This window comes from Notothenia rossii (genome assembly GCF_949606895.1).
Source record: "Notothenia rossii genome assembly, chromosome: 2".
In the NCBI taxonomy this organism is placed as follows: Eukaryota; Metazoa; Chordata; class Actinopteri; order Perciformes; family Nototheniidae; genus Notothenia; species Notothenia rossii.
The window spans coordinates 24,837,217-25,088,974 of NC_136904.1; the positions used below are offsets into that span (position 1 = coordinate 24,837,217).

Below are 251,758 nucleotides of genomic sequence, written 5' to 3' on the forward strand. Positions count from 1 at the left end.
AGCAGCCATTGCACCTGTCAGTAGGAAAAAAGAACATCTGGTTAAAGTAATGCATGGGAAAATTCAAGTAAATTGTTGAAACGGAGGGGTCTGTGCCGTTAATTTTAAGTTTTCTCCAATATCATATTTGGTTAAATGGGGATACAGAAATAATTTAATCTTTCTAATACATACATGTACGATCCATCACTTGACATAAAGGATAGTAACTTTGCTTAGCTTAATAAAAATATTGTTTACTGGGAGGAACAGCTGGTCTGGCTCTGTCCAAAGGGAACCAAATCCTTTGAGTACCTCTGAAGCGCACTTATCAACATACTGTAGCGACCCTGATAGGAGGCTGAGGGTGTCACTCAGGCATCCCCCGTCTCTTGGCCAATCACAGAGCTGCACAGGATGCTGGTCTAGGTGCGGGCCTGTGGTTGGGGGAGCGGACGGGGGAGGGCGGGGAGGTTGTGACGTAGACACTGGTATATATAGGTGTGTGGGTGGAGAGAGGGAGTGTGTAAGGTGTAAACCCCAAGCTGTACCTGTTCCTGAATCTGTGATCCTAAGAAATAAGAGTTATTAAAGCCTAATAACTAGAAGCCTGTTTCCGACTCCATCTGTGAACGTTACATTGGTGTCAGAAGCAGGGGCGGATCTAGACAAATATTCATGGGGTGGCAAGAGGGTGGCAGAGCGTGGGCTACATCCAGATAAGTGTCATTTCATGCAGAGAGAGGTCACTTTCCTGGGCCACAAAGTGGGGGGTGAGGGCATCGTCACCCTGTCAGAGAAAGTGCAGGCGGTCGCGAGCTGGCCAAACCCTCGCAACCAGAAACAGCTGAAAAGTTTCCTGGGCCTGGCTTCGTACTTCAGAAAGTTTGTACGGGGTTTTGCGTGCACTGCTGCACCCCTGTTCCAGCTGCTGCAGAAGGACAGGGATTTCCTGCGTTTGACAGCCTGCGGCGGGCCTTGAGTGAGTCCCCGGTTCTCGCACCAGCCAACCCCCATCTGCCGTTCACCCTGGACACCGACGCCAGCGGGGTGGGGGTAGGTGGAGTGCTCTCTCAGACTACACCAGAGGGGGAGCGGGTGGTGGCATACTTCAGCCGGGCGTTCAACAAAGCAGAGCGACGTTACTGCGTCACTCACAGGGAACTTTTGGCAGTGGTGCTGTCCATCAGGCACTTTAAATACTACCTGTGTGGCCAGGCGTTCATGGTGAGGACGGATCACTCGGCAATACATTGGCTCATGACGTTCAAAGAGCCCGAAGGGCAGGTCGCCAGGTGGATAGAAGAGCTCCAAGCGTTCAACTTCAGGGTGGAGCACCGGGCGGGGGTGCGCCACACTAATGCGGATGCTCTCCCGCCGCCCGTGTGCTGCCGGCGGCTGCCACTACTGCGAGAGGAGAAAGACTCGGGAAAAAGAACTGCTGGAGGAAGGTGTTGCCTGTGTGGCCGCGAGGCCAGTGGAAGAGGTTGTCTGCCAGGAGCTCCGGACAGTGGACGGGGCAGAGTGGAAGCAACAGCAGGAGCTGGAAGACGTGCTAAAGCCTGTACTGCAGTGGGTCGAGTCGCAGCAGCGACCACCGTGGGAGGAAGTGGCTCTCTAAAGCGACCAAGGGACTGTGGTCTCAGTTTGAGGCTCTAAGCTTGTGTCAGGGTGTACTACAGCGGGCGTGGAAGGAGCCAGCAACGGGGGAGAAGAGGTGGCAAGTGGTGGTCCCGAGGGGTCTGCAAGAGGCCGTACTCAAGGCCATGCATGGAACCACAGGTTCTGGGCACTTTGGCGTCACCAAGACGCTCCGGCGCCTTCGTCAGGGCTGCTACTGGGGGCAGTGTAGGAGGGATGTCGAGGACTTCTGTCGCCGCTGTGACCCGTGTATGGCTCGGAAGGGCCCCCCTGGTCGTTCCCATGCTCCACTGCAATAGTTTCCCGTGGGGGCCCCGATGGAGAGAGCTACGTGCTCACGGCCATAGACTATTTCACAAAATGGCCAGAGGCGTATGCCCTCCCTGATCAAGAAGCAGAGACAGTCACAGATGCCTTGGTGGCCGGCATGTTCAGCCAGTTTGGAGTACCGGAGACCCTGGACAGTGACCAGGGGAGACATTTTGAGTCCCGGGTGTTTGCCTCCATGTGCACACAACTGGGCATGCACAAAACACGCACCTCCCCTTTGCGACCTCAGAGCGACGGACTTGTTGAGAGATTCCATCGCACCATGGGACAACAGCTGGCCATCCTCACGTCTCAGCATCAGCGCGACTGGGACGAGCATCTGCCCCTGGTGCTCATGGCATGTCGCTCGGCAGTACAGGAGTCCTCAGCCTGTTCTCCGGCCCTCCTCATGTTGGGGAGAGAGCTTCGCACCCCGGCTGTTTTGGCGTTTGGTCAGCCATCAGACTCCCTGGACTCGCCTCCAGGGCCCGAGTACGCCAGGAGACTTCAGGACCGCCTCGATTCCGCACACGCCTTTGCCCGCGATCAGCAGAAAAGCGCTGGGGTGAGACAGAAGCGGAACTACGACACCCAGACAAGAGCGCAGCATTTCCGGGCTGGGGAGCTGGTGTGGGTCTACAGCCCGCAACGCACAAAAGACGTAGACACTGGTATATATAGGTGTGTGGGTGGAGAGAGGGAGTGTGTAAGGTGTAAACCCCAAGCTGTACCTGTTCCTGAATCTGTGATCCTAAGAAATAAGAGTTATTAAAGCCTAATAACTAGAAGCCTGTTTCCGACTCCATCTGTGAACGTTACAATACCATAACTCCTTTGTTTAATCTGTAGAAAAAACAGTCTTGTTATACCCTCTACCTCATTGAGAGGGCTAGTGGATTTGCTGCTACCTGCTAATGAAACATCCAGCACATAAGCCCTGTAAAAATACAATATGGTGTATATTCCTTAGTTTTTTGATGGGTTAAGCAGAAAACAAAATGTACCTTATTTAATAGCTTAAGATGTACTTTAGATGTACTTATTTGCTGTGAGGTTTGTTACCTTTGGACCGATCCTGGTTTCCCCTGTTCCTAGTATTTATACAGTATGCTAAGCTAACAAGCGGCTGGTGCTATATTAATATTTATGCATTGATCTTATCATCTTACTTTCAGAAAGATAGTGAATAACAGCATTTTTCAAAATGTAATACAAATCCTTGTAAAAGTCAAATATGGACATTATTTCAAAATGTGTTAAATACAACCAAATTCATGTTGTTTGTTACATCATTAATGACTACTAAGAGGTCCTTTTCACGTCAGAGTTAGTGTTGAATGTTGGAACGCTGCAGCTCATAGCATTGGGTTTGGTGAACAATGGTAAAGTTCTACATCTGGTTTGATGTTAAACAAACCTGTGGACGGACACACATGGTGGTTTGAAGAACATTGAGGGGTCGGTGCCAAGCTCCTTCGCCACGTCGACACATGTTTCCCTTGGCATGCACTGAGTCCTCTGCCACTCTTCATCAATGGCTAAATGGGAGAGAGACACTGTTCATAACAACATAATCACGCATACACAGACATGCAGAGTACATTTAGGTTTGTATATCTGACCTTTGAGTATCTCCAGGCTGTAAGATTCGGCAGCATAGCGTGTGGAGCGGTGTGAGCCCACTGAAGGTGGAGAAGAGAGGGTCTCCGGCTGCTGCAGCCTCAGACGACACTTCCACAACTTCCAGTCAGGAAAGTCTGCGAGCATCAGCAGCTCATCCAGGCTGGAGGCGGAGCGGACCTTCCTCTCCCACTGCTTCATTACCTGCAGGGATCATGATCAGTCATACTTTATGTTTCACATTAACACTTCTTCCTTATCTGTCTCAGTTTTACTTGGGAATGAGTTTCCCTCAAAAATTTCACATTACTTAACTTAATTGAAAACAATCATTTGATAGATATGGTTCTCTAAAAGACTAATTATACACATACAAAAAACCCCACAAGAGGAACATTTTATACGTCCTTGAATAATTACATTTCCCCCTCAAATAAATAGTTATGGGCCTAAAGCCGCCTCCAGGCAATTTGGAGAGTCCCAGGGATTTCCTGTGGCATGTGAGGATTAGAGTAAATATTTTATCGACCCCTATAGACAAGTTTACGCGCCAAAACACGGGTAGCGCCATGACACTACACAAATGCACTTCATTTCCGCCGGAAGTCTTTTGCACAGCGTCTGTCGGTGTAAACCGATGTAAACAGTCAGACGGGCACTGGTGTAAACACAGCGATTTCGATGCTAACAGTGATGCTAGCTTGGGAACACGATTCTACTTCTTTGACTGGAGATGGCGTTACTCTCCCCCACCCGAATTCAGTGCAAAACTGGGAGGATAACATGACGACGTGGCCCAGCATAAAACCAAAATAAACTGCCTTATTTAGGTCATGCCCACAGGAGCCAACAGTTGTCTGTTGTTTACATAATGCACAATTTACATGATCCCTTTATGCTGTGCAATATATCATATGTGCCTGTACTGTTTGAGTGAAAATAAAGTTTGATGTAATTTAATTTCATTATTGCACTGTTATTGCATTATTGCATTTCATACGTTCCTTAGAGTGCTACAATTTCTTTTAACACAGTTCATCATTCATATTAAGCTCATACTGTACATAAATAACACTGAATTAATTAATTGTTGAGAGGAAACTAAAGAAATGGCTTCAACAAGAAAGATCACATGTTTAATCCTAACAGGTATTACAAATTAAAATATAAAAGCAGCCCACACAATTACATCACTATGAAAATATTCATATATAATATTAAAAAATACAATGCATGCAGTATTTGTTGTGTTTATCTGTATTTAATGAACAACATGGCTGGGTGCTGGTTTGTGGTCGTAGCACTCTCTATCTAACCACTCGTTCAGGTGCTTTCTCGAGTGATTGCAACCAACTACCGCACACGTAGTTCCCGAACCACTTTTCTTCATGTTGTAATTGTTATATCCTCTTTGTCTCTGCGATATCAGTGCTTTGTCGGCACAACGGAGCTAGCTAGCAAAACAAACCCAGTCCGCCAATACGGAAGTGCATTGCATCGAAGGGAGGAGTTCAGGATGTAGAGCGGAAACGGCTCAATAACTTGTGTATAGAGAACCGCAGTGACGCGTCGTAAAACCCGGAAGTAAGTTAGCATTTTTAGAACTTCCGGTTTCTTCCTCAAAAAGCAATGCATTTTTTCCATAGGGTTTTGGAAAATAGCTCGAAATAAGGTCTGTGGTTTAAGAGATAAATCACGTTTTGTTCTATGACATTAAATACATCAGCAGTGACTTTTGATTTTTGAAGAGTTTACGTGTCTGAAAAACGATGGTTGTTACCGAGTGGCTGAATGGGACTACAGAAATTGTCGAGGCCGTTGTACGTCATTACGCCGAACACGTAAACACTCCCGCTAAGTTTGTTTTCCCCTGTATTCTGCTTGAAAGCAAGTACCTGCCTATCTTTAGTATCTGTATATCTATATCTCACCATTAGAATCTGTATTTTTGAAATTGTCGTTTTTAACACCGTAGTTTTACAAATTATGGAATAATTAATTACTCGTGTTTTCCAATTTTACTCAGCAGTTCGTTTTGTTAGCTAACGTTAGCTAAAGCTAGCGCTGCTAGTTAGCCACGCAATGGTTTGTTGCTTTGCTCCGGGTTGCAGCCACAGGTCTTCGCATGAAACATGCTTGTTCTATCGTTTCCCGGCCAATGTTTTCCAAAGGAGAGTCTGGATTCGTGCCATGAGGTAAGCTGACGTTACATTTTTGTCCATGTCACGGTGAAATGTAAATGATGGGTAGTGACTGTATCGCCGTTTTAGAGATGGCGCTGCTGAAAAGACCGCAACATAAGTAAAGATAATGAATATATCCTATTAAAACCTGTGTGGCTTACAGGACTGTCTCAGAAAATTAGAATATTGTGATAAAGTTCTTTATTTTCTGTAATGCAATTAAAAAAACAAAAATGTCATACATTCTGGATTCATTACAAATCAACTGAAATATTGCAAGCCTTTTATTATTTTAATATTGCTGATTATGGCATACAGCTTAAGAAAACTCAAATATCCTATCTCTAAATATTAGAATATCATGAAAAAGTATACTAGTAGGGTGTTCAACGAATCACTTGAATCGTCTAATTAACTCGAAACACCTGCAAGGGTTTCCTGAGCCTTGAAAAACACTCAGCTTGGTTCAGTAAACTAAATCACAAGTATGGGGAAGACTGCTGATCTGACTGCTGTCCAGAGGACCGTCATTGACACCCTCCATCAGGAGGGTAAGACACAAAAAGAAATTTCTCAAAGAGCAAGCTGTTCACAGAGTGCAGTTTCAAAGCACATCCACAAAAAGTCTGTTGGAAGGGGGAAATGTGGCAGGAAACGCTGTACAACCAAGAGAGATGACCGCAGCCTTAACAGCATTGTGAAGAAGAGTCGCTTCCAGAATTTGGGGGAGCTTCAAAGACAGTGGACTGAAGCTGGAGTCCAGGTATCAAAAGTCACTGTTCACAGACGTGTCCGGGAAATGGGCTACAATAGCCGTATTCCCATGGTCAAGCCACTTCTGAACTCAAGACAACGGAAGAGGCGTCTGACTTGGGCTAAGGAAAAGAAGCACTGGACAGTTGCACAGTGGTCCAAAGTCCTCTTTTCAGACGAAAGCAAGTTTTGTATTTCATTTGGAAGTCAAGGCGCCAGAGTCTGGAGAAAGGCTGGAGAGGAGCAAAATCCAAGTTGCTTGAAATCCAGTGTGAAGTTCCCACAGTCAGCGATGGTTTGGGGAGCCATGTCAGCTGCTGGTGTTGGTCCACTGTGTTTCATCAAGCCCAGAGTAAATGCAGCTGTGTACCAAGAGATTTTAGAGCACTACATGCTTCCGTCTGCTGAAAAGCTCTATGGAGATGAGGAATTCATTTTCCAGCATGATCTGGCACCTGCCCACAGTGCCAAAACCACCAGTAACTGGTGTACTGACCATGGCATTACTGTCCTCGATTGGCCTGCAAATTCCCCTGACCTGAACCCCATAGAGAATATGTGGGGTATTGTGAAGAAGAAGCTGAAAGACACCAGACCCAACAATGCTAATGAGCTAAAGGCCGCTATTGAAGCATCCTGGGCATCCATAACACCTCAGCAATGCCACAGGCTGATTGCCTCCATGCCACGCCGCATTAATGCAGTAATCCGTGCAAAAGGATTCCCAACCAAGTACTGAGTGCATTAATGGACATTTTCAAATGTTTGATTGTGTTTTGCTGTTATAAATCTTTTTTTTTTACTTGGTCTGAGGAACTATTCTAATTTTTTGAGATAGGATTTTTGAGTTTTCTTAAGCTGTATGCCATAATCAGCAATATTAAAATAATAAAAGGCTTGCAATATTTCAGTTGATTTGTAATGAATCCAGAATGTATGACATTTTTGTTTTTTTAATTGCATTACAGAAAATAAAGAACTTTATCACAATATTCTAATTTTCTGAGACAGTCCTGTATATGATAAGTCTTATTAGTACAAGCAGCATAACGTTTCACCATGTAACTAAAGATTGTAGTCAGGGAAATCAGTTTGACATATTGAACTAATAACAAATCACCTCTGGCTGGCAGAGAACTCTCTGCTCCATAGCTTCTCTTGGACGTAAAATCACATGTACATTTTACATTTATATTCAATTTAATATTCCATCCCTCACATACCTTTGTATATATAATAACTTATATTTTGTTTTTCTTGTTATGCTGCTGCAACACAAACATTTCCCAAATTGGGATCAATACAGTAATATCTTATCTTAATTAATTAAGAAATATAACTATTATAATTAGTGTAGCAGCTGACACCTATTTTCAATATGGATTAATCTACCATTTATTTCTTTAGTTCAATTTTCATCTATAAAAATGTCAAAATAGTGAAAATGTTCACGAGACTTATCAAAGTGCAAAGTTATATCTTTAGATGTTTTGTTTTAGCCTATGTACTGTATGTCTTAATGCTCTTATATATGACGGTGTGACTTCCATGAAACTAATATTTTATATCTTTCCAACAGACGCAGCAGCAGCAGCAGCAGCAGCAGCAGCAGCAACATGATGATGATGATATTAAAGAGCAACTTGCAGGTTTTTATTTTTTACTACCTTTATGCTTAACCTTGACTGAAAATTACAATTAAAAATGTTAATGCAGGATTTGATATGTTTTACAAGACATAAGGGCAGGAATTCAGAGGAAAAGGAGCCGTTTTGAGCTCTGCTACTAAAAACTGCTTTTTTAACGTTATACGTCAAACGCGTCATATTACGTCACATGGGGGAGCAACTTTCTCGGACTCGTTCTCTGCCCAATCCGCGGTTGTGATTTAGTGAACTGGTATTTTTTCGGTAATTTTATATTGAATTTCACCACTTGTAATCATGGTGAGCTTGTGTTTGTGCAGGTTGCACAAACTCCAGCCTGTCAGGACATCGAGTCCATAGTTTCCCTCACGGGAAAAGGACCGGAGCTAGCGTTCGTTCCTGGGTGCGTTGTGCATCCACCTCCCTGCAGCACCTACTCTCACTTCACATACTCTCCACAGCTTTATCAGGAAACCGTATTACATCTCTTTCCCCCCCTTCGCTGCTCTCTCTCTCTCCCCTCCGGTACACGGCACCGTAAGACATAGTGTGGAGTTGCATTAGGTAACGCTGTGGTGGCTGTACTGCTCCAGCCATCTCCTTTGTGTTTGTTTGTTTCCTCCTGTCTGTGTTGTTTGTGTGTGCGTGGTGGCTGTCACTCCTGGCTCCCGGCTCAACCTCCACTCACCTGCTGCAATCAGCTGTGCACCCTCCCCGACTACACACCTGCTTTCCATCAAGCCATTTACAACGGCATATCAACGGAGGCTCCACAACCTTTCTCCGCCAGATCGTCAAGTATCAGCCGTATTTCGCGTCTCTCCTCCGGTATACAGCGCCGTAGTGTGGAGTTGCATTAGGTAACGCGAGATACGGCTGATACTTGCACATTACTTTCTGTTATGGATCAGTATCAACAGTTCTGCCAGTAACGTTACTATATTATCAATACTACTTTAGTTATAGCCTGATATATGATTGCTAACTTCACAATGTTGTGATGTGACGTTAGCTAACATTCTGTAGCTAACGCCGGTCACTCACCAAGACAGCTGCTCTGTTCTCCACTGGTTCTCCACACACCACAGCTCCATTTCTCTCCGATGGCCGTTATATTTTCTAATCCTTGGCTGCTCCTGGTTTCTTGGACCCATAGCAGGCTCATATTTATAATCATATGCATTCAAATATATATTTTCAACCTCTTCTGTGTCAAAACTAGCATTGTGATCCATGTTTATTCATACGTAATGGTTAGACCGACCGCTCTCCCCCATGTTACGTCACACGCGGGAGGTCACGTGCGGAGGCTTTTTTAATGCGGAAGTGAAAATGTCTTACTAAAACGACGCCAGATGTCACTGTAGTGTATATTTCTGTATATTTTTTTGAAAATCTAGTGTTTCGATCATTTTCCTACACATTTATTCACTGGTGTCTCTAACCTGCAGGTTGCTCTTTAAATGTGTGGTTTTAGGAACATCAAATACATGGAATCATGTCCTCGTGAGGACAGACAACACGACCACAATATCGTATATAAACCTCCAAGGGGGTTTGCGCTCTCTCCAGTTACACATGCTGGCACGCAAACTGATCTTATGGAGCTGCGGACGTCTCCTCTCTCTGAGAGCGACGCACGTACCAGGAGTGATGAACCTCGGGGCAGATCTGCTGTCCAGAGGTGCACCACTATATGCAGACTGGACTCTACATCCAATGGTTGTGAGTCAGCTGTGGGTGCGTTACGGCCGAGCCGCGGTAGATCTGTTCGCATCAAAAGAAAATGCTCACTGTCAGCTGTTCTTTTCAATGCGCGATTGAAATGCACCGTTAGGCATGGACGCGCTCGCGCACGTTTGGCCTCCGTTCCTTCTGTACGTGTTCCCACCCCTGGCTCTGATACCCCCAACTCTGGCCAGAGTGAGGGAACAACGCCACACACTGATCCTGATAGCTCCGCACTTGCCTGCAATGTACTGGCTGGCGGAGATATATCAGCTGCTGTGCGGGCAGCCGTGGCAGCTCCCACTATGCAGGGACATACTGTCTCAGGCGGGGGGGACGATCTTTCACCCACACCCAGAGCGCTTGGCACTATGGGCCTGGCCCGTGAGTGGTATAATCTGAATACAGTGGGGCTCCCTCAGAAGGTGATAAACACTATTCAGAGTGCAAGAGCTTCCTCCACCAGGTCCCTCTATGACTGTAAGTGGAGGGTGTTTGAGGAGTAGTTCCTTCAAAAAGGACACATCTCTTTTCAATGTCCTGTTGGGGTGATTTTATCATTTCTACAGGACCTAATTGATAAACACAGAGCTTTCTCTACGATCAAAGTGTACCTGGCTGCTATTGCTGCATGCCATGTGGGCTTTGAGGGAAAGACGGCTAGCCAACATCCTTTGGTCTGCCGTTTTGACTGCCGTGCCCTTATGGGACTTGGCAGTGGTTTTAGATGGGCTCACTCGACCTCCATTTGAACCCCTGGAAGAAGCTGACATGAAACACCTGTCAATGAAGCAGTGGCGGTGCCAGAGATTTTCTCTAGGGGGTGCTGTGGGGTAGCTTGACGTTTCATAGAGGGTGCTCAAACATTAAGGGTTTCCCATTAATGCACCAGTGTACCCGCGACTGTTACAATGAAGGCTCGGTAATCAGCTCACGGCATATAGGTGTAATCAGGGGTAAAGTGCTATTTTTACAAGTGGGGAGTGGACCTCACCTCCTCTAGGAGGGTCCTCCCGGGAGATTTCTTTTTAAATATTGAAGTTAAAAGCATCAATCTGGTGCACTTTGAGAGCAAAATGAAGAGATCTATGGATACATCTCTCGACATACATATGAAACAGAACTGTAAACAGATTTTCTATTTCTTTATAGATATTTTACAAATCACTCCCCTTTTTTTAAACAAACCGTTTGAGACCCACTGAGATAACTAGACTAAAGTTAACTATCTAAACACTGAGAGTCCTTTACTTCACCTGAGCTGAGGTTATCTGAGACTCTCAGTCTGACAGGAGGAGAGAGTTCTCCCTCCACCTTGTTGTTGAAAAAGCTCCTTATATCCGTTAGCTTGGCTAGCTAGCACCAGATGCTAACCACACCGATCTCCGGTAGATACCCACCGGTGCGCGAGCTCTCTCTCTCGCTCGCTTGCGCACGCACACAAAATGGCTCGTGCCACACACACACACACACACACACACACACACACACACACACACACACACACACACACACACACACACACACACACACACACACACACACACACACACACACACACACACACACAGAGCAGAGCTTGAATGAAACACAGAGACCCAAGTAAGCTACTTGTACTCACGAGGCCTATTATGTGCATAATCCCTCTCGCTTTCAGTTGATTTTGATTGAGTGTCCACACGTGGACGTTTAAGGACTAAAAACGATCCATTTGTCACTTTGCTGTTAGCAAATAATTTGGGGCTCCAGCTAACAGGGAGTCACTCAAGTGTCACAAAGTAATTTAGCCTATGGGTAGGTAAAAAATCTAATGGGTGCTGCCGTGCTGGCCATTGGCCTAATCATATCACCTGTGTTGGCTTTATGTTTTTGGTCAAACATTTGTTTGTTTCACATTTGCATTGATGTAATCAATAATCTTTCTGATTTAATTTAATAAAAATAATAATAATAATTTTCGAAAAAAAAAACATATATTTCTAGGGGGTGCTTAGGGGGTGCTTTGGCAATCCTGGGGGGTGCTTCAGCACCCCCTAGCTCCCCCCTGGCGCCGCCCCTGCACTGAAGACAGTGCTGTTACTGGCTCTGGCATCAGCCAAGCGAGTCAGTGACATTCATGCGCTCTCTGTACATCCTTCATGCACTCAGTTTGCCCCGGGGCAAACGAGACTGTTGCTGAAGCCCAACCCTGCCTTTATACCTAAGGTGGTTGGCTCATGTACCCCCAATGACATTGTGGCATTTCCTCCGCCGCTGTGTTCCTCTGAGGAACAGCGGCCGAATTTGCTGTATCCAGTTTGTGCTTTACGCACCTATATGGACAGGTCCAAAGAGTTTCGTTGCAATGACCAATTCTTTATATGCTGGGCTAACCCTCAGAAGGGCAAGCCCGTTACCAGCCAACGGCTCTCCCACTGGATTGTGGAAGCGATTGCTCTGGCTTATACGAGTCAGGGTTTGCAGGCACCAACGGGCCTGCGTGCTCATTCTACTCGTGGACTGGCTACATCCTGGGCTTTGTTCATGGGTGTTTCCATCCAAGACATTTGTGCAGCAGCGAGCTGGTCCTCACCGCTCACTTTTGTCCGCTTTTACAGGCTAGATGTCTCTGCTCCAAGTGTGGCCCGCGAAGTGCTGGGTCCCATGTTGAGACAGGGTTCTACCTGTTAAGTTCTGTTTGTTTTGGTGATTTTCGAGATAAGCATGTCTAGCAATACGGGAGTTTCAATATCCCATAGTGAGACATCGAACGGAGTGTTATGAATGAGAACTATAGGTTACTTATGTAACCCCAGTTCTCAGAGTAACATGTAGTGAGATGTCTCACCAGACGGCCCTTCTTGCTAAGGCGAAGCGAGAAGAGGTGCTTATTTTTGAATGATGCTGCGTCGTAGCGCAAGCTACTTATAGGGTGGGTGGATTCCCTGACGTAGACGTCAAGATCATCAGCCAATCAGGATTGGCGTAATGAGATTGATGCTTCTGTTTGCATACGCGTTGAGGCACATCCCATAGTGAGACATCTCACTTCATGTTACTCTGAGAACTGGGGTTAGGTAAGTAACCTATAGGTTTCCTGGCAGCTGTCAATCAAAGTCCAGTGGCTCCGCTCCAAAGTGTCAGAAACTTTTCACGCGCGCGCAGACGACTCCGCGAGCGAGTGAGGCTGACACTCCCACCAGCGAGCAAGAGGGCTGTCTCTGCTCGCAGGGGTTTAATCTGCGCGCAAGGGTAATTTCATGCGCGTGTAAAAGCACATTTCCCGCTCGTGAGTAGCTTGTTTTGCGCGCTAGAACATTGACCCAAATCTGACTCCATAATAGGCTTCTTTTGTTCTATCTATCAGTTTCAATTTCACACATCAGGCCCGTAGCAGCTGTCACTGCGCAGTGAACGATCAGGAGTGAGTGACTGAGAGACCTAGCTGGCAGTTGCTTAAAGATGGATAAAAAAGCTCCAAAGCGTAACGGCGTTTTTGTATAGTTTGTGTATACAGTATAATACAGCAGGGGTCGGCAACCCCTGGCACACGTGCCAGCATTGGCACGCGGCACCATAACCAGTGGCACACTAGGAATAAGTGGAATAAGTGTTCAAAATATTAAAAATTTTATTTTCAGATCCTGAACGAGACCGCCGCCAGAGCGCGTCTCCCCGTTACCTGCAGAAGGAAGCCATGCACGCAACGCAGCCCCGCTCTCTTTATCTCCAGGTGACTTTCTGCCGCTTTCCTCCGTGGCGCAGTGCCGATTGTTTCACCACAGAGGAAAGCACTTCACAAATTGCAGTACACATAAGGAGCTGCACAAATGCCGCAGTTTTTGCGTGGCTGTGTGTGTCTTTAGTTGAAATCCCAGTGGCGATCTGCTCATCTCTCATCGAAATAATATGCTACAAAGGGGCGGACTGGCCATCTGTGTGTTGAACGTTCCTGTCGGCTCCCAGACCGTAGTCGAAGAGGGCAGAAGCAACAAGCTTCAGGTTCAATAACCCACTTCAACTTAAATGTCTGGAGAGAGGCGAGCTCTTCTTGGGAGGCCGTTGCATTTATTTAGCTGTTCTTCTGTTTCACAAAATACATCACACACCTCTGTTTTTCTGCTGCCTCGTTTCACTTCCAGAAATATACACAAGTTCCCTCACTCTCGCTCTACCATCCACAAACACACATGGACAAGCCACCCCCCTCTCTCTCTTAAAAGGGACAGCGATCTCATCTCACTCTGTATGACCCTAATATCATAACATGTGTGCTCTGGAGAATCACAGAACAGACGATCGTCCTTATTATTATGCCGTTTAAACCAATTATTTAAATGTGTTTGTTAAATTCGGCATCATGTAATTTGCGCTGACAGGTCCACACACTGCTTCCCCGTAGCGAGGCTCCCCCGCCCTCCTGCTGATAGTTGACGGGCGTCAAGCTCCTCACCCCCCCCCCGTTGATAATTTTCGATCATTGGCACGCTGATAACATTTTTTTTTTTTTTAAATGGCACTTCATATCAAAAAGGTTGCCGACCCCCGGTATACAGCATTGTTGCGAGCCCTGGATTCAGAGGGAGGGGCTTGCACAGGGGACGGGATGGGGGGGCGGGGGTGTTGGCAGTGTCCGGTGCCTTGCTCAAGGGCACTACGGCAGGGCAGGAGGTGAACTGGGACCTCTCCAAGTAGAAGTCCACACTCCAAATGTAGGTCTGGTCGGGGACTTGAACCGGCGACCCTACGGCTCACAGTCCAAGCCCCTACTGACTGCCATATATTTAGTCCCTAATTTTGCTCTCAAAGTGCACCAGATTGATGCATTTAACTTCAACATTTAAAAAAAAATCTTCGCATAGGGTTTTTTACATACTTGCAAAACCCAGATCATGCATTGTAGCATTCCATAAACCCCTCTGTTTCAGCCCTGTTTCAAAAGTGCTGATTCTGTGTTTGTTACTTTAGATGAAAATAAGGAGCCACTCCCCACGCCCTCTGTGACATATTTGATTAAAAACAACACAATGGTGCCCTAGGAGGAGATTCAGGTGATAAGGTGGGCGGGGGTTACCTTGGTTGGTGATTGGCTAATGGTTACACAAGCCAAAAAAACGTTATGACATCATAAAGTGGTCAACATCTGATCAGCTCATTTTCAGACAGGTTTTTATATAAATGGATCAGGACAAAAAGTGAGCTAATCTTTTTTCCTGAAACTTTCAGAATCTCTTAAGACAGAGAGGACACATGTTTATGTATAAAAGACATGAGAAAGTGGATTTTGCTTAATAGGTGACCTTTAAGACTAGCAATGTTACTGGAGCATTAAGTTAGCATTCAGCTCAAAACAGTGCTGTGCCTGCAGCCTCACAGAGCCGCAAACGTGGCTGTAGACTCATTAGTGTGGTCAAAATATATTTAAGCTAGCAAGTGAAATTTAATTAAAAACTGGAATGGTTCAAATTAAATGCATTTGTAGCTACTTTATGTGCATTATTTTCTGCTAGCGTGCCTAACAGTGCAACCCAGTCTTCTGGCATTTCGTGTTATAGTCACGAAATTAATTTAATCTATTGATTCATGTTCACCAACACGATTTTCCCATTTTTTTCGTGTCACACATAACGATTTTAAAAGCAATGTATTTCTATTGGTAGTATATTTCGTGCCTGCACCACGTCTTTTTGTCCGGTCGGGTCTTGGAAGACCAGAAGCTGTGTGGTTGATAAAAACATTTTCTTACTCAATATCTTACCCTAAGCCTAACCCTAACTCTTTTATTTAAAATTGTATAATGTCGGAGTTTTTGTTGCCATCCACGAGGAAAATAAATGGGGCTCAGAGCCTCAGAATACTGAAATCTGTATTTAAAAAAAAAAAAAGTCCTTCTAACTTGTTATTATTTGGTGCAGGTACGAAACATATTACCAATAGAAATACATTGATTCTAAATTCGTTCTGTGTCAGAATACTGAAATCTGTATTTTTTGTTATCTATTTTTCCTTAAAATTTGTTATTATTTGCATTACTTTTTAAATCGTTTTGTGTCACACGAAAAAAATGTGAAAATCATGATGGTGAACACAAATCAATAGATTAATTTCGTGACTATAACACGAAATGCCATGAGACTGTGTTGAACAGTGATGCTGAGTTAGCATTATGTTTGCTGTAGCGTGGAGTTACTTGGAGCACTCTGCCTGATGTCACACACATTAGTCAGTGTGATTATCAACAGCTGCAGCAGCAAATGTGTCTCTGCTCCAATCTGTTTTCATCCGTCTGAACACTGCTCATTCCGAAGTCTCATGACTCTGCTACGAGAGACTTTACTTTCAAATACATATAAGGATGACATGCAGTCTTATATACAAATATATAATAAATGTGGGCCTCAGCCAACCAAACCACCATCATGCACTCTGAGAGGAGGCTGCAGTGGTGGGAGAACACCATAATGCTACATGATGCTACATGACAAAAGCAGAATGGAAGTCGAACAGTTTGGATAAAGTAAGTTGTCAAATAAAAAGATGATTACATAAGTTTATCTTAAAAGGGACAGTTCACCCCAAAGATGCTGTGAGTAGCCGGATGTTAGACATACCGGATTTACCGGCGTGTGGTGCTTAAAGCATAAAACAAATACATTAAAAGACTTCAGAGCACTGTCTCTATGTTTCTCTATCTGGACATCATAACCTAGTTACTCGAGATAATCCATAGACTTTGTTGAGGCTCTCCTGAGCGAGCTAATGTTACATCTCAGCCGAGGGTGACACCGATGTTGAATCATTGAAATTAAATGTTTTGGTCCTTTGAGCACCACAAGCCGAGTTCCATCTAGTTCAACTTGATTTGAGAGAAGGCAGACATCCCTACGGCCAATATCTCCAACACCTGGCAGTTTACACCAAAACAATGAGTAATAAATAGTGCTTCAGATGAGGTCAATATGTACTGTATCTTTGATTATTGTTCAAACTGTGCCCTTTTTATTGTTTCACTTTTGTTTTAACATTAGTATAGACTTTAAATATCCAAGACTGAATGATCTTTCTAAAGGTGATAGTTGAGAGGGTTTTATTTATTAATTTAAGCTTTATTTAGGAGAGTCTTGGCCAAGATAGGCAGCAGCATAGTTAGAGAACACACAGTCAAATCAATAACAGAGAACATATATGGTTGATCAGGAATATCAGTCAGTAGAGTTATTTGCTTCTCGGTCACTGAGGCACTTAAGAACGGTTCAGACCAGTGCCAAAAGTTTCAGTTCATGTTGCAGCAGGTTTCAAGCAAATGGAGCAGCGTAACTCAAAGCCCTTTTCCTCAGCTCAGTGTGGACACAGGGACAGTTATCCTCTGAGCAAAGCCGATGGCTTCCCATACTTTTCTGACAGATGTAAATCTGCAATTAAGGTGGAAGAGCACCAAGAATAGCCTTATAAATAAGGGAGTGCCAATGGTTTTGTATGCGTGTGGTCAGAACAAACCAAGGATACAAGCGGAAATGGTGTGTAAGGGTTTTAAAATGTGTAATGAACCTCAGTGCCCCGCTGTAGACGGTAATGAGCCTATGTAGATATAAACAACATCACTGTAGTGTTAACAGAGACGAAAATGTTAAACGAGAAACAGGAGTTTCAAGTCACACAGGGTACGTTGCACGGTGTTAAAATCAGTCTGGAGCTGATCAAGAGACTGATTTGGGGTGGACACAGAGCAATATATCACTGTATCATCAGCTTAAATTGAAAAGTTCAATTTGATATGTTTCGATTAAGACTACTAATAAAGATAATTAATAATAATGGTCCTAAAACCAATCCCTGTGGCACACAGGATGAGAGGAAAGGCTCGTTTTGAGGCGGCAAAGCCTAATCCTGATACCAGATGGTCTACAAACGTCAGAGAGGATGGTCATGGAATATTGCACGTGTCCGCAGCATGTTTTCTTTATTTCCTCTGGACAACTGTAATGATATGAGTCCTCTGATGTGTTCAGTGTGTTGCAGAGTGCAGGGTGGGGTAGGTTGGCTGGATGACTGCTTCCACTTAAATCAAAGAAACAACAACAAAAAATAGGGAGGTTTCCCCTTGCAATTTGTTCCAGAGAATAGACCAACTAATGAGAAACAGAGAGGGAAAGTGCCTGAAAGAGGGATGGCCGTAATTGAAAGAGAGGTTAAGGTTGGGGGAGATTGACTACAGAGCGATTAGGGAGAGACAATAATGAATGACGGCTATTTATGAGAATATTAGTGAAGGTGTTTAATTATACCCCAGTTGCAGATACAATTATGCCTTGCATTTGTTCTTAAAGACACATGCAAGGGCAAGTGCATGACTGCTGTCACTTAGGGTTTCAGTGGACAGACTGTGGTAAGTGCATGTGAGTGAACTGCTTTGGCAGCAACTGTTTAAGTGTAATATGTATAAGAAGTTAAAAGCAGACATTTTTGTTTTCTGGATAAAGTTGGTTAACAAAATGAAAGTTATTTTTAGTAAAGAAACGATAAGAAAAAAAAAGAGTTGTTACATCTACAAACAGCAGTGAATTCCAAGAAGCTTGTTGCGTTGCATACATATCACATACACTTGAAGACATAAGGCTTCACACAGCACTTACCCTACTTCCTCCCTCTCTGTGCATGCTGTGGCCCACGTTTATCCAGCTCAGCTCCACCAGTAGAGTAACAAAGCAGGAGATTCTGCCCAGAGTCCGTTTCATCTTCATCTTTATTCCTTGGCTCTGCTCACGGTCCCTGAGAAGCACTCGGCAGTATGGACTTGTCTCCTTTTCCTTCTGGCACAAAGCACTTAGAGCTGGCTGGATCTCTGACTCAGTTTCCCAGACCAGCTCAGTCTCTAAGACCACACACCCTCCGTCCGCTCAGTGCAGGCAACACAAACTCTTGATCTTCCAGCTGCACAGTAAAGAGTTTTTGTGTGTGTGTGTGTGTGTGTGTGTGTGTGTGTGTGTGTGTGTGTGTGTGTGTGTGTGTGTGTGTGTGTGTGTGTGTGTGTGTGTGTGTGTGTGTGTGTGTGTGTGTGTGTGTGTGTGTGTGTGTGTGTGTGTGTGTGTGTGTGTGTGTGTGTGTGTCCAAGCCAGAAACTGTGACAGCAACCCAGATGCCAACGAGCCAAATGGAGGAGGTTTAAGAGGCTTTAAAACATGCACCTCTTACTGCAGAAGCTTTGATGCACAACCTGAGGTGTCCAGTTAAATAACGTAGCCACTACAAGTCAAAAGCTGAACATTACCTCAGAAAAAGTCAAGATCTCTTGAGGACTTCCTAAAGGCACACTCTCTTATGTAAGAATGGATTGAAGGCCTGAACTATGATCCAAACTAATTCCTCTGTGTTTCTTCTCTATATTTCCTTCTGAAAAAAGACTGCTGATTTCAGTGGTTTCAATTTGTTAAACCTTTCCTGTCACTCCCCAGCTCTCCAAATACTACTGTGGTGGACCGTGTTAAAGGGCCCCGAGGTGCAAAACCACACAACTCCTTCTTCTAAGATGTGAGCTAATTCTGAAGAAGCTACGAGAAGCTAGTAGGCCCTATGTCTGTCTTGGTGTATACCTTTGTTTTTCCCACTGCTGCTGATCCTGCAGCCTCAAAGCACGCCTTTTTATTTGCTTGTGTGTTCCCGCCTGTCGTTTGTAATTGTCGATTGTCAAGTGATCAAGTCCCCTGGCCTGTTAAACCCATGTATCAGTGGCTTTTCCCCCAGAGTTGCCAAACCGCACACAGTCAAAGGGCAGTAACATGTGTTTTAAATGTGATCCAGACTTCTGTAACGTGTGAGGGGAAATCAGATGCCAGCACCACCCCTGTCTCACCGACACCCCACCCACTTGCTCATCTGACTGAGCCTTTAATCTGCAAAGGAACATCTACATAACCCTTACAAGAGGGAATATTGGAACAATATTTATTATATGTACGCAAAAGTTGTCTGTTGGCTGTAAAGTCAAACATTTTTTTTACTTTTGCAGCAAGGCACATATTCATGTGGTACATAAATGTGTCATAAAAAATCAGATTAGTTTATGTAAAAACCTTCACACTTATACATAATAATATGTTAAATTATCTTCACAACAATATATAAAAGTATTGCATAACAGCTTTCAAACAGCAGTCGGAAAATGTAGTGAAGCTTAACGAGAGGGTGGGGAGCAGTTCGAAGCACATTTTCAATAAAATCTATATTTTACAAGGGGAGGGGGTTAAACTTCTACTGTGCAAACAATAGTCCATGAAGCCCTTGGACGTGTTGTAGTGGATGATGGAAAGTACTAAATGTCCTGTAAACACACACAGAAGAAATATATATATCCGCGGTAACAACACCTCAAATTAAATATCTTCACAAAAATATATCCATAGCAACAAACAGGTAAGGCTGCAGTGACAACATTGCAAAGGGATATGTTCAGAAAGCATCTCTGATCTTGGACCTCCAGTTTACGGCCCTCTCAAAGCCGTTTCTGCCAGTCTGGTAGTCTTTGATAGCCTGTGTGATCTCTTCTTCTGTGGTCATTACAAACGGACCTGAATGCCACACAAGACATATGAAAATATTAAATTACAGCTGCTTTGTTTGTCACTACCTAAACACATTCAAGCAACTCTTTTGTGCAGTGACATGTTGCCAACATGGAAGGAATAACGCAAATGGCTTACCGTGTTGTACCACAGGCTCTTTGATTGGTTCTCCAGCGATCAGCACAAAATGGGACACTTCCGAGCCCTGGGGAGGAAATAAGAAACAGTGCTATTATCTTTGTCTGTGTGAGAAGTGGAATGACTTCCATTTGTCATTTCCTAGAGATCTGGAGCCCCACACGATCTGAAGAAGAATGTGTGACCTCACAAGAGGATTAAATAAAAAATAATAAATAAATAAAAATGTATTTTAAATAAAATAAACCACAATATTTGTTTTATTCTGAAACACTATATATTTTCACATTCTGTGGAACTCTGTCCGGGGATAAGGAAAACACAGACACTCATCACCGAGGTCACAATATCAATCGATCGAGCAGAGCAATAGCCTATAGGCAAAACACAGAAGATCAACAAAAGATATGACATAAAATGAACTTGCCGAAGCTGACGTAGTTGGTCAACTTCATTCATTGTCTTTCCGTTTTACTGATTTTAATCGCTATACGCTGCTCTCTTTCGTCTCCTCTTCACCACAGGGTGAAAACTACACTTTTCGCGGCACACGTACTTACAGCCAATCAGCTCTGAATTATGAGATGACGTTTGGTGGGTATGCCAGCACAGTGCCCCTAGGTGATTCTTTTTTTGCCGCACACATTGAATAGAAAAAGACTGAGCATGCGCAGGGTAGTTTTTACAGAGCCCATTCACTTAGACAGAGAGAGGGGCTAGATCGGGGCTTGACCCACGTCGCTCAACACGGCTCAATAGGCACACTGTAGACACTAATTAGAAGAACACAGACCAAAACAGCAATGTATAGACGAATCAGATGACTAAACATGATCTTAAAATATATTTTAAGATGTATTTTTGTTGCATTTATTTGCATGTTTGGGGAATTCTTATTTGAATTACTTTCTGCTGACACTAGGTGGGGCTGAGCCTAATGACCAGTCGCCACTAAGATAGAAAAGGCAGGCAAGAGAAAAACCGGGGAGACCAAAAATAAGCAAGAGGAGGGCATTAAGTAATTGACCAAACAAAAACCATCCGTAAAACCCTAATTATGATGAACAGACAATATTTCAGTTTACAAAGGTAGGCATTTTGGAAAGAAACGAGAAAATACTGTTAATCTCTCACCTTGTTTTGAACTTTGACACAGTCCCCATCTGCAAACACTATGGTGTGATGAGGCTCCACCTTCTGCTGCTCCTCATCTGGGCCTTAAGACAAAGTTCAACGTTTTGTCCTTATTGTTCATTTTAAACATCTTTTACTGTAATTTGGCAGGACACAGGGTTTTTCAGTTTAGTTTTAAAAAAAAGGTATATTTCTCTACCACTTGCATTTAGACAGGAATGCTTTAGTTTTCAGGGTTTCAGCTTCATGATTCTTTAAAAGATACAATGATTTCTTTTTGACTTTCCTTCATAATGACATGAATCATTATTAAGAAAGTCTAATTGCTCCACTTCGTTTCCCCGGGCTGAAACAACTCAAACATGACGTAGAGCAGTGGTTCCCAACCTTTTTTCCCAAGAGCCCCCCCAAATGACTCCTGTTGGAAGTTGCGCCACACACACACACACACACACACACACACACACACACACACACACACACACACACACACACACACACACACACACACACACACACACACACACACACACACACACGGAGGGAGGGGGGTAGGGGGGGTTTAAAAGTCTCAAAAATGCTACAAATACCATCACAAACTGGATGAATGTAAAGTATTTTGTTAAAGGAGGATGAAAGCGTAATTAAGGAGCACTATTGGAGTGACTTTGATGGTTATTGGACTCAGGATTAATTCATTTGGATTCCCGCTGTATGAAGAAATTAAAGGACGGCGCAAGTGGAAACAATTCACAAAGGGATTAAACTGTTCAAACATAAGCCGGATTTTGCCGATGTGTTTATGTGGATTCAAAAGTCGTAAATAATCTACAAAATGGAGGAGACCGATCTGATCGGAGAAACTGTGACAAATAATCCAACTGAAACCGGCATGGACAATGACTATGTTTTAAAAATGTGCTTATCCAGAAAAGCCTGGTTTGGACACTTTACGGGCAGAAGAAACATTTCTATTAAAGAAAGAATTATAAATGTCTGTCTTTTTATGCCTTTAATAGCTACTAACTTGAATTGTTATTCAAATTAATTAATCAATTATTTTGTATATTGTATTGTAATGTAGAGACAAGGCTTTTAGTGACAATCATGTATTGAAAATGTAAAAAAATAAATAAAAAAGTCTAAATATGATATTTGGACTCAAATCATCTGAGGCCTGGCGCCCCCCTGCAAACTTTGGTGCCCCCCAGGTTGGAAACCACTGATGTAGAGGATGTCAATATTTCAAAATTAGACCCTATGATGCCGCACTACATATTACTGTTAATTCCAACGCATTGTCAAGCTGGGATAATTCTTTATGTTCAATCCTGAGTCCTGTTGGGGAAAAACCCTGACAATCACCATGTCATTTATGAGAATTCATGAGTTTTGTGGCTTTTGAGCTGTTTTTTATGTCCTCAAGAAGGAAATGAGAGGAAAGGTCTTCTGGCATTACTGTTTAATACTCAAAAACTAGCTTTCATGCTGCTTTTAAGATGAAAATTGCAACGGAAAGAATAGTTTCACAAACAATTTCTGACCTCAACAGGTGTACGTTGCATAACAAAACCACTGAGTTCAATATAAATATACAGACACTACAGACAATGCTTACATTAAACGCTGAGAAATCCAGACACTTCCATGTGCGGTCGATGCATTTACCAAAGCCAGCTGGGCCCGATTTGGCAGGACTACATCTCTAGTTGAAGACTTAACATTCAAAAAACGTCTTTAATGTTTGAAGCCAAATTCATCCTCTCGTGTCATTAAAACATCTGACAACAATAACCAGTCTGAGATATCCTGCAGTGTAACGCTGGAAAGTAATGAAACCATAATGAAATGGTATGAAAGAATTTTAAAAAGGGGACTTCTGCATGAAAACAACAGGTTTCAACAAACCAAGAAAGCCTCTGAAAATGAGTTCACTGTCTGAAAGGGTTTGTTCTCATGCGAAGGGGAACTCCCTAATCACACTATGGCGTCCAAGGAGCAGGACATGCAGTATTTCACAGTATTGTTTCAGACAGCAACGCAAACCAGGGCGTAGTTCTAACACGCCGGTATGGTGATTGATATGAAGCCAAACTCTGAGATGGTCATATTTTATACAGTAGCATGAGCATTTTTCCAGTGATGTTGGGTACATTTCAGGTTGAGGTGGAGTGATCTATGTTCCCATCAAGCTTTAAAGCGTAACACATGGTTCTTCTGGCTGAACGTAGAAGAGAAGTTGTGACTGGACTGAGATCACACGCATATTTGCAACATAGATATGGCAGCAGGAAGAGCAGGGACAGAAGTGAAGGAGTGTTTGAAAATAAAGGAGTGAACATATCCAACTAGAAGAATAATGTTGCTCTCACCCTGTTTATTAGTTATTTCTTCTTCCTCTTATATACAGTACATCTGAATTGTGGCATTATATGAGAAATATACAGGAAAAACACCTTAAAGGGGACCTATCATGCAAAATGCACTTTTGTATATCTTTCATAAATGAATATGTGTCCCCGGTGTTCCAGGGAACTCACCAAGTGTCAGAAAACACAACCCTCTCTATTTTCCTCCATACCCAAATCTCTTAAAAAGGGTCTGCAACGGATCTGATACAAACTGATCCAGATTTGAACACTTCTATGACGTCACATAGACGCGCTGTGGCGCAGTGGACTAGTATGCTGGTGTTGGGATCAGGGGGTCACAGGTTCAAACCCCACTGCAGTCAGCATGTCGTTGTGTCCCTGGGCAAGACACTTCACCCCAAATTGCTCCTGTGGGGATTTCCGACAGTATTGAGTATGTAAGTCTCTTTGGATAAAAGTGTCTAACAAGTAAAATGTAATCTAACAAGTAACATGTAATGTCACAGAAGTGGCGCTACGGCTATTGGGCCAACTCCACCAATCAGGAGGAGACAGCCACGGACATTGCCGTTTGAAAGCGCTGGAGACGCTGTAGTACATATGCCAAGCCTGTAGATGGTGCTGTTCTCACAGAATCAGCCCATGAAAAGACAGTGTTAAATTGAGCGAAATGAGGAATGGCTAAAATGCATGATCTGTTTGATATTTTGAAAAATAAAAAGTATAAATATGTCTTATATAGGTATGGTCCTACACTATATTATTCGAATATAGCATGATAGGTCCACTTTAATGTTGCAAAGTTCAGATAAAAAGAATATTTAGTGAGCCTTTATTTCAGCAGAACATTAAACAGACAACACTTACCAACATGAATAGATCCTGATAGCGTGTAGATGAATGTAGTCCATCCTGTCCAACACACAATCATCATCAAAATTAAACTGAGCAGTTACGGAGAAAGATTGCCATATGCTCTAATGTCATATTAATTCTGTCATCTGCCCAAAATGTCGGAGTGTTTATGTGCCAAATATGTGAATACATCATGCATACAAACAGCAAAAGTAGTATAAACAGTATAAGGGTGTGTGTTGAGGTTTGAAAATGAGGTTTAGTGAACTTTGTGAAGTGAAATGTAGCACTCACTGTTGGCAGGGCAGTGACAGAAATGTTTCTCATTTGAGAAATTGTATTCAGAAAAGTTGCCTTTCATCAGTAAACTGAAAGGAGAGTGTTTTATATTTAGTATTTGAAGCAAAGATAATCAAAAACAAAAATACATTTGTTTTATTTCCATTTTATATTTCCAAGTATCTCACATTGTTCTGTTGCCTGCCACAAGTGGACAACATTTTATAGAGTTGTTGTGTAAGCCTCCTAACAGACATCTTAGGCGCTTTTTTAATTAGCAAACCATTTACAGAATCACTGTGGTTTTTCTAAAAATGTTTTTCTCTTACCTGAGGGGACTGGCTGCACATGAAGGGCATCTGTCTGCATTTTGAAGTCCAGGTACAAGGTTGGTGTCCTTGTGTTCACCTTAGACTGTAAGGTTAAAGAAAAAAATGCTTACTTTGATGTTTCTACCACATATTCTCCTTATAGGGCTTGAACACGTATACAAAATGTATGTTTTTATTCAAATGTTTTTTCAGAAATTCAAGTGAGTAAAAACACCTTGTCTCTCTCTCTCTCTCTCTCTCACACACTCACTCACACACACACACACACACACACACACACACACACACACACACACACACACACACACACACACACACACACACACACACACACACACACACACACACGACATCCAGCAAAATGCGCCATGAGATCAACAGCTAGTGGTACAGACATCATGTTTAGTGCTCGTCTGTCTGGGGCTTCAACTAATTATGCTGCAACCTGTGGGTAAAGTATAAAGATACACACTCACACACCTTTGCTCCTAAAGCTTCTCCAGATATCACAGCCACTGTGACTCCTCCCTTGCTGCGTTTGGGAATCTGTGAGCCTTTCAGCTCCTGGTATGCTGGTTCCATCATCTTGTCTCTACTTGGCAGGTTCACCCACAGCTGTAAGCCCACCACCGGCTCCTCTGACACGGGCATCTCAGCATGGACCACCCCCCGCCCTGCAGTCATCCACTGGCAAGCAAGTTGACATATTTCAAATACACCAAAGACACAATAAAAAATGTCACACATACACCACCAGTTTGGCTTTTTCAGGTTAGGTGAAATGTCTTGACAACTATTGGATAGATGGCCTTCATTCTGTTACAGAAAGGCAGGTGTATTGTAGATTGGCAGATTACAGAAGATGTGATGAGGATTTCTGAGACTTTTTTTGCAAAGATAAAATAATTTCTTCTTTTCTTCTCCTTGCTACTGTGTGTTGGACTGACTGAACACTAAAATTATGAATTAATACATAATGAATGATTATTATTGATGTATAACATTTATCCTTTTGTATTGCACTTGTTTGCTTTGTATCCATTTGGTTCCATGGAATACAAGGCATTGCATTTTCAAAAGATGGTGAAATCTGTTGAAACAACTGGCAGGAGACATAGGATAACTATATTGCACAAAGTTTATCACGTTAGCCTTTGAACTTTTTCCAGCGTTAATATACATAACATAATATAGGGTCCAAAACTACCAGATAAGAGTTCAAAGTAAGTGTAGCGATTATAAGTGATTTTCTAGCAATAAAATTGATATTTGTTTGGGTTTGATTGGCTTCTGAAAATAATATATTAAAGAGATTTGAAAACATGGAGCAGGTATTGATTTAAAACAAAGTGGATGAATTATAAAGTTTAGTTTAACAGCTTCTGCTTCTCCTTTAGCCCGGCTGGAAATGTCCACTGTCAAGCTTTAATGCAGCTGCCCACTGATTATTCATCCGTGACTGTTCATCATGCCATTTGGTTTATTTTATTTCTTTGTGCTTGAGAATGACTGGATAATAAAACGTGCACAATACAAGAGGGAATAAACCAGAGAAGAGAGTCAGCCCTGATCAGTGGTTCAAAATACAGTTAAAGCATCTTATATTATATAATATCCATGTTAGGGTTAGTGAAACAGGCAGGACCCAAATGCAGATTGAACAGAGAAAAATACTTTTATTTAAAGGTTTGTCAGTGACAAAAAACAGAACACTACTCTGAGAACACAGTCTCAGGCTGAAGTCGAATAGTCCATTTAGTTTAGGAACCTTCCTAACGGAGGGAAATGACCCGGAAGTCCCTCAGTGGCAGCCATGATAAGTGCAGTTCGAATTCTCTAGAATGATAGGAAAGGAGGTTTCAAACTTCCTTTATAACCTCCTTTAGCTTAGGAACCACTGGACCTCCCTTACCGAAAGGAGAGGAGAAAATGCGGCCCCACAATGCCTTGCAGCTGCAGCATTTGACGTCACACAACACTCGGCCGTTCACGGAAACAAACTATTATGACGGAGAAGTTATATCATGAAAGTTACGGTGCTTTTTAAGCATTTTAAAACGTATGTGGTAACTTGCCAAAGTGCTTTGTTTTGAATGTTCATCAGTATTATAATCAAAAAGAGAAATATGAGCATTAGTTTTTACTGAAATTATCAAATTATCAAAGTCAACATTTCACTGAGCTGTGTGGGGTTTGTTCAACTTTTAAAAGATGTTTGAATGGTGATATACACAGTGATAGATGTTAAAGACTAACGTTTATAATAAATACATTTGTATTGATTTTAAGATATTTTCATCATACGTATTGGGATCATTTGTATTAATGTGGACCGGAGGGAGAGGGTGACGAGCATAAATGTCACTTTCCTTTTTTATTTAAATTTATTTTCAACTTTGGTCATGAAGAATATGTTTCTCTGTTGTCCACGATCATAAAAGCATAAAACAGCAGCATCAGAGCACGGTGCAGAGTCTCTAGATGAGTCCCTCATTCTTATTAAACATCCATGTAGTCCGTTGTATAGAAAACTTTAGTTTCCATAGTTTCCCCACAGCAGCAGATAACAACACACAACACACATGACGTCCGCATGACGTCAACACAATGACGTCCGCTGGCGCATCATAAACACGTCAGATAGTGAAAGTGCATTCGGATTCTCTAAAGTACCGCAGTCTCTTCTCCTAAGTCCTTTTGAATTCTCCTATCCACTATCCCTTAACCCCGTGACGTTTCACTCAGAGGTCAAGGAATAGGAGATAGGGTTAGAAGTTAGAACTTAGGAGCTGATTTTTAAACTATCCGACAGCAACCTCAGACAAACGAGAAACCAACAATGACAGACAGCAAAAACAGAACTTAAATACACACAAGACTAATCAACGAAACAAGAGACAGGTGAGGAGGGAGGAGAAAGCACAGGGGCACCAGGTGAACACAATCAAGTAAACAGGTAGGAGGGAACAGGTAGGAGGGAACACACACAGACAGGAAACCAAGGAAAGATCTAAACAAGACAAAACACAACGCAGAAAACAAAAGACAGATCTAGACAAGAAAAAACACAACACAGACAGATCATGACAATCCAAGTAGTTTGGGTACATACAGTCCCGTTAAGATTAACCTTGTGCATGAAAAAATGAAGATTGTCATTAAATATAAAAATGTTGATACATCTTGTAATTTAATTATGCTTCCAAATCCAACAGGTTTTACATTTTTAAGAAACAATTGCTTTTTTCAGCCACATTTCTCAGCACAGAAAACTATTGACAGAAGTTGAATTTGTTTCCTTTCAGGAAATTGATATACAGATTTGGATTTAATTCAAACATTAACTGAGAAATCACATTTTCTTTGTTGCTTTGTCATGGTTACCACTTCTTTTACAGTTTTAATTGAAGACACTGTTTGAGCTTTCCCTAAAAGACAGGCAGGCGGCGGTTTGAGCATCTGCAGCTCCAACGTGACGTTAAGACACCAGAGGGTGCACATGGTGGGCTACAACAAATTCAGCTGAACTGACTGAACCCTCTGCTGCAGATTGAAGCTGAGCCAGCTGTGTGTGTGTGTGTGTGTGTGTGTGTGTGTGTGTGTGTGTGTGTGTGTGTGTGTGTGTGTGTGTGTGTGTGTGTGTGTGTGTGTGTGTGTGTGTGTGTGTGTGTGTGTGTGTGTGTGTGTGTGTGTGTGTGTGTGTGTGTGTGTGTGTGTGTGTGTGTAACTTTACTGCTTTAAAAACACAGGAAACAGCCCACAGGGTATAATATCCAATTAGTGTGAGTGCACAACATTTTGATGCATATGTAATGAGTTTGAGGGGATTTGTAAGCCAAGAGGCTTAAGTCTTGTTCTGCTTTTTCAGTCCATGTTAAAAACAAGTAAACTGAATGCTTCAAGCTGATGAGCACATTTACTATTACAGGATCAGACTGATGTATATAACTGAGTGATAAATTATTTCTGAAAAAGAAAATATTTCTCAGCTCACTAACTGACATTTTATATAGATTGTCATTTGACACTTTCCTTTTAGTACAAATTCAAACAAGATATAAATTGATGAGCTTAAGGTGTTTTTAGGTTGTTGTTTTTTTTCCTACAGGCTACAGTAGCTGTTACCCCTTGTTTCTAATATTTGTGCTAAGCTAAGAGTGTCATTTACAGTGTATACATAAATGCTTTGTCAATATTTGTCTCTGACTGCAAACAAAAAATAAGAGTCCAAAAAACAACGTTTAACAAATATATATCAAAAATTGAAGTTGTACTTGCAGGTCTCCAGCTTTCAGTCGTCCTGAATGACCGCAGAAGTCTTCATGGGCCGTGATCCCCTCTAAAACATATGTTACCTGTTTAAAAAAAGATAACATATGAAACATAAAGCCTCATATTGCCTTATACAGATAACTCAAGATATGCTTCAAAACAAATGTGAAGAATGGAGACATTTTTCTATTTTGTTAATCTGATTTTGACGGCTTATTTGACATCAAGATCTTCACAGTGAGTGAAATATAACGTTCCAGGTGTTATTAACTTAGGACACGACTTTATAAACGAGTGCTGCTCAGACACTAAAAGCATGTGCGCTTGTTTTACGGCCCCAGTGGTCAGACTGGACAGGAAGAGTGCTGAGTGATGGGTTTGAAAGGTGAACATCTGTTTAAGGGAGGAAAGCTTGGGGCCCTGCAGCGAGCTGCCTGTGATCTGTCTCCACAGCTGTGGGATTTCAAAAGTCATGTGAGTGTGAGCAAACACACCTGCTGAAAGGCATGCTGGGAGTATAGCATATTCCTGTCCACCCACACTGGGAGATATAAGTTGTATCTGCCAACACAAATACACTTGGAAGAACTTCTGGCAATTTAAGGATAATATCTGGGTTTTCAAAGTTCGACTTTAGATATACAACCTGCCACATCACCTCTATTCAACAATTTAGTGGAAGAATTACTGCTTACAGTACAGAGATAAACTATAATTTGTAAAACAGGCTTGTGTGTGGTTCATTTAATAAACAGCATACGCTTAAAAAGTTATAAATGTATTAACGAGCTATTTTAAAAAACAACCTTATCCCTACATGGTTCACAGAGAGGCTAGTGGAGTGGAAGTCAGAATAGGAGCAAGTTGTTATGCTTTCCATTCTTTTAGTTCCCAAAATTAAAAAGTAATTTAATAAAATATTTTCTAACTCTAAATCTAGATCATTATAATAACTTAACGCATAAACCAATGTTCAAAATCAATTTTTACAATTGGTAAAAGCAGCAATAATTGATTTGGCGGGGCCTCAGAACTTTGACTAAATTATTATTCATTAAAGTAATTTCTCACTTCACTTTGCTCACACCAAATCCTGAAGGAAATATATTGATCTTTAGCTGCTACATTTTGTATGTTTGTTATAGAGTATGTTTTGCCAAAAATAGCTGCCAGTGATTGAAGGTGATGAATCACAACAGTGAAGCTGTCACCAGTCAAATTGGATTACTTCATCCTATTCCTTTTGTTTTCCAATATTTATGTAAAATAAAAAGGTGCCCCAAAATCTAATAAAATGTGTACCATACTTATCCAGTATAATACTATGCTAGATTAATTTGGAGACACTGGGTCACGTGATATAAAAGCTATTTGAAAAATACAAGAGTTTTCAAAACTGCAGATCCTTTTTAAAATCAAATTAAAAGGTGGACAAATATCCAACAAAAAAGAAGATGTGTCCTACTAATACAGCTTAGTTACTCAATGCTGCATTGATTTAATGTTGCTCTGAAACATGACATGAACTTCAATTATCTTATAATAAAATAGTTTTGTAAAATCATGACACATCTGAATAAAATAAAAGTGTACCACACAAGGGCAGTAACTTGTTAATAGCTTTTTAAATAGCTACCATTGGGGTTGTGTCATTCAAGCAGTCATTAATTGAAGTTCCCGAAGTGAAACCCTGTGGTTTAGAGTGAGGGCATGGATCTGAGCGACCCGTCCTCTGTCTGCAGACAGAGAAACTGAGGAAGAAGACGCTGCTTGATCTGAATATCAAAGCCAAAACAAAACAAACTTCACTGCGGTTAACATGAAGGCAGATTCTGGTAATATGTGGTTTTATGACGGAGAACAGCATCTGGACAGTGATTAGGTTAGCTTGAAGAAAAGGTCATTCTAAGAAGTCAGGTAAAATCAGCTTTTTTACTTTTTAAATATGTGAACATTTTCCATGTTAGATGATGGTTTTAATTGTAATTATTAATTGACCAATAAGTCTGTTAAATACAAATAGTGATACCAAATAATGTCTTAAAAGTGTTGATTCAACTAACAAGAAAAGAAATGAACAACCAACACTAAAACAAATCTCACATTCAGAACTTGTATCCAGCTACCATAATTACTTTCCTGTCATAGACATAATCAAAATAAATTTTCCAAAACATTCTTGAATCTGGCATGAAATAAAAATAAAGCTAAAAGTTGATGATTAAAATATGTAACCCAAAGCTTTCTGGGCTCAAATTGGGCTCATGGAAACTTAGCAGTACTTAGTATTTCTGGCAATTTTTTAATGAAATATATAAACCCAACTCATAAAGGGCCACACTAACAACTATTTGAATACAGATTAGGTGGTTGCCCCTGTCCCTCAGCAGGTGTGTTATTGGATTAACCTGTGAAGCCCCATAGCCCCCGGGCTACGGGCCTTTTTTCACGAAACTGTGTCTCAGGGCTTCTTAACATTTAACAACCTATTAATGTGTCATACACACTTAAAGGGAAGAAACTCAGCTAACTGACGATATGAACCATTTTTAGCAAAACGAAACACAAGGATAATACCAATCCTCTGAATTAGCCCTGAGCGAAAAAATTCTAACGCACTTAGCACAGAACTCACGGTAGAAATACTTTATTACTTATCGGATCTGAACAAAAAAGATATCTGATTAAAGCTGAGATTCCACATATTCTAGAAGTATAAGTATCATCAGTGTGCAACCAAAACTCAGGCGGCGAATGCAAACCAAGACAACACACAACGTAGCTTTACTGAGACAAAACGGCAAATATGTCTTACCTTTACAGTTTTTCTGATCAATAGTTGTGTTCAATGGCATGAACGAGGGGGGCCATATGGCAAATCCACCCAAATGACCCCAGAAGTGGGTTTTCTTTTGCTAAACCTCTCTAAAAAAAGGTAAAATGTCACTTGTTTTGCATCAATCTTGATACAGGGTAGGGTACGTTTGTATTCCTAACGCTTTTAGTCTACCATCCCATCATTCAAGGGTGGTTTTCACTATAAGTAATATTTTTTTACTATATTCAATCTGAATTTACTTTAAAATAAAAAAAAAATTCTATTGATTCTGAGTTTTCTACATCCAACTCACAGGTTCATCATTGCTTTGAGAAAAAAGATTATTAATGTGCCCATTTTAGAAGTGAAGATATAGTCATTTGTTCTGAGAAAGTCATTTTCGAGCCTGAGACCTGAAAAACAGGCTTGGGGCTTAACAGGAGGACTGTGGCTTCCTGGGCTCTGTCCTGTTGTCGCCATCTAGTGATCAAAGTAGGAACTTCACTCCTCAGCCTCAGTTGGTCCTGTGCTCCTGTTCTTATGCTCCTCCTTTTGTTTTAGGGTTAAGTATAATTCTCTTATTTATTTTTATTTTGAGGTAAAAGGACAAAGTTGTGCTTTATTGGAATTCCCACTTAGTTAGATTGTCTTTTGTGACGGTTGTATTCTCAGGAGCAAATTCATTCAGTTAAGAAGCTGAAACTTGGAAATGTTTGCTGTCTTTGCTACCATCAAGAGGGCTTTAACATCTTAAAATCATAAAACAACATCTATTCTAAGACCCTCACTTTTGCTAAGGCAGAGCCCCTCAAGAAACCTTGGTAACATAAGGCTAACTTATAATTTAGATCAATTATCAACAAAAAAGGCTTCCTTCCTTTCTCTCAATTGATTAATGGATTAATTGTTTTAGCTGTTATTATACGTTTTCTATATGTTTTCTTATATTTATCTAGTTAATGTCTGTGTTGTCTTCTTACCGTCTCAAATCCTCTGTGAGGATGGTCTGGAAAACCTGCCGGCTTGCTCACTCTGAACTCATCCAACATCAGAAAAGGATCCAGGTTCCTCAGCTGAAACAAAATATGTATAGTATAATTTCAATTGCAATAATGGCTAGTGTGATGAATGTTTAGCAGAAAGGTTTGACTGTGAATTTACACTTAGGCCTACATGCAGGGGCGCCGTAAGGGGGTGAAAAGTTAGGATGATTCTAAGGGCCCATGACTGACAGGGGCCCAAACTATTTTAACCAACCAAAGTAACCAATGTGATTATCTTTTCATGGGACCCAAAATCCCTAGCGGAGCCCCTGCCTACATGTCAAGTTAATTTGTATTTATATAACCCAATATCACACATTTGGATAGCAACTGAGGATACCTCTCAATGGATGGAGACAAATGTAATAGATGTTGGGTTTACAGATGGACCTTCATAAAAAAATACCTCTTTTCTACCAATGCTCCTGCGGACACAAGCACCGACTCCCTCTGACTGTTCCACACTCAAAACTGTCTTTTCCACTCTCCTGACATCCATTGTGCTGGGAGAATGAACCACTAGTCACTGCAAAATCATAAAATATGAGAATTTCAATAAAAAAAGGATACAATGAGAATAAAAGGAATTCATGGACACAATAAAAGGTTTTTTTTTTAGGCAAAAGTACAGATTTGTTCTTGTCCACAAGCTTTTCTTTATCATTTTGAAGAAGAGGCAATACAATTTATCAAATGTCTTCAAAACATCTTGAAACTGTTTTGAAGACATTTGATTAGAGATAACGTTACATATTCTGATATTATTGCTTTTGACAAGTTTGTGATACAAAGCAGAATGAGAACAGCAACTGTCAAAAGCAAAATTCCCCAAAATCAAATACTGCAAAGTCATGACAAAGTTGATGACAAAATAACAGGAAATGTTATGCAAGCACAGGGGTTTCCCAGTGTTAATAGAAGTTACTCTTATTGGCAAATGAGCTCAGAGCTATAGGCCAGCCGACCTGACAGCAGCAGTCAGCTGATCTCTGATCTGCTGCTGCAAAACGTTCCCTACATTCATTTCAGAAATATTTCCCGGATTTGTATACGTGCATATTCATCTTCGTTACCTCCGATCCTTTGCACTGATAGGATCTTCGGCTGAAACAGCTTTGATCTCAAAGAAAGTCGTCTGACTGCTGCTGTTGTAGTAACTGTAGTCCCGAGTCCATAGCCTACTTCTTAAAAATTAAAGATGTATTTTCTAATGCGTGATGCCTTTTATTTGCGGCATTTTATTTGCTTATATCTTTATGCATTATATAACCGTAAGCCTTTTGTTATGAATCTCCACGAGCACCACCATCATCATGTTTTAACATTCCTGCCAACGTAACGTTAAAGTTATATATTGCAAACTCAGCCACCTACCTTAAAGTAAGAACACAACACTCTTCTGGTTGTTTTACTGTGTGGGTTTTAATGGCGGAATCTCAGGTAGTTGTTGTGAGTGAATGCACTCTCTCAGGTAGGCTTACAATGCGGAAGACAGACTGGTAGGGGGCGTGGCTAAATATGTTTCCACATGGGGCGAAAGGTAAGAAGCTTATAATAATGTCCATCAGAACATCAGTCTTTACAAAACACCGACGTTGACTTATTTTAACAAACAATCCTCGACATGTCTAAATCTCCGAGTCAATTTGAATTATATTGCCCCCATAATCACAATTCCCACTGACTTACTATGAATAACTTACAAAGCCCTGTTGGCTAAGAAAAAATAAATAGTTTTGCTATATTGTGAATGCTAATATAACAGATGGATGAGAAACACAAGACGCTATATAGATTTTGTAAATGTAACTCAAATTAATGTTAAATAACTTGGATTCAGCCATTAAAGATGAACATGTGTTTATTTGAATGGTGTGATAGTTCCGAAAAACAAAGTCAGTTTTACAGCATCATTAAAGAATTGTTTTAATATTCTTTGGTCTAACACTAAAGCCATAATAGGCCCTGCATCTGTTGGATATATTCTTCAGTTTTTGATTTCTCCCCACTCAGTTCAGAAGCATCAGCATGGTGCTCTTTCTGACCCCGCATGATGTCTTTGGCGATTCGAATGCTTGCAGCCTGACCACCGGCAAGGTTTACTGCATGTGGTCCAACCTGTACAGGGGAAAACACATTGTAAAACATTGGGATTGATTGATTGGTGACACTATTTTTTAACGCCAAAACTCTCTGTTGAAGACCAACCTGAAGAGCAGTGTACTGCCCCATCAGGTAGAGCGGGCAGCCTTCAGTCCACTTTAAGCTTTCTGATATGCACGGCCAACCGTCTATCACCTTCATGAGAGGACAAACAAACCCGAAACAATTAATGCATCTATTAATGTTGCCTTGTTAAGTTTACACCATGGAAAATGACCTCATTAATACATACATACAGTTGCAAGAAAAAGTATGTGAGCCCTTTGGAATTACCTGAATTTCTACATAAGTTGGTCATAAAATGGAGGAAGCCACTGCTGTCCAGAAAAAACATTGCTGCACATTTGAAGTTTGCAAAAGAGCACCTGGATGTTCCACTACTGGCAAAAATATTCTGTGGACAGATGAAACCAAAGTTGAGTTGTTTGGAAGGAACACACAACGCTATGTGTGGAGAAAAAAAGGCACAGCACACCAACATCAAAACCTCATCCCAACTGTGAAGTATGGTGGAGGGAGCACCATGGTTTGGGGCTGCTTTGCTGCCACAGGGCCTGGACAGATTGCCATCATTGACGGAAAAATGAATTCTCAAGTTTATAAAGACATTTTGCTGGAGAACTTAAGGCCATCTGTCCACCAATTGAAGCTCAACAGAAGATGGGTGATGCAACAGGACAACGACCCAAAGCACAGAAATAAATCAACAACAGAATGGCTTCAACAGAAGAAAATAGGCCTTCTGGAGTGGCCCAGTCAGAGTCCTGACCTCAACCCAATTGAGATGCTGTGGCATGACCTCAAGAGAGCGATTCACACCAGACATCCCAAGAATATTGCTGAACTGAAACAGTTTTGTAAAGAGGAATGGTCCAAAATTCCTCCTGACCTTGTGCAGGTCTGATATGCAACTATAGGAAACGTTTGGTTGAGGTTATTGCTGCCAAAGGAGGGTCAACCAGTTATTAAATCCAAGGGTTCACATACTTTTTCCACCCTGCACTGTGAATGTTTACATGGTGTGTTCAATAAAAACATAAAAACATATAATTGTTTGTGTGGTTTTAGCTTAAGCAGACTGTGTTTGTCTATTGTTGTGACTTAGATGAAGATCAGAACACATTTTATGACCAATTTATGCAGAAATCCAGGTAGTTCCAAAGGGTTCACATACTTTTTCTTGCAACTGTACATCGCTCGTATGTTGCCATCCTTTAAGTCATTTTAATCATTTTGTAATTGTATTTTGATCCTAAACGCACATTACATACACATTTGATTGCCCAACCTACCTGAACGGGGAATTCCTTCATCACCTCAGAAAGCAGCGGGTCCTGTTTGACATCAAGTTTGCAGCCGGTGGCTAGCCAGATCATATCTCCAGACCAGTGGGCCCCGGTGCTGAGGGAGAGACACCACGCCTGGCTCCTGTAGCACCAGCTGGCTTCACTCACCTGGAAAGTTACATGAGATTCAGGTAAAAACCCTCCATTAACCTCACCTTACCTTCTCAAATTCACTACACCTTTAATCTTACACCCTTTGGGATGCACCTTTACCTGACAGTAAGTCTTCACGTCCACCTTTCCACTCAGGATGAACGGCTGTAGGTGGATATAGGCCTCGGGGGTAACGGCCCCTCCTTTTCTTGCCTGGAGAATCATAGCCAGCCGTTTGTGGAGACTGCGTTCATTATAGAACTGCCGCAGGTAGGCCTGGCCGTCCATCTTGATACCATGCTCCACGTGGGAGTAACGGCCCACCAAGCTCTCCACATCGCCCACATCGAACTGCTTCAACTGTGGAATACATAATCAAGACTGATACCTGTGCTGGAGGAAGTCAGGTATATTTTCAGTTGTAGTTGTTCTACATGCAGTTTCACACTTTCACTAGACCTGGAGGTGCTTCCTCATAACCCATGTCACATGGCTGGCACCTTGCTGCAGGGCAATTGAGACGACATGAGCGCTGGTCAGACCTCCACCAACTACCATTACTCTCTGCCCTGCCTCACACACTACACACAATTCTAGACACACACACAGTACTTGTAAAGGAAAGTGTTGCAGCAGAGACTGGGGACCAAATATGAAATGAAACATGTAGAAGCATGGTAACCTCAGGTGAAAGCAATGTATTACTGAATCCTAAATGCTAAAACATTGTTTCCCTGCAAAGCTTTTCTGTATTATTGTAATGTTGCATAACCCTCAGAAGAGAGCTGACTTACCTTGAGAGTGAAAAGCCTCATTCTTTCTCTCATCATCTTTAAGTTTTTGCTTAGCAGATGACAGGTGGTGCATCAGGTGCACAGTGTGTTGCAGACGCTCCTCTGGGTAGCTCTCTCCAATGTTTTTCACCCATGAAGGGATGTTTGCCATCTGGGCGCGGGTTGGACCTGTAGCCATAACGACCTGGCGGGCTTTAAGTTTGATGCCTTCTTGAAGTTTGACTACAAAATATTTTACTTTTTTCCTCTTGGTCACTCTTATGTCATCACCCTGTTTCATCCACTCGGTCTCTTCTTCCCCCTTTTCTTCGTCATCCAGCAGAGGGCTGATGTACTCCACTGTTCCTTTCACCAGCACTTTGTCCAAGTTGTATCTTTCCACCTGCAGGTTCACAACCACCCACTTAACAATTCAGAAAATAGCAATTATCAGATGTAGGTGCTCATGCTGTGACCCAAACCAGTCCATCCCTCAAAACTTTCTCCTGAGCATTGTCCTCAGCCACAATCCCCTTTGTTTTTACTCAAGATTTCCAAATTAGTTAAGAGAAACTACAAACAAGCATAAAGCAAATTCTAAACAACAAAGATACAGCTACAGTATGCATGCTTTAGGGATTGCTTTTATTCAATAAAGAAACATGTTAACATTAAACATTGCATGCAGAACACACACAAATACTCTGTGTCGCTAACCTGATCTTTAAAGAAATCCACACTTAGTTTGGTTCCTGGCAGACTGAAGGACAAACTTTTTTTGAGAGTTGAGGCGATGTTGAGACGTTTCCTCTCCTTCTTGCCGAGCCTCATATCATTAAAAAATGCATTTTCATCCAGAATATAAACTTGGTCTGGAAGACTGTGAAGCTCTGCTGAACGGTCCAACTTTAAAACAAACTCCTGCAGTGCTTTCTGACAAAAAACAACAACAACACACACATATGTATTAATTCTCATACTGTAGATTCACTTTCCTTGTTTTACTTCAGGGTAAGTTGATAGTGTGTATACCTTATTGAGAGGGTCTGTGTGCACCAGTGTGTGTGAGCGCAGGTGAGGGATGTTCAGAGTTGTGAATTGGCTCTCCCACAGAGTGGTCCACTCCCCATAGGAATCTACCACTCTGAGACTCAGCGGGGGGCAATCGGCCCTCCCTGGTGTTGACTTTGTTAGGCACTCCTCAAATGTCAGGCCTGCCAAAGGACATATGAACTTAATAGGGAAGCCCCTTAGAGAGCAAAAAGGGAAGCAGAAGTGTGTTTTACCTTTGTTAATTTCATGCAAGTTAAAATGCAGAAGTAGAGTAGTTACAGTAACAATAGGTGATTCATTTATTTTGTGTTTTATTTGTAAGGTAACCTGGTTTCTGGTTCCAGACCTCAGATTCAACACCTGACGACTATGATTCAATTTTAATGAATGAAAGAAGTGAAAAAAGGACAATTTGTTCTGAATCTCAGGTTAATTCAAAACTATTTGTTTTACACTCAGCCAGTTAACATTTAGGTATCATACAAATACTTATGATTGGAACTTACATTTAAAATGATGACTGGAGGAAATAATTAGTCAAAATTATGAAAAACTAAAATAAATTATAAATATTACAACAACATAAGAGAGAATGACTGACTGACAAAAATGTGTACACAAAGTTAAAAAAACACTCCGTGTACTGTATTATGGGACGAAGAGCAATGAATCTTCTTAATTCAGAAACTTGATCTCATAATATAAGATTGTATCTGATAGGATTTAGTAAGTGAGGTCAAGCAGTTACCTGCTGTTGCCCTCTTCTTCTTCTTCTTGCCTCTGCAGCGTTTGTTGTTGGATGTCTCTGAGTTGGTCTGAGCCCTCTCAGGGTCCGAGAGGGAGATGGAGAGGGGTGAGACATGTCCAGGGTCTGATTTTGTATCAGGGTCAGGGTGGGATAGCAAGGTGGCAAGGGTCAAGGCATGAGGGCCACCCCCTATTATTAAGACATCGAGTATCACCATCTGAAACACACACACAAACCCACAATATGTGTTAGATGTCCCGTATAAACAAGCATGGGAAAATTGTAGTACTTTCATAGCCTATTTTGAAACCAGAGTCAGTTCCTTAAACGGTAACATTTCACTTTCACTCAATGGTAGTTTACTTTGATGTATCAGGTCACCTGCAGTGTGCATTCCACAACTCAGACGCAAACTCTTTCAAATATTACAGCACCCCACCTTAAGGGAGCCCCATAATAATCAATCGAAGTAATACAATAGATGTTTCTTTTTCATATTATTGTATTTTAATTCGTAATGAACAATAAACATTAGTAATCAGTTTGTATGTGCTTCAGATAACTGCTGACATTCTAGTTTCTATAAAATAAACACATTGACCAAAGCTTAAGACACTTTTGAACTCTCTATGAATTGCTCCTAAAACTCAAAACACAACAATATAAATTCCAACAGCAATGCCAAGCTTCATCTGGTAACTTTAAATAGTTTGTTAATGAATGCATTACATGCTTTTAATCATAAGTTATCTCATACTCAAATAACGTATTAAAACAAGTGAAATTCACCACAGAGGTCAACATTACTCATCACCTTCACCTGTTAACAATGTTTTTTCTCAGCAGTCAGACATCAAGCAGAATATCAGGTACATACATTTTAGGGCATCAGAGTACCTACTTTAAGTTTGGATTATCAACTTGTGCCAGCTTCTGAGAGAAATCGTGTTGCAGTGGACGGTGGTGATCCTGAAACTTTGCGATAGTGGCATGTGCTTCTGATGTAACTCAATCCACCTCCGCTCCTACAGATTTAGCTCGACTTCACTGGCTCAACAGGGAAAAGCTTGAAATAGCTTCAGAGTGTGTGTTTGTTTGTGTGTGACACAACTCACCCCAATAATAAAAACGTTTTTTAGGCCTAGAGTCTCCACTGGTTGACTTATATCAACTGCAGTCAGCATTTCGTTGTGTCCCTGGGCACGACACTTCACCCCAAATTGCTCCTGTGGGGATTGCCCAGTACTGAATGTATGTAAGCCGCTTTGGATAAAAGCGTCTAACAAATGACATGTAATGTAATATCCTGAATGTGTCAACAAGGAAGTTCCTCTTGCTAGCAAATAAATAGTCTAACTTATGAACCCTGGAAATGGGGCTATTGTACACATAACATCTAGTGTTTTTATAGGTGAGTTAGTAGAGGCCACAGATGTTGTTATCTTTTGGCAGAGCCAGGCTAGCTGTTTCCATCTTGTACAGTGTTTGTGCTAACTTTAGTTATTACCACAATAGTTAAGGATCTGAAAACGTCTTTCACTGCTAAATGTTTGAAAGAAACCACATATACTAGATAGGTGCGCTCTTACCAAGCAGAACATTTAAGCTAATACACATATAAAAGTTTTTAAAGTATTAATTGTTTACTATATTTACTTTTTAATAAATTAAAGTGTGGTCAAAATGTGATATTACCATTACAATTTGTGAAGAAGCGTTAATTCTCACTTCTGTTTCTACTTCATTAAAGAACCACCCTACTATACTTGTATATCCACGACAGAGATATTAACTTTCACAGAGGAAGTCATATTTTTCCAGTAATTCCCATATCTAATGTGACATAGCTTGAATAAACTGATGGTTGTTATTTCCTCTTCCCTCTGTTTAGGGTTTAAACAATTTTGCTAAGGAAGTGAACATCCAGTAAAATAACAAAAACAGTGCTGGCATGAATTGTTGTATGAACACTAAAATGAAAAGCTTCAACTGATGAAATCAGAAAGTTCTCTTTTCTTAAGAAAATCATAAACCATGTCCCCCTTTTGGATTGAAAATGTACTAATCTCCATTCACTTCCTCTTCTGGCATCAGTTCCACATGCATCACCTCTCAGTCCTCCTTCCACTTCTGCTTATGCAAAGCAGAAGCTCAAACACACTTCAGGATTTAAAAGGCCGGCACTGTTAGCGGGGTCGGATTCAGTCTTTTTAGCAGCGGACACTGTCAGCACCATGGATGTGAAGGTGGGTGACACAACATATCATATTAGTCAACATTGCTATATGTGAGATATATTTTGAAATATATGACTTTGTATTTCTGGTGATTTTGTTTTTGTTCATATATTCCTGAATGATAGGATCCTCAAGTTAAGGGAGGCGTGCTGATCGTCCACCAGATCCATGAAGGGAAGCACCAGTATGAAGTCGAAAATGTGATGAAGTACAAAAAAGGGAGTGGAGAAAAGGCGTTTGTCAGGTATTGAGAATACAGTTTTTAAATGTTTGTTTTGTACTAGCAAATAAGAATTTCATTTTTTTTATTAAGAAAAGCACTATCGGGCCCAGACCAAAGAGCTCTTCCCAGTAAAGTGTACAATAAAATACAATGATTAAACAAAGTCAAATTAAACAAGTATTTGTTATGGTCATGGTGAAGGCTGTGGCTCAGTGGAATAGTGCACTGAACTTCGTACGCTGAAGTTTGAATCAGGGGATAGCAAGTTCGAGTCCCACTGCAGTCAGCATGTCGTTGTGTCCCTGGGCAAGACACTTCACCCCAAATTGCTCCTGAGGGGATTGCCCATAGTGCTGAAGTCGCTTTGGATAAAAGCGTCTAACAAGTAACATGTAATTTTAAAGAAAGATAATCAGACAATTAATTGTTAAAAGGGTTCAAATATTTATTTAATTAAACATTGAACCATTTAATATACCGAAATCTCAAATACTGGCTGCTCTCACATCCTGAAATGTGATTTCCTGTTTTTCTTTCTCATGTACGATAGTGACTTCAATATTTGTATAACTTTAGACTGCTGGTCTGACAAAACAATTCAGGCCTCACATGTCAGACATAATAGTCAAGTGACTCTTTATTAAAGCCTCGGAAAACATTTCAAAATATTTGATCCAGAGGTATTTTAAGGTATCTCTCCATAAGATGATGTACAAACCAAGTCTTTCACAACTAAGTCCGGTTCCTCCCAAGAAAAACTAGAAAAACTAGAAAAACAAGAAAGATTGACGATGACAATGTGAAATGATTAAAACTGTTCCAACTTTGGCAGACCATATTGAACTAAAACCCTTTAGTATAAGTCTCATATGTTTTCTGTTTTTCTCAGGAGAGGAGACAAACTGATGCAGGTAAACGGGATGGACCTGCAGGATTTCACACCCGAGGAGTTGGCACAAACATTGGCTAAAGATACTCCGATGCTGGTGAGTCCACGAACTTCCCTCTCTATTCTCATAGTCGGAGATAACTGAACATTGTCGCTTTGGACATACTTTGCAGTCCATTTTTGGTGATTATTTTAAGCGAGAAATTCACCAAATGATAAACTGTCATTATATATTATTCGTTTTCTCAAACTGATAATATGTGGTTGTCAGAATTCCTATTCAAAAATAATCCTGTTGAGTCTCTACAAAACAGTATCCCTGTTTTGTTATCCTGTTAATAAGTGGGATGAATGGACATACAAGTGTAGGCTAACTTAGCTCCCATGACATTAACAGATGTTTACATTAAATGGTGACAAAGTTTGTATATTGCATGAGCTTAAACTGCACTTAAAAAATATCAACATGACATGACATCGTCCAATCTACATTTTAGGTAGAGTTAAAACACACATTGTACGGTAGCTGTCCATTGAGGTGTTTTAAGGGGGAGTTCTGACACGAAGTTAGTTCTTAGTCTGACGGTCTTGACTTCCTCTGGTGTTCAGACGGTGCACAAGGCCGGCAAGAAGAAGGAGCAGAATGACATGTCCTTACCGTCTGAGGATACTTTACATCCCGTGTCCAAGGAATCTACAATATTCAGTTTCAGCATGGAGATGAGGAGGGAGGAAGACTTGGAAGAGAATGGAGTGAAGCAGGAGGACGGGAAGGAGGACGGGGGTTTAGAGGAAGATGTTTGTGGAGCTGAAAACCAGGAGTATGGAGAGGGGGAGGATCTGCTCATAATTTCCATGAAGAAAACCAGCATCTCTGTGGTGAGAGGGAGGGGCTGCGACTCTGGAAGCCCCTGTCAGGGATGTCATGGCACAGGGTGTACCTTTAATGATGTTGTTATGGTGTCAGAATCCAGCAAGGTCGTGCTTGGTAAGTATGTTTTAGTCTCTGACCTTCCCTACTATTTACTTTCAAATATATATTTCTACAAATAGTCTCACTGAGATCAATATTTTTTAAGAGAGAAATGATTAAAAATACGTTTTACAGTGAAGTGACATCCATTGATCTCCAAATATCCTCTTGTATCATTTCGGAGAAAGGATTATAAACGTTAAACGTAACATATGTATTATTAGGTCCGTACATCTGATCAAAAAGCAACGTTAGATCTCTTATGTGCAGTGCAAACCCCCTTCTATTAGTAGAACTGTTAATAAATAATACTGAATACTATTATTTATGAAGATACAATTATGAGAGAGGAATTAATCACGCTTGTTCTTTTTTACTTGTAAAAGGGGTATGAATTATAGACTAGACACTCTTTGTTTGATTGTTCTCTGTGTAACTCTCAGTTTCAAGAGGAGCGGGAACTTTCCGACAGCTGAAGTCTTTGAACACTGCCATCGAACATGTGCCCTCTCACCGTTACCTCAAGCGTCTCTGTTCGCAGAGACTCTTTGCTTCACCAAATCCAGGTTTGTCATTTTGGGAAGCATGCAGCAACAAACATTTATAGTAATCAAAGATGGGTTTTTTATTTCTTAATGTTTGTTTTTATTTCAGAGGAGATGACCATCTACCTCTACAAGTCGACCAGCCTCATTGACAGAGGAATGCCAGTGGTCCTAAACTTTAGCAAGTCCAACTGCTTCCTCAGGTGCTACAAGGAAGCAGAGCGCGTCTTCCTACAAGTGGAGGTAATAACTAGAGACTTAGGCTGAACAGGTTCACTTTCCAGAACTAACTGCCATATTGATTACCATGAAGTTTGGCAGTTACGTCCCAGATAACTCGGTGGTCATCTGACTTTTCCTTTAGTGCCACCACCGGGCTAACTTGTGTGGTTTTGAGGGAATTTTATCAATAATCTTTGAGATGGATTGCCATTGAAATTTGGTTCAGACATTTATGTTCCCTACAGTTTGAGTTTTGCAAATGTCCGGGATCATTCAATCAATTATAAGAATTCTTCATCTGAGACCACGAATGCATTAAATAATGACAATCCATCTTTAAAACATTGTAGACATTGTGTGTGAGTTACATTTTAAAATGCCAGTGGTGTTTCTGTCGATGATCAACTTGTTTCAGATGTTGACTGCTTTTCTATACACAGCAGAGGAAAACATTTCAGAAGTGTCAGATTAGAGTTTCTTTCATTGGAATGCGACACACTGTAAATAGATTAATTCAAGGTCAGGAAATGTGGTGAAAACAGCCCTCAACCCATTTGTATGTACTGTTCATTTTGGCTTTTTCACACAAATGTTACTCTCTAACAGGTGCTGCCACCAATCATTCCTAAATGGGACATGGGCCTCAGAAATGTTTTAGGAACTGTAGTAATTAAGTCAGGTCTCGGACTTGGGTTCACTTTTTTGAACTTGTGCTTTGTTGGAATCGGAATTGTCTCAAATGTCACACAATGAACATTTGTGTTATGGGCCAGTAATCTACTTTTAATAATCAAGATTTGCTATTGATATCTTTGTTTCTTTTTTTCTCTTGACTAATTCGAGAGGATTGATCATTAACTTGAATGTTGTGATATATATGGACCTTTGTCAGCTTCTTTTTATTTGTTTTGGCCTTTACACATACTTTATACATAAGTAATCATAATAAATGCTTTTATGCTGTGAACGGCTGTGATAGGTGCAAGCATAGATATCTTCTCACTACCAGGATGTTGAACAGTGATGCTCTCTGACGTCTCTTGTTGTTTTAGATGTGCGAGAAGAAGAAGCTGAAGAAGATCTCCATGAATGACGAGACTACTCTGTCCTTCCTCTTCTACATGAGGGCCGACCACACGAGACAGCGGAGGTTTGAGTCAGCGCTGCACGGCGGCTGGTTTATTCAGATCAACACCACCAACTCAGTGGAGATGGCCACCATGGATGGAGGGATGGAAGAAGAACAGTTCCTCTTTGTCATCCAGACAAATCAGAAGTGATGAATAATCACTTTCTTATCAGAGTATTCTCAGTTCTCAGACAAGTTTACTATTTAAAATTAAGATTTCTATTTGTGACTTTTTCATAAACGACAGGGAAACATGAGGGGAGATTTTTTTTTGTCCGGTGACAAATTGTCACTGTGTCAAATTCTGCTATTGCAGAAGTGTGTAGATATGCATCATACAACTACATCTGATAAAACGTGTTTTGGGTTTTTTCTATGGGTTTTTTACTTACGTTTTTATAAATATGAATATCTTTTGTGAAGGGGCTGTAACTTTGTCAAAAAATGTATTTTGAGTATCAAGATGAATTGATAGTAACTTTATTTGTTCAACACTTTAAAATATACATCATCGAGGGATGAGCAACATTTAAAAAATATATATAAACTATAAACATGGTATATGTACTGTATAATTATGTGTATATACTTTATACAAATGATATTTGGAAAATGCTTACTCTTTTATAATTTATTAGCAACACATTAAGATGTACAACATGGATTATTATACTTTGATATTTGGAATACACTGGTAAACCCTTGTATTTTATGCATCTTACAACAATAAAAGTGTTAAAACCCTAACCACCAATGTTTGGAAGATAAGATACTTAAATGTGTTATTTTAAGACAAGCAAACGCATCAAACATTATTTAAAACATGTCTGACCATTAAAGCATTTTGCAGAATATAAAATATTTAAAACAAATACAAAACAATTATTATTTTCCTATAAACCACCATGAATTTGAAATGCATGATACTGCAGTTTATTTAATATACATTATTTTGTCCAAAAGACAAGATAAATGTCCATCATTATTGCATAAAGGTTTACTCCACAGCCAAAATTATTTAAGCGTTGTTAGGTTGGACTTGTTAGGCCTATATATTGTTTATACAATAAGTATAATATTCATGCATCAAAATACATGAATATAACAATATGTACATTCACATGGAAGTATATTTAAAATGCATATTGTAGTAGTTATTTGATCTTTATTAAGAGCATTAAGGACTTCCCTCTGATTATCATCGGATTCAGAGTCCAGTTTGTTCATCTTCATGTTCTTCAAAAGCTTTGTTAGTTTGTCCATCGTGTTCGTAGGGATTCTCCGCCCAGTCTGTCTTTGTAGATTTCCTACAAACACACCAGAAGCACAACATGTCTCACAGTTATTAATGAAGTTTTTAATAAACGTTATTTATATAGCACTTTTCATGCTTTACAGATCAAGACAAGATACGTACAAAAAAGATATATTGGTAGAAAAATGGTAGGAATGGGTCACAGTTTGGAATCTAACACTCACTTTTTGCGCTCCATGACACCAGAGACGACGAGGTAGACGCCTGCGAGCACCACCACTCCCATGACAACCCCGAACACAACCAGCCACACCGTCACTGGCTGCTCCACGGGAGGGGCCAGTGTTGCTAGGATACCCACAAACTCTAGCGTCTTGTCATCCAATTGGAAGGCATCGTTGATTCGGCCTCGACTTAACCTGGGATCAATATCGAAATAGGTTTATTATTGCTCCTTCATTTTAACTGATTCTGGAGAAAGGACACACTGAGTTGATCAATTTCAGCAGGAAGCTATTCAAGCATTACCCTTTTGTTGAATGCAAACAGCTCTGCTTTGTTTGCTGTGTAAGTGAGGTGAAATTCAGAATGAGCTTCACCTTTGGTTTTACTCTTCTGTCTACAAGAACATATCGAATGTCCTTTTTAGTAAATTGACCTACATGTTTGTTGAGATTTTATCTGGAGGACTTTGAATAATATGAGTTGTGCTTTTTTGAGCCTTGAATGAGCCTTTTATTGGTAAATTGTATCTGCTAGGCTTTGGAGGGAAGGCAGAGTATTTAGTTTGAGACAAAACTAAAGTGTTCTGGTATGAAATTGGATGCTTGACCACTGCTACTGTTTTTTTGACTCGTGAGGGTCGGTCACCATCGGTGCATGACAGGATAACAAAATAATTCAATCAAACTGTTGATCAGATATTTCAGTCTGGACAAAAGTAGAAGACACAAAGATTGCGATCTCCAGAACAAGCGTGACTGAAAATGAATCACAGTACATGTCAATTGACTGACTATTACAGCTTCTTAGTCCTATACACATTCAGGTAAAACAAACCAAGTAATATTGCAATCAAATACAGTATTTTATCAAAATACATGTGTGTGTGTTGAATGCCTCACTGTATAGCAGCCTCCACATCAGCCTTGGGGATGTATGTGGTGGGAGTTGCTGGATCGGTGACCACAATGTAGAAGGAGACCCTGGGAGTCTCTTGATACGTGAGGACATTCTCTGCTCTGCAGGCAAAAAAACAAGAAAACCCACTCAAAACATGTGGCAACAAACCAATGTCAGTTTAAAACAGAACATAGCATAGAGTGTTTTCATATTTCATGGTCCCAGGATGATACTGACGTGAATTGAAGGGTCTGGTTCTTTTGGCTGTAGTACTGCCTCAAAGCGTACGCAACACTGGCCTTGAACAGGTACAGCTCATTGTTGTTCCAGGAATACTGAAGGCAAGGCAAGGCAAGTTTATTTATATAGCACTTTTCTGTACGCGACAATTCAAAGTGCTTTACAAAACAAATTAAAATACTTTTAAAGAATAAATACAGTAAAAAACACATATAATGGCATTTTACAACAGGCATTACAAAGCAAAGATAATAAAATAATACAAATAAACACCACAGGTATACAATACGTTTAAAAGGCATACAGTAATGTAGTGCGAATATGAGCAGCTCAATTAAAAGCAGCCAAAGATATATGTTTTTAGTCTCGATTCAAAAATAGTAAGCGTTTCTGCGGACGTGCATGATTTGGGTAGTTTGTTCCAGAGTGTCGAGGCATAGTAGCTAAATGCTGCCTCTCCATGTTTTGTTTTTACTCTCGGAACCGATAGCAGACCCGTCCCAGAAGACCTGAGGCACCTTGATGGCTCGTAATTATGTAGGAGTTCAACAATATACTTTGGTCCTAAACCAAATAATGATTTAAAAACTAGCAATAATACTTTAAAATCGATTCTTTGGCCGACTGGAAGCCAATGTAAAGATTTCAGAACCTGAAACACATTATAGTTGAGTATTTTGATAAAACTGACTGAAGTTCAAAGGGGCAACCTTCACATCACGTGTAGCAAGACATTGTAACCCTTATCCTGTAATAATAACACTTCTGATAATGATTAATGATACTCACAGCGTTATCACCCATAGCAGCCTTCAAGCTCAGCCTCACTTTGATTGCATTCCCTGAATCTGTTACAAAAAAGAATCAAAAGGTTATTTTAACGTATTATTTATTCATTTTTGCAAAATATGGTTGCCATAGATTAATTCACTTAAACTGCCATAGCTCTTGAAGGCATCATGAAATAGCTACCAATGTCTGGTCACATGAACAGACAGTGACAGCGCCAAAGTTAACATTTCAATTATTTCAGTTCTTAGGGCATTGATTCATTACAATAATTATTGCTTATTAGTCATGAACAATTGAGTTGCTGCAATCACACAGTTCTCTCAGGAAACGGGCATTTTAGTCATTTTACTGTGGTTTGGTCATGCCAATATATGTCATGAAAACAGCAGTGACTTAAGTTTGTGTTTTTTCTACTTCTTCAAAAAGTTCCTCTCTTAGTCACAGTTATAATGTAATGATGAGGTGATAGTTTGTCCACGCATACAGTATACAGTATAGGCCTCTCAAGAAGCTATCCAAAAGTATTCAATTAACTGTGTTAAGTGAGGACTTAAATGCTCATAAACATGATTTGACAGATTAATTTGATGTGCAGGAAACCATGCAAACAAGAAGAGAGGTGTAATAGTTTGGCATTTTGGGAAATTAATAAAACAAAACTGAAACTCACCCATTAAGACTATATAGTGGTATGTATAAAAGTAGAAAAACAAAAAAACTTTGGTTGCCTTGAAAACATTTGTGAAGACATGGTGAATTACTGAGTAAGAAGAATAATATCTCTTAAAACGACAACTTTTTTTTCCCTTTCAGTCCAAGATAAACAAATAATATATAATGCGTTAATACGTGATTTATATGCTGCTACATAGCCAGGCTAACTGCTCTCAGTCCATGTGTGAAGCTAAGCTAACCAGCTGGTGGCGGTGGCACTACTGTATAACCATACAGACATAATAGTGGTATTCATTTTTTTTAAATAAAAGTTAATACGAATATTATTCAAAATGTTAAGTACATATACCTTTTTCAAATTCATTTACAGGGCTCTCAAGTTTCAGAGTGAGATTTTGGCAGCGGTGTTTGGTACTCCAACTTCTGGCTCCCTTCAAAGTTCCCATGAAGCCCTCTGTACCGCGAATGTCAACGGGGGGGGGGGGGGGGGGGGGGGTGGAGTATGAAGCCCTCTGTATCGCGAATGTCAACGGGGGGGGCCTTTCTAGTGGAGTGCACGCGTCTCAAACAAGCATAGTACAAAATTGCGGCGCTACTTGGTGGGCGGTAACCTGGAAAGAAAGGTGTGGCGTGTGAGCGTGTGAATGGAGTGAAATGCGTGTGTCAAATGCGTGAGACTTGAAAGCTCTCACTCATTTAGTTTAATTTAGTGGTAATACTCTTGAAAATGTTGTACTCACAAGGGTCTATTGTTGTCTTCCAGCCTAAATTCCTGTTCTTTTTCTTGTTCTCTGCCTTCAGCCAGTCATGGAGAGGTTGGAAATAGTCCAACAGGGGGCGGACGTCCATCTTAGCGTCCCCTGAGATCGTATCCAAAGCCCTGGTCCAGGACTTGGATCTTCCCAGCTCTAACATATTCCTAACAGAAAACAGTGAGGAACATAAATTACGACTGTATAACTACATGTTTACCACAATGACGTAATGTGCTACAGCAAAAACTGAAATATGAAATTATCTCTTATTTGATTTCAAACTGTTATATGGACAATCAACAAAATACATTAAGTCTGTACCTCAGTTTGATTCCTGCTACTTTAGAATCGGTGATGTCACATGTAGACAAAGATCCTGTGTGACCGGCCTCCTGGCAGAGCGCTTTTTGGAACTGAAACTGGTAGATGGTCCTTGTGAAGTACCTGTATTCACGACCAGACACACACACACACACACACACACACACACACACACACACACACACACACACACACACACACACACACACACACACACACACACACACACACACACACACACACACACACACACACACACACACACACACACACACACACACACACACACAGAGACAGGTCATGTTTTCAACCTGGATCCAATTTTTACATTCCTAAACGTTATACAAAAAGGATACCAACATACTATTTCCTAAGGTACTTCCTTTTTCTTATGCAGCCAACGGACATAACCATTAAAAGCTTACATTCAAAGAGCGCATGTTTTAATCTACTGAAGGTTTAGATTTTGTTGTTCACTCTCTGCCCTCCAGCTTTGGTTACTGTGCCAATGATAGTGGCAATGTGAGTGGTCCAGACTCGTATAGGTAATATTTTGGGAAGAACTGAACCGTATAGACAACTAATAAGGGCAGTATGTTTATCCGATAAAAGAAGAAACGTTCTTGATTTTGAAATGTTAGGGATATAAGATGTTCAGAAAGGGCTCTGTTCCTTGGGATAAGGTGTACCTTTGCATCAAATTTAATTAAAAATAAGTTTAAAAGAACAAACTGATCCCACTGAAAACAGTAGCCTCAAAAGCTGATTTGGAAATAAATCCAGGTGTTGCCTTTACTTGTCTTGACGTGAAGACTAACATCTTTACCTGATGAAAGAATAGTCTCCGGAAACATGGAACAGAGCAGGGGGGTCACAGTAGGTCTCGTCCCTCGGCACTGGCTCCACCACCCCCACAAGCTCCCTCCTGTCATAGGAACAGAGTCAGCACGCATACAGACTGATGATGTAACCTCAGACCTGCAGGCAAGCAACAATGCTTGCCTGCAGTGTGTTAATAGCATTACTATATTTGATTGTAATCATATCAGACCTGTGAATTTTCACTGACTGCATAATTAGCTGGAATATTTAAAGAAGCTGCATGAAAGTCTGTGCTTACTTCATCTCCCAGAAGCGCTTCATCCAATTATCCTTGGTGATGTTCCCTGCAAACACCTGCCACCTCCATTCCTCCAGCATGTAGGTGAACGGCAGCGTGGCCACGATGGTGAGCGCCTGTTTCAGCAGGAAGTTAATCTCTGTTTCTGCAAGGCAAAAAACAGGAAAAATGTATAATATACAGAGAGAAAATGGTTAGAAAGTTGCATGTCAAGTCAATAACCTCAGCTCTGAACTTTAGAAAGGGCATTTATCACAATTCTAATTTTGAAAACACTTCAGTGTGTTACCCCTCTAGGTCTGATATGCTGTTTATGACACCTATGTTAGGCACTGTAAGTAGATGACAGTTTGTATAAAAGTTAGCAGAGAGCCCAAGGTCATGTTATGCTTTATTATCTGGTTTCGCCCCAGTAAACAGGTGAATCAGGGTGTGACGACTCTGTCATGGTGGCCCAACGGTGCTGAAGCTATTTTAATTGCATGTCACTTGAGGGCAGCACCCAGGAACACATTACTCATACCTGCTGTGATTCTTTATGAATTGTCTATGTGTTTGCCACCTCCAAGAAACAATTTCATATTGTTTCTGCAGTTTGGTGACTTTCATAGCTTTTGGCCACACTAAATACTTGCATTAACAGTGTTGTTACAAGACTGGGTTACTCAAAAGTTACCAGATTATTTTAACCACCTATTTGTGGATAGCCATTTATCTACAGAATGTTCTGTAGGGGTTAAGGAGCAGCGTAACTGAGAGCCTATGAAGATGTTATAACTTTTGTCTGGCTCATAACTCATAAACAAGATTTATTCATATCTTTAAATTTGGTTATGGACAGCTGTTAGCTAACACTAACTTAACTGTTAGTGTAGCTGAACAACTGATCAGAGCGACAGACACATATGTCTGTGTCTCAGAATCTGGACCTTATTCAGATTCAACACACAAGGGCCCATAGTCACCTTATATCCTGTGTTATTTTAAAAGTACTGAATATAGCAGTTTTAATGTTTTGGAGGACAACTATTTATATGGTTTGATAATTGTCAATGTAATGTACGGTACCATTATCATAAGTAAAGTCAGCAGGCAGGAGATGGAGGCCCATCAGGTGTTTGGGCGTCGCAGCAGAGAGGGACATGATCTCTCCGACCGCCTCATGGAAGCCCTCGTTGGCCCCGTCCCTCAGGAGGTAGGACAGGTTACGGTAAGCCATCTGATACTGGTTGTGACCCATCTCGTGGTGCACTGTCAGGAAGTCGTCCATGTTGATCTTGCTGCACATTTTGATCCTGAAGATATTGCAACGAAATATGTTCATGTCAGCAGTTAGCATGACGCCATATCAGATATAGAGTCAATAAAACAACCTGTGCACTGCATGTGTGAGGAGTCAGGTGCAACAAACTGAATCCAAAAGTGTTTAAGATATTGAGCCATTTCAATCCAAACCAAGACTGAAGCCTTTTTTTGTAAATATATTGTATACGTTGCTTTGGTGCTACAAACATTCCAACCTCTGAACGAGCCAGTGCTTGGGAAATGATATGGAATAATAATTAACAACAATAAAGCTTTGCTTATCTTTATCAGCAAGAAACAATGACTAAGAGATTAATCAACATAAGTTTTCCAGCATGTTCATTTATACTGCTCCAATGTACTGATTGCCAGTAAGATAAGATTATTGAAAACACAGCGCAAATGAACCTTGTAAATCTTTTAAAACAGCTGTTTGTGTTTTAGATAAATATGTTTTATGCTTTAAATATAGATAAATGTTAAGTGTTCGCTTTCAATTCGTGTTTTTTGTAACTGCACATAAAAGCTTTTGGAATCAGCCACTTCAACAACAGAGATGGTGATAGATTTGGCTCTTTATCTGATACTACGGTATATGAGGATGGTATATGTGCATGTCTGTGGATTTCTCCTACCTAAAGTCCTCTCTGTTTCCCATGTCCCAGGCTGTGGGGTGGCAAACAACCTTTGTTCCATCTGTAGGCTTTAACAGCATGGACTTATTCCAAAAGTTGGGGAACATCTCGTACAGGCCCACAGACATGAAGAACTTCTCTGCTTCTTTAAACTGCCGAATCTCAGTCCAGCCCTGAAATTCGAATGGACATGTGAGAGACAGTTTCTCTTCCAACAGAGGATTTAAATATCTTGGTTTTGTTCACCTTTATCACTGTATGCATTGGTATATATTTTTGGATAAACCATCATTACTGATTAAGTAATTGTACTGCACCTCTTTCACCATAGTGTTGCTGACATCAATATCTTCTTTGTGAGGGTAAGGGGTTGACAGAACGTACAGGTTGGTCCAGAATCTTCCCCACATGTCACCTGAACAATTAACACAACAATTATTGTTTTCACTTTAAGTACACACTAAGAAGTTCTTCCTTCAGTTTCAGCTCAACTCTCTATATACATTATGTTACATCTGTTGCATTTCTCTTTCCTTTTCCCAGTGTCCTTAGCTTTGAACAAAGAAACAAATCACTAAGTAGCAATTTCACAAAGATCAGATTTATGTCTTTACCCATCTCAAAATCACAGCCTCTCTTCAAATTCAAACTGCACATATAAGGCATTTCTATCATTCTGACTTTTCATCGTGGTAGTAGCAGTTCTGAATAGAGCAATGAACAGATTGTGACTTATAACTTCAATGAACAATCAAATGGTACAGCTCCGAAGCTGTATTCTTTATATCGTGACGTTGCATTCACTGTAAGGTCATTTGTTGATGTCATTTCTGATAATATCATTCTGCACACCTGAGTTACAGTACAGATTTCTTGTTGCATGTTGGACTTTGCAAATTGCTCTACTACTTTAAAACTGACCCCTTTCGTACAATTCTATTATTTGAATACTATCTTTTTGTGTTTGGAGAAGCAAGAGAAACACACCCAACAGGTGGGCCGGCAGAGGTCCTTCTGCCTCAATGTGTCCTGGGTAGACCTCCATAAGTCTGGATCTCACATAGGCATGCAGCTCCTTGTATAAGGGCATGATCTGTTAAGAAAAAAACAATATTATATGTTGGTAATAACTTCATACAATCCATAACTGCAAATTACTCTAGAAGCTTTGAAACACAAATCCTCTAATATGACGCGTACCTCTTTGTATACAGAACGGACATCTCCCATCAGCTGATCACTGGTGTACTTGTACTTAGGGTCCTCCTCGATGGTCTCATAGTTATATCTCCAGTAAGATCCGTAGTCTTGAAAACCTGTAGCAGTGTGGGGAAAAAGATCAAGAATAGGAAAAAAAAGAAGTCATATTTCAGTTTACGTAAACTTTACATAAAAAGAGTTTTGTTGTTTTGTAGAGTTTTGTTTTGATGGTTGTAACCCAATCCCTTTTGCATGGTGGCATTGCTGGTATTACATGAGTTAGAGGTATGACAAACTGTGTAACAAGAGCTATTGAGAGTGTTGGCGAAATATTTTCCAAGGCCCATAACTTTGACCCAGTTTATCAGTTCATAATGTCCTGACCTGGTCCTGACTGAGCACACGCACCTGTAACCTTGGCTGCTGTGCTCTCAGTGTTCTTTCTCCCTGTTCCTGCCTGTTGGTGTCAGGTGATAGAGGTGTTATGATTCTATTTTGTTATGCAGCATGTTGATTATTCTCTCTGAACTAGCTAAATACATGGATCTCGGGTAGAGTTCTTCAGAATTGATTGTGGCAACTCATCCGTGTGGTCAGATCGTGGCTCTATGACTTGTCTTTTGAATTCTCCGGTCGAAGCTCCAAATAAACCATCAGTGTTTGACATCAAAGCTCCAGCTCTCCTCGTGTCTCTTTGTGTCCTGACTCTCCATTGCTACAGAAGTTTTCCCCACAGAGAGGACCTGTCATGTATGTTTATTAGCTTTTATCCATATTCAGATCCATAGGCAAGGTTTTTCTACCGAGTTAAAGAAAGAGCATTGCTTTAAGCTCCATTAACTATCAAATCAGAATGAACCAGCACATGTCATTCAAACATTGAGAAATTACACATCCTAAATTATGATGTATCACCATTTAGTTTGGAAGCTTCATTCTTCAGATCCACATAGTCTTCATACATCGGCCTCATCCTCTTCCCCACCTCTCTCCTCCAGCCCTCCCACACATGCAGACGCTCAGAGTAATCCCTGCTGTTGGCCATCACATGCTCCAGGCCTGTGAACAGAGCAACACACAAATCACTGACGGTACATGTATACATGTCTGTTTCTCCCTCAAATCTACAACTGATTCAACAGGTCATATTGGAGCTGGTTTGACCTGCTATACTTTTTAAACAGTTTGGTAGTTTAGCCAGTGATGTTAATGATGACGGTTAAAACATACCAAGAAAATAACATATGCCCATAAATCTGAACTACTACATATATTATATTATTATTATTGGATATATATATATATATATATATATATATATATATAACTTCCAGATGTCTGACACATGAGAGGGAGCCAAAAAAACTGGGGACAAATAGTTTTGTCTCTAAAAATGCATTGCATTTTAAAAAGCTCATTAATAAAAATAAATTATGTAAAATCTTACTGAAAAGTAACAATGACCAATAGCTGTCACATACATAAAGTTGAGTGAAATGAGCAATAGGTAAGAACACAAAAGCATGCAATCAATATACTGAAGTAAAGTACTTAATTATTGCATCTGAATGAATTTACTCAGTTACTTTTGACGCTCAAACCTGTATTTTAATGTGTTTTTTGTTATAAATAAAACAACTAAACAGCATAAAAAGCATATTACAATGTGTTAGACCTTGTTGTAAAACTTCTGTTCAAAAACATTAATACATTTTTTGTCCTTTCTTATTGGCTTTGTTAATTATAAACTGCTTTATCTGACTTCGGCCGACAGTAGGAGGCAGCCACGTCAGCGTAACCGCTCCTCATTAACAGAGTAGTACCTGGCTCCAAAGTCTGGCAGTTAAGGGGGTCGTCCTTCAGACACACTGTTGCTGTGCTGTAGATCGTATTCATCTCACTCATTACCTTACTCAGCTACAAGCAGATTTAAAAAAGAGAACACAAGGATACAATATTTAGGTAATGAAGCACTGAGGAAGCAGTCCAGAACATGTGTCTTTGCAGCTTTTAAAAACATGAAGAGAACATATTTAACAGAATGAAATGAAACATTGTAATAATCTCACATGTGCAGCTTTGTCCGGGGACAGGGCCCCAGAGCCTCTGTCTTGTAGAGAGATGAGCTGTAATTTGATTGTTGCATCTGTGATATCTTTGATGGGGTATTTCCGGGACTCCTCTGACATGTTGGCATAGAATTTTCCCCATACTTGCCCCGCTTCAGACTGGTAAGAATGTAAAGAGTTGCATCAAAATATTGTTGTGAGCATTGGTCAATTAGTGGTTACTCAATCTCTGAATGCTTACCAGTTTGTCTGAGTTCTCCTTGTTGATGTTGGTGTTGTAGGCCCATGATGCCAGCGAATACTGGTACATACGCTGAGTGGCTTCTTCATCAAACTTCTGCAGGAACTCCTTGGCCTGGTTCTCCAGAACTGTTTGAGCAGAAACAGTGCAGGACACAGCCAGCAACGCTACAAGAACCCTAGCAGACATCTCTTCAACTCCATGAAATCACACAACTAACTGTGAGAAGGAGGGACACTGTCCTCTGTTATACAGTTTCTCTGCGCTGCCTTGGCCTTTGGACAGCAGAGCCATAACTGAGGGTGTATCCGAGTTTTCATTTACAGGAAGGATGTCTCAGAGGAACAGTGACAAAACGGTTTCTAATGATTTCGAAATGTTTAATAATGCTGATTTATTTTATAATTTGGCAAGACTTTACCTTGTATTGAAAGTTTATTCATAAAAATCATAAACTGGCTGAGACTTTACCTTGTATTGAAAGATTTTATTCATAAAAATCATAAACTGGCTGAGACTTTGCCTTGTATTGAAAGTTTATTCATAAAAATCATAAACTGGCTGAGACTTTACCTTGTATTGAAAGTTTATTCATAAAAATCATAAACTGGCTGAGACTTTACCTGGTATTGAAAGATTTTATTCATAAAAATCATAAACTGGCTGAGACTTTGCCTTGTATTGAAAGTTTATTCATAAAAATCAAGTTATTATTATCCCTAACTTACCTTTAGTTTAAGAATGCGGATGAAAGATGTATTCTCATGTGCACCTGGCTTCCGCTACATGTCATTTCCTAAACAAACATTAACTTTGAGGGGGAAAGCTAAAGAAACAGGAAAAAATAATATCCTCTTATCTGGTGGCAGTAGATTTTCCAGCACCAGATAAAAAGCAAGTCACGCACTGTTAGGCCCTAAATGCTGATAAGATGTGATCAGCCACGGGGGCAAGGTTTATTATTGCATTTCATTACAACACTAAAATATTATTTAATAATCTCTTTCTCTGATAAAAATCAATAAAAAAACAATTTAAACAATTAGTAAACTTGCCTCAGGTTATCATTTCATTAATTGGCTTGACCCTCATTAGTATTAGGATTCATTCTTATTGCATATTTTTGTATTTGTCCTTTTAGGGTCCAACTATCCTAACTGAGATTTGTTTTTGCCAACACTCAAAAGGCAGTGCACCTGTTTTACATTCCCCGGATTTCATTTGGTGCAACAGCACCTTCCTGTGGACAAAGCCCACAATTGTTCAAGTCTGTCTAATTTGTGAAACATCTGTAGTGAAGCATCCTCTCCTTACAGTAATGTAGTTCATATCTAAGTGACCAAATCAAAAACGGTCACATTAATGTTGTGCAGTAAAAAGGGCAGTAAAATAATTGAGCAAAAAAGCAGCATTAAATGGAAATAGTGACATAGTACAAGTAACTTTTATTGTATTTAAGGAACAATTTAATACATTTGTCAGTCTGAGATGCTTTACTTAAATAAGTAAGTAGCAATATCATGGTATAAAATACAGTTTCAAGAAGCTATGTTCCTAATGTAAACATTGTTAAGTGATTTGTATAACTTAATTTATGAAAATAGTACTTGTTAAGCTGTCAGTGAGGCATTTTTTATACATTGTTGATTGTCATGGCATGCAGGTGTGAGGCAACATTTACACAAATGCAGACAATGCCTGCAAGAAACAGGGTGAACATACAAAGGCTTACTGGCATGTTCAAACACAAGTTGAGTCCACAGGGTAGCAGGAATGGGGCAGACAAAGGCAGGCCGGCGGGTCAAGGTAACAGCATACAGGATGCAGGGGTCAGGCGGCTGGAAAACAAGGGAACAAAGAAACAATGACAACCTGACAAATGAGTGGGGAATATGTCGGTTCTGACAGGGCTGGGACGATGGAAACAGGTGAGCAGGTGAATGAGAGAGTCAGGTGTCTGAGGTGAACAGTTGAAGAATGGCCGTAAAGCTAAACACAGATGCAGGGGCTGAATGTGACAGGCAGAATAGGCAAACAAACTAAAAACAACTGTAGATCCCGACAACTGATGCGCAAGGCAGCATTTTTTTTGTCGAAGCTGTTCTGCTTGGAGCCAATTCTAACTATTTATAATACTGTTTGATAGTAAAGTGATCACACATTGGGTTATGTATTTTGTATCAACTCACACAGGCATTTCCACTTATGGTGTTTGAGTGTGTACAGACTGTGCATGGTTGACATATTTGTTGGTTTTGTTGTACCTGTACTTCTTTTTCAGAGCAGATCATTTGACTTGTCACAGTGTGATAAGCACAGTTGTCACGCAGTGTAACAGCAGACACTTTACCAGGGCCCTGAAACTGCAGCAGCTAAATGTTATTTACTTTATTATATACAACTGTGTTTTCCTTCTGTGACATGTCAAACTACAGTATATTGATATAAAAAACATATCCATTTGGTATTTTCCCTTAAAAAAGTAAAGTAAAAGTGCCTCAAAATTGTAGTTATGTACAGAACTTGAGTAAATTTAGTAATTTGCATTTCGCTTCTAATGTCAGTCGAACTCTTTATGTAGATTTGAGGCTTACATGCAATTTAATGTCCCCCACATTCAAAAATAAAAGAGAGCATTTTCAACAGGCCCATGACAGGTTCCTGTTCATTTGTGCTGCCTCAAATTTGCTGCAACAGCAAGTTTCCTGCAGACACGTCTATATACGGACTGAGCCTAGAGGCTATAGGATAATCACAGTGAATGAAACACACAACAGCCAGGCTTAGCAAGCTGGAAACTCACATTCAGCAAAAATAAATGTGTTCACTGGACATCGTTCGGCTACAGTATATGCTGCTGCTTTACGTGAACTTTTCTGAGAAGTTGACAATTTAAAGTCTCAGTGTTTGAGCAGGATAATACAGATTGCACAGTGATGAACAACATGATATTCTACTGGTTTACGCTGCAATGGGTGCATTCAATATGATTTTGTCCTGTCTCCTTATATAATCATCTACAAGTAGCCTTTGTTTTAAACCCAGTGGGAGACATGTGAAGAAAACAGATCTGACAGGAACATCATAATCCTATAAAAACAGATATAATTTTCCCCATACTGCCATATTTAATGTTTAGATAATTGGGTTCAAAGGAATGTCTTACAGGTTCAAACATCAGATTCTTGTTTTCAACTCGTATTGTAAAGGTGTCAGACATAACAATTAAAGTTTTAGACTGCAACCAAAAGTGTTTCCAATCTGTCTTTTATTTTTTATTTTCTTCAGTGTCATTGCTCCCAGCCTGTCTTCAACATTATGAATCATAAGGCAAAGATAAAATGCATTAAGAATAGATTTCTGGGGTGTGGATTTTCAGGTCATAATATGGGAATAAAAGTAGCATCCATGGATAAATAAATGCTGATATAGTTGATTGCTAAACACTTTAAGTGTATAGTTATTTTTGTTGTTTTTTAGATCAATTCTCATTAACTGATAAACATTGTAGTGTCAAAGGAAAGGAAAATAAAATAAAAATAAAAAATAAAGACTTTGAGGTCCCCAGGGAGAAAGCCATCAGACAAAAAAATACAGTTTCCATATCTACTGTATCTTTTGAATCCTGTCATACAGTGGGAAATGTTCATTATTAACTATACTCGCAATTGTCAAGTTGAATTTGAGCTTGGCTGTCTCCTATAACTTAAATGTATAGATCAAAGTGTGTGCTGTGCAGTACTGGATCTCCATTGGTCGAGGGGTTGTCATGTGCGTGCCAATGGTTGATATTGAAAATGGATAAGAATGAACATATTATGTCCTCAGTGCTACTGTCAGAATGTCTGAATACATTCTTGTTGTTATACAAGGTTCCTCAGTCAGTGTGTTCTGACATGAGGAGAAACGTGTAGCTGTAGGTATTGTCCTGACCGCTCCCTGTCCACATGTGTCCACATCTCCACGTTTTCCCTCAGCCTTCCCTCTCATCCTCTCAGCCTGTAAACTGCACAGGCCACAGAGACAGGCTGCATCAATTCCCTGAAAAGTAACCACAATAACACCGGAAAAGCAAGGGAAGAACTACAAAATAAAAGCTTAAGACGTGCAAACTAAATATATAACTCATGTTGTGTATTTAAATGTGTGCCTTTTCAAGATGTTCCCTATGTTGTTGTTTTATATGTGATCAATGCCTATGTTTTCTGTATTTTCTATCAATTCCGCAGGCCTGCCAGTCCATCAATGTCTATTATTTCACTGGGCAAAGGTTTTATTTTGAAAGTTTTGGACGATGTTTCCTTGTCGTTCTCGCTGTATTGACGCTGCACGGAGGCAACCCATGATCGCAGACTCAACACGCATCCTCACACCACTGACCTGGGCTTAGCTGTGTCCTGCATGTGTGTGCATGTGTGTGCGTGTGTGAGCGGGAGTGTGAGAGATCCCCAGAAACAAGCAGCAGGATGGAGGATCTCAAGGAGAATCAGGGAACTTTGGATTGACGCCCGGGGATAACGCGCGTTCGGCCCGAACCTCATAGGGTTTCTCGTGGATTTATATATTTGGATGTTGTCTGTTCCCCCCTTTTCCTTTTTTCTTCTAGGCAGTGGGGATTTACATTTGGCTTACAACTCATATTATTTTTGGCGTGCAAAATGCCATTCGCCAAAAGGATTGTGGAGCCGCAGCTTCTGTGCAGGAACCAGATCCCCAACGATGAAGGTCTGCCTTTGGAGGACCTGTGTGCCATCAGTAACGTGGTTCTGTCCCGGACCTTGCGACAGCTGTCCGACCTGGCCCGGCACGCCTGCTCCTTATTTCAGGAGCTGGAAAACGACATCACTAGTACCAATCAGCGGGTCTGGGTCCTCCAGAACAAAATAGGCCAGATACAGCAGACTGCCAGTGCCCTGGACCCTAAAAAGGAGGCAGTGCGTAAGTAGACCACCACAAGTGTAGGCCTATGTGTCCCCTCTCAAGAAAAAAACACAGCTCATGATATACACCTTAGCGATGTGTGATTGTATTCATTCATATTCTACATGTGTGCCTTCAGGCTTCGAAGGGCGCCCACCTAAAAAAACATTTTACCCAGCTGCACGCACGCCCGTAGACGCGGCCCCGTTCCCCCCTCTCCCCCCCCCCCCCCCCCCCCCCTCTCCCCTCATTGAAACGTGTCACACGGTTACGTTTGCACATTTGACCATCCAGTATAATCGAGATTAATATTCACAGCACAGGATGTGTTGTCTGCTCATTCATTTGGCGGCCCAGACTCGGATGTGTGTGTCCGTCGACGTTGAAAGAGGCGGGGGAGGGTGGGGGGGGGGGGGCTCGGTGTGTGTGTGTGTGTGTGTGTGTGTGTGTGTGTGTGTGTGTGTGTGTGTGTGTGTGTGTGTGTGTGTGTGTGTGTGTGTGTGTGTGTGTGTGTTCACAGGCAGGCAGCGCGGAGCGGAGGGGCGTGTGTTGCCGCTGCATTGGCTCAGCGCAGTCTCGTTTCTGCGGGTAGCGCACACCTGAAGCATGTTCAGGCGTTGTTTTTTTGGGGCCAAACAAAAATTACACATCTTTCATTCAAGATGTGAATACAAGCAGTTCAGAGTCGAGTGTGTGTTAAAAAGATTTTCAGATTTGTGTGTGATGGGGTTTTCAGAGGCGACTCCCCGTGCGCCAAACCCACCATATCCACATGCAGCGGCACCAACACAGCATCAATAATGAATCCAGATGTCCATGTTGCAGGGTAAACATGAACTGATCATGGGTGGATGTTCAGGTGTTGGCTGTGGACGGATCACATAGAATAAAGCATTGGCATCAATCAGAGACTGTGCAATTCAACAACAGCGCGTTCTGTACGGCAGCTCCATATTATTTATGTCCTCTGCAGTCCCTTCAGTTTAAGGCACTTGATTTTAGACGATTTAGACGACCCTTTTTTTGTGGTTTGAGTCCAATTCTGTGCATTGGGATTCATCACTGCTGTGTGTTATCTGGGACAACGAAAAAGCATTTTGAGGCCTAAAGCTGTAGGCTCTTTAGATTTACCCCCCAACCCCCAACCAAACAGACACACACACAGCATATATCAGTGAGGATGTGTTATTATTACATAAAATATCCGTACTGTTACTGTTAAAGTGTGTTTGTTAATGAACTGGATGAATTATTCTCTGATGTTGAGGTCTATACATTATATTTTGGAATTAAATGATGCTAGAAAGATTATTGTCAAGCGGAAAGGGACAGACATTTGGAATTATACGCTGAAGTCCATGTAAAGTACACTCCCGAATGTCTCCACACAAACACATCTCACAATTCCCTAAATCTGCCAGCAATGCAAAACTCAGGAACCTGCCTGTCTGTTACATTACATTACATGTTACTTGTTACACCTGTTGTGCTAAGAAAACCTTGAAATATTGATTTGTTGAGTGGACTGTGCTTCATTATCCCTGCAGCCAGTCAGGGCCTACACGATAAGTAACACTCAGCACATGCTTTACCAATGGTTTTGTGAATTGCAAATCCAAAAATGCCAATGTGCAGCTCATGCTGTCAATAACAGTCAGTACTTTATCCTGGACCAGTGCTTCCTAACCATTAAAGCATTACTGACTCGAGAGCTTGTGACACAAATGTGGTCCCATAAGAAATTAGATACAGCCCAATTCTGATGCATCAAATTAAGATTTTATAATGTTTTTGTCATCTTTGCTTTTCTCTGGTAAAATACTGTCGTGTTACCCTTTCATGCGTCTAAAGATTCATATAAAGCAAAGGAAATGGTTTACCACTGTGCGATTATGGGTGCCTATCCTTTGAAAACAGTCTATACGTGCCTTTATATACTTTATATGCTACCATTATTTGTATGTGATGTGTTTGAGAATTACACATTTGTCAGTCAAGTTACCTGCACAACCCTTTGGCAAGTCATCATATGGGATCTTCTATCATCCTTCATCTCTATTTTGGTCATAAGATTTTTCATTCAACACATGAAACATGACTGAGACAATGTGTGGGATTCTACTTGCAGGAAGAGTTTGAGTTCTCTGTAGACCAATGATCATACTTGGATGCCCACCAAAGTTGTGCTATTTGTATTCAGCTTTCAAAAGGGCTATTATCTTCCCTCATCCTCTTAAATGGCAGCACTAACCCTGAGGAGATTAATATCTGTGTGTGTGCACACAGACTGCTATTTAATGTCAGCGACACAACAGAGTTTCCTCTCTTCTTCGTAGAGTGTATCAAGATTCAAGGCAGTCAATTTGGTGCTAACTTAGATTGATCGTTATCGTGGCAGTAGGCGTTGTTCAGATGGTGTTGAAATGGTCTGTGTCCGTCATATTTATTTAAAAACAATGTGCTGTTTTGGACAATTATCAAAACTTGTTCAAACTGTTCAAGTAGTCTGTTGGCACTCGCGGTAGTAAAATAGTCAACTGTGTTAAAACTTTCAGCTTGTTTGGTGTGATTAATTTTCCATGCTCTCTGCTAATTTATTTCACTTGCATTGTCTGTGTTGAATGACACAAATGCTGTATTCAGCTAATTAGTCAAAACACTTATACTCAATATTGAGGGTTAAACCGTGCAGTGTGATCCAATATCCAAAAATTTAATAAAATCAAATGTATGGATATCTGGATTGTGCCTGATTATTTTCTGCAGTGCTGCAGCTGATGATTGTGTTATCATTGTTTTTGACTAATTGCCTGAATGTTTTCAGTTTTACCTTATTTTGCTGTTATGTTGTTTAACTACCAGGGTTATTGATGCTTCTCTGCATGCTTAAAGCAAATGCTGAAATACTTTGATGTAGAGTTTTTGGAAAACCACCCAATAACCTGCTAATGTATTCCTAATGTTTCAGAAAGACACATCTAAATAAATAAGAGCAGAGTTTATATGTTGTTATTAAAAAGGGACGTTTCTCTCATTACATGTGAGTTTGTTTGTGGTGTGAGCCACATATATAAGTTATAGGATAAATAAGTTTACAGTTTAATAATGTGGTCACACCACGAGCATACATAAAAACGAAAAAACGAAAAGTATTGACCAACCGCTTCTGTTGCAATTCCTGACACAGAAAAGACCTCAGTAGATCTCTATATGAACAACAGTCTAAGAAATATGAGATCTGATTTATTAAAAGGCCACTTTTCAATCTTTTGTGCCCTGGAATGAGCCCTGCTCTCTGGCTACAACCACGCCCACAATGACAAAAACATTTGCTTACATTAGTCCCAAACTTGGAGGCAGGGCCGGTTCCAATTTGATGCCCTAGGCGAGATTTCAATCTGGTGCACTTTGAGCACACAATTACTAAAGACTAGATCTAGGAGGTACAACTTTAAACACCCATATGAAAAATATCGGTTTGCATTTTATTAATCAAATAATATGTGAACATAACCAATAACCTACCATAGCCAATAACAAATAAATGTAACTTAGGCCTATTTTATTTTTGTTGTTCATTCATATCTTATTTTACCTAGTTAACATTCATGCATATTTTTTATCTCTCCAGTTTTAAACAATGTTTTTGGTTTACTGTCCTATAGTATACATTGAAATGATTTAAAACCTGTTTATCCCAATAATTATAAAGGAGTGCCTTGGAAATATTTGTTTACATAAATTGTGATCAAAACGTTTGAGACCCACTGAGATAACTTAGACTAAAGTTAACTATCTAAACACTGAGAGTCCTTTGCCTCTCTGAGCCTCTCAGCCTTCACCCTTGTTGTAGAAATATCTTCTTCTTAGAGCAGCTAGCACCAGATGCTAATAACAACAGCGCCGCCGCCGGTAACGGTGCACCCTCTCTCTCTCTCTCCCTCTCTACCTCGCTCGCTCCCATGCTCACTCGCACTTTGGCTGTGAGCTGCGGGCGCCTGCTAAGCCAACATCCCCCACTTTCATCCCTTACAGCGCCCATCGTACAGGGCAAATGAAACGTGTAACCGGGGTGAAAAAGGTGTTACATTTACTTAATTATGAATGTTGTTACATCAAGGCTGAAAATTAAGATGAGCACCAACGGTCAAAAATGTTTTTTCCCTCCCAGAGCTACCAGCGCAGCGCCCCCCCCAGATCTGGCGCCCTAGGCGACCAAAAACCGGCCCTGCTTAGAGGCATGGTTGGGTGACAGAGGAAGCACGTTTCTGTAGCCTGAGTGGAAGACTCAACATGTAGCAAAATGTCACACTTTAAAGCTCGGCCAATCAATATGCTTTACATTAACAGTGAATCATATAACTATGTGATGCAATGGGGGTCGCTCACAGCTTGCACGAACCCACAGAGAATAATCAGCCAGCTGTAAGCAGCTTTTTATCCTCTTTTAGCTCTTTCTGACATTACTGTCCTTATACCGTTTGTGGTGTCAATGAACCAGAGACAAAATGCCCAACAAACACAACACAAAAGATAATAAAGGTACATTTAAGCATACTTTTTCTTAAATCCGATCAGACTACAAGGCTCAATGTTTTGGTTCATACAACTTTGAATAAAGTGTGACTGCTCTCAGTCAGGCTGTTAAGTCAGAACAACAGAAGCTTTACCATGCACCCATTAGTTTTAGTATGGGCTAGTGATTTATGGCTATTAAGGTGTAAGGGATTTCATGTGAACATATTGGTCTGTGGCATATATGAAGTACTGCTCTGGCAATACTGGTTTCTTTCTGGTGTGCCATTAAGCAAATTTGACTTTGAATTTGAATTGGAGAGAGTATGGCCTGTGGCAGCGGGGGACTGCTCTAACTCGCTAGTCTGCGTAGTAACAGAGAGAGAGAGAGAGAGAGAGAGAGAGAGAGAGAGAGAGGCCTGCTTTAACCTTTCAGCTGAGTCTATCCATCTCCCTCTCTTCATCTCTTTCTTGTAGTACAACAAGCATCAGATATGTAGCGTGCATCATATTGTTGAGACAGTTTGTTATGGATGAAATGAGAAGAGAGAAGAATGGGGAGAGTTCGCTAACAGCAAAGTGTGTGAGCCTCAGTGGTCTGGAAGTAAATTTGTTTTGCTTCTGTCTCACGCAAACACACACAAAACACAAAAACTGCCACAGTAAAAACAGTAAAGACATATTTGCCAACGTTATATTCTGCAACTGGCCAACAGGCTTAATGTGTTCAGTGAGTGTTTCTGTGTGTGGTTCAGGGATCTGATTTCAACCACGCAAAGCAGGTTAAGATACACTCTGTCTCACACCTGACTACAGACACACACGGAAACACACACATCATTTCAGATGTTTTCTAAATCCAATATGTGTGATGATTTATGGGTGTTTGTGTCTTTCTCACGTGTAGTCTGTCTCCATCTGTCTTTCCCTCCATCTTTGCATATCTCTGTCCATTATCCTCCTCCTCCACTCCATCCATACCTCTTCCCTCACTGGCCTACTTTCCCCATCATCATCAACATGGAGAGACTTCTGCCTCTTGACAGCATATTTAATGTTTAATGCACTTTGATTTCCACCCAGACACTTACAAGCCAGAGAGGAGAGAAAAGGAGAGGAGAGAAAAGGAGAGGAGAGGAGAGGAGGAGAGAGGAAAGGAGCACATTTGATAAGAGAGAAAAGGGGGAAATACAGTGAAAATAAAGGAAGCCCCTGGTAGATTAAAGCCTCTGATGTTCAAATAAAGTAAAAAATTAAATTCTGAAATGGTATAGAAAATATCAAGAAAGATTTCAGAATATTTAAGAATATTAAAGTGCAACACCATGTTCACTTTAAACATAATATTAGAACAAAACAACAGCCGTGCTAGCAACTCTGTGAGGCTGCCGTGCCTTGAGCTTAATGCTAAGTTAGAATGCTAAAAAGCAGCTGTTTAACAGATTATGTTTACCATTTTTTACAATACGGGCTGTCACAAAATCAAGGTCCTAAATACATCCATACCACAGACACAGCCACACAGCCATGGTGTAAGAAGGAATGAAATATTTGTAATGCAACACTTTTGTCTTACCAATAGTGGGCCTAAAACATAATGCTTAAAAACATTCTGTGCAACATCAAGGACAATATGCTCATTAGATTTTCAGATATTATGTGTGTATATTTTCACCTGAATGTGAGGTTTAAGGAAAATGTTGTACAAGCCCTCAGGAACATCCTTTCTCTATGTTGCAATTTAGACATAGTCGCCATCTTCAAAACTGCAGGGTCATGTGATGGGCAAATTGAAGCTTTCACAATTAGAACCCTTATATATCTACAAGAGAGCATTCATTCATGTGGGCCGTCAGCCAATCAGTTCTAACAAAGAATCACTGATGTGTGTTTGCACTGGGTGAGCAGCTTTAGCTAAAATGAACAGGCTACTTCATCTAATGTTTAATGGATTCATGGAAGTATACAGAGGAAAGGGTTCATCCTCTGGTGAGAATGAAGGTGAATAAATAATTGCAATAGTTTTGATCATGTTATGTTAAAGGAGAACATTTTAGTTGAAATTCCAACATTTACATTTCCACCACAGAGTGAGAATAGTTGGTCAGTAAAGAGGGTGAATGCAGCAGTGCTGTGATTTAAGTTATATATTTTTGGATTATTATTATATTTTGATCAAGAAGAATAGAGTTGAGGCAACCTCTTCTTGAATCTGTCTTTCATTCCCCTGTTTTATAAATATTTTTGTTGTGAATCAGATACACATAAATGGCCAAATATCACTGCATAAACATGTAGGCATTACAGGTGGGGAGGTTAGGAGACATAGATGTGATGGTATGCAAACTGATACTGTAACACACTTAGTCTGTAACATTTAGCAGCTCTGCTTGACGTAGACACACTGTTTATTTAATTGAGCTCATCAGAGTCTCTTCATCAGGGAGAGTAAAATATGTTACTACACATTTTCTGTTCTCATGGCCCAAATGCATCTACACTCATTTTGGTGATTCCACTGTAACACTGCAAACAGTAAAACACACACAAACACACACCATCACAGACAAAGCTGCTTTTCCACAGTATCAGGTGTCACACAAACATAAATACACTTGCACATAAGAAATACACATAGAAGCACCCGGTGAACTCTGCAAGCCTTTTCTTTCTGTCTCTCATGTTATCATTTGAAATTCTGCTTTAAGTGCCCCTGTCGCTGTTGCTGTTGCAGTCTGCAATAAAACATGCATGCAGAACCTCTTGGTCTGCACATCACAGCTCTCGGCGCCGGCCGGCTGGCATTCTCACTTTCTGGAGGCGAGTCTTTGTCGGTGCATGCTGGCCTCTGGCTTTTTTAAATGTTTTTTATGTTTTGCTATAGCTGAGCAGATGTGCCAAAAAAAATCGACCCCTAACTGGTTCTTTGGCTCTCTTCTTCAAGTAGAAGCAAAATAGGAATTATTCATATCTATTCATCTTTAATCATAATTCCTGTTATTCTTCATTCTGACTAATTACTGATACTTTGAATGTCAAAGTTTCTAAACTAAAAATACTTTATCATTGTTTTACTAATGCAAAATGCCACGGGGTTAAAGTTGTGAAATGATTGATTAAGTAAAGGTCGAAAACAAACTTCAGTGTTGGGGTTAAAAAAAGATCATTTACTTTGGTAAAGGGACTATCAGGGCTAAAAATAACACTCCATTGATTAAACAAGGTATTATTCTAAAATGAGTTAATGCTGATTACAAATAAGCCATATATACCACTGACATACATACATCAAATAGGCAGTGAAAACCCTGTTGCTATACAATTCAATTTCATGGTAGAAGCACTGCTCAGCATATTGCTCCTTTGTGTGTGTGTGTGTGTGTGTGTGTGTGTGTGTGTGTGTGTATCCAATATGTCCTACCATGCATAAATGCCACTTGATGTGTGTGTGTGTGTGTGTGTGTGTGTGTGTGTGTGTGTGTGTGTGTGTGTGTGTGTGTGTGTGTGTGTGTGTGTGTGTCTGTGTGTGTCTGTGTGTGTGTGAGTGTGTGTGCACATTTGTGTGTCAGCCTCCTGTGACATGCTAAACTGAACTGTCCTGAACTGCTGTCATCTGTGTCTGGAGACCCCATCATCGCCACCATCTCCCCCAAAAACCTTTGACAGATGGCCCTGGACCAAACAAATGCACATACTCAGCAATCTCTCTGGGTCAGTGTGGGTGTGTGTGTGTGTGTGCGTGTGTGTGTGTGTGTGTGTGTGTGTGTGTGTGTGTGTGTGTGTGTGTGTGTGTGTGTGGGTGTGTGTGTGTGTGTGTGTGTGTGTGTGTGTGTGTATGTATGGTAGTGCATGCGTAACTTTTTTCCGCACTGGTTGTTTGCAGCACGTCTCAGTGGAAATGAGCAATGATATTGTAGTGCTGTTTAGGTGCTTTCATAAACGTTTGGTGATCAGCAATGTAGATATGATGACAAAGTGTGTCAAGACAAATAAGAGAAATTTGAAAATGACATCACTGGTAATGGAGCTTTCAAAACTGGGCTTTGTGATTTCCACATTTGAATAAGATATCTAGTTTGATATGCCTCTATCGATAATATAATATACCTAAAAGAAATGTTAAATGTAAAACTCTAAATACATAGGAATTACTATCCTATTGCAATGGACAATACAAATACTTCATTTTCCAGAGTTTCTAAATTGAAACCAAAGTAAATGCTTTATTTTGATGTGACTAAAGCATACAGCTGTTTAACACAGTAACAGTTTGTTGCAGGTTGAGTTTAATCCCAAAATGCAGCAGGGAGATGATAACTTCTTCTAAAAAGGGCATCACGTTTGATGAGTTTTTTTTAACAGTATTTTGGTTGCAGTAGACAGATACTCACACTTCCTTCTCTATATTTCTCGCTCACTCAGTGGTTTCCTCTCAGCATCACAAGAGAGTCCCACGCAGACGCTCTCACAGATGGACATTTTTGTACTTCGCAGGGGTGCTGTTGGCAAAGAGCAGTCATGTTAAAACGGGCGGAGATAAAAAGAGAGACTGAAGAAAACAACGGTGTGTGGGAAAAGGGAGTGAATGATGAGGGAGCACAAAAGAACATAAGACGCTCTAATATTACAAAGATTTGATGAGGAGAATTTTAAAGACATCTTTAACCACTCCTTGAACTTAAGCCTGATTATCTCTGTCTATTTCTACCAGATTAGTTAAATTCACATATACTTGACCCTGCAGATTGGGAGACATGGCTCTGCAGGCCTAGATAAAACTACCCTATAGCAGGACTGACCAGGGCTGTCAGTGGTTGCCGCTTGGTATTAGCAGATGACAAAAATAGGATGGGAAGCCAATTATATCAATAGTGCTGTGACCATGTGCTTGAGCAGGATTCAGAATATGGACAGCAGAGATTATGAGTATCAACTGGGGATTTGGGGGCGAGGCATGGATGGTTGAGATGATTTTCAACGGAAGAGCTTCTAAATGGACTTAGCAAACTAAACTCAGCGTTCAGTAAGATTGAAACAGATGGAGTTAGAATACAAGCTTAGGAGAGGGTGTCTACCGCTTGTTTTAAGGGCCTGAGCTGCTCTTAAGCAGTTCCTTAGAAACAGATTGTCTTCGTAAGAACCTTAAAGAAAAGCCAACCTAATTGGACTACTAGCACAAAGTCAACATGCTCACCATACCGAGCTGGCACGTCTGTGTGTAGAGATGCTGCAGTGCCGTTTTAGCAACACTTATGTGTGTGAACATGCATTGTAGATTAAACATAATCTTTAACACGCTTCTTTCCAAATTAGCAACAAATCTGTGCTCGTTAAAGAAAGTTGCGATTGGTTGAATTCCACGGCTGATACAGTGTATTAAGGCGAGGTAAATTAATCCAATTTCACAGCGGGCTGGTGAGAGGTGAGGACAGCCAAGCCAAGGCCGCACTAATTAGCCATATATCTGTCACTATCAATGTATCAGGAAACCTACCAAAGCCAACCATTTTCTTCTGCATCACACACAAACACATGCATATATGAACACACACACCCAGGCAGTCCTCACAATTATAACCGTCATTTCCTCCACAAAAGGCACTCCCTTTTTTTAGGAACCTTTGATATCAGGATTTCTATTCCTGAGCCCGACAAAGAGCCACTCAGTGAGGAGTGACACTGTGAGCGTTATAGTGCGAGTATGTGTAGGCTTTGCATGCGAGTTGTGCTGTGTCCGGTTTGATGAGTGCGCTAATGTACCTCAGGTTGACAGGCCAGAGATGCGTTAGCTCAACGCTGCAGGCAACCACAGCTGTTACAGAGGAGAAGAGAGGAGAGGAGGGGAGAGGAGAGGAGGGGAGAGGAGAAGAGGGGAGAGGAGAGGATGGGAGGGCATGATAAACTGTAAGAAATTGTTGAGCTGTGCAATAACAAGACGAAGAGCCCACATACTTGTTAGCAGCTCTTTGAGGTTGTACTTTATTTGTATTAGGAGGAATGTAAAAATCATCCCAAGGTCTGGAACACCACTACCATCGATTCCTTTTCCGATGTGGATGAGTGTGAATGTTTTATTTGCAGTATGTAATCCAGTAACAAAGGCGAAAAGACAACGATATAAAACAAAAATAGAGCAAAGTGTGTAAGAGCTACTGATAAAAATAAAATCTTATGCTAGACAGTGTTGCAGTATATACTACAGGAAGCTTACGTCTTTGGTAAGGAGGTGAAAAAAGGGTGTTGACGCGATATGATACAGCACTGGTACTCTCAACACCTGTAAAATAATTACAGTATCCTGATTCCTGACAGATTCTGCTCCCATTCTATGGGCTCGTAATTATCACCACACAGTCGAATAATTACAGTAGCAGGAAATTACAATTAACCAATTGTGTGACTTACTGAGGACTCCCCCACATTATTGTGTGTGTGTGTGTGTGTGTGTGTGTGTGTGTGTGTGTGTGTGTGTGCATGCGTGCGTGCGTGCGTGCGTGCGTGCGTGCGTGTGTGCGTGCGTGTGTTACCCAGCAGATTACTCCACTGAGGCCAAGTCCCTACAGATGACATGTGATAGCAGATTAATAGCCTAACATATTAAAGTCACAATCCCTATTATTTCCCCTTGTATCAGTGTTTAATCAGTTCATATCTCACAGCTGAGGACTTCTTCAACACTCGGCGCTCCTCTGCGTCACCTCCAGCATAATCTAAAATTAATCACAGCAACTTGGCATATGGTTTGTTATTTATGTACGGTTGTTTTCGGGTAAGGGTGTTATGTAACTAAATGGGCTTTAAAACCCAAGGCAAATGTATTTGAGTAGCACCTTTCCTACACAATTTGTAAGACCAGAAACATTCGCGTTGTAATAAAGAGCCTGTTTGCCATATTAAAAAATATGAAAATGAAGAGCTTCACATACAATGAATGACAGATTTAAACTAAGTGCCTGTGTCCGGGCAAACCAGACCTTTAATCCATGCGTGTTAAAGTGAAGCGGAGCCATATGGTTCTGCAGTGGATCAGAAGCACTGATCCTGAGGATGATACGGCCCCAGCTGAACCTTTGTGCAGTGCATTTACACCATCTGATGTTTATCGTTGCAGCATGGTCACAGCCCTGATAGCACTGATCACACAAGCGCATCGCTCATTATCAGATTTGGTAAACGGCTTAAGCATATTAATGTGGCTATGGCATTTCATTGCCCGCACTGTGCACAATTCTGAGGGAAAATAAACATTGAATGAATCAAAAAACTAAGACTAAAAGGTAGGGTTAGTTTTCTCTTTTCCTATGGTGTCTCACAAGGTGAGGTCTCTCACATATAGGATGTCAGATGCGTTCTTCTCTGCACACAGCTGTACAAAAGATACAAATACACTGCTGTGCACGCACATACACAAAAAAACACCCGACTCGCATACTCTTACAAAAACACAGAGATGCAGAAATCCATGACCAACACTTGGATGTCCCACAGAAACTGGCTCTCCTCTCATCCCTGGGATAAAAGGGGAGATAATGCATTATACATTTCCTCCTCTCTTCAACTGCTCATTATAGTACAGTCAGAGCCTCTGCCTAAAAACAGGTTGTTTCTAATGAGACCAAGCCTGCTAGATAACCCCATCGCTTTAATCCAAGTGTAACTCAGAAGATGTTCTGGGCGTGAAGATGCCTGCTTCACCATACCGATGTCACTGTTTTTTTGTCACAATGACTAAATGCTGTTTTATTGCAGTGTTTAAATTCATTTTTATACCCCAGACTTTGCCTCTAATTTCTGATTAATATGTATGACTGCAGCGCGAACACTCATCATTTATAGAATATTGCAGTTGAGTATATACATTATGCTGTCAGGATAACTTTCTCATTTCATGGGGTGAATCCAGGTAACAGCCATTAATCCTCACTGATTTATTACAGTAAGTCTTTACCCATCTTAGAGGCAGATAAAGAGAAGTTCATTAATCAGGGAAGGATTTTTAAACTTTAGGATTATTAAAATTAACATTATGCAAAAGGTCCGCAGCTCGGTATCAGAGATATATTATTTAGTTCAAGCCGTCCTCAATACTGAGTTCACTTTTTTAAAACATGTCACGTACTTACAGCATAATTGCACATTACACTGAAATGCATTCGTTGTGCACAATTTTAATAATCAACCACTGTCTTTGTGTACTTAACCCTAACCATACAAAATACTTCTGGCTTAAAAAACAAGTGTTCTTACCCTGTGGTGGAAACTTACTTTAGTAAAAAGTAATAAGTAATAACTTTCTACCCTTTGTGTTTTCATAGGAGTTCCTCCTTTATGCAGTTAAGTAAGAGGAGTCCAGCACTTCACTTACAGACTCCACATGTTGAGAGTACACTCAGTATATGTTCTCAAAGCACACCGTGGTCATGTATAAGCAGGGCCGTGGTTTCAAAGCCTTTGAACAGATTTAGACAGTAAATACCTTGCTTTAGTCCACAGTAAACAGATAGATTGGATAGGGCTGACACTGATCTCGTTATAGTGTGTCCTTTTGTAGGAGAAGCAGGATTGAGAGCAGGATTGAGTTTAGAGCTCGTTAATAGAGTTCCGATAAAGCCTACCGTGGGAGGTTGGACATTTTTCCTTATTCTTAACTTTTCAGTCATAGCACAACATTTTATACTTGGATGTTTTTTAAAACAGTAATTACGCTTTGAAAGCAAATATGTTTGTTATACATCAGGTCTTGGAGGATGCAGAGTTCCTACAGTATTGTTTCCATGTTACAAACTATTGAGGCCTATGCAATATTTGGCACTGCAAAATGTCTACGAGTGTTTCTTGAAGTTAAAACAATGCTGATGTTGAGATTGAAAACAAGTATGAACTATCAGTTTAACTAACTGTTGTTTACAGTGTTAGGTTACTCCACCTATAGTAGACCTATAAATGGTTTTAAATCAGTCAAGTTCACTGAATCTTCAGAAACAATGAAATCTCAAATGTTTCTCCACCAAATCTACTTGAACTCTTGAGAGGTAAAAATGATTAAAGTCTCTAGATGCTAAGTCTCCTAGTATGGTATTTAGTCTGTGTTTGTATCTCCAATTCCTTAAAACCTGTCACAATCGTTCAGTAGGTTGTGGAGCTGATTATCAACGAGGCCTTCCTCTGCCACCTCTTCCCCGACTCAAACTGCTCTTTTGTCTTTTTATCAGAACTCAGAGGGGTTGCGTTGTAATTTTCAAGAAAAGACACAACCTTTTTCTAACTTTATTTCATTAACATTTGGTTTGAAAGAAATGTTGATGGCACATTCGATCTACATACATAAATATGTTTTTCACACATGATGTGCACTAACGTTTTATTATCCACTGTTTCATGTGATTTCTTATTTTCTGTTTCTCTGGACCATTGAGTTACTATCGAGCTAAATGTGCTGATAAAGATTGTTAGATATTTGGGTAAGCAACTATTTCATGAAATACATCTGCTATTCCTGTGAATATATCTCTGTAAGTATGACTGACGGATGGATAAACATATATCATAGGATCACAGCTTGCTTGGAGAACAGTTACAGCAACACATTTTAAGGACAAATGAATACATTATAGGGTTAGAGTTAGAAATCTATTTCTTCCACTAAAGGCAGATTTATAGTTGTGTGTTAAGGTGTTAAGGCGTTGCTAATAACCTGTAGACTACACCATTGCTAATATGCACCTCCTCAAAAATGTTACCACACATCTAAGGAGCTAGCCGCCTACTGCACTGCAAAGACACAACGTGTGGAGTGAAAGACTGGGTTTGTCATCTTGGGTTCTCTCCTACATCATCAGCATGCGTCATTGTGTGAGCTTAGAACTTAGACAGAGGTGACATCTCCCCACAGGTACTGATCTGTGATCACGTGATCGAAAACTCTTTGCCTGATAAAAACCTGAGCTATAATCATTGATTGACAGTTGAAAGCTGTCATTCGGTTGGCCTCCAGGATTCAGTCGTTGTTAAGTGCAAAGAAATAAAGAAGAAGAAGAAGAAGAAGAAGAAGAAGCTGTAGTGAAAGCAAAAAGAGATAAAAGTATGAAGAAGATAGAAGAGAAGGAAACTGTAACCGTTCAGTAGTGTGTGTGTGTGTGTGTGTGTGTGTGTGTGTGTGTGTGTGTGTGTGTGCGTGCGTGCGTGCGTGCGTGCGTGCGTGCGTGCGTACGTACGTGCGTGCGTGCGTGCGTGCGTGCGTGCGCGCGCGTGTGTGTGTGTGTGTGTGCGTGCGTGTGAGGGAGAGAGGGGGTAGTTTGTAAGAGAAGGGCAATAATGCCAGGGTTCTTGGAGGAGACTCACTTTTACTGTCACATCGATCAGACTACAGAATCACACACACCCCACTCCTCTCATTAGGAGTCATTGTGGAAAGTGAAGTATTGAAGTGAAGCAATGAGGCTGGCTTTAATTTAATACACAGTTTTCAGAATAGTTCCACTATTTTTGGGAGTAAGACTTATCTACTTGTATTTGGAGAAGATGAGTACCATGTCTCTGTGGCATAAATATGAAGTTAGTAGCTGTTTAGCTTAGCAAACTGGAAAATAGGGGGACAGCTAGCCCTTTTCAAAAAATCCATCTAACAATACTGGATCAACATTATCACTAATTGAGTTTGCAGCTTTAGCATGGAGCTAAAAACCCTTATGACTGGTGATACACACATATTACTGGTTAGAAAATAAACATTTATAAACTAACATATTCAAATAGAAGATAAAACAGAACTAAAAGAGTTAGAATATAAAAGTTGACCGTGATAAATAATATGTAAACTATCTGACATAAAACACTATTGACGGGATAAATTACAGCTCACACAATATATAAGTGGAATATTTTTTTACATTTAGTGTGCAAGGATGACATATTAAATGAACTATAAATGTAAAATGTACAGTGAGAAGTTATAAGTCTAGTTAACAAAAGAGAAACTATGGAGCAGTGAGTTCTCCGCCAGTCAGAGGTGAGTTGTTATATATACTGTAGGATTTAATGGTTCACAAAAAACATTGGTTTGCCTTTTTGAGTCTTTAAATTGAACTGAATTGTTTTCAGATTGATGGCGGGGGGGTTTTGTTACCCTTTGGATGGAGCTCAGTTAACTTGCTGCTTGCTCCAGCTTCATATGAAAAAATGTGAAAGCAGTATCAATCTTCTCATCTAACTTCCAGCAATAAAGCAAATATGGGTAATAGACCCAGTAGAACATTCAGAAATAACAGCATCAAATGTATCAGATTTACAAAGTGACACAGGCTTATCCAAACAACTGCAGCGGTATTAGTGTTATTTATAATGCAATGACAATATGGGAACAGCATATATTATGGTTGTTGTCTTTGTTCTATATCAGCTCCTGGGAGGAGATTTAAAAAGGGGGCAGGGTATATGTGGAATAAAAGAGGCTGGAATTTTGCACATAATATATTTAAAAAACCTAACTCTGCATACACAATAATTGTATAGGTACTGAAACCCAACCAACCACACACACACACGCACGCACGCACGCACGCACGCACGCACGCACGCACGCACGCACGCACGCACGCACGCACGCACGCACGCACGCACACACGCACGCACGCACACACACACACACACACACACACACACACACACACACACACACACACACACACACACACACACACACACACACACACACACAGGGCTACAGGGTGTGCCCAGCATCAGCACTCTCTGTGCCTGCTCTCTTCCTCCTGGTGCGCTTATTGGTGCATGCTCAATCGGGCCATCCAATCACATCAGGCAGAGCGAGTCTGTGCATAGACTAGCAAATAATCTGCAGTTTTACAATAACACCACCACCATGTCTGTTTCTTTAACGTTCGTATCTCACTCCGTTACCTTACAAAAAGTGATGGATGGTGAATGTAAGTTACCCCCCGGCTTATAGTTCTTACAGATACTTACATCCTTGAACCTTTCCATTTGTATACTACACTGCATATATCCTACCTACATGTCCTATATTTGAAGTATACATTATGCTATGTATGTGGCTTTGAAAAATGAATCTGTAAAAACTGTTGTTGTTTTCCTGAGCTTGTCATTTAGTAGAGTAGAGGCTTATAAAGCTGTAGTGAATTATTAAGCAGGGTGAATTATGGGGCTGTAGCGAGTGAAAGAGAGAGGGAGACAGTAAGAGAGAGAGAGATAGAGAGAGAGAGAGAGAGAGAGAGAGAGAGAGAGAGAGAGAGAGAGGGAGGTCTGGACAAAAATAGGTCAACCTAGCAGTGGCAACCCAGGGAAGTAGAAATGATTCTCTCTCTCTCTCTGAGGAGGAGCTTTGTGTGTGTGTGTGTGTGTGTGTGTGTGTGTGTGTGTGTGTGTGTGTGTGTGTGTGTGTGTGTGTGTGTGTGTGTGTGTGTGTGTGTGTGTGTGTGTGTGTGTGTGTGTGTGTGTGTGTCAGCAGCTCATGGGGTAATGCTAATTCACATCCTACAACAGAGCAATTTAAGAGGAAAGGTTCCCCTGTAAGCCATGAAGGACGGCTAAATGTCAACACACAACTAGATCTTGTACGAAAAACGAGAATACTACGGGCACAAATCATTTGAGGTGTGACACAATCAGCAATGTTTTAATGTTTTTCCATACCCAGTGGTAGAAAGCAACCAAGTTCATGTAATTTACTTCAGAAGAAATTGAATTGTACTTAAAATGTATACTTTTTATAAATGGATACTTATCCCTTTTTTTGTATAACACCTGTCCAACACAGATGTACATTCATTTATTTTATACATATTATATTTTATCACTTTATTTTATCTTCAGCTCTAATGTGTGATTTATTTAAAAACTTTATTTAGAGAAGCATTCTTGGAGAGAGAACTAAGAATTGCATGGCCAACAACTGCTAGACTGTAACTGTTGCTCATATGTATGACAATCAAAACCAGGAAACTTGATAGCTACTGTAGTTACAAGCTACTTTCATAAGATTTAACACAAGACAAAATAAAGGGTGTGCTATAAAATAATATATACTTGTTGATACATTTTTCAGCATAACATTATTTAATTTCACTCTTTGTGAGGTCTGTGTAGGATGTATTGACATTGAACACATCAAAAAGGCAGGATGTGAAGAACAGAAAAAAGATGTTTTTTAACATGACTCACACTATGCCACCAGGATGTTTTATAGTTACACTTTTGGGTTGTTTTAAACTTTTCAAAAAGTTGTCAAAACATTTCAGTTGTATACAATAAAATATAATTGGATGCAGATTCTTAAGGATGTCACATAACTGGAGCTAAGGGGCTTGAATCCGCCCCTGGTCGTAAGTACACAACAGTATCTGGCCATACTTTAAGGTGTTTAGTTTGTTGTAGAAAGATTCAGTTGAGAAGATCAGTAATATCTATGGAAACGTAAGGGGGTTATAATGACATGAGAAAAAAATGGTGTAATTGTTTTAAATAGTAACAAAAAGTTACAATTTTGTTTGTAAGAGAAACAAAACATGTTAAGGTGGGTGGGGTCGTGCTGGGGAGACTTATCATGTATCATCCATTTCCCAGTACATCAAAATAGTTACATTTCTCTAAAATAACCTACATTCATTCTATTATTTTTTTCAAATCCAGTCAGACTGCTCAGTTCAAGTCTCTATTTTACCGTCTACATATAATCTGCTGGCTCCTATAGCTGCTGGAAACATCATAATCCTGCTTGTGCTATACTGCAGCGCAGACATACGCAGTTCAACAAGAGTTCAGGAGAAGACAGGAATGGGGGGGCCTTTTTTGTTTGGTACTGTGATTTTACTCTGTTGTTAATTTTGTATCATTAGAGCAAATTTTGGCTGAGTCCCTCCTGCAGGGAGCACATCTACCAGTTGATACCAAACTGTTTTTTTCGGTAACCCCGCCCTATTTGAGGCCGAGTGTATAGAGTGACAAATGATGTGTATGTGTGTTCATGTGTGCTTATATGAGTACATCTTTGTGTTGCTGCGGCTCTGTGTGTGTGTATGTAACTATGTGAATTAAACACATTTTCTTATCTGTTTTCTGTGTATTTCTGTGTGTGAAGGGGTGAAGAGGTTTACAATATGTGTGTGTATGTCTGCAGAAGTGAGAGAGAAAGAGAGAGAGAGAGGGAGATAGGAGAAGCATGACCTACATTTGGCAAAGCTCATCGTATGAGCATGAAACTGCCTAACATCACCCCAGAGCTCCGCAGCACACAGCCCTGCGATTGGCTGCTCTCAGCTCCAGCCTGACAACAGCACTGGCATCACCCAGGGGGAGGGGGAGGGAAGAGAGAGAGAGAGAGAGGGGAGAGAGGAAGACATGGGGAGGCGGCACATACACTAAATCCAGAAGAAGAAAAGATGCAAATAGATGATTGGATGAAGGGAGAAAATAGATGGAGAGTGAATCAAAGGATCCAATTAGAGACAGTATTGCTCATGGAGGTGTGTGAGTGTGTGTGTGCACGTGAGTATCTCACATTTAGGGGACAACAATATTTTACACGGTCACATAATGTTTGTCCCTCCAACTGTTTAGGGACAAAATGCTGGTTAAGATTTGTTTTTAGATGTTTATGGGGATGGCAATGTCGACGGTTTGTCAGTTCACCCCTTTCGTCCACAATGAAAGCTTTGCCATGAAATGTTTTACAGACATTAATGCTCTCCAGAGGAGGAATCTTAATGACTTTGGCGATTCTGTGAATGTTCCACTAGTGCTTCCATGCAGTTCAAATGTGTGGTTTTGATTGAATTGTTTCAACAACCAATGCTCCTGAGCTTTCACTCTGCAAAAACAATTCTCCACCAATCAGGTTGTGCAGAATAGGTTAAGTTGTGCCTATATAGAATATTATAAAAAAACAACAGCATGGAGGCTCAACACTTCAAATTGCAAACTCAATTACTAATAATTTCTACCCTGACAAAGGCAGTGCAAATCAGTAGGGCTCAAACATAAGGATTGCCCAGCCTGGGTCAAGTAAGATGCCAAATCGGATAGTGCATTACATCTAGCAACTCACTTGGTGCCAATCATTATCTGACAATAACCAATAAAAGTGTGCGATCAGTCGCTGCACCTCTATAAGGCCACATTGCTAACAACAAATCTGTGTTGAAATCGACAGATTAAAACCTAGTAAGTGCTTTATCACTTCTTCCTAATTTCAGTTGAACATTGCACATGCACAGTACCAGGCAATGATAACAACTAATAAAAACATTGAAAAAGACCATTTGTATCAATGCAAGTAAAAATGTATGTTGCCAAGTAAATATCTAACCAATATGCTTAACCAGGCAAATAAAAATAAAAATATTTTAACCCTAAACAGAGGCACTCTTGCTAGGGATGTCCCGATCAACCTTTTTTTGCTCCCGATCCGATTCCGATCATTTGATTTTGACAATTTGCCGATACCAATTTTCCCGATCCGATCTTTATGCAAAGCATTAAGAGAAAAAAAAAGAAAAAAAGCATTCAAGTTCTCCCTTAGGGTTATTTTTTTATTTAAATTGGATATTCTATCCAACATGGATATAGCTTCTTTTTTTCACAGCAGCATTGCATCAGTTCAGTTGTGCAGCATTGGATCAAAACAAAATAAAGCTTATCAGTACTCGTTGATTACTGCTACAATTAGACACTGCGCCCTGCCCACTCTGTTGCCAGATTTGAGAGAAATAAGCAACCAGGTCTATGAAAACAAGCCCCAAAGAAGCAACACATACATGATGTTGTGTAATTTGAAACCAAAACTAAGGCCTCAGGATGACTTTAAGACTTGAACATGGTCATTTTTGTTTTGTAACATTGAATACAAAAGAAAAAAAAAGTATTTAAAAAAAGAAAAAAAAATCCCGATCCCCGATTTTTTCTCCCGAATCCGATCTTTTGAAAATCACGTGATAGGCTCTGATCCCCGATCACGTGATCGGATCGGGACATCTCTAACTCTTGCAAAAGAAAAGCCTTAGACATGTGACATTCACAGCCAAGCATTTTGCATTCCCTTGTATATTCATCACACCCCTGGTGGGTAAATGACTTTATTCTTTAAGATAAGGTTTAAGTGTATTATATGCCAACGGCTTGAGGTATGCAGGTGGTGATAAATCTTTTATGGAATATATGCAAGTCAGTGTAATGTAGTCCTAAGTGACAAAAAAAAGTTTCTGTTTGCGTGCACATCCTAAATGTTTGTGTGTGGATGCTGAGTTTAGTGTCTTTGGTCATGTGAGTTGTCACAATAGAGTGGGGATTTGCAGCACGGCATCTCCAGAGCTGACAAACGCACCCACCCACACACACACACATACACACACACACACACACACACACACACACACACACACACACACACACACACACACACACACACACACACACACACACACACACACACACACACACACACACACACACACACACACACACACACACGCACACACACACACACACACACAAACACACAAACACACACTTCCTCTTCTGCCTCTGTGTAACACTGTCTCTCTTTCTCTCTCTCTCTTTCCCTGAGATCCCCAGGCACAAGGCATTATGGGAATCACTCTGGCATGGCTCTCGCTCTTCACAGCTTTAATCTTTAAGTTGTTTCCATAGAAACGACTTCGTTCACTCAGTTGATAACTGCTTGATGGTTTTTTAAAGCTATAGAAAAGTGTCCTCACCCAACATAAACCTCCTCCTCCATAGCTCAACAACAGAGCAACGTATGTTTCACTGTAGCCTCATTGATCCATTTATTATAGGAACTGAAGCGTCAGTATTGATGATAACAGGCACGCATTAACAACATAATTGGAGGGAGAATTATTTAGTGATTTCTACAAATTATATAATTGTGTAACCACAGTTATAAAATGGTGGTTTTGCAGTTAAGGTGGTATATTTTAGGGAAAGAAAAAACTTGTAAGATGAAAGTCACAGCTCAAGTGCTATAAGAGACAAGCCTGAACATGCTGCATAGCTTCAGTTGTTTCACTAGCAGAAGACCGCCTCCTGTCGTCAGATACGGTGTTGGTGTTTCCTAAGTTGCCTCAGAAGCCTTTTCTATCCCTTTCCATTCCTACCACACCCACACACACACACGCACACACACGGACGGACACACACACACGGACACACACACACACTAGGACCAGCGGTAGGAGTCTTCCTCAACACACGCACAGCAGGAGATCGCCATCTCCCAGCATATGTGCCGGTTTCCATGGAGACACGCAGTTAAAAATAATATGGGCGATGGCTTGTCTCGTGCGATTCCACCAACATGGCTGAAGTATTAACTAAACACACACACACACACACACACACACACGAGCCCAGAATAATGCTGGCTGAAGTCTGTTTGACAGGCACACGCACACACAGAACAATATGAAATCACACACACTTTTCTATCGCCATGTTGGCATGATGGTGACGTGTCTTCCTGCCCTCTCACTGCTGGTCTATACAGAGATGATATCAGATGTTAAGATGTGAGTTGAAAAGAAGACGCCTCTTGTGAACTAAACCTGAATATACCACCTTACGTTGAGCCATGATGTAGTTAGTGGAGAACTACTCTTTGTTCTTTATGGGCTTTTAATATATAACTTGCAAAATCAAATACCGAAGATCTGTTATGCCGGGTTCAGAACATTTCGGTCAGTTAAAATGGTCACCATCTTGTTGTGACTTGACCTGGAGGCATGAACATCTCTATGTAGGCCCCTGACCAATCAGAGCTTGGCATCATTCCTTTTCTGCAAGAAATTCCAACACGCCAGTCATGACATAGGCTTCTATTACACTACACAGGATCAAACATAACATAATAAATGTATTATGGTGATCTAAAAAGAAAACTGTGATTTAGGGTAGTGTTCTTTCATCAAACTCAAAAAAGAAGCAGAATCTAAAGACAGCAGTCCAACATTGGGAGCTGCCATGTAAACCCAGAGTGGACTTTTTTTAACAAAACAAGTTACTGTAAACGTGTGACCTGAATAAGTTTAGTGGTCAGGGTTATTCACAACAAATCCATGTGAATTAACTTATGCAAGCAAACAAATGTACAGCGTTTCACTTATCGGGCATATTTGATCCGAACCTAAAGACCCGTCTGGTACCTCTGTTTGTCGCTTTGCGTGTATTTTGTATTTAAATCTAAAATCATTCTAATTTGTCTGCATGTTTCCAAACCAACATGCTAACAAAATAATTATTTTCGACCAAATAGAATGGAACGTTACATACAGTCTATTGTTCTCTACATATACCCCCCAGATTACTGCCTCTTTAGGAACAATGCTGCAATACAGAAGCCTCACAACGAGAGGAGGTCCTACAGCAACATGAGATGATAAAACATTCATCTCCTGCTGCTTCTTTTCTCCATTGACAGAAACTAAGTTGACTTGTTCTGTTAATGATTGTGGTCCTTACATTGAATTATATAGGTTTTAAACTCCTCCCTTCCAAACAGCTACAAAATGCTGCCTGAATTTCCAAGTGTATATTATTATTATTTAGCACTACCACTGATACTTTTAAAGTCTAAAAGGAATAGAACATACAAATACTTTGTCATCAATACACGTAACATTTACTTCCCCCCTTTTCATTTGGCTTATTTTTCTTATTTTATTTTTTTATATTTAGCCCTTAAACATTGTTCCTACAGTATGCACATGTTTGTTGTTTTTTATTTAAATCAGCCTTTCTTTAAGTCTTAAAGGTCACCTATTATGCAAAATGCATTTTTTCATGTCTTTTATACATAAACATGTGTCCTCTCTGTCTTAAGAGATTCTGAAAGTTTCATGAAAAAAGATTCACTCACTTTTTGTCCTGATCCATTTATATAAAAACCTGTCTGAAAATGAGCTGATCAGATTTTGTCCACTTTGTGATGTCATAACGATTTGTTGGCTTGTGTAACCATTAGCCAATAAACAACCAAGGTAACCCCCGTGGCTCCTTGTTTTCATCTAAAGTAACAGACAGAGAATCAGCACTTTTAAAACAGGGCTAAAACAGAGGGGTTTATGGGATGCTACAATGATCTGTTTGGTATTTAGAGCCAAACACTTCAGAGACATGTTTTGTATATATCTGAGACCTATAATATATTGATGAAAAACAGTATAATAGGGGACCTTTAACATATAGAAACTGTGAAAACACATGGCAGCACTCACATGTCAACCATTCCATGATGTTATTCTCACTCCACACTTTGCACCAACCAACAATTCAGCTTTGTTTCTGAATCACCGTAGTGGTTATAATGTACCACTAGAGGGCAGCACAGGAACACAGTCAGTGGAGTCTGTTCAAATTCAGTAAACAGCGAGTGCAGAGCCAGGAAATAGTCCTTTGAACATTTAACCTGCTTATGTTGATATTTTCTCTGGCTCTTTGGGCTCTCTGTGACGTGGCGGGTGCAATAAATAAGACTTTTGGATTTATTGTCAGACACTTTAACTCACCACTGCTACAGGTACAAAAAGGTGTCAACCCTTATAGAAGTGTGCACACACGTTTGTTATAACATGAATGTGGTGCAGGTGGGCAGAAGAGGGATTGAGGAGGGAGGCAGAACAATAGTGCAGGTGTGCAGCTGGGGAAAGAGGGATGGGAGAAGGGAATGGGGGTAGTATGATTTATTAATTTAGTGTGAAAGGAGGACACAGACACAAATAGAGAGAGAAACCGAGGGACCGCAGGAATATCTTTTGTATGAAGAGCTAACAAATAATGGAGATTCTTACAGAAAAACAAGTCTGTAAAGTGTTTTTAAGTGACATAAAAGATGATACTGATTAAGTGATTTGGCCTAAACTCCCAAGACAGGACTAACCACTATCCAAGAGGTTAGGTCCAGCTCATATGTGGTTGAAAGGTCTGTGATCCGGCCCTGATGTTTCATAGATCACTCAATACTCTGACTGACAAACAACCCAAGGGACAACAAGCTATTAAAGGCCTCCCAACAGTCCTGTTGAGAGAAACTGCTGCAAATAACTGGGGCCAGCCACGAGGATTTTCCGTGCATTTAATATTCATGACGGCGTTCTGCTCCTTTTGTGCTGATGTTGACCACTGCGGTGAATCGCGTACAGACACGTGGTGTACTGCATGCATGTGTGTGTGCTGATATATTTGGTGTGTCTGTGTCGTCCCCGGCCACGGCGGGAGGCTGAAAGCTCCTCGAGCAGACTGCCAGCTCCGCCAGCTCTACTCCAAAATCAGTGAACTGCCAGAGCTCCAGATTACAGCAGATTACCGGGCAGGGTGCTCGTACACTCTCTCTATGTGTGTGTGTGTGTGTGTGTGTGTGTGTGTGTGTGTGTGTGTGTGTGTGTGTGTGTGTGTGTGTGTGTGTGTGTGTGTGTGTGTGTGTGTGTGTGTGTGTGTGTGTGTGTGTGTGTGTGTGTGTCATTTTATATTGCAACCACATGAGAACATTGACTACTCATTAACAGTGTACACAAAGACTACGTTTCCTTGCTGAGACACTGAATGATAATGAGAATATTTAGAATGAAACTTTTCAAAGTATCCCCTGAAATGTCAGTGTTCATTACATTTTTTACCTTGAAATAATTATATTTGTGGCAATACATCAAGTCAGCTGTTCTCTCTCACACACACATACTTTCTAAGATCACTACTCTTTGGTGGCAGCAATGGAAGGAGTAAACATGTGATACATATCCCCTGCATGTGGTGGATTAATACATTAATACTTTGTGGCTGCAGGCCCCCCCTCCTTCCACATATAACTGCATCAAAAAGAGATTACGGTCAGGGACAGGCCATGCCCAGGCAGGATCCTACCATCTGACACCAGGGGACGGGGGTGACTCATAAGAGACAGGACAGAAAAGTGTTTTGAGTTTGTGATGAAGTGTAGGCGCATCATTCGTAGTGAGTGCAATGGATCTTTCAGCGAGGTCATTGTGTCCACATGACTCACAGACAAAGGAGAAATATTTGTTTTCAGTGACGTGTTGGGTCAGCTGAAGGGAGGAGAGAGCAGGGACAGCAGGTGGGTGGGCGAGGAGGTGGTGGGGGAGGGTCTGTGTCTGCAGATGTTGCTTGTCTGGATGTCGGGTTTGCACAGGAATGTTTCAGAAAAAGTCGGCAGGAGTGAATATTGAGAGACAGATGACAAGCAGTCTGCAAGAGAGAGGAAGGAGCGACAGAGAAAGACAAATAAGGGGGGAAGAAGAGGAGAGAGTAGACAGCTGTTGACCATGGCTCTGGCTTGTCTGGGTCTAGGCTGCGTCCCTGTGCGATCCAAAGGTACTGTCTGCAGCATCAGTTTGTTCCTTAGAACCTGTGTAGTTCCTGTCATCACCGTTATTCAGTAAAATGACTTTTAATGAATGTGCTTGTAGTGTCACTGTGCTGATGTTACGCTGTGGCATCACTGTCACAAACAGGAGAATCGCTCTGTCTCTTATCTGGTGCTAAACTAAATCACAACCATCAATGCATTTTCAATAAGATATTTGAAGTCATTATTATTTACAAAGGTATTTTATGTGCTAACTACAACATAGTTCTGGGCATGAGGTGGTAAAAGTAAGATTGAATGAAGCTTTCCAATCCCTACTGTAGGTGTTGTAGATATCAACTATATCATTCTGAATATTAGAATATTTTAATAGATACTCAAGTCATCTGGAACACATTCATTTAAAAGGAATGAAAATGTCAAGTTTCATTTATTGCTTAAATATTACATTTTACAGTGTAAACATCTAGAGTGACAATCATTAGTAAACCAGTTGCATAATGTATAGACAGTAACTTAATCTGCAACCATTTCTAATCAGTTATTACATCATTTTAGTTTATAGTTTTGTCTTTTTTGTACCAAGAAATGGCAATAATTTACTGGCTACAGTCCTATAGAGAATACTTCCTGGTTATCTTCTAATATCTTCCAATAGTTTTCTAATAGTAAACTGAATCTACAGTATCTGAAATGTAAACTGGAGGAAGCTGTGAGGGGCCTTCATTACTATTGTTTGCCATGTTATTGATCAAGGATGGGAGAAAATAATCTGTATCTTGTAGTTTCAATTAAGAGTTAACAAGGTGATACAGAACAGACAATGTGGTGGAGTTGGGAAACTGCATGTTAAAAGCAAGATTTTAAGCTTTGATGTTATGTATTGTTTATTTTCAACAGTTGCATTTGACTTTATGCTGTGCCAACAGAGAGTAAAACACTATTATTCCTGGAAATTAAAAGCAATGTTCCTGCAAAAGATGCAACAGCTTGAACATGGCTGATTCTTACAGCTGATATCAATATAAAACATGAAAATACTGCTGTTGATGAGGTGCTGCGTTGTGTGACTGCTGAGGCGTTGCAGGCAACCTCACAGTGCAGAGTTTTCCTCTGCAGAACTGGCCAGCTAGTATTTCTTATATAACAGCTGTCTACTATGACAAGATTCTGCAGCTATTGCCACAGGGAGTGTGCTGCCTGACCCAGATACACCCTAATACATTCTCCACTAATGACTTACATTCACTCACATCTGGACCAGAGAGGGATACAATCATCATATAGCTGCACCAGAAAGAGAAAGAGAAATGTTAAAGCAGAAACATGTGGATAATCAGCGTTCTCTTTTTCAAATTTCATGGATGACTATGTCTGGTTGGGATGTTTTTTATAGTTTGTTGGCTACAGCTGGAGCTTTTTACCACCTTTATGTGGTCTGCAGTAAACATCATACCATTATTGTATTTCTTTTTTTATAGTTCTTGTTCTCTACCACCTTCTTTGTCTTCTTTCCTAAAAGTGGGTGGATAAGCAACCGCAAAAGCTCATATCAGCCAAGGCTTCCAGATAAAACTTCCATTCACTACTCATGTAATAAAAATTAGACCCATTAGCCAGATGAGTCTGAAATGGTGCCATAAAAAAATAAACTTTTACATTAAAGCCAATAACTCACCAACTGTAAATCACACACTTAAAAAATCTTAAAGTGTTAAAACTGATGAGATGGCTTTCCTGGCACGCGCCTCGTAAGGGCTTTCTTATCTTTCAGCAGGCTAAATCTTTGTTCGTTTATGTTTATGTGAAGCCCCATTGTTGGAAATAAGAGGCCGGGTTTTTAAATGCTGTGATATTTGTCCAGTATATTCCCTTTGCTTGTATATATTCAGGTTGTTCAACATAAACACCCGTGCACTTTCATCAACCAAGTTTCAGCAGCACAGAAAGGTTCATGTTTAGTGTATATCAATGAATCCATCCTTCTATTGATTATTACATCTGCCAATTTATCCAAGTCAACTGTGAGCAGAGAAGTCTAAATATATTTTTACATAACTCTTTAAGGTCATCCCTACGCACTGCCACTCCCATTGGATGTGCTAAAACACCTCAAACTGAAACCGAAGGACATCCTTAACAGGTGCCCAGACCACATGCAAACCCGCTTTCTGCACAAGGCAGTCCTTGGACATAAAGGTCCTTGGAGTAGGTGTTTTCTAGACAATTGGTTTGATTGCAAGCGCATTTGCCCTTGTTCTGGCCCAGGATAAATGTATACCTGTAGTCTTGGAGGGCTGAAGGAAGAGTGAAAAGGTGGCCTCTACAGGAGCTGGACATGAAAATAACCATCTTTCAAACGGTGTACAATTTTAGACAGTCTCTCACGGAGGACACTCAACGTGTCCTGGTTGTCAACATGATAACTGTCTGAAATAATGTGTATACAAGGAGAAAGAGCTACATAGAGATGTTCAAACTTTTTAAAAGTTATAGAAATGTTCGATCACCTCCCAACAAACAATTTGAACGTAAGACAGCTGTAGGTAGAGGGGTTTGGATTACTTTTTCCCTACCAACAAACAAATTGGTTGAAGCACACCATCGCCTTTAATCTGGATATGAATTCAAAGGGGGGCACACTTACATATTGAAGATATTTTGTTGGTATGAAATCCTTTATTTTCCTTATTTACCCCCCTTTTTAATACCATCTCTCAGCTCATAACTGTTCAGCATTACTGTTGCTGTCCGTTTTTCATTCCCCATTTCTACCGGCGAATATGTATCACAACATGTAGTTTGACAGTCTTTAGACATCGTTCTGTTTTATTAAGGACAGAGGGAGAACTATCCTTCCTAGTGTAACTATGTGAAGCCAAACACTCATTTTACTTTATTCAGCACACTTTGTAAATTGCATTTAAAGTCCTACAGAACTATATGTTTGCATTACATCTGTTTAATCCTTGTCCATGGCCCCAGTGAATCGCTGCATTGCTCTCTTTTCTGTATTGCTCTGCATTTTTGTATTACATAGTGTTTTCTCCCTTTTTTTCCACTGTTTTCTCCTCCCCTCTATTGCTACTGTTGGCATGCAAGTCTTGATGATGACACTGTAAGTTGCTGACACTGCACCTGCAGATTTCAGTATAAGGGTAGGCAGAGATGGAGGCAAACAGTCAGGAAGCAGAGAGACGATGAGTAAAAGAGCAAGTCAGACAGAGTCGGTGTTAGATGAGTGTGTACATGTGTCTGCTTCTGGACGCTAGCAATGGGTAACTCTCAGAATAAGCGTAATTACAACCAAATGCTGAACAGGAGGAAGAGGTGCAGGACAGCAAGAGTGAGTCGAGAAAATGCAGGTAGGGAGATGAAACTCTAAAAGATGCTGAATACAAACATTTCGTTACATGCCACTAATCATTTACTCTGGTATATACTTAGTAATGCTGGTGGGTGCTCTGAGATATCATAAATAATTTGAATCCAGCACAACGTTCATGTTTTCTGAGTCTTTTTAGGGCTATGTGAGTCGCCACCAGAGGGAAGGTTGGTGAGGCTGTGGGACTTATCACTGATACATCCCTTGTTAAAGTTGTAGCTGGAGCCTGGCAATAAACTGTTAACCTATATGTCATTGAAACTTTGCTGATTTTTTGTTATTTTGTTAGCTGTGCAGGTATTCTACAATATTGTGACAGTATAGGAATGTGTAACAGCTACATATTTCGTTGCAAATTGCTACTTAACATGCATGCTTAAGTTTATCTTTGCAGATCATCTGAGAGTTTATCATACATTGTTCTTCTGAAAGAGGAAAGGTTCTCTGTGCTCACAGAACATTTGAATTTGATTCATCTCTCCAAACAAGCCATTTGTGGTGCAGTGGGAACCTAAACAAGTGTGATGTGGGAAGATGAGACATTCACTGAGAAAGGACTTCAGTGTAGTTTCTGAATGACGTTTGCATCTTTATTATATTCTAGATGTTGCTATGTGGGAAGAGCAGTAGAGGGGATTTCAAGATTTCTCTAACCAAATTGATGCGAAAGAACCATTCAATGCATAAGACCATTTAAAGAAGGGTATTTCTTTATATTTGTTTAGGGGTTCTTTTTAAGTAGAACATATTTTCATGTTTTGAAGACATACAGAATAAAGGAGCCAAAACCGCTGCATTTTAGCACTACAACTTGATGAGGAGACTCTCCATAGCAACAGCATAAGAGAAAGAAAGAAAAGAGTATAAAAGATGAAGAGAAGGAAGGGATGGTGATAAGACAAATCAGACTAACAAGTGGGCTGCTGACAGTAAGCATAGTATACTTCAATACGCCCCTATATTCTACTTTATTAACAGTAAGTACAACTCAAACCCATTCATTGAGAAATGTGTTTTTGGAGAATATGCAGATATGTTAGTTTAATGAGCAGACTAGCTCATTACAGTTAACTAAGCATTCCCAGGATTGAAGCTTTTAGCAAAAGCTAAAATATTGCCCCATTAAGTGACAAATTCCATAATGCTTTAATTCATCTTGTATTTATTTCAATGTGGCTTTACATTTCTATTACTGATTTTCTTTAATGCATTATTGTTAGTATTTTACGACACAGTGTGACGTGGAAATCAAGACAGTATCTTCATCTGTATGCGACTGTCTTCTGGGCAGAATGCTGAGTGATTGTTTATGTAGTGTGAATAAGCTGGCTTTCTGTGTTACTTTAACCTTGTGGTTTAAAATCGTCCGGGTGCTGCTGATGTGAGCTCACTGATTTAATTGCGGGAAAAGACGAGCCTTTATGAGCTATGAAAGGTTGCTTGGCTACTGATGTACAGTGTGGCTTCAAGGGCACAATTGCATTTTTAATTCTGAGTTCAAAGAGAGGAGATAGATTTGATAATAAAAGCGAAAGGGGCTTCAAAAGCAGATAAGAGAAATTAATAATCACAGACAGTCCTCTCTCTCGCTCTCTCTCTCACCTCACTGTGGATCCACTGTTTTAATCTTTTGATATGAAAGTTAGTGAGTCTCAGGTGTACATAATGCATGATAGTAGTATTTGCTTTGTTTTCGGATAAAAAGAAAAAGGGTAGTGACATAAAAATGGAGGATAGTGAGAAATGTACAGTGGTGTCCTGAATGCAGTGTTGCAGTGGTGAGGCGTGTTTAGCTGCCACCTGCTGGCGTGTATCGGCAATTTTCTTATGTTTGGAGGTACAAAGAGGACTGTGACATGCCTAACATACCACTTGTAGAATTTGTTTCTTGTGTATCCACTTCTAATATTATTTTTCTTAGTTTCCTTTCTTTTGTGTATTGCATTTGTTGACTTGCTTTGGTGTAAGGCCACTGCCTGCATGGTGGTACATTGTAAAGCCTGGCTTGGATCTCATCTTGTTGTAGTTTCTCATCTTGTTGTAGTTTCTCATTCTGTGGCATCTCTGGGATGCTAGTGGGTTGGAATACAAATATCCTATTTCAGGAACCATGACTTAAACTTTCTTAAAGAATCGATTAGATATCTGGCAATGATTTATCACTAATGTAAGAACATTGTATGAGTCGAAATGTATTTTAATTTAAGGCATACAAATATTTCGATGGTTCATTTGATAATTTTGTTTGAGAATATCCACTATAAGCGCAATATCAACTCAGGGCCTCAAGACGTATCATGCCTCATGTACAAACTCGATGTCTGGGCAAGTTGAGGACTCCTAGAAAAATATAGTTGAAGACCTGAAGGTATTTTTTGCCAGCCAAAACTGTGATGCTACTATCGTTTTGACCTTTCACCTCTTTGAGTGTATCAACGTGGCAAAATGTGTTCTAAGACAGAGGACATTTTCAGTATAGATATGTTTGTTTGTCTTTCTGTGGACATATTTAAATGCTGTAATGTCAAACCACAAAAAAATGCAGTCACAAAACTTTACAGGTGTGTAGTTAAGATCAAAATCAGTTCTGGTCCGAGCAAGAGCGCAAAAAGCATAGGAAAAGACTGAGGATTCAGCTCAGGCCCACAGCTCATTTTTGGCTCCTGGGCCTTATAATTGGTCAAATGGCAATGGTTCTGTAAGATGTGTTCTTACATTCCCTTGAATGAATAAAATCACAAAATGTAAAAACCTGTACCAATCTGTTTTTTTTCTCTCCTTAGCGGTGTCGAACTTGGATATAGAGAGCAAGCTGTCGCTTCACTATCAGGCTCCATGGCACCAGCACCACAACGTGTTTCATCCTTGTAGCCGACCACCATGTTTGGAGGAGCTGCACAGAAGCGCTCAGTTCAGTCTCAGGGCGCTGCACCGAGGTGAGACTTTGGCTGCAGTACAGTAGCTTGTGTACAAATGTAATGTAATGTAATGTAATGTTTGGGTTTCACAGACGAAGAACAACAGCCCCACCGCTCCACGAGTCGGGAGAGAAACAGGGTGACGATCTCTATCTCAGTCGCACCCCCTATGCCAACATTTCCCTCGCCACACAGCATTCGCCGGCAACAGAGGAGTCGCCTGGCACGAGCGGTAAGGTTTACGCATATCACACAATCATATCATATCAACCAATCAGGGATCTGGATTATCCAGAAACGATTTCTATTTAAATGGCGAATTTATAACGTGATTCATTTCTTATGAAGCAGTTCACACTTGTAGGACAGTACATTCTTAATGTGTACACAACAAGTGTCATCACTGTAAACTGAACACTGAACAGTATACCTTGTATGTTCAGTGAGCTACAGGATAGTGAGGACGACATTAAGTAGAACATGAATAACAAAGCTTTTTTTTTTTCTTGTTCACATTTTTTGACACATTTTCTTATTATTAAATATATGTTGCAACTAACTGACACCGTATCTCATTCTGATGTCGCCATACAGCAAGAGAGAGCAGAGAAGGAGCGAGAGTTAGACTATCAACCCAGGAAGGTAAACCAGAAATGTGTTTGTTCATGTCTGTAGATGTCTAATATAGAAGCCTGCTGTAATATGTGTGTTATATGCACCTGTGTGTACAGTCTCTGTTATGTGTGGGGTTTAATGTAACGTCCTACTACATTAGATTCCTGTATAAAGAAAAGGTTATGTTCAGAACTTCTTTATCGCATTGAATGTACCTGTATTTATTTCTGAATCCCTTGAAGGAGAGGACTGTGAGAGAAACAGAGATCCAGACCATACAGAGAAAAGTAAGAACATTCTCTGACACATATTCAGAAGAATTAACAACTATGTTTCATTTAATTACTAAACTACTAGTTTTACCTACACAATCAGCTATAACTGCATGTGTCCTTCTGCTGCCACAGGAGAGGCCAGGCAGAGAAGCAGATGTTCAGACGATCCAAAGAAAGGTAAGAAAAATGTTTAAGGGTAAACTATCAGTCTTCCACTGAATAGTAACTCTTTGGAAAAATACAACTGGAAACCAATGGAAAAATAATTTAGATTCTCTTACACTGCATCCTTTACCTTTTGAGTTTCCTGAAGTCTTTCATTTATTGTTATTTTTTGGATTACTAAAGTCATGTCATCTGTTCTTTTGTTTTTATTTTGTCTTTTTTATTTTGTTTCTGTTAATAGTTTGCATGCTTTTACTCACTTCACCCCATTGAAGGTTGCATCTTCATTCCATGGAATAGAAAGGTATCAAGCATTTGATGTTTTGTATCCCTTTACGACATGTTGCATTAACCTCTTGATAGCTTGTCCCTTGCACCCTGCATCCTATTAGTATGTCCCACTAAGTAAATGATGTATTAAAACTGTAGCACTATATCAGCACCTACCATGTATAAAAGGTTGCTGCCATCAATCTGTTCCTTCCAGGCTACCTCGACAGGAGAAGGTGAATGTGGTGAGGTCCTAGGAGGCCACAGAGCAAAGGCCTCAGCCCCCAATGCACCCTCGACCAAGGATAAACAAACAAACTGGTCCAAGGAAAATCTCGCGCCAACAGATCAGATGTCGGCAACTGATTCTCACTCCATCTCCTCCTGCATTATCCCCATTAATGTAACTGGTAAGACAAAAAAGAAAATAGGAAAATTAAGAAAGAGCAAGGTTGACCCTAGTAAGGATCAATCTGGTAATTTGTTGTTGAGACAAAAGTGCAAACAATTGACTAAGTACCGCTACTGTTCCCAAATCAGGAATCAAACCCAGACTGCCTGCATGAAAACCAGGAATCTAATTGATAATATTAAACTGAAGCTTTTGATATGGCTTATGGCTTCTTTGTTGTTATTGCAGGAGTTGGGTTTGACAGGGAAGCAAGTGCTCGTTGCTCTCTAGTCCATTCCCAGTCGGTTCTTCAGAGGAGAAGGAAGCTGAGGAGGAGGAAGACTATCACAGGAATACCCAAAAGAGTACAACAGGACATGGGTATGTTATAGAGCACACCTGGAAAATTTAGAGTTACAGTATATACTGTATTGGTCTTAATATTGTAGCTTTGGCAAATTGCTATTGGTTTCATTAATATTTTTCCAATTGAATTGCTGAGATCTGGGAATGAGGTGACATTGCTAATACAGCCATGAGTTCATGAGGGCAAGTTTAATGAGCAGCAACAATCACATGCTAACAAAAATACCAGGCAGTCTATTTTTGTATGCAAACTGTACAAGCTACTTGTGAGCTACTTCCTTGTTCAGCTTTGTCCTTTTTACTTGTAATTTTGCAAGCATGCTGTTTCATAATGCAATGGACAATTGTCATGTACATTTTAGATGCTTTCATCTTTGTTTTTGCATCCAAATAATATTGTTTAAAGAACATTGTTTAGCTGTGGATCATGATCATGCAAGGTCCCAATTCTCAGCAAAAAAGCTTGTGTGTAAAATGTTACCATTTGCTGTAGGATTAACATTTAACATGGTTTATTGGTTTGATTTCAGACTCAGATGAATCACCTGTAGCAAGAGAGCGCACAGTTATTGTCCACTCCAACTCGCACCACCTCTCTCTCTGTGAGGAGGACCTTTTAATCAGTGGTCACCTCCATCACACTCGTGACTCTGGCTGCCAGACAGATGATTTCCTTATAGCATGTAAGTAGTTGGTCCTCTACGTGTTCTATGGACTAGGGCGAGAAGTTTGTTTAAGTAATTCCAACTACAAATTAAATTACAGAATATTTGACTGCAAATGATCACAATCAATTCAAGCCACAACTTGTTTCCTGCATGATACGAAATGAAAACTTTCCTGGTACTCCTTTTCCAGGACTTCTCTTGTTTCAGCTCCTACAGTCTAGGTAGTATCAGTACAGTTTCATACTGAACTGTAGCCTATGGCCTTTATTTTTTACACGTATCAATGGCAATTATTTCCCAGTGTTGGTTGGCTACAACACAGCTTCCACATTTATATGTATAACCTACGCGGTATGTTCATGATTACATTTTTTACGAAAGCTCGTTGTAGCCTATTTATTTTGCATTCGGAGTGCACCAGATTTATGCATTTAACTTTAAAATGTAGGGTGAACATTCCTGTCTTTTGTCATATCCCTTTTTTGCAATGTCAGTTTTTTATATATATATATATATATATATATATATATATATATATATATATTGTGCAGCCCTACATAAAACTGGAATTCAAAACTATTAATACATGTTAACTTGTTAAAATGCCGACATCCAAGACAATAATATTTCCAAGAAATAATAATCCCTCATCTGTCTTGCCATCCTTAGGTACAGCTGCTCCCTCCAGGAGGCGCATCAGAGCCCAACGTGGCCATCAGGGAATCCCTGCCTCTCTTTCCCATTCAACAGGCAACATTTCTTCCCTGGGTGACCAGTCAGATTCGACATACACCAGTGCTGCAGGCCACGGTGGACGCTTGCGATCTCGTAGCCTTCCTCGAGAGGGTGGACGTCTGATGGACAGTGATGATGATGATGACGATGATGATGATGACAATTATGATGATGACGACGAAGATGAGGACTTGTCACCATACGAAGCAGATGACTTTATTCCTTCGGGCCCTAGTCCAAGAATGAAGATGATGATGATGAAGGATGAAGAAGAGAGCACAGATGACCAGGCAGCTCCTGAGCCACTGCAACTTGGAAGCCTAAAAAGGTTGCAGCGGTCTGGGGACAGAGACAGAGGGGGTGGAGGAGGGGGTAGCCCAGAGCACGGCTGGATGGAGAGGGGGCGTTCTCGCTTGCCCCGCAAGGCCGATATGGGCAGCTGCGAGATCTCATCAAGTTCAGATACTTTCAGTAGCCCTATTCACTCAATGTCTACAACAGGAGTGCTAGGCAGCCATGTGGACCACAAGGAGGACCACCAATCATCGAGCGGGAACTGGAGTGGTTCCAGTTCCACCTGCCCCTCTCAGACATCTGAAACCATTCCCCCGCCTTCTTCTCCACCACTAACAGGCTCATCCCACTGCGACTCAGAGCTGTCACTAAACACTGTGCCCAATGCCATTGATGAGGGTTTCTCCCTGGATCCCTCCTACCACTCAGACCTCAGAACCCAGGGCCAGGGCCACAGGTCCAGTTCATTCACATCCTCAGCCACAGACCAGATGGACGATGCAGGTGTCAGTACAGCCAGTGAGGGGGAGTGGACATACCCTCAAGATCAAGACCAGACTGACCCGGACCAAGACCCTGACCAAACCCAAAATCTGAGCCATGGGTTAGCCCAGGAGTACAGCTCCAAACAAGGTCTACAAGATCAACCCTGTTTTGGTGGCACCACGACTAGCAACAATGAAAAAGGTTCTGGCTCTGATTACCCATCTGATACAGAGAATTTCTACTCCTCCTCTGTGCATTTTGGGTGTAATCAGAGTTACAGAGGATACATTTACAACTATGCAGACCCAGGGCCAGATTGTGGTCAATCCAACACTGTGGCAGCATCACTGTCCCATCGAGTTTACCCCCATCCCTCAGCAGACTTCAGAGCAGGAACAATGACCCTTGGGAGGACCTGTCGTCCACTGAGGAAACCAAAAGTCAAACCTCCACCACCCAAACGGACAACCTCGTTGAAAGATACATTTAGTGGTGTGGATGTTGGAACGGACACACAGGCAGATCAGGATCAACCAAAGGTGATTAGTGAAGAGCTTACCTTGTCTTCCACAGAGATGAAGCTGGAACTTGAGCTAGAGATTGGAGGTGCTCCAGAACCATTACAAACATCCTGTCTAGTGGCAGAGCCTCTGGGAACTTGGGGAAGGGGACTGGGTGAAACAGTGGACATAGTAGAGCCAATGTCTTTCAGCTCTGCAGATACACATTCATTTAAGAATGAAGGTGCTGTGCAATCTGACTATGCAGACCTGTGGCTTCACAACAATGAGCTGAAGTCTAACAATGGTGAGTACGCATCCATGTCTAACTCAAGCACAGCCACAGGTACTACTGTCATGGATTGTATGAAGTCACCAGACAGCTCTTCCTCCTCTACAGAAACTCAAACCCAGACCCTTGCCCAGGCTTCAGATACCAGGGCAATAAGTCCACCTCTCCCACCTGGGTCACCTGAGAAGCTGGCTGGCCTTGCCTCCCCATCAAGTGGCTATTCCAGCCAATCAGAGACCCCAACGTCAACATTGCCCTCATCTTCGGCAGCGTTCTTCCCAGGACCACTATCACCCTCAACTGGCAAGAGAAAGCCCAAAGTGCCCGAGAGAAAGTCGTCTCTTTCTTCCCTGCAGCACTTCCCCAGAGATGGATCTTCCATTTCCTCTGGCTATAAGAGAGATCCAGACTTCCCACCTCCACCCTCTCAACTTGATCTCAATGTTCTCCATGGTGGTTATGTCAGACATACACTATCCCACCGAACACACCACATGCACACGCTCCATCACAGCAAACATAGAGTGGCAAATGCTTTATCCACTGGAACAAAGTTGTTGGCCCCTGAGGCATCAAATGCCAACCCACAACCAAGTTCTAATTATGCTCTAACAATTCCACGCTCTAATTTATTGGTGATAACTCCATCTGCGCTTCGTTCAGTACAGCTCCATTCTATAAGCCAATCAACAGAAAAGTCTGCGAATACAGACCAGGGATCATCAAGTGGAGCCGAGACAGCTACAAGACCCAAATGTCCTCCTAGTGTTTCTACCCTGGCTCCCCCACCTATTAACACAAGGCCCCTTCCTCCTCGCAGACCACCTCCAAGACCCCCAGCTCATGAGCACATATCCTCCCCCGAACACTTGCAACCACCTCTTCCTGGTCGCCACCCTGATGGACCTCCATCCTATGAGAGCCTGCTACTCAGACAGGACCGCTATGGACCTGGAACCTTCTGGGCTATGACGGCCTTCAGAACCCGGATGGACCCAGCATCAGAACATCCCGAGGACAGCTCACCTTTGCATAGGCCTGTGCCACGTGCTCCCCACCCTTCACCAGTGGATCTACACACACATATCCACTCACACACAGAGTTCAGAGGGCTCACACACTCAGCTCATGGACATCCAGAGTTTAGGGTGTTGGGCGAGCGCTCATTTTCCCAGGATGATGATGATGATGAAGACGATGAGGAGGAAGAGGAAGAGCAGGTCAAAGAGCCACTGAGGGCTGCATGTACCAGAGGAGGCATGCGATCGGTCCACCTTCCACCCCCAGCATATGAATTTGCCGGGCTTTCCCACTCAGACTCAGGGCCCTGGGCCAGTCCAGTCAAAGTGCCTGGTACCTCAATGGAGACATCGCATCCTTACCTAATCAGCGATGCAAGAAGAGGAAGATTTGAAGAGCAGGAAGATGACGAGGAATTGACATCAGGTGCTACCAGAAGTGCCCATCAGCTGCAGCCACAAGAGAGCAAAGATGATTCCACCACTCCTGACACTGAGGATTACTTCAGTAAAGGTGAACTAAATTTGTCTGTCATAATTAGTATTGTAGTGCAAAGATAACAGAAAATGCAATAAGATGCCACTGTTTATTTACGTTGCAAAGAGCCAACAGCTGCTACAATAACTGGTTAATCGCGGAGTAGCCTGTAATGATGAACAGAGAGGGAATAAAGGATGATTATTTCCCCTATTGTATACATAATGATCAGACACCCAGATGACACGTGATAGGGATATTTTATTCTGCAGATTCCACGCCAAGTGATAATTCGCTCTCCCCTCTGATGGATGACACCAAAGTGGACGATGACATTATTCTCACATCACCCAACAAGACCCGTACAACTGAGGACCTGTTTGCCATGATACACAGGTGCTAAAAACATGTTGCATTGCTGTCATCTTTTTCAAAAACCCTGTCTACATTGTCTATGTACTGCATGAACTATACATTTGTTATGTTATTTTGTCGAACCCTGTTCATTCACTGCCTAAATCTTAATAGGAGTTTCCTGTGATTTCCTCATACAGATCCAAGAGAAAGGTCCTGGGCCGTAAAGATTCAGGAGACCTAAACGCGAAGTCTCGTCTCTGCCCTGCAGCACCAGTAATGCCTGCCTCCACTGTCATTATCCCACCAGCCCCTCCTCTCAACTTGCCAGCCACCTTAGCCTCTGCTGCTGGGGCCCAACGAGCCCCTGTGCCAATCTATCGCAGCGCCAAGAAATCCAGCACTTCAAACGAAGAGTTTAAACTCCTGTTGTTAAAGAAAGGTAGCAGGTCTGATTCAAGCTATCGCATGTCAGCCACAGAGATTCTAAAAAGCCCTATCACACCTAAAATGCCAGGAGACCCGCTCCAGGAAGGGGTTATTAGACAGGCTGAAGAGCTACCCTGTACACTCCAAGAGCCCCACCTTTCTGGCCTGGACCCAATCCAGATACCAGGACTTTTTCCCAGAGCCAACTCTGAGAGTTTCACCCACAAAACCCTGCCTATGTCAGCTGCATCTCGACAGGGACGTTCTCGGATCCCCCCTGTAGCCAACAGCAGTCGCTACAGTACACGCAGCCGCCTCTACACGGCCCCCATGCAAGCCATTTCTGAAGGGGAGACAGAAAACTCAGACGGAAGCCCCCATGATGACAGATCATCCTAAAAAGCCCTGATCACAGATGTCCTTTATTCTTAGCTGTGTCGTACATTTAAAATGGCCCGTTCTACTTTTCTAATCTTGGATAGATGTATGATCACGGCGAAAATTGTAATACTTCCGACACACAAAACATGACTGTTGCTTAATTGAATCCCGTTTTGGATCTACTATTCTATTTAAGGGTGTCAGACAGAGTGTTGTGAGAAACTGAATCATAAAGGGATGATTATGAATACTTTGAGGTTATACCTAAATACTGTATTATCAAAAGAATAGCTCCCTTATAGTTAAAGGAGCCAGACATAAGACCTATTTTGATTGAACTGTCTTTTTTAAAACAACATACATTTAAAAAACAGTCCCAAATGTTTGGTAAACAATGATAAGAAAAGAAATGTTGCGTACGGACAACGTGCGTGTGCATGAACGAGCACATGCAGCGTCCACTGATATTTCTACTTCTTGTGTTTTGAATGGCGTGGGTGTGTGTATGTGTGTCTCTGAGGAACTGCTTTCTTACTAAAAGGAAAAATTCTTATAAAATGTAATATTCTTTCAACTTTGGTGCCCAAAGCATTGGCCAGACTTCCCAGAGACCATCCTCAATATTCCTGCCAACAAGCAAGGGTTGTTTCCTTGTGGAAGTTACTAACAACACAGCACCAACTTATCTACTATATTTCCATCTGAAGACCTGGCATAGAGAGTATATCACACAGAGCCAATCATATATTTCTTCACATTAATTATATCCAAAAAGATTACATGATGCATGTATTTTTGTAAAACTGCGCCTCAGAACATGATGATGAAGTTCCACCATGTTGCATGACCCTATATGGAAACATCCCCTGGATCCTGGTTTCTGTCAACATTTGTTGTGGTTCCTTTGTATTATAAGAATGATAATCTTTCACTGTGAAAGGTTTAAAATACATTGTATTACATTGCCAGTGATCTTAATTGAGTTGTCATTGATTTGAGTGTCAATAAGAAGGAGCAAGGGCTTGTGCCTAGAAGGGGCCCATGTGTCAAAGATACAGGCTAATTTTGGACAATCGCACAGTGGCCTTTCTATACTAGAGGTGGTTGTAAGCAGGACATTTACACGTCCCCTGCACATATACATGGACTTGCGCCATGTTCCACCACAAATCAATCAAATACTAACTTAAACCCAACCTTGAAATCTAGTATGTTTAGACTGATTAAAGGTTTCCACCTGCTGGCCAGTCTTGCTGTGCAGACCTGAAGTGGAAAGGGTGCATTTCAAAGCAGTTTAAAAGATACCATTGAGTGCAGACGGTGAAAATGCTTTAGAAGGTCCTCAATCGGTTTGACTAGAGGTTAAATTGGAAAGCTTTCCAAGAACCAACCTCACTTTTGCACTTCATGATTCTTCAAGAATATTCCTTGAAAAAATAAAATATATCTTATAATTAAATTGCATATGTATATTTGTACTGAATATAAAAAGTAATATCTATATAAAACAACAAGCTGAAATGTTTAGGGAAACAACCTGAGTGTAGCATAGAAGAACAGGTTTCACTGACAACATCTCACATACTAACAATGTACACTGTTGTCCTCTCCTTGTTGCCTCTCTTTCATTTGCACTGACCCAGTAGCATTAGACAGGTGAAAGCTCAACCCAGTGGCTGGTGTACACCATTTTGTCTTATCCTCATATCACAAAATCTGAAAGAGAGGAGACAAGAGGAGGAAAGGACTACATATCACCAATAGTAAAGCAATGCATCCATTGCATTGTTGCAGACTTTTTCCATCCAACACCTGGGTTAAAGTATTAAATCGCTCTCATCCTTCAAATAAATGTTAAACTAAAGTGTCCGGTATGTTACAGAAGCAAACTATCATCACTGTAAACGTTGAACTCTCACCTGCTTATCACATTAAACACAACACATGAACAGCTTACATTGAAAGACAATTCTTCAGTAGGAACCATTCACTGTATTCTGTGAATACCTCAGCAAGCATATTACTGTTTTAATGTAAATGCTGCAGATAGATAGATAGATGATAGATAGATAGATAGATAGACAACAAAACCACAACTGTTTTTTACTCAGCGAATTTGAATTGCAGAACTGACACTGTGTAAGATGGAGAGGGTAAAAAGCTGTGAAATGATTATTCAAATTTTACATTTATCATATCCATATTGCTGAAGCGCACTTGTTCCTGTTCATTGTTTTATTTGTTGTGTTTTCTATCGCATGCAATAAGCAAAGAAAAAAAAGAAGAAGAAAAGAAAAGGACACCACCACCATATCATTATTTTTATCTGAGGGATGTCTCCATACCACGAGAAAAGATTTTGTATTTTCTGTTCAAATGTTCAAGTTCAATAGTGTGTTCTATAGATGTACAAACTGTCTGGCTAATTCTGTTCTGTATAGTCGTGATCACAAACAGGGGTTTATCTTGTACTGTATATCTACTCACTGGACAATCATACGTATAAGAGACTGTAAAGAAAATGATATAGAATCTGTCGGGATGGAGAATTGAAACAATTTTGGTGCTGGGTCCTAGTCTTGCTGGAGCTGTGAAGGGGAAGGGAAAACTGCTGATCCAGTTTTAAATTGCATATCTTGAAAAGATGCTTTGGATAAAAAAAATGTACAAATAAAAAATATAGCAATGGAAAAGCAAAATATCTATTATGAGATCCAAAAACAAGTCTGATCTAATCAGAAAGTCATTACTGTTTTAGTTTTGACTCATGGCTGAATTGTTTGATACCACAAAACATTATTACTGAATAATTAAAATAAACAAATCAGTTGGGTTTATCCAGTACTCAATGAAAAACGCAATGTGTGCTATTTAAAATTTGTAAACGAAAAAACTCAAACGAATTTTACAATTTGTTTATGTGATTTTTCCGTACTGTACCAGGTACTGTTTATATAGAGATATTTTAAGACAGTTTCCATGATATGAAAAGCAGTGGATAGAAGATTGACTGACACTATTTCAATAGAAAGACAAACTGTGAGGTTGCCATGCAGACTCTCGTTAACAGAACCTAGCCGTCTCAAACCTCAGTCCTCAATAGTAGAAAACAAAACCAAGAATCTTTAATGGATTCTTGGTTTCAACTTATTTTCAAATGTCTGCACGCAACTTTGCCCTACAGACAAGTTTGACAGAAACCGCTGGGCCATTTTTTTCAAAGGTATACAGTATGGAATAACACTAAACAGACTCTAAAATATGTGACAGAGAACTGAAAATAACACAGATGTTGAAGACACAGTGTAACTATCTATTTAAAAGAGGCTCCATGTTTAAAACTAGCTAGGACTTAACAGATTTGAATCACTTTTGTATTTTTGTATAAACCTGTAAATACGTTTTTAAAGAAAAAAAATGTTTCAAATTCTTTCTTTTGTAAAATAAATCAATAAAACAATAAAAAGAACAACGTTTTTTTTCAAAGTTTACATGATTATTTCCAAGCCTTTGTATATTTTGGAGCTGTGCAACACTTTTAGTCTTGTATTTATTAATTTGTTTGGGTGGCGGGGTTACAACATTGTGAATATTATTATATCTAATTCATTTTAACAGCTCATCAGGCTGCTTAGTAACTGTGCATAGAAAAAAGCCAATAAATAAATGTGATTGCGTTGAAACAGAAGGCCTTTTGTGTCACACTTCATTTCCTCCCTATCAGAACAAGGTGCACTGGAGAACATCTCTCCACTGGATGACAGTGTTTCAATGGTGTCTAGTTTCAGTCTCAACTACAGTATTTCCCCTTCAACTGCAGCTAATATTCAGAAACTGCCCACAAAGGATCCATTATTTGGCAAAATCCAAATAAGATTCATTTTAGAAGAATCTAAAGATACCCTCAACAGAAAAACACTGCTCAAATTGCATGAGACAAACAAAGTGATGAAAAAAGTGGACCTCAAGTTTTGAAATAAAAAACTGTATTGACAAGGAAAATTACTCATTGGGAATATTCAATAAACGTAGTCTTAGTCTAAACTGAGCAAAACATCGCTAAGCTTCAGATGCCAATTTATGTTTCAAGTTTTCAAGGCTTTTATTGTCATGTGTGCATAGCTACAGTGTAGTTATGACAATGGAAATATTAGGTCACAGGCTCCTCCAACAGTGCAACACAATAAAACAAGATAAAATAGTAAATAATATAAAATATAATATAATAGAAACAGAATATAATAGAAACTGTGCAGAATAGTCTATATACAGTTATTGGAATAGTGATATATATTAATGGCACTCCAAGACAACTAGGCACACATCATAAATAGATACATCAACTTTACATTTTTATGTGGACGATACCGTGATGTATTGTGCAGGTCCCTCCATTAAGGAGGCTGTTGTTAAATTACAGGCTGTTTTTAATATTATTCAGACTCAGCTCGCTGAGCTTAAGCTTCTTTTAAATGTTGATAAAACTAAGGTAATGCTATTTTCAAAAGCCAAAAAGACACCGGAGACAACTTTGGATATTGTTACTACGCAAGGAAAAGTAATTTAAGTGGTTGTCTGTTATAAATACCTTGGTATCTGGCTTGATGATTGCCTCTCTTTTAAACTTCAGGTCAATAATCTGCTTAAAAAGCTGAGGCTGATGCTAGGTTTCTTTTTCAGAAACAAGTCCTGTTTCTCGCTTGAGGCCAGGAAAAGGCTAGTCTCTGTGACCTTTTGACCTGTGCTGGACTATGGTGATCTGATCTATATGAATGCACCTGCCCATTACCTGATCAAGTTAGATGCCGCCTATCACAGTGCACTGAGATTTGTTACTAACTGTAAAGCACTTACTCATCACTATACCCTGTATTCCAGGGCAGGTTTGCCTTCACTAACTGTACGGAGGCTCAGTCACTGGTACATGTTTATCTATAAAGCCATGTTGGGTAAACTACCAACTTATGCTCTTTGATCTCACAGAGAGTGGCAATTAACTATTGCCTGAGATCCCAGGATGTGTTTTTATTACATGTGCCAAGTGCTAGGACTGTTTTTTTTTATTTAGGTACTAAAGCTTTTACAGTGGGGCAAAAAATTATTTAGTCAGCCACCAATTATGCAAGTTCTCCCACTTAAAAAGATGAGAGAGGCCTGTAATTTTCATCCTAGGTATACCTCAACTATGAGAGACAAAATGAGAAAAAGAAATCCAGAAAATCACATTGTCTGATTTTTAAAGAATTTATTTGCAAATTATGGTGGAAAATAAGTATTTGCCCACCTACAAACAAACAATATTTCTGGCTCTCACAGACCTGTAACTTCTTCTTTAAGAGCCTCCTCTGTCCTCCACTTGTTAACTGTATTAATGGCACCTGTTTGAACTTGTTATCAGTATAAAAGACACCTGTCCATAACCTCAAACAGTCACACTCCAAACTCCACTATGGCCAAGACCAAAGAGCAGTCAAAGGACACCAGAAACAAAATTGTAGACCTGCACCAGGCTGGAAAGACTGAATCTGCAATAGGTAAGCAGCTTGGTGTGAAGAAATCAACTGTGGGAGCAATTATTAGAAAATGGAAGACATACAAGACCACTGATAATCTCCCTCGATCTGGGGCTCCACGCAAGATCTCACCCCGTGGAGTCAAAATGATCACAAGAACGGTGAACAAAAATCCCAGAACCACACGGGGGGACCTAGTCAATGACCTGCAGAAAGCTGGGACCAAAGTAACAAAGGCTACCATCAGTAACACACTACGCCGCCAGGGACTCAAATCCTGCAGTGCCAGACGTGTCCCCCTGCTTAAGCCAGTATATGTCCAGGCCCGTCTGAAGTTTGCTAGAGAGCATTTAGATGATCCAGAAGAGGATTGGGAGAATGTCATATTGTCAGATGAAACCAAAATATAACCTTTTGGTAAAAACTCAACTAGACGTGTTTGGAGGAGAAAGCATGCTGAGTTGCATCCAAAGAACACCATACCTACTGTGAAACATGGGGGGGGGGGGAAACATCATGCTTTGGGGCTGTTTTTCTGCAAAGGGACCAGGACAACTGATCCGTGTCAAGGAAAGAATGAATGGGGCCATGTATCGTGAGATTTTGAGTTACAACCTCCTTCCATCAGCAAGGGCATTGAAGATGAAACGTGGCTGGGTCTTTCAGCATGACAATGATCCCAAACACACCGCCCGGGCAACAAAGGAGTGGCTTCGTAAGAAGCATTTCAAGGTCCTGGAGTGGCCTAGCCAGTCTCCAGATCTCAACCCCATAGAAAATCTTTGGAGGGAGTTGAAAGTCTGTGTTGCCCAGCGACAGCCCCAAAACATCAGTGCTCTAGAGGAGATCTGCATGGAGGAATGGGCCAAAATACCAGCAACAGTGTGTGAAAACCTTGTGAAGACTTACAGAAAACGTTTGACCTCTGTCATTGCCAACAAAGGGTATATAACAAAGTATTGCGATGAACTTTTGTTATTGACCAAATACTTATTTTCCACCATAATTTGCAAATAAAGTCTTTAAAAATCAGACAATGTGATTTTCTGGATTTTTTTATACCTAGGTATACCTAGGATGAAAATTACAGGCCTCTCTCATCTTTTTAAGTGGGAGAACTTGCACAATTGGTGGCTGAATAAATACTTTTTGGCCCCGCTGTATGTGTGCTGCTCCTCTAGCTTGGAACACTATGCAACATTTTTTTAAACTGAGCATTTTGGTTCCCCTGCATCATTTTAAAGCTCGGATAGATTAAATGTTAATTGATACCTGTCATTGTGAATAGGTTGTAATTTGTAGCCCTGTAATTATGTTGTATGATGTCCTTTTTGTTTTCTGTTATTTTTATGTGTAACCAATGTGCTGCAGGTCTCCCTTGAAAAAGAGATCGTTGATCTCAATGGGATTTTACCTGGTTAAATAAAGGCTACAAACAAACAAACATCACTAATATCAAATGACGACATTACATAATTTAGCTTGAATCGTTTCTGGTAAAATTAATATCAAGAATTAAGCATTAACATTAAGGTGAAATGTCACAACTAAATGTAGAATAGGCCTTTAATAGTCTGCATTGGTATAAATGATATTCCCAATCCCATGTAATGTACCTTCCCCAATTTTTCCCTAGTTATTTGATGGACATGTGACTGACTGACTGACTTGAAGCTTTAGCTGACCAGAGACCGGACGATTGTTTATACATTAGACTTACTCTGATAGGATCCTTAAACTTGGGGATGAAGTAATCAGTTTTGCCGTCAAAAAACAAATCAGGTGATACAAAGTGTGGAAACGTTTTTTCCTTCAGTTTGTGTACATTTATTTCCATTTTTCGATTTACCGCATTGAAGACCACAGGTGACTGAAATTCAAAATAGAGGGTGACCGTTGAAATAAAAAGTTTAAAAAGTCAGAAACGTAGGCCTACTGGTCAGATGACGACTGCGAATGACTTGGTGTAGTTTCAGATAAAGCTAAAGTTAGTTAATTTGTGTAATATTTAGTGATATAATCTTTAGTTGAGTGGCACTTGATATTGGGGAAACTGTTATCTTTACCCAAATAAAGGTGAATTCTAAAGTCACCAGCAGAGGTCCCCATTACCCAGTAAAGGTTATTATTTTGACATAGTTTCAAATAAAATAAATAATTCCTCTATCATATTGGACCAAGTTCTCAGATATTTTACTAAATTAGAAAGTAATCCCCTAACCCTACGTACACAAAATTGGGCCAATGTATTACTTTCCATATACTAATCTCTATCATCCCTTGTGTTGCAACAAATAATTAACATTTATCCATTTTGGGGTGCACATTTTGCTGTTTGCTGTCCTTATTTCTTTATGTCAAAAACTGGTTGCCACTGATGGCAACCAAAGGCCAAGAAGTTGTTGACATTTTTTCGGAATAGTTGCCAACTGTATGCATCGCTAAGGTTAATTTAAATTCGCTATGCTCGAGTATGTAGACAAGCTAACGTCAAAGTAGTGTTGAAGAGCAGCGTAGTGAATGTGAAATCAACCTCACAATAAGATGTGTGTATATTACAATTATTAATGTCATATTTCAAGATGATTACTTAGATATTACAATATGGTTTGTTGAAGTTCATTGCTGGAGTTCATTATTGAGCTTACACGAAGAACTTATCTGAAGAACGAAACCAAACCTTGTTGTTTATTTATTTGATTTTCATTACAATTGTGAAACCGACTAATTCTGGCTGTAGAACGTGAACATAGAACTTAATGCCTGCATTTAAGGATGATGAATAGCCTACTCAATGCTTTAGGGATGATTTGTTAAAAATATTAGATCATTGCCTTTCATTTGTACTTCAAAAGTTACAGTAAAATAAAAAGGACCCTGACTCGGACAATACACAATCCAACATGTTCAACAGAAGAGAATAAGTTATATTGTTTGTACACATGGTACTTTACATATATATCTGTTTGTTTAAAGTTTCCAGGTGATGCAGAGAGGCTGGACCAGAGAGAGGGACAGAACTGGACTCCTCACAGCAGTGAACTTCAGCACAGGTACAAAGACTCTTTTTGTTATACTGTACAAAGAATCAAGAAAGATATTGGTTTAAATAAATGAAGTATTGACTTTAATACTAGCAAGCTTCTACAGGCACACTACGTTTTGATAACAGTTACATATTTTTTTGATAATAAAATATATTTCACTGTTGATGAACTTCAACAATTAATTATGACAGGAAGCACAGCTGGGCTGAAGTCGAATAGTCCATTTAGGAACCTTCCTAACGGGGTGAAATTACCCGGAGGTCCTTCAGTGGCAGCCATGATAAGTGCAGTTTGAATTCTCTATGATAGGAAAGGAGGTTTCAAACTCCCTTTATAACCTCCTTTAGCTTAGGAACCACTGGACCTCCCTCACTGAAAGGAGAGGAGAAAATGCTGCCCCACAATGCCTTGCAGCCGCAGCATTTGCCGTCACACAACAGTCGGCCGTTCACGGAAACAACCGATTATGACAGAGAAATGATATCATGAAAGTTACGGTGCTTATTAAGCATTTTAAAATGTATGTGGTAACTTGCCAAAGTGCTTTGTTTTGAACGTTCATCAGTATTATAATCAAAAAGAGAAATATGAACGTTAATTTTTACTGAAATTATCAAATAAAGTCAACATTTCACAGTCTTTACTGTTTTGTTCAACTTTTAAAAGATCTTTGAATGGTGATATACACAGTGGCCGTTTCTCAATCGCGAGGAAACTGGCTTCCAAGCCAATATTTCAAGGATACTACGTCATCGTGTGCCGCCGAAGGACTGTTCCAATCTCCAGCATACTTGGAATTCTACCGAGGCCGCGTCCTTGGTTTGGGGGTAATTTTCGAGGCTGCAGATGGGTAGACTTTGCGTCCTTCAAATCCCCACAATGCTTTGCGCACGGACCAATTTCCCCAAAACTGTGGCGGAAAATGTAAGACGGGGCCTCTCATATGACGCACACCTGCACACTTGCTAGCCTGTTCCACTCTTCGTTTTCTGAATGCCAGGAAGGATTCTTGCCTAGCTTCTGAAGGAAGTGACTCCACATGGTGATATACACAGTGGCCGTTTCTCAATCGCGAGGAAACTGGCTTGCAAGCCAATATTTCAAGCATACTACGTCATCGAGTGCCGCCGAAGTACTGTTCCAATCTCCAGCATACTTTGAAATCTACCGAGCCCGCATACTTCGTTAGGAGAAATTTCGAGGCTGCACCTGGGCTGCACATGAGTAGACTCTGCGGTCTTAAAATCCCCACAATGCTTTGCGAACGGACCAATTTCCCCAAATCTGTGGCGGAAAATGTAAGGCGGGGCCTCTCATATTTTTATTTAACCTTTATTTAACCAGATAAAAAGCATTGAGATAAAATCTCATTTACAATGCTGACCTGGCCAAGAAGGCAGCAACGTTACACATAACACATAACACAAACATATAAAATACAGAGAACATAACTAAGAAAACAAAAGACGAAAAAAAGCAGTTACTACATTGTGCACATTAGGACAGTAAGAAAGGCACTACTTATTACTGCAAGAGCAGCTGGTGGTAAGGACTTCTGACAACTTCAATTTAAAACAGGCTATAGAAACAAGTGCCGTCAGTTTGAGGCGTGATTGAAGGTCATTCCAAGACCAAGGACCATAATAAAAGAGACTCCTTTTTCCAGCCTCAGTCCACACAGCAGGAACCTGGAACCGTATCAAGGCACTGGATCTGAGGTTGTAAAAGTCACAAACTGGAGCAAATCTGGCACATATGTAGAGTGGAAGATTTCCTAAAATGGCTTTATACATTAATAAAAACCAATGCTGCATCCTACGCATAGTGAGTGAGGACCATCCAGTTAGGCTATACAGTGTGCAATGATGAGTCATATAGGGTGCATTTGATATATAACGCAGTGCAGCATGGTAGAGTGGGTCAAGTTTGGCCAAGACAGTGGGACAGGCAAATCTATAAATGGTGTCACCGTAGTCCAGCTGGGACAGGAATAAGCCAGAGACCAACCTTTTACGGGATGAAGTTGAAAAACAACATTTAAGTCTGTAAAGGAAGCCAAGACTGAATTTCAATTTCTTTGTTAGAACTTCGATATGGTGTTTGAAGTTCAGATTACTGTCCAACCAAAAGCCAAGATATTTGTAGATATCAACAAACTCAACAGAGACGCCATCAAGGGTGTCAATGGAGAGGCAAGAGGACGCTGACTTGGGAGCAAAAAGCATTGCTTTGGTTTTCTTACTGTTCAAAAGCAGTTTGGAATCAAGAAGTGCATGCTGCAGCGTGATAAAATCAGATTTTAAATTGGAAACGGCCATGTCCAGAGAAGGAGCACCTGAATATACAATAGTGTCATCAGCATACATATGATAGGTAGAAAATTGCATCTGATTACAAATATTGTTTACATATAATAAAAAGAGCAAAGGCCCCAAAATAGAGCCCTGTGGAACGCCCTTCTCCAAGGTGACAGGGTCAGACACAGTGCTACCCAACCTGACGCATTGAGTACGGTCGGTTAGATAACTCTGAAACCAACAAATGGCATTATGACCGAAACGAGACACGAACATAACATTAGACATAATGTGGTGATCTACAGTATCAAATGCTTTGGCTAGGTCAATAAACAATGCAACACAAACAGATTTGTTATCCAAAGCAGCCTTGATATCATCTAAGACTTTCAGACTGGCAGTCACAGTACTGTGCTTTGATCTGAATCCAGATTGCATAGGGTTAAGGATGTTGTGTGAATTTTAAAAAAGTTTTAGCTGAGTAGAAACTAGGGACTCAAGAATCTTTGATAACACAGAAAGATTTGAGATAGGACGATAATTATTTAACTCAGTGGGATCACCAGCTTTCAAGAGGGGTGATACCAGAGCTTGCTTCCACAGAGCTGGCAGTGTGTGAGTGGACAGGGAGAGATTAAAAATATCAGTTACTGGTTGTGCTATAATCTGAGCTGCAATTTTTAAAAAGAATGGGTCGAGGCCGTCAGGCCCGGCAGACTTTTTAGGATCAATTGAGTGCAAACCCTGTAAGACTTCAGAGACCGAGAAAGAAGCAAAATCAAAAACAGGGGAGCTCATCTCTTGACTAGGGCTGTGAGTACGACCATTTAGAGAGTCATGACTTTGCTCATCAAAAATGTGACCAGCCTTTTTGAAGTGAGCATTGAAAGCATTAGACATACCATCTGAATCTGAAATAAAATAATCACTGACCTTCAGTTTTTGTGGGAAACTAGAAACTTTCTTGTTCTGAAGTGATTTAATTGTTTTCCAGAACTTAGAATGGTCATTAAAACAATCAGTGGTTAAGCTCAGATAGTAATCAGTTTTAGCTTTTTTAATAAGGGCTGAACATTTATTTCTGAGGACACGAAAAAGAAGCCAGTCATCACTAGTGTTAGACTTTCTAGCTAAAGACCATCGCTTATTTCGATCATGAATTAGATCAGATAGTTCTCTAGTAAACCATGGAGTGTTCCTATTCTTGACTCTGAATTTTCTAAGGCGGGCATGTCTATTAATAATCGATAAAAAGTGATCAATAAAAAATTGGACGGCAACATCAACAGATGGAATTAACGCTATGAAGTGCCATTTAACCTCCGCCAGATCGTGTAGGAAAGCCTGCTCAGAGAAGTGTTTGAAGCAGCGCCTGAGGACAATAAGGCCCTTGGCTTTGGGCAACTTAGTGCTCCTAACGAAAGCAATAGTGCAATGGTCACTGATATCATTAGGAAAAACACCAACAGACACATACTTATGAGCTGCATTTGTTAGAATGACATCTATAAGGGTATCGTTATTGGGTTTGGCAGGGTTTATTCTAGTGGGACTATCAATAAGCTGAGTTAGGTTCAAAGAATCACAAACCTGCTTAAACTGTGAAGATTTATCACTCAACCAGTCCCAATTTAAATCACCCATTAATATGATTTCAGAAGAAAACATAGACAACAATTCAGTAAGGCTAGTAGTCATATGACCAGTGGCGTTTTTATTTGTACAAAAGTGGTGGGGCACAAAAAACTTAGTTGTCTATATATAATTTTCTGCAGTGAGGTTCATGGCTGGAGAGGCACTGGCACTGACTCTTCAGGTTTACAAATATTATATTTTGACCTAAATCAAAATATAATATTATTTTCTAAATCTTTTTTTGTCTGATGCTTCGATTCATTTTAAACAGACAGTTCAACAAAAGAATATTGAATTGTTCTCTCTTAGTAAGATCCTATTTTCAATAAAATTGCGGTCTTACCTTGACTTGAAGATGAAGTCCATTTGCCTATCCTTCTGGACAAAAATCTCTATTACTTTTTTCTATCTTCTTGTAGTTTCAAAAGTCTATCATAAATCTAATCGATAGATTTATGATTCGAAAATTATAAAAATTGGGTAGACATGTGGATATTATCCGGCTGAACAAAACGTGCCTTTATCTAACAGGTATAGCCTACGTCTCCCACAGATCTTATTTTGAGCTATTTTCTAAAATCCTATGGAGAAATATCATGGCTTTTTTGTGGAGGGAACCCATGCGCAGCTTACTTCTGGGTTTTAGGACGCGTCTCTCGTCTCCTCTTCACACACCACACTTTTCGCAGCACACGTACTTACAGCCTATCAGTTCTGAATTATGTGAGATGATGTATGGTGGGGATGGCAGCTCTATGCCCCTATGGTCATTATTTTTTTGCCACACACATTAAATAGGACAATACTCTGAGCATGCGCAGTGTAGTTTTTACAGTCACCGTTCACTTAGACAGTGAGAGGGAGGGGCATGATTGGGTTTTGTCCCACATGGCTCTAAACAGCTCAATAGGCACACACTGTAGACACTAATTAGAAGAACACAGACTAAAACAGCAATGTACAGACAAATCAGATGATTAAACATGATCTTAAAATATATTTTATGTATTTTTTTTTTTGCATTTTGCATTTTGTTGTAATCATTATTTGTAATTTGTAACTTTCTGGAGACACTAGGTGGGGCTGTGCCTCACAATCCCCACAATGCTTTGCGCACGGACCAATTTCCAAAATCTGTGGCGGAAAATGTGAGGTGGGGCCTCTCTGCACACCTGCACACTTGCTAGCCTGTTCCACTCTTTGTTTTCCAAATGTCAGGAAGTATTCTTGACTCGCTTCTGAAGCAAGATGCTTGGCATGTGCTACCAAGCAAGCATACTCGCGATTGAGAAACACCCTGAGTGTGTAGATGCGGCGGACAGACGGGTCTCAGTTGGTTTGGTGTCCTATGCTTACTATGATCTTACTATGAATACTTGTAAATACAACTTTTGGCCCGTAATTTAAATTCCCCATTTCAGCGACCAGAGAGAGGGGGGGATATATCCAGTCTCTGATTGTGTTACGTTATTGAGAGTGCTCTCATACTTTAAATTGTACATATTTATATAAATATATTTGTGTGTGTGTGTGTCCGCATCTGTAGCCTGTTATTGTCTCATTATACCGCACTGTCAATTAATTAAAAGTAAATATATAGGTAAGTCGTCATGAACACATCTGTCCATCAGACAGAGTACTGCTGTGCCTCCTGTCATCATTGATGGACGTCTCTTTAAAATTACCGCTCAGAGGAGAGGATTTCTCATTTCTCTGACCGCCTGCTGCTTCCCCTCCTCTCTCCTCGGTTCCCCTCCTCGAGTCCTCCGCTCGCATCTCCTGTGGGCGGGACTAAGTCTCGAGGATAGGAGTCGAGGAGGGGAATTGAGAAGCCTCTAAGCAGTTAATAAAATAATATCCAGGGGATGCATGCAGAGCTTTCATTGGCTGAGATAAGTCCGGCCGTGCGTCAAGCCTCTTTGAACATCATGCACTGTTGCCGGAAATACATCCGCGGAGAACCCGCGGAGGAACCATCAGTGTATCCTCGGTTATAGCTCCCCAGAGAGCCTCCTCGACGCTCGATCCTCGATGTGCATTTGGAGAAATTAGATATCCTTCAACATGGCGCGCTGAAATCCATTTCCGGGTCACTACCGGAGGACCGAGGATGCAAGAGCCTCATCCCAATACCCCTCCTCGACTCCTCCTTTCCCGCACTCGCGTCCCTTCCTTGCGTCTTAGCTCCGCCTCCGTAAGATGGGAGCGAGAGACACGAGAAGGTGACGCGAGGACAGGAGTCCCCCTCTTTGTACTACTTTTGACAAGCCTCGCTCTAATCTCCTCAAGAAATCAGACAGTTTCTCCCCAGATTGTTGCTGCTGCAGTCTAAAAGCAAAATACATATCGTCCCCCGACTCTGCCAGTCTAAATGCACTTTCAAGAGCCTCCAAGCTTTTTTCTGGAGTAAGATCAGGGTCAGATAAGCGCACTGCTTTTATCATCTCTAGTGCTGGTCCCTTTAAGCTTTCCATTATTCTTCTCCTCTTTTCTTTTGGGGAGCAGTCACTCTCTTCAACCATCAGGTAAGCTTGCTCTAATCAATGGTCAAATTGTTCTTCCCCTGCAGGAGTAGGCATAGTACCTGAAAAGATACGCAGACGGCGATATCCTCCGCTCTCCATAGATGGTTTAGCTGATTTGTCCAACAGGTCACCAACAGCACGAAGGATCGATTCTGTGGGTGAGAAGACTGACTGCTGTTGTGGGAACAGAGCATGCACATCATCCATAGACTTCCCCTCACTCTATAGAAGAGCACTCAATTTGAGGTTAAAGTCTTCCTCAGCACCTAAGTTTTCAGCTACAATGACGATTGGCCATGCTTTCAATCCTTCTGATGGTAGTACTTCGTCCGGAACATTTGGGTCTGTTACTTTTTCTCTGCACTCACAAAGGACTATTACTTCATTATTGTTTTCACTTAACATTCTTCCTCTCACTCGTACACGTCCGAGACATTTTATGTTCTCCAATGTCTCTTCTATTTTTGCAATCTCTCTGTTTTCTGGAACAATCGTCAGTAAAGCATGACTCTCATCAAGCGCCTCTCCTCGACACCAGTTCTTCAGCTTGTTTACATACATAGTGTGACTCTGAAGGTTACCTGTATGCTACTGTAAACTGTTATGTTATTTACACTGACTTTCTTTTATTTTTATTTAGTGCAGCTAGAAACTCAAGACACTTTTTACATATCTCCCAGCAGCGCCTCCATTTATGTAGCCCAGTAATTCCCTAGTTTAATCAGGGAAGGGCCCTGAGTTCGTTAACTCAATCAATCTAATTTACAATGAAGAATACATAAGATAATGTTGTCTTATTTCTCTTAAATGATCCTGTTTATATTTTACCAATGTATCCTTTGTGTTATCTTGAGTCCCTTTAACCACCTTTAAGTACTGTAACTTTGCTAGTATTAGATTATGTCTACTCTACTATAACATATACATACTGAACAATTTAGCTGAGTGATATATAAAAGAAATGTATATTTAAATGTGTTGAGCACAATGACACTTACCTTAAACACATTAGTTGAAATACCTCTATTGATATAAATCACCAAATATCACACTGGAATCAGTTTTAGAAATAGAGATCTCAATTATTGTACTGTATACTTGTGAACAAACAGGAAATACACAGTCAGAATGTACCTTCAATAATGTCTGATTAATAATCCCTTTAACTGGAAATTATTAATCATATCAAAATATTATATTGTCACCTTTGAATACAATTTCACACTTAAAGAGCATCTTGCAGTTTTTTTTTTTCTACATTTATGCTTAAAACTTGCTTGAAAATTACAATTAAAAAAGTGAATGTAGGATTTGATATGTTTTACGAGACATAAGGGCAGGAATTCAGAGGGAAAGGAGCAATTTTGAGCTCTGCTCTTAAAAATTGCTTTTTTTTAAGGTCATACGTCAAACGCGTCATATTACATCACACAGGGGAAACATCTCCGCTCTCTGACCGCGGGTATAGTTAGTAGTTGCGTTGAGTTGAGCGGTTGTGTTTTAGTGAGCTGGTATTTTTCGGTAGTTTTACATTGTATTTCACCATTTGTAATCATGGTGCAGGTTGCACAAATACCAGCCCGTCAGGACATCGAGTCCACAGTTTCCCTCACGGGAAAAGGACCGGAGCTAGCGTTCGTTCCTGGGTGCGTTGTGCATCCACCTCCCTGCAGCACATACTCTCCACAGCTTTATCAGGAAACCGTATTACATCTCTCTCCCCCCCCCCCTTCGCTGCTCTCTCTCTCTCCCCTCCGGTACACGACACCGTAAGACATAGCGTGGAGTTGCATTAGGTAACGCGAGATACGGCTGATACTTGCGCATTAGTTTCTGTTATGGATCAGTATCAACAGTCCTGCCAGTAACGTTACTATATTATCAATGCTACTTTAGTTATAGCCTGATTTCTGATAGCTAACTTCACAATGTTGTGATGTGACGTTAGCTAACATTCTGTAGCTAACGCCGGTCACTCAACAAGATAGCTTCCCAGTTCTCCACTGGTTCTCCTCACACCACAGCTCAATTTCTCTCCGATGGCCGTTATTTCTTCTAATCCTTGGCTGCTCCTGGTCTCTTGGACGCCTAGCAGGCTCATAATTATAAGGTTTTGGTCCGTCATATGCATTCGAATATTCATGTTAAACTTCTTCTGTGTCGAAACTAGCATTGTGACCCATGTTTATTAATACGTTACACCGGCCGCTCTCCCCCTTGTTTCCCCCATGTTACGTCACACGCAGGAGGTCACGTGCCGAGGCTTTTTTATGCGGAAGTGAACATTTCTTACAAAAACAACGACAGATGTCACTGTAGTGTATATTTCTGTATATTGTTTGGAAAATCTAGTGCAGGGGTCTCCAACACGTCGATCGCGAGCTACCGGTAGCTCGCAAGCTCTCAATAAGTAGCTCGCCAAGCAAATCCAACATATAAAAAATACACACAACAAAAAAAGAAATGTAATTAAAAGAATCTACCCTATGCATAAACGAAACCTCAATCATAGCGAGTTCTATCTACTTACTACAACTTTATATCTATCTAACACCCCTCCTCCCCCCACCCCCACCCCCACAATGAATATCGACCAATCACGTTCTTGCTTGATTTGCAGGACCAGCGTTGCAGTCGGGAAGAAAAGCAATGTGGAGCGGCAGCTCACCGCTTCATAAGGAGTTTAACCGTGATTTTCCTTCTGGCAGAATCTACACAACACATGAGCCCCATTGAACACAGCCTAGTCATGCCAGCCTATACAGCACATGAGGGGCAGAGTTTTACTCTGTGTGTGTTGCAACTTGCATATATATTTATTGCACTTGACGCACACACACGCATGGCGTAATTTCCACTGGGGACAGGGGGGACATGTCCCCCCCACTCTTCAAAATCCCGTTTGTGTCCCCCCACTTTACAAATATGTTTATTCTTTTTTTGAGACAGAGGGAGAGAGAGAGCTAGAGAGAGCACACATTTATCTATTTAATATAGATGTACAAAATAAAGTAAGAAATCATTCCAATGTGTACTATAAGACAGTAAAAAAAAAAAAAGTTTAAAATGATGTGATTAGTAAAATATGCATAAAGAAATAAAGAATACTAACTTAAATAAGATAAAAATAAACAAGTTTAAATGATTTGTTATTGGTTGTGATCATATTCTTTACATGTTACTTGTTAGATGTTTTTATCCAAAGCGACTTATACTCAATACTGTGGACAATCCCCACAGGAGCAATTTGGGGTGAAGTGTCTGGCCCGGGGACACAACCACATGCTGACTGCAGCGGGGTTTGAACCTGTGCTCCCCTGATCCGAACACCAACGCACTACTCCACTGCGCCACACGCCTCCCTGTGTGTTCTAAAGATGTTTGGATTATTGAAAAGTATACAGCTCCCTTTCATATGAGTGTTGAGAGCTGTATCCATAAATTCATGTTGTGCTCAAAGATTGATGCATTTAACTTCAACTTTAAAAAAACAAAAATCTTCCCAGGGGTGCATGCCCCCAAATAAAGCAGGTTAAAATAATTAAATTGCATACATTTTATTTTAGTAAACACTGAAAACGGGTCCCACAGACCCAAACAGCACACAAAGGTTAAAGGTAAGCATATAATAATGTTAAAATGTGCTAAATATATACACTGCAAAAAACAAAAAAAGAGGAGTAAAAGTAGCTCACGACTTGTTTTATTTTTTGAAAGTAGCTCTCATCCTAAAAAAGGTTGGAGACCCCTGATCTAGTGTATTCATCATTTTCCTACACATTTATTCACAGGTGTCTTTAACCTGGAAGTTGCTCTTTAACTCAGTTGGCCCACACTCACACACACAAGCTGGCAAATAAAATGAAATAAAACACCTCACGTTGCAGGCCTGATGTGATGCTTGAGAGCGTTGAAAGTCAAAACTATTTGTCTTCTTCACTCAAATGAGCAATAAAACCAGAGCGATACCTTACATCTTCAACTCCAAACTGCAGCTGTACTGATCCGTGAGTCTCAGATGGCGATCAACGGTGGCGGGAAGGTGTCCAGCGACGGCGTGCTCTCTGGTATTGTCCAAAACTCCTCCTCATTCACACCAACGCAACTCCGGTTCAAGCTCCGTGCTAGAGCTTTTCAGGTTCAGAACCGGTTCTTTGGTTTAGCTCCGGTGTTACAGTATAAGTTGAGTCATGACAACTGGCGACATTCTATTATTTTCGTCATCGGAATCCGGGGCGTGTACATTGAGGACCCATTGTTGACTTACCAGGAAAGAAACATCGTTTGTCGTTTACGTTCATCTTTTGCTATATCTGCCTTCCTAAGATCCATTTGCTGCACATTCAGTACTCGTATGTGAGGTTGTGGGGCAGAGGCCGATATCGTGACGCTTACAGGGAGGTATCGAACATTTCAAAGTAGGTGACTGTGTGGATGCCTGTTCAAAACATTGCAAACTTCAATAAATCATTTAAATTATATATTTGTGTCCGACTTTCATTTGTTCATCGTTCTTAATGTGATGTATAGTAGCTTTGATAGCTGTCCATACCTTCAGACAGCCTAAAAGTAAAACACAAGTTGTTTATTCACAGCCTGAACGCTCATCGAGATGACTGGATCAGTCATGACAACTTGTGATCAGCTCCGATTAAATTGTGATATCAATTCTGTAGCTAACCTCCAGGGATCACGTTTATTTTATGAAATACCTGTATCCCTCTCATCACAACAAGACTCTACACTGTGCAGGAAAAACAATTACATACATGAAAATAACCTTGATGCATGGGAATTAAACACACAAACTATCTTCCGTGGCTATATTGATATGTCACAGTAACGGTGAACCACAGAAAAATAAGTCCAGCGGGGCACAAGTTGAATACATATAATACGGTAGTTCTATTATGCCTTTAAGCCTATACGTTTAACCCATAAGAACCCGGACCCATTTCTACTTTTGGGGAAATTAAGGGGAACGTCATTTAGACTAAATAGACACATTTCTGACAAGTAACCCCCCCTAGTGTCAAATATCTGGGCTTTAATGGTAAAGTAACTCTTATTTATAACTTAATTAACAAGGATGATGTTTTGGTTTGCATTTGTTTGAACATACTATGAATTGAAGAATAAAGCATATGTTAACTAAATATAATTGAATCAGCTAAATTAACTGACCAGACCATACTCATATTTCTAATTGTGCATATATGTCACTCCGGGTTTACTGTGAATGTTTAGGGTTAAAGTCCCGATGTGACACCATGTGTCACAGCAATATTTATGGCATTTGTTTCATATCAATTTCATCAAGAAATGTTTCCATAACAGGTTAAATGTAATCAGAATCAGAATACCTTTATTTGTCCCACAGAGGGGAAATTTACATTTGTTACAGCAGAAAAGAGCCGAAGACAGCTTAATGTTTAACAAATGACATGTCATGTAAGCATTTTTATTCTTAAATGGCTTGAATATTAACTTTAGCAACAAAAAACCTTTCCAAATCTAGCTAGTTCTGTCACATGTTTTAGCCTGACACATGGACATCTTGGACATGTTGTTATGGGAAGACAAAAGCAAATGACAAGGACCATGACCCCAGACTGTTCAGTGTGTGTCACTTAGGGACTTCATGAGATATAAAAATCTCATGAGGAATCTGTATAAGGAACTTTCCAGAACCTTTAAATTTCATGTGACACCCGTGTCTAAGCAATTCTGTCTGCCTTCCGTGTTCCTTTTGTTATTTACTTCCTCTCTGCCTTCTTCTGATGATTTATCTGTTAGTTTGTGTGTTTAATTCCCATGCATCAAGATTATTTTCATGTATGTAATTGTTTTTCCTGCACAGTGTAGAGTCGTGTTCTGATGAGAGGGATACAGGTATTTCATAAAATAAACGTGATCCCTGGAGGTTAGCTACAGAATTGATATCACAATTTAATCGGAGCTGATCACAAGTTGTCATGACTGATCCAGTCATCTCGATGAGCGTTCAGGCTGTGAATAAACAACTTGTGTTTTACTTTTAGGCTGTCTGAAGGTATGGACAGCTATCAAAGCTACTATACATCACATTAAGAACGATGAACAAATGAAAGTCGACACAAATATATAATTTAAATGATTTATTGAAGTTTGCAATGTTTTGAACAGGCATCCACACAGTCACCTACTTTGAAATGTTCGATACCTCCCTGTAAGCGTCACGATATCGGCCTCTGCCCCACAACCTCACATACGAGTACTGAATGTGCATCAAAGTGATCCTATGGAGGCAGATATAGCAAAAGATGAACGTAAACGACAAACGATGTTTCTTTCCTGGTAAGTCAACAATGGGTCCTCAATGTACACGCCCCGGATTCCTATGACGAAAATAATAGAATGTCGCCAGTTGTCATGACTCAACTTATACTGTAACACCGGCTCTTTTCACACCGCCCAAACTCCTCACTGTCACCAACTTGCAGCAAAACTGATAAAGGTCTTCAGGGTTTTCATGCCGAAAAAACCCGAACTGAAGCCAATAACGCCAGCTGAGTTAGCTACAACGTTGTGAGTCCATTCATTGTATTAATGAATGCAAACACTCAGTTGCTAACAAGCTAATACACGTGGATTACTCTGGGACAAACTCTGAGTAGAAAGGTAATCAGTTCCTTGCAGAGAGCGTGTCAGTTTAGAAAAGAATCCATATGAAGACTGTCGAGTTGATAATCTTGAGACACTAACAACATACTAATTTGCTATAAACTGTCAACTTTTATTTACACTGTGCCGCGACTTTGTCAGTTAAGCCACCACTCTGACACACACTCCCTCTCCCTTTTTAAACCGTTGTGAAATATCTTTTAATCGTTATCTTTGCATTAACTAGATATTTTATTTGATCTTGTTTTAAATTTGACTGTAAGGGTTATTTTCAACCTGGTTACAGAAGCAAATAGAAAAAGCTTGCTACATAGCCTACAATTATTTGTAACCCGTATGAATGTGGGATTGCTTTTTTCTTATGAATTATTGGATAATCTGTCCTTGACAAGAAATAAAAACCTCTTTGGTTGGTTTTGTTGTTACTCAGACATACTCAACAGATGATGATGTGTCAAAAGTGGACATTCCTTGTTTTAAACGGTCAACTCTATAGCATGTGAAAAACTCTTGATGAGTCTATTTAAGCAGCAAACATTTAGATGACATAAACAAATGTTTATTTGTATGATTGCATTTCAAACATATTTGTCAAACATTTTTTCTCAAAATTACAGTAAAAACACGTTTACATGTACACATGAAAGGCTGTAGGGCGGTAATAGATGACAAGGCATACAAATATACATAGTTGGTTATTGTGCAGTCCGTCTATGTCTTAATAAATGCAAAATGTTAACTATGTAAAACATATTCTATGAAACAACCCCTTCTAAAACCTGAGTTTGAAATTAAAGCAAGTTTCAAGTAAAGTTTCCACTTGTCACCGCTACAGGAGAGCAACAGTGTGAAATGCAGCTACAACACACATGATTTGGTTTTTAAATGGTTCTGAAATGTTCAGAAAATTAGTATCTGTGCCATGGAAAACAGATACATACTTTGAAACATATGAATTATTACCCCCACACAGGATCATCCTGTAGGTAGTTATTTGATGGTGTGCACAAAAACTATTTCAGGCAGGAAAAAATGTGATTACATTTACGCTTTACACTTTGTTACAATAGAAAATTATATAAAAAACATTTTGGCTTGACTTTATACAAAACAGTTTCCTCCCACTCTCTGAGGAGCACTTTGCAACTAAACAGTTAGAGGCCTTGACTTTAATTAAATGTCAACAAGTAAAGTATTTCAGTCTTTGTAGGCCTACATCTTGTGCCTGCGTGTTTAATTGCTAGACTGTTAAAGAATAAAACAATCATGTAGCCTCATCAGTCCTCATGTTGTAATGTTCAACTTCAGTGTCTTCCAGCACACGAAACACACATAAACAAAGAGAAATAACTCTCCAGGAACTGATCTTCAAGGTCTTCCTCCAAAATAAGACAGAATGTAAGTGGTGCACACTCTGTTATCCAGGACTTAAAGATCCCATGTCATGGCCATTTCTACTGATCATAATTCCATTGTTGAGGTATACTAAAATAGATTTCTATTGTGCAATTTTCCAAACTCACATTGGTTTCTCATACAGCATCTCTGTAAAGTATGTGTATTCACCGGTATTCACTCTGTCCTAAACGGCTCGTTCGAGCTCCTGCCCCCCCTCCCTCCCTTTGAGCCCAGTGTGCTCTGATTGGTTGTGAAGCTGAGAGGCTCGTTGCTGCTCGCAGCTGCAACGGATCAGATAGGCTTCCGTGTCGGCGATACAGGAGAACAAGCTGAACTCATCCTGAGCACACACAAACACTCACAGCCGAAGTAAAAACAATAAGTGTGGCTTGATATTGAGTAAGAAAAAGGTTTATAACGCTGTGAGAATGGGTCTGCGGAGAGCATTTCTCTGCGATCCCAACGTAGTAAAGACCTAATAAAGACGTAGTAGCCCGAAAAACGTTTAAACAGTCGTGGTAGATACCTTGTTTGTTTTAAACATCATAAATGCACAAACAACAATGAATACTTAATAAGGTTGTGTACCCGAGTCTCCCGCTGGTCCAAACAAAGTAGGAACAGCATCGTTCTTCAGTGCCCTACGCTTTGCATATCCGGCATGAATCGCTGAAAGGTTTGGGAAGCTTTGTTTCGTGAAAGGCTGGGAGAGGGTGCGGCCATAGCTCTGGGCGTAGCTACTGGGTATCCCTAAGTAGCGATACCCAGGAAGAAAATATTGGAAAATGAGAAATCTCCAATGAGACGTTTTGGGGAGGTATTTTCTGTGTTAGAGTTTTACTCGCTACAGGGTGTACTTTGAGGGGTTTTGACTCTGCAGACCGTTTACATGCATAAAAACCTTCATAACACACAAGGGGACGGGTAATAACCGGAAAAGCATGACATGGGACCTTTTAAGATTACGGAAGTATTTGGCCAAAAGTTGTCACATTTTGTAAAAGTGAAAAAATTATCAAATCAGTTCAATAAATGGCCATCATTTGTGAGTTTGTATTTTCAAACTCCCTTCATTCTCCAACTACAGAAAAAAAACAGTGGACTTTACCTCAATGTCCTCAATGGTAGCTACGACCCTGGGTCAGGCGGTTTTAAACGAAATCCCTGTGTAGAGCAATAAGTGTTTTGTGTGGGTTTGGTTGCCAGTAGGAAAAAAGCTTTCCTTCATCCTCTATTGTTTGCTCTGTTTCAGCTTCTCAATGTGATGACAGAGTTTGAGCGCCGGGCCCAGCTTCAGTCCCATGTACTTCATAATGACATCACTGCGCAGCAGCATCAGAGCTCTGCCGTCGATCTCCTGCAGAGAGGGGATCATTCAGGGGGACACGTTACCAACACATACTTTCAGAATCATTTTAAAGGTCCCCTATTATACTCTTTTTCAACAGTATAGTAGTATAGGTCTCAAATATAAACAAAACATGTCTCTGAAGTGTTTGGCTCAAAATACCAAACAGATTGTGCATTGTAGCATTCCATAAACCCCTCTGATTCAGCCCTGTTTCAAAAGTGCTGATTCTGTGTCTGTAGCTTGAAATGTAAATGAGCTGCTGCTGGCAGCTTGGCTTGGTTTAAAACAAAGCAATGGTGCTCTAGGACGAGATTCAGCTGATAAAATGGGCGGGTGTTACCTTGGTTGGTTATTGGCTCATGGTTGCAATACCCAAAAAAACATAGTGACATCACAATGTGGCCAACATCTGATCAGTTCATTTTCAGACCAGTTTTTATAAAGATGGATCAGGACAAAAAGAGAGAGAATCTATTTTTTTTTTTTAAACTTCCCAAATGTCTTTACACATAGGAGACACATGAAAAAGTGGATTTTGCATAATAGGTGACCTTTAAGTTAAATGGTGAAACACCAATTTGACAAAGAAGACTGCTCATATCCATGACATACTCACATGTTTTCTGAACAGTTCAACATGCGGGCCGAGAGTTTGGGGGTCAGCCTCTTGGACAAACCGCATGACATCGTCAACTGACCAGGAAGAGGTGTCGCTCCCCGAACCCTCCTTGTCCTGCTTCACGTGGTCTGGGCCTGTCGTCGAGCTAGCGGCTGGAGAATGAGTGCAAAAAAAACAAATCAATTATACCTTCTCTTTGTAAGAGAAGTAATTTAAATGGGTTCAATTAAAAAGGTTTATAGGAAATTATTGTTGTGCCTAAACCTCAACAACCGAGCAACCACCGTCCTCTTCTTGAATGTAAACCATTTTTAAGGGCATCATTTAAATAAATGTGATCATAATATAAATAAATAATTGTATTTAAATGTCATTATTACATTTAGTAACCCTACCCTCAACTCGTCTGGGTGGACACATCTGGCCAAGCTCAGTGGGGTTTGAACTGACGCGTCTGAGGGGTGGCGGCGTGTGCGAGTGTCCGGGGTAATATGGCCGCTCCTTCTTTGTTACTCTGTAGTCCGATGTTGTGTGAGAGGGGTGGGTGCTGGGAGCAGCATCCTTTGTTGAATCTTCTTTAGACAGGCCATTTTCAGGGTGGGATAGTGGTTCTGGTGCAAGAAAAGGAAAGAGAGAAACTGTTAATGTTGTGTACAAACAAAAAGATGCTGCAAAGAACTGTACCATGAACAACGCAGCCATAACGTGACCAACTTATGAAGGAAGAGCTTGGAGAACATGCCTCTGATAAGATCTCACAGTGCTCTAAACCTTAAGATCAAAACACACCAGTTCATTCATTTTTCATATTGAAAAATCCTCCCTTAAAACAAAGGAAATTGCTACAAAATATATAATTTCAAAATTCATAAATGGATCTAGATCTTAACAGAAATCAACCATTCACCCTCTGGGATCATGGTCTTATTATCTACCAAATTCTGTCATTGACAAAAGACAATTAACTTTAGCTTTATTTAGTGATTATACAAATGATGTTTAACCTTTCCACTTTTCAGATAGACTGTTGAAAGGACATCACTTTGCAATGTGCAAAAACAACTAGTGTAAATTAGGTGGGACCAGTTCTGCCGTAAAAATTCAAAGGTTGAAAAGAAATCATAATTGTATAATCAGTCACTAAAAATAATTTTGTTCTAGAAAATATCATATATATATATATATATATATATAAAATTTGTTTCAAGATATTATGGCTCACAGTAAGTAAGTGAGCCTACAGCTGACTCAAACGTTCACTGTTACTGCACCAGCCCCTGTTTACAGTTACTCTGTCCACACTTCTGCCCACCTGACTTGGTCCTGTTGTAGAAGCGTGTGTTGTTGCCGAAGGAGCTGAACGGCTGGGAGCTGAACAAACTGTCACTCTCCAGATGTTGGCACATGTTCTCCAAGAACCGCAGCACAGACGACGTACTGGAGGCCGAGGGCAGCTTCACATAGCGGATACCATGCTCTGACCGCACTGAGGGGTACAACACAAAGAGCTGTTAGCATCACACAAAGACACAAACACGCACATACACACTGTATGCATTCACATCTTAAGAAAAACAGCAGATGGTTTAGGGTAACCACCCTCCCTTTAGAAGCAAAAACCCACCTTTTTTAGCCCATCCAACACTGCACCAAACACCCCTCCTTCCACCAACACCCACCCAAGCCAAGCTTCCACAAATTAATCCCCCTGCCCCGCCTCCTCTTCACCCTACCTCTCCGAATCCAGCCCCCCAAGGGAGACCCAATCCCAGCATCCAAAACCAGGTTAGCCGCACATGTCATTTCTGATTAGAGACACAGGGCTCACATCAGCTTCTGCCACAGGCCCTGTCTTTTATTCCGCCACTCTTTCCCCGCACACATACAAACTGACACACACATGCAACATGCATGACCCATGTGTGAGTGCTTAAACCAATTTCACCTGTCTGATTGCAAATCCATGCTTTATGGCATTAGGAATATATTATCATTTTTCCAGCACTGATTTTCAAGAAGTGATTTTTTCTAAGTAATATTTCAACACTTCCTTCTTTGCAAGATAACAAAATCCGTCTACCAGCACCTCCAAAGCTGGCAGGTTATTTTAGGTATTTTTGATTTGTTTAATTTTTACAAAAACTGAAGTGTGTGTACTATTTGGAATTTTTCTTGGCCGGGACCAATTGGCGTTCAACCAATAGAGAGTACAGGAAGTTACTGCTTACAATTAAGAAATAGTCCAACAAATAGCCTGCTGTGTTACTGTAGGTGAAACAATCACTTCTACACTTTGTATAAATTAAATAGACAATATATAACATGTGGAATTTATGATCTTTAGAGGTGCTGCTAGGCAGATTTTATTCCCTTTGCAGAGAGCCAGGCTCAAGCTGTTTCCCACATGTTAGTGCTAAGTTAAAGCTCAGTCAAATGTCCCAAATATGAATGTAACAGTGTGCATGTATGTGCTCTTACTTCCAACGGAAACATGTTGAAATAGTGAATTACTAAAACATTACAAATAAATTGCTAAAAGTGGAAATCATATTTTTTTTAAGCAAAAAGCCCAACAATTGATAATTTGCTTCTCAAACATGAGATTTGATATTTTCATCTAATTTCATATTGAGCATATGAGAGTTTTACACTTTCAGTCGGACAGAATAGCCAATATATCTGTGTCACATTGTAAACCTACAACAGGGTTCCTGCTGGTTTCGCCAACTCAAATTTAAGACTTTTTAAGACCTTTTTAAGACCACTTTGAATAGAATTTAAGACCTATTTCACGGCAAGAAAGTATGAAGGAAAATTTACTATGAAATTAGAAATACGTCCCATAATTACTTACAAAGTAAATGTATTCATGTTCAACATAAGAACAATAACTGAACATAACAGCATAACAGTACAGAACTGTGTTAGCCAAAAAGTGTGTATGCGTGTGTGTCTCTGTGTGCTTGTAGGTGTGTTAGGGCTGTTCAATTAATCGTATTTTAAATCGCAATTACAATTTTGGCCTGCCACAATTACAAAAACAACATAATCGAAAAAAATTATTATTTAGCTTTGCTAGGTTGTGACAGTGCACTACAACATATTTAATCTAATTAATTTGAGTCTAATTTATTTTTATTTATCATATTTATATATGTTTAGTAGCTTGTGGAAGTGCGCTCCAAAAAAATGTGTTGATCTTGTTTATTGGTATTTATTATTTTGATATTCATTTATTTAAATATATCATTTATTTAATTAATTTTTGAATTGGTTTTTCAGTTGAATTATACGTTCAGGGTAATCAACAGTTAAAAAGATACTGTTCAAATTATTATTATTTGTAAAGCTCAATAAATTGATGTTTTCAAAGTCAATGAATAATCGTATTTAATAATCGTGAAATCAATTATTGACAAAAAATAATCGTGATTATGATTTTTGCCATAATTGAGCAGCCCTAGTGTGTGTGTGTGTGTGTGTGTGTGTGTGTGTGTGTGTGTGTGTGTGTGTGTGTGTGTGTGTGTGTGTGTGTGTGTGTGTGAGAGAGAGAGAGAGAGAGAGAGAGAGAGTAACAAGAGCTATATTCAGAGCTCTGGTGCCTTGGCTACAATCTTTCATCGTTGCTGTTGTATGATTGGTGTTTAGCTACGGTATTTAGCGTCTACAGCACCTCCGCTTTTAGGGTTGACGTAGACCCAAACGTCGCCCGGAGGTCCCCCGGTCTTGTTGCGGGAGCTGCTGCACTAGCTAACGCTCCACTAGCGCTACATTAGCAAAACAAACAATTTGCAAAAGGTGCGGCGGGCTTCAAACACGTTCCCCTTCACTGGTTTCATCCAAGCACAATATTCGATGTTTTCCAACCAAATACGGTTGAACTTACACTTCCCCATATTAATTTGTAAGTAGATTCGAAGAGACATGAGTTTCTGACTGCCGCTAGCTGAAGCTTGGTTGCTTGGTTACTAGCTGGGTGTTCTCTGATAAGGGGCCGGAGGAAACAAAGTTAGTGATTACTGGTTCCATGTTGATTTATTTCAATACAAATTGTTGGGGGGAAATGAAAGGCTCTTACCGTACTGGTTACTTTGCAGCCCGGACATTTTCCCCAAAACACATTTTAGACGCGATCGCAAAACAGAAGTACCTTTAGAATCCCATCATTTTTAAGGCCTACTCAATCATATTTAAGACCTCTCTTATTTTTTGGGTCATATTTAAGACCTTTTTAAGGCCTTAAATTCAGATTATCAAATTTAAGACTTTTTAAGTCAGAGGGGTTATCCTGTGGTGTGGTACTGTATTTACCTCTGATGACCTCTCCTCCTGTGTGGGACTGGCTCTGCAGGAAGGACAGCATCACTGAGGGCTGGTACGTGCAGTCCACACAAGCCTGAACAGCCTGCTGCAGCACTGCGTTGACTGGAGCCGGCCCAAAGTGGTCGGGCAGCTGCTGCACCAGCTTTCTGTCAAGATGCGGGCCGTAGTTCCCGTGCTTGTTCACATAGACACACACTGGAATAAACAAAGAGAGGGAAAATTGTACCAATCCAAACATAGTTGAATTCTGACTGTTGACTTTTAAATCCAGCTAGAAAGAGTGGTTGATAGTGAACATATGAGTACACATGAGGCTCAGTCTGTTATCTTACCTGTGCAAACTACATTTGAGCTGTTGCTATGGTTGTTGTCTGCTGAGGCGTGTCCGGGGGTTAGTCTGGTCTCTGGAGGGGGGGCTGTAACTGCCGGTGTCCCCAGAGATTTCAACACCCCTGGCTTTCTCTGAACCAAAACACAAACAAACTCTTTTTCATTAACTTTCTGTAACCCACAACGTTTAGTAATGATTTATTAAAGGTGTATTTTAAAACTTTGACTATTACACACAAACTGCCCTGCAGCACATGTTGCAGCTTCTAGCGCAAAGCTCCTCATTTATCATGAATAAACATCCTCTAAATCTTAACTCTGTTAAACAATGCACCTCTGACCCTTTTTCCTCTACATCAAATCTGCCATAATACTTATAAACATAAGATGACGGGGTCACTGGACCGCAGCATAACAGATTACAGCGCGGTGACATCTCACCTTGTTCCGAGGCTTGGGCCCTCGCTTCTTGTGTGGTCTGGGGGCCAGAGGACCCTCAGAGCTCGTCCTGACAGGACTCGCTGATGCTCCATTTACTGCTGCTGCCGCTGCAGCCTCAGCCGCTGCCTTCAACAAAGCAATGGTCAGGGATTTGGGACGACGACCACGGACCCCCTTGCGCACAGGGAGGGGGGGCAAGGGGTTTGGAAGTCGGTATGAGGTCTGCATGTAGGAAGAGGAACAGTTGGAAGAGGAGCGACGTGTAGTGAGGGAGGATGAGGTGGAAGCAACCGGAACAAGCAGTGCTCCAGGGAGCGTAACTGTAAAACATGGGATTATGGAGATAGAGAGAGAGAAAATATGTTGTTATTCTTTTTGTAATATGCATCAAAGATGCTAAAGATCATCATAAAAGATTAATACAGGTTCATTTGGACTTTTTCTAATTGAATACATTTGAAATCTGCAGCTCAAAAACAATAATATGGGCTTCAAACAAAGGCATGTGTTGAGAATAATCTTTGCTAAATTATTAGCAATGTCACATTTACACCCTTAAGACTGTGTTCAGTGTTTAGACAGATTTTCAAAAAAGGAAAAATAAATCTCAGAAGAAACACAAAGGGGGAATGAATAACTGTGTGGTTCTGCAGAGGAGATTTGTTTTGATTTTCCTGAGTCCTCTGAGATTGGCAGGTCCTTTGTATTTGGCCCCTCCTTACGCTGAAATCAGAGTCAAAAGTCACAAACCCCCAGAGATCTGCCTGCTAGACTTTTCCTTAAAACTTCTGCTTCCAGCAACCCAACAAAAATAGTGATTATGGTGAAAAGATGTGAACCCTTTTCCCACATACAGCAGAAGATATTGGATTCTTGGGGCTGGTCAATTGGGAGTTTAAAATCTGATCCAACCATTATGTGTATCAGATAAGAATCCTTCGGAAACGCCATTTCAAAACCTGCCTTTTGGACTGTAATGCCACTTTGTTATACTCGTTTGCTCACTTACATAGACACCATTATACTGGAGTGTCAATATATTGACACAGGCAACCATTTTCTGCATGTAGGTTGTCACATTTTGAGAACTTCCAAAGGTGGATGAGTACTTTAGTCGATGTATCTGTGAAAAGCTACAATTGGCTGACAATATCAGCCTAGCAGGTATATCAGTAAGACATTGGTTTTAAAATCCAGCATTCTAGGACGAGGTTCAAGTTTAGCTATGGTGTGTGCCATCCCTTGTCCGACAATGGCACATTATACAATAAAAATACATGAAGAATACCTCAGAAAACAACCTAGCAACCTCTTTTTTTGGAGGCTTAAAAGTCTCTCCACAAAAAAATAATATGATTGCAAAATCTCCATTAGCGTAGGTGTTAAAATAGAAGGACAGTGGCAATAAAGTGAGAAAAAAGGAAATGGGTATTGTGAAAAAGGAAAAAAAAGCAGTGGCTACACCACCCCCGCCTGTCCTCATTAGCCCTGCATGACTCTGTGATATGATCACATAATTATCAAAGAGGTTGTGTGAAAGAAGGAAATTGAGGAAAAGAGAAAGATAAGCCTCTCCTCTTTCAATACAAGTGAACTGTTTGGTGAGAGCAGCGTCCTGAGAGTGCATGTGGAGGCTCTCATGGGGCCTGGGCTTTCATTAGAGCTTCTTGACTGAGGCAATATGGAGACACTAAGGAAGGTTTACAGTATTCTCTAAGGGGCCAGCCGGGGCACCCTGAAAGCTGCTTGATTGGGAAATGAGTGAAAGTGGCCGTCTATAGAGCAGTGTTTTGCTTCAGAGGGTGAGGTCTCACTCGCTCACCAGGAGCGGTCACAAAAAGCGTGCTCAGAGAGCAAAGGAACAGAAATACCAACCTGCACGCACAGTGGCACGCGTATTCACCGAGCTAGCAGGATTAAGCCCTACAAAGGCAGATCAAAAATGATTTGCAGGGTACCAATCAGTATCAGCGGGTTTTAACTCTCCAAGGGAAATCTGAGTTGGGGGCCCACTCTGATCTTTCCTTGTTGAAAAAAAGAAAGTCTAATCCATTCACGTAATGTGACAGCCACTGAAGCAACATGTTCAACTTCCACACTGGTGATTAATGTCACATTATGATGGGTTTGAGCTTAACATTTTATAAAAAGTAAAACAAACTAATCATCTTTGCATTTTTTACTACAACTTTCAAATGTTTTACGTCCGTCTGACAGCGTCATGAATATTCTGTGTCCACTTGCTCAAGCTCTTCATCAAAGCAATATCCAATCCAACTTTATTTATATAGCACATTATAACAAAATAGTTGACCAAAGTGCTGTACATCAATAAATATATAAAAAGCAGCATAAATACATTTAGACAAAACAAATGTAAAAGCACGAGACAATAAAACCATACTTGTAGCTGAAAAACTCTCATAAATGATGTAAAAACATATCAAATGTATACTAATAGTAATACTCAAACTTAGGACTGTGTGTGCTTTATGGCTGCACTATTTGATGAAATATATATATTATAAATGTCGTCATACATGCAGCATTCTATCAAATGTCTCCACAAAATACAGCCAACAGTTTTGTAAGAGACTTTCGTCACTTGACTTCAATTCAACTTTTTTTTTTTTTTTAAACATTTCATAAACAAATAGTTGTTGACAAAGGTTTTGCAAAAAAATGTTCACTTTACTTATCAGAAAGGCAATACAGCTCTACATGCTTAACAGTTATAGATTTAAAAAGATATGTATTTTTTTGTAAACACTGCATTAGCATTACATTATCATTTCTGTACTGTTTTAGAATGTAATAGTAAACAATGTCTGCCTGGTGTGGTAGTAAAGATGCATACATTTCTAAAACTCAACCGCTGTGTTTGGAAGATGTGAGTAAAATGTGAATTGTTGTATACTGGCTAAAAAACCTAACAATAATCTAGGGAAACACTTAAAATATGCCCCTTTTAGATAAACTCCAAAAAAGTGAATTGATTGGACCATCCAAAAAGCTTCAAAATGTTTACCATGGCATCCCTAGCATGTAACCAACCGGACATATGGTTCTGATCATGACTATATAATTCCAACTGACCCGTCGACCCGTCTGAGCTACAGCCTGAGGAAACGTGTGTGTGTGTGACAGTGTGTGAGCGCACATGCACGCATGAGAACGGGGTCGCTGGGAAGTGTGTCTGCTGTCTAGGGGGTGGGGGGAGGGGCTCCACACAGAGCCTCATCTAATTACAACCACACCCCCTCCACCCTCAAATGCTGAGCACCCAAACACATACACACATGCTGTTGAGTAAATCTAAAGCAGTATAAAACTCATGAACTGCTAATCAGGTGTGTGTGTGTGACTGTGTGCAGACTGAAGAGAGGAGGAAGTTACTTAAATAGCTTCAGGCACAATGTGTAAAGACAACACAAATTCTATATGAACCACCAGTGTTTTGAATGCAACTTAAGTGGATGTTCACCGTTGAATAGAGTCAAATAAGTTCATATAATGATCAAAACAAGGGAATAAAAACAGCAATGAAAATATCTGAAGACCACTAATCCTTCCCTCATTATTTGGCAAACTAATTCCTGATGTTTCTCACACACACACACACACACACACACACACACACACACACAAATTAAAAACACATGGAGCACCAAAAATAATTACTGACAAAACACTGTTAAATCTACAAAGTTTGATTCTCTCTGACAAGCAATAGCCACTAGGCTCTCTAAATGAATTTGACTGAATGCAATTCATTCAAAAAGTCTTCACGTTGAACAAAGAAAACAGTGTCAAGCTGCAGTTTTAATCATTAACACCCGAGTAGGCGGCTGCTACACATGTGAGAAGACATGCAACTTTCATGTGAACAGCAGATTTACCTTTCACTTCCCTTTGTAGGTTTTGCCAGCACAATGAGTTAAAATGTAAAGGCAGTTTTTTTAGTTAATAATCCTTAAAGCCATTTGGGGAAAGAATTATCCAATCTAAACACAATCATTTCTAAGACCACCACTACTACTTCCTGAACCGAACAAATCATTGACTGAATTAGTTTGAATTAGTGCAGTTTTTACACATGTTGATTTGTAACATTTTAGGGAAGAAGAATCCCCAGAAGTCTAATGAAACATGTTATTGCTACAGAAATATAACTCCACTTGACTTCAATGAACTGCATTGTATAACTAAAACAACCTTTAAAAAACAATGGAGGCAAAATACTGGAAATAAAAAGTGTGAAGTTTAACTTGAAGAAAACAACAAAAACTCACCAGGAGTCTCTCAGCTTTAGTTGTGGCTCTCGTAGTAGTAGTAGTAGTAGTAGTAGTAGTAGTAGTAGTAGTAGTAGTAGTAGTAGTCGAGGCAGTGGTAATGATAGTTGTCCGTAACAATACTAGTCACTCAGTCTGGTTGCTTCCTGGTTCTCTTTTAGTAGCAACTCTTTCTCTTGTGTTGATGTGTTTCTTCTTTCTGACTGTTTTTCCTCTTCCTAACTTACTCTATATTCTTCTCATCTGCACTCCATGGCTGTTTTCTGTCTTTCTATCAGCTGCTTTCTCTATGTGTGTCTCCTTCTTGTTTCTCCCGGCAGTAGTCCACAACAAAGCCCACGCTGCTGCTGCTTCTGCTGCTGCTGGTTCAAGCTGCTGCTGCTGCTTCCCTTCCAATGAATGAGCATGAGGAGGGGGGGGGGGGGGGGAGTGGTGTTTATATTTGCATAGGGGCTAGGGAGGGGTAGACTGAGGGAGGGAAGGGTGGGTATGTTGGATAGTGAGGAGGGATAGGGGGGAGTTGAGCCCTTTATTCATGTTATCTGTAGGCCATATCGACAGTCTACATCAGTCACCTGCTTCTCAGCGAGCCCCTGGGGGAGGGGGAGAAGACGGGGGAGAGGGGTTAACTGTGGGGCTCTCGGATCGGATGGGGGATGGGGGAGGTAAAAGGTTAAACTGGATCAGAAGAGTCCCAAATGAAACTGGGCAAACTCCTGGAGTTGGTGAACACGTATGCAAGCTTTCACTCAACACACACACGAACGAACGAAAGTACGTACGTAAGCACAGCCCAGAAAGAGGTGCCCCCTCGTTGTGACCCTATTCAGGCATTCCCTGGTGAAAGATGGCCAGGTCCAGTGTCAGGAAACAGTGGTGCAGTCGGATATCACCCTGGCTCTGGAACAATGTGGAGCTGAGCATTTAGAGGAAGCCTGCATGGGAAATCCCTTCAGTCTTCTGATAGGGCTGATGTTGCAGATTCAAGGAACAAACTATTTCATACAAGTATGTGAAGCAGTGGTGTATCAACGAGCTTACATATTTGACATCCTTCTTGCACTGCTTATGATTTTAAATGAAAGAAGAGGTTGTAAGGTTCACATAAAGGAAACAACAGCTTTGACTTTAAGGCACTGATGTCATCTTTTTAATAAATAATACCTTGGTAAATTGTGGCAAAATGCCCTAATAAACAATTATTTCCTAGTTTATACTTTAGTTAAGCATTCAAAAATAAAATGCCTGTCTTAGCCTAACTATAGAATATAAAAGGTAATTTTACCATAAATAGACCCAAGCTAGTACCAAGTGTCTGTATCTGTTCAAATGGAGGGGTGCTCTATTATTCTATGCATTATTCGGGCTATTTTGCATTCTGACCCAGTTCAGTTCACCAACAAGCCAAGACAAAGACGTATCACACAAAACATGAAAGAAAAAATTCAGTTTTGCATGATGATTTACCGTCCAGAAAAGAGAAACAATTATTAGAAACTCAATTTTGGCATCCGCTGTAACTTCTTACAAAAAAGAATAGCAGGGTCACAACATGGACATTTTGAGGAAAGTTAATTAGACATTTTAAATGGAGTAGTAATTACTGTCTCTCACTCCCTTTCTCACATGTACAGCTATATCAGCTCATTAAAACCTCAAACATGCCCTACTTATTCACTTACAGTACTCCCATACAAACATAGCTGTCTGCTATTGCTATTATCATCACTATTTATTTCTTCAAAATGGACTAACGCACAAAGAGTACATCTGTGTCATGCTCTCTGCAAACACAGACCTGGATCACAACAACTTTGATTATGGATTAGACAATGGTCAAGCAGACAGTTGTATGAATTCATCTGCTGCACAAATCTGTTTACTTCTTTGGGGACAAACTCGTGCTGGTGCACACATATTTGGGAATCTGGAGTGCTAACCAACCCACAAACTGTGAAATATGACAACCCTGTCAGTTGTGTTGGCTGACTGGTCAGAAAATCTGGGATTCAACCAGACAGATTTGTCTTCCCCTTCCTTAATCGGTTCATTAGATCAGTGGTTCTCAAACTTTTTTCAGTAATGTACCCCCATTGAAAAAAAAATTCAGCCAAGTACCCCCTGATCAGCGCAAAAACAATTAGTTTAGGAAAAAATGCCTATATAAAGAGGTACAGTAAAACAACAACCTTGTAACTGAGAAACACTTAAATGCTACATTTCAAATGTTTACTATCCATCACTAAATTCATGGCAAACCAATTTTAACATCATGCAATAACACTAAGACGACATTAGTTGCATTGAACTGATCTTTTTAATAAGTTGTACTTACAATTGAGTGAAAAACATGCGCTTGTGCTTTACTGAGGACCTTTGTCATTCTCAGTGACAGGGAGGCAAACTGCAGTTATTACACTTCGCGTTTTGAAATATGTGAAACTCTGTTCATATAAAACCCACACTGCTCAAACTTCGTTACTTTTCCTAAAAATGTGTATATTTATTTATTTTGGGGCGAGCGGAATGAAGAGAAAAAATATATGAGCATTTTATGAGCATGGGATTTTGACCCCTCATATAAACATTATGCATAATGCTGCGCTATACTTTGCAGCCACAAGCCGTTGCCAAGCAACGCTTATTGTTTAGGTGTCCTTTGATAAGCAGGCAGTCATATCATTAGCTATAACTAGCTAGATCTGATAGATTTGGAAATAAACGCGAGTGAAGTCCGGACGCGAGAGAGAGAGATCAGAGACCAGATCAGCTGCTGCTGACGGAGAACACGCAGCTCTGCATGATCACAGCTCCGCCGCAGACCGTTGAGTGGAGCAAAATTAAATACACTAAGAGTTAGACCTAACACACTTAGCTAGTTTTCTACTCTGGAACCATCTATACTAGTTATACATATGTGTATTCTTTACTGTCCGGTCACTTATTACAGGTTCAGCGAGCTGCACGAGACTGACGGGCTGTCAGGAGAGGGAGAGGAAAAGAGAGCACCCCGTTTATTTTTCCCATTTCATTATCCAGAATTACTGTAAACCTTTGAATAAAGTAGTTAATCTACTATTAGTAGTTTGTTTAAATGCATTATGATGTTGTTTTTTTCATTAACATAAAATAAATCTCACGTACCCCCTGCAGTACTCCAACGTACCCCTAGGGGTCCGCGTACCCCCATTTGAGAACCACTGCATTAGATCATACAATCCCCATCTGAGTGTCCGAGGATCTCCACCCAGGGCTTGCCTTGTAAAGGTGCACTATATTTTCTAAGAATTGTGAGTAGATAATGTATTTTTTTTTATTCAAACCAACTAACCTGGCTCAAGCTCAAGCTACATTCTCTCCAACAAAATCATTGTGTGTTCTGGAAGAATTCCACAGACACAAATGACATTTCACTTTATATGTATGTATGTTTAAATCTCAGTGCAGTGCAGACCTGTAGAAGAGCTGAGCTGCCATGGCTTCCTCATCTCACAAGCAGAATGGGGATAGTTTCTAAAAACAACCTTTTCCTTACTTATTGCTCTAACACAACTTATTAGAATACCAAAAATGGTGATCCCCGTTCTCCTCTTTTCTTGTCATGAGTGCCACTGGTAAGCATGACTCACCGATTGTTTTCTTGTTGACAAAGTTCTCACTAGGGATAGGGCAGCTCACATTATAGGTTTAAAATAAGTCTGTGTTTATTTTTATGAATCCAGTCATTAGATTTATCTAAAAAGGCACATTTGAGTCTTGCCAATACAGACCACTCCAAAACAGAAAATGGCCCCTGGTGAGCTCTAGAGGCAGGTATAGGGATGTTGCATCATGACAGCTCTCTAAACACACAATGATTACCGTAGTATTTTATAGACCAGGCAGTCTCATATAAAAGCAGACATTAACGTCTCACTGGTGTAACACTATACAAACACTGGAGGCTGAAAACTCGACTGCCTCAACGCCCTACTGAGGACTGAGAAATGTAACTGCTGCCATCCATCAACAAAATGAAGGTTGTTGGTCCGAGGTATTCAAAGCCACCTGTTTCCTGTCCAGCGGGCACCAACAACAGGGTCAATGGGAGGAAATTGCTGGATGGGAGCTAATGTATCTAACAGCAAGCATGAGGATGATTGATATTTGCAGCATCTGCAACATTTCTTCAAATGTTCCAAATCAACATATCCACTCGAGTCATTGGTCAAAGTCATTTTGATGGATGAGAAATGTCTAAATATCAGCCAAAGAAACTAAACGGATAAACCTTCAACATTAAGCTTCAGCATTAGCGCACATCATATGTGACATGCTCCTGTAACTGCTGTGTCTAATTAACATATAATTACATCCTGATTAATAATTGTGGCTCAGTGCTGCGTTCACTCTTTAATAATATCAATTGAAGCTCTAATTTGTGCAGAACATATAGGGAATGTTTTTTCTAAGTGACATTCAGGAGTCCACATGGGGTCCATGGGAAAATTAGGAGTATATCAAAACACACAGAAGAATGTGGTTTAAAGTTCTTGTTATCTGAAGGGGCCTCAGAAGAATCTGCCATTTTACATTTCTCAGAAACAAAACAGTAGATATAATACGAGGCAGTTCTCAGTCAAATTAGATGACAAGTGCAAACAATGGAACACTATTCAGAGGATTATGAACAAACATTTCTGGGCATACATGACAAAGTCTGTGTCTCTCAGAGTAAGTCAGTGTTTTTTATTTTGCTCGGACTGCCAAGCTTTTTTGCCACATCTTTCAATGCGCAAAATGGAGCCAAAAGCAGACCAATACATCACACATTTAAAAAAAAAACAGCCTCTGGTTATGTAAAACACTGGATTAATATACGAGTGGGATATTTTCAAGCAAACCCGCTGAATCTTTAGGGAACTTGGCAGACTAAATGTGGAGGTCAGAGCTGCGGGTCACAACCTCTACAACAAAAACAACCAGCTCAACACAGAGCAGAAGGAAAAAACACAGAGGAGATTCACAAATAAAAATCCAACAATTAGAACAGATGTTGTCATTTATAAGTTATTCTACATTTTAAATTAACTTGATAGGGTGAACATGTGTGCCTTTCTGAACAATAACACACACTCAAGGGTCTTGCAATTGTAGACTTCAGTTCATTGTTAACCTTCTAAATTACGCCTTCATACACACTCACATAATTATCTATAGGATGTCACTAAAAGAGTTTATCTCATTAAAAGAATAAAGGAACCAACATTTAGCAAGGTAATTACACTGCTCATTAAGCCATTAGTTCATGATACCACATAATTACCTTGAATAAGTACTAAGCAATTCATCTACCCCAAATTAAATCTGTGGTATTTACAAAAAACTTTTTTCTTTCTATGAGATTAAGAAAATAAGCAACATATCTTTCACTTTTTTTATAGCATTATTAGCTATCGTTCCTGCTTGTCATGCTGCTTGTGTCTGCCACAATAGGCCTCCCTTGTGTTTTGCAGAACATCAACTGCATCAAAATGAATAATCCTACAATGTAACATCAATTATTATGAAGTTCAATGAGTACTTCATCGACAACAGGTCACAGTTTGCCAAAGATCTACTCAAATGCTTGCACTTTGTGATGTAAAGTCTCAGCGACAGCAAGACAGACTGAATAAGCTCTGAACAAGGCCTCTCTGTCTTTATAATGGCTCAAGTCTGCGCCCGAGAAATATGACACCCACTATCGGGAATGATTAAGAAGAGAGAGCACCAAACAAAAAACCCTTTAAAGAAAACTCTACAAGTACGCTGAGCTGTCAGTCACAGAATTTGACCAACTCAGCTCTCAGCCTGTAATGATGAAGCAGACGCATCAGAGTTTGTGCTCTGCTGCTCTCTAGTGGGGGCAATTGAATAATGTAGTTTGAAGATCTGAGATAAAATACCCCTTTCCCCTTAAAAACAAGAACAACCAAGTAAGTCTGTGCACTAAACTATCCAACTATTGGCATGAATAATGGTCCAAACTAAGATCTTAAAACAATCATGGGATCATAGCTGGAAACATTAATTTGTATTATAATTTGTATGAAAATGTATGCATTATCATGATTGGTAATATACAAATGTGACATATTGTTTAGTGGAAACCAGTGGCATCAGCACAAGCTATATCATATATTGATACCCACAGAAAATAGCATTAAAAAGCCTTAAATAACAATTTTTACACTCTACACGTTACATGACAATCGATACAAAATAAATATCAGTATATATCAATAAGTATTACTTACAGAAATTTCCGGGCGGCTGTAAACTGTGTTTCGTCAGGGCACACCAGCCGACAGGGAACACGTCTCTGGAGTCAAAGGGGCACCAGTAATCAAAGGCGCCTCGCCAGCCGTCGAACATGACGAAAATCTCCAGACCTCTGACCTCTCCAACTGTGGCGGGACAAATCAGGTAGGGGTTCTTCCTGTCTACCGCCTCCAGCTTCATGCCAGGCTGGAAGTAGTTTTTAACTGCTGTGGCTGGTTCCTAATGACACACACACATAAACAAACACATTAATACTGTACAATCCGATTATCTCTGTTTCTATCCTGAAAGTATTTGAACATGATTATTTATTAAGAAACAACATTTTAACTGTGTTTCATTAAAAAAAATCACAATTTTCTCCACTTTGCTGTAATAATATATGCCGCTGTGCCAAATCCAGTGTAATGAGGACCCCACCAACTGTGCTCATTACTGCAATAGAAAAAGAAAAAATTAAACTACACATTTTATAATGTGAACTCAAAATGTATTCTTCTATTAATAACCCAATTATAGAGAAGAAATACACATCTTTACTTCAAATAGTTACATCTAAATATTGTACAGTATGTTTTTGGTCAAATGTTACATTCATTTAAAACGCTGACACCTTGAAAGTGAGTCCCTATTCAAAATGAAATGCTGTATTACTTTTTTAATGAAACCAAGAATAAATTGACAGCAGATGTGTCAATTCATTTTTGGCAGCTATGGGGCTTCAGTAGCGTCTACTCGTTGCCTTTACCTTTTTAAAAGCAGAGGCAGGGGCCATCTCTGCTCCACTCAGCGTCCGCAGGAGGAACATGGGCCATGAGGAAGCATTCATCCTGAAACCTGAACAGAAAATCTGATTTATTTAAATTATTAAAACCCGAACAGAGTTGTTGGCAGTATGAATCATTTTGCCTAATGACATGTTTACCCGTTTAAAAACTGCATGTCCAACAGCACATGCAGTTACTACTTGCTACTGACTTTGAGCCTTTAGCCTACCATTTACTAATAACGCTCAAGAATTCCTCTAATGACCATGCTTTCATCGTCTTAGACCAGGGGTCGGCAACCCGCGGCCCACATGCGGCCCTTTAAGCCCTCTGCTCTGGCTCCCTTGAGCTTAGACAAAAATAAGAAGGAAATAAAATAAAAGTAGTTGTAGGACTATTTATATTTTGTTGCACGGTTGGAAATGTTTCTTATCTTGTATTTTGAGGTGATACTGTGACACATAAATAAAAAACAAAACGGTTTTAATTAGGTCAACTAAAATATGCGTCACATCCTGCGTCACGGTCCCGCGCGAGCGCCTTTTCTTGGAGGCGCTCGCGCGGGGACCCCCGGCTCGATGAGCGAACTATGGATAAATCAAAGAAAAGTACCGGAGGAACACAGGATTTAATTCTGTGTGGACAGAGTTATATGCTTTCACAGCAAACGATGCTGGTTTACCGGTATGTTTGATATGTAGAGAGAAGTTGTCAACGGTGCTGCAGCCTTTACGTATCGAGGAACAACAAGGGAGAGGAAGACAGCTGACAATCTTCAGTCATAATTCAATGGGGTATGTAATTTATTTCAGAAACCACTTTTTGTTATATTCCATGGAATGCTCTTAACGTCCCGATAGCAATGAATATATTAAATGCTTTGACAATAAATACATACAAAAATGTATCTCTGGAAGCCATAGCGCTGTAAAAAAGCACGACCAATCATTTTAGCCAACCCGGTTAAAATAACTGGATGGCCTACCTGCCTGTAAGCCTTCCATCTGTGCACATTGCACAAACTTATCTCGTGGCCTCATTGATGATGCGCGTTCGTGTGTGTTGGAGGAGGGAATCTGTAAGAAAGTCTGAAGGAAGAGGCCTATTTTTTCCGGTTGTGTATCTTCAAATTCTAGCGCACACGAGCTGGTTTCTCCATTCTTACCTACCCTACCTTTAACTCGTTTTAGGGTGCAGCTATATGTTATATTTATTTCAAAGTGGGCCCATTTTAATAATATTTTTTTTTCCTTCAAATGTGCAGAGGACTCCCCAAGTGCTGTGTTTAATTTATTTTAAAGTAGGCCTGTGTATTATTTGTAATTCTCCTTATAGGAGTTCTTTGTTTCTTATTAGAGGTTAACAGTTTTATATCATGTAATAAATAGCCTAATAAATGCAAAAAAACTGTAGTTTTTGTCTGATATAACAATAAATACAACTTAGCTATCAAGCTATGAAATATGTTTTGCGGCTCCAGACAAAAAATGTTTGGGGAAAAAGGAGCAAAATGGCTCTTTTGGTCAAAAAGGTTGCAGACCCCTGTCTTAGACGCATAAGGTAAAGGAAGAAGAGACTTTATAATTTCTAAAAGATCTGATTATATCTAGGATCACAGCATATCATGACATATAAGAAAACGTTATTTAATTAACATCATCTGTTCAATTTCAACTTCAGATGTGTATTATTGCAGAGACTGGTTGGGTACGCTTAAATATTCAGAATTTTAAAAAAAGCAACCACATAGATGCTGAGATTATTTTGGATTTGACTTGCTAACACAATTAAGGGAAGCGGCAGAAATGCACAAAAAGGAGCAAGAGACAAATAAAACACGGATATATGCTGCTGTACTATATTAAAAAGGAAAATAAGCAGCTGTACATACATAACGAGAAAAATAATAATAATAATACTAGCCTCTAATTAAACTGAAAGAATTTACTGTATTCAACAAATTGTAATGCCCGTACGTAAATGCCATGGAAACAGAACGTGGCTCTGTATAAAGCGCTGTTGACCATTTGCACACCTTTTTCAAAACACACCCGTGGAGAGCGAACTCCTTGAGATTCAACATGCAGGAAAAAGGAATGCATCACGAAAACGGCTGTTGAAACCCGGAGAGGCTGGATATCACCCTCAGTTCCCCAGTTAAGAGCAGCACCTGCAACTGGCCATGTGGGCCTTGTGTGGGTATACATGGCAGGTAAAACTTTTTTTTAATTGATCATTACCCCTTATATCATACAAAGCCATTTCTGTGTTGAAATAAGTGAACATTCTTTAAGGTGGAAAGTTCATAGAATGTTGGCAGTTGGAATCAAGAAGGAAATATGACTTTGTACGATATCTTGAATAAATAAATACACATTTTGAAAATATGATTTTGTTTCAATTTTCCTTTTACTCAAAGTATTATTTATGTATATTCATAATATAACATGCTAATATCAAGCTCCAGATTATTTCCCGCAAAACACAGCGTAATTATTCCCAATTATATTAATATTAAATCACAAAAAGAGACGGAAAAGGTATACTCAGATCTTGTACTTAGAAGTACCAGAGTGTAGCAATACACTGTTACAAGTAAAAGTCCTGCAATCAAAATGTTACTCAAGTAAAAGTAGAAAGGTATTGGCATCAGAATATCCTGAAATTATCAAAAGTAAAAGTATGCATTATGCAGATTGGCCCCTTTTCAGAATAATATATATTATATGTTTTGAGTATAACTATTCATGCATTAATGTGTTTATCAAAGCTGGTAAAGGTGCAGCTAGTTTTTAATTACTTTGTTTAGTGCAGGTAGCTTGTGAATATTACTCCAATGTCACAAAAGTCTGATTTTAGTGTTGATTGTATTTCACATCATTAATCCAAAATCTGCAAAGTAACTAAAGGTATTCAATAAATGTAGTGGAGTAAAAGTACACGATTTACCTATGATTTGTAGTGGAATAAAGTAGCAACAGAATTAAATACTTGAGTAATGTACAAGTAACTCAAATGTTACTTAAGTACAGTATTTGAGTAAATGTACTTAGTTAAAAACCACTGAGTGTATTTCATATCTAGTATGAATGTTGAGGTCACATGACAAAGAAGCTATTGTGGTGACTCTAGTTAACCATAATTCACTTTTGGGTCACAGTTCCTACACGGACCTTATTTAGTGTAACACCGGAGATATAGGTTGCCAAGCTAGAGCTAGCAACGCTCTCTAACGGATTTTTTGTGTGCTCATGGGCTGTTTTTTTTACATTAAAAATAAACCTTTAGTGGATGCCTTAACGTTTTCTTCTCTCGTGTGCACACTCGGCAGCGCAGCGTACGACGGGCTGTCGGGCTCGCTGTCGGGGGAGGACATTTTTCTCAGACTTTTGGCCGAATTTCCTGATCTGTCGCTGCCCACTTTCTCCGCGCTCACCACCAAACATGGCGTGGAGCACCACGTCACCACCGAGGGGCCTCCAGTCTACGCCAGGGCCCGACGGTTGAAACCTTCTAAGCTAGCCGTAGCGAGGGCGGAATTCGCAACCATGGAACGCCTGGGCATCGTCCGCCGCTCCAACAGCCCTTGCGCCTCTCCTCTGCACGTCGTGCCCAAGCCGAACGGCGGTTTCCGCCCGTGCGAGGATTACCGCCGACTCAACGATGCCACTACACCTGACCGCTACCCGGTGCCACACATACAGGACTTTTCAGCGCATCTGGCCGGCACGAACCACCAGGTGCCCATGCACCCCCTGGACATTTCCAAAACGGCAGTAATAACGCCTTTTGGACTCTTTGAGTTCCTGCGGATGCCTTTTGGGCTCAAGAACGCCGCCCAAACGTTCCAGCGCCTGATGGATTCGGTGCTGCGGGACCTGCCGTTCGTGTTCGTGTACCTGGACGACATCCTCGTCGCCAGCGTTTCAGTGGAGGAGCACCTGTCTCACCTCCGGGCCCTGTTCACGCGGCTCAGTGAACATGGATTGATCATCAATCCTGCAAAGTGCCAGTTCGGGGTGTCTGACATTAACTTCCTCGGGCACCGCGTCACCAAGGACGGTGCAACACCCCTGCCGGCGAAGGTGGAGGCTATTGCGGCTTTTCCTCGCCCGCTTACAGCCCGGTCGCTGCGTGAGTTCCTGGGGATGGTGACTTTCTACCACCGCTTCATCCCCCGGGCCGCCCACATCATGCGGCCATTGTATGAGGCTCTGAAAGGCAAGACCCCCGTTCAGGCGATCGACTGGACAGCAGAGGTGGAAGTCGCTTTCACTGAAGTTAAAACCGCGCTGGCTCACCCTTCATCCACGGCTCCCATCTCCATCACTACGGATGCTTCGGACTACGCAGCCGGCACGGTGCACGAACAGTGGCTGGACAGAGCTTGGCAACCGCTCGCTTTTTTCAGCAGGCAGCTGACGCCGAGGGAACGCAAGTACAGCGCTTTTGACCGGGATCTCCTGGGTCTTTATTTGGCTGTGCGGCACTTCCGTTTTCTGTTGGAAGGCCGTGAGTTCACGGCGTTTATAGACCACAAACCGCTCACCTTTGCCATGTCAAAGGTGGCGGAGCCTTGGTCGGCACGTAAGCAGCGGCAGCTCTCCTACATTTCGGAGTTTACCACAGACATTAAACACGTGGCTGGCAAGTCGAACTTGGTTGCCGATTGCCTCTCCAGGGTCGTCATCGGAGCCGTCCAGCTGGGCCTGGATTATGCTCGTATGGCGGCGGACCAGGTCACCGACTCCGGCGTCCAGAGTCTGAAGACGGAGAGCGCTGGGCTGCGCCGTGAGGACGTGGTGTTCGGCGACGCGGGCATCACCCTTCTGTGCGACGTCTCTACGGGCCTGTCACGACCGGTCGTCCCTGCCAACTGGAGGCGTCCTGTTTTCAAGGCGGTGCACGGCTTGTCTCACCCTGGCGTTAAACCTTCGGTGCGCTTGGTGGCCGCGAAGTTTGTCTGGCGTGGGCTGAAAAAGGATGTAAGAGCTTGGGCCGGGGGGTGCGTGGCTTGCCAACGCGCTAAGGTGCACCGCCACACGAAGGCCCCTTTGGAGCGGTTCCTAGTGCCAGAGAGGAGTTTTGATCATGTTAACATCGACCTGGTAGGTCCGTTGCCCTCCTCTCAGGGTTTTTCCTACCTCCTCACCATGGTGGATAGGACGACCCGTTGGCCGGAGGCGGTTCCTTTTGTTTTCGACTTCAGTCGCTGACGTGGCTAGGGCTTTTATCGCGACGTGGGTGTGTCGTTTTGGCACCCCGTCAGACATTTCCTCGGACAGGGGCTCACAGTTCACTTCAGGGCTCTGGGGCTCTGTTGCAGACAGTTTGGGGGTCAAACTGCACAGGACTACCGCTTACCACCCCCAGCCTAACGGCCTCTGCGAGCGCTTCCATTGCTCTATGAAGGCGGCGCTCAAGGCCGGCCTTACGGACGGTAACTGGGTCGACAAGCTACCCTGGGTGATGTTGGGCCTGAGGACCGCGCCTAAGGAGGATCTGCAGTGCTCCACGGCGGAGATGGTTTACGGTCAACCCCTGAGAGTCCCAGGGGAATTCCTACCCAAGGCAGCAGTTCCTTGGTCTCCTACGGCTCAACGGGTTTTCCTGCAAGATGCGGCGGAGGCTTTCGTTCCGGTTGCGTGTTGTTCCTCCCCGCCGCACGGACTTTGTTTATCTGTGAATTCTGGGGGGGCTTGTGTGGTGACTCTAGTTAACCATAATTCACTTTTGGGTCACAGTTCCTACACGGACCTTGTTTAGTGTAACACCGGAGATATAGGTTGCCAAGCTAGAGCTAGCAACGCTCTCTAACTTGACTCTCATCACTGAGTACATGTCTGATATCACTATTGCTTGATAGAAAATAAAGAGTGGAAATCCATCTTAAATACTCCGCCTCCGACTCCTTCTTACCGGCACTACACTATTGACATTTTTTAATTATTAGCATACTTTTCAGTAATAGGCTTAGGCAAATTAGCAAGGTATGGAAGATAACATTGTTGAAAACCCTGTCAAACTAAGAGAGAAGACGTCATGGATACGGATCAAGTTCCCAGGAAGTGCGCCGGACTCTGAGGAAAATATTTGTTGTGGCCAAACGGCGGTACTACACATCCGTATCAGTTGCTGGGCCCGGAAAGACTTTTTCTCATTGACTAACTTTGGGAAAGAGAAGTCTGTAAATCGTTGGATAATTTTTTTTAAATCAAATAAGCTACCCAGTATGAACATTTGTATAGCCCTTATTAAAAACATTCGCTCCTCAAGTTATAAAATGTGCTAATAGCGTTATTCTGACAGTTATTTTCCTCGGCATTATGAACACGGATCTACATCCATGGATCTAACCCACGGGACCGCGCCGTGGGTTAGATCATGTGACGTGTTCAGTACTACATGAGTTTTACCTTTACCCATGGATGCACAATAAGAACGGATGATATGAATACTTTCGTGACGTTTCGCTCTCTCAAAAGTACGGCCATTTTATCTTCATGCGCCAATGAGCAACTCTCATAGGAATGAACGAGGCCCCGACTCCCACGCTATATCCAGTTCTATCCATGATCCGGATATACAACCTGAAAATAACTTCACCGCGGTCATTTGCGTCGCTTTTGCAGCATAACACCATAGCCTGCATAACACGCTCACCTCACCTTCCACCTGAATTGAAAACGGTTGATAAACTGCTAAAACGTCAGAAAAACAAAATAGTGTCTGCCTAATTAAAATCAGTTTGATTCAATAGTGATCCTTCCTTACACTAACTTAAAGTCAATGAACACTGAGATGGGGTGAGGAATCATAACCTCACGTGTTGCAGATCAAGCTGCTGTTTCACTGTAAAACGTGCATCCACACTGAAAGTCAACCATACTCTTCTGTCGGGAAATGCAATGACTAAAACCACGAAACAGTGAGTAAATAGCGTATATAAATAATAATGTGTTAAGCTACAAGTATTGTGTTAGTCCATTAGCCATTATGCTAATATATTCAAGGTAAAATCCCATAGGCTTATGCTAATAACATTAGCGTTCTGTACCTGTGGTGAAAACTTGACAATCAGGGACTTTTTCTTAGCAGTGAAGCTTGCGATTCATAATAGAGCAACATTGTGTTTCTTTTAGTTAAATCTCATTTCTGAAAATCAATTTCTTTGGTTAAACTTTTTTTTTTTTTAAATTAACTGTATAGTGCCAGCTTTTAACCAATTTTCACAGTGGCTAAACAGTGGAATTACAACTTCCGGGTCCGTCACGTGACACCATTGGTCCAATACATGTATTATCAATAGACTATTTGAAAAGAGAGGATAGTGAATCTGTTTATCAGGTAAACTTCCCAGTTTAAATGCTCAGTATACAAGAAAGTGCATACTGAGTATATCCCAAGACAAAAAATGTAGCAATGAAAATGTCCTGGCTGTGGAATGGATAAAGTATCTCTGATTATAATGCCAAATACAGTATGCCAAATACACCTGGATGTCTTTCTGCCTCTGGTTGCGATTGAAGTTTACAGGTCAACATGCTTCTCTGTAGTAGAATGTCCATATTGTATACACTCTGCATGCAACAGTTAACAATGTGTAAAGGCAGCTACAATACCTATTGAACATAAACAAAAAACGATGTCATTCCAAAAGCATCACGACATCACCTGCATAACCTCAAGTATCTATGTTTAAAGACACTCACCCAGCGGTGGCTGCAGCATGTCTCCGGTCCTCTCACAGGTTCCTATTGGCTGGATGTCTAACGAATCAACCAGTCTCCAGAAGTCGTTGGTGTTGTCACTTCCATCCAGACGCAGGCGTAGGCGAGTGCCCATCATGCCCATCACCGTTGCAATGCACACAGAGTTAGAGTTGCGAGGGTCCCGTGCCTCAAGCTTCATTCCCGCTTTAAAGTCATTAGAGGGGGGAATTCTGGACTGCAGAGGGACACAAGGACCTTGAGTCACTATCATGTTTTGTGAGGACACATATTTTATGTATTACACATCTAATTATACTCCAATTAATAAATTGTGATTTATTTGAAAAACACAGTAGGCTACGTTGTAATATTGTGCATACTGCAACTTTGTATGTATTTACAGTAAATAGAGAATAAAGCTGCCGATATTCATCGTCTAATGTAGCCTACTCAGCCAATTTCTTCCTACTGAAAATTTTTTATGTAAATCTTTAAAAATGTGTCAATAAAACTAAATTGTTTTCCTTTAAAAGCTGGTGGGGTAGCAGTATTAAATAAACTCTTTGATTTTGACTATTTTCAGCCAGCAGCGGTTTATTTTACTTTATTTTAAAAATAAACTCATGTTCATCGTAATAAAGAAACATATCACTCACTACAACAAGGGGATGTGTTTTTAATCTTTTTTTTTTTTTAAAGAATGGAGCTCTATGGCACGGAAAAATACTCAGTATTCCTCAGACAATTGTTAGGTTTTATTTTGCTCTTGGTCTTTGTTAACAGTGAGACAAATAGAGAATATACCTCAAACAACACATTATAACCAAACAACCCTAATTTAAAAACAAAAAAATGGCGGAGTTATAGCAGACTGTATTTAACCATTTTTAAGATACAAACATTTAAAGAAAACAACAAGGAGTATGAATAACATTGGACCCTTTAAATGCAATGATAATAAAAAAGCAGCTAACCTGTTTGAAGCAAGTCGGTGACGCTGCAGTCGAGGACGTTTCTCTCAGATATTCTTCCCATCTGAATGATTCTAGCATAAAAAACAAACGGATGATTATTATAAGATCAGAAACTGCTTTACAGGTTCAAGTATGAGTACACATACAAAAAATGTCATTGAGTGTTTTGGGTTGCTCTGTGTATTGCTCACATACACAGAAATAGACAGGTAAAACAAGGTTAAACATTTACCTAAGATATAAGTATTTATGTGCTCTAGGTGAAAAACAAGATAATAAAATTATTAAAAGAGTTGGTGCAGAGTGCATCCTGAAAAAAATAATTTTAATATAATAGAGTTTTTTATAAAATCGAACATATTGTTTCTTTTTTTTCCAATAGCTTCCATGCAATGTGACCAATCAACTTCAAATCTGACCCAATGTTTGTTTTACTAAGGACACATAAGACATGCTATAAAAAACAAATAGCTTAATCAATAATTTTTCGGAAAGTGTTTCTTTTTTTTCTTCTTCAATGTATTGTAAAGGCCTTCAGCCACAGAGCATTATCCAACATAATATTGAACTACATTTAGCATTATTCAACTGATAGTTTGGAAGTAATGAGTTGCAGTTGGGAGCAAAACAACCATGTTTACTTGTTTATACCTTTGTTGCTAAATCTGCACCAGCCAGGAAGCTGAAGAGAAATACTCAAACAAGACTTTGAAAAAAAAGAATCTTTGGAAAAAATCTGGGAAAACTGGAAAAACCTTCTTAAAATGGAGTTTAACATATAGATTAAAATATGTTATTTACCCACACCAGAAATGTATATAAGATAATAAACATAGGTTAGTGCTCGTTCTGGAACCGAAGCGGCTGGATTACAAAAGCTATTATCTGAAAGTTTTAGAGGGTTAATGAAAGGATTAACTCTGAACAGAAAGAAGCCAGAGATCAGAGTTGCCAACCATTAGATTTGTCGAGGGGAGATCCTGCTGTGATGCTGCTGCGTCTCTCTTTCTCCTCTTTCTGATCTGAAATCAAAAGACGATTGAACTGCTCATCAGAATGTGGGAGCTGCTGACATACAGACTTTAATTACTGTGAGAATGAAGGCATAAAACCTGCTATGGGAATAGTTCTGAGAAAAGAAAGACTACCAAAAAATCGAATTATGTGGTTGGAAAGCGTTAGTGAGTATTTGTTATCCTTCTGTGTTTGTTTTATGATCAAACTGGTGTTGAAGTCTAGTACATTTGTTCAGTCAGCACTGTGTAGGCCTACCTCTGTGTGGTGTTCGGCCCATGATGACCACAGTTAAACGTGCAGGGTAAGTGAAGTCGGACAGGCTGCTACCTGCACAGACACAGAACAGGAGGGAAGGGTTTCATGTGATATTGAACAGCATTTCAAGTAAAAAGATGACAGTATTGTTTAGATATATTGTTTAAATAGTAAATACACATCTTTGATTCACATCCGCATCAAAATTAACAGATTTGAAACTAATGTGCAACAATCCTTTCCCTTTGCACTGACTTTGCATCGGATCCTATGTGTATGTTGGGTGAAAAAGTACCTAATGTTCTAAAATACATTTCTGATTTGCCTCTGGTAAAACTAAACATGGAAAAGTGTTTATGCACCATGACACAAACTTCAGGGAAACTTTTAGGGTTTTTTTTCAATTAAGGCTTCAGTCTTTTATGTTTGCCCCTTAATTTAATTATCTTTATTTTTATTTGGTTGATTTGGGTTTGTTTATTTATATCCTGCACTAACATTTTACAGGGTAAGGGTTTTTTGTAATTTATATAAAAAACGGTCTGTGTAGCCAAGGCCAAGGTTGTTTTCCAATCTATACCTAAATATTCACTGAAGCTCCAAATGGGTGTATAATATATTTAAATATTCCCCCAGTAATGCAATAGTAACATTTGCTAAAGCTACTTAGCTGTTTAAAATCGAAACTTGGCCTTTTTTTTTTTAAATATTGTTGTCTGAGGTACGAACAGATGAGACCTTTGACACATTGGAGACAAATAAAGGCATAAAGGTCATGGTAAACAAGTTGGTTTGAGGAACAGAAAAACTAAATAATGTCATAATCAAATTGGATTAAAACAGATAATATTTGACAGTCTCTAAGGATGCATTACATTCCAATAAAAACATTTAATCCTATTCATTTTGCCGAACAAATAATTATGACACTGCATAAACCCTACCAACAACATGTTCACTCATGCCGATTTGAAATGTGTCAAAGGTCTCTACATTTCAAGTTTTGCTTCAGGACTAACCTTTACTCCTAATACAGGTTACATAATATTAATAAAATAAAATAGTTACCACACGATCAACGCTGAAAATTTGGCCCAAACATGTAGGTTCACAAAAACTCTGAACATACTCCCACTCCCTGGAAATTCTGTACATAGTGATAGCTCAAGAATGAAGCAAAACAATTATCCACGGTATGAGAGCATCAAAAAATGTTGTGATGGACTGTAATCCAGAAATGTAGATGTTATATTCGCTTCAGAAGCCAGAAAATGTCTCCTTTTCCTGGTTTAAAAATCTCAGCATCTGCAATGCATTGTGTCTGTCCCTCCCTCTGAAGACCCTTCTGTCTCTGCAGCGAATCCCATTGAGCCAGAAGGAGCCATAAAGATTCCAAGCTGCCATAAAAAGCCATTACGACGTGTGGATGCGGGACGTCTGCGGGGCGACATGAAAAGGATTCCAACTCTGCTCTTCACTCAGCTGCAGCCTGCTTCAGTGTTTGCTCTGCTCTGCCTCTCTTGCTCAAGAGAGTCTGACACAAAACACCCATCAGACCAGGAAGCACTTCATTTTACAACCCCCATTTGCACTAAGGCACCCACTTATCTAGGATTAGAGTAATGTTCACTAACCTGAACAGTGAGAAGATCTGAAAAATGACCCTGAGATCTGGTTTCAGGAGGGGTCATAACTTTTCCTTGACATGAGGAGCTGTCACAATGTGACTTATGGTGGTTTTTCTCATGTGATAAAAGAAATGCACAAATAGTTATACTCAAAACTTTACACTCAAGATGTTTTGTTCTTATGATACTTAATTTGAAACAAAAAAAATTCAGACATGTGAGAGGTTTCGGAGAAATGTACAAGTTGGCCTGGTGTATCACCCACAATTGAATTTCAGTGGAAGTAGTTGGAAGTTCAAAGCCCAAATACATTCCCACAAGACAAAGAAATAAAGCAGTCAATCTATGGAAGAAAAAATGACTTGATTTAACAATTAAAGGTTTGGCTATCCAATAGTTATATTATATATATATATATATATTATATTATATTATATATATGATATATATATATATATATAATGTATTATTTAAAGATAATAATTACACACATTACCGCCGGGAGGCTGAGGGGTGTGACCCGCTGCAGACCGTCACCTCCAGGGAGGTAACTTAAAACATGGTTTCATATCCAAAAAAACTTTCATTTCAGAATGTTTTTCATAAAAACAGTTTTCCTGATACTAACATTTAGGTCTCATCTCTGTGACTTAAGATTGAACGTGTGGTTGATGAAAAGCACACATCTTTTTCATTTGCATGATGCAGGCTCGGAGGGGAAACACTGAATCAGCAGAAGAAGAAATTAGATTTTAAGAAAGGCATGTGACGCATTTTCTTTTGCGTTATGGTCCCAGTTTGTGGGCGGGACAGTGGTCATTATACAGGGCTAAACCATACAGTCTATAGGCTAAACACCGCTAACGTTTCGATACAAAACGGAGCGTGATAGGAACATTATAAGGCTGGAAGATCGCAAACGTGTTTTGGGTTGAAGTGTAACCCTCTTCAGGAATCCAGTAAACAAAAAGCAAAGGGGGAATCTGCAGAGTTCAACGTAGCTCCTGAACGCAGCGAGCTGTCCGCCTGAACAGAAAACAGTATATACACGCTGTCTGAGTCACTGCAGGGACAAACAGCAGCTAACCTGACCGCTTATCCCTTCAAACCCGTCACTGGCAGCACATCAGAGTAATAATGAGACAGCAGCCGTACCAACCTTTTTGGATTTTGATGGGAGATTCCTCACTTTCTATCAGATGCAAGCCGCCATATCCGCTGCAGCTCCGCGCATGTCCACCACGCAGTGCTGTAATTCATATTTTCCACTGGAGGTTTAAAAAAAGAAAAAGAAACAGACAAGAGTAATGGGAAATTGTCAATTAGTCGTTTTATTGAAACAGATATTGTTTAATGTTCGCTTGTTATAATAAACTGCATGTCGTTTGGAAACGAAAACATTAACATTTATTGTGTTTTTCTCTGTTTTAATGCAGGAGAGGGTGGTGAAAATGCCACAGGTTATTATAACTGCAGACACCGGAAGGTCAGACCTGAGTGAGTGACTGCTAAATAAGAAAAAAACTCTGAATGAAAATGAGAAACATTAGTAGATTAAGTGTTTGTAATAACAATATAAACTATAGCCCAATAAAAGGACATTGGATGATTATTAATGTTGACATAACCTACATCCTTTTTTACATCCTTTTAACACAACAGAGTAAAAAGAATAAAACTTGCAAAAGTATATACTAACACAAAATATTACAAGCAAATTGTACCTAAAGTAAAAGTAGCTACTCATTATCCAGAATGCTTGTTAACAACTTTTCTTAGGTTTCTATTAATATTCTTTCAGACTAAACAGCTGATGGGGTTCTTCTATACTTTATAAGCTGATGCATCATTTAGGTAAGAATGGAGAAACCAGCTCAAGTGCGCTAGAATTTGAAAGTACGCAACTGAAAAAAATCTGCCCCTTCCTTCAGACTTCCTTACAGAGCCCCTCCTCCAACACACACGGAAGCGCACATGACCAATGAGGGCACGAGATAAATTTGTGCACGAGATGAAAGGCTGACGGGCAGGTAGGCCATACTGGTCGTGCTTTTTACAGTAGCTACTACGGCTTCCACAGATGCATTTTTGTATGTATTTATTGTCAAAGCATTTAATGTATTCATTGCTATCGGGATGTTAAGAGCATTCCATGGAATATAACAGGTGTTTCTGAAGTGAATTACCTATCCCACCTTTAGTCTGTTTTATGTGATAAAATATATTAACGTAGTAGTCTGCTGCATTATTTACGGGTGAATCTTTATGTTGTGCATATTTATAATCTTATGATTTCTAAAGTAGACACTACAGTATATCTACATACAGTATATCTATTTAAAGGCAGTTAGAAAAAAAACATCTTTCAAGCTCAGATACAAAAACTTCAGTATTTCCCCTCTGAAACGCATAAAGCCCCTGTCACACTGTCCCGAAATTGACACCCGATGGACACACGATAAAGGAAATGTTCAAATTTGGCTATGATCGTAGCAACATCGGGCCATTCGTGAGGGCATTTTAAGCCATCGTATGGCCGCCGGTGGAGTTTCTCAGGCTCCGGCAGCAACTTCGTGAGCGGCAACTTCGTAAGGCACTCGTGAGGGCATCTTGTCAAGTCGTGTCATCTTCGTGTTATCATCGGTGCATTCGCCCTCACTCTGATCGGGGCGAATGCCCAATGGCACCGATGATAACAAGATGCCCTAACGATGGCCTTACGAAGGGCAAAATTGACCCTTCGCAAGGTCCTTCGGCAATTTTTTGGCATGCCAAAGATTTTGCCGCCGCTCACGAAGTTGCTGCCGGAGCCTGAAACTCCACCGGCGGTCATACGAAGACTTAAGATGCGCTCACGAATGGCCCGATCGGTGGCGGTTCTAGACCAATTTGACTGGGGGGGCCAGGCTGGGGCCAGTTTTTTATGAGGGGGGCACAATAAATGCAGGACGAAAAAGACAAAGACAGTATGAAGTAATTGCGCATACACCTAAGAAAACAATGCAATACAGTTATTGATATTTGTTTCATTACACATTATTATACGCTTACCTTTGTGTGCTGTTTGGGTCTGTGGGACCCGTTTTCACTGTTTACTAAAAAGAAAATGTATGCAATTTAATTATTTGAACCTGCTTTATTTGGGGGTCTACCTAACCTTCTCTAGGGGGGTCCGGGGGCATGAACCCCCGGGAAGATTTTTTTTGAAATGTTGAAGTTAAATGCATCAATCTGGTGCACTTTGAGCACAAAATGAATTTATGGATACAGCTCTCAACACTCATGAAAGAGAGCTGTATACTTTTCAATAATCAACAAATCTTTAGAATATGATCACAACTAATAACAAATCATTTAAACTAGTTTATTCCTATCTTATGTTACCTATAGTATTCTTTCTTTTTATTTATGCATATTTTACTAATCACTCCCCTTTCAAACTGTTTTTTTTTTTTTACTGTCCTATAAAAAAAAACATATTTGTAAAGTAGGGGCTATTCAGAGCTTGCGAGATACCGGTAGCTCGTGACCGACGTGTTGGAGACCCCTGCTCTAATGGGTCCGACTAGAATGACAAATATCGTTACTTCCGCCTATTCCGTCAGCCAAGAAATCGTTTAATCATAAACTTTTTTTATTTATTTTTATTTTTAGGGGGGCCACAGGGGGTCCGAAGTCAGTGTTATGGGGGCACTGCCCCCCCCCCCCCTAGAACCGCCTCTGGGCCCGATGTTGCTACGATCAGAGCCGAATTTGAACATTTCCTTTATCGAGTGTCCATCTGATTGTTAATTGCACAACAAAATCATGTAAAAATATTATGTAAATAACCCAATTTGTCTTCTGTGAAACTGAAAAGGATATAATATATTATTTTGAAGGCGAGTTGACAGGAAGTTGTTGTTGCTATGGAAACAACATTACGGAGAAAACTTAATATCTTCTACATATAAAGACGGAGAAAGTAAAGAACAAAGTCTGAAAATATCAGCACAGTATCATAGTACTTTAACATAATTGTTTTTGTTTCTTTCGTTGCAGTTGTATGTCTTGAATGTAATGTAAATGTTGCCTTCGTGTGTGGTTCGTGCCATCTTCGTGCGAAATTCACAATTCAATATTCGTGCCATCGGGTGTACATTTCGGGACAGTGTGACAGGGGCTTAATTGCATGCACAAATACCTTTCTTTATTAGTACAGGACTTGATTAAATGTAAAGTTACTCAAAACAACAATACATATGTTTAATTGCTTTTAGGTGCAAAATGAAAAATGTCTTCCAAATGTTCCATTTGTGAAAAGGTCACTGACAAAATGTGAAATACTTGTTTCAATTCTTGATCTCTAAATATTAAAATAGTTGTATCTCAAATAACAAATGTGCCACAAATTGAGGTGAGAAAATGTTTTTATTTGGCTACGAAACGACCAAATGTTGCACATTTTATAATTACGGCTTTGCACTGTAATACCAAAATGTCTCTTTATATTTGACAATACAACACATTAATGATGAGTCACTGTCAGGTCACTTGTGAAAACCTAAATAATGTATACTTATCTTACTTTACTCAAATGTATAGGCGACATTATCCCCACTGCATTCGAGACAATATTACCTCAACATTACTCTGAAAGCTAATTGTTTATATGTTAATGCTTCAGCAATACCATCATTCAATAACATTAATCATTATACATGATAAGAAGGGTATTTTATTCAAAATAAAAACACACACATGCACTTGTATGATTGGTTTAGGTATATTAATGATGAATTATGAAGTATGAATTTAAATTGTGGTATAAATTGGCTGGATAGGAAGAAAAACATATAGGTTTTTGTCAGAGAATAATTTGCGAGATAAAAACAATCTGCTTTTAACACAATAATGTTTATACAGTTGTTGCAGTGACAACAGTGAGCCAAAAGGATGGTGTGGAGGTAAAAAAACCGATCAGATGGCTAAGGAGGTATTTTTGCAGCATATAATGTACAAATATATCACCTGCTTATTACGAAACAGACTGACCAAGTGTCTTTGCTGAGAGTGAATTCACACTGATTTCACAAATTAGTGCAGTAATGAAGGGGAGGTGGTGGGAGAGAGTGAGGGCGTGCTGCAGGAAGATTTTTAATCAGTGTCACAACATGGTTTGACTAAAAGGGGGGATGCAACAGCACTGTCTGTCAGACACAGACAGTGTGGAATCTGGGTATTAGAGGGTGATTCATATCAGGCATATTTAAAGTTTTCCAAATGAGGAGATGGATTGCATTTTCATTCCAAAGTTTTATTTGATCACAGCTCTCACTATGTGAAGCCACTGTTGGAACGCGCAGCAGCCCTCTTTCCTATTGGCTGTCCGCAGCGTCGCTCAGAGGAATGACGATTTTGCTGCTATAACCAGCTGATACGGAGACTATGAACACGGAGCCTCTGAAGAATTGTTGACGGTACATGGATACCCTGTCATCTGCGATATGGCTGCAGATTTGGTCTCGTACCCATCCGGAGATTGAGTGAGTAGGATATTTGATCGTGTCACGACGCACAGGCCCGGGCTTTTTCACCCCCCTCACCCCCTGTCGCTCCACATGATGTTTCTTCGTCTTCCCACATCATCATCTCCATGGGCATGATGCTGTGTGCTCCACAGATTGAGCTTTCTCACCTCACATAGGCGACCCATCAAATCTGCAGGTAAACATGTCTTCATTGGTTTAATGATGGACGGGCTGCCACTGATTTTTGTGCGTGAATTTATGTCTAATTAGGGCTTTATGGGTAAACGCTATTTGCGGGTTCTGTTGTGCAACACTGTTGTGAACATGGTCCGTGAACTACCTTATAATATATGCACTGGTTGCTGTGTAGGCAGAGAAACGCGTGGACAGCGACGGAATGGTGGTGCGCTCCGCAACGCAGCGAGGAGAGAGACGCAGTTTCGATGCAGAGAGAGCAGCATTACTATCCTCTCTCTCTCACCTCACACACACGCACGCACACACATTCTCTCTTGTGCACACGGGAGCACGCACAAGCCCATTACATTCACAATCCCAAACTCAGTAATTCCCGTGATTTTTTTTGCATGAACACATCAACAGGCGTGTGTTTGCGAGATTAATGTTTCAGTCCAGACTATCAATATGTTCTGCACTTTCTTGACGTTTTCACGGTATTTCCATTTACCAACTGTCTGCCTGATGGCTGCAAGGAGAAGCAGCAGCTTATCAATAAACCGACTGTGTGCTAAACCCATTTTTTTGGAAGATTTGCCTCTAGGATATCATGCTTATAGGCTGCTCTAGTTGCAGGGTTTTGGGGTGTATACCCATTCAGGAGTGATACAGACAGTATAAATCTAATGACTCCCCAGAGGCAGCACCATATCCTTAAAGACGAACCATTGATGGCCTCATCATCCACCTTATCACTTCCCCTGGAAAGGCTGTGTGGAGTGTACACTGCATAGAAAACGCCCACACAGGCACATGAGCCAAATCAACATTTGTGTTGTTTTTGCACTGCTGAATATCAAGTGTTAAACAAATGAAGTTGGACTGCTACTGCGAGAAGCTTTGATGGGTCCAGTCCAACAACATTCACATTACAAAAGAGGCATTTCATAATTGTGGCCAGTTTTTGGCTGTGTGACAGGAGGAGATCTTAGGATATAATTGTTCTGAGTCTTTTTATTTTCCTAAACCAGAACACTTCATCTTTGAGTGTGTATAAATGTAGAACATTATCTTGGAAAACAAGGGGAAAGCAAAGTACCGGCTATGTATTAGCACTAAGGAAGAATCTAAATGGTGAGAATCCTATATTTTACACATTTTGTTCAACATCTCAAATGCAGTTATACATTGGGTTAAACATTAAAGGCACCTTAGGATAATGGGAATATCCTTAGTTGTGCAGGTAGGGTCCATACAAACCAAAGAGATGGAAGCTCTTTCAACCTGCATACATGCTCACAACAATGACAAAGCTTACATTCTCCTGCTTAGCAGGAGTTATGTTACCATGTTAACCATTTTAGTTTAGTGTGTTAGCATGCTACCATTTGCTGATCAGCATAAAACTGTACAGCTGTATAGTACTGTGGACATATAATGTAACTACATTATATTTATAATGTAACTATATTTCCAGCTATTTGGTCATAAACCACAAGATCACAGAAGTAATTGAAATTCATTGTACGGGAACATGAATGTCTGGTCCAAATACCATGCCAATTTATTACATTGTTGAGACATCTCTATAAAAAACACAAGCATTCACCTGCAGAGGAAACGTCAGTTTGACCAAATTATTAGGATCTTTCTAAAAACCTTTACAGTATATTTGTAGCAAAAATTGTGCCACAACTGTGGCAAGCTAGAGGCACTTCCTCAGGACTTATCATCCTATCCATACCAAATGTTGCTGACATCCAGCCAATAGTTGTTGAGGGATTGGGGGATCACCTGTTTGATTCATCCTCTGGGGGTCTGCTGGGTTGTGCTCCAATTGACCAACAGTAAACTTAAAAGTTAGACCTGTGCAAAGTATTTTCTCAAGACTGTCCCCCTCGCAGAATCCTGCAGAAAAAATGTGTGGCTGATGGGAGAGAATGACTGTGTGGAAATCATGCTTTAGTCATCCATGATTTAAATGTGTCCTCAAGGAAATGCTGCCTTTTTGTACATGCACATGCCCTACATAGGCACCATCTGTGCCAGGAATACCATCAGCATGCTACTGCCGGTGCAAAGCATGTTGGGAAGTTGGACCTTGGAGTGACCCTTCGACAGCATATCTTATTAACACCTTGCTTCTCTGTTTTGTTTCATGTCCTGCAGGTACGACCGTGTGGAGGTTTGGATATAAATGCGAGAAAGACAACAAGGAATAAAGGGAGACAACTGAAACGACTTGAATCAGATCCATAAATAAAAGAACCCTGACATTCAAAAGCAAGATATAGACTGAGGAAGAGAGCCGTAGAATAATTTGTGAAGATGGGGTGTGGTCAGACGTCGTTTCTCATGGACTCTACAGTTCACCCCTTCAGCCGCCGATCAAAGCAGGATTCTCCGCGCTAAAACCCAAAGCAGCTTATTCCACCTGCTAGAGGAGCCCCCACCCTCGGTGATGTGATGAATAAGTTTGAAGTCCTTGGCATTGTCGGAGAAGGTGGGTGTTTTTACACAGCATATTTGACTGCATGTTTGTGGAACGTGAGGAGAATGTGCGTTGTTAACCTTCAACTCTGAGGTTGGTGATCAGATGAGGTCATATATCCACGGTGTGCGCTTTAATGCTGATTTGGGTGTGGGGTTGTTTCAGTTTGCATTGTATAGTTGAAACCTGCACATCACAGTTGTCAGATGTTATATCTCCGGCATGTCCTGATCATTTTATCACAATTCTGAGGGATATTGTTGGAGTTTGTGGCCTGAAAGGTGCAGACGTTTGAGTGGTATGTAACCATGTCTGACCTCACAAGGGAAATTACAGAATTAATAAGTTGTTTGCTACATTTTCTCAAATATTTTCCCGAGCCATTATTTTCCTGGACTGCTGATAGAACCAGGCTATCGGAAACAGGCTTATATTTACCAGGGCCTTATTTCTATTTTTCCCTGCATTATATCTAGCAGATTTGACTAAGAATCTTCACTGTCTCTTGATTATGCGCAGATGTTGTTGTCTTGTTAGACAATTTTATCAGTGTGGAAACAAAGTCATCAGTCATCACTCACCAGTAGCTGCTCTGAGTTTCTTTGATGAGAGACCAGACCTTTATTAACTTTTACACTCTCAGGAAAACATATGAAAGTTCAGAGGTCATGAGCATAATCCCAGATGGTTTGCGTTGTTTGTTTCTGTAAATGTTTGCTTATGTGTTTTGCAGAATAACAAAAAAAGTCAAATTTGCTTGAGTAACCAAATTGGTAATTGGTAAATAAATGAGAAAACAACTAATCTTTCTGCCAATGATGATTGAATAGTAGTATAAGACCTTGACACATTAAACAACGCAGGAATGATTTCATCTTAGCGTATTTCAGTGAGTCAGGCTGACATATATCCCTGGCTTTACTTTAATGTGAGAAGTCAGAGTAACCAAGTGTTTATTGTTCTGTAGATAATTCTCACTAACTGCGATCTACAACAGTGCTTGTCAGGATAAATTAATCAAAAAGTATGACACATGAGAGCTGCAATTAAAGGAGGCAATTATTTCTCATAATACAAAGAATGTAGTTTCCTGAAAAACTGCACTTTACTTTTATGTTATCACTGTTGGTGTAAACATGTCGGACAATTAGTTGTTTCTTGGTCCCCGGTTAAATTAAACATTTAAACTGAAACAGCTACAACTGAGACTGGACCTCATTATGTTTCGTGTGTGATTTGAGTGGAAACAAAAGCAGTTTGCAAAGAAAATGTACTTACAACCAATGCAAGTCTGTCTGACATGCCTGAAACACAGGCCCAACATAGACCTGACCTCTTAGTGAAATACAGGTGTGTGTGTGTGTGTGTGTGTGTGTGTGTGTGTGTGTGTGTGTGTGTGTGTGTGTGTGTGTGTGTGTGTGTGTGTGTGTGTGTGTGTGTGTGTGTGTGTGTGTGTGTGTGTGTGTGTGTGTGTGTGTGTGTGTGTGTGTGTGTGTGTGTGTGTGTGTGTGTGTGTGTGTGTGTGTGTGTGTGTGTAGAGTGTGTGGGAGAGAGCGTCCACCTCACCTACTAACTGTTGTTTAGCCAGAATTCTCAACTATTTTTTACGAACATGTTTGTTTGTTTTTTTCTTTTTTCCAGGAGCATATGGAGTGGTGCTTAAGTGCAGGCATAAGGTAAGACTTTTAGAGATTTCTGCTATTGATATTTGTATGACAATATTTATGTTAGCATTATTCTAAAAGTCTTTGTGTCATAGTTCATTTTGAGATGTTAAAATCATACGTTGATAAAATATGTAGACTGGATTAATCAGTCAATTTTCAAGCAAAAATTGCCATCTTTGTGTCTGTTACAGTTTCAAGGATTGGCTACTTGTTCTTTGTTTTTTAACTCTTGGTCGGATACATAATACAATCAAAGGGCAGGATAATTGGTGATGGCCATTTTAATCAATTAATAGAGAACATCATCGACACAATCATCTATATGGAAAATGTGTAAGTTGCAACCTAAATTGAAAAACTAAAATAGGTAGAGGATGTCTAATATTTAAGTTACATTGGGTTTATAGTCATAAGAGAAGTAGTACAAGTACTCATTCTCTCGGAAAAATGCAATTGGCAACAAATAATTAGATAACCTCTTTCCTTCCTTACTGTCACTAGCATATTTTATTTGTTTGTAAATCTCATCAACAATGGTCAATTATAATGGCTAACACCAAATTGTTTGAAAACAAGCTGAAATATACTGTCGATTTAATGCGGTTGTATATTATCTTCTTCTTCTTGCTGTTTTTTACATAGCTGTGAAAAGAAAGCGGAACAAGGATAGATAAACAATCAACACATCCTGGTTAATAAAGTAATGAAAAGGTTAATCTGAATGAAAAAATCCATCACTGTTCAAATTAACCATCAACAATCGGCGTAGGATTGGGTGTGACACATCGGACAAACGAATTGTTCCAAACTGTTCTGGACAAAATAAAATAAATAGATTAGAACAGATATGAGAGGGGAAACTATTCAGTTAAGTGAGTATCTGTACTGTCATTAAGAACAGAAACAAAAAACTAGGGCCTTTTTGCCTTAAACTCACAAATTATTTTGGAGAAAGTATTCCCACATTGCTTTTGATAATGACATTGTTATGTCATGTAATATATCACAAAAATTAAAATTAAAGAACCAATGCCAGAAATGTTCCATTTGAAGTGATTATGATGCAACTGTCTCGATGTGAAAGAGAAGAGAAGACTTGAACAATTATTTTAGACAAAGTAAAGGCTTCTCAGATTTTATAAATAAATACCTTCTCTCTTCCAAACTAAGCCACTTGGAGGAACGTTCATTATAAAATGTTCTGTAGTGAAGAATAATCTGAGTGGATAGAGTAGTAGGTTCAGCTTTGACTGCATAACATAACATATTTTTTGTCTAATTCTGTATCATTCTCTCTCATTTATGAACATAATATATTTGTGAAAAACACCTCACTCCACACGAGAGCGAGAGAGGACTAATGTGGGAGGAGTGACAGTCGCAGCGAAGTCAACGAGAGGAAAAGGACATTTTTAAATATTTAATGCTGCTTTTACCCTTATGTGTTTCTTAGAGAGTATTCAAAATGGCTATTTTTATTATTGTTTCCTACGCTAACCCAAGTATGTTTAGAATTCAAAGATGTAATTGGAAGCAAACAAATCTGGGTAGTTACTGCTTACATTGCGTGACAGCTGAATGGGAAATGAAACTAAAATGGCTTGATTCATTATGTGAGTACTTTGAGTGCTGGGCGTTTGCCCTGTGGTCCCCGCACGCCATGTTGGCATGTTTCGTTCATTTCAGGCCCTTTCACTTGACCAAGTTTTCTCAACGCTACACTTCATGAACATTTAAAGTGAGCCATAAATTATATACATTGAGTGAGAACTCTAAATATGCAATCACTTGCGTTCTTGAGACATGAACGAGGTGGTTAGCAGAACATGAGGGTTAGAGAGGAAGTTGCAACCCCAGCAGAGACAGATTAAACGCTAAACCACAATCTGCATGATCAGACGTGTTAAAATGCAAACTGAAAGCGACTAAACATGGGCATTTGTTGTCACATTTCTTTTGTCTTTCAAAGATTAACATGTGTCTGTAAAGTGTTTGTTCTCTGATTAAGGTCTTTGTGTAAAGCTGCCTAAGAAAATGTTTCTCCATATCAACACTAGTCAAGAAAGGAACACATATAAAAATGACTTGGTTTGCTGCTAACTTTGGAGAGAGAGGCAATTAATAGTAATTATAATTTATATTCTTTGTAATAAAAGCACCAGTAAATGTGGGAGAGTGTTCAACCACTGAGAAATGAAAGTTTAGGGCTACTTAATCAGTAAAGAAATTATGTAGTGTGTAAAATGTTTCTGAATAACAATATGTTTTAATGCTTGATATCAACATATAAACCAAGGTCAACAACACCAATTCATACATTTTTTCATTTCAATCTCTTTTATTTTCTACGGTTTATTGCACCACATATTATATTCCCAACAATACCAAAGAAATGAAGATACCAGCTGTCAAAGTGTGATAATGTTAAACCCTTTCTATGGCACCAACTTACTAAGAAGTGACATGTGACACGTTTCCCACTTATATAACAGTTGTGGAGGATTCATTTTCACACATAAAGCCAGAGAATCAGACCATGGCAATGAAAGCTTTTTAGCTTTGCTGCGAGAGAGCAGTTTATTTTTACTTTTCTCAGCTGGAAGGAGGGCAAAAGAGAAAAAGGGTGGCAGAGGGAGAGCGTGCGTGCGTGCGTGTGTGTGTGTGTGTGTGTGTGTGTGTGTGTGTGTGTGTGTGTGTGTGTGTGTGTGTGTGTGTGTGTGTGTGTGTGTGTGTGTGTGTGTGTGTGTGTGTGTGTGTGTGTGTGTGTGTGTGTGTGTGTGTGTGTGTGTGTGTGTGTGTGTGTGTGTGTGTGTGTGTGTGTGTGTGTGTGTGTGTGTGTGTGTGTGTGTGTGTGATGGAGAGTAAGATTTTTAAAGGGAGGTATTGAATATGGAGACTATGCTGACAGTAAATGGGTCACCCTGTTAGGAGTCGACAGCAGTCTGTGGTAGTGCGAGGTAGCGGGCTCAAACCCAAGCAGGTGACTCAGAAGAGTCTAACTGTACTACCAAGACACAAAATGCATTATAAATGTGTGCCCCTGTATAAATTATGTATACTTTACAGTACAGCATGTGTTTGATGGAACATTTAATTAGCCGAGCGAATGTGTGCCCGCGTTTGTGCAATGTTCTGCCACTTTATGGAAGTGTTGTATTAGCGTATGTGGGTGTGTGTATGTGGAGGCTTATGTGTTATCTTGAATTTGTGTGTTGGGAGTGACAATGGCTCAACCTACACGCTAGCCGGTTATTCCTGGTGCCTAAATGTTATCTGCTGTATTGTATCGCTTAAGGGTTTTTAATTAATTTCCACTGGTTGGGTTAACAGGAACTGTTTTAGTTACTCTTTGAAAATAATTTAAGTATTTTTTCAAAAACCTGGGGATTTTGCTATTTTTAAAGTTTTGAATCTTTGTAGGCAGAATGCTTTTGTGGTTTTGACTGTTGGTAAACCATAGTAAGTGCCTGGGCTCTAGTTACTTTTGATTGACATTTTATATATTTATAAAAGGAACTGGGTTACGATGAAAAGATTGTTGATGTAAGATATCAGTCTGGATGAGAATAAACGTTGCTTTTGTTTAATATAAGGTTTTGTCACAGTTTAAGATTACTTTACTCTACATGTTGAAGAGCACAAGTTCAGCGGCACGGTACATATCCCACAATATCAGTAAACATTGAGAAGTTAATGGAAATAGTATTTAGGAGGCAAATAAAGACAAGAAATAAAAGAAAACTAAATGTGCAAATAGATATGGACCTGTGTCAGAAAGCAAATGTAATTGAATAAAAGGGCAAAAAGAAAAGAGATAAGGACAATCAAAATATGGAGTTTTCAGGATGGGGGGGGGGGGGGGTGGTGCTGAGATGAGTAAAATACAGCACTGCAAATAGATGACAGGCCAATTGCTACGTGCTTTAAGGTAGAAATGGGATATAAGTGTGGTGTATTTTTCCCATTTAGCATAATTATGCTGACCTCTATATAACATATACATATAACATGTATTAATATGAAAGATAAGAGCACTAACATAACCTCCTCTGTGGCACAGATTATGGTAGCCTGATTATTGCACACATCCTGCCATTCTATGATGAACCTTCATTGCTGATATGAAAGCTATAGCTCTTTGGTTGAATGTGACAATCAGTGGCTGTTCATGTCCTCAGCAGAAAATTAGCAAGAGGTTATTTTTAGATATGCTGACTTTACAGTGGCTCAAAAAAGGTAAATCAGTGGAGGTCAGAGCCACAAGCATCATCAGCAAATTACAGGGTGCTGCCACAGAGCGTGTGTAACATGCTATCTGTGTTTCTAAGTTTGCCTCATCATTGAAGACAAAGAAGAACATTACAATGAAATCACGGATGTACTTTCTTTCACTGGAAACTGAAGCTCTACTTATAATTAATTGTAAATAAGAGCTCTTGCCCCATACTATTTGATTTTGTTTTCTGTTCCTAACCACGTGGTCCTGTTTTCGACACTGAGGCGGACTGTCTCTCTGACCCTCTTTAGACAAAAGGACAATAGATAAACATGAGAGTATCAGAGGACAGAGGACACTGGCCTGATGCTGTAATTCCCTCTGGACTGCTGTTGTCAACATCTCCTCAGGGTCTAACATTAGGATTGAATAATGAGGTTACTCAGTTATGTTGCGCCCTTTCAAAATATTTGAAATTCTTTTTAAATATAATTTCTGTCTTTAACTTTTTTCTGTTTTTAGTGTGATCAAAGGACAAACTCTTCAATGCAAAAAATTGTATTTAAAGAATATTTTAAAATTACATCTTTCATACTTCCACTGAAGCAAACAGTTTGTGTTATGTATTGTTTCAAGCTATATAAATTCCATCAAGGGCATTATCTTTTAATAAAAAATATATATTTACGTATATAATCTTGCTCACCTGTGAATACCTGCTTGACTTGTGTCTGTGTGTGCATCTAAGGACTTCAGTCTCACCTCTCATGTATCAAAGTTAATCTACAGCCTTACAATAGTCACTGTTCATTAAAATACAAACCATATAACCTCTGAGTAATTTTACCTAAGTCCAGATAGTTATTTCTGAAGACTTTCTAAGGAAAATCATCGCCAGACCAAACTGCTACTCTATGTTAGGAAGGAGAAGCTTTATCAGGTTTCACTGGAGCATACTGAAACAAATCATCAGAGACAATTTGGTGATTTAAAGGTAGGGTAGGTAATTCACTATAGAAACATTTTTTGTTATATTTCATGGAATGCTCTTAACATCCTGATAGCAATGAATACATTAAATGCTTTGACAATAAATACATACAACAATTTCATCTGTGGAAGCCGTAGCGCTGTAAAAGATGGCCTACCTGCCTGTCAGCCTTCCATCTGTGCACAAACTTATCTCGTGCCCTCATTGGTCACGTTCGTGTGTGTTGGAGGAGGGGCTCTGTAAGGAAGTCTGAAGGAAGGGGCAGATTGGTTTTTTTTTCAAGCTGGTTTATCCATTCTTACCTACCCTACCTTTAATGTTAGTCCTCCAGCATACTTGGGACCAAATGAAGTTACTTTATGTACTCTGAGATAAGGCACGGAAATGCTCACTGCAGTGTCAAGAGGTAGCTCTATCACATAGATTGCTTTATTGTGGGAAATAATTCCCCTTTGCAGGAGCTTCTCATGGAGGAGTGTGGTGCAGTGGGTGGTGCGTTGGTGTTCGGATCAGGGGGTCACAGGTTCAAACTCCACTGCAGTCAGCATGTCGTTGTGTCCCTTGGCAAGACACTTCTCCCCAAATTGCTTCTGTGGGGATTGCCCACAGTATTGAGTATGTAAGTCGCTTTGGATAAAAGCGTCTAACAAGTAACATGTAATATAATATAATGTAATATGGTCTTAAACACAATACAGCGGGGTAATCATGAAAGCATGATTTATATCTGGCTGTGTTCATTGTATTTTGCCCAAGCATAGACAGAGCCAGTAGAAAAGCATCTATTAAAACCTGAAGAGGATTTGAAGACATGTGCAATTACCCTATGAGTGTCCTATTTGCAAGAACATACCTAATTTATGTTTTTTTTTTATCCCACAAATAATCAACCTGATATGTGGAAACCTGCAGCAGAACCTACGGTTGTATTGTTTTCCAGTAAAGCTGGACAATAGACTTGATGTGTGAAGCTGCAGCACAGCCTTTGAAACAAAATACGGCTAAATCTCTGTATCTGCATCCACAGCAGCTTGTAAAATTCAGCAAAGTCACTCAAGCTACCAGCAAGGAGCTGAAGGAAACCTACGATGCACATTAACTATGCCAGGGTGTGCTGTTTCTTGTGTGGGATTGCCCTGTGGCACAATAATTAAAAAGAGAGCGCACAGCATGGCTCTTGACTTGGCAATGCCTGAAACTTGGGCTTCCTTTTTTTATTGAGAGGCCAGGAAATTCATATGAATTTCTTTAGCTTTTCTCTTTTACGTCTTTTTCACCAATCCCTCGACAAATACTTTCTATGTCTGACATCTTATTTGAATGTTGCATGTATCTTTGTATCTGTCATTATAGCTCAGAGAATCCCTGAGCATTTTTTAACCCTCCTGTTGTGTTTGTTTTCCCCCCCTTACTTTGGTGTTCGTAGTCAAATTTGACCGGTCCTGTTTTAACTGCTATTACATTAACACAAAAACCATTAATCATCACCAAATTTCATTTAATACCCTTTCAAACTATAAATATTGTATCAGACTGCAGGTATACATGAAAAACTGCAGTAAATATACAAAGAATAGACACTGAACATGTATTGCGTGTGCCAGGTGTGATCCATGTGGGGGGATGGGCACATAAGAGCGGGAAATGTATGAAATTGTTCTGTGTGTGTGGGGGTGTGCGTGTGTGGGTGGGTGTGGGTGTGGGTGAGGGTGTGTGTGTGTGTGGGTGTGTGGTGTGTGTGTGTGTGTGTGTGTGTGTGTGTGTGTGTGTGTGTGTGTGTGTGTGTGTGTGTGTGTGTGTGTGTGTGTGTGTGTGTGTGTGCGTGCGTGCGTGCGTGCGTGCGTGCGTGCGTGCGTGCGTGCGTGCGTGCGTGCGTGCGTGCGTGCGTGCGTGCGTGCGTGCGGGGGGGGGGGTTGGGTGTCTGTGTGTGGGTGTTTGTGTGTGTGTTTTAAATACAGTCTATGGTTTTATCTGATCCGGATGGTTATTAATTCAATTTCTTCATTTTTGACCGGGAACACCATGGGTGTTACAAAGTTGACTAAATCATCCAAAATTCCATGAAAGTGGTGAACAGCAAATGTATATGTTCAAATGTCTACTGTGAAGGATATCATAAAGCCTTAATGCAATCGAATGTAAAACAAAAAAGTAATGATGGATGAAAGTAGTAAATCGGTCAGATTTGACCCGAACACAACAGGAGGGTTAATTCAATGTCTTTTTTTTTCCTTTCGATTGAACAAAACTCACATCCTGATGTCTTCACAGGAAACCAATGAGCTGGTGGCCATTAAGAAATTCAAAGACAGCGAAGGTGAGTGAAGGAGCGAGGCAGGGAGAAATGTAGGGATAAAAAAAAGGAAGCAATTTAAGTCAGCCTTTTTAATTTCCGCACAGAAAATGAGGAGGTCAAGGAGACGACGCTTCGGGAGCTGAAGATGCTCCGGACCCTGAAGCAGGACAACATCGTGGAGCTGAAGGAGGCTTTTCGCAGGAGGGGGAAACTCTACCTGGTCTTTGAATATGTGGAGAGGGTCAGCCTGACACTATCATTATTATTTCATGCTATGCCCTCACTGATTGCTTATCTCCACTCTGCTGCATCTAGTTTCAGCATGTTGAGACTGCTCAGTTAAGCATAAAAACAGCATCACCATGGCAACATATGAACTATGCTGTTGGTGAATAATGGTATTCCCCACTGTGTTGCCAGGGTATCCAGCCAAGAGTTTATTTCATGACAGGTTTTTATTTTCATACTGTACTCAAGTAATTCTAGCATGGTGTCCCCTCTGACTCCTCAGGGTTTAAAGGAAAAGTGAGATCAGGGAGTCCAATCCCCCCTGTAGGAATAATCCAGGACAAAGTTCAGCAACATTCATATTTTAAGAACACATATTCAGCGAACTCAACCTGCAGCTACACATCCTCTCTCTTCTCTGGTTTGCAGAACATGCTGGAGCTTTTAGAGGAGCTGCCCAACGGTGCACCGCCTGATAAAGTCCGCAGCTACATCTACCAGCTCATCAAAGCCATCAACTGGTGTCACACCAATGATATAGTCCACAGAGGTGAGGAGTGCATCTTTATTTCTACATCAATGTCTCAACGTTAGTGTCACCTGGTGTTTAGACTGAAAATCGCAATCATCTTAAGTAAAACAGGTTGTTTTAGCTCACTTTAAATACAGGGTAATTGGCTTATATTGGGATTGTGTTACAATTGCAATTCTATCACTGAAACATGTTGCTAAAAGCTGTTTTTCTACGTCTCTAATACAGATATCAAGCCGGAGAACCTCCTCATTAGCTCCGAGGATGTTCTCAAACTCTGTGACTTTGGTGAGTCGTTGGTCTTCTCTTTACAGCTGCCATATTATCACGTCGAGCTGTTGAGATTTACATGGGCACTGCAGTTAAACCAGTGCAGTGTTTTACACGTTTACTTGTCAAATAGATCTAATTGCATTGGTTCAACAGAGGAAATCAGCTATTAACAGTGATTTATTAGACATCCTGCTGTACATAAAGGTTCATTATGATGTTTTCACATAATCTGCGATTTTTTAAAGTTATATCTTTGTTTTTAACCTTGGCAGTTTGTTTTCTTTGGCCTCACGTCTCTGTGAAATATCCCACCATTAATTTGTCCCCTTGCAAGTAGTAAAAAAATCAATTCTGCCACTGGAAAGCAGCCAACTGGCTGTGTCAAACGTACTAAGGTGGTTTTTTTGCACAATCAAACTGCCATAGTAATATCTAAAGAAAGTCCAGTGAAGGTTAGGCTTCTGTTTCCCCTGTAAAATACTAACCGTATAGTTAGAGCATTGCTTTGTAATATTCGAGTTTCCCAGGTGAATTTCTGTGCCTATTTTCAAAATCAGTCACTCAGCTTTGCATACTTTTATCTAATGCAATCCTACTGACTCAGCTGGGGTGAGAATTGTTTGTTATTCACTGTTAGAGCTGGCATTCTGCTTATTGTGATGTTTCATGCTTAAATTGGACTTTTGTACAGCCGCACCACGGTCTCCGCCCTCCTGCAGTGACATAACTAATTAGAGTCTGGTCACATGGGATGATGGCCATGTTGTTACTATCGCCGTCCAAGAGTGTTGATTACACTTTACTCTTACTAATTAGCCATTTATATGTTTCACAAAGTGGTGAATGTCTAAAACATAGTGTCAGTATCTATGAGATTGATTCATCTCAATATTTCTCTGGCTCAGGTTTCGCTCGTAACCTGTCTGAAGGAACAGATGCCAATTACACTGAGTATGTGGCTACAAGGTGGTACCGCTCTCCTGAGCTGCTGCTGGGGTGAGTGTGCTTGTGTGTGTGTATGTGTTAGTGCGTGTGTGCGTGCAACATGAAAATCAAGGAGAAAGAGAAAGTGACCTCATTCTGTTGGCTCGCACAAGTCATTCTCAGCATTTCTTTAAGTCTCTACCAGCTTTTATAGAAGATTGTGTCAGACAGTGTCACTTTGATCTATCACTTTCTCTCCTGATAGTGTTTCCAATAACCTAATTCAAGATACAGGATACCTTCCCGACACCAGTGCTCTCATTTTCCTGAAATCCCAATCTTTCAAGCGTACTGCAAAGAAGTGATTTGAATATGTTTCATTTAAGGTTACATGAGGCTAATTATTGCCATGGCATTACAACTCTAAGAGATATAAAGAAATCACTGCATTTCATAATGATAACACTAACTGACTAAAATAAAGCAACCATTAAAAAACTGGGACCAAAGATCCCAAATGTGTCTATGAGCTTTAAAGGATCTGGCAGCGCATATTCATTCATACGTATGAGATAGTGGTGTTTGACACACACAAATATGCTATCAGTAAAACCTCAGCCGTTCTCCAGGTGTCCATGAGAGGATTACAGAAGGTCCCCAGAGAAATTAGTAGCAGCAGAACATCCATGAAAACGACTACTCTGCTCTTAGTTGTCATTCCTAATACGTCACCTTACCTTCTGTAAGGCTTCCTAGATGTGTCCGGTCACATCTAACATATTGTCACAGTTTTGTCAAATCACGCCTCTCAAACTCATCAGCTTTCATGAGCTGCAAAAACAACCTTATTTTCAGCCTTATAGTTGAGTGTTCATATGTCTTAAGAAGTAGTGAATGTTCTCAATCTATAGAGGGACAGTTAATACTTTTATTTATCTAAAAATTCACCAAATTGGAAAAATAATGACTGAACATTTTTTATAATTACGACAGCAGCTGCCAATTTATTTATATTCTAAAACAGCAGCCAGCTGGGAAGCATTATAATATTTAATTGTTTCATTTTTTTGTATTATATGTATGTATTTCTTTGCACAAGGTTCAATTCAATGAATAACGTTGCGTAACTTCCATATTCACCCTTTTCATCACATCATAGATGAAACAGGTGTTTCTCTTTTCCCCAAAAGAGGCGATGATTCACCTGCTTCAATAATATGACACGAACCATCGTGCACACTGTATCCTGAGACTACGTTTCGGATTTTCGGATGCTGTTTTTTGCTGCATTGAATGTCCATTCTAGCTTATAACAGCTGAATGTCATGTAGCTTCACTGCTGTAGCCTGATTTAGTAAATGCCCTGGAACATTTATTGAGACAGCGTTTGAATGCCGCCCACTCAAATACTCTCTCCCTCCAACACCACCGCTCCTCTGCTTTTCTGCTGCCAGATCTCTCGCCATTTCTCACCAGACTCCTCAGCTCCGTTCCTTTAGAAATGCCCATCGTCTTTATGACCAGCAGGAACTCAGCATCCATCCTTTTGTTTTACTGCACCACCATCCCAAAAAATTACATTATCCTCCTCTCATCATTCTTATAATCATCTCTAAGTGATATGTTGTTACTCTCTCTTCCCAGGGCTCCCTATGGGAAGGCGGTGGACATGTGGTCGGTGGGGTGTATCCTCGGGGAGCTGAGTGACGGACAGCCTCTGTTTCCAGGGGAAAGTGAGATGGATCAGGTAGGCAATGAAACAAAAAGGTCCATTAGTCAGTTCATCAAAAATAATAATAATTTTTTCATGGCAACTATAATCTGTGCCTGGCGAAGAGCCACTTTGACTTGACATTTTTTCTGCTATAAAAATAAAGCACACATTAAAAAGCTATGATAGTGTTGGGTAGTGTTGGACCCAAAACCTGGACAAAAAAGTGTTTATTTTGTTGTTTATTGTTGTTTATTGTTCATGTTTATTTTACACATTGTTTGCATCTGATATAATTTTGATATATATCAGGACTTAATGGTTTTGGTTTAATAAAAAAAAAACTCTTTAAAGGAACTGCACACTTCCAAACAACAGACACATAAAGTTCACAACCAGAGCTAGTGAAAATAATAATGAATTTTAGAGCTAAAAGGAGAGTGAATACTGGTCTTTGATTATAATGAGCACACAAACTCAAATGAATGCAATTGTTACTCTGCATCTGCTAGACAAGCAACTCTTGACATCTTCAATATCCATAAAGCTGTCAAAGAAAATCACCTTAGTAGCTGTTTACTCATTTCATATTTTCTTCGTCAGCAGATATACAGATTTACTATAGATTTGTCCAAATTCCTTGCTTGAGGACCTTATGTACTTCTTGTCCTCCTTTGGTTTAACAATTAGATTGACACTTCATCATTGTTGACCTTGCAAACAGCCATTCTCACCTCTTAATGTCTTCACTTAATCACTTATCTCCAGCTCTTCACCATTCAGAAGGTTTTGGGGTCGCTTCCTGCAGAGCAGATGAAACTCTTCTACAACAACCCTCGCTTTCATGGAATCAGAGTAGGACAAATTCTTTTTTACACTTTTTACAGTCTTCTTCTTCTTATCCCTCCTACCACCAGATTTGTCCTCCCTTTCAGCTCTCTCTCTGCCTATATTTCCCTCTCTCTCCCTCTATCATGGCAGTGTTCCCAGCACCATGACTGAGTGGATTGCTATGACTCATGAGCTAGGTGGTTGGTGTTTAGTTTAGCAGCAAGAGAAAATGTCCCAGAAGGCCGAACCAAACTTTGTGTGTGCAAGTGTGTGTGTGTGTGTGTGTGTGTGTGTGTGTGTGTGTGTGTGTGTGTGTGTGTGTGTGTGTGTGTGTGTGTGTGTGTGTGTGTGTGTGTGTGTGTGTGTGTGTGTGTGTGTGTGTGTGTGTGTGTGTGTGTGTGTGTGTGTGTGTGTGTGTGTGTGTGTGTGTGTGTGTGTGTGTATATGTGTATGTGTATGTGTGTGTGTGTGTGTGTGTGTGTGTGTGTGTGTGTGTGTGTGTGTGTGTGTGTGTGTGTGTGAGAGAAAGAGACGTGGTTGAGAGTGACCTAGTGATATATTTATGTCAGAATTAAGGTTTTTACTGGCAGGAGCATCTACCATGTTAGAAATCTCTCATTCTCTTTTCTATACGTCAAAAAGTCTAATTTCGATACAAATTTGATCCACTGTTTGTCTGTGTGCCAGTTTCCCTCAGTTACTCATCCTCAGACTTTGGAAAGAAGGTACCAAGGCATCTTGAGTGGTTTGATGTTGGATCTGATGAAGGTATTACATCTGAAACTCTAAATCCATATCATGGAGAATACATGGAGATGTTGTCTTAACTAATATAATTCAATCAACTTAATATCCTGTCAATAATCAATATTTAATCACTTAACATGTTTTCCCATCAGAGCCTGTTGCTGTTGAATCCTACTGAGCGTTACCTGACGGAGCAGAGTCTGAACCATCCAGCCTTCCAGCCTCTGAGGCAGGCGGAGAGAGAGAGGCCTCCTCCTGCCTCGCCCAACCCACCGCGCTCTTCCAAGAGGAAAACACACCATCACGGAGAGAACACAGTTCCCACAAGGTAGGACTCCTTTATCTGTACCTCTCGCCAACACCTCTTTATTTTGTCATAATTATTTAACTTAGATAGGTTGATAGCTTGGAAACTCTAGATTGGAAAACTTTCTATCACATCACAGGATATGTCATAATTTCACAAATCCAAACTGTGACCCTTTTTCAACAGGGGTATCTATAGAGAGCTGTAGCTTTAACAGTTTAAAGCGAGTGAAAGTCACAGAGATTACAAATGTTTTCCTGTGGGGCTTGCGTTTCTTGCATCAACTATGACCAACTAGACAACAGTATATACCATCCATGCATGCAGGAAAATATTTTCCATGTGAGGGAAAATCTGTTGCAGACTTACTTCCTTTAGAAAATATAGTTTTCTACTATACTTGGAAAGAGTATAACCTTTCGTACCCCTCAATTGGCAATTTACCAGGTACAGAGGCATCATTATCATAAACTCGATGCTCTGAATTACGTGCAGCACACACTTAAAGTTTAGATGATATACCATCAGGATTTTTCTAAAACGTAATGATTTTTAAGTGTTACTTGATGCAGCTCAAAGTTTTTGTTCAATCTTTTTAGGCCAGTTTTCTTTATTATTGAAGTAATAAAATAGTAGCAATTTACTCTAATGGCTGCAATCATTGCTTCTTGAGCATTGCGTGTTGAGGGAAGATGGCCCTTAAGAGACTTTTCCTAGAAAGACTGAATAGTTTAATCGGTTATAGGAAAGTTGGAATAAGTTCTGATACAATGCAACATGCACACAGATTAGGACTTTATGATGTATCTCAAGTATAATGCCAGTGATGTCTGTCCATCCAGGAGTCACACTAAGAGCACGAGCCGTCGCTCCAACGCTAAAGAATGTTCCAGCCTCCCTCGCCATGGGGACCTCCATCACCTCGGCAACAAGAGTTTCCTCAACGGGAACAAACCTGCCCCGTCCAGTTTGAGCCCAACGCTGCACCCCAAGGCCCAATACATGTCCCAGACCCTCAATCGCTCTGCCTCCTCCAACAAAGACCTGGCTAACAACAACCTGCCCCCGCTGCTCAGTCCCAAAGAAGCCAAAGGCAAGACTGAGTTTGATTTCAATTTGGGACCCTCCACAAAGCTGCTTGACCACGGGGCCAAGTATGGCCACAGCAAACCCAGCTCCTCTCGCTCTCAGCAGCAGCAGCAGCAGCAGCAACAACAGCAGCAGCAGCAGCAGCAGCAGCAGCAGCAGCAGCAACAACAACTACAACAACAACAGCAGCAGCAACAACAGCAACTACAACAACAACAACAACAACTACAACAACAGCAGCAGCAGCAGCAGTTGCAGCAACAGCAATTGCAGCAGCAGCAGTTGCAGCAGCAGCAGTTGCAGCAGCAGCAGTTGCAACAGCAGCAGTTGCAGCAGCAGCAGTTGCAGCAGCAGCAGCAGGTCGGTCGCCATACCTTCCTGGAAGGGAAGAACAACACACTGCAGTCTGGATCAGAGAAGCAACATGGCCGACATGCCGCCCACAGCATGGCAGAATCCTCCCACGGCTCCATGTCCTCCTCTTCGAAGAGTTCAGCATCCTATCTCAGCCTGTCCAAGAGCCACAGCGCACTGAGTGATGCCAAATCTGTCGGGAACCTCAGCGATGGGCGGCTCCACCTAGATGACCCAAACTCCAACACAACAGCAGGGGCAGGACCTGGGGCCCGCTTCTTCCCCGCCAGCTGTTTAGACCTCAACGCTCCTCCAGGTCCCCAGGGGCCCCCCGGCAGCCCCTCTGCTCGGCACACTGATAGGTCTGGGCACAGCCCCGCCTCTCGTAGCAGCGGCAACGTCCGCATGGAGAGCAGCACACTGGACTCCTCATCCAGACACAAATCCAGACATAAAACTTTAGCACCAGGTAGGTCTGAGAGTCATTGGCCACTTTATTAAGAATGGAAATATGCCTTTTTTCTAATAATATTCAAGGTCTTTAAAATTATTTATATCTATTGCCTCAAACACTTGATCTCCAAAACCAACCTCACCCAACAAAAACTGAAAAATTACAAAAGCAAAAAGCCAGACAGCGGCTTATATTATTCACGTCACCTTTGACAACCACAGTCTGTACAGAAAACTCTAAGATGCTTCATGTCATTGTTCTTTCACTTTCACCCGAGACAGTTCTAAAAACTCCCAGACAAATGTAACTTTTAAAAGAGGAGTTTTTAGCTGGGAACCAGACTTTAAGACAACATTGATTTCTGTACTTTGAGGAGGGTCAACAGTGTCAACTATAGTACACAACCACTTAATTATCTAGCTGAAAATGTAATTTTAATAAAAGAGAAAGATTACATATATTATTTGATTGTGTATTCGTTACATTCACTTAAGTGTCTGACACTTAAATAAAAACTAAATGAAAACTTCAACTTGTAGTGGTAAACATATTTTCAACCATTGATTTGCCGTTCAAGCAAGTTAAAAAAATAATAATAATAATAATAATTTAATAAATGAAATTACTTTTGAGATATCTTCAAAGAAATGTAAGATAGCTATCATGTTATGGCCATTTTTTCACAGAGTTGACAGAAAATATGATCAAACTAAATGATTGTTTAATAAAAAATGAATATGTAGCTCTAAGGATGTTTTTGCTCGTCCAGAGGAGGCCGGTGCTCCAGAGCTCTTGGACCCCGGAGGAGCAGGGATGCCCTCCACTCACACCCTGCCTTCCCCACACGAGTCTTATCACTACGGCCTGGGCTACACCTCGCCCTTCTCCTCCCAGCAGCGGCCTCAGCGCCACTCCATGTACGTGAGGAGGGAGCGCCACCGACCACACCCTATGGAGGGGGGGTTGGCGGTCTTGCCTACACCCGGGCAGGCGATACCAACACGTGCCAGCAGCCTGCAGCTCCTCTCCCCCCAGCTGCAGCACCGCACCACCCTCACCGGACCCTCAGTGAGCTCCTCCAGAGAGGACTGCAACGAGGACTTGACCAGGGTTAGTGGCACACAGTCCTGTGAGAGTGGGGACTGTTAAAGGAAACATTCACCCTCAAATACTGACAAACACTGTGAAGATAATCCATTTGGTATTTTTTTTATTTTAAAGTTAAAGTTGAATATTTAAAAGGCAAGGTTTGTTCAGCCACAAACACTGGGGGGGAAAAAATCGTGTTAACTCGAATACAATACATTCAAATACACATAGATGGTTTGCCATTTGTTTTGCAAATAATTTACATGATTAACTATAGTGTAAAAAATGTAATTTACTAACATTATATAAATAACATAATGTAATAATACATTTGTTAAATAACAGTTTTTTGGCAAAAAATTGCAACTTAAATCAGGTAAAAGCTTTTTAGTATTCTCCACCAGAATTGTCTTGCATTATATTGAGGTTATCAAATAACATTTATATCTGAATGTATGCAAGATAAAATACAAGTTAAAATATATTTGTATATATTTATTGTTTTAGATATTTAAAGAAAAATAGTTAAAGCTTTTTCTGATAAATTATTCTATTGTTAAAAAATGAAATGATAAACTGATGGCAGCGTAGTCAGCAGAAAGGCAGGACCAATGATGTCCTTTTGACACTATAACCTTACATTTAACACTATTTCTCAATAGACCACAATACAATGCAGCCACAAGATGTTGAGTTGTTTTAGAAAGACATCGGTGAAGTTCTCCTCCTGCAAATAACTGTCTTGGGTGAATATTTTCTAAGCCCCACGGACCCAGTTCCGGAGCCAAAATCGCGTCATTTGCGGGAAACAACATGTAAGGAACCTTAATATTGAATAAACTATGAATATTTTATATCCATATAACGGGGAAAAACTCATTTAACTATCCTTTTCATTTTTTTTTTCAAAAAAAACACACAATGCTAACAGTGAGCCTCTGAATTAGCCCCGAGCGAAAAATGCTAACCTATTACTGCACCGAAAATCACTCCTAGCTCCCTTATTACTTATCCTAGCTGCACATCCAAAACATCGTTTAAGATAGTAAAGACACAGAATCTAACGGTGCCCACCTCAACACTGAAAGATACAAACTCGCTACGTTATCAACAAAAACTTACATCAAAACATGTGGCGATAGGTAGCCTAATATGGCCTACCTTGGTTTTGTCTGGTCAAAACTGGTCTTCAATGGCATTAAAACGATAACAACGATGCTGTAGTTAATCCATAGGTTAATATCCAATGTGTCTGTGTCCCCTTTGAAATGTTCTGATAATCTATAAGCAATAAAACTGCAATTCCGTTTTAAAATATCAGAGAGAACGGGGGCCAGAGATAAGGAAAATCCACCCAAATGGCCCCAGAAGAGGTTTCTTTTGCTAAATCTGTCTAAAAAGTTCAAATATCACTTGTTTTGCATCAATCTTGATACAGGGTACTTATTATATGTTGTACTTTGGATTCCTAAAGCTTTTAGTCTACTAACCCATCATCCAAGGTTGGTTTTCAAGTACAAAACATTTTTTGGACGGACACTATCATTTACAGTTTTTTACCATGTTCAATCTGAATTTTCTTTAAAATAAAAAACATCTGTATTGATTCTGACTCTTCTACATTCAACTCACAGGTTTATGATTACTTTGAGAAAAAAGATTATTAATTTAACCCTTTTAGAATGGAAAATACGGTCATTTGTTCTGAGAATGTCATTTTCGAGCCTGAAACCTGAAAAACAGGCTTGGGGCTTAATTGAAAATGTGTGTTTTTCACGAGTGGACCGTGTGTGCAGGGACTGTCTCTGTCTCACATTATCATTGCTGCTGCTTCATGCTGCTCTTCCAGTCTGCTTTGACCTCGCTGTCCGTCTCCTCAACAGAGTGAGCAGTCACCTAAAGACATGAGCCACCCTTGTGCCCCCATCAAAGACTCTACGAGGGACAACACTGCTGCTTATCATACACAGCGCTCTAAAAACGAGGTCCGACCAACCCCCCCCCCCCCCCCCCCCCCCCACCTACTCTGTGTTTTCCATAGCTTTTTCTGTTTCTATGAAGGTCAACAGCTTCACTGCACGTTGTCGCTGGTATAAGTGTTAAAACGCTGAAAAGCTTTAAGATTGTCCCGATTTTCTTTTTATGTGAGCCAGCAAAAAGAGTGTGTTCGCTAACGATAAGAAACAATTGAAATTAAATTAGATCATTGATCACAAATATGAAATTACTGAGGAACTCTATATAGATATGTTTATTTTTGTTTGGCTGCTTGATCCGTGTGTGTTTTCATAGGTCGGCATGTATCACGACCCTCATGTTGAGGATGTGGGATCCTCCAAGGAGAACCGGATGATCTTCACTGAGTCCATGCCTCGGAGAGTTGGCAGCTTCTACCGAGGTAAGGAGAAGAAGCACCAAGAGACAAAATGTGTGTACTGTGTCCTCCAAAAAAGCGATTATTTAGGAAAGGCAATTTGTGTAGCACCCTTAAACAACAAGGCGATTCAAATGCTCCACATAATTTGAAAATTAAACAAGACGTTTAATAAATACACCGCAATTTACAAAATATAAATAGGATTATAAAAGCGTAAAATAAATTACGTCTCAGATAAATCTTATCTTCTTGTGTTTATTTTTTTACAACAAACAGCCCTGTATAAACCGTTCAGTTCTTGATAAACCAATTGCAAAAAAGATAATCTGAGAAGGACATAAAGGAACATTTGAAAGGAAAAGCCCTCAAAAATACTTTAAAGTTTTTAAAAACTTGCATACTTCTCTTCTTTTATTTGTATTTGGTGGTGTAGTTTTCTATATAGATGGCTTGTGAAATTATATGAGTTTGACACAAAGTTGTTGAGTTTCAATTTTAAATATCAGGAAATAGAATCAAGGAACTATGTTTTTTTTCTACACTTGCCAAAAAACATATTCAAAAGCTTGGGCCACTTGGGCTTTAATAGACAAGACAGACATGGTGGGTTTTGGAAATTCAAGTGTTGTAAATTGAAATGAAACATCCAGGACAGGTAGACTTTTTCTTAATTTAACAACAGCTCTCAAACTTTGTTTAATTTCCTCTCCTTGTGTAAGTCCCCTCCCCCAGACCCGACAACTCTTCCTCTTTCCACGATGCTCTCGGTCAGGGTCGAGGGCCGGTTGTTTCCAATTTGCCCGGAGACCCTGTCGTCATGGTCAACCACTCCAAACGCCAGACGGCTTTTGACTGGTGAGAAGTTTTTATTTAAACTGGCCTAGCATGTTTGCCGACTTCAGGGATGGATACTGTCAAGTAACTGTCAATTGTCATACTGATATTCTGTACAAACTGTGAAGTCCACTGAGACAAATGTAACATTTGTGATATTGGGCTATATAAATAAACATTGATCGATTGATTGATTGAAGTAGATGTGAACTCAATGCTGTGTAAAGGACACTGCAGTTTGAAGCGTCCACATTTATAGTTAATTATGTTAGGAACTGAGCTTTACATAACAACGTACAATGATCTCATAATTTAATAATTAAAATGTTCTCACTTTTACAACACTAACTAAGATAAGCTTTTACAAGCGTATTATCACAGCAACTAAATGACTGAAAGGACATTCATGAAAACATGTGGCAATATCACTGAATTCAACTCATGTTTACTTTCTTCAGAAGAAGAAAAATAAGCAGTTATTGTAGTATTTATGCATTTGTGCACATACGTATTATAGGAAGTGACCAAGATACAGTTTCTTTGATGTTTTTATACTATCCAAGATTCCAAGAACAACTCATTTACAACATACATAAAAAGCGCTACTTTTCTCCATAGTCTACTCTAGGGCAATTCAAATGTCTTTAGTTTATATGGCAATGGCTGACAAGCTACATCTGACAGATGGAGATGGATGTCATTTGCGATGCGTTGGTCATTTGAAATACATACAAGATGGAAAAAGCACATTACAGCTGAAGGATCCAAAGAACATCTGCATCTGTCTTTAATAACATGATCTATTCAGGTTGTGCCCCTAGCATATGAAACACACCTGCGAAGATGTCACCATCTACTCCTAAACTTGTAATCACAAACATGAGTCATACAGTCTGAACAATTTTCCAATTTGCCACACAGGACCGCGGCAGAAGCAATGGTCATGAATCCTCCAGAGCCCGCCAAAGAGAAGGAGAAACAAGGCTTCTTTAGAGCCATGAAGAAGAAAAAGAAGAAGACTCAAATAGTAAGATCATTGAAGACATTTCATCCAGCACACATTTCCTTTGGTTCGTTGCATTTTATCCTTTGTTAATGAAGTTTGTTTTTACTGGGTAGTAAATCCTTATCAATAGGCTCCTTCAGACTGGTTAATTTGAAGAAAAAAATGTGCAGGAAAAAAACATACTTTTGATTATAACCAACATTTTGTTTTACATCCAAAGTGGTTTATAAAAACGAATTTCTGCCCCATTGGAATGTATTTTAGTGATGTGCTAATGTCTAATACTTTGGCTGGTTTTATTATATTATGTTAACACATAGAAATGTACAACAAAAAAACACAATACTTAATACTGAATTTCAACTCTCAATTTTCTTCCTAGTATCTTAACAATCAAATATTTATATTTAAGTAGTAAGTCATATTTCTTGAAGTGGTTGAGGACCAGGTTTTGCAGATGTTTTTTATTTTCTGTCAGAGATTTGTGTTGAGAGTTGTGGCTGTGCGTCTTCTGCTCCACAGACGGACATGGAGGATGGGAGGAACCCCAGCATCAAGAAAAGCCTTTTCCCCCTCTTTAGCTCTAAGAATAGCTTAAAGCACAACTCAGCTGTCAAAGTCCTCCCTGTAGTGGCCTCGCCCATGGTACAGCACCAGCCTACCGTGCCCTACCCTGCCTCACCAGTAATCTAACCTCAACTCTACGGCTGCATGTTAACTCACACCCCACTCACCAGAATGACCTGCTTTGAAATCCTCTCAAACGCTTCATTATTGAGTGACTGAGAATCGTTTCAAGTTGAAAGGATTTCAAATACATTTTGAGTCGAATACTGCACGGCGTCTGTGCAACCATTATGTTTCTGCTATAATGTGTGTCATATGCGGTCGCCTTGTTTTCATATTGCATTGTGAGACATGTATGCTGGTTGTTGTGAGGGCGACACATCTGCACGTCGAGTATCATTCGTTTCAATTCAAATGTCATTTTATCACATGAGATCCATGGACATACTGACAACATTCAAAAGCTGCTTAACCCAACTCTGGACTCTGCACTGTGCTGGAGGAGGAATAGTTTGACCTTATGTTGATTTGCTTTCTTTCAGAGAGTTAGATGAGGAGCTGCGTAGCTTAACTTAGCTTAGCACAAAGACTGGAAACAGGGGAAAACAACTAGTGTGGTGACAAAATCCAAGTGGCAGGACCTCTAAAACAGTTCTTCTCATATAATATCTAAATCATAGATGATCCTCTGATCATCTACATTGTTATTATAATACAGGTAATTTATTAGCTTTTTGTTTTTGCTATTGTTAGTATAAAACATGATTGATCATGGCTGATGAGACACAAAACAAGAACTTAACTTCTGAAAATGTATGATGGCCACAAATGATTGATGAAAGTTTAATTAAATAATGTATATTTTTAAAAGAAGTCCTTAATAGATAACATTGTCTTAGTTGCAGCCCAACTATTTGTTACAGTTAGTTCAAAACATAAAACTTTTGTAGACCTTATTTTCTGTAACGTCATCACTTATCACCGTCACCACAGCGTCGTGTTTGTCTGGTGCTGCAGAGGGGTGCATGGAGAACCTCACTGGGATTCAAGATGTGACATTGCCATAGAAAGAAATAAAGTTAACATGATGTGATTGTTTTTGATAGTTGTTAATTATGTTCCTGTATTTTTATGAAACATCAGGTTCCCGGAAACGGACAAGAACACCTGTCGCTGCAGAGGAGCTCCAAATCCTCCTCTCACCACGGCAGCCGACGGAAAAACCGCGAGAGATCCCGAGACAGAGACCGGGAGCGGGAACAGAGCCGGGACCGGGACAGGGACAGAGAGAGAGAGAGGGAACGGGAGAGAGAAAGAGAGAGAGAAAGGGAGAGAGAGAGGGAAAGAGGGAGGGAGCGAGAGAGAGTTAATGACTGGCAAACAGACAAACCAGTGGACTCACACTCTCAGGTATGAAGCTACAAACTGAACACCAAATGACCTTATCATAATATCATGTTGATTTTAAGCCAAAACAGACATTTTAAATGATTAAGATTCTGAATATGATATCCTATGAACTGTAAAAGATGTAGTTATCTATAACGAAATACCGACGTTATCAGCAGGAAGTGTGGCTTCGATGACGTTGAGCATTTTTGAGTTGAAAATGGCAATATTTTACCATTAGCAGTGCATTCTACATATACAGTATATCTATACATACTGTATATGCATATCAAATACATTTGAATGCCAGCCCTTTGTGAATGTTGTCCACTTGTTGCAAATGTATTGTTTGTAGAGAGGCAGTCCAGTGCACAAATTGCATTGATAGTTCATGGTAACAGATGCCTTTTTTTCAATAGAGCAAAATCAAATAATATATAATAAAGAGGGCCGTAGTATTTTGTTCAGGCTTGTACTAGGTGGTCTATTTCAGCTCCTTATAGTGTTCAACTAGAATTTAAAATTAGATAATAATTTTTGTTATGTAGCCTAAAAATTCCTGCAACAAGTATTCCTTTATTTAATTTTGACATGTAAGTCTCCAGTAGGAAAGAACACAGACAGTGTAGGACAGTATTGAGGATTTGGAGAGGGATAAACACACTGTTGGGTTTTATATTTGTTTTAAAAAATGAAAGGTCCTTTTCCTTTAGAGTCATACATTATCTGTTTCCCTTTCCCACCTCACAGAGTCAACCACTCAAGTCCCTCCGCAGGCTCCTTCACCTCTCCCCTTCCTCCTCAAATCAAGGACAGCCTCCTCCTCCTCCTCCAGACCTGCGCTTCCAAGCCCCCCTCCCCAACCCCCCTCAGCCCTCCTCCAAGTCGTGTTACCCTGAGGGCCGAGGGCACGCCGAGAGCAGGGGGCACCCCGGGGTGAGCAGCTCTGCTCAGCCTAAGAGCCGCAAGCCCAGCTACCCCCTCCCCGGACAGATCGAGTCCAGCTGGCACGTGTCTGCTCTGCAGAGGGCGGATGGCGCTCAGTTCACCCCCGAACAACTGGGAATCAAACCGGGGCAGAACGGACCCACCTTTACCCGAGCGTCCCGTGTCAGGATGCCAAACCTCAATGACCTGAAGGAGACCGCGCTGTAAACCCCCCGCCCACAAAACTACACCACCTCCTAAACGTCTCTACCCTGGAAGCATCTGCCAGATGCAGACATCATGGTACTGTAGTACAAGTTTACATGAAAGCCTATTTCATTGGATCTAGTCTTCATTCAGAAACATAGTCATCTGTTTTCTGGAAAATACAATGACCAGACACTGAAACAAAGGGAAGCAAAGAGGGGACATGGCCCACTCTGTCTGGGGATGCCAGTACTGTATCAGCTGTGTGTGACTGTGTGTGTAACAAAGAGAGGACAGATGATCTTTAGTGGCCTCTTTGCTGCCATCTTCTGCTCACAGGACTCTACAGCAAAGCGACTTCTGTCAGGCCGGTGGCCAAGACACTCAAATGTTTTCAAGCTCTGTTATTTGATAAGAACAAAAAAAAAGTTTATATTAACATTATTTATTGAATATGTATTTGTTTTAAATTCAAGGATATAAGCTATAAATGACACAGTATGTAGGTTATATGGGAATATTGTAAGGTAATATATAATTAAATGTGTAATTGCAAGAGCTTTAGTTTCGACACAAAGAAAAGCATAGATATGTATGTGTTAATAATACAATATGTCAAAAATTATATTTAATAATGGTGAATGTCCTTTTTTGTTCAATTTGATAGGTTATTTACCGATTTTCACGCTTTATCATCTTATTTTGACCAGTTTTTCTATTTGTTTCATCCACATGTATAGAAATATTGATGAATATTGTTGCCCAAAGTAAAAAAATTATATATTTCACTTCACAGCTAGACTAAATCTGCGCTTCACCATCATGACTTACAGTAAGTTTTGGAGTTTTGTGACAAGTTGGGCTATTTGTCAATAGGGTTAGGTAGCAGAACATCAATAGTGAGACTGTTAGGCTCTGTGCTTTACATAAGAAAATGTCTGATCATTATATGTCCCATTCTTGGTGTCACCATTTTTTAAATGAGCCCCATTCTCAGTTCATTTATCAGTGACAAGAGCTTTCCAGCGCCGTGCTGCCACCTGCTGTGCTGTTGGTTTGGTCTACAGCCCTAACAGCCAGTAAAAAACATCAAGACTTTGGCGGCCTTTGGTGGTGAAAAGTAAGCCTTATGAAATGAGGCAGGACTAACTCAAGAACAACGTGTAACTGTGCAAAATAGGATGAGAGCATTCTGCAAAAGGCATACATCACCATACAACCTTTAAGTAAGGAAGGTTAAGTCTGCTGGTTTTTTATATTTCTTGTTTGTTGACGAATCCCATGAAAACAAAAAAAACAATAATATATTGAATATATTAACAACTCTTAAGCCGTTTTCATAAAACTAATAGGAATACATAATTGGGCAATTACCATAAACATGGGCACTGTAGTTTAATTTGAATCAATCCCTCATGCTGTCCTGCTGTTGTATTTGCTCACCATAGAACCATCTGTGTATTAATCCGCTGCTGAAAATAGTTCCAACAAACTCACTGTTGACCTGACGTTTTGGTTTTGAAGATCTGATGATCAAGTCCAGAAAAAAAATGTCAACAACATTGTGTGGAATTACTCATATTATATTCGCAGCCTGTAATGTGAACACTTCATTTCGTAATTATTTTCTCACAACTTTTGATATTACAGATAATAATAATAATAATAATAATAATAACAATATAATAGTTACGGCAATGATCACTTTCCAGTGATTTAAAATAAGACCGTTTCAGAGTGTTATAACCTTTGTGCATTGTTTTGGTATCTAATAAGCCTTAACACGCAAACATTTCTTACTCCAACTGGCTCCCGTATTGTATTTCAATACTCACTGGTACCTGAAGTAATATGCCCCCAGCTGTGGGTTTATTCTTTTCATGGGATTGGTCAAAATTAACAAAGATGTTAAATAACACAAGACTTATCTTTTAATGTTTACATTTTTCATGTGCATTTTAAAAGCTTGTGTTTTCAAAGTGTTTGTAAATGCCTTTTGTAAATCTGAATTTGGTTTTGCTACTGTATTTGCATTACAACTTTTATTTTTGAATATTGATAGTCATAATCAGGGATGATTTTACTTAACTAGGTTATTCATAAAAAGCATTTAATTGTTGTCTACTGACCTGTGGATGATTACAAACAAATAAAATAGAACAAAACACTGTTAGTGGCCTAGGAAAAATATACAGCATCATTTTCCTTCCAGTCTCATCTCAACCCTTCTCCTTCTTCTTCTTCTTCTTCTTCTTCTTCTTCTTCTTCTTCTTCTTCTTCTTCTTCTTCTTCTTCTTCTTCTTCTTCTTCTTCTTCTTCTTCTGTGGTTTTAAAGTTTAGTGGAGAAGCTTTTATATCACAGGAGACGACAAAGAAGAATGAATGGAAAAACTCTAGACATCTGTGGACTTTAGAGAAAATGTTTGAGAAATTCATGTGTTTTGTTTCTCATCTATTGAGAGGATGAATGAACAAGCAAAAAAGGAATGAACTAATTGACTATATGGCAATAACATTCAGAAAGAGACTGATGCAGAATGTTCTGGCTAAGTTAAAAGGAGCCAAATAGCACAGAAGAATTGTCATAAGGAAACTGTGATGAAAGCAAGAAAAGTGTCCACATATAATATCAAGACATCGCTCTGCAATACACTTTTTATTTACAATTTCACCTTGAAAATGACCCAGGGCTATAAAACTGCCCAGTATTGTTTATTATTGAGAATCCTGGTTGCTACTGATTGTAAATGACTGCTGAAGTGGGTTTGTCTCTACTATTAATGGGACATTGTGAAGACAAAGCTTGCCTTGCCAGTGACCCGAAGCCTTATATTAGCTTTCTGACTCAACACTTCAGATGGAAACGAAGACATGAACCCCATGCAAGCCACATACACTGACCACTGAGATGAGAAGAAGACCTTTTGTTCATGAATATGAATGTGTTTCCTGAAACATTCGTTCTTTTTTCATTTAGCTGTTTCCCACTTCTTACAGGGTGTAAATAGAAATAAAAGAGTGTATCTATACTGACCATTCTACTTTAAATGATAGGGTCTCATAATAAAAGCCAACTGTACATTTTTGAATGGCTCATATGTTTGTTTTGTAGCACAGACAGACACAACACCAGAAGAGACATGAAACAAGTGTTAATTTAATCCAGGAAATAGTTTAAAGATCCAATTAAGAAAACATCTTCAGAGTAAATACAATGAAATAGAGAGTTTTCAAAGCACCACGGGAAACTAAATCAAACAAATGCAACAAATCAGGAGTTAACAACAAGCACATTATCCATCCCTCTATCTTTACATTGCAGACACACTGAAAAAAGATGAATGTAAAAATGTTCTTCAGGTTAAAATTTGTACAACTAAAATAGAAAATGGGAATAACATCATCACAGGCGTTTTGAAAGAACAAGTCTTATTATTCTACAGATTCCTTATTATCAACAAATCTCTAAGAGAAGCAAAGAATGTGTTATTTTTGGCTTTTTTTATTCTGTCTCTGGCAGTAAAACCACACTCAATTATGTAAACCTAATTGTATCCTTTTTATTTATTTTTTATTTTGGTCCCCCCAAAAGTCGATGTTCAGCTGCAGATCAATACACATTGAATACTTAGAGCAGCAGGATAATGTGTTTGCTATTGACTCAATATAACTAAAGTAATCTATGGTTAGGTCACATATATGCAACAGGGTGGCTCATTGATATGTATTATACAACATATATTAAATGTGGCTTTGGTCCCAAAAACAAAACTAGGATCAAATTAATTGTTTTGTGGATTTGTTGACAGTAAGAAGAATGTTGATTATCACCAGCCTTATCTTTGAAGGATTATACAGAGGAGAGAGTGAAGGGTCCTTGTTTACTGTTACAGGAGAAGCAGACAGGATTTCACAGGAGGACACAAATATTTTTGGAAGAGCTTGCGTCTAGCTGTTGGATACCACCTCCATAGCAACGCTGCCTCTCCCTCTCCATGCCTGATTATTTCTTTGAATTTATGCCATTTCTTTGCAAATGCAGCAATCTATTGAGAACGCACCAAATGAAAGCCTGATGTGAGAGGCTGGTTCAACACAGACAATAGAGAGAGGGGAGAATGGAAGCTCTTTGAGCACATCAAATGAACAGTTAATGAAATCACATAAGTCAAATTGTTTTTTTAAATCAGAAGGTCTTGTCTTCAATTTGTGGTTTTATACATTTAGCTGGAGGGGGCAACATCTGTGAATATAACGAGACCACACACTCAGACAATGGTGGGAATTAGGATGAGGTTTCGGGAGAAGGCCTCGGGGATGGCGGGAGGAGAGGTTTATTTGCATTTGTCCATGCAAAGCAGCAGCTCCAGGCGCAGAGCGATGCGTGTGTGCCACCCGAGGGGGATGATGCGGATGAAGCGCGCTACGATGGGCGGCCGCAGGAGGTTCTGCACAGAGGAGGAGCGGTCAGAATTTCCGTAAAACACCTGAGAGAGGGAAACAAATGAAGGGTCAGAAGGGATTCATTTACACTACTGTGGATTTAAACTCACTGAATATACTACAGACACAAATCTGTAATCTAAAAGTTAAAAAAAGTGTACAGTACATATTAAATGATGAGATCCCCATCAGGCCAATCGGTGTAACTTGACTTTTACATTGCTTCACTAAATAGGGTTTGACTGGGTTCTAGTTACCCTGTTGTTTCCAGTCTGGTCTTTGTAATAGATCCAGTTGAGCTTTTCGTCCGTGCGGTACTGGACGCTGTACTTGGTGATCCACTCATCAGCATCACAGCGGCCCTGGGTGAGGATCCCTGACACCAACTTCACCTCCATCAGGTCGATCTCCACCCACTGACTGTTGTCCTGAAACTTAGAGAGCCAGGCACACCTGCAGGAGGAATACAAACACTGCATGTGATGTCAGGAGTCCAATTAAGACATGATGGTGTGACAGTGCATGAACAATACCAGAGCATGGAATCTAAGCAGACCACTCTTTTTTAATAGTCCACAGTTCCATTTATCATATCTATTTTTGCATTTCCTGTTTTTTTTATATCAGTATGTCGGTAAGCTGTTTACAACCTGGAAATAGCACTTACCCAAAGCCCTCACTGTTGAGCCGGGCCTTGCTGGGGACCCAGGAGGAGAACCAGCCGGTGTACTGGTCCTGGTTGGAGCAGGTGATCTGGTCCGGACTCACTGACCCGGCCTCAAATCCAAGAGGCTTGTGGTACGGACACTCTGCAGGAGCAGGACAGACAGATTTATGAACTTTATTTAACTTAAACATTTATTTGTAAGTTAATAGTTTTAGTTAATGAAGAAATAGCATTTTGTTGAGACTCTCTTGCAGCATGAATTTCAAGGTCAGACACACAAACATGTCTGCCAACAGCTAAGCAGCAAAACACTGAGAATATCTGAGCAGGAAATGATCATCACTATAAGCCTTTGTAGGTGCTTAATTCTCCATCCCTCTATCATTTCCTCTCTCCCCATCCTCACACTCTCCCGCTCCCAAAGCCCCCGCTGTTAGAGGACCCGGTGTGACCCATATCCATCCTAAAAGCCTGCAGTTTAATTCTCCACGGTGAGAGATCAGTGATGTCCATTAGGGCGGCAGGCGGACAGATGGCTGTGTTCTACACTCCGCAGTTTTAGCTCCGTGTTGCTCCTGTGTTTTCATCTGTAATCTGTCCTCTCTCTTCCACTAAAAAGGCATTATAAACACGTGGATAGGGGAGATCAGAGCGCTGCACGAGTGAGATTGCTTCCCCCTAAAGTTTCAGCAATGGATATGTGAAGTAGAATCCTGCTGCGCTTTTGTTTACTACTGGCTTAAGCCTACAGGGTCATATCCTGTCTAATCCCTGTACTGTACAGCAGCGCTAACAGAAGTGCCTCTGTGAGTCAGGAGATAAGTGTTTATATAACAGTAATGAAAATTACTTTATAGTCCTGCCTAATCTATTTCAAAAGAAGAATCAAACATATTTAGATGGCTGAATTAATGGTGAAACACGATGGATGGAGGTGGAACAAAATCTGATGCCATGCAGGAATCTCTTTCTGACTCATCTTTTGTCATCACCAGGTCCATGTCGAGATAATTGCTGGTTTCTGTTATTGTGCAATTGGCACAGGCTATTACAGGCCCCGTAATCTGAGAATCATGCTCTCAGATAATGAATATCTGCTGAACTTCTTTCTCCTGTCCATCACCCGTTGCCATGTGATTTGTGGCTCAGATGGCACTCATTGGTTCACTATAAAGAAAACCCTTTCTCCATCTGCTCTGCCTCTCTCCATTCTTCAAGCCTGACACGATTCAAGTGAGCTTTATATCGCTAGCTAAATCAATGGAGTCATTTTGTTTGTTTGGATGTGTGTTGCTTTGCGGAGATCTTAAAAACAGGTTTTCAGATTTCATGGAGAGTCCTTAAAATGATTTGAAAAAGACAGATTTCCATCTGCTGCTGATAAAGATGACCAAGAGTTGTTTCTAAGCTCAATAATGAACAGATGTATCCCTTGACTATCTATATGGTGTTTTCATGTAGATAAAGATGCTGTTGCAGACTAAATGATCCATCATTTCATAGCAGATTTAGAGGACTGTGCAGCCTTGTTGTAGGTGTTCCTGGTTCTTTTCATGGCTCCATCTGCATCATCTCCTCTGAGGATGTCCAGTGGAGCATGTCCACCCTGTGGTGTCAAATCTGGAGTCTCATGCCTTCATGCATGAACAAGTAAAAATATAGAGATTCCCCTTCTCTCTGTCTGCATCACACGCACATTAAAGCTGTCCCTCAGAGATGGTTTGTGGATTTTTCAATTACATATTTAAATCATTTTTAAGCAATATGCAGCACATTTGGTGGTTTTAGCCTCTTTTGACTTCATTTCCAGAACAATTAATCAACGAATAGAAGAAAAGTGTGGCTATATTAGAAAACTGAAAAATTAGGTTAAGTGATACTTATAGTTCTTACCTGGCATGCAGTCCACTCCTCTCACCTTGGGAGAGCCGGTCACAATGGAGGAAAACTCAGTCGGAGTCTCACCTCCCTCACAGTCACATTTGCAGGACCTGGCAGTCCACGGCTCAGACGCTGCCACCTCATATAAACACACACAAACACAATTAATAGATGCAATACATCCAGAAAAATGTGGGTAATCAGAAATAATAAATATATGTAAATACTGTTGTTTTAATATACAGCTTGTTTGCAAAACATATATAATTATAAAATAAAAATAATAATTTCATGTAAAAATGAGAAAACAATTTTGCAACAAAGAGAATGAAGCTTCTAAAGTCTCATCATAGTGATTTGTACAGTGTTTATTTCACAAAAATCATTTGACATTGACCAATGTCAACTCTGGAGAAATTGCTAAACTCTAGACTGAAATGTCTGTAGTGTGGCTAATCTAAAAGTTTATTTTTGTTTAGTTTTCTTTTTAACACTGAACTGAAATAATGAATAAAACACATTTGATTTGAATGCTATAAGATTGCAATCCGAGGGTTCTTCTTACCTCTTGAGCTTGAATGCTGATGATCACTGTTCAGACAGAAAGCACACAGGGGAGAACAAAAGACTGTCAGGACATGGCATTCATTCGCTCTAGTAAACAAAAAAATTGCATTAATCCGTAAATGTAACCATTTTTAAAAACAAGCGAATCAACACCGATGCAATGAATCAAGTACATACAATGTTTTAGAAAAATAAACTAAAATATTATCTCAAAGGTAAATGAAAACATTCGGATATATTTGTCACCTAAGTTTGTCCTTTGACATTAGAGTTACTCAGGGTTCTTCAACATAATTTGTCCAGTTGAGGTGACTTTAAGTTGTTACACTTCTAAATCACAAAGATTATGTGTACAGCATAAATGGGAAAGAGTGAAAACATTGAAATCCTACCATTAACTCCCAGAAGAAGCAGGATGAGCGCGAAACGCTGCACGTAGAGAGCCATCGTCCAACCTGCTCCAAACCGGACGACACCAACTGCAGACTGAGCAACAAAGCCAGCAGTGAAAGAGAGGCTGGATTACAATAATCCACAGGACACTAATGGCCTTACCTAATGCCATCCTTATCTGACAAAGCCCCCCCTACAGCTGTTCACCCAGGACCATTCACAACCACCAAACAGTCTGGAAATCACTGCAAAGCCACAAAGGTCAAGTCAAAAATCCTGCAGAAAAAAAACTAAAGTCGATCAGATGGATCAGATTTGGGTTGTGTGTGTGTGTGTGTGTGTGTGTGTGTGTGTGTGTGTGTGTGTGTGTGTGTGTGTGTGTGTGTGTGTGTGTGTGTGTGTGTGTGTGTTTGTGTGTGTGTGTGTGTGTGTTTTGTTGGAAGGCAGTGATGGTTTATGCTGGGCCTTGTGATCCATATGATTGACCAGACGGTTGACTTTTGTCTGACTGTATTGCTCTTCTTGTATGTTGCTACATTTTTCATTAGTATTGTGATAATTTTTAACAAAATGAAAAAAGAAAGAAAATGTAAGAATCAAAAACGGTATTATTTAATGGTTATCATTATAATGTATGTGTAGTGAAGGAGAAAAACGTTTAGTAGCGTCTGTTTACTTTTAAACTGTAAAAGCCCTACTGAGCACATATTTTACTCAACAGCTGGAAATTAGCCATGTCGGCTAAAGCTGCACCGTTTACTGTTTTTGTGACAGTTCATGAATGGGGACTGTCCACGACACTATACATAAATAAACTAAACTAAACAATCATCCATAGCCAAAGGTTAAAGTTCAAGGTATTCTCGTCTTGAATGCTTGTTTATGTTTTAACTGATGTGTCAGTATCAGTTATTCAGTATCGTTGATACAGAAATTAATCAAATATTAGGATGGTCCCATAAAGATAAACACCTTTAACACCCATTTAAAAAAGTGTCCTTTTGAATAAAATTTGCTTGTATTTTGACCTCATTTATATTAAAGTTAATAAACAACTTGTCACAGTTAAGAAATTAAAATGTACACTTTAAAATGAGAGAAAATAAATAAATCATAAGAACTATAATGATAATGATTCGACTTATACAATTATCTCTCAAATCAGATCATGTTGAGCATTTTAAAGTCATAAACAAGCGCAGCATTGTATTGGGTCAAAAGGTTAAATTATTTTCTGTCCTCTGTAGACTCTCAGGCCAAACATGTCTGAACTCTTCTTCTTATTTGGTGTTTTACGGCAGTTTGCATCCAAAGTGTTGCATTACTGCCTCCTTCTGGCTGTCTGAACTCTGGGCCTGCTGGGTGAGAGTAATTAAGCCTAATTAGGCACAGCTGTCATCAATCTGTGTTAATTTAAAACAGCCTTTTTAACTCGTCTTTCCTATCCTGACTTCACTCCTGCTGAAAAATTTGCTGTAAAGCTCTTCAGTTGATTTCTTCTTAAAGCTGTGATTCTTTTTACAAAACTGTTACAGAAAATGAAGGCTGCTGCCTGCGCAACACGCAGGATTCCTCCACAGACAAAGAAGAGGTCCAGAGCCCACTCAACTCTCCTCTACAGAGCTCATAAAGAGGTAGGAATTACAACTAAAGCAGTATTTGCAGAGACAAATGTTTGAAACTTGATCAAACATTTTGCTTTTTACACGATGATGTTAAAGGTCCCCTATTATGCTGTGTTTCATCAATCAATCAATGTATAATATATATCAATTATATAGCCCAATATCACAAATGTTACATTTGTCTCAGTGGACTTCACAGTTTGTACAGAATATCAGTATGACAATACAACACCCTCTGTCCTTAGACCCTCACATCGTACAAGGAAAAACTTCCAAAAAAGGAAAACCCCCACAGTTTAAAGGGAAAAATGGGAGAAACCTCAACGAGAGCAACAGAGGAGGGATCCCTCCCCCAGGACGGACAGATGTGCAATAGATGCCGTGTGTAAATCGAAGAGATTATTCATTTTACAGCGTAGGTAGACCAAATGTTGTGTCTATAATAAGAAGATGAATCCACGAGGATGTCAACAATCCTGTTGGAGCCATCAGGGAAGTAGCATGATGAGTCAGGCAGGACCACAGTGATAGGTTCAGCCATGACTCAAAGTCCAGGACTCAAATCCAGGACTCAGGATAGAGGATCCAGGACTCAGGATGCAGGACACATGACTCAGGATCCAGGACACAGGACCGCAGCAACAGGATCAGCCACGACTCAGGATCCCGGAGTAGATACACACCAAAAAGAAATGTTGGGCAAGCTGGGTAATTCGGAACATGAGATAGGTACAGGAAGACGTAAGGTGTCCCCCGACAGTCTAAGCCTATAGCAGCAAAACGAACATGTCTCTCTTAGGATAGGTTGAGGGAAAGGGGTAAGGAACAGAGGTGGAGAGGCAAAACGTGTCTACGTACATGCACTCCCTTTGGATCAATATATTATCAGAGATATATATATATATATATATATATATGAAACATGTCTCTGAAGTGTTTGGCTCGAAATACCAACAGATCAAACATTGTAGCATCCCATAATCTCCTCTGTTTCAAAAGTGTTGACTCTCTGTCTGTTACTTTTAGATGAAAATAAGGAGCCACTCCCCACGCCCCTCTGAGATATTTGGTTAAAAAGAACACAATGGCGCTCTAGGAGGAGATTCAGGTGATAAAGTGATTTCCTTGGTTGGTTATTGGCTAATGGTTACACAAGCCAAAAAAAATCGTTATGACATAAAGTTTCCAAAATCTGATCAGCTCATTTTCAGACAGGTTTTTATATAAATGGATCAGGACACAAAGTGAGGGGGTCTTTGTTCCTGAAACTTTCAGAATCTCTTTACACAGAGGGGACACATGTTTATGTAGAAAAGACATGAATATGTGAATTTTGCATAATAGGTGAACTTTAAGATTAGTTAATACAAATCCTGTCCTTCCAAGTGGACTTTGCAGGGAACAATGCTTTAGATTGAGAACATGAAAAGGGTCCCACTTGTGAATTTTCATCTTTCTTTTTCTGCAGGTGCATCCGGCCGGGATGAAGATTCCAGACTTCCTTGCCGGTCGACTCAGTTTTCCAAAGCCATTCCTGCTCAGACTGGTGAGCTCAGAGGCGTCCCGGCTGTCAAAAAGTAACAGACTGAAGGTGATCACTCGGCATGAGATCAGAGCTGCAGTCATAATTATTCAGAGGAGGATTCGTACAAGAGCTGCAGCATGAAGAGTTGTAAAATGTCATAATTTTAACTTTTAACATTAAATAAATATTTATTTTTATTCTGTTGCCTTTTCCCTTTTTTTTTTAAAGTCATGCATGCATGCTTTAACAAGTCGTTCAGTACATTCAAATGAGGCCTACTCACGTTTATTCATGTAATTAATGACAACCTTTCATTTAAATCCAAGTTGTACAATTTTTAAAATGTCAAGATTTGCAGGGCACAAGGACACGTTTTGTTTTAATGCACATTACTAGTAGTCTTAATACTGAAATATTTATGTATCACAGCTTGAGTTTGATGGTGAACTATCATGTTGGTGTCTGCATTCAAAACGTACAACTGCAAAAACACTTTAATTTGTGTTTTTTTTAATAAGCAAAGGTAGAGATTCTAAAAATTAACTCTAAAGTTGTTCAATTGTTCTCACCAATCTGTCACACTCAAATTCCATCTCTGCTCTCAAAAATAATTGTTGTAAATTTAGTGATTAAATGTTATAATGGGGGCATTTATTACAGTAACTTGCCCAGTGCCCACACATGCGGATAATGTTTAAGGCTTGAACGTGGTTATTTAATGTTTTAAAAAAACTAGATAGCTGCATTTTAAAATGCTGTTCACACACATAACAAACAAATGTTGGGTTAAATGGTTAAAAATGGTCTGAAGGTGGCGCCAGAGTAAAGATTATTAGAAAGTATCCTGAGGATCATGACAAACTTCATGGCTAGTAGTTTCCATCACATCTTGTCAGGAGTCCTCATGGAAACTGGTATCACCAATAATCACAATTTCAGTGGATGCACGAGTCGAGGCACAGAACAGAGATAGTCATGGTGAATATTACCTGGGGAATATTTGTGCTTTGAGGAACAGAAGAGATAAAGAGTGTTGGTATCGTGTGTCTGAGAATCTACGGAATACACCTGCTGCTGCTCCGCCTCTCGTTGGGCTCTCTCCTTCTCTCAGCGCCGATCTCCGAAACGCTTTCGCCGCTGGATCATCTTTAAACTCGAAACTGTGGCAGGACATGTAGAGAAACATTTTGTGTGCCGTTTTGACGCAAGTTTTTCTTTTTCTATCATGATTTCCGGCTCGCGCGGATACAAGCTGCAGGTAGGAACACAAACAATGCGATTAATATGCACCGGATGCATACTACATAAACACTTCCTTGGAATAAGATGTGGATTGAAATGATGCGCAGTTGGCAACATTTTCTTTTTGATTCTGTATGATATGAAACGGTTTGTTTGAGAGTATTGGGGCGTGATAAGAAGCCATTTACAAGACTAAGTGTATCCCCATGTTTCTTGTGTTTCTATATTAAAGCCTAATTATAATGCACATTTGGTGACGTGGTAATGTGTTCCCAGGACGTGAAAGAGATCTGATTAAATTAAAGAGTTACTCGATTATTTTCTTTCTGTGTCAAACAACGCTGTGAAGTTTAGGTTGGATATTCCGATCCAAGTCACTTCCAGTGCTGCAGTACAATGGAGCATTGATTTGGAGTCACTATCAAACGGATATGAGACCTTTCAAAAAAAACATCTACATTTTCATTAGGATATTCACATAAATAGGAGCTGGACAAAAATACAATAAAAAAAAATAAGCTGTCCAGTGTAGTAAAACTATGCTGCATTGGTTTTTAGTGATTGTGCAACATAACATGTAAGCTATTGAACAAAATCCAGACTTTTATCTGGATAATCTAATTAAAATGAGTGTGGTGTTCTTGATCATATCTGGTATGGATTTGAATTCACCCTTCTGTCCAGAAATACAATGCTGCATTGATTTGGAGTCATGGACATGACATGGAAACTTTGGGAAAAAAGAATAAACTGAATGATCTATTTAAATACTTTATAGTCAAATCAATTCATCACATTTCGTTAATCAAAAAAAGAAGTGCCACGTGACATAAGACCATACTTGCCAACCTTGAAACCTCAGAAATCGGGAGCATTTCAAAATGCAAAATGGGGGGGGGGGGGGGGCGGGGTGCTAGTTTATCGCCGGAGCTGTTAGATTAACATTAACATGCTTATTGTATTTCTAAGTGCAGCATGTAGCACCATCCTAGATGGAGCATATGTGTGGGCAGGAAAGTAGTGAGCAGAGAGTAGAGTAGTTGTCGATTCTTGTTCTTTTTTCTGTGACTATCTGCCTCAGACTTTCAGTTGCGCGCGCTACTAAAGAGACGTGTTACCATGGAAGCCAAACAATGGTGTAGCTGTATTAAAGTCCGAGTGGAAACAGTCCTGAGTAAATCTGATTTTGTCAGAAATCGGGAGAAATATGACCCCGGGAGGAAATCGGGAGTCTCCCGCGAAAATCGGGAGGGTTGACAAGTATGCATAAGACACACTTATTTTAATTAGTTTAGTATCATTTTCACTCATATGGGCACGTTGGCATGGAGGTATTGCAAATATAGAGTTGGTTGTGTCATTCCAATAGTAATGTATTGATGGTCCCTCAGTGAAACCCTGAGTGAGGCTCAGATGTGAGCTAAACATGCTCTGACTGAAGTCTGAGGAAATGATGAACACGTTACTGTATCCGGAGTGAAAGTCTGTCAAAACAATCCACTTCATTTGCATTTAATTTAGTTTTTAGTTGTTTATATTCGACCTAATACAAACGTCACTGTTTTACAGCTGAATCGTGCAGCTCAGTACTGTTGTTACTTTTCAGGTCTCTGGGCAGCAGTCTCTTACCACCAGCCATATATGACTCAGCTTTGGAAAAACTGACTGATGTGATCTTCGGGAACTCTTTGTTGGTCATCATGGGATGTGGCACCTCCGTTGCTACGGAGACTCAAGGGAAAATAGTTGAGCAAGGTAAAAAAAAAGTGATGCTGACATGGTAGGAGTCCAGATGAGTGAAAATACTCCATACGTGCTTGATACTAATTAGAGTTCAAGCTTAGAAAAACTTATTTTTGTTTAGATGGACATACTTTTAAATATGAAATACCTTGATACATTCCAATATTCCATTTTTTAAATCAGAGTCTAGATTCCCAAATATACTTATCCTCTTCTCAGTCTACATTGAAAACTAGAGCTGAAACAAATATTCAATTCATTGATCGACAGAAAATGAATCTACAATCTTTTGATAATGTATCAATCATTTCAGTTATTTTCAAAAATTGAAATTGACCTTAAAACTCGTTTGCCTCTTCTCAAAAATAAGGATTACTTTTTTATGACATTGTAAACTGAATATATCCAGGGTTTCTGAAAAATTACATTTCAATATATCATCTTGGATTCTATGATACTATTCGATGATTTAAATAATCAGAGTTGCAGTACTTTTCTTGCTCCTTTTTTACCTTGTTGATGTCCTCTGTAAATCATGTGTGCTCTTTAAACTGTGTTGTTGTCATAGTATCTCAATCTGCATCTCCATGTCACACTGCGTAGTATGAATGTGATGGTAATTAATTTTTTGCTGTAGTACATTTTCCTCCGAGTTGTTGCCCCCACACGCCAGGTGTGTGACAGATGGTGCTTCTCTGTCTTCACAGGCTGTCTTCTCTCCTTAATGAGTGCTGTTTCTCCTGAAAGCTCTTTTAATTTGCTTTGCTTTTCCAGTCTCACTGTTGCTCATGACCTCCCCTGTGTCTTGTTATCTTGTGTGTGTGTGTGTGTGTGTGTGTGTGTGTGTGTGTGTGTGTGTGTGTGTGTGTGTGTGTGTGTGTGTGTGTGTGTGTGTGTGTGTGTGTGTGTGTGTGTGTGTGTGTGTGTGTGTGTGTGTGTGTGTGTGTGTGTATGTGTGTGTGTGTGTGTGTGTGTGTGTGTGTGTGTGTGTGTGTTGTTTCATTACCTGGTACTTTTGCTGAATTGTAGTTTATTTTCTTCACCTCACAGATGACACAGCTAAGACTCCCTGCCCTGCTCTGAGTAAGACCCTAATCATTTCTAAAGTCTGTGACATTATGTGGCATTTGCATCGTAGGCCTTTTTATGTGAAGATTTACCAAATATGCTATATAGTTCAGCTTTTTGATCAGAAGGCATTCTCAAATTAAAAACAAAGATAAATACTCCTGTGACTTCCCATCAAATAGAAATTCTGAAATACTAAATAACAAGTAGGGATGTAACGATATATCGAATATCGCGATATCGCGGTAAATAAATGTCTCAATACCGTCGTGAGACTGACAAAATAATTTTTTTTTTTAAACTTTATTCAACCCATTGAGATCATCAATCTCTTTTTCAAGGGAGACCTGTCCAACATGGCAGCAAGTAGGTTACAACATGAACATAAAACAACAGATAACACAAAAGGACATCGTATTTACAGGGCTACATGTACATACCTAGAGACATTGACAAGTACCAACAGTATATTTATATCTCGCCCTGTCAATAAGCCTCACCTTCTTGGCAAAAACTGTATTGTTTTTGAAGTGGTGGAGAGACAATGCACAGTTTGACCCACTGCTGTCACCCATGGCCAAAGCATATCTCTCTGTCCCAGCAACATCAGTACCAAGCAAGAGAGTTTTTTCCACAGCAGGGGATATTGTAAACGCCCAAACATCCCAGCTTCTACCTGGAAATGTGGGCATGCTCATATTCCTAAAAGATAACCTTGATGATGCTGAGTGAGTGAGTGAGTGAGTGAGTGAGTGAGTGAGTGAGTGAGTGAGTTAGCTAGAGTTGAGTTACTTGAAAAACTAAAGTGAAACTTGATTTATTCTATTGCAGGGTTTGATTATTATATTGTTGACACTTTAAAATACTACTATCCTACTAAAAGGCTGTACAAATCAGATTTATTATTTAATAAAGAAAAACCGTGAGTTTTTGGTATCGTTACATCCCTAGTCACAAGTAATGTTCATGTACTGTATAACTGTGACTCCAGATATTCAAACATGTCTCCCATCCAAATGAAATGTAACAGCTGGGATTTTGTCGTAGCTATGAAGGCAGCGGTTCTGATCCAGCGATGGTACCGGCGCTACATGGCCCGTCTGGAGATGAGGCGCAGGTACACCTGGAACATCTTCCAGTCCATTGAATATGCCGGGGAACAGGACCAGCTACAGGTGACTCTCAGAAGAGCAACTTTATCCTACTTACAAACTCAGAAGCACCAGAAAGCTAAAACATATTTTGTTTTTCCTCTATAGCTCTCAAGTTTCTTCAGTTTCATGCTCGACAACTTTACTCAGCTGAATGAAAATGGACCAGGTTAGGAGACAAAATATTATTTGTATCTATATAATGTTGAGTGTTGAAGGAGTTAGATAGTATTATGAGTATAAAAATACTTTTTTATTTTGAAATGTTGGAGGTAAAGTTCATTTTGAAGTAAAAGCATTTGATAACAGTGTTCATTTTATGAATGCAGTGCACTGCACAGTACATGTAAAGCATTAACTGAGGAATGCCTGTGTCTCAGACATTCTGAGACTGAAATGTGAGGTTCTTTGAACCATTTCGCTTTTGTTAGTGCTTATTTTTATTCTGTTGTTTAGGTTTATTATATACTACTTTTTGGTAAACAGAAATAGAGACGGATCAACATTTTAAATGATCCACTCTTACCTCCATGTAATTAACACCAGCTTTGTTAGGCATGCTGTATTTTGGTCTGCAATAGAAACCCATTGCGTATACCCTGTTGCTTAGCAACTACTGTGAATGTGGAGGCAAATGTGTTGCACTGACACAGCTGTGGCTGAAGTATGTCCAACTAAAAAGCATAAGGCTCCATTAACTACCTAATATTTAGGTCAGTCCTTACGGCGTAGCATATACAACACATCCTCTCCATGGATATGCATCCAGTAGACATAAGGGACGCAAAGACTTGTTGTTTGTATTTAATATTAGCGATCTGTTTATGTCTGTGTGGCAAAAAAGTAATGGACATTTAATAGACCATAAAGGGGAAATAGACAAAAGACTTACAAAAGAGAAATAGGCCTGGAGGTAGATGACTGTTCGTGTTTGTTTGCATAAATTAGAGGTTACATTAGCATGTTGGAGTGGTCTTTTATTGCAACAGTGAAGCCACACAGAACTGGATGTGGTGCTGTGTCAAGCTGTTTGTTACGAGGACCTATAAATTAAAATCTGTAAACTGGATTTTAATTCAGTGGGTAAACCTTTAATATTTTTTTCAAATTGCACTATAACACCCTATTTAATGTGACAAATAACTGCAATGATAATATTCATAATAATAATGAACCATGCAGATTCATGAAATTCATCATTGTTTGCTTATCTTTTTTATTTTACACTTTTTGAAATTATCGCTTGTCAAAACTATTGGGCCTACATTAACCACAATATAACTCAGAATTAGTGGGCTAATGTAGCATTGCTCCACTAGCCTCAAGCATAGATAAGTATGGGCAGATCTGTTTAGCTCACTTCTTTCTTACAGTTGCCCAACCTTTTCTTACTCTAACATTGACTCAATTGACATCATATTTATCCGATTGCATTCAGCTAAAGCCATAAAAGGTTTCATTGAACTTTTTTACATATACACTGCAGTTGTGCTTCCCAAAACTTAAATAGACTTTGACGTGTTCAATCATTGGATTTATTATTCAGAGTTTTAATCGACTTTCTGTCTTGACACAGAAACAGATAATAACATAAATATTGAAGTAACTAAAGGTATTTTGTGGCACTGAAACCACGTAGGGATCTCCATTTAGATTTTTGTGCTCCTCTAAATGTCTGTTTGAACGATGACTGTATTCTGCAATATCATTTAATTTCTCACTTTTAATCATCATAATTGTCTGTTTTTGCTAACAGTATCCATCTTTCAGTTTCCCATATGTATATCACAATACATATTGAAATTGTGGGATAACATAACATATACTGATTTTATTTCTAAGCCCTACTTTCAGTATTGAGCTTTTTCTACATAAGCTCAGTGTGGCCCCTTCTCCTCATGCTGTGTCCCTCAGACTTGATCTCTCAGCTGCTGGACCCGGTGGTGGACCCCTGGTTAGGCAGAGAGACGGGCTACAACCTGATCCCTGTTCCAGAGTCATACAGCGGACCCCGACTCTTGTTTCCTCTCTCCGTGTCTGATACCAACTCTCTCCTGGGTGCATTTAAAGAGCAGCAGGTACAGTAATATGTCTCTATCTTCCTCACACACACACTTGTTGCACATGGATGCTGTCAGGGGCTTTATCAGTTTTCTTCACACAGACACTACATGCCAGATATGTTCTGCAACTGCTGCACGAGACCAAGAAGCTCCTCAAACAGATGCCAAACATCACCCACTTGTCGACATCCTACACCAGTGAGATCACTATATGTGGTGGGTGACCATAACCACAGTTTCACTTGATAATTAAAGATTCTTAATTTTTAAGTCACATGTGCATCTGTTTAATTGCACAGTACAGTGGGCCATTGTATGCAACTAACCTTTTACGGATTAAATGATTGCTGATGTCTGCGAATGTGTTTAAATACAGTTGACTGTATCTTAATGGCAGCGCTTCAAAAATGACGGTTTTGTTCATTTGCAGACTGATCAGGCACTTGACTCCTCTTCCCCGGCTGCCTCCTCCTGCTGATTAGCATCTCATTAAACTCAAGAATACTTAAATAGAAAACACTCACTGTTTGGTGGTTTAGGGGTTTTCATACCATAGTAGAATGTTTAACCTGCAGTATAAATTAAGAGTTTGTTGAGCCAGAAATAGGATTTAAATTGTTCCATTTATGTGATGTTACCCATTTGGTACAGGAGACCTACACGGCCGGCTTGATGACTTACTCCTCATATTTTACAAGGTACTGTAAAGCTATATTTTTTCAGGGCAACAATTGTATCTTCTGACCATTTATTTCCTACAGAGAAGTTGTCTTCAATGCATATAATCAGATCTTATATAAAAGTAAAATATAATTAAATGTAAAAGTCAAGGCAACAACAAACGCATGCATACACGCAAGATCTGATTTGAAATCTGTTTATTTTTTTACGACATGTTGCTGTGTTTCAGAATGGCCTTCCCTCTGCGGAGACACCTTATGTGTTCAATGGGGACTTTGTGGACCGTGGGAAAAAGTCAGTCGAAGTGGTAATCCTTTTGTTAGCCTACCTGCTGCTCTACCCCGACTACATGCACCTGAACCGAGGAAACCATGAAGACCACATAATGAACCTAAGGTTGGTAGGAAGAAAAAAAGCATATATTCATGTAGGTTTACCACAAAATATAAGGGAAGGAAAACTAAAATACATTGTTGTTTCAGATATGGATTCACAAGAGAAGTCATGCAGAAATATAAGGTACAGTTGAGTCCTGAGAGATGCAATTATTCTGCTGTGACTAGTACTGTATTCAGTTGCATGCTCTGCAGGTTGTGGCATGTAACTGCTTTCACAGCAGCTGGATTAATAATCTGTCTGACTGTAGACTCATGGCAGGGAGATCCTCCAGCTGTTTCAGGACGTTTTCAGCCTCCTGCCCGTCGCCACTGTCATTGATGGAAAGATCCTGATTGTTCACGGAGGAATATCAGACCAGACAGACCTGGACTTCCTCAGCTCCATAGAGAGGCACAAGGTGAGAGGAAACAAGATCCCACCTTCTCCCTGTAGCTCTACTCTTTTAACTGCAATAATCAATGTTGACCACTAGAGGTCAGAAAAACAGTTTTTTATAATATTGACAAATGCTTCAAACACATGAGTGTAGATGTTATGGCGAGCATTTTTGTTTCGTTTATATCCAGCTCAGATAAAGCAGCAGTTGCAGTACGTCAACCTTTTGTTACCTGAAAGAGGATAAAAGCTCTTTGAGGAGGAAATTCTGTGAAAATCATCTGGCTGTGTCATCTTGGCTACATTGGAGACATATACTGTACATTACAGTCATTTGATTCAAAGGTAATTTCAAAAATATGAATACATTTTTTTTTAAAGAAAAAGATCCAACTTAATAAAGAAGGGGTCTTAAAACGTTCAGTGTTGCACATCACTAGGTATGTTTATGATCAATCCTCCATGCTCCTGTTCTCATAAGGTCAGTGAAGGTAAAGTTATTCTCGAAATACAGCAAGTTACTGCTTGAGAAGGACGAGTATGTGGTTGCAAATATGTTTACAATTATTTGTAACCCTTTTAACGTTTGTTTTTTATCTTTTTTTATTTACTCCTCATAAGAGTCCATGCTGTACTAAGGATGTGTATACACTCCTGTGTTATAGTGATGTGTCGGTCGCGAACGAGCCGATTCTTTTGAACGGCTCTTTGGTATGAACGAGGGGAACCGAGTCGTACTTGGTGAGAGCCGTTCTTGTTATCGTTCAATTGTTAGTCCGCACTCACTGCCTGCCAAAATCCACTCGCCTGTTAAAAAGCTTGATTTTGTTCCCCAAACGTATTCTGTGAAGACCCGCCCCTACTCTGATTAGTAGGTTTCAGCAGGAGGAGTGAGATGGGGTGGGTCTTAACGGAATACGCGAGAGAGAGAAGTCATAACAAGTGGTAGGCTACAGGACAGGTAGACGACGTGTTTTTCGGATGGAAAATGAGCCAAACGCGAAAACGCAGCAGCATTTTGATGAACTTCAACCAAAAACGCGCACTATTTGTAAAGGCAAAATATCCTTTAAAGCAGGGTCAACAAATGATCTCCATCGCCACTTAAAAACACAGTATCTAATATTAAGAGTTGCGTGAATTTCATTCAAGGCAAGGCAACTTTATTTACTTAACACATACGGAGGGTAAATTCAAAGTAGTACATTCACGGACATGAATGACATGGATATGGCGCCACCTTGTGTCGTGTTTACAAAGCAGATTATTGACATTAGGTCTGGCAATACAGTCAATCATTATCCTGGTGATTATTTCACAGACAAACCAAGTAACCCCGCCAAAAAAACGGCTCTTTTGAACGGCTCTTTGAAAGGAACGGAGCCATAAGATCCGGCTCCCTTCAAAGAGCCATAAATCCCATCACTACTGTGTTAAGTCGGGTACATTATACACAAGTTATTGAGCCGTTTCCGCTCTACATCCTGAACTCCTCCCTTCGATGCAATGCACTTCCGTTTTGGCGGACTGGGTTTGTTTTGCTAGCTAGCTCCGTTGTGCCGACAAAGCACTGATATTGCAGAGACAAAGAGGATATAACAATTACAACATGAAGAAAAGTGGTTCGGGAACTACGTGTGCGGTAGTTGGTTGCAATCACTCGAGAAAGCACCTGAACGAGTGGTTAGATAGAGAGTGCTACGACCACAAACCAGCACCCAGCACCCAGCCATGTTGTTCATTAAATACAGATAAACACAACAAATACTGCATGCATTGTATTTTTTAATATTATATATGAATATTTTCATAGTGATGTAATTGTGTGGGCTGCTTTTATATTTTAATTTGTAATACCTGTTAGGATTAAACATGTGATCTTTCTTGTTGAAGCCATTTCTTTAGTTTCCTCTCAACAATTAATTAATTCAGTGTTATTTATGTACAGTATGAGCTTAATATGAATGATGAACTGTGTTAAAAGAAATTGTAGCACTCTAAGGAACATATGAAATGCAATAATGCAATAACAGTGCAATAATGAAATTAAATTACATCAAACTTTATTTTCACTCAAACAGTACAGGCACATATGATATATTGCACAGCATAAAGAGATCATGTAAATTGTGCATTATGTAAACAACATACAACTGTTGGCTCCTGTGGGCATGACCTAAATAAGGCAGTTTATTTTGGTTTTATGCTGGGCCACGTCGTCATGTTATCCTCCCAGTTTTGCACTGAATTCGGGTGGGGGAGAGTAACGCCATCTCCAGTCAAAGAAGTAGAATCGTGTTCCCAAGCTAGCATCACTGTTAGCATCGAAATCGCTGTGTTTACACCAGTGCCCGTCTGACTGTTTACATCGGTTTACACCGACAGACGCTGTGCAAAAGACTTCCGGCGGAAATGAAGTGCATTTGTGTAGTGTCATGGCGCTACCCGTGTTTTGGCGCGTAAACTTGTCTATAGAGAACCGCAGTGACGCGTCATAAAACCTGGAAGTAAACTTCTTCCGGTTCCTTCGTCAAAAACCAATGCAATTTCTCCATAGGATTTTGGAAAATAGCTCGAAATAAGGTCTGTGGTTGACACACATTTAAGAGAGGGATCAAGTTTTGTTCAGCCGGATAATCTCCACATGTCAACCCTACTTTTATAATTTTTGAATCATAAATCTAGTCGCCAGAAGCAAAATGCTAACGTTATGCTATAGACGAACTACAAGCCAGTACAGCAGCAGGGTCGCACGACTTCAACGTCACGCCAACTTAAGATCGTTTCAACTGACTTGCACTGAAACTGCACTTTGAACACTTTAAATATATTAACATTTTAAACTGTATACCCCGGTTATCTAGGCCCTTTTTGTTTTGTTTAATGTATACCACGTTTGTCTAGGCCCTTTTTGTTTTGTTTTATGTATACATGCATACATCCCACAGTCACACTGTGGGAAACGATATTTCGATATTTCTGGATGTATAACACATGTAGAATTTTTGACAATAAAGCTGACTTTGACTTTTGCGCGCTTGCATATTTTAACAAAGCTTTTCATTTTAGCCACACTGAATTTAACTAGAAGTCATGGCTGTGTCAATTACCAGTCTGATATCGTTTTACAAAGATGACAAGAAGAGTGTAGATAGGAGAGAACCACTACAAGTCAGGACATGTAAAACAGTGCAGCCTAGATGAAGGTGTGCTTACCGGTGTTGTCAGGGCTAACCTGAGGGACAAGGTTTATAGTACCGTTAACCTAGAGTTAAATTATTCACATTCATTCTCATCAACAAATCCATTTTGTGTGTAACATGAAATCTTTATTAGGCAAGGCAAGTTTATTTATATAGCACTTTTCAACACAAGGCAATTCAAGGTGCTTTACAAAAAATGAAAGACATTAAGAAAATGGCATTTAAAATCAGTCATTAAAAAGAAAAATTAAAAGAAAAAAAGTGGATAAAAGTTACAGTGCAGTCTAAGATATGAATAGTTAAATTAAAAGCAGCGACAAAATGAAAAGTCTTCAGCCTGGATTTAAAAGTAGTAAGAGTTGCAGCAGACCTGCAGGTTTCTGGGAGTTTGTTCCAGATATTTGGAGCATAATAACTAAACACTGCTTCTCCATGTTTAGTTCTGACTCTGGGGACCGAAAGCTGACCAGTCCCTGAAGACCCGGATGGTTCATAATTTAGCAGGAGGTCAGAAATGTATTTTGGGCCTAAACCATTCAGTGCTTTATAAACCAGCAGCAGTATTTTGAAATCTATTCTTTGACACACAGGAAGCCAGTGTAAAGACTTCAGAACAGGAGTGATGTGATCCACTTTCTTAGTGTTAGTGAGGACTCGAGCAGCAGCGTTCTGAATCAGCTGGAGCTTTCTAATAGATTTTTTTAGTGAGACCTGTGAAGACACCATTGCAGTAGTCCAGTCTACTGAAGATAAAAGCATGGACAAGTTTTTATAAAATCCTGTGACATTAGTCTTTTAATCCTAGATATGTTCTTTAGGTGATAGTAAGCTGATAGTAAGCTGATTTAGTAACTGTTTTAATGTGACTGTTGAAACTCAGGTCAGAGTCCATGACTACACCTAGATTTCTGGCTTTATCTGTTGTTTTGAACATTGCAGACTGAAGCTCAGCGCTAACTTTTATACGTTCTGCCTTGGCTCCAAAAACCATTACCTCAGTTTTATCTTTGTTTAATTGGAGAAAGTTCTGACACATCCAGTCATTGATTTGTTCAATGCACTTACTCAGTGTTTGAATTGGAGCATAGTCTCCTGGTGAAATGGTTACGTAAATGTGTGTGTCATCCGCATAGCTATGGTAACTTATTTTGTTGTTCTTCATTATCTGAGCCAGTGGTAGCATGTAGACGTTAAAGAGAAGAGGCCCCAAGATTACAAATATTACACACCAGAAAACACAGAAATATCCATGAAATAAACATACAGTAGGCTATAAACAATTAAAGGGATAATTGGGAAGGCATTACAAATGTAAATATATTTTAAATAATAAAACAATCCCACCACCACAGGTATCTACAGGAGAAGAGGGAATTCTCTCCACAAAATGTGAATGCCCATGTGGAGAATGCAGTCATGCGGCTGCATTAGCCATCTTTGCCGTCCACAATTTCAGCTGCACTGACACCCCCTGTCAGTGGAAGAAGCCAAAGGCAGCTAAACATATGCATTCAGTGGAGGAGCTATTTCATCCAACCAATAACTCATTCAACCCGCTGACAAGAGAGCCCACCTCCGAAGATCGTGACTGGCTGAGGGACAAACTCGGGGGGAGGTTCTCAGGAATTTCTTGGCTTCTCTCCCCCGAGCCAGATGAGGAACACTGAAGCTTGGAAACACTTACTGTTCCTGAAATTATCAAATCTGTTGGGCATCAGGGACCTGAGGCAATTGTGGCAAGCATGGCATTGTCTGAAGAGCAACAGAGGGCAATTCAGGTGGCTACCACTGGTCAGCGAACCAACCCAAACTGGCATTTGTTCAGGAAAGGAAGGTTGACTGCCAGCAACTTCGGAGCTGTCCTGAGGTCAAAGCGTGTGACTGCTTCCCTTATTGCCAGGGTGCTAGGGCAACAACAGGCCCTTGATGGTGTTTTCCGCTGTGCTGGAGGTAAAGTGTCCCTACGGAGCCAGGGAAATGACAATTAGTGAAGCATTGCAAATCAAGGGCTTCTGTGTCAGTATGGAAGGAGAAACATTCAGCCTGCGTGAGGAACATCCTTACTGGCACCAAGTGCAAGGTCAGCTTCACCTCACTGCAAGAAAGAAGAAGAAATTAAAAAATTGTGAATCGTTTTTAATTTAAATGTACTCGCCTTTGCAATGTTGTGGTTGTTAGAGTGTTAGGTTTCCTGTCAGCTCGTCTGTTGGGAAAATATAAAATATTAGTTTCATGGAAGTCACCCCATCACATATAAGAGCATTAAGACATACAGTACATAGGCTAAAACAAAACATCTAAAGATATAACCTTGCACTTTGATAAGTCTCGTGAACATTTTCACTATTTTGACATTTTTATAGATCAAAATTGAACTAAAGAAATAAATGTTAGATTAATCCATATTGAAAATAGGTGTCAGCTGCTACACTAATTATAATAGTTATATGCGAAGACCTATGGCTGCAACACGGAGCAAAGCAACAAACCATTGCGTAGCTAATTAGTAGCGCTAGCTTTAGCTAACGTTAGCTAACGAAACGAACTGCCGAGTAAAATTGGAAAACACTGGTAATTAATAATTCTATAATTTGTAAAACTACGGTGTTAAAAACGACAATTTCAAAAAAACAGATTCTAATGGTCAGATATAGATATACAGATACTAAAGATAGGCATGTAATTGCTTGTCTTTGATTTCTGTAGTCCTATTCAGCCACTCGGTAACAACCATCGTTTTTCAGACACGTAAACTCTTCAAAAATCACCAGTGGGGTCACTGCTGATGTATTTGATGTCGTAGAACAAAACGTGATTTATCTCTTAAATTTGTGTCAACCACAGACCTTATTTCGAGCTATTTTCCAAAACCCTATGGAAAAACGCATTGCTTTTTGACGAAGGAACCGGAAGTTCTAAAAATGCTAACTTACTTCCGTGTTTTTGGACGCGTCACGGTTATGGCTAGAAAGGATCCGTCTTGTGTAAATATGACGTCACGTTCTCGTTGTAACTCTCGTTGGAGCGGCTCGGAAACACACCTACAGCAGTAACATGCAACATACACATTAATGCAGCAGTAATATTAATAGAGAAACATCAGACATAATAGGAAAACACTGAAAGGGAACATTGTATTGCACCATGAGCTATCCTGGGACTTTTACTGCGACAACGTTGACTTGCCTGGGAATAAAAAATAAACCATAGTGTTGGTGATCTACAGTGTTGTCATTCTTCTTTGAACAGCAAGACCGCTAACACCCTATTTCAACAATCACACTCCCTGTCATTGACATAATTAATAGATGGTTTAGCTTCTCACCATCATTTGCTGTGGCCCACTGATGTTAACGATCGTAACTGAAAGGCTGCCTGCCAAACGTAAACATTCAGCCACGTGACTTGCAAACTATCGCGAGAGTTGTACACTAGACGGATCCTTTCTAGCCATAACCACGCGTCACTGCGGTTCTCTATACATATACATTATATAGCCCAAAATCAAAGGGTTTTACAATCTGTTAAACAAACTTTATTTACCACTCATCAGACACTTGACATAAGTCAGCTTGAACTTCATTTTGTAAAACAAATATCTTTGTCCAAACTTTATTTATTTTCTCGCTCCTCTGCTTTTCAAGGTAAAATCCGCCCTAAGGTTTCCTAGACGTAGTTTGGAGAAACTGGACATCGATCAGTCCCAGAGGCAGATGAAGAGAGGGAGATCAACGGCCAGCTCCCGTCCCAGCAGCAGTTGCAGCCACAGCAAAAACCAAAGAACCCCCAACCAGAGGTCTGACCGCAGCCCACTGATGTTCCTTAAAGTGTATAAAAGGACTTCTTGTTTATAATGACAATCCCTCTCTTCTTTCTTGTAGAAAAAGGCGATGTGGGCAGCGCCGACAGGACACCACTGTCTCCACCTCCTCCTCCTCATCATCGTCCTCGTCCTCCTCTTCACTCTGTTCTCCTCGAACGCCATCCGCCCTCTCGCCTCGTCCTTGCCCTTCTTCTCCCTGCATGCCCTGCAATGTCAATGTCCTCCAAGTGCCTTTCCTGGACTCCCTGTCCTCTGTCGCCCCTCCTTTACCTCTGCAACATGATCTGGAATGGAAACAGGTCAGAGCATACAGTGGGAAATACATTAAAGGTCCCCTATTATACTGTTTTTCATCAATATATTATAGGTCTCAGATATGTACTAAATATGTCTCTGAAGTGTTTGGCTCGAAATACTAAACAGATCGTGTATTGTAGCATCCCATAATCCCCTCTGTTTCAGCCCTGTTTCAAAAGTGCTGATTCTCTGTCTTTTACTTTAGATGAGAATAAGGAGCCACTCCCCACGCCCCTCTGAGATATTTCGTTAAAAAGAACACAATAGCCGCGTTCACACTTCAGTAGAAGCTGCTGGGAGTCCCAGCAGCTTCTACTGAAGCCAGTCCCCAACTCCGGGACTTCCGGCCGGGGACTTCGGGTGGCAGTATACGCCGTGAAGTTGTTTGCGGCCTGCCAGTAAACCCAAAGCAGAAGAAGAAGAAGTGACGCGATCTGTACTTAGTTCATGAGAACTAAAGAGTTCTCATGAACCTTTGTTGGAAAAGTACTGCGGTGTGAATGTGCCTAATGGTGCTCTAGGAGGAGATTCAGGTGATAAAGGGGGGGGGGGGGGGTTACGGTGGTTGGTTATTGGCTAATGGTTACACAAGCCAAAAAATCCTTATGACATCATAAAGTGGCCAAAATCTAATCAGCTCATTTTCAGACAGATTTTTATATAAATGGATCAGAACAAAAAGTGAGCAAATCTTTTCTCCTGAAACTCAGAGAATCTCTTTACACATAGGGGACACATGTTTATGTATAAAAGACACTAAAAAGTGGATTTTGCTTAATAGGTGACCTTTAATATTGTTCAATTCTGCTCTACTGTGTTCTGTGTCCTATTCTGCACTTGTCATCTTTTTTTCACTCTCCTGCAGATAGTGGATATTTTGTGGAGTGACCCTAAAGCTCAAGAAGGCTGCAGTCCCAACATATTCAGAGGAGGAGGCTGCTACTTTGGTCCGGATGTCACCCAGAGACTGCTGACCCAACACGGACTCCAGCTGCTCATCCGATCCCACGAGTGCAAACAGGAAGGATATGAGCTCTGTCATGGTGGAAAGGTAGATGGAAGGGAGAGGCAAAACATAATTCAGATTCTCCCAAAAATATTTGAGTCTTGAGAAGTAAATGTGTGCATTTTTGTTGTACAGGTCATCACCATCTTCTCAGCGTCAAACTACTATGAGGAGGGGAGCAACCGTGGTGCCTACATCAAAGTGGGCCGAGAACTGGTTCCCCGCTTCTACCAGTACCAAGTCAGCCGCACAACACGCAAACTCACCCTCACACAGAGGTACAACTGAGCTCGAAAAATGGGGCGGATAACCCAAAACTCAACATTACTAAAACAAAAAGTCAAATAATTGATAAGTTAATTCAAACAAAAACAAATAGGATGGTAAATTCAATAGAATAGTTCATTTATAAGCCTGTTTCAATGTCTCCATTGGAGCATTCTTCTAAACGTGTCTGTTAAATATCCCAAAACATCCCATAATAGATCCACATGTTTTGCAGCCATTATCTGTCATTTGTTTGTGTGTTTGTCTGCAGAGTACGAGTTGCTGAAGGCTCCGCTCTCAAGGCCCTGAAGGAGAAGCTGTTCTCTCACCGCTCTGAGCTGCTTTCAGGCCTGCAGCAGTACGACCACAAAAACACCGGTAACTCTGTTTGCCTCACTAATAAACACCTGTTTACCCAGGATGACATGTAGAGTTGTTATATGAAATAGTTACATCTGTTTTCTCAGGTAATGTATCAGTCAGTGATTGGGCTCAGGTGTTGGAGTCTGTCCTGAGGCTGGACCTGCCCTGGAGGACACTTCGTCCTCACTTAGCCCGTCTGGCACCAGATGGCAGTGTGGAGTACATATCCTGCTTTGAGGACATGGAATCAGGGATTCCTCTGCCTCAGGTAAGAGAAGTAAATGGGTCCTTAAAGGGTATTTTGGGAATGTTGTATTTTAAGTTTATACCTTTATACATTTCCGAGATACATTTTTTGACTTTGTCTTCACTGGGTTAATTTGATGCCTGTAGATTTCAGGAACTTTTTTAAATGCTAGATAGTTTAAAGTATTACAAAACAAAATCGTTTTTTCACATCATTTAATACAAATCAAATGTAAGAGTTCAGGCTTTTCATCAAACAGCTACCAAATTATGAATTGCTGTAGTCCTGATCATTTAAACTGAAACTTCAATGCAATGCTTTTACCGTTCTTCCCTACTTTAAGGATTATAGTTGAAATGTACCCCCAGCAGGTAGTGGTTGTTTAGTAGTCTCCTGTTTTCTTTTCCTCTTTTCTTCTTTTAGGTGACACCAAACATGGCTGAGACCCTTTTCAGATACAGGACAGACATTGAGATAATATTCAACATTATAGACAAAGACCATTCAGGTAAAATGTGTTGAAACTCTTTAAAAACTATTTGTCAATAACTTTCCACACAGTTTAGTTTATGTGAGTACGTGTTTTGGTCAGGTCTGATCTCCATCGAGGAGTTTCGTCACACCTGGCGTCTCTTCAGCGCACACCTGGGGGTTGACATCGACGACAGAGCCATCGATGACCTCGCCCGAAGTATCGACTTCAACAAAGATGGCAGTATAGACTTCACTGAGTTCTTAGAGGCCTTCAGAGTGGTACACAAATTGGAAAATAAGGATCAGCAACTCAACGAAAAAATGGATGGAGACAAGTATTCATGAAGGAGGGAATCTGAATAATACACTAGTCTTGCATGGAACAGCAGGAGGGAAGGAGGGGGTGTGGCAAAGATTGAATTATTAAGTATTTATTCAGTTGTTGAATGAAAAATACACAATTTGAAAACTAGAATGGCTGTTATTTGGTGATGTACCTTACTTATTAGTGCATTCTGTCAGTCGTAGGAGTCGTTGTTTAGGATCCTTCCTTCCGCCTTTTTGATTTAAAATTGAAATATTTCAACCATAATTTGAAGGATTTCCTTGAATGACATTTATGTTTCCCAGACGATATGTCAGACTTCCTCTGACATTCATCTTGCAGCAGGCAAACGTTTTCAGAACATTCATTCATGGTTTTATAACAATGCTGCTTAATTACTAATGGGGATGTATTCTCTTTTAATCTAGTGCCACCAGCTGACTTTGTATTGTTTTGACATGAAATAGCTGGACAAACTTTAGATGGATGGAAATGTAACAGTATTTAGAATGATTATGGTATTTTCATCTTCACTTATATAACAATTTCATCCAAAAAACATTTACAATTAGCTTTTTAAGTATAGTTTAATTTAGTACAGCTCTGACAGCCTTTGCAGACTTGTGAGAAACAGGTGTACAGCAGGAGTACCAGTGTGCTGCCACGCTCTGTAGTATTACTTGTATTGATGCCTGACGGCTTCAACAGTATGAACAATAGAGACAATCCCGCTATAGGGTGTCGGGAAGTGCATGTTCAGTTGTTAACCAAGAGAGAATAAAATTACTTTTTTTGAACTAATAGTTGTACCTTGTGTATGTATTTGGACTCTGGGTTTTAGTGTGTGTGTGTGTGTGTGTGTGTGTGTGTGTGTGTGTGTGTGTGTGTGTGTGTGTGTGTGTGTGTGTGTGTGTGTGTGTGTGTGTGTGTGTGTGTGTGTGTGTGTGTGTGTGTGTGTGTGTGTGTGTGTGTGTGTGTGTGTGTGTAGTCTTCACATCCCGCCCACTGTAATTACCACACGGTGAGAGCTGTAAAACAGGCCCAGGCATCCTGTCAGAGAAAATGAGGGGTTCAGATTTTACTCAACAAGTCTGCAGAACACACACACACACACACACACACACACACACACACACACACACACACACACACACACACACACACACACACACACACACACACACACACACACACACACACACACACACACACACACACTTAAGGCACATGAACACACTTCTTAGTTTCAAGAGGCTACAGAAAAAAAGGGGGAGGGGGAATAGATGTTTTTACTGATTGTTTGAGTGTCTGACTCAAGCATAATGTCACTTTATAAGAAGTAAAAGTGTTGCTACTTAAGCAGGTTCAAATAGCATTTCCCCTGTCACCTATCCTTCTGTCAGAGTGTTTTGGGTGTGCACTATCTTACCCCTCCCTCCTCACTTTCTTCCTCCAGTCTGCCCATCCTGTAGTCATCCCAGACCACATCTCCCCTCCCCTTAATCTTCAACCTCTCATAACACACTTCCAACTTTCACCATCCAAGTACTTCTCTTTAGCCTCACATCCCAGCCGAGTTCAGATGGGGCACCTGGCAGCACTGGTCGCTCTGCTCTGCATCTACACCGCAGGTACTTCTTCAAAAATAATTCTTACACTTGTGTTTTGTTTAGAGTAAGCAATGTTTTACACAAATTCACTGTGAAAATGTCTCACAGCGTGTGGAGTGGAGGGATGCAGCAGTTTTAGACACCTGGAGAACGGGCAGACGTTTTTCCGTTACGGAGGACTGCTGGTGATCTTTCGCTGTCGTACTGGCTACAAGCTCCATGGATACAAAACCAACAGCTGTGTGTCTGGGATCTGGTCCCGGGACACCCCGGTGTGTGTCGGTAAGGAGGGTCACTTGATCGTGGTTGATTTCAGGATTTCTGTATTTGTCTGGAGATGCATTAAGAGAACACCATAACTCCTTTGTCTTTTGTTTGGACTATTTATTGATTGTATTACAGTGAAGTACAGAGTTGACCACCAAGGCAATAAAGTTCCCTGTTCAGTCTCAAACTGTGAATCGCTTTTCATGATGTTTTCCCCCTCTTCCAGGCTCCGGCTGCACTAACCCAGGGCCCCAGGCACACGGGACAAGCAGCATGAAGGAGGATGGCTCCTGGACGGTGTTCAGCTGTCATAGTGGCTTTCGACTACAGGGGCCCTCTATGTTATACTGTAAGGGCCACATCTGGAATAGCACAAAGCCGGTATGCAAAGGTGAGCATAACAAAAGCAAAATCAACAGTTTGACATTTTTGAAAATCTGCTAATTTACTTTTAAGCAGAAAGTTAGATGACAAGATTGTTACCAATAAAGTAAATTAGTGTTGATAGAAATTGATTACACTATTGTTTCCTCTTTTCCCTGTTAGAGTTAGACTTGATGGGCTTGTCTTCAGGTGTCAGTATGCAAAAACCAAACACACTGCGGAACCTGCAGGCTGCCGTAGTTCTGAAGACTCAACAACAATCCCACTACGACACCCTCGCTAATACTGCCTCCAAAGAATCAAACCTAAAATTAAGTTTGTCTCACGCTCCGCCTCAAATGTCCAGCAGTGAGAGGATTAAAGTGACGTACCCAAAAGTCCACTTGCAGCAAAATGGTCACAATTTTAAATCTGAAGATAGTGTTGAGACAAATCATCAAGAGGCAAACAAATCTCAAGTGGCAGAAACAGGAATTGGGAGAAATGGCTCCATTATCCCATCTAGACCAGAACAATCAACACCCTCACCACCACCACCATTACTTTCAACAGCCCTTACACAAGCTCTCACTGCTGTCACGAATACTGTGATGTTTACCCCGCTCCAACACACAAAATCTTCTTTTCCAGTGCCCAGCAGTGAAACAGAGTTCTCATCCAGAGAACCTGTCACATCCTGGGATGATGTGTCTCCCTCTGAAGTTGTAACAAGCTCCTTACAAACTGATAAAGACCAGCAGGTTGAAACTAGTTTCCAGTATCCTCCTTCGTCTCAGCCTTCTGGAGGAAAGGTGGATCCCACAGAGACTTTACCAACTGTATCTGTTCATTTAACATCTACCAGAGCTTCATCGCCTTCCCCTTCCTTATCACCCTTTCATCTCAACCCCACCCAGTCCAATATTAAAACTTATGTTTCTTCAAACACTTCCAGCCCCACTGAGTCCAGATCTAATGGTTCTGAATACCACAACACCACCTCTACACCCCCTCCGCTGTCTCTGACTCTCAGCAGACAACCTGTGTGCACGCACCCACCTGTGCCCGCTCATGGGACCTTCTATTTACATAATGTGGAGAATCCAGGTCCCACAGAATACAAACAGTACATCCAGTATGCCTGCTATCCTGGTTATACGCTGGCTCATGGAGACATACACAGCTACTGCCAGCGGGGGGGCGTCTGGAGCGGCACCACACCTGTTTGTCTGGGTAGGTGGAGTCGCTGCTTCAAAAGTACTTTGATTTATTAGAAAATGCTGACATGGGAAAGGAAAGATGTGCTGATGGGAAGGTGCAAGGTACTGCATCGACAGTACACTTCCCAATAGTAGTATTTTTCATCTTTGAAACTTTTATTGTTGGTAAAAGGAGGTTTTCCTGCATTATTTTAATTATATTTTAAGTGTTATTATCAGTGGATTGTAGGTGCCGCAAAAATAACTTAGAATAAACATTCTTAGTGTCCCCTTTTAAAGTTTCACTTCCTATGATGTTTTCAATTTGACTCTGATTTATTCTGCACTCATACAAATTCTTAAATAAATGTCTCTTATTGGAAATGTTGAAACGATCCATGCACTTTAATTTTTCCCCTTGAATTGAGCCATCTTCCCTGTTTGTCTGCAGAGCTGACACCATGTTCAGTAAACAACGGAGGCTGTTCGCAGCTGTGCTCTCTCTCCCAGCACCTCAACCAGAGCTTCAACCAGACCCACACCATAACTCAGTGCCACTGCAAAGCAGGATTCACTCTGGTGGAGGACGAGAGAACATGTCGAGGTGAGCAGATTCATCTTTTTCTTTTTTTCTTGTAACATTCTTCCTGAACCCTCTGTGGACGCCCTGCTCTTCCTAATAACAACACAGCGTGCACTGAGGCGTGTTACAGCACAACTGGGAATCTCCTTCACATGTTTTATGTGTTGGATGTTTCATGCCTCACAAGTGAGCCGTGAAATTCATGGCAGCACGGTCACCCTTCAGCACTTAAAGGCTGACATTGACTTTATATTTTGTTACGCGTGCCTGCTCTCTGACAGCCTGTCATTTGAGAGAGCCATCATGGTGTTGATATTATTTTTGAACAGTGTTATTATCAGTGTGCTCTCGGACAGATAGTCCTGTCCAGACATTGTGGTTGGACTGATTATAGTTTAGTTTCAGCCGGAAAATTCCACTGCAAGTAAAATAAGGGCCATAAACATTCCTGTCTGACAGAAAGTTAAAAAAAGAGCATTTATTTTTAAAAGGGGTCATTTTTTTCCTCCAGAATTGGTCTAGAATCTATAGTCTTCTATAGTGAGACGCATCAAGTAATAATTGTTTGTCAAATACTGTACTTTTAAAATAATGTTGAGGTTCTATTTATTTGCTTGAGTTTCATTGCTTGCTTCTATAAACAGTACTTTTTACTCTCCTACATTTATCTGACACACTGAATCATTTCAGCTTTTGTGAATTTATGGGACCCTTTACATTATAAAATTATTTATTTTATTTGTTTTTATTAAGATTTTACAAACATAACGTAATCCTTAATGATTATATATAAAGGTGATATTGAGGTATAGATCTAAAAATATAAAAAGTGATTAAATTGGCTTTTTCTTTCACCAGGTATACAATTAAAATGCTGCTTATGTGTTCAAGCTTTATTGATAATATTCCAATAAAACGCTAAAATAACTCTCTGAAAGGGACTATCCTCGCCAACAAGCAGCACTCTAATACAGCACTTTTACTTTTAGTGAAACCTTTAAATGTAGGAAATGTACTTTAACAGAGTATCTTAACAGGGCAATATTGTTACTCTTAAATGAGTAAGTTTACATTATAAGTACCTCTTGAATTTTTGCAGAAAAGACCTCTTAGGTATATGGAAAAATGTCAGGTTGGGGAAATGGTTCTTTCCTTGATGGCAGGAAAATAAGTACAGAGCTGATATCTAAGCTCTCTGACTCCTTTCTGCACATCCTTGTTTCCTTTTTCTGAAGAGCAGGAAGTCAGAAAACATCTGTGTTATGGTTTGCTCATTACAGTCAGAAACAGCAAGTAAACATGGAGGCACATCAATGAGGTTTCAGATTCCAGCTTGTTTCAGAGTGACCACCTTTCATCTGCTGCTTGTTTCTTCATCTCAGTGCAGCACGGACTCTGTGTTTTTGTCAGATCAACACATGCATTTGTCTTTTATTAAATCAGTGTCCAGTGACAGAAATGTGTTCTCTATGTATGCAATAATTATTGTTTGCATGTGTGTAGATTTAGATGAGTGTGTGGAGGGGCAGTACCGCTGTCGGCAGAGATGCATCAACACATTTGGATCCTTTAAGTGCAGCTGTGATGACGGTTATCAATCAGCTGATGACCAGACCTCCTGCACGGGTATGTGTGTATTTATTCATTTATGTTCATGAACAAAGTGCTTTCTACATCATTCTCCATCTTTCCAGATGTGGATGAGTGCATGCTGCCTGCAGCTGTAACTGGCTGTGTGTTTGGTTGTGTTAACACTCCCGGGAGCTTCCACTGCCAGTGTCCCTCTGGATACAGCCTGCAGACTGCCCACAGCCACTGCCAAGGTAACATGTAGAAAACTTTAATTTGAGTAAACAAGCATGAAGGGTGTTCCTATTCTTCAAAACTTAAACATATCCACATGTTCATTTGACCTCTACCTTAGTACGAATTGTGCTATTGAACTAACTTTTTTGATAGTTCATTGTTATAAAACCATAACAATTAGATAGCTATACTGTAGATAGTAACTCATATCTGAAACTATTGTTTTGTTTTTCAGGAAAATCAATTAGTGTAAATAATAGCTCATGTGACACTGACTTCTTGACTTTTAGTCTTATTTGATATTTCTCACAACAAACTCAAATTTTAAACTCCAGAGAAACTTTATTCCAAATAGGTTTTACCTTCTTCATCCCAAAAAACACATTATTCTAATGTTTTCTGATCCGTCCTTATAAAAACTTAATTGTATCTACTTGATACAACAAAAGCAGCATCAAGAATTTCTGCCAAAAACAAATTGTTTTTCTATCGATCCAACTTTTTCCCAGTACCTTTCACTCTTGATAGTATGACAGTAAAATGAAATACAAAAGGTGTAAACTTAAACGTCCCATGTCATGGCCATTTCTACTGATCATAATTCCATTGTTGAGGTATACTAGAATAGATTTATATTGTGCAATTTTCCAAACTCACATTGGTTTCTCATACAGCATGTATAGCATGTGTATTCACTCTCTGTCCTAAACGGCTTGTTGAAGCTCCTGCCCCCCCCCCCCCCCCCCCCCCTCCCTATGAGCCCTCTGTGCTCTCTCTGATTGGTCAGCTCGCCCACTCTGTTCTGATGAGTCCACCACCGTTACAGCGGAACATCAGTGATTATGTGTTACAATGGCGTTTTGGTTTGTGACTCTGCAGACCGTTTACATGCATAAAAAGCTACATAACACACAAGGGGACGGATAATAACCGGAAAAGCATGACATGTGACCTCTAAGCTTGGTTTCCTTTTTCTTTTCTTATCCAGATATTGATGAGTGTGCAGATAATCAGGGGCTCGGGCCGTGCACGGAGCAGTGTCACAATACCCCAGGATCATACCGATGTTCCTGCTTGTACGGGCACATCTTAGCCGGAGACGGACACAGCTGCATCCCTGAGTGTCCATCTGGATACAGGAAGCAACCGACAACATCTGATAACCAAACTACAAAAGCTCTTAGGGAGGAGTGTGTAGGTAGGAAAACATAAAAGCTGAAGTTATACCATGTATGACCATTTATTTCAGCAAATAAATAATTAATGAATTTCTCTGTGTCCACACAGATGTGAATGAGTGCCAGGAGGAAATGTGTGAGTGGCAGTGCATTAACCTGCCAGGCTCTCACCGCTGCATCTGCCCCCGAGGATACACACTGCACCAAGATGGGCGGCGCTGCAAAGGTCAGTGCGTTAATGCATACTCATAATGACTGACTTTGTTATAATGTGGTTTATGTGTAGATATATTCACTGAAATCGTGCTGTGTGAACATTTTAATTTCTCTCCCTAACTTCCAGACATTAATGAGTGCAGTCGGAAAAATGGAGGCTGTTCTCACCTGTGTGTGAACCAGAAAGGTGTCTATAAATGTGCCTGCCCCGCCACCCACCGCCTCTCCCCCTACAGCTGGAAGAAATGTGTACCAAGGACGACAGCAAACAGTGCAGGCTGAGCTGGAGGCTATACTGTTTCTTGTCCATCTTTATGTCTTCCAATGTGAAGACACACATAAATAAGTATCACTACTATTTTTACTGACGGTGTACATCATCCTCTAACTGGGTTTTATGGTCTTCACAGCCCAAAAACCAAGTGAATGGTTAAATAATAAACAATAACATGAGTTGTTTTATCTATTTATTTATTTTAACTGTATTTTCAGATTAATTCATAAAATACATAATTTAATTATTTGATCAATTTCAATGTTTTATTTGCATTGTTTTGTATTGTTTATATATTTGGGGAATTAATAAAAATATATTAACCATAATCACAGTTTTTTGTCTTCTACATAAGATGTAAAATACTTAATTTAATGACTAATTAAGCCCTGGCCCCAAAGATGCTGATGCTGTGCCTTTCAACTTTACAATCTATCTCTGAAGAAGTTAACAGATTTGCCAATGGAAATTCAACGTGAAAAATGACACCCTACTAATTTCTCACACTAGCGCTTTCTACATAATCCTTAAAGGAAAGTCGGTACCACTTTACAATAAAACTGCCCTTATAAAAGGATTCATAAAGGGTTTATAATTAGGTTGTAAACACTTTATTAAGGGTAGTCTTATTGTAAAGTGGTACCGGAAAGTCAAACGTTTCCTCCACATGTCATCCAGCAGCGGGTTTTATCTTCCAAAGTATTTTAATGATCATACAGATACCTTGCTAGGGCCGACAGTGATTGACGTTTGGTCACAGCAGGATTTACTAAAAAATATAATATTTTTTTTATAATTCACATTGTCATTGGAGAAAATGTATTTTCACACGCCACAGTAAATAGAAAAATGAACCACCATTGTTAGTCAAATTATTTTATTATTGCATGAACATAAATATATTGTAATAATGGAAATGATTAGACAGTGCATTGTTAAAATAATAAAATGGGTAAAAAGGAGATCTGACAACATAGTAAAATATAATGTTATATATATATTTTTTATAATATTCTATTTATATTTGTTATTGTTTTAAATTAATTGTAATATTTCAGCACTAGGTCAGCATCCAAATAGGTCATACTCAACTGTTTGCTGCCGTTTCTTTTCAAATCAAAGCACTGGGACAAAATTTGTTTGCAACTTTTTGTCTTTCCTCTGCTTTTCACACTTACTGAGACCTTATTCAACATACTCCGGACCTCTCTTGTTCCTTACCCAAATCTGGCTTTACTTTCATGTCGCTCTTTATGTACAAATCATATCATACACATTGTATACATAAAGAACACTTATATGTTCCTCTGCTCAGGCAGACTTTTACCCTACATATTTATAATAACTGTACATAAATGAGCACACCATGAATATGTCGAGGTACATGCAAAATGTTTACTTGCAATGTAGTGACAAAACCCTGGTGTGTCATTCATATGCAGACAGACGGATTAGTCTTCATTCATTGTACAAAACAAACAACACATCCAAAGACAAAAAACATTGCCGCCATTCAAGGAAAACTATTATTCTCGTTCCCATACGGCTTAATGTTGACAACATACCACACCATTTTAGTTTTATTATCCTCAACACTAAAGTATAAAGAGCCTGCATGCTATCAGAGGTAAGACTAATGTTAAGTCATATGCACAAATTTATTATTAATTTGTGGAGGAAGAAATAAATCAAGGTTAATAAATGTTCCATGATTGATATATTATTTTAGTATTTGATGGGATATTGAGGATTATCAACTGCAGAAGCACAATACATTATTAGACTTCTAAATACTTTAAACAAGAAAGTACTAATGATGAAAAATAGAAATGATTGCTATAAAGAAAAAAACAAATTCAAATCAAACTATTTTCTGTTATAAACATCCAGGCTCAGTATAATTATAACAGATAATTACAGGGCAAATAACTGTTCATACAATAATATACTCACACACAACACCAACAGCATATACATGTGCTTATAATTTTGCAATTACATACATAAAATGCATGATTGAAAGTCCAGCAAACACACACTCAAGCTGCACATTTAATAAATAAATAACTTCAGAGACCAGTTGCTAAAAAAGGAAAAATATACTCCTATGTAGTGGTTTGAAATCAGCTGCCAAGGCGAGTGAATTGAAGAGTAAATACTCACAAGCACCACAGGAAATGTATAAGCTGATAACGAGAAGCTTTGCTTCCTCGGGCCGGAGGATTCTTTACGATGAAGCTTGTCTCTCCAGGTGTTCAGTCTGTTCACTGCATCAGGCAGCTGGAGCCTGGCAGGAAGTCCTGGAGATAAGTGATGGTTGCCTTGGACAGGTAGGTCATGGTGCCGAAGTTGCCGCTGGGGGCGCTGTCGTAGAAAAAGTTGCAGATTCCGGTAGCTGGGTCTTTCTCAAGGAAATAATCACTGGCACTGTGGGACTTCTGGGGATGCAGAGGTAGAAAACAGTAAAGCCACAAAACATAAAAAATGATGACTGCAACTAAGAAATAAGAAATTGTGAAACATATCTATTAAAGTTCCTCAAAAGTGTTGTCTTTAAAAGTCTTTCCAGTCAAAAAGCCAAACATATTCAGTTTAATATGATATGAAACTCAAGAAATCTCCATATGAAAACAACATAGTTTAACCTTTTATGCACAAAATGTAAGAACAAATGATAATAACCTGGTCATTGAGGAAGAGGTCATTGGCCAGATGCAGGATGCGGTCCACGTGAATAATGCCACCGATGCTGTTCACGTCCACGTCGGCCACCAGGCCCAGAACCATCATGGTCTCCACCAGCAGCTGCCGGTACTCTGGCTGAGGGACGTGGTTCAGGACAGACTCCACCTGCACCGCAAACTTGATCTCTCCCTCTGTCATCTGCACAGGAAAAAAAAACGTTAAACACAGAAACACACACGGAGAGTCCTAAAACAGCTATTGTCTGTGAGATGCTACCTCTCTCGTGGTCGAGGAGGGCAAGACATATCCATCGATGGACAGGCCGTGGCACTTCTGCAGGATCTTCCACACCTTCTGGTAGAAACCCGACGGTACTCTGTTGATGGCTCCATCCAACCTGCGCCTCCTCAGCCACTGGCCCTGCCTCTCCTCCCAGTGCAGCTGTCCGTCACCCGGGCCGGCGCCCACCGGGGACAGGATGCCACTGGGGGTGGAGGGGCTGCTGCAGCGCTGTCGTGAGAGAACAGGAGGATACAGTTTAAACGTCTTTAATGGACTTCTCGCTTCACAAATGTTTAACCCTATACCTGCAATTATTCATGCATATTGATATCATGCTCTATCAAACTTGGTCAAACAGGCTGGTGCTGGTGCTATTGGGCTTTATAGTGTAAATAACAATTACTCTACACTTACAAAAGCAACTACCGTAATTTTCGGACTATAAGGTGCACCTGAATATAAGCCACAGCAGCAGCATACCACTCTCGGTTCCACTTTTACGCGCTACCTCTCTCACTCTTTTCCTCCAGCTTTTCCTGCTGGAACCCGCCGCTTAAAGGTGGGGGTCCGCGGACCGGCCATAGAGCCCATAGAGTTAAAGATGGTGGCCGTTAGCTGTAAAAATCCATAGATTAGCCGCACCGTTATATAAGCCGCAGCGTCGAAAAATGGGGAAAAAGGCGCGGCTTATAGTCCGAAAATTACGGTATATATTGAATGTAATGTTCTAATGTTGCGTATGCCTCCATGAAAGATTGTCCAAGACATATCAGGGTTGTAATTCCTGCTTTAGGTGCAAAGGTGTCTTTTTCAAAATAATAAAAAGTTAGAATAACAGCAGCCTTATCCCTAAATGTTTCTTTTTTAATCGTCAACCGGAGATATAACCACATATCAATAAAAAATGCTTTTCAGATTAGTTTGCTCAGTGTGTCTATATATTATAACTACGGCAACCCTAGGAAGGACAAACATGTCTATATGTTTATACAGTATTTGTAAGCAGGTGAGGTGGAATGGTTTACCGTGGAGCGAGGAGAAGTGACATTGCTACTCAAGGAATGACCGCCGCTGAAGATCTACACATGGATATGGATGAGATGACAGAGAACAGTTTGAGATGATTCACATGGTTCTCATACTGCACAGAGATGTTTCATCTGTAGAGTGAAATTCAATTCATCGGAAACAATGACAGATCACAAGAAAGCCCATTCCACAAACAAATGATGCCACTAAATGCTGAGACTCTATGAAGTAATGATAGACGAGTGCGGGCTTCCAAAGAGAAGCTTATAGAAGGTCTGAATTGGATGAGGTAATGAGATGTCTAAAAGGGTTAAAGGGTTTAAGCATGTTTTCCTTCTGATATGTGATGAGGTGTGAGTCGTTCCAGATATGGAGGGCGTATGAGCAGGGTTAAACGCCGGTTTGTTTTCTTAAGACTGACGTTAGAAACATGCTAAATAATATCAAACCCAACGCACACTGATAGGCCGAGAGTCATCCAGCTGCAACCAAAGTAAGAACACTGTTAAACTATTCTGAGATAGATTGATAGATACATTATTATTGTTAAGGATGACAATGCAATTTTTTATGATCATGTTTGTGCTTCCCACCTGTTTTATCTCCCTCTTCAGTTTGTGTATTCCTGTGCGTTCAGTCTTGGTGGCTCCAGTGTGACCAAGTTCATGGATGGAGATGGAAGGACTAGTGGCTGTTGACTGGATTGGGCGCACTGATAAAAACAGATAACAAACAAACAAACAAACAAATGTATTACTTCTTCTATAGCCTATTTCTAGACCTCTAGAAGAATTGGCCAGTAAAAGCGGCCCTCACATATACTGTGAAAGCAGAAAAACTCACCGCTTCTCTCTACCCCAAACTCTTTGCCACTGAGGATGTGATGCAGCAGGCTCTTCATACCAAAAGGACTCAGGCTCATCAAACTCTCAGACGCCTCTTCCCCTAAAAAGATGATACACATTTTAAATGTTTCGCTGTGCAGGTTAGTTTATGTATGTGAAAATATTAGTTCCTGTGTTTTCCTACCGGAGCAGTGCAGGCTGCGAGCCAGCTCCGTGGCCATCACCTGCATGATGAGTCCTATCCTGAGCCGGAGCATGTCCCCAAACAGAGCGGGCTGCGACCGCACGTACATTGCTAGATAGACCATGATTTCCTATATGACAAACACACAGCTGTAAGGGAAGTGTTTGAATAATTAATGAGGCAGTCCAGAGGGTTTAAGAGTTACCTGTGTGAGAACAGCTATACTGATGTCCTGACCACTGGCTTCATAGATGAGATCGTTTAACTCCTCAGGAGGAAGAGGACTGAAAGGGAATAGAGAAGAGAAAGAGTTGGTTTGTTTGGTATGTTTATTAGCAAAGCCTTAATGTGAGTCACTCCAGTTCCTGTGAATAATGACTTACACTGTGATGACTCTTTCCCTGGGCTCAGGGGGAAGACCTACAGTCAGCTGCTTGTGATGAGAAATCAGATCCGTGCAGGCCTGAGGAATAGACAGATTTGATCATGGCTAAATGTTTTTAAATATCTCATAATTGATTGATTTTGCACCACTTTGTTATAGCCAAGTCAATCAGCAGGTATTCAAAGTGTTGTTCAAAGCACATTTTTTGTATGTAGAAAATAAAACGACCTACTTGGCAATAAACCTGATTCAAAATGTTATGATGCAATTTTTCTCATGGCCAGCAGATGGTGTTAAGGGCCTTCCAAGGAAATGGTTTGATAATGATACCATGAATTGTACCTACATTAGTGAATTCATATTTGGGACAGATCGGGGGAGATTACAGTATATAAGACTAGTTTAGATAAGAGTGATGTGTGTAAGTTAAATGTTGTATCTAAGGTGTACTAGAGGAGGAGAATACTTTAGCAGAAGAAAAAATGGAAAACATTGCACCTAGTGTGTTTAATTCAATTAGTTATACACTACTTGTTTTGCTACATGTCGGGATGTACTGTAGAGTATGTCGATTCAAAAGAGTTTAACTATGCAGGGTTATATAGTGCCAATATTTTGAAAATAGTCTCAAGCATTATGCTGAGCAACCCACTTGTCTGTTGTAATAGAAAATGACTCCTCACTGACCTCAGCGAGGACCTCCACTCTCTTGCGTAGGATCCCAGAGATGTATCTGATGAGCCCCCACTCTTTGGAGGACCCAGCCTGTTCATACAGCTCCTCGAGCAGGGACCGCACGCTGACCCCGCCCTGCCCCTGACCTGACAACTCCACCAACCAATCAGCTCCTCTGGGCATTGGAAAAAAACACAGTGCGGGTCATTGAAAAGAAAATTGAGTATGATAATAAACGTGTGTGCCTGCGTATACGTCTCTATGTCAGTACTTCATTATATAAAGGATGTAGAGTATGTCGGCCTGGTCCTGCAGCGTCGGACACTCTTTGAGCTGCCGCACCAGCGCTGCAAAGTCTGTGTTCCCCTGCGAGTCTCTGGGCAGGTGCAGGTCAGCAGCACTGTGGGGCTGGAGAGGGAGGTCGGTGTAAGACTAAATACACTTCATAGCAATACCGACGTCACAAGAGAAGAAGTGTCTACCTTGTGCTGCTTTGTCTGGGGGGCATGCTGAGGTTGAGCAGGAACATTAAGTAGGTTGAGAGCTTTGCGGCGTTTGGTCTTAATAGGAGTCACAGGCAGGTACATGGAAGACTCTGAAATACACAACATTTGATAAAGTGAAAAGGATCATTTTTGCGATGTTAACAATTTTTTTTTATTTGTTACTTGGTTGAATGTTTAATTTTGTATTGCACCTTTATTTACACCACAGAAATATTTGTTCAGTACCCATTGAGGCCCCTGACAACGCACAACTCAATGGGATATTACTCTGTTGTTTTCAGCATTAGTTAAGATTTAGAGTTGGATGGAGGTAAGCAGGTTTTACATTTGAAGAAAAAATCTAATTTTGCCTCTGCAACATCATGTCTTGGTGCTTCATTAAAGTATGGGTTACCAAGGCTTCAAATTACAAAAAGCTTTTTTCTTTCTCTTTTCTTTTTGGAGAAAAAACCTAAATACTGTAGATAACCGTTTCAACTGGATTTGTGTTTCCCATTACCAAAAATCAGCCATAGCCCCAAGCCACATTTGTATTCTGCAGTGCCTTACTATAAGCTTTACATCAGCCTTGATAAGGCCTGGACCATGGACAGCAGCATTACAGAAACCTATGTTCAAAAGGTGAAACAGACTTTGACCGACAAGTCTTTTTTGCTTTTTCCCAGAAGTATCTAAGAGGCTGAGATAAGAGATATTTAAATTCTCAAGATGCCAACAATTCCATATGGCAGACCAAGTTCTTATAACTACTTAGCCAACTGTAAGTGCAGTCATATTATCTTTGCATAACAGATGCCTTCTCCTTTTCAATTCTCCCTCACATCTTACTCGTCCTCATGATGTTTTTTCAGCACTGTTATGGAAATACGGTTAGGAAAAGCCTTGATGATTTTTTTGAATAGAGTGCAGCCTTCCAATGAATAGATAGACTCTGAATAACTCACTTGGCATGTTCAGGCCCTGGACCTGGGCCATGAAGGACAGGATGTCCCTCGTGGTGTGTTCAGCACTGAAGACGTGGTGTTGCCCCCTCTGGATGGGAGGAAGATGACTCTTGGTGGTGGTGCTGTGGAGCAGCTGGGTGAGGTACTGGTCAAACTGGTCTTTTGAGCCCTCTGGAGTTAAAAAGCAGACAAACCATTACTAACAGTTGAATCATATGTAATTAAAAGTACACAGTTAATCAGCAGCTACCCAAGGGAACATAGTTGTTGTATTCCTCTCCATATTCCTCATCATCATCATCCTCATCCTCTAGTAAGCTGTCATCGTTTTCCTCATCCAGGAAGCTGAGGCGAGTGTGGAAGGACGTGGTCTGGACACTGGAGAGGTCTGACATCTGCACCCTGTAGTAACATCAGCAGAAAATACCCACACATTAACATTTAACACACTAATATTATGATGTCCTGTGGTACAGATGAAAACAGACCTTGCTCCAGCGAAATAGCCATCTTGCAGTTTCCTGAGGGTTGATACGATACACGGGTCAATCGCGTCAGCATCTTCAACTGGAAAAAAGAGCAGTGAAATAATTTGACAAAATAGCAGTATGGAAATTTACAGTAGGAATATTTTGGATCCCAAGCTTTAAAGCAACATATACAATTTGTGCAGATTATTGATTGTTAAAATGTTTTATATGCAATCATGTTTTGGATTACATTCCTGCAAGCTGCTGCAATATAAAATGCTATTCAAAATGAAATTTGTTAAGGTTTCACACTTCTAATCTTCCTGAAAACTATATCTGTCAAACTGATTTGTTTTAGGGTAAAGAGCCTTATTACCCAGCATGCTGCGGGTGATTGGGAAAGTGAGTGTGGGCCGTCCTGTCATCCTCCAGCAAGAGGAAAGATAGGCCAGCTCGGTGCGTAACATCTCCACGATCATCTGGTTGTCCAGTGCCAGGTAGAAATGATGCTGATCCAGAAACTGAAACATAGAGAAGAAAGGATCAGTATTATTAATTAATCAAAATGACTACCACCTTGTTGTTTTGAATATCAATATCACATTGAAATAAAGTTTTACCTGGGGGGTGAAAATATAAGAGCGATTTCTGATCTCGTAGAATTTGGATGTTCCCAGAACACCGATGTGTCTGTAGGGCCTCCCGCTCAAATTCAGTTTCTTACAGCTTCCTGTGGCAATGACACAAGATGTTACTTTTATTATTCTTAGCACAATCACATGCACGCTAAAGGACAAAAGTGATTGTGCTCGTTTACCAAGTTTGACATAGACATGGCTCAGGATGCGAGCAGGCATGACCCTGATGGGCAGAACCTCAGCCATTGTCTGCACAGTGATCCCATGATCTCTCAGCAGCTCCTGGATCTCCTCAGTCTCTGCTAGTACACACACTGACACACACATGGAAGAAGAAATATATTATGTCCTGCTTGCTTTGATCAAATCTGTATACAAACCAGTGGCGAACCATCAGGGCCTTCAAGGTATTCAGAGAATACCCTGGAACACTAAGATAAAACAAACAAAAATCGATTTCATTATATAAATAAAATGTAATAAAATGAATAAATGAGAATCGTATCTGTGTTGTTGATCTGTAATATTACAGTGTTACGTTGATTTATTTGTCCTTCTCGGACCATGCACTACGCATTTCAGTGGTTTTGTGTTAGAAAAGAAAGCAACCAATCAGATCTTGTTCTGGGTCTCTGGGTAGAATATCCTTCAACCAAGATATTCTACATCCTTGATCGAATGCCCTGGCCGTTACACTGAATTAGAGCGTTCCTTTGGATTGACAGTTTGATCAACCAATCATATATTGATTTGTAGCCAGTGGGCGTATTCTTTCAGAGTTTCCCTCGGTTCCAGGGTGTTCTAGAAGGCCCGGTAGTTCAATGGCTCGAGACAGAGGATCTAGATAAATGCCACGAAGCGATTCATGCCGTTTTATTGTTTTTAACGTTGAAATGGCAAGTGCAACAGGTGAAGATGATGTTGTTGCGGAATTGTTGTGAGTACCCTTTTCAAGACGACAATTCAGTGAAAAGAGGGACATCATAACTGCGGGGGGGGGGTGGGGGGGTGGGGGGGGGGGGGGGGTCTACAGAAGGTCCAGTTGTGATAGACACGGTTCACCTAACAAATGATAAGGTTGTACGAGACTTCATCTTCATGTTTAACCACATAAACACATTTGATTAAATTATTTCTAATTCTTCCTGTTAGCAGATTTTTGGGGATTCAATTCATTTTTTATTCAACTTCTGGGCAGATATTTCCTCAAACTAATGATAGATCACAAACCTTGTACCACAACATCGGGCTTGAAGTTCGTAGAGAATCTCCGGTTGAGAGGATCTATTTCTCCTGGTGCTAAAAAGCCCTTCACACAGAAAAAAAGAGAGAGAAATGGATGGTGAGCTATTACTGAGGTTAAGAATGGCAGTGGTATTATTGAGGACATCTGGTAGAAATTCATTTTCTTCACATTTATAATATATAGAAACTGCTATATTCCTTATTAGTGACATTGTCAGGGTTCTTACACCTTATCCAAAGTCAAATTCAAGCACTTTTCAAGCATTTTCAAGGTGCATTTTCAAGCTTTTCAAGCATCTTACAGCTGTTGTAAATTACATATTTATATACGCATACTTATACTCAAATGATTATTTCCCTACCTCACATTAAATTAGATGTGCTTTATGCTATAAACAACCAAGGACTTGGACAACCAAGGACTGTTGACCTCTGGGTGAGTACCTTCACTGGACTAACAATGGCTAATCCCAAACTTTACTGCTTTTTCATTGCGTTATTCGCTGCGTCCCTACCCCCTCTTGCGCATTACAAATGTGAACCGTCACTACTATCATGTGTGATTATGAGGTCTCTACACAAGATGATTACGTTACATTCCACTGTCAATGTGCGCGCAAAACAAACTAGGCATTGTGACTCACTGCTATCTCTTGGCCCTGCTCTGATTGTATTACTACAGATGATATCGGGCAATGTGCATGTTCATCCTGGACTATTGTATGTAGCCCTAGTTCTGACCTGTGCCCTGATGTCAATCTTTGTCACAATGATCTGAGTTTCCCTGACTTCTGCTCTCGTATAGCTTTAGGTTTTCTACATATAAATGCTAGAAGCATAACAACAGCCGGTGTTTCTTGTGAGTGTTTCCCGGTACACAATACACACGACTGATTTCGATAGAGCAAGTCACATTTGGTTTAGGCACGAAAACATACTACCAGTAGAAATACATTGCTTTTAAAATTGCTCTGTGTCGAATCAATAGATTATATTTTGTGACTATAACACAAAATGCTGTGAGACTGGGTTGAACTACAACAGTGAGTGTTTCATACTCTGAACACCACAGGATGGCGACTATAACGCACATATTAACATAAGTACGCTCCTCTAAAATGATTGTCCCCTGAAATTATTATTATTATCCCTCATCGAGTTCGCTATTCAGCTTTCTAACGTTTGCTTAAACAAACGTAACATGCAACGTTAGCCTAATCCAAAATGCTCTACTACAGCGTACCTTTCATGTGACTCGTCAGCGCAGACTCTCCCATCGTGAACAACTGAAATTATTTTTTGGAAAACTTTGCAGGAGGCTGCTCGTGGGCTTGACCCTCATCTTAGCCATGGCTTGTATTTGTCTTCTGCTAGCCAACGCTCGTTGAAACTGCAACCTCCTGGCATACTGTCATCTATCACTCTCTCAGAATGCCTAGGTCACACGTAACAAAAACACTTGCAGGTCACTTTATTTTCTTTTGATCTAAAAAGTGAAGTAAAGCATTTACAATTTCAAGCACTTTATCCCAAATTCAAGCACAATTCCCAAAATTCAAGCACTTTTCAAACCTTGAAAACACTTCATAAAATTAGTACCTCGGCCAGGAGACAGCTCAGGATGTAGAGCGACTGTCCCCACATGTGCGGCAGCTGCCCCATGGCTAATCTGTCCACTGAGTGAGGATTGCTGTACTCCTCCTCCACCTGTTAGTAGGTCAAACGTGTTCTCATTTTCATGTGGTTGATAACATACTCACAATGACCATGCTAGTCTGTACCATGCTTATCTTAATTTATAGTGTAGCTAACATTTCCACTCATTCAGTAGAGCTGAAGCTGAATGTTGTTAATCTTAGTCATAACAAGTATTATAAATTGAGATTTCACTAGCTAGTCAGCATGTCTAAAAAACTAAATTCTATTCAGAGTAATACAAAGCATGAAATTACAACATTTTGTATATCATTTTATTTAGCACACCCTTTTTCGTCATTTTATATAAAGGAGGTTTAGTATTAAAGGCCTTCACATTGTCAAATAAGGTACAACTGAATATTATTTATCCAGGAAAAGATAAGCATTATTCCTGTCATGTTCATGAAACACTTCAATATCATATTGTAGGTTTTGTCAGAGTATGCGACTAGAATAAAGATCTGTTATATGTGTCCTATGGTAGTGGGATACCTTGTCAAGTGGTACAGCATAAAGTTCAGGCAGCAGTTTGATGCCGTTCTTCCCTCTGATCAAAATGCCCTCCAGTGCCTCACGGTACTCCTGAACCTGTGCAAAGCCCAGTCATTTGTTCAATATCACCACTTCAGCACAAGTCATTCAAAGTGACTTAATGACTGTGTGTGTGAATACTATCAAAACTGGACCAGTGTGTTTGGTTTTATCACCTGTACTTGATCTCCAGCAAAGATACCGTCCAGGATGAGATAGGTCCAGAAGACGGGCCACTCACACTCGATATTCTCAAACAGCTTGAGCTCTGCAGGATCGTAGTGCAGCCGAGATGGGTCCTAGAGAGGAAACAGCGAAGGTCTACAGTACAACCCGCCAGCTAAAACTATACAATACACAAGATCTTACAGGAAAAAAATCATACTAAGCCACCGATGGAATCCACTCAAAGGGTCTCTTATTCCATTCAAAGGTGCGTTTATCTATAATTTAAAGGAATATCTTACCTCTTTAGGACATAGATATCCATCCCTGATGAAACGACAGCAGCCATAGCGACCCTGTAACATCCCAAAAGAGTGAAAAGTGTTAGCTTGAATATTAACTTTCAAGAACAAGGAAAAAGAGTATAAGATCAAATACTGCATTGTGTACTGTACCTGCAGTTTGCTTATGATTTCCGACTTAGTGATGGCCACGAGTTCAGCATCCTCAACAGCAAACGCAGGGAAGGAAATGACGGATAGAAGCCCAGCGTCTATCTCCTTAGAAGTTGAAGCTCTTGGCAGCATGGAGCAAAGGATGGACTGTAGAAAAACACACAGAGATGCTTAGAAAACAAAGAGAGACATGTTGGTGTGGCTGAAGATAAAGAAAAAAGGTACCTGACAATGTTCCACTTCATCAGGCAAAACATGGATGACTGACTTTGGACCTCCATGAGCACCAAAAAGATCCAGCTCATCTATGGCCTCCAGGGCTGCCTGCACACAAACACATCTTAAACAAAACGTCCCTCTGTTGGTCTTTATGTATGGTAAGTCATAACCATAGTAACATGTACCTTAGCAATCCCTACAGAGCTGCCGTTGAGCTCTGGGATGCCCTGGTTGGTCTTGTCACCTCGCTCCCACATCCCATAGTCCTACAGGAGAGGTAAATAACATTGACATAATTTCTTCCCAAATTATCCAGTCTCTAAATTATACCCATATGCATGATAAATCAGATCTTAGTTTTCAGTATTCCACAGATTATTCTTCCTTGATAAATCCTGATGCCTAAATCACCCAGAATTCAACTTGATTACAGTTTTCATACTAGGAGATGAATGCAGAGATGATGAACAGGTTAAGGTAAGCTCACTTCTTTTTAACTCCAAACCAGCAGACTTATAGTTTTTACTGACAATGACTCAAGTGACATTTGAGGCAAATGTAAGCTGGACAAAACATAAGCATCTACCTTGTGTTTTCTACAAACCAAATCTTTGAAATTGTTACTCACCGCCACTTTGTATGCAGCCTCTATGTAGAAGACCATGTTTTGGATAAAGGCCACTTCATCCAGGTTTGAGATAATGTGAAGACCTGCAAGATATGACAAAATCAGCGACCAACTCTTGCTTTGGTACTTTAATTGTCCCCACAGAAGGGAAGCTGACCAAGCATGGTGAATTTTTGTTTTTATACTAGGCCAACTGTTTCAATACCTACAATACCAAAAATGAGAGACAGAAATACCACTGATGTACCTGAGGCTGTCATCTGGGCCAGCATCAGCAGGTAAATGGAGGTGGCGTCTACCTGTAGATGGCCCCACTGGTCGTCCCCAACAACCGTGGCACAGGTGGGAGTATCATATTTGGCATGCAAGCAATCTTTTGTACTCTGGGTGTATTTGAACTTCTCCACCTTGGCCACCTGAACATGTGAACATGCAAATATGCATACACAAAAGACACGTACACATATTTAGTACATGTGTTTTTGGGGTGTTAAGCCATTAGAGAGCAGAAAATAATTCAGAAGAGATGGTGGATGACATGCAACACAAATATCCCCAACGTAAAGATTTCTATATAAAAGTATATTTTTGAAACATTAAATCACAGTTTTATAAATCGTAAGGATTGTGTTTGTATGCAAATCCCACATGTGCTCCAGAAAATGTTGATATGGATGATATGGAAAATAATGTGTTAACTTCACAGTGATTCTCCAGTGAGTCATTTTTCTTTAGGCCAACTGATGACAATATCTCAGCAGCAGAGGATGATTATTTCATGGCTTCACAAACACTGCAACATTTTAACACTCTGATGTGAACTTGGCATCTTCATCTTATTTCCAGCAATGGAAGAAGATAACAGTAACACCGTTACTACAGACAGGCTTTTACTGTCACTTTCACTTTAACATATAGATCACCAACATATTGTTAATGATTGGAAACGTGTTTTTCTGACTAACTGCCCATGTTTCCTGAGTTTGACGAGCCTGTGCAGAGTGAGCAGACTGTGGTCAGAAACCTGGAGATGCTGTTTACATTAAACACTCTGTTTGAATACCACAGTGCACCTGATAACAGTGTGGTTTCAAATAACCAAAACACAGGCATGTTAGATTTTCTACCACGAGGATGTGTGTAAACACAAGTGAACGTATGAACAACTAATGTGAGCAGAGGGCTGTCTTACCTGTCTCATCATGCACTGCAGAAGGCCCTGCATCAGCTTCACCACACTCTGTCAACAACAACAACAACATTAGTTCAATAATCAAACCAAAACAACACTACAATGCAATTATTTTTTTAGTAGAGCTGAAAATAACAAATCACTTTTCTGACTGCAATCACTTTGTTGGACAGTGTAGTTTACCACTTATTTTTCCTAGCTAAGTGATCACATCATCATTTAAAGTTAACTTAAAACATGCCAGAATAGGTGATTCATATATTCATTTAATAAAAAAACTGCAATTTATCATTTTCATTACTGAGGAATCATTTGTGACTTCAGTTATTTTATAATGCTCAAAGTGATGTTTATAATTTGATTACTAACTCTGACTAACAGCCAAAGATAAGATAATATGATACCTACAGTATAAATGCAAAGTTGTAACAAGCAAATCTTTTATTGGATTGAATAACTTTAATCTGTGTTATAAAAATGAAATATCTTGTTTGAATTTGTGTTATTTACAACCGTAGTATATATTTGTGTAAATTACTCAAATAAGAAAGTGCTTACACCAAATGTTTTCTACTATCAAATAAGCACTGCCATGATCATTACCAATCCCGCACACACCTGCTCCAGTTCGTAGGCCTTGGCCTTGTCTTCGTCTCTGTCTGCATTCTTGCGGTAGGCCATGCCCAGCCCCCACACAGCCAAGACGCTGTAAACATTATCCCTCACCCAGGCATCCTTCTTCTGGGCACTGGCTGGCAGAAGTCCTGTCACTGGGTTCTGAAACAAACATACAAAATTCTTATCAAAGAAGATAAAACATTTTTCCTACTTGAGCTTCTGCTTTCATAACAAGGATGTACAGTATACATTCTTTCATAACAAGAATGTAGAGTATACATTCTTTCATAACAAGAATGTACAGTATACATTACTTGTTCAGGTTTTGGTTTAAGAATCCTCTATAATCAGACCTACAGCGTGACTATACACCCTGGCATAGTCACATTGTATAAGGAAAGTTGGCACTGTGTCCATGGGTCACACTTTAAACTTAGACAGCTGTTGACTTTTGAAGTCCTAATAGATAAAGGTGCATAGTTCCCCGGTCCTCAGCCTTTTTCCATGGGCTGAACTTTGCTCACACCTTGTTTATTTCTATGCAGCTCAATCTGGTTGAACCTGAAGCTATAAAGGCAAAGAAATACTAGAAACAGTGTCCGTGAATGAAAATGTGTTGGTGATAAATAAGTGCAATGCACATTAAAAAAAAGTTTAAGCTTATTCCCAATTTATGTTGCTTTATAAATCAACTCTACTCCATTTTGGAGGCAAATATTAAACTTGTTACTCTAAACCTATACTCTGTATCTGACAGTTTTAGTGACACGTTAGTTTGCACATACTGGATATATCTACTTGTGATATATTGTTAATATAATTTCTAAATCATTTGAATGACTGTAAAAGTCAAGCTTCAATAAGCAGCTTGCATTGCACAGTACCACCATAGTCTGCAATTTAGGTAAATGCCAGGTGCACAGAGTTCATCCATGTTGTAACAATGTATTTGTTTCCTCTTTATAATATACTATTATTCCTAAAATTAAATAAACAAATAAACGATTATGTATCGTTATAGAGTATGCTACCCATTCATGTGTGAGGTAGTTAGAATGAGCCCTCCTTTTACAATGTTACATAAGAATTATGCTAATGGTAAACAATAATTATATAATCCATTTATATAATGTACATCATTCTGAAATACGAAATGCTGCTTAATAAGTACCATTGTAACGTTAAGCGTTTTTAATGCAACTACATACATTAACGTTATGTCAATGCAAGACTTTTAACACTGTGCTAATCCTAATGCTAATCCTGAATCCTGCCATGCATGACTGGATTTACCTGGTGGCACAGGATAGTCTCTTGGACCAGCCTGGCATAGCCGTCCAGTCTCACCCCGGAGTTACTGCGGCTCCTCATCCTCACAGATCACTGCGCACAAAACGCCACAAGTTATGTAGTTTGACCAAGTATACAGCACTTAACGTTGGTTATCATATTAAGGATAAATGCAACGACTAGAAGTAGATTAATCCCTGACGTAGTGTACCTGTCAGTGGTGCATCCTCCGGTCCTGCAGTGCGGGGTGGATCCGACAGGCTGACCGCTCTGCAGAGCTGCTGCTCGGCTAAAGCTGGCTAGCTGAGTAGCATGAAGCTGTCTTTGACGACACAAACGTAACGTAACACTCCCCAGCCTGGTTTTACACACAGAGCCCGGTGTCCTGGTCAAACTGCTGGATGTGTGTTGTCAGGCCTTACAGGCGAGAGGCTTCACAGAAAGAGAGAGCGTGCACAGTGAAGTATGTGAACATTGCACATCCATCCTGGGAAAAACAATACATTATGTAGGCCTACTTATGTTATTTGAGTGTTTGCCGGCAGGGGGGGGCCATATGACCTAATTTGTTTCCTTGGTTCCTTGATCTTGGTTTAATGGCACAACCAAATGTAAACATTAGAAACATTCCCATACAGCTTATTAGCTCTGCACTTTTATAGAATGAGAAAACACAAAAACACACACAAACACACAGCAAGTAACAGAAGATAAACTGTATTGATCTTTTAAAAGTGTATTGATGTCATTTCTTAGGGTGGAATTTTTTCCAGCTATTACCTTGTTTTACCCCTTTACAATATATTGATTAACATGTTGAATAAACTCATTGATCGGTTGTAATAATTAGTTTATTGCTTTTCCTTTTTGCCTAGTTTTTATCGTAAGTGTTGTGAAGAGCAGGGCTTCCTAATATTTGTTTTGAAAAAGTGCTATATTAATAAATGCATTACTATAATAAGGAGAAGAGCACCAGTGAAGACACAAATAAACACAATTAGAAGTAGTGGAAGAAATGCAGAAGTGTTTTCTGCAAAATATCTAGAAAAATAAGAGTACACAATTAGTAACTAGCATTTCACTTTGTGGCAAATGTAAGTATACTGTAAGCAGAAAGCTGCACAAAAACATGCACATACTTTACATAAACCACTATATGTACGCCACCTATTCCATACTTGACCATACATACAGGTTATCCTACACTCTTGCAACACTGAATGTCTCATTTTATAGTAATAGTTTTGACAGTGATGATATTGACTTTGTTAAGTAATTTGTACTTATAGATTTGTATTACTTGTCCTTGGCTGTCACGATACCTTGTGAATTTGTTTTGAATTGCTTTTGTAGAGTTCCTATGTTTACCTTGGTTCTTATAATAGTTGTATGTCTATTGTTCTCTTCTTATATTATTTATGTATTCTCATTACTCAAATTATATGTACATGTTTGTCTTTTTGCTGATGGGGTGCACATATTGTTATTATATATACTGCCAGGTAGCTTGTGAATTTTGCCCCTGGGAAATAATGAAGTGATACCTTATCATTTGGAGCAGTCAATACACAAAGTAACTAAGTTATTTCTGTGAGACCCCCTTGAAAACACGATTGAGCATCTCAAGGGGTAATTCTCAATAAAGAATATCCAATTTATTAAATAAATGTGCCACTCAAGTGCAGTGGGCTAAGGATTAAGCCTGTTTATTAGGTACATGTTTAAACATCTAATGCAGTACCCGTCGGGTACCGACCCGATGCAGGACTCTATCCCCAAGGAGAGGAAAAGACCTCAGTATTTAGAGGACTACGAATGTCAAAGTAGAATGTGATGACCATACGTTTGTAAATATGGACTACTGCTACAGAGTAATGTTGTACCAAACACCTTTAAAGAGGCCATGAATTCAGCAGAGTCAAAAAGTTGGACTGATGCAGGAGGAAATGAATTCTCTTAAAGGGGACCTATCAGGCAAAATGCACTTTTTGATGTCTTTTATACATAAATATGTGTCCCCGGTGTGTCAGGAGACTCACAAAGTGTCAGAAAATAAAACCCTCTCTTTTCCTCAACCCACATCAAAACGGGGAAACAACGGAGCTGATCCAGATTTGCCTCCGATACAACGTAATATCGGCATTAGCCACTTTCACACCGCAGGACTTGCCGTACTTTAGTGCCAGCACTAAAGTACCACGGCACTGAATCCGCCAGGGGTTATGGCAAGAAAGGATCCGTCTTGTGTAAATATGACGTCACGTTCTCGTTGTAACTCTCGTTGGAGCGGCTCGGAAACACATCTACAGCAGTAACATGCAACATACACATTAATGCAGCAGTAATATTAATAGAGAAACATCAGACATAATAGTAAAACACTGAAAGGGAAAATTGTATTGCACCAGGAGCTATCTTGGGACTTTTACTGCGACAACGTTGACTTGCCTTTGAATAAAAAATAAACCATAGTGTTGGTGATCTACAATGTTGTCATTCTTCTTTGAACAGCAAGACCGCTAACACCCTATTTCAACAATCACACTCCCTGATATTGACATAATTAATATATGGTTTAGCTTCTCACCATCATTTGCTGTGGCCCACTGATGTTAACGATCGTAACTGAAAGGCTGCCTGCCAAACGTAAACATTCAGCCACGTGACTTGCAAACTATCGAGAGAGTTTCACACTAGACGGATCCTTTCTAGCCATAACCTCCGCCAGGGGGCTAGTGCATGGGGCTAGTGCCAATCGCATTCACACCGCAGTACTTTCCCTGAGGCAAGATTACGCTGACATCACTTCGTCTTCTTCTTCTCTGGGTTTACTGGCAGGCCACAAAACCACTTCACGGCGAGTACCAAAAAAAACGAGAGAAGAACTACACGGGGGGAGGGGGTATAAAGCCCACCCGCTGTACATGATATATATATACATGATATATATATATATATAGGTGTAATTTCCACTGGGGACAGGGGGGACATGTCCCCCCCACTTTTCAAAATCCAGTTTGTGTCCCCCCCACTTTTCAAATGTTTTTTTTTAAAAAAATGTTAACGCAAGTAAAAGTGGTCATGGAGGAGCATCTGTGTGTGTGTGGCAGGAGCGCATTTTGTGTGAGAGAGAGAGACAGAGAGAGTTACGGGGGTTGTTGTTAGCATCTGGTGCTAGCTCGGAGCTAACGGAGATTAGAAGCTGTTTCTCCCAGGAGAGGGAGAGTCCTCTCCTGTCGGACTGAGAGGCTGAGGTAACATCAGCTCAGGGAGGTAAAGGACTCGCTGAGTGATTATATTGTAAACTTTAGTCTAAGTTATCTCAGTGGGTCTCAAACCAGGCTCCTGCAGGTTTCGACAACTCAAATTTAAGACTTTTTAAGACCACTTTGAATAGAATTTAAGACCTATTTCACGGCAAGAAAGTATGAAGGAAAATTGCTATGAAAGAAGAAATATGTCCCATAATTACTTACAAAGTAAATTAATTCATGTTCAACATAAGAACATAACAGTACACAGAACTGTGTTAGCGTGTTAGACAAAAAGTGTGTGTGTGTGTGTCTGTGTTCGGGCTGTGCAATTAATCGTATTTTAATCGCAATTACGATTTTGGCCTGCCACAAATACGAAAACAACATAATCGAAAAACGATAATTTAGCTTTGCTAGGTTGTGACAGTGCACTGCAACATATTTGATCTAATTAATTTTAGTCTAATTTATTTTTATTTATCATATTTATATATGTTTAGTAGCTTGTGGAAGTGCGCTCCAAAATATTTATTGATCTTGTTTATTGGTATTTATTATTTTGATATGATCATTTATTTAATTAATTTTTCTATAGGTTTTTCCGTTGAATTATACGTTCAGGGTAACCAACAGTTAAAAAGATACTGTTCAAATTGTTTTAAAGTTCAATAAATGGATGTTTTCAAAGTCAATGAATAATGATATTTAATAATCGTGATATCAATTATTGACCAAAAATAATCGTGATTTCTAACATGATTTTTGCCATAATCGAGCAGCCCTGTGTGTGTGTGTGTGTGTGTGTGTGTGTGTGTGTGTGTGTGTGTGTGTGTGTGTGTGTGTGTGTCAAGAGCTATATTCAGAGCTCTGCTGCCGTGGTTAAAATCTTTCATCGTTGCTGTTGTATGATTGGTGTTTAACTACGGTATTTAGCGTCGCCATATAGGTCCACAGCACCTCCGCTTTTAGGGTTGACGTCGCCCGGAGGTCGCCCGGTGTTGTTGCGGGAGCTGCTGCACTAGATAACGCTGCACTAGCTAATGCTACATTAGCAAAACAAACGCTAATTTATTTTGCAAAAGGTGCAGCGGGCTTCAAACACGTTCCCCTCCACTGGTTTCGACTAAGCACTAAATTCGATGTTTTCCAAACAAATACGGTTGAACTTACACTTCCCCATATATATTTGCAAGTAGATTCGAAGATACCTGAATTTCTGACTTTCACAAGCTGAAGCTTGGCTGCTAGGTTACTAGCTGGGTGTTCTCCGATAAGGGGCCGGGGGAAACAAAGTTAGTGATTACTGGTTCCATGTTGATTTATTTCAATACAAATTGTTGGGGGGAACTGAAAGGCTATTACCGTACTGGTTACTTTGCAGCCCGGACATTTCCCCCAAAACACATTTAGACGCGATTGCAACACAAAAGTACCTTTCAAATCCGATCCTTTTTAAGACCTTCTAAATCATATTTAGGACCTTTCTTATTTTTTGGGTCATATTTAAGACCTTTTTAAGGCCTTAAATTCATATTATCAAATTTAAGACTTTTTAAGACCCCGCGGGAACCCTGTCAAACGGTTTGGTCTAAACAAATATGTCCATCTATTTAATATAGTTGTTCAAAATAAGTAAAACAATTATTCCAATGTCAGTAAAGAATTAAAAACACAGTTTGAAAGGGGAGTGATTAGTAAAATATGCATAAATAAAAAGAAAGAATGCAGACTAGGTAAGATAAAGATAGGAAAGAGGAGTATATCAATGATGTGTTATTGGTTGTGAGAATATTTTAATGGTTTTTGGAGTATTGAAATATATACAGGTCTGTTTCATATGAGTGTTGAGAGCTGTATCCATAAATCTCTTAATTTGTGCACCAGATTGATGCATTTAACTTCAATTTAAAGAAAAAAATCTTACCGGGGGTGCATGCCCCCGGACCCCCCTATAGGATGTGAGGTCATCACAAATAAAACAGGTTTGTGGATAGATACGTTTGCACACTCATTATATACACTACACATTTTTCTTGGATTAGTTAACACCATAGTCCCTAATATATATGTGTAGAAAGACAGGAAATGGAATTAAATCGAGAACAATGTTTCATTGCGGAGGACACCCTGTTTTGTGTCCCCCCCACTTCTCAAACCAAAGTTACACCCTTGTATGTATATATATATATATATATATATATATATATATATATATATATATATATATATATAATAGGTAGGCTCAGCAGACAGACCGTAGTGCAAAGATAAAGTGTCACATGATTATCTACTAAATAGTGAATTCAGCATCAACTTCACCAAGATGAAGTTCATATCTTCCTAAAATACGTATTACTTTATGTCCCTACTAGAATCCGAGCTCAAATGACTCAAACCAACAAAATGTCCAAGCAAAGAATCATGTGCACCATGAGGCTGGATTGCTGCACAAGGTTGCAACATTGTAGATAAATTCAACCACCGACACCTGTCTGCTCTCACATTCTTTTATTCTGCAAATTTGGGGTGGGACACTTTAAATAACGTTTCGCCAGTTTGTTTGTTTTATTGCACAGTCAAGACATAACAATAACGGCATCACGCCGCTCAAGTAGCTTTTGCGAACATCGCTCAAAACATTTGGAGTTGGGAACTGCTTTCTGTAGAAGCTGCTGCATCCCGTCCTCAGACTAAATTGCCAGAAGCTCCGACACTTCCTCATCATTCCACCGCTCCGGTGTTGTAGTACATGTGGTCACAACTGCTTTAAAGTACAAAAAAACTATTCGCTCAGGTGTGGATGTGGTTTTGTAGCGAGGAAAGAAATGGCTGCCTAACAAAAAAAAATCAGAGTCTAACGGGGCGTCGTTTGCAATTTGCCCAGCCAATAGAAATAGAATAGAAATTGGCACTCTTTTATCACCAGGTTCGTACCACCTCTCTAGCAGGGACTGAAAATGGCCAAAAGAGTTCCCGGCACTGAGTAGTCCCGGCGGTGTGAACGCGACATTATTGGTACTAACGGAACTAAAGAACCAAAGTACCAGGGAAAGTCCTGCGGTGTGAATGCGGCTAATGCAGACCCACGGCACTATCAGAAAGTTGCCGGTGTTCCGGATTAACTGGTTTCCCCCTTAACTGGTTTCCCGATCAACTGGTTTCTTCTGTCGTCTACATACATCTTTTGGTATATTTGGCTCGGTAGGAAGACTTTGATGCACATTCAGTAGGCTACCAGTGTGTGAGGTTGTGGTTACGATGGCGATATTCGGACGCGAACAGCGAGGACTACAAAAAGAAAAACGAGTTGACAGGGGATGTCTGTTCAAAACATTGCGAGCTCCAATAAATCATTAAAACCAGCTATTGTTGCCCGATTTATCACTATATCGTTCCTAATGTGATACTAAGTCCATCTGAGACCTGTGTACACCTTCAGACAGCCTCCAAGTGAAGCACACGGTGTTTACTCACAGTTTGAAAGCAGCGTGGAGAAGTCCTTCTGTGTTAAACTGTTCCCTGTTCACTGGGACCCGCCCAGGGTAAACTGTGACGACTAGGCTACTGTGGCTATTGTTGGAGATTTGGTGGATGTTTAAAACCAACCTCGTCTCCGCGTGTCGTTTGATAAGCTGGGTAAATTCGTAAAAAGGAAGGGATTAAGAAACACCAGAATGCAAGTTAAACAATAATCTTGTTTTAATGATAAAAAGTAACAATACAAATACAAATACAAACACTAAGGAAGTACTTCCTGCTCTTCCTCCAATCTCACGGATCTGGTCAGTTTGAAGAAAAGAAGAGGCTGGTCTAAAGAAAACATAGGCTTATATCCAAAACCCCAGGAGGAGCTATGCGGCTGCCCCCTCCCCCCCCCCCCCCGAGGGGTCCTCCACTTAGAAAAGACAGCCAATCAGCGCGAGCCAGAGGCGACCCTTACATTCGAGATAACAAACCCCTCCTTGCAAGTTTCACATACTTTTGGCATTTTATAAAGATAGTTTTAAGATATAGTTTTTTATAGTTGGATTATACAAATAACACATGTGAGTTACCTTAACCTCAAACAATAATAACAAGAGGAAAACATCAGCTCTGATCTCAAGCAGTAAAAAAGTACCGCACACTCATTTAGCCTGCAGCTCTTCCAGACACTTGAGCTATTGTTCTTTAAGAATATTCCCTGCAGAATCTTTATTTCAAATAAAAGGTTTCACATTGCATATTTCCAGCTTCCTTTACACATACTGTTATTATTAATACAAAGTAATCAACCACACACATATATTCTCTATGAAGTGACCCTTGTTATAGGTCCGAATGTCCTGTCCCCTGAAAGTCATGAGTTTTGGTTGATTAACAGAAGTTTAATTTTTCTTGTGGCTTAATGGCTTCCCTGAACTTCCCTTCACCCCAAAGTCAGCTTACTAGGAATGAATACATTTTATTGATAAGCTCAAAAGGACGTTTATCTTGGTCACTGCTGGGTGACCCAAGTCTCAAGGCCTGCAGGATGTGTAGGAGATAAACATTAATTCTACAAGACTTTAACTACATTATCTGAAAATGTATCTGGGACTTCCCCTGTTAATTGCAAGGACTATTGATAATTAACAGAGAGACCCTAGGGGCCTCTTCTTGGTATCTGCTAGGCAGAAGTCACTCAATGCAGAAATCACAAGTTTAACACACATTCTATATAAGGTGACATTAAAATGAATATACCAGATTGAACTTTCCTGCCATAACACGTTACTTTAATACTTCAAATAATTCAAATAATACTTCAATTCCCCCTTTTGGTCTCGCCCCACGAGACCAACTCACATAAGACATATGAAACATAGCTACTGTCATTCCTTGCCACTGTGTCTGCTCCCCAACAGTATACCTTTGTGAACAGAACACAACTTTCAATGTCAGTGAAGGAACTATCAGAGTGAGAGCCTGAGTGCCAGAAAGCAGCATCCTTGCGTGTTGTTGAATCCTCAGGGCCCCCCCCCCCCCCTCAGCGGAAAACGCCAACAAGGGCAGCTGATAGGGAGGGGGAGATGCGGCCTTTCCATCAAAGGTGGAACTGATGAATCTGATCAGAGAGAAGTAGACTCCTCTGCTGCCTCGAGAAGTCCCCCGGCCCGCTGACGCCAGCTTCCGAGTCGTCTGCTGTCTGGATGTCCGCGAGGTCCTTCTCCTCCAGTCCGCTGATGACAGCTTCCAAGTCGTCTGCTGTAAGGATGTCCGCGAGGTCCTTCTCCTCCAGTCCGCTGATGGAAGCTTCCAAGTCGTCTGCTGTAGGGATGTCCTCGTTGACGATAGCCAGGTCCGTCCTGATGTCCTCCATGGTCCTCGCCGCACACTGGCTCCAGTAGTACCAGATGTCCCCCTTTGCTCCTCGGCGGACTGCATGAGATGTCCTCTGGGTCACTCTGTAGAGGCCGGAGAACCTGGAGTTGAGCCACGTAGGCCTCTTGACCTTCAGCCAGACGAACTCCGCTGTGTCGGCCTCCTGCTCCTCGGGTCCCCCTTTTGGCGTCAGCAACCTGTGTGGAGAAATCTGATACCCACCCCTCAAGTCTATGCTCAGGGCTTCTGCGCCCTCAGGGGTTTGACCCACCACTTGGT

At 40.2% G+C, this 251,758-nt stretch overlaps 12 protein-coding genes and 1 long non-coding RNA gene across 33 annotated transcripts in view; 6 read left to right on the top strand and 7 right to left on the bottom strand.

Annotated features, from left to right (window-relative positions):
- The window catches only part of vegfd (vascular endothelial growth factor D), a 22,217-nt gene extending 2,580 nt beyond the window's left edge, over positions 1-19,637 (bottom strand). Inside the window, exons 1-4 of one of the 3 annotated variants that reach the window (XM_079664883.1) lie at positions 7,606-7,937; positions 3,552-3,753; positions 3,347-3,467; positions 1-14 (exon numbers count right to left, since the gene is read on the bottom strand). The exon at positions 1-14 is cut by the window's left edge and continues 56 nt beyond it. In XM_079664883.1, the coding sequence (XP_079521009.1) occupies positions 1-14; positions 3,347-3,467; positions 3,552-3,753; positions 7,606-7,635 (367 nt within the window). In that variant the 5' untranslated portion in view covers positions 7,636-7,937. Of the gene's footprint in view, positions 15-3,346; positions 3,468-3,551; positions 3,754-3,969; positions 4,797-7,605; positions 7,938-18,471 lie in introns of those variants that run through there. The other 2 variants (XM_079664884.1, XM_079664882.1) reach the window with 2 other exon arrangements.
- A 126-nt stretch (positions 19,638-19,763) lies between these two features.
- Positions 19,764-35,383, bottom strand: pir (pirin). Of its 2 annotated transcripts, XM_079664885.1 has the most exons (10): positions 35,015-35,383; positions 34,047-34,166; positions 33,578-33,670; positions 29,782-29,862; positions 25,988-26,194; positions 25,505-25,589; positions 24,909-24,953; positions 21,670-21,752; positions 20,536-20,602; positions 19,764-20,403 (listed from the first exon to the last, which is right to left on the bottom strand). In XM_079664885.1, the coding sequence occupies exons 2-10, from the start codon at positions 34,137-34,139 to the stop codon at positions 20,285-20,287; spliced, it is 873 nt and encodes a 290-aa protein (XP_079521011.1). In that variant the 5' UTR covers positions 34,140-34,166; positions 35,015-35,383; the 3' UTR covers positions 19,764-20,284. The 2 variants fall into 2 exon arrangements, with proteins under 2 accessions (XP_079521011.1, XP_079521012.1); XM_079664886.1 differs by lacking the exon at positions 34,047-34,166.
- Positions 35,384-35,483: 100 nt separating this feature from the next.
- On the bottom strand, positions 35,484-41,897 carry LOC307029162 (uncharacterized protein). Of its 5 annotated transcripts, none has more exons than XM_079664879.1 (11): positions 40,637-41,897; positions 39,817-40,033; positions 39,396-39,435; positions 39,048-39,229; positions 38,733-38,948; positions 38,037-38,418; positions 37,702-37,835; positions 37,363-37,602; positions 37,096-37,257; positions 35,849-35,938; positions 35,484-35,758 (listed from the first exon to the last, which is right to left on the bottom strand). In XM_079664879.1, the coding sequence occupies exons 2-11, from the start codon at positions 39,928-39,930 to the stop codon at positions 35,588-35,590; spliced, it is 1,731 nt and encodes a 576-aa protein (XP_079521005.1). In that variant the 5' UTR covers positions 39,931-40,033; positions 40,637-41,897; the 3' UTR covers positions 35,484-35,587. The 5 variants fall into 5 exon arrangements, with proteins under 5 accessions (XP_079521005.1, XP_079521004.1, XP_079521006.1 ...); XM_079664878.1 differs by having other exon boundaries at positions 40,718-41,896; XM_079664880.1 differs by lacking the exon at positions 39,396-39,435 and having other exon boundaries at positions 37,691-37,746; positions 40,718-41,896.
- On the top strand, positions 37,510-46,781 carry LOC307029163 (uncharacterized protein). The gene is made up of 8 exons (XM_079664881.1): positions 37,510-37,649; positions 41,911-42,062; positions 42,179-42,297; positions 43,166-43,262; positions 43,775-44,153; positions 44,582-44,704; positions 44,793-44,926; positions 45,958-46,781. Exons 2-8 carry the CDS (start codon positions 42,051-42,053, stop codon positions 46,183-46,185), a joined length of 1,092 nt encoding a protein of 363 aa, XP_079521007.1. The 5' UTR covers positions 37,510-37,649; positions 41,911-42,050; the 3' UTR covers positions 46,186-46,781.
- Positions 46,651-58,035, bottom strand: ace2 (angiotensin I converting enzyme 2). Its single transcript, XM_079664875.1, has 18 exons — positions 57,765-58,035; positions 57,524-57,682; positions 57,278-57,371; positions 56,370-56,513; positions 55,455-55,570; positions 55,242-55,347; positions 54,572-54,669; positions 54,255-54,427; positions 53,383-53,609; positions 52,315-52,459; positions 52,021-52,119; positions 51,195-51,317; positions 50,859-51,037; positions 49,441-49,499; positions 48,649-48,746; positions 48,414-48,530; positions 47,514-47,708; positions 46,651-47,341 (listed from the first exon to the last, which is right to left on the bottom strand). The coding sequence occupies exons 1-18, from the start codon at positions 57,951-57,953 to the stop codon at positions 47,242-47,244; spliced, it is 2,421 nt and encodes an 806-aa protein (XP_079521001.1). The 5' UTR covers positions 57,954-58,035; the 3' UTR covers positions 46,651-47,241.
- A 4,065-nt stretch (positions 58,036-62,100) lies between these two features.
- Positions 62,101-106,257, top strand: nhsb (Nance-Horan syndrome b (congenital cataracts and dental anomalies)). Of its 3 annotated transcripts, none has more exons than XM_079665160.1 (12): positions 62,101-62,702; positions 94,738-94,890; positions 94,965-95,104; positions 95,467-95,514; positions 95,730-95,774; positions 95,895-95,939; positions 96,415-96,607; positions 96,838-96,969; positions 97,485-97,637; positions 98,292-101,462; positions 101,699-101,822; positions 101,981-106,257. In XM_079665160.1, exons 1-12 carry the CDS (start codon positions 62,423-62,425, stop codon positions 102,606-102,608), a joined length of 5,112 nt encoding a protein of 1,703 aa, XP_079521286.1. In that variant the 5' UTR covers positions 62,101-62,422; the 3' UTR covers positions 102,609-106,257. The 3 variants fall into 3 exon arrangements, with proteins under 3 accessions (XP_079521286.1, XP_079521287.1, XP_079521288.1); XM_079665162.1 differs by lacking the exon at positions 62,101-62,702 and adding an exon at positions 88,471-88,574; XM_079665161.1 differs by lacking the exon at positions 96,838-96,969.
- An 18,556-nt stretch (positions 106,258-124,813) lies between these two features.
- Positions 124,814-157,047, bottom strand: scml2 (Scm polycomb group protein like 2). Of its 3 annotated transcripts, none has more exons than XM_079662478.1 (14): positions 156,840-157,047; positions 154,053-154,124; positions 153,737-153,802; positions 152,781-152,851; positions 151,807-152,041; positions 144,076-144,164; positions 143,303-143,546; positions 132,733-133,052; positions 132,294-132,423; positions 131,950-132,156; positions 128,951-129,124; positions 128,019-128,249; positions 127,636-127,790; positions 124,814-127,025 (listed from the first exon to the last, which is right to left on the bottom strand). In XM_079662478.1, exons 2-14 carry the CDS (start codon positions 154,072-154,074, stop codon positions 126,900-126,902), a joined length of 2,070 nt encoding a protein of 689 aa, XP_079518604.1. In that variant the 5' UTR covers positions 154,075-154,124; positions 156,840-157,047; the 3' UTR covers positions 124,814-126,899. The 3 variants fall into 3 exon arrangements, with proteins under 3 accessions (XP_079518604.1, XP_079518606.1, XP_079518605.1); XM_079662480.1 differs by having other exon boundaries at positions 128,034-128,249; positions 156,840-157,037; XM_079662479.1 differs by lacking the exon at positions 156,840-157,047 and adding an exon at positions 155,121-155,998.
- Positions 157,048-160,893: 3,846 nt separating this feature from the next.
- On the top strand, positions 160,894-191,963 carry cdkl5 (cyclin dependent kinase like 5). Of its 5 annotated transcripts, none has more exons than XM_079665486.1 (21): positions 160,895-161,386; positions 163,537-163,870; positions 165,500-165,534; positions 173,004-173,049; positions 173,133-173,269; positions 173,686-173,806; positions 174,017-174,076; positions 174,967-175,057; positions 176,630-176,732; positions 177,465-177,551; positions 178,215-178,295; positions 178,427-178,602; positions 179,424-180,493; positions 181,248-181,588; positions 183,451-183,552; positions 183,860-183,965; positions 184,664-184,799; positions 185,700-185,805; positions 186,307-186,429; positions 187,495-187,761; positions 188,491-191,963. In XM_079665486.1, exons 2-21 carry the CDS (start codon positions 163,834-163,836, stop codon positions 188,893-188,895), a joined length of 3,630 nt encoding a protein of 1,209 aa, XP_079521612.1. In that variant the 5' UTR covers positions 160,895-161,386; positions 163,537-163,833; the 3' UTR covers positions 188,896-191,963. The 5 variants fall into 5 exon arrangements, with proteins under 5 accessions (XP_079521614.1, XP_079521612.1, XP_079521610.1 ...); XM_079665484.1 differs by having other exon boundaries at positions 160,896-161,386; positions 186,307-186,468; XM_079665485.1 differs by having other exon boundaries at positions 160,896-161,205; positions 186,307-186,468.
- Positions 191,964-192,010: 47 nt separating this feature from the next.
- Positions 192,011-197,067, bottom strand: rs1a (retinoschisin 1a). Its single transcript, XM_079665489.1, has 6 exons — positions 196,825-197,067; positions 196,431-196,456; positions 195,878-196,004; positions 193,985-194,126; positions 193,575-193,770; positions 192,011-193,361 (listed from the first exon to the last, which is right to left on the bottom strand). Exons 1-6 carry the CDS (start codon positions 196,877-196,879, stop codon positions 193,209-193,211), a joined length of 699 nt encoding a protein of 232 aa, XP_079521615.1. The 5' UTR covers positions 196,880-197,067; the 3' UTR covers positions 192,011-193,208.
- Positions 197,068-198,275: 1,208 nt separating this feature from the next.
- LOC307030840 lies at positions 198,276-200,172 on the top strand. The gene is made up of 2 exons (XR_013805801.1): positions 198,276-198,459; positions 199,919-200,172. It is a non-coding gene; the product is annotated as an uncharacterized lncRNA (long non-coding RNA).
- A 700-nt stretch (positions 200,173-200,872) lies between these two features.
- ppef1 (protein phosphatase, EF-hand calcium binding domain 1) lies at positions 200,873-219,503 on the top strand. Of its 2 annotated transcripts, none has more exons than XM_079666223.1 (19): positions 200,873-201,233; positions 202,824-202,972; positions 204,011-204,043; positions 205,076-205,203; positions 205,288-205,348; positions 207,094-207,257; positions 207,344-207,458; positions 207,894-207,940; positions 208,153-208,319; positions 208,406-208,442; positions 208,570-208,719; positions 215,545-215,696; positions 215,782-216,022; positions 216,886-217,071; positions 217,162-217,304; positions 217,565-217,671; positions 217,761-217,924; positions 218,327-218,411; positions 218,496-219,503. In XM_079666223.1, the coding sequence occupies exons 2-19, from the start codon at positions 202,918-202,920 to the stop codon at positions 218,720-218,722; spliced, it is 2,262 nt and encodes a 753-aa protein (XP_079522349.1). In that variant the 5' UTR covers positions 200,873-201,233; positions 202,824-202,917; the 3' UTR covers positions 218,723-219,503. The 2 variants fall into 2 exon arrangements, with proteins under 2 accessions (XP_079522349.1, XP_079522350.1); XM_079666224.1 differs by having other exon boundaries at positions 200,898-200,953.
- Positions 219,504-219,968: 465 nt separating this feature from the next.
- On the top strand, positions 219,969-226,494 carry LOC307030507 (uncharacterized protein). 3 transcript variants are annotated; one of them, XM_079666988.1, is made up of 10 exons: positions 219,969-220,333; positions 220,421-220,594; positions 220,806-220,970; positions 221,126-222,175; positions 222,593-222,745; positions 224,228-224,350; positions 224,419-224,547; positions 225,519-225,728; positions 225,818-225,934; positions 226,052-226,494. In XM_079666988.1, the coding sequence occupies exons 1-10, from the start codon at positions 220,285-220,287 to the stop codon at positions 226,204-226,206; spliced, it is 2,325 nt and encodes a 774-aa protein (XP_079523114.1). In that variant the 5' UTR covers positions 219,969-220,284; the 3' UTR covers positions 226,207-226,494. The 3 variants fall into 3 exon arrangements, with proteins under 3 accessions (XP_079523114.1, XP_079523116.1, XP_079523115.1); XM_079666990.1 differs by having other exon boundaries at positions 221,594-222,175; XM_079666989.1 differs by lacking the exon at positions 224,228-224,350.
- A 564-nt stretch (positions 226,495-227,058) lies between these two features.
- Positions 227,059-243,408, bottom strand: phka2 (phosphorylase kinase, alpha 2 (liver)). 3 transcript variants are annotated; one of them, XM_079662842.1, is made up of 33 exons: positions 243,094-243,405; positions 242,886-242,975; positions 241,593-241,751; positions 240,975-241,022; positions 240,030-240,198; positions 239,783-239,865; positions 239,340-239,420; positions 239,161-239,259; positions 238,936-239,082; positions 238,783-238,836; positions 238,492-238,614; positions 238,277-238,372; positions 237,686-237,793; positions 236,072-236,150; positions 235,021-235,155; positions 234,824-234,933; positions 234,580-234,724; positions 234,222-234,300; positions 233,984-234,135; positions 233,734-233,904; positions 232,766-232,878; positions 232,555-232,691; positions 232,296-232,458; positions 231,607-231,686; positions 231,429-231,507; positions 231,224-231,353; positions 231,038-231,139; positions 230,788-230,906; positions 230,653-230,676; positions 230,191-230,244; positions 229,160-229,393; positions 228,881-229,081; positions 227,059-228,636 (listed from the first exon to the last, which is right to left on the bottom strand). In XM_079662842.1, the coding sequence occupies exons 2-33, from the start codon at positions 242,961-242,963 to the stop codon at positions 228,463-228,465; spliced, it is 3,726 nt and encodes a 1,241-aa protein (XP_079518968.1). In that variant the 5' UTR covers positions 242,964-242,975; positions 243,094-243,405; the 3' UTR covers positions 227,059-228,462. The 3 variants fall into 3 exon arrangements, with proteins under 3 accessions (XP_079518968.1, XP_079518969.1, XP_079518967.1); XM_079662843.1 differs by lacking the exon at positions 230,653-230,676 and having other exon boundaries at positions 243,094-243,406; XM_079662841.1 differs by lacking the exon at positions 230,653-230,676 and having other exon boundaries at positions 234,824-235,155; positions 243,094-243,408.
- Positions 243,409-251,758: the final 8,350 nt, after the last annotated feature.

Bases quoted from the DNA above. Each gene is read 5' to 3' on its own strand.
- pir (XM_079664885.1), bottom strand. From the start codon at position 34,139: ATGGATGTCAGGAGAGTGGAAAAGACAGTTTTGAGTGTGGAACAGTCA. The intron at 20,603-21,669 runs GTGAGAGATTAA...TTTCCTCCCCAG, and splicing joins GTGTCAAAGTTCAAAACAAG to GGCTCGGAAGTGTCCCATTT. The intron at 20,404-20,535 runs GTAAGCCATTTG...TGTGGCATTCAG, and splicing joins AGAGCCTGTGGTACAACACG to GTCCGTTTGTAATGACCACA.
- LOC307029162 (XM_079664877.1), bottom strand. From the start codon at position 40,033: ATGGTGATACTCGATGTCTTAATAATAGGGGGTGGCCCTCATGCCTTG. The intron at 38,949-39,047 runs GTATACACACTA...GTTTTTTGTCAG, and splicing joins ACACAGACCCTCTCAATAAG to AAAGCACTGCAGGAGTTTGT. The intron at 35,939-37,095 runs GTAGGTTGGGCA...CCTCTCATGAAG, and splicing joins TGAAGGAATTCCCCGTTCAG to GTGATAGACGGTTGGCCGTG.
- LOC307029163 (XM_079664881.1), top strand. The intron at 42,298-43,165 runs GTATTGAGAATA...TGTTTTTCTCAG, and splicing joins GGAGAAAAGGCGTTTGTCAG to GAGAGGAGACAAACTGATGC. The intron at 44,154-44,581 runs GTAAGTATGTTT...TGTAACTCTCAG, and splicing joins ATCCAGCAAGGTCGTGCTTG to TTTCAAGAGGAGCGGGAACT.
- ace2 (XM_079664875.1), bottom strand. From the start codon at position 57,953: ATGTCTGCTAGGGTTCTTGTAGCGTTGCTGGCTGTGTCCTGCACTGTT. The intron at 56,514-57,277 runs GTACTACTCTGT...CTCTGTTCACAG, and splicing joins CTGCCAGACTTTGGAGCCAG to GCCTGGAGCATGTGATGGCC. The intron at 48,747-49,440 runs GTGAGTATCATT...CCTTGCCTTCAG, and splicing joins CTGCTATGGGTGATAACGCT to TATTCCTGGAACAACAATGA.
- nhsb (XM_079665160.1), top strand. From the start codon at position 62,423: ATGCCATTCGCCAAAAGGATTGTGGAGCCGCAGCTTCTGTGCAGGAAC. The intron at 62,703-94,737 runs GTAAGTAGACCA...TTCTCTCCTTAG, and splicing joins CCCTAAAAAGGAGGCAGTGC to CGGTGTCGAACTTGGATATA. The intron at 95,515-95,729 runs GTAAACCAGAAA...AATCCCTTGAAG, and splicing joins TAGACTATCAACCCAGGAAG to GAGAGGACTGTGAGAGAAAC.
- scml2 (XM_079662478.1), bottom strand. From the start codon at position 154,074: ATGGGCCGAACACCACACAGAG. The intron at 143,547-144,075 runs GTAAAGGCAACG...GTGTGTCATTAG, and splicing joins CTGCCTCTGCTTTTAAAAAG to GAACCAGCCACAGCAGTTAA. The intron at 129,125-131,949 runs GTAAATACAGTA...TGTACCCCTCAG, and splicing joins AGGAGGAGAGGTCATCAGAG to TGCGGTCAGAGCATGGTATC.
- cdkl5 (XM_079665484.1), top strand. From the start codon at position 163,834: ATGAATAAGTTTGAAGTCCTTGGCATTGTCGGAGAAG. The intron at 178,296-178,426 runs GTATTACATCTG...TTTTCCCATCAG, and splicing joins TGATGTTGGATCTGATGAAG to AGCCTGTTGCTGTTGAATCC. The intron at 186,469-187,494 runs GTAATCTAACCT...ATGAAACATCAG, and splicing joins TGCCCTACCCTGCCTCACCA to GTTCCCGGAAACGGACAAGA.
- rs1a (XM_079665489.1), bottom strand. From the start codon at position 196,879: ATGGCTCTCTACGTGCAGCGTTTCGCGCTCATCCTGCTTCTTCTGGGA. The intron at 196,005-196,430 runs GTAAGAAGAACC...TGTTTATATGAG, and splicing joins TCAGCATTCAAGCTCAAGAG to GTGGCAGCGTCTGAGCCGTG. The intron at 194,127-195,877 runs GTAAGAACTATA...CTGCTCCTGCAG, and splicing joins AGGAGTGGACTGCATGCCAG to AGTGTCCGTACCACAAGCCT.
- ppef1 (XM_079666223.1), top strand. From the start codon at position 202,918: ATGGGATGTGGCACCTCCGTTGCTACGGAGACTCAAGGGAAAATAGTT. The intron at 217,072-217,161 runs GTAGATGGAAGG...TTTGTTGTACAG, and splicing joins AGCTCTGTCATGGTGGAAAG to GTCATCACCATCTTCTCAGC. The intron at 218,412-218,495 runs GTAAAATGTGTT...TGTTTTGGTCAG, and splicing joins TATAGACAAAGACCATTCAG to GTCTGATCTCCATCGAGGAG.
- LOC307030507 (XM_079666988.1), top strand. From the start codon at position 220,285: ATGGGGCACCTGGCAGCACTGGTCGCTCTGCTCTGCATCTACACCGCA. The intron at 220,334-220,420 runs GTACTTCTTCAA...AATGTCTCACAG, and splicing joins GCTCTGCATCTACACCGCAG to CGTGTGGAGTGGAGGGATGC. The intron at 224,351-224,418 runs GTATGTGTGTAT...CCATCTTTCCAG, and splicing joins TGACCAGACCTCCTGCACGG to ATGTGGATGAGTGCATGCTG.
- phka2 (XM_079662841.1), bottom strand. From the start codon at position 242,963: ATGAGGAGCCGCAGTAACTCCGGGGTGAGACTGGACGGCTATGCCAGG. The intron at 235,156-236,071 runs GTTTGTGATCTA...TGTGTGTGTCAG, and splicing joins GCCCGATGTTGTGGTACAAG to TGTGTGTACTAGCAGAGACT. The intron at 232,459-232,554 runs GTACTGACATAG...TCCAATGCCCAG, and splicing joins TACATCCTTTATATAATGAA to AGGAGCTGATTGGTTGGTGG.